At 42.6% G+C, this 288,358-nt stretch overlaps 5 protein-coding genes across 16 annotated transcripts in view; 3 read left to right on the top strand and 2 right to left on the bottom strand.

The window, feature by feature from the left end:
- Positions 1–42,297: 42,297 nt before the first annotated feature.
- Positions 42,298–82,408, top strand: LOC137326897 (protein FAM124A). Of its 2 annotated transcripts, XM_067992279.1 has the most exons (4): positions 42,298–42,424; positions 47,463–47,494; positions 72,377–73,113; positions 81,545–82,408. In XM_067992279.1, exons 1-4 carry the CDS (start codon positions 42,357–42,359, stop codon positions 82,406–82,408), a joined length of 1,701 nt encoding a protein of 566 aa, XP_067848380.1. In that variant the 5' UTR covers positions 42,298–42,356. The 2 variants fall into 2 exon arrangements, 1 of the variants encoding a protein (XP_067848380.1); XR_010964283.1 differs by lacking the exons at positions 72,377–73,113; positions 81,545–82,408 and adding an exon at positions 55,468–55,592.
- A 9,918-nt stretch (positions 82,409–92,326) lies between these two features.
- On the top strand, positions 92,327–116,106 carry serpine3 (serpin peptidase inhibitor, clade E (nexin, plasminogen activator inhibitor type 1), member 3). 3 transcript variants are annotated; one of them, XM_067992281.1, is made up of 8 exons: positions 95,083–95,365; positions 98,408–98,641; positions 102,800–102,997; positions 106,316–106,514; positions 112,398–112,498; positions 112,817–112,903; positions 114,435–114,518; positions 115,929–116,106. In XM_067992281.1, the coding sequence occupies exons 1-8, from the start codon at positions 95,107–95,109 to the stop codon at positions 115,970–115,972; spliced, it is 1,206 nt and encodes a 401-aa protein (XP_067848382.1). In that variant the 5' UTR covers positions 95,083–95,106; the 3' UTR covers positions 115,973–116,106. The 3 variants fall into 3 exon arrangements, with proteins under 3 accessions (XP_067848383.1, XP_067848382.1, XP_067848381.1); XM_067992282.1 differs by lacking the exons at positions 95,083–95,365; positions 114,435–114,518; positions 115,929–116,106 and adding an exon at positions 92,327–92,462 and having other exon boundaries at positions 112,817–113,690; XM_067992280.1 differs by lacking the exons at positions 114,435–114,518; positions 115,929–116,106 and having other exon boundaries at positions 112,817–113,690.
- Positions 116,107–116,718: 612 nt separating this feature from the next.
- On the bottom strand, positions 116,719–214,664 carry ints6 (integrator complex subunit 6). Of its 9 annotated transcripts, XM_067992621.1 has the most exons (18): positions 214,125–214,664; positions 213,873–213,950; positions 210,716–210,865; positions 185,827–185,916; positions 179,854–180,037; positions 174,981–175,109; positions 171,274–171,437; positions 170,456–170,608; positions 165,325–165,457; positions 158,591–158,685; positions 148,784–148,894; positions 146,364–146,579; positions 142,416–142,542; positions 139,364–139,506; positions 135,735–135,972; positions 132,116–132,487; positions 122,585–122,678; positions 116,719–117,541 (listed from the first exon to the last, which is right to left on the bottom strand). In XM_067992621.1, exons 1-18 carry the CDS (start codon positions 214,233–214,235, stop codon positions 117,451–117,453), a joined length of 2,679 nt encoding a protein of 892 aa, XP_067848722.1. In that variant the 5' UTR covers positions 214,236–214,664; the 3' UTR covers positions 116,719–117,450. The 9 variants fall into 9 exon arrangements, 8 of the variants coding, with proteins under 8 accessions (XP_067848722.1, XP_067848723.1, XP_067848726.1 ...); XM_067992622.1 differs by lacking the exon at positions 185,827–185,916; XM_067992625.1 differs by lacking the exon at positions 132,116–132,487.
- A 17,886-nt stretch (positions 214,665–232,550) lies between these two features.
- On the top strand, positions 232,551–275,794 carry wdfy2 (WD repeat and FYVE domain containing 2). The gene is made up of 12 exons (XM_067992630.1): positions 232,551–232,820; positions 239,377–239,444; positions 244,548–244,621; positions 251,754–251,808; positions 253,819–253,969; positions 254,087–254,199; positions 255,986–256,112; positions 256,223–256,328; positions 260,989–261,090; positions 264,042–264,172; positions 265,612–265,720; positions 270,717–275,794. Exons 1-12 carry the CDS (start codon positions 232,684–232,686, stop codon positions 270,744–270,746), a joined length of 1,203 nt encoding a protein of 400 aa, XP_067848731.1. The 5' UTR covers positions 232,551–232,683; the 3' UTR covers positions 270,747–275,794.
- An 8,891-nt stretch (positions 275,795–284,685) lies between these two features.
- The window catches only part of dhrs12 (dehydrogenase/reductase (SDR family) member 12), a 23,179-nt gene continuing 19,506 nt past the window's right edge, over positions 284,686–288,358 (bottom strand). The window contains 4 exon segments of the mRNA XM_067993447.1: positions 284,686–284,823; positions 285,852–285,924; positions 285,927–286,005; positions 286,109–286,204. Of these exon segments, the coding sequence (XP_067849548.1) occupies positions 284,700–284,823; positions 285,852–285,924; positions 285,927–286,005; positions 286,109–286,204 (372 nt within the window). The 3' untranslated portion in view covers positions 284,686–284,699.

The following is a 288,358-nucleotide window of genomic DNA, read 5'->3' on the forward strand; positions in this document are numbered from 1 at the left end:
TGGAGTAATGTGGAGAGATTCTAATCTGTGGTAATGTGGACAGATTCCAATCTGGAGTCATGTGGAAAGATGCTAACCTGGAGTAATGTAGACGGATTCTAATCTGGGGTAATGTAATCAGATTCTAATCTGGGGTAAAGTAGACAGATTCTAATCTGGAGTAAGTTGGACAGATTGTAATCTGGAGTAATTTAGACAGATTCCAATCTGGTGTAATGTGGACAGATTCTAATCTGGGGTAAAGTAGACAGATTCTAATCTGGAGTAAATTGGACAGATTGTAATCTGGAATAATGTAGACAGATTCTAATCTGGAGTAATGTGGACAGATTGTAATCTGGAATAATGTAGACAGATTCTAATCTGGGGTAATGCAGACAGATTCTAATCTGGGGTAATGTAGACAGATTCTAATCTGGAGTAATGTAGACAGATTGTAATCTGGAATAATGTCGACAGATTCTAACCTGTATTAATGTAGACAGATTCTAATCTGGAGTAATACAGACAGATTCAAATCTGGAGTAATGTATACAGATTCTAATCTGGAGTAATGAAGACAGATTCTCATTTGGGTTAATGCAGACAGATTCTAATCTGGAGTAATGTAGACAGATCCTAAACTGGAAAAATGTGGACAGATTCTAATCTGGAGGAATGTGGACAGATTCTAATGTGGGGGAATGTAGACGTTTCTAAACTGGGGTAATTTAGACAGATTCTAATCTGGAATAATGTATTCTGATTCTTATCTGGTGTTATGTAGACAGTTTCTAAACTGGGGTAATTTGGACAGATTCAAATCTGGAGTAATGTAGCCAGATTCGAAACTTGGATAAAGTAGACAGATTGTAATCTGGAATAATGTGGTCAGATTCTAATCTGGCGTAATGTCGACAGATTGTAATCTGGAATAATGTCGACAGATTCTAATCTGGAATAATGTGCACAGATTGTAATCTGGAATAATGTAGACAGATTCTAATCTGGGGTAATGTGGACAGATTCTAATCTGGAAAAATGTAGACAGATTGTAATCTGGAATAATGTAGACAAATTCTAATCTGGAGTAATGTGGACAGATTGTAATCTGGAATAATGTAGACAGTTTCTAATCTGGAGTCATGTAGACTGATTGTAATCTGGAATAATGTAGACAGATTCTAATCTGGGGTAATGTAGACAGATTCTAATCTGGAGTAATGTAGACAGATTCGAATCTGGAGTAATGTGGACAGATTCTAATCTGGGTAATGTGGACAGATTCTAATCTGGAGCAATGAAGACAGATTGTAATCTGGAATAATGTAGACATATTCTAATCTGGGGTAATGCAGACAGATTCTAATCTGGGGTAATATAGACAGATTCAAATCTGGAGTTAATGTAGACAGATTCTAATCTGGAGTAATGTGAACAGATTGTAATCTGGAATAATGTCGACAGATTCTAATCTGGGGTAATGCAGACAGATTCTAATCTGGTGTGATGTGGACAGATTTAAATCTGAAGTTAATGTAGACAGATGCTAACCTGGAGTAATGTGGACAGAATCTAACGTGGAGTAATGTGGAGAGATTCTAATCTGTGGTAATGTGGACAGATTCCAATCTGGAGTCATGTGGAAAGATGCTAACCTGGAGTAATGTAGACAGATTCTAATCTGGGGTAATGTAATCAGATTCTAATCTGGGGTAAAGTAGACAGATTCTAATCTGGAGTAAATTGGACAGATTGTAATCTGGAGTAATGTAGACAGATTCTAATCTGGGGTAATGTGGACAGATTCTAATCTGGAATAATGTAGACAGATTGTAATCTGGAATAATGTAGACAGATTCTAATCTGGAGTAATGTGGACAGATTGTAATCTGGAATAATGTAGACGGATTCTAACCTGTATTAATGTGGACAGATTCTAATCTGGAGTAATATAGACAGATTCAAATCTGGAGTTAATGTAGACAGATTCTAATCTTGAGTCATGTGGACAGATTCTAATCTGGAGGAATGTAGACAGATTCTAATCTGGAATAATGTATGCTGATTCTTATCTCGTGTTATGTAGACAGTTTCTAAACTGGGGTAATTTGGACAGATTCTAAACTTGAATAAAGTAGACAGATTGTAACCTGGAATAATGTTGACAGATTCTAATCGGGAGTAATGTGGACAGATTCTAATCTGGCGTAATGTAGACAGATTCGAAACTGGGCTAATTTAGACAGATTCTGATCTGGAGTCATGTAGACAGATGCTGATCTGGGGCAATGTCGACAGATTCCAATCTGGTGTAATGTGGACAGATTCTCATCTGGAGTCATGTAGACAGATGTTGATCTGGGGCAATGTCGACAGATTCTAATCGGGAGTAATGTGGACATATTGTAACGTGGAATAATGTGGACAGAGTCTGATCTGGAGTAATGTAGACAGATTCTAACCTGAAGTAATGTAGACAGATTCTAATCTGGGGTAAAGCAGACAGTTTTTAGTCTGGAGTAATGTGGACAGATTGTAATCTGGAATAATGTCGACAGATTCTAATCTGGGGTAATGCAGACAGATTCTAATCTGGTGTGATGTGGACAGATTTAAATCTGAAGTTAATGTAGACAGATGCTAACCTGGAGTAATGTGGACAGAATCTAACGTGGAGTAATGTGGAGAGATTCTAATCTGTGGTAATGTGGACAGATTCCAATCTGGAGTCATGTGGAAAGATGCTAACCTGGAGTAATGTAGACGGATTCTAATCTGGGGTAATGTAATCAGATTCTAATCTGGGGTAAAGTAGACAGATTCTAATCTGGAGTAAGTTGGACAGATTGTAATCTGGAGTAATTTAGACAGATTCCAATCTGGTGTAATGTGGACAGATTCTAATCTGGGGTAAAGTAGACAGATTCTAATCTGGAGTAAATTGGACAGATTGTAATCTGGAATAATGTAGACAGATTCTAATCTGGAGTAATGTGGACAGATTGTAATCTGGAATAATGTAGACAGATTCTAATCTGGGGTAATGCAGACAGATTCTAATCTGGGGTAATGTAGACAGATTCTAATCTGGAGTAATGTAGACAGATTGTAATCTGGAATAATGTCGACAGATTCTAACCTGTATTAATGTAGACAGATTCTAATCTGGAGTAATACAGACAGATTCAAATCTGGAGTAATGTATACAGATTCTAATCTGGAGTAATGAAGACAGATTCTCATTTGGGTTAATGCAGACAGATTCTAATCTGGAGTAATGTAGACAGATCCTAAACTGGAAAAATGTGGACAGATTCTAATCTGGAGGAATGTGGACAGATTCTAATGTGGGGGAATGTAGACGTTTCTAAACTGGGGTAATTTAGACAGATTCTAATCTGGAATAATGTATTCTGATTCTTATCTGGTGTTATGTAGACAGTTTCTAAACTGGGGTAATTTGGACAGATTCAAATCTGGAGTAATGTAGCCAGATTCGAAACTTGGATAAAGTAGACAGATTGTAATCTGGAATAATGTGGTCAGATTCTAATCTGGCGTAATGTCGACAGATTGTAATCTGGAATAATGTCGACAGATTCTAATCTGGAATAATGTGCACAGATTGTAATCTGGAATAATGTAGACAGATTCTAATCTGGGGTAATGTGGACAGATTCTAATCTGGAAAAATGTAGACAGATTGTAATCTGGAATAATGTAGACAAATTCTAATCTGGAGTAATGTGGACAGATTGTAATCTGGAATAATGTAGACAGTTTCTAATCTGGAGTCATGTAGACTGATTGTAATCTGGAATAATGTAGACAGATTCTAATCTGGGGTAATGTAGACAGATTCTAATCTGGAGTAATGTAGACAGATTCGAATCTGGAGTAATGTGGACAGATTCTAATCTGGGTAATGTGGACAGATTCTAATCTGGAGCAATGAAGACAGATTGTAATCTGGAATAATGTAGACATATTCTAATCTGGGGTAATGCAGACAGATTCTAATCTGGGGTAATATAGACAGATTCAAATCTGGAGTTAATGTAGACAGATTCTAATCTGGAGTAATGTAGATAGATTCTAATCTGGAGGAATGTAGACAGATTCTAATCTGGAGTTAATGTAGACTGATTCTAATCTGGAGTAATGTCGACAGATTCTAATCTGGAGTTAATGTCGACAGATTCTAATCTGGAGTAATCTTGACAGATTCTAATCTGGAGTAATGTGGACGGATTCTAATCTGGAGGAATGTAGACAGATTCTAATCTGAGTTGATGCAGACAGATTCTAATCTGGGGTAAAGCAGACAGTTTCTAATCTGGAGTAATGTAGACAGATTGTAATCTGGGGTCATTTTGACAGATTCAAATCTGGAGTAATGTAGTCAGATTCTAATCTGGAGTAATGTGGACATATTGTAATCTAGAGTAATGTAGACAGATTCTAATCTGGAGTAATGTTGACATATTCTAATCTGGAGTAATGTGGAAAAATTGTAATCTGGAATAATGTAGACGGATTCTAATCTGGAGTAATGTATACAGATTCTAATCTGGAGTAATGAAGACAGATTCTCATCTGAGTTGATGCAGACAGATTCTAATCTGGAGTAATGTAGACAGATTCTCATCTGGGGTAAAGCAGACAGTTTCTAATCTGGAGTAATATGGACAGATTGAAATCGGGGGTCATTTTGACAGATTCAAATCTGGAGTAATGTAGTCAGATTCTAATCTGGAGTAATGTGGACAGATTGTAATCTAGAATAATGTAGACAGATTCTAATCTGGAGTAATGTTGACAGATTCTAATCTGGAGTAATGTGGAAAAATTGTAATCTGGAATAATGTAGACAGATTCTAACCTGGAGTAATGTTGACAGATTCTAATCTGGAGTAATGTGGAAAAATTGTAATCTGGAATAATGTAGACAGATGCTACCCTGGAGTAATGTAGACAGATTCTAATCTCGAGTAATGTAGACAGATTGTAATCTGGAGTAATGTGGACAGATTGTAATCTGGAATAATGTCGACAGATTCTAATCTGGGGTACTGTAGACAGATTCCAATCAGGTGTAATGTAGACAGATTCTAATCTGGGGTAATGTGCACAGAATCCAATCTGGAGTAAAGTAGACAGATTTAAATCAGGAATACTGTCGACAGATTCTAATCTGGGGTAAAGTGGACAGATTCTTATCTGGAGTAATATAGACAGATTCTAATCTGGAGTAATGTGGACAGATTGTAATCTGGAGCAATGTAGACAGATTCTAACCTGGAGTAATGTAGACAGATGCTAACCTGGAGTAATGTAGACAGATTCTAACCTGGAGTAATGTAGACAGATGCTAACCTGGAGTAATGTAGACAGATTCTAATCTCGAGTAATGTGGACAGATTCTCACCTGAAGTAATTTCAACAGATGCTAACCTGTATTAATGTGGACAGATTCAAATCTGGAATTAATGTCGACAGATTCAAATCTGGAGTTAATGTTGACAGATTCTAATCTGGAGTAATGTAGACAGATTCTAATCTGGGGTAATGTAGACAAATTCTAATCTGGGGTAATGTAGACAGATTCTTATCTGGAGTAATGTAGACAGATGCTACCCTGGAGTAATGTAGACAGATTCTAATCTCGAGTAATGTAGACAGATTCACATCTGAAGTAATTTCAACAGATTCTAACCTGTATTAATGTGGACAGATTCTGATCTGGAATAATGTAGACAGATTGTAATCTGGGGTAATGTAGACAGATTCTAATTTGGAAAAATGTGGACAGATTCTAATCTGGAGGAATGTAGACAGATTCACTCGGGGGTAATGTAGACAGAATCTAATCTGGAGTAATGAAGACAGATTCTAATCTGGGGTAATGTTGACAGATTACAATCTGGTGTAATGTGGACAGATTTTCATCTGGAGTAATGTCGACAGATTGTAATCTGGAATAATGTCGACAGATTCTAATCTGGAGTAAAGTAGACAGATTCTAATCTGGGGTAATGTGGACAGATTCTCATCTGGAATAATGAAGACAGATTCTGATCTGGAGTAATGTGGACAGATTGTAATCTGGAATAATGTAGACAGTTTCTAATCTGGAGTAATGTAGACAGATTGTAATCTGGAATAATGTAGACAGATTCTAATCTGGGGTAATTTGGACAGATTCTAATCTGGGGTAATGTAGACAGATTCTAATCTGGAGTAATGTAGACAGATTTTGATCTGGAGTAATATAGACAGATTCAAATCTGGAGTTAATGTAGACAGATTCTAATCTGGAGTAATGTGGACAGATCCTAAACTGGAAAAATGTGGACAGATTCTAATCTGGAATAATGTATTCTGATTCTTATCTGGTGTTATGTAGACAGTTTCTAAACTGGGGTAATTTGGACAGATTCAAATCTGGAGTAATGTAGCCAGATTCGAAACTTGGATAAAGTAGACAGATTGTAATCTGGAATAATGTAGACAGATTCTAATCTGGGGTAATGTAGACAGATCCTAATCTGGATGAATGTAGACAGATTCTAATCTGGAGTAATGTAGACAGATCCTAATCTGGATGAATGTAGACAGATTCTAATCTGGAGTAATATAGACAGATTCAAATCTGGAGTAATGTAGACAGATTCTAATCTGGGATAAAGTAGACAGATTGTAACCTGGAATAATGTAGACAGATTCTAATCTGGCGAAATGTAGACAGATTCGAAACTGGGCTAATTTAGACAGATTCTGATCTGGAGTAATATAGACAGATTCAAATCTGGAGTTAATGTAGACAGATTCTAATCTGGAGTAATGTAGACAGATTCTAATCTGGAGTAATATAGACAGATTCAAATCTGGAGTTAATGTAGACAGATTCAAATCTGGAGTTAATGTAGACAGATTCTAATCTGGAGTAATGTAGACAGATTCTAATCTGGGTAATGTATACACATTCTAATCTGGAGTGATGAAGACAGATTCTCATCTGGGTTAATGCAGACAAATTCTAATCTGGAGTAATGTAGACAGATCCTAAACTGGAAAAATGCGGACAGATTCTAATCTGGAGGAATGTAGACAGATTCTAAACTTGGATAAAGTAGACAGATTGTAATCTGGAATAATGTAGACAGATTCTAATCTGGAGTAATGTGGACAGATTCTAATCTGGCGTAATGTAGACAGATTCGAAACTGGGCTAATTTAGACAGATTCTGATCTGGAGTCATGTAGACAGATGTTGATCTGGGGCAATGTCGACAGATTCTAATCGGGAGTAATGTGGACATATTGTAACGTGGAATAATGTAGACAGAGTCTGATCTGGAGTAATGTAGACAGATTCTAACCTGAAGTAATGTAGACAGATTGTAATCTAGAATAATGTGGACAGATTCTAATCTGGAGCAATGTTGACAAATTCTAATCTGGGGTCATTTTGACAAGTTCACATCTGGAGTAATGTTGACAGATTTTAATCTGGAGTAATGTGGAAAATTTGTAATCTGGAATAATGTAGACAGATTCTAACCTGGAGTAATGTGGACAGATTGTAATCTGGAATAATGTCGACGGATTCTAATCTGGGGTAATGCAGACAGATTCTAATCTGGTGTGATGTAGGCAGATTCTAATCTGGTGTAATGTGGACAGATTTAAATCTGAAGTTAATGTAGGCAGATGCTAACCTGGAGTAATGTAGACAGAATCTAATGTGGAGTAATGGGGAGAGATTCTAATCTGTGGTAATGTAGACAGATTCCCATCTGGAGTCATGTGGAAAGATGCTAACCTGGAGTAATGTAGACAGATTCTAATCTGGGGTAATGTAGACAGATTCCAATTTGGAGTAAAGTAGACAGATTCAAATCAGGAATACTGTAGACAGATTCTAATCTGGGGTGAAGTAGACAGATTCTTATCTGGAGTTAGTTCGACAGATTCTTATCTGAAGTAATGTAGACAGATTCTAATCTGGAGTAATGTGGACAGATTGTAATCTGGAGCAATGTAGACAGATTCTAACCTGGAGTAATGTAGACAGATTCTCACCTGAAGTAATTTCAACAGATGCTAACCTGTATTAATGTGGACAGATTCAAATCTGGAGTTAATGTCGACAGATTCAAATCTGGAGTTAATGTAGACAGATTCTAAGTTGGAAAAATGTAGACAGATTCTAATATGGAGAAATGTAGACAGATTAAAATCTGGAGCAATGAAGACAGATTCTAATCTGGGTTAATGTGAACAGATTCTGATCTGGACTAAAATAGACAGATTGTAATCTGGGGTATTGTAGACAGATTCCAAGATGGAAAAATGTAGACAGATTCTAATCTGGAGGTATGTAGACAGATTGCAATCTGGGATAATGTAGACAGATTCTAATTATAAAAATGTGGACAGATTCTAATCTGGAGGAATGTAGACAGATTCACTCGGGGGTAATGTAGACAGAATCTAATCTGGAGTAATGAAGACAGATTCTAATCTGGGTTAATGTGGACAGGTTCTAATCTGGAGTAATGCAGTCAGATTCTAATCTGGTGTTATGTCGACAGATCCTAATCTGGAATAATGTAGACAGATTCCAATCTGGAGTAATATAGGCAGATTCAAATCTTGAGTAAAGTCGACGGATTCTAATCTGTGGTAAAGTAGACAGATTCTAATCTGGAGTAATGTAGACAGATTCTGATCTGGGGCAATGTAGACAGATTCTAACCTGGAGTAATGTGGACAGATTGTAATCTGGAATAATGTCGACAGATTCTAATCTGGGGTAATGCAGACAGATTCTAATCTGGTGTAATGTGGACAGATTTAAATCTGAAGTTAATGTAGACAGATGCTAACCTGGAGTAATGTAGACAAAATCTAACGTGGAGTAATGTGGAGAGATTCTAATCTGTGGTAATGTGGACAGAATTCCAATCTGGAGTAATGTGAAAAGATGCTAACCTGGAGTAATGTAGACAGATTCTAATCTGGGGTAATGTAGACAAATTCTAATCTGGGGTAATTTTGACAGATTCTAATATGGAGTAATGTAGACAGATTCAAATCAGGAATACTGTAGACAGATTCTAATCTGGGGTAATGTAGACAGATTCTTATCTGGAGTTAGTTAGACAGATTCTTATCTGGAGTAATGTAGACAGATTCTAATCTGGAGTAATGTGGACAGATTGTAATCTGGAGTAATGTAGACAGATGCTAACCTGGAGTAATGTAGACCGATTCTAACCTGGAGTAATGTAGACAGATGCTAACCTGAAGTAATGTAGACAGATTCTAACCTGGAGTAATGTAGACAGATGCTAACCTGAAGTAATGTAGACAGATTCTAATCTCAAGTAATTTCAACAGATTCTAACCTGTATTAATGTGGACAGATTCTGATCTGGAATAATGTAGACAGATTGTAATCTGGGGGATTTGTAGACAGATTCAAATATGGAAAAATGTAGACAGATTCTAATCTGGAGTAATATAGACAGATTCAAATCTTGAGTAATGTCGACGGATTCTAATCTGTGGTAAAGTAGACAGATTCTAATCTGGAGTAATATGGACAGATTGTAATCTGGAGTAATGTAGACAGGTTCTAATCTAGGGTCATGTAGACAGATTCTAATCTGGAGTAATGTAGACAGATTCTAATCTCAACTAATGGAGACAGATTCTAATCTGGGGCGATGTTGACAGATTCTAATCTGGAGTAATGTAGACAGATTGTAATCTGGAGTCATGTAGACAGATTGCAATCTGGAGTCATGTAGACAGATTGCAATCTGTGGTAATGTAGACAGATTCTAAATTGGAAAAATGTAGACAGATTCTGATCAGGAGTAATGAAGACAAATTCTTATCTGGGTTAATGTAGACAGAATCCAAGATGGAAAAATGTAGACAGATTCAAATCTGGAGGAATGTAGACAGATTCTAACCTGGGGTAATGTAGACAGATTGTAATCTGGAGGAATGTAGACAGATTCTAATCTGGGGTAAGGGAAACAGATTCTAATCTCGACTAATGTAGACAGATTCTAATCTGTATTAATGTAGACAGATTGTAATCTGGGAAATGTAGGCAGATTCAAATCTGGAGTTAATGTAGACAGATGTTAACCTGGAGGAATGTAGACAGATTCTGATCTGGGGCAATGTAGACAGATTCTGATCTGTGGCAATGTAGACAGATTCAAATCTGGAGTTAATGTAGACAGATTCTAATCTGGTGCAATGTGGACAGATTCTAATCTGGAATAATCTGTGGTAAAGTAGATAGATTCAAATCAGGAATGTTGTGGACAGATTCTAATCTGGGGTAAAGGAGACAGATTCTAATCTGGAGTAATTTGGACAGATTCTATTCTGGAGTAATGTGCACAGATTCTAACCTGGAGTAATGTAGACAGATTCTAATCTGGAGTAAGAAAGACAGATTCTAATCTGGAGGAATGTAGACAGATTCTAATCTGGAGGAATGTAGACAGATTCTAATCTGGGGTAATGTAGACAGATTCTGATCTGGAGTAATGTAGACAGATTCTAATCTGAAGTAACGTGGACAGATCCTAATCTGGAATAATGTAGACAGATTCCAATCTGGAGTAATAAAGGCAGATTCCAATCTGGAGTAATGTCAACGGATTCTAATCTGGGGTAAAGTAGACAGATTGTAATCTCGAGTAATGTAGATAGATTCTAATCAGGAATGATGTCGACAAATTCTAATCTGGGGGTGAAGTAGACAGATTCTAATCTGGAGTAATATAGACAGATTCTGATCTGGATTAATGTAGGCAGATTCTGAGCTGGGGCAATGTAGACAGATTCTGATCTGGAGTAATGTAGGCAGATTCTGATCTGGGGCAATGCAGACAGATTCTGATCTGGAGTAATGTAGGCAGATTCTGATCTGGGGCAATGCAGACAGATTCTGATCTGGAGTAATGTAGGCAGATTCTGATCTGGGGCAATGTAGACAGATTCTAATCTGGTGTAATATGGACAGATTGTAATCTGGAGTAATGTAGACAGGTTCTAATCTGGGGTCATGTAGACAGATTCTAATCTGGAGTAATGTAGAGAGATTCTTATCTGGGGTAAGGTAGACAGATTCTAATCTGGAGTAATATGGACAGATTGTAATCTGGAGTAATGTGGACAGGTTCTAATCTGGGGTCATGGAGACAGATTCTAATCTGGAGTAACGTGGACAGATTCAAATCTGGAGGAATGTGAACAGATTCTAAGATGAAGTAAAGTCGACAGGTTCTAATCTGGGGTAAGGTAGACAGATTCTAATCTCGACTAATGGAGACAGATTCTCACCTGAAGTAATGCAGACAGATTCTAACCTGTATTAATGTAGACAGATTCTAATCTGGAGTAATTTAGACAGATTCTGATCTGGAGGAATGTAGACAGATTCTGATCTGGAGTTAATGTAGACAGATTCTAATCTGGAGGAATGTAGACAGATTCTGATCTGGAGTTAATGTAGACAGATTCTAATCTGGAGTAATTTAGACAGATTCTGATCTGGAGGAATGTAGACAGATTCTAATCTGGAGTAATTTGGACAGATTCTGATCTGGAGGAATGTAGACAGATTCTGATCTGGAGTAATGTGGACAGATTCTAAGATGGAGTAATGTGGACAGATTCTAAGATGGAATAATGTTGACAGATTCTATCCTGGAGTAATGTGGACAGATTCTAATCTGGAATAATGTGGACAGATTCTGATCTGGAGTAATGTAGACAGATTCTAATCTGGGGTGATATGGACAGATTCTAATCTGGAGTAATGCGGACAGATTCTAAGATGGAATAATGTTGTCAGATTCTAATCTGGAGTAATGTGGACTGATTCTTAACTGGAATAATGTGGACAGATTCAGATCTAAGTAATGTGGACAGATTCTAACCTGGAGTAATGTAGACAGATTCTAATCTGGAGTAATGTTGACAGATTCTAATCTGGAGTAATGTGGACAGATTCTAAGATGGAATAATGTGGACAGATTCTAAGATGGAATAATGTTGACAGATTCTAATCGGGAGTAATGTGGACTGATTCTGATTGAAGTAATTTAGACAGATTCTGATCTGGAGTCATGTAGACAGATGTTGATCTGGGGCAATGTCGACAGATTCTAATCAGGAGTAATGTGGACATATTGTAACGTGGAATAATGTGGACAGAGTCTGATCTGGAGTAATGTAGACAGATTCTAACCTGAAGTAATGTAGACAGATTCTAATCTGGGGTAAAGCAGACAGTTTCTAATCTGGAGTAATGTAGACAGATTCTAATCTGGGGTAAAGCAGACAGTTTCTAATCTGGAGTAATGTGGACAGATTGAAATCTGGGGTCATTTTGACAGATTCAAATCTGGAGTAATGTAGACAGATTCTAAACTGGAGTAATGTGGACAATTGTAATCTAGAATAATGTAGACAGATTCTAATCTGGAGCAATGTTGACAAATTCTAATCTGGGGTCATTTTGACAAGTTCAAATCTGGAGTAATGTTGACAGATTCTAATCTGGAGTAATGTGGAAAAATTGTAATCTGGAATAATGTAGACAGATTCTAAACTGGAGTAATGTGGACAGATTGTAATCTGGAATAATGTCGACAGATTCTAATCTGGGGTAATGCAGACAGATTCTAATCTGGTGTGATGTAGGCAGATTCTAATCTGGTGTAATGTGGACAGATTTAAATCTGAAGTTAATTTAGACAGATGTTAACCTGGAGTAATGTAGACAGAATCTAACATGGAGTAATGTGGAGAGATTCTAATCTGTGGTAATGTAGACAGATTCCAATCTGGAGTCATGTGGAAAGATGCTAACCTGGAGTAATGTAGACAAATTCTAATCTGGGGTAATTTTGACAGATTCTAATATGGAGTAATGTAGACAGATTCCAATCTGGAGTAAAGTAGACAGATTCAAATCAGGAATACTGTAGACAGATTCTTATCTGGAGTAATGTAGACACATTCTAATCTGGAGTAATGTGGACAGATTCCAATCTGGTGTAATGTAGACAGATTCTAATCTGGAGTAATTTAGACAGATTCTGATCTGGAGTAACGTGGACAGATCCTAATCTGGAATAATGTAGACAGATTCCAATCTGGAGTAATAAAGGCAGATTCCAATCTGGAGTAATGTCAACAGATTCTAATCTGGGGTAAAGTAGACAGATTGTAATCTCGAGTAATGTAGACAGATTCTAATCAGGAATGATGTCGACAAATTCTAATCTGGGGTGAAGTAGACAGATTCTAATCTGGAGTAATATAGACAGATTCTGATCTGGATTAATGTAGGCAGATTCTGAGCTGGGGCAATGCAGACAGATTCTGATCTGGAGTAATGTAGACAGATTCTGATCTGGGGCAATGCAGACAGATTCTGATCTGGAGTAATGTAGACAGATTCTGATCTGGGGTAATTTTGACAGATTCTAATATGGAGTAATGTAGACAGATTCCAATCTGGAGTAAAGTAGACAGATTCAAATCAGGAATACTGTAGACAGATTCTTATCTGGAGTAATGTAGACACATTCTAATCTGGAGTAATGTGGACAGATTCCAATCTGGTGTAATGTAGACAGATTCTAATCTGGAGTAATTTAGACAGATTCTGATCTGGAGTAACGTGGACAGATCCTAATCTGGAATAATGTAGACAGATTCCAATCTGGAGTAATAAAGGCAGATTCCAATCTGGAGTAATGTCAACAGATTCTAATCTGGGGTAAAGTAGACAGATTGTAATCTCGAGTAATGTAGACAGATTCTAATCAGGAATGATGTCGACAAATTCTAATCTGGGGTGAAGTAGACAGATTCTAATCTGGAGTAATATAGACAGATTCTGATCTGGATTAATGTAGGCAGATTCTGAGCTGGGGCAATGCAGACAGATTCTGATCTGGAGTAATGTAGACAGATTCTGATCTGGGGCAATGCAGACAGATTCTGATCTGGAGTAATGTAGACAGATTCTGATCTGGGGCAATGCAGACAGATTCTGATCTGGGGCAATGTAGACAGATTCTAATCTGGTGTAATATGGACAGATTGTAATCTGGAGTAATGTAGACAGGTTCTAATCTGGGGTCATGTAGACAGATTCTAATCTGGAGTAATGTAGACAGATTCTAATCTGGAGTAATGTAGAGAGATTCTTATCTGGGGTAAGGTAGACTGATTCTAATCTCGACTAATGGAGACAGATTCTCACCTGAAGTCATGTAGACAGATTCTAATCTGGAGTAATGTAGACAGATTCTAATCTGGGGTAAGGTAGACAGATTCTAATCTGGAGTAATGTAGACAGATTCTAATCTGAAGTAATGTGGACTGATTCTTAACTGGAATAATGTGGACAGATTCAGATCTGGAGGAATGTGAACAGATTCTAAGATGACGTAAAGTCGACAGATTCTAATCTGGGGTAAGGTAGACAGATTCTAATCTCGACTAATGGAGACAGATTCTCACCTGAAGTAATGCAGACAGATTCTAACCTGTATTAATGTAGACAGATTCTAATCTGGAGTAATTTAGACAGATTCTGATCTGGAGGAATGTAGACAGATTCTGATCTGGAGTTAATGTAGACAGATTCTAATCTGGAGGAATGTAGACAGATTCTGATCTGGAGTTAATGTAGACAGATTCTAATCTGGAGTAATTTAGACAGATTCTGATCTGGAGGAATGTAGACAGATTCTAATCTGGAGTAATTTAGACAGATTCAGATCTGGAGGAATGTGGACAGATTCTAATCTGGTGTAATGTGGACAGATTCTAAGATGGAATAATGTTGACAGATTCTAATCTGGAGTAATGTTGACAGATTCTAATCTGGAGTAATGTGGACAGATTCTAAGATGGAGTAATGTGGACAGATTCTAAGATGGAATAATGTTGACAGATTCTAATCTGGAGTAATGTGGACAGATTCTAATCTGGAATAATGTAGACAGATTCTAATCTGGGGTGATATGGACAGATTCTAATCTGGAGTAATGCGGACAGATTCTAAGATGGAATAATGTTGACAGATTCTAATCTGGAGTAATGTGGACTGATTCTTAACTGGAATAATGTGGACAGATTCAGATCTAAGTAATGTGGACAGATTCTAACCTGGAGTAATGTAGACAGATTCTAATCTGGAGTAATGTTGACAGATTCTAATCTGGAGTAATGTGGACAGATTCTAAGATGGAATAATGTGGACAGATTCTAAGATGGAATAATGTTGACAGATTCTAATCTGGAGTCATGTGGACAGATTCTAAGATGGAATAATGTTGACAGATTCTAATCGGGAGTAATGTGGACTGATTCTGATTGAAGTAATGTAGACAGATTCGAAACTGGGCTAATTTAGACAGATTCTGATCTGGAGTCATGTAGACAGATGCTGATCTGGGGCAATGTCGACAGATTCCAATCTGGTGTAATGTGGACAGATTCTCATCTGGAGTCATGTAGACAGATGTTGATCTGGGGCAATGTCGACAGATTCTAATCGGGAGTAATGTGGACATATTGTAACGTGGAATAATGTGGACAGAGTCTGATCTGGAGTAATGTAGACAGATTCTAATCTGGGGTAATGTGGACAGATTGAAATCTGGGATCATTTTGACAGATTCAATTCTGGAGTAATGTAGACAGATTCTAAACTGGAGCAATGTGGACAGATTGTAATCTAGAATAATGTAGACCGATTCTAATCTGGAGCAATGTTGACAAATTCTAATCTGGCGTCATTTTGACAAGTTCAAATCTGGAGTAATGTTGACAGATTCTCATCTGGAGTAATGTGGAAAAATTGTAATCTGGAATAATGTAGACAGATTCTAAACTGGAGTAATGTGGACAGATTGTAATCTGGAATAATGTCGACAGATTCTAATCTGGGGTAATGTAGGCAGATTCTAATCTGGTGTAATGTGGACAGATTTAAATCTGAAGTTAATTTAGACAGATGTTAACCTGGAGTAATGTAGACAGAATCTAACGTGGAGTAATGTGGAGAGATTCTAATCTGTGGTAATGTAGACAGATTCCAATCTGGAGTCATGTGGAAAGATGCTAACCTGGAGTAATGTAGACAGATTCCAATCTGGAGTAAAGTAGACAGATTCAAATCAGGAATACTGTAGACAGATTCTTATCTGGAGTAAGTTAGACAGATTCTTATCTGGAGTAATGTAGACACATTCTAATCTGGTGTAATGTAGACAGATTCTAATCTGGAGGAATGTAGACACATTCTAATCTGGTGTAATGTAGACAGATTCTTATCTGGAGTAATGTAGACACATTCTAATCTGGTGTAATGTAGACAGATTCTGATCTGGAGTAAATTAGACAGATTCTAATCTGGAGTAATTTAGACAGATTCTGATCTGGAGGAATGTAGACAGATTCTAATCTGGTGTAATGTGGACAGATTCTATGATGGAGTAATGTGGACAGATTCTAAGATGGAATAATGTTGACAGATTCTAATCTGGAGTAATATGGACCAATTCTTAACTGGAATAATGTAGACAGATTCTGATCTGTGGCAATGTAGACAGATTCAAATCTGGAGTTAATGTAGACATATTCTAATCTGGAGTAATGTGGACAGATTCTAAGCTGGGGTGAAGTAGACAGATTCCAATCTGGAGTAATTTAGACAGATTCTATTCTGGGGTAATGTGCACAGATTCTAATCTGGAGTGATTCTAATCTGGAATAATGTGGACAGATTCTAATCTGGAGTAATGTGGACAGATTCTGATCTGGAGTAATGTAGACAGATTCTAATCTGGAATAATGTGGACTGATTCTTAACTGGAATAATGTGGACAGATTCAGATCGAAGTAATGTGGACAGATTCTAACCTGGAGTATGTAGACAGATTCTAATCTGGAATAATGTGGACAAATTCTGATCTGGAGTAATGTTGACAGATTCTAATCTGGAGTAATGTTGACAGATTCTAATCTGGAGTAATGTGGACAGATTCTAAGATGGAGAATTGTGGACGGATTCTAAGATGGAATAATGTTGACAGATTCTAATCTGGAGTAATGTTGACAGATTCTAACCTGGAGTAATGTAGACAGATTCTAATCTGGAGTAATGTTGACAGATTCTAATCTGGAGTAATGTGGACAGATTCTAAGATGGAATAATGTGGACAGATTCTAATCTGGAGTAATGTGGACTGATTCTGATTGAAGTAATGTAGACAGATTCGAAACTGGGCTAATTTAGACAGATTCTGATCTGGAGTCATGTAGACAGATGTTGATCTGGGGCAATGTCGACAGATTCTAATCAGGAGTAATGTGGACATATTGTAACGTGGAATAATGTGGACAGAGTCTGATCTGGAGTAATGTAGACAGATTCTAATCTGGGGTAATGTGGACAGATTGAAATCTGGGGTCATTTTGACAGATTCAATTCTGGAGTAATGTAGACAGATTCTAAACTGGAGTAATGTGGACAGATTGTAATCTAGAATAATGTAGACAGATTCTAATCTGGAGCAATGTTGACAAATTCTAATCTGGGGTCATTTTGACAAGTTCAAATCTGGAGTAATGTTGACAGATTCTAATCTGGAGTAATGTGGAAAAATTGTAATCTGGAATAATGTAGACAGATTCTAAACTGGAGTAATGTGGACAGATTGTAATCTGGAATAATGTTGACAGATTCTAATCTGGGGTAATGTGGACAGATTTAAATCTGAAGTTAATGTAGACAGATGCTAACCTGGAGTAATGTAGACAGAATCTAACGTGGAGTAATGTGGAGAGATTCTAATCTGTGGTAATGTAGACAGATTCCAATCTGGAGTCATGTGGAAAGATGCTAACCTGGAGTAATGTAGACAGATTCTAATCTGGGGTAATTTTGACAGATTCTAATATGGAGTAATGTAGACAATTTCCAATTTGGAGTAAAGTAGACAGATTCAAATCAGGAATACTGTAGACAGATTCTTATCTGGAGTCAGTTAGACAGATTCTTATCTGGAGTAATGTAGACAGATTCTAATCTGGAGTAATGTGGACAGATTGTAATCCGGAGCAATGTAGACAGATTCTAACCTGGAGTAATGTGGACAGATGCTAACCTGTATTAATGTGGACAGATTCAAATCTGGAGTTAATGTCGACAGATTCAAATCTGGAGTTAATGTAGACAGATTCTAATCTGGAGAAATGTAGACAGTTTCTGATCTGGAGTTAAGTCGACAGATTCTAATCTGGAGCAATGAAGACAGATTCTAATCTGGGTTAATTTGGACAGATTCCAAGATGGAAAAATGTAGACAGATTCTAATCTGGAGTAACATAGACAGATTGCAATCTGGGATAATGTAGACAGATTCTAATTCTAAAAATGTGGACAGATTCTAATCTGGAGTAATATAGACAGATTGCAATCTGGGATAATGTAGACAGATTCTAATTATAAAAATGTGGACAGATTGCAATCTGGAGGAATATAGACAGATTGCAATCTGGGATAATGTAGACAGATTCTAATTATAAAAATGTAGACAGATTCTAATCTGGAGTAATATAGACAGATTGCAATCTGGGATAATGTAGACAGATTCTAATTATAAAAATGTGGACAGATTGCAATCTGGAGGAATATAGACAGATTGCAATCTGGGATAATGTAGACAGATTCTAATTATAAAAATGTGGACAGATTGCAATCTGGAGGAATGTAGACAGATTCACTCGGGGGTAATGTAGACAGAATCTAATCTGGAGTAATGAAGACAGATTCTAATCTGGGTTAATGTGGACAGGTTCTAATCTGGAGTAATGCAGTCAGATTCTAATCTGGTGTTATGTCGACAGATCCTAATCTGGAATAATGTAGACAGATTCTAATCTGGAGTAATATAGGCAGATTCAAATCTTGAGTAATGTCGACGGATTCTAATCTGGGGTAATGCAGACAGATTCTAATCTGGTGTAATGTGGACAGATTTAAATCTGAAGTTAATGTAGACAGATGCTAACCTGGAGTAATGTGGACAGAATCTAACGTGGAGTAATGTGGAGAGATTCTAATCTGTGGTAATGTGGACAGATTCCAATCTGGAGTAATGTGGAAAGATGCTAACCTGGAGTAATGTAGACAGATTCTCATCTGAGGTAATGTAGACAAATTCTAATCTGGTGTAATTTTGACAGATTCTAATATGGAGTAATGTGGACAGATTCTAATCTGGAGTAAGTTAGACAGATTCTTATCTGGAGTAATGTAGACAGATTCTAATCAGGAGTAATGTGGACAGATTGTAATCTGGAGTAATGTAGACAGATTCTAACCTGGAGTAATGTAGACAGATTCCAATCTGGAGTAAAGTAGACAGATTCTAATCTGGAGTAAGTTAGACAGATTCTTATCTGGAGTAATGTAGACAGATTCTAATCTGGAGTAATGTAGACAGATTCTAATCTGGAGTAAATTAGACAGATTCTAATCTCGAGTAATGTAGACAGATTCTAATCTGGAGTAATGTGGACAGATTGTAATCTGGATTAATGTAGACAGATTCTAACCTGGAGTAATGTAGGCAGATGCTAACCTGGAGTAATGTAGACAGATTCTAATCTCGAGTAATGTAGACAGATTCTCACCTGAAGTAATTTCAACAGATGCTAACCTGTATTAATGTGGACAGATTCAAATCTGGAGTTAATGTCGACAGATTCAAATCTGGAGTTAATGTGGACAGATTCTAAGTTGGAAAAATGTAGACAGATTCTAATCTGGAGCAATGAAGACAGATTCTAATCTGGGTTAATGTGGACAGATTCTGATCTGGAATAATGTAGACAGATTCCAATCTGGAGTAATATAGGCAGATTCAAATCTTGAGTAATGTCGACAGATTCTGATCTGGGGCAATGTAGACAGATTCTAATCCGGAGTAATATAGACAGATTGTAATCTGGAGTAATGTAGACAGGTTCTAATCTGGGGTCATGTAGACAGATTCTCATCTGGAGTAATGTAGACAGATTCTAATCTCGACTAATGGAGACAGATTCTCACCTGTATTAATGTTGACAGATTCTAATCTGGAGTAATGTAGACAGATTCTAACCTGTATTAATGTAGACAGATTCTAATCTGGAGGAATGTTGACAGATTCTAATCTGGAGTAATTTCGACAGATTCTGATCTGTGGCAATGTAGACAGATTCAAATCTGGAGTTAATGTAGAAAGATTCTAATCTGGTGTATTGTGGACAGATTCTAAGATGGAGTAATGTAGACAGATTCTAATCGGGAGTAATGTGGACTGATTCTTAACTGGAATAATGTGGACAGATTCTGATCTAATAATGTGGACAGATTCTAACCTGGAGTAATGTAGACAGATTCAAATCTGGAGTTAATGTAGACAGATTCAAATCTGGAGTTAATGTAGAAAGATTCTAATTTGGTGTATTGTGGACAGATTCTAAGATGGAGTAATGTTGACAGATTCTAATCTGGAGTAATATGGACCAATTCTTAACTGGAATAATGTAGACAGATTCTGATCTGTGGCAATGTAGACAGATTCAAATCTGGAGTTAATGTAGACATATTCTAATCTGGAGTAATGTGGACAGATTCTAAGCTGGGGTGAAGTAGACAGATTCCAATCTGGAGTATTTTAGACAGATTCTATTCTGGGGTAATGTGCACAGATTCTAATCTGGAGTGATTCTAATCTGGAATAATGTGGACAGATTCTAATCTGGAGTAATGTGGACAGATTCTGATCTGGAGTAATGTGGACAGATTCTAATCTGGAATAATGTGGACTGATTCTTAACTGGAATAATGTGGACAGATTCAGATCGAAGTAATGTGGACAGATTCTAACCTGGAGTATGTAGACAGATTCTAATCTGGAATAATGTGGACAGATTCTGATCTGGAGTAATGTTGACAGATTCTAATCTGGAGTAATGTTGACAGATTCTAATCTGGAGTAATGTGGACAGATTCTAAGATGGAGTAATGTGGACAGATTCTAAGATGGAATAATGTTGACAGATTCTAATCTGGAGTAATGTTGACAGATTCTAACCTGGAGTAATTTAGACAGATTCTATTCTGGGGTAATGTGCACAGATTCTAATCTGGAGTGATTCTAATCTGGAATAATGTGGACAGATTCTAATCTGGAGTAATGTGGACAGATTCTGATCTGGAGTAATGTGGACAGATTCTAATCTGGAATAATGTGGACTGATTCTTAACTGGAATAATGTGGACAGATTCAGATCGAAGTAATGTGGACAGATTCTAACCTGGAGTATGTAGACAGATTCTAATCTGGAATAATGTGGACAAATTCTGATCTGGAGTAATGTTGACAGATTCTAATCTGGAGTAATGTTGACAGATTCTAATCTGGAGTAATGTGGACAGATTCTAAGATGGAGTAATGTGGACAGATTCTAAGATGGAATAATGTTGACAGATTCTAATCTGGAGTAATGTTGACAGATTCTAACCTGGAGTAATGTGGACAGATTCTAATCTGGAATAATGTGGACAGATTCTGATCTGGAGTAATGCGGACAGATTCTAAGATGGAATAATGTTGACAGATTCTAATCTGGAGTAATGTGGACTGATTCTTAACTGGAATAATGTGGACAGATTCAGATCTAAGTAATGTGGACAGATTCTAACCTGGAGTAATGTAGACAGATTCTAATCTGGAGTAATGTTGACAGATTCTAATCTGGAGTAATGTGGACAGATTCTAAGATGGAATAATGTGGACAGATTCTAATCGGGAGTAATGTGGACTGATTCTGATTGAAGTAATGTAGACAGATTCGAAACTGGGCTAATTTAGACAGATTCTGATCTGGAGTCATGTAGACAGATGTTGATCTGGGGCAATGTCGACAGATTCTAATCAGGAGTAATGTGGACATATTGTAACGTGGAATAATGTGGACAGAGTCTGATCTGGAGTAATGTAGACAGATTCTAATCTGGGGTAATGTGGACAGATTGAAATCTGGGATCATTTTGACAGATTCAATTCTGGAGTAATGTAGACAGATTCTAAACTGGAGTAATGTGGACAGATTGTAATCTAGAATAATGTAGACAGATTCTAATCTGGAGCAATGTTGACAAATTCTAATCTGGGGTCATTTTGACAAGTTCAAATCTGGAGTAATGTTGACAGATTCTAATCTGGAGTAATGTGGAAAAATTGTAATCTGGAATAATGTAGACAGATTCTAAACTGGAGTAATGTGGACAGATTGTAATCTGGAATAATGTCGACAGATTCTAATCTGGGGTAATGTGGACAGATTTAAATCTGAAGTTAATGTAGGCAGATGCTAACCTGGAGTAATGTAGACAGAATCTAACATGGAGTAATGTGGAGAGATTCTAATCTGTGGTAATGTAGACAGATTCCAATCTGGAGTCATGTGGAAAGATGCTAACCTGGAGTAATGTAGACAGATTCTAATCTGGGGTAATTTTGACAGATTCTAATATGGAGTAATGTAGACAAATTCCAATCTGGAGTAAAGTAGACAGATTCAAATCAGGAATACTGTAGACAGATTCTTATCTGGAGCAAGTTAGACAGATTCTTATCTGGAGTAATGTAGACAGATTCTAATCTGGAGTAATGTGGACAGATTGTAATCTGGAGCAATGTAGACAGATTCTAACCTGGAGTAATGTGGACAGATGCTAACCTGGAGTAATGTAGACAGATTCTAATCTCGAGTAATGTAGACAGATTCTCACCTGAAGTAATTTCAACAGATTCTAACCTGTATTAATGTGGACAGATTCAAATCTGGAGTTAATGTCGACAGATTCAAATCTGGAGTTAATGTAGACAGATTCTAATCTGGAGAAATGTAGACAGTTTCTGATCTGGAGTTAAGTCGACAGATTCTAATCTGGAGCAATGAAGACAGATTCTAATCTGGGTTAATTTGGACAGATTCCAAGATGGAAAAATGTAGACAGATTCTAATCTGGAGTAACATAGACAGATTGCAATCTGGGATAATGTAGACAGATTCTAATTATAAAAATGTGGACAGATTCTAATCTGGAGTAATATAGACAGATTGCAATCTGGGATAATGTAGACAGATTCTAATTATAAAAATGTGGACAGATTGCAATCTGGAGGAATATAGACAGATTGCAATCTGGGATAATGTAGACAGATTCTAATTATAAAAATGTGGACAGATTGCAATCTGGAGGAATGTAGACAGATTCACTCGGGGGTAATGTAGACAGAATCTAATCTGGAGTAATGAAGACAGATTCTAATCTGGGTTAATGTGGACAGGTTCTAATCTGGAGTAATGCAGTCAGATTCTAATCTGGTGTTATGTCGACAGATCCTAATCTGGAATAATGTAGACAGATTCTAATCTGGAGTAATATAGGCAGATTCAAATCTTGAGTAATGTCGACGGATTCTAATCTGGGGTAATGCAGACAGATTCTAATCTGGTGTAATGTGGACAGATTTAAATCTGAAGTTAATGTAGACAGATGCTAACCTGGAGTAATGTGGACAGAATCTAACGTGGAGTAATGTGGAGAGATTCTAATCTGTGGTAATGTAGACAGATTCCAATCTGGAGTCATGTGGAAAGATGCTAACCTGGAGTAATGTAGACAGATTCTAATCTGGGGTAATTTTGACAGATTCTAATATGGAGTAATGTAGACAAATTCCAATTTGGAGTAAAGTAGACAGATTCAAATCAGGAATACTGTAGACAGATTCTTATCTGGAGTCAGTTAGACAGATTCTTATCTGGAGTAATGTAGACAGATTCTAATCTGGAGTAATGTGGACAGATTGTAATCTGGAGCAATGTAGACAGATTCTAACCTGGAGTAATGTGGACAGATGCTAACCTGGAGTAATGTAGACAGATTCTAATCTCGAGTAATGTAGACAGATTCTCACCTGAAGTAATTTCAACAGATTCTAACCTGTATTAATGTGGACAGATTCAAATCTGGAGATAATGTCGACAGATTCAAATCTGGAGTTAATGTAGACAGATTCTAATCTGGAGAAATGTAGACAGTTTCTGATCTGGAGTTAAGTCGACAGATACTAATCTGGAGCAATGAAGACAGATTCTAATCTGGGTTAATTTGGACAGATTCCTAGATGGAAAAATGTAGACAGATTCTAATCTGGAGTAACATAGACAGATTGCAATCTGGGATAATGTAGACAGATTCTAATTATAAAAATGTGGACAGATTGCAATCTGGAGGAATATAGACAGATTGCAATCTGGGATAATGTAGACAGATTCTAATTATAAAAATGTGGACAGATTGCAATCTGGAGGAATGTAGACAGATTCACTCGGGGGTAATGTAGACAGAATCTAATCTGGAGTAATGAAGACAGATTCTAATCTGGGTTAATGTGGACAGGTTCTAATCTGGAGTAATGCAGTCAGATTCTAATCTGGTGTTATGTCGACAGATCCTAATCTGGAATAATGTAGACAGATTCTAATCTGGAGTAATATAGGCAGATTCAAATCTTGAGTAATGTCGACGGATTCTAATCTGGGGTAATGCAGACAGATTCTAATCTGGTGTAATGTGGACAGATTTAAATCTGAAGTTAATGTAGACAGATGCTAACCTGGAGTAATGTGGACAGAATCTAACGTGGAGTAATGTGGAGAGATTCTAATCTGTGGTAATGTGGACAGATTCCAATCTGGAGTAATGTGGAAAGATGCTAACCTGGAGTAATGTAGACAGATTCTCATCTGGGGTAATGTAGACAAATTCTAATCTGGTGTAATTTTGACAGATTCTAATATGGAGTAATGTGGACAGATTCTAATCTGGAGTAAGTTAGACAGATTCTTATCTGGAGTAATGTAGACAGATTCTAATCTGGAGTAATGTGGACAGATTGTAATCTGGAGTAATGTAGACAGATTCTAACCTGGAGTAATGTAGACAGATTCCAATCTGGAGTAAAGTAGACAGATTCTAATCTGGAGTAAGTTAGACAGATTCTTATCTGGAGTAATGTAGACAGATTCTAATCTGGAGTAATGTGGACAGATTGTAATCTGGAGTAATGTAGACAGATTCTAACCTGGAGTAATGTAGACAGATTCTAATCTGGAGTAAATTAGACAGATTCTAATCTCGAGTAATGTAGGCAGATGCTAACCTGGAGTAATGTAGACAGATTCTAATCTCGAGTAATGTAGACAGATGCTAACCTGGAGTAATGTAGACAGATTCTAATCTCGAGTAATGTAGACAGATTCTCACCTGAAGTAATTTCAACAGATGCTAACCTGTATTAATGTGGACAGATTCAAATCTGGAGTTAATGTCGACAGATTCAAATCTGGAGTTAATGTGGACAGATTCTAAACTGGAAAAATGTAGACAGATTCTAATCTGGAGCAATGAAGACAGATTCTAATCTGGGTTAATGTGGACAGATTCTGATCTGGAATAATGTAGACAGATTCCAATCTGGAGTAATATAGGCAGATTCAAATCTTGAGTAATGTCGACGGATTCTGATCTGGGGCAATGTAGACAGATTCTAATCCGGAGTAATATAGACAGATTGTAATCTGGAGTAATGTAGACAGGTTCTAATCTGGGGTCATGTAGACAGATTCTCATCTGGAGTAATGTAGACAGATTCTAATCTCGACTAATGGAGACAGATTCTCACCTGTATTAATGTTGACAGATTCTAATCTGGAGTAATGTAGACAGATTGCAATCTGGGGTAAGGTAGACAGATTCTAATCTCGACTAATGGAGACATATTCTCACCTGAAGTAATGTAGACAGATTCTAACCTGTATTAATGTAGACAGATTCTAATCTGGAGGAATGTTGACAGATTCTAATCTGGAGTAATTTCGACAGATTCTGATCTGTGGCAATGTAGACAGATTCAAATCTGGAGTTAATGTAGAAAGATTCTAATCTGGTGTATTGTGGACAGATTCTAAGATGGAGTAATGTAGACAGATTCTAATCGGGAGTAATGTGGACTGATTCTTAACTGGAATAATGTGGACAGATTCTGATCTAATAATGTGGACAGATTCTAACCTGGAGTAATGTAGACAGATTCAAATCTGGAGTTAATGTAGACAGATTCAAATCTGGAGTTAATGTAGAAAGATTCTAATCTGGTGTATTGTGGACAGATTCTAAGATGGAGTAATGTGGACAGATTCTAAGATGGAATAATGTTGACAGATTCTAATCGGGAGTAATGTGGACAGATTCTTAACTGGAGTAATGTGGACAGATTCTAACCTGGAGTAATGTAGACAGATTCTACTCTGGAGTAATGTAGACAGATTCAAATCTGGAGTAATGTAGACAGATTCTAATCTGGAGTAATGTGGACAGATTCTAATCTGGAATAATCTGTGGTAAAGTAGATAGATTCAAATCAGGAATGTTGTGGACAGATTCTAATCTGGGGAAAAGGAGACAGATTCTAATCTGGAGTAATTTAGACAGATTCTATTTTGGGGTAATGTGCACAGTTTCTAATCTGGAGTAATGTAGACAGATTCTAATCTGGAGTGATTCTAATCTGGAGTAATGTAGACAGATTCTAATCTGGAGTAATTTTGACCGATTCTATTTTGGGGTAATGTGCACAGTTTCTAATCTGGAGTAATGTAGACAGATTCTAATCTGGAGTAATTTTGACCGATTCTATTTTGGGTTAATGTGCACAGATTCTAATCTGGAGTAATGTGGACAGATTCGAAGCTGGAGTGATTCTAATCTGGAGTAATGTGGACAGATTCTAAGCTGGAATAATGTGGACAGATTCTGATCTGGAGTAATGTAGACAGATTCTAATCTGGTGTGATATGGACAGATTCTAATCTGGAGTAATGCGGACAGATTCTAAGATGGAATAATGGTGACAGATAGTAATCTGGAGTAATGTGGACTGATTCTTAACTGGAATAATGTGGACAGATTCTGATCTAAGTAATGTGGACAAATTCTAACCTGGAGTAATGTAGACAGATTCTAATCTGGAGTAATGTTGACAGATTCTAATCTGGAGTAATGTGGACAGATTCTAAGATGGAATAATGTGGACAGATTCTAAGATGGAGTAATGTTGACAGATTCTAATCTGGAGTAATGTGGACAGATTCTAAGATGGAGTAATGTGGACAGATTCTAAGATGGAATAATGTTGACAGATTCTAAGATGGAGTAATGTGGACAGATTCTAAGATGGATTAATGTGGACAGATTCTAAGATGGAATAATGTTGACAGATTCTAATCCGGAGTAATGTTGACAGATTCTAAGATGGAGTAATGTGGACAGATTCTAAAATGGAATAATGTGGACAGATTCTAATCTGGAGTAATGTGGACTGATTCTTAACTGGAATAATGTGGACAGATTGTGATCTAAGTAATGTGGACAGATTCTAACCTGGAGTAATGTAGACAGATTCTAATCTGGAGTAATGTAGACAGATTCTAAGATGGAGTAATGTGGACAGATTCTAAGATGGAGTAATGTGGACAGATTCTAAGATGGAATAATGTTGACGGATTCTGATCTGGAGTAATGTTGACTGATTCTTAACTGGAATAATGTGGACAGATTCTGATCTATGTAACGTGGACAGATTCTAATCTGGAGTAATATGGACCAATTCTTAACTGGAATAATGTAGACAGATTCTAATCATAGAAAATGGACCTATGCAAACCAAAACCTATATCGAAGTTAGTAAAGGATTTGTCATGCGGATACTGGAAGGAAGTAAAGAAGGAAAGAAGTACCTTGCATTCATATCATGGAGTCATAGAATCATATCGCACAGAAGGAGGCCATTTGGCCCTTCTGCCTATGCTTTTCATGTTATCAGGACATCCCAACCTGCTTCACAACTGATGAATTAATTTGAAGTTTAATCGCTGCTGTTTGGTAAGCAAGCATGACAGTCAACTTGTGCACAGCAAATCCCCAAAACAGTAATGAGAAGAATGACCAGTTTTGGTGATGTTGGTTCAGGGAAGAATGCTGGACAGGACATTGGGAGCACTCCCTGCTCTTCTTCAAAAAAGTACTATGGGATCGTTTACATCCACCTCATCAGATAGACACAATTTAATGTCTCATCTGAAAGACCGCACCTCCAACAATGCAACACTCCCTCAGTACTGCACTGGAGTGTCACTTATGTGCTGATGTAGATCTTGAACCCACAACCAACTGATTTAGAGGTGAGAGTGCTACCGCTGAGTCAAGCTGACACTTCGAAGATTAAATGGCCACTCAGCTTGTGGACCAGATTAGATACAATCCTTCAAAAATTAAAGGAGGAGACTTTTTTATTCATTCTTGGGATGTTGGCGCTTGAGATGAGGAGGAATTTCTTCACTCAGAGGATTGTGAATCTTTGGAATTCTCTACCCCAGAGAGCTGTGGATGCTCAGCCGTTGAATATATCATAGGAACATAGGAACAGGAGTAGGCCATTCAGCCCCTCGTGCCTGCTCCACCATTTGATAAGATCATGGCTGATCTGTGATCTAACTCCATATACCTGCCTTTGGCCCATATCCCTTAATACCTTTGGTTGCCAAAAAGCTATCTATCTCAGATTTAAATTTAGCAATTGAGCAAGTATCAATTGCCGTTTGCGGAAGAGAGTTCCAAACTTCTACCACCCTTTGTGTGTAGAAATGTTTTCTAATCTCGCTCCTGAAAGGTCTGGCTCTAATTTTTAGACTGTGCCCCTTAAAATCCCCAACCAGCGGAAATAGTTTCTCTCTATCCACCCTAACTGTTCCCCTTAATATCTTATAAACTTCGATCAGATCACCCCTTAACCTTCGAAATTCTAGAGAATACAACCCCAATTTGTGTAATCTCTCCTCGTAACTTAACCCTTGAAGTCCGGGTATCATTCTAGTAATCCTATGCTGCACTCCCTCCAAGGCCAATATGTCCTTCCGAAGGTGCGGTGCCCAGAACTGCTCACAGTACTCCAGGTGCGGTCTAACCAGGGTTTTGTATAGCTGCAGCATAGCTTCTTTCACAAATCCATGCTGGCTTTCTTTGATTAACTGAAAATTCTCGAGGTGTTCAATCACCCTATCCTTAATTATAGACGCCAGCATTTTCCCCACAACAGATGTTAGGCTAACTGGTCTATAATTCCCCGGTTTCCCTCTCTCTCTCCTTAAAAAGCAGAGTGACATGTGCAATTTTCCAATCTAGAGGGACAGTTCCTGAATCTAGAGAACTTTGAAAGATTATAGTTAGGGCATCCGCAATGTGCTCACCTACTTCCTTCAAAACCCTGGGACGGAAACCATCTGGTCCTGGGGATTTGTCACTCTTTAGTGCTATTATTTTCTTCATTACTGTTGCTTTACTTATGTTAATTTTATCGAGTCCCTGTCCCCGATTCAATATAAGTTTTCTTGGGATTTCCGGCATGCTATCCTCTTTTTCTGCTGTAAATACTGACGCAAAGTAATTGTTCAACATGTTCGCCATTTCCCCATTGTCAATGACAATATCCCCACTTTCAGTTTTTAAGGGGCCAACACTGCTCCTGACCACCCTCTTTTTCCTAATATAACTATAAAAGTTCTTCGTATTGGTTTTGATATCCCTTGCGAGTTTCTTTTCATACTCTCTTTTTGTAGCCCTTACTATCTGTTTTGTGACCCTTTGTTGATCTTTGTATCTTTCCCATTCGCCAGGATCTGTGCCATTTTTTGCCTTTTTGTATGCCCTTTCCTTATGTCTTATACTGTCCCTTACCTCTTTAGTTGTCCATGGCTGTTTTTTTTGGCAAGTAGAGTTCTTGCCCCTCAGGGGTATAAACCGATTCTGTATCACATTAAATGTTTCTTTAAACATTTCCCACTGATCATCAGTCGTTTTACCCATTAACAGATTTGCCCAGTTTACTGTGTAAAGAATCTTACAACACCAGGTTATAGTCCAACTGTTTTATTTGAAAATCACAAGCTTTCGGAGGCTTTCTCCTTTGTCAGGTGAGTCATTCTCTCTCTTTGTCATCCTTTCGGATGTTTCTCTCTCTCTCTCTCTCTCTCTGTCTTTGGGTTCAGACCGTTTGTATATTCAGTAGTCCTGTATGTACTGTCTCTCTGTCTGATTGCCTTGACAACGGGCAGTTGGAAAGATTATCTGTAATCACCAGGCATTGTTCTCTGACTATATACGCGGTAACCTTCAAGGAATCACACACTCACCTGACGAAGGAGAAAGCCTCTGAAAACTTGTGATTTTCAAATAAAACAGTTGGACTATAACCTGGTGTTGTAAGATTCCTTACATTTGTCAACCCCAGTCCATCACCGGCATCTCCACATCAGTTTACTGTGGACAGTCTCTGTCTCATCCCATTGAAGTCAGCCTTACCCAAGTCTAGAATCTTAGCAGCTGACTCACTTCTTTCCCTTTCAAACACTACATTGAACTCGATCATGTTATGATCACTATTGGATAGATGTTCACGCACAGTTAAGCTGTTAACTAAATCTGATTCATTACTCATTACTAAATCTAGTATGGCTTGCCCCCTTGTTGCGTCTAGGACATACTGCTGTAGAAAACTATCCCAGACACACTCAAGAAATTCACTACCTTTCTGACAGTTGCTAGTCTGCTTTTCCCAATCTATGTGAAGGTTAAAGTCCCCCATTAAGACCACTATGCCTTTCTTACACGCTTGTCTAATCTCTGCATTTATACAATCTAGCACTTCAGAGCTGCTGCCAGGGCTCCTATATACAACTCCCACTATAGTCTTAGATCCTTTCCTATTTTTCAATTCAACCCATAAGGTCTCTGTTGGCTGCTTACCTCTCGTTATATCCCCCTTTATCATTGAAGTGATTTCATCTCTAATCACTAAGGCTACTCCTCCCCCTCTTCCATTTTCCCAATCTCTCCTGTCGACCTTATAACCCAGTATATTTAGTTCCCAATCCTGACCATCCTGCAGCCATGTCTCCGTAATAGCTATCATGTCATACCCTCCAATTTGAATTTGAACCCGTAGTTCATTTAATTTATTCCTTATACTCTGTGCATTTGTATATAGAACTCTTAGTTGGGCCACACACCCTAGCCTGGCCTTCAGCTTTGATGCTGGGTTAATCGCCTTATACCTTCTAGTTTTCACTTTATCTGTAGTGTCTAAAGTACACTTTCTTTCCGCTGCTCTACGCTTTTCCCTTTCACTTGTTCTTGAACAACTGTTTGTACTATTTGTATAGTAGATTTCCCCTGGGTCTTCCCCTCTCTCGCTGCTCTCAACTTTATTCCCTTCTGACTCCCCACTCAGGTTCCCGTCCCCCTGCCACTCTAGTTTAAACCTTCCCCAACAGCACTAGCAAACACCCCCGCGAGGACATTGGTCCCGGTCCTGCTCGGGTGCAACCCGTCACGCTTGTACAGGTCCCACCTTCCCCAGAACCGGTCCCAATGTCCCAGGAATCTAAATCCCTCCCTCCTCCACCATCTCTGCAGCCACGCATTCATCCTGTCTATTCTCCTGTTCCTATACTCACTAGCACGTGGCACTGGTAGTAATCCTGAGATCACTACCCACTCAAAAATGGACAGGCACCTCCACTGTCCGCTGGAAGTGATGGCAGGGAATTGGGCCAGGGTCACGGATCCTCACCTCATTCCCTTCCACCAGATCATTGCCCCCAAAATCAGTTGCAGCAGTAAATCTAGTCGAGAGTCTTATGATCCTACTAAATCAGCACCGTTTGAAGATAAAACAAATAATGGGAAATGCTTAGCAGCTCCAGACTGCAAGAACCAATTCGAGCTGGGTCAGTTAGATTCTTCTTGCCATCCTGTTGACGGTTCAGAAATACAACAAAGTCGTTCATTTAAAGCACCTTTTATTTCACTTATTTTAAGATTCAGGAAATGGGGCAATACAGAATAGCACAGCTGCCCGTGTCTGTGTCCCACACTACGCAGGGGTTAGAGTTACTCAGCGGTGGAGGTTAAAAGTTGAAACCTGATAGACTGCATGTTTATTTGAAGACTCACTATATTTAAATCATTGCATTCCAGAAGTCTGACAAATGTCACGCAGCATTAATACGATGTATTTAAGGTTTACACTCCAAATAGTCTTTGTCCTCCTCCCAGAGAAAGTTGTTTTTCCGTTTACAAGATGTTTGTTTCCTTTAGCCTCCTCTAATCTATTAACCCTTCCAGCAGCACAAAGGGGGGATTTTCTCATCGAACTGCCCCTGGACTCCAGGGAGCACTGAGAGATTTCGAGTTCATTTCAATTCTAGGAACAAAGAAACAGAAGTAAAAAGAAAAAAAGAACTTGCATTTATATAGCGCCTTTCACGACCTCCCAAAGCACTTCACAGCCAACTTGGTACTTTTGAAGTGTAGTCACTGTTGTAATGTACGAAACGCAGCAGTCAATTTGTGCACAGCAAGATCCCACAAAAAGCATTGTGATAACGGCCAGATAATCTGTTTCAGTGATCTTGGTTGAAGGAGAAATATTGGCCAGAACTATCCTGCTCTTCTTAGAATAGTGCCATGGGATTTTTGTGTCCATCTGAGAGGATGGACGAGGCCTCAGTTTAAAGTCTCATCCAAAAGATGGTATCTCCATCAGTGCAGCACTCCCTTGGTATTGGACTAAAGTGTCAGCCTAGATTTTGTGCTCAACTCTCTGGCGTGGGACATGAACCCACAACCTTCTGACTCAGAGGCAAGAGTGCTACCACTGAGTCATGGCTACTGGCTGACACCTTTTAGCCATTCAGCCCATCGAGCCTGCTCCGCCATTCAATTAGATCATGGCTGATCTGTGCCTCGACTTCATTTACCTGCCTTTGCTCCATATCCTTGATACCCTCACCCAACAAAAATCTATCAATCTCAGTCTTGAAAATTTCGATTGTTCCAGCATCCACAGCCTTTTGGGGGAGGGAGTTCCAGATTTCCACTGGTCTTTGTGTGAAAAAGTGCTTCCTGATTTCACTCCTAAATGTCCTAGCTCTAATTCTGAGATTGTACCCCCTTGTTCTGGATTCTCCCACTAGAGGAAATATTTTCTCTATATCTCCCCTAGCGAATCCCTTTATCATTTTAAAGACCCCTACTTCTAATTTTTACTCCGTGGAAAGTATCTAATACTCATAGATTAATTCCTATGGTATTAAATATTAACAGGTATAAGAAGCCCACTATAAAAGTTTTCAGTCCACCTTTATTACTTTGTTATTCATCCATCTGAAATCCACAAATGTTGATTGCTCACAAACTGCAAGCCATCCTTCAAACAAGGGAAAAAATAATGTGCTATTAAAAGAGGAACAAATGAATATCTTGAATAAAAGTATTGTCCACCCTTGCCTTCTTTAAATTGACTGCGTTCATTAATAAAAAACAAGAAAGACAGAACTTATATTTATATTTGCATCTTATCACAATCTCAGGATGTCCCAAAGTGCTTCACAGCCAATGAAGTGCTTCTGAAGGGCAGTTACTGTTGATATGTAGACAAACACGACAGTCAGTTTGCACACAGCAAGGCCCCACAAACAGCAAATAAATGAACGACCAGATGATCTGTTTTTGGGGTGTATGTTGGGGGAGGAATGTTGGCCAGGACACAGAGAACTCAATGCTCAATGGAGCCATGGGATTTTTTATGTCCACCTGAGCAGTCAGACGGGGCCTCGGTTTAACATTTCATCTGAAAAATGGCATCTTCGATGATGCAGCGCTCACTTAGTTCTGCACTTAAATGTCAGCTGCTCAAGAAAAAACAACTATCATTATTACTGTATATAGAAAGACTTGCATTTATATAGCACCTTTCACCACCTCAGGACGTCCCAAAGCACTTTTAGTTGTAGAAAAAGCATAGACAAACTGCCTAGTGGAGGATTCAGGATGATAAGTGATCTACAAGACAGAGAGGAACTGCAGAAGCTGTACTTTTCCCTCACATGCTTGCCAAACACAGAAGGAGCTCTTGAAGCACAAAGGATGATTTGCACAGCAATGGAGAACGCTGCGTGTTTTTATAATGGTTCTTAACACAAGATGGAGATAAAGCGTGGATGAATTTACACCACCTCATTCACAGCTGCAAGTGGAAAACCCAGCGTATGCATTTATTTTGCAATCACAATGCTCCCCTGCTGCTGTCTGATCCTTCCTAACCCCCTCCCCCGTCCCTCCGAAGGACCTTCGATGCAGAACAATACACGTTTCTGCAGCAGAAAGAAGCCTTCTGTCGATCAAAGGCTCCACAATAGTCCTCAGACAGTCAGAACACTCCAACAGCTCAGCTCAGTCTCAAATCCTTTTCTTTTTTACTATTGGGAGTAATATTTGATCTTTGGAAAAACAGGAAGTTGAAATTTGTACTCATTTCAACTTTTAGAGCTCAGCGGATTCGCTGTTTCTTTTAAGCCACGTCTCAAAACAAGACAAGAGATCAAGGTCGGAGGGGCCATAGAGGAAGCAGGCTATGGGCAAGACTTGGCCTAGCTCGGGATTTTCACTAAACTTCCGAAGCTCTTTCTTCCTCCTCCTGTTTGTTCTCTTTAACTGGCACCACAGTGTGCATTGGGGAATAATTCCAGGCTACTCATGCAATGGAAAGCTACGTTTGAAGAGCTGTCACCAGCACACCCTGGTATCATGAATTCCTTTTTCTTTAACTAGGCATCACAGAAGAAGCAGAGTTGGAGGCCAAGGGCACATTATCCCAATTACTTAAAAAAAAATTAGCAAAAAAATCAGCACAGTTCAGGCCCCTCCCCCCTCAGTCCCCCCCGCCCCAGTCCTGCTGCTGATGGACGTGATCCTGGACACTTACAACACCAGGTTATAGTCCAACAGTTTTATTTGCAAATCACAAGCTTTCGGAGGCTTTCTCCTTCGTCAGGTGAGTGTGTGATTCCTTGAAGGTTACCGCATATATAAACAATTTTACAACACCAAGTTATAGTCCAGCAATTTTATTTTAAATTCACAAGCTTTCGGAGATTTCCTCCTTCCTCCTTCCTGAGGAAGGAGGAAATCTCCGAAAGCTTGTGAATTTAAAATAAAATTGCTGGACTATAACTTGGTGTTGTAAAATTGTTTACAATTGTCAACCCCAGTCCATCACCGGCATCTCCACATCATGACCGCATATATAGTCAGAGAACAATGCCTGGTGATTACAGATAATCTTTCCAACTGCCCGTTGTCAAGGCAATCAAAGTGTTCAGACAGAGAGACATTACATACAGGACCACCGAATATACAAACGGCCAGAACAAAAGACAGAGAGAGAGAGAGAGAAACATCCGAAAGGAAGAGAAAGAGAGAGAATGTCCAGTTGTATTAAAAACAAATAACTTTTTTCCCCACTGGTGGGGTTACGTGTAGCGTGACATGAACCCAAGATCCCGGTTGAGGCCGTCCTCGAGCGGAACTTGGCTATCAATTTCTGCTCGACGATTTTGCGTTGTCGTGTGTCTCGAAGGCCGCCTTGGAGAACGCTTACCCGAAGATCAGTTGCCGTGGCAGGGTTGTGTGGTGTCGTGGATGCTGTTCTCCTGAAGGCTGGGTAATTTGCTGCGAACAATGGTCTGTTTGAGGTTGGGTGGCTGTTTGAAGGCGAGTAGTGGAGGCGTGGGGATGGCCTTAGCGAGGTGTTCGTCATCATCGATGACATGTTGAAGGCTGCGGAGAACATGGCGTAGCTTCTCCACTCCGGGGAAGTACTGGACGACGAAGGGTATTCTGTTGGTTGCGTCCCGTGTTTGTCTTCTGAGGAGGTCTATGCGATTTTTCGCTGTGGCCCATCGGAACTGTCGATCGACGAGTCGAGCGTCATATCCCGTTCTTACGAGGGCGTCTTTCAGCGTCTGTAGGTGTCCATTGCGTTCCTCCTCGTCTGAACAGATCCTGTGTATTCGCAGGGCCTGTCCATAGGGGATGGCCTCTTTGACGTGGTTAGGGTGGAAGCTGGAAAAGTGGAGCATCGTGAGGTTGTCCGTGGGCTTGCAGTAGAGTGAGGTGCTGAGGTGCCCGTCTTTGATGGAGATCCGTGTGTCCAAGAAAGAAACTGATTCTGAGGAGTAGTCCATGGTGAATTTGATGGTGGGATGGAACTTGTTGATGTTATCGTGTAGTCTCTTCAGTGATTCTTCGCCGTGGGTCCAAAGGAAGAAAATGTCGTCGATGTATCTGGTGTATAGCGTTGGTTGGAGGTCCTGTGCAGTGAAGAAGTCGTGCTCGAACTCGTGCATGAAAATGTTGTCGTATTGGGGTGCGAATTTGGTCCCCATGGCTGTTCCGTATGTTTGGGTACTGTGGCAAGAATTCTTCCGAGTACAGAAATTCCCACCTACAGCATGCAGCAGCTGGAATCACTTCAAGTGGCAATAGGACTCAGCTCGGAGCAGTGCTGAGGGGAGAGCAAAGGGGTAAAATGGATGGAAATAAAGAGGAGAGGTATAGAGGAATAGATAACTTTGAACGGGAGAGGGAAGGGAGCAAGTGGGTGGCAATGAAGGGGAGAGGGAAGGGGGAATGCATAGCAATGAATGAGAGAGGGATAGGAAAAAAATGGATGCTAATGAAGGGGACAAAGGGGAAAATGAAGGGAAGACTGAATGTGAGAGGGAAAGGGGCAGAAACTTTGAAGTTGGTTAGGAAGGAGAGTGCTATCATTGGTTGAGATGGAGTGGAGAGGGAAAGAGTGTCAATTGGAATTGGATGTGGAGGGAGACTGCCAGTTTGAATTGGATGGTGAGGGAGAGTGCCAGTTTGAATTGGATGGGGAGGGAGAGTGCCAGTTTGAATTGGATGGGGAGGGAGAGTGCCAGTTTGAATTGGATGGAGAGGGAGAGTGCCAGTTTGAATTGGATGTGGAGGGAGAGTGCCAGTTTGAATTGGATGGAGAGGGAGAGTGCCAGTTTGAATTGGATGGAGAGGGAGAGTGCCAGTTTGAATTGGATGGAGAGGGAGAGTGCCAGTTTGAATTGGATGGGGAGGGTGAGTGCCAGTTTGAATTGGATGGGGAGGGAGAGTGCCAGTTTGAATTGGATGGGGAGGGAGAGTGCCAGTTTGAATTGGATGGGGAGGGAGAGTGCCAGTTTGAATTGGATGGGGAGGGTGAGTGCCAGTTTGAATTGGATGGGGAGGGAGAGTGCCAGTTTGAATTGGATGGGGAGGGTGAGTGCCAGTTTGAATTGGATGGGGAGGGAGAGTGCCAGTTTGAATTGGATGGGGAGAGAGAGTGCCAGTTTGAATTGGATGGTGAGGGAGAGTGCCAGTTTGAATTGGATGGGGAGAGAGAGTGCCAGTTTGAATTGGATGGGGAGGGAGAGTGCCAGTTTGAATTGGATGGGGAGGGAGAGTGCCAGTTTGAATTGGATGGGGAGGGTGAGTGCCAGTTTGAATTGGATGGGGAGGGAGAGTGCCAGTTTGAATTGGATGGGGAGGGAGAGTGCCAGTTTGAATTGGATGGAGAGGGAGAGTGCCAGTTTGAATTGGATGTGGAGGGAGAGTGCCAGTTTGAATTGGATGGAGAGGGAGAGTGCCAGTTTGAATTGGATGGGGAGAGAGAGTGCCAGTTTGAATTGGATGGGGAGGGAGAGTGCCAGTTTGAATTGGATGGAGAGGGAGAGTGCCAGTTTGAATTGGATGGGGAGGGAGAGTGCCAGTTTGAATTGGATGGGAAGGGAGAGTGCCAGTTTGAATTGGATGGGGAGGGAGAGTGCCAGTTTGAATTGGATGGAGAGGGAGAGTGCCAGTTTGAATTGGATGTGGAGGGAGAGTGCCAGTTTGAATTGGATGGAGAGGGAGAGTGCCAGTTTGAATTGGATTGGGAGAGAGAGTGCCAGTTTGAATTGGATGGGGAGGGAGAGTGCCAGTTTGAATTGGATGGGGAGGGAGAGTGCCAGTTTGAATTGGATGGGGAGAGAGAGTGCCAGTTTGAATTGGATGTGGAGGGAGATCCAATTTGAATTGAATGGGGAGAGTGCCAGTTTGAATTGTATGGAGAGGGAGAGTGCCAGTTTGAATTGGATGTGGAGGGAGATCCAATTTGAATTGAATGGGGAGAGTGCCAGTTTGAATTGGATGGGGAGGGAGAGTGCCAGTTTGAATTGGATGGGGAGGGTGAGTGCCAGTTTGAATTGTATGGAGAGGGAGAGTGCCAGTTTGAATTGTATGGAGAGGGAGAGTGCCAGTTTGAATTGGATGGGAAGGGAGAGTGCCAGTTTGAATTGGATGGGAAGGGAGAGTGCCAGTTTGAATTGGATGGGGAGGGAGAGTGCCAGTTTGAATTGGATGGGGAGGGAGAGTGCCAGTTTGAATTGGATGGGGAGGGAGAGTGCCAGTTTGAATTGGATGGGGAGGGAGAGTGCCAGTTTGAATTGGATGGGGAGGGAGAGTGCCAGTTTGAATTGGATGGGGAGGGAGAGTGCCAGTTTGAATTGGATGTGGAGGGAGAGTGCCAGTTTGAATTGGATGGGGAGGGAGAGTGCCAGTTTGAATTGGATGTGGAGGGAGAGTGCCAGTTTGAATTGGATGTGGAGGGAGAGTGCCAGTTTGAATTGGATGGAGAGGGAGAGTGCCAGTTTGAATTGGATTGGGAGAGAGAGTGCCAGTTTGAATTGGATGGGGAGGGAGAGTGCCAGTTTGAATTGGATGGGGAGAGAGAGTGCCAGTTTGAATTGGATGTGGAGGGAGATCCAATTTGAATTGAATGGGGAGAGTGCCAGTTTGAATTGTATGGAGAGGGAGAGTGCCAGTTTGAATTGTATGGTGAGGGAGAGTGCCAGTTTGAATTGTATGGGGAGGGAGAGTGCCAGTTTGAATTGTATGGTGAGGGAGAGTGCCAGTTTGAATTGGATGGGGAGGGAGAGTGCCAGTTTAAATTGTATGGTGAGGGAGAGTGCCAGTTTGAATTGTATGGGGAGGGAGAGTGCCAGTTTGAATTGTATGGTGAGGGAGAGTGCCAGTTTGAATTGGATGGGGAGGGAGAGTGCCAGTTTAAATTGAATGGGGAGGGAGAGTGCCAGTTTGAATTCGATGGGGAGGGAGAGTGCCAGTTTGAATTGGATGGGGAGAGAAAGTGCCAGTTTGAACTGAAGGAAAAGCTATCAACTTAAACTGAGAAAGGGCAGAGAAAGAACATTAGCTCTTGCCAGGCTGGGGGGGGAGGTCGCCAAGTTAAATAGACCCGGAGAATAAGATGAGGGCCAGTGTGAACTGGGAGGGTTATCGGAAAAAGAGTGTCTCTGTAAAAGGAGGGAGAGTTGGACGTGGGTGCTGTGCCTCTCAGGGGTGGGGTTACGATCGTTTAACCAATTGCACAGGGTCCCGAGCGGATCCAGCGAAAGGAAAACTACGCAATGGTAATAGCTGATCCCAGTGATAAGTTTCAGGATTGAGGTAAATCAATCCATTTTATATTACCTATTGCAAACACACCTTATCACGATTGTATATGTGCAGATTTGAGACCAGATTAAGTTGGTCGCATTGAGTATCATGGGGATCTATTATGACCTCTGGGTGACTGAGTAGGGGAGTGCGGTGGTCGGCCACCTATTCCGGCAGTGGAGACCCCCATGATTTTGAGGACCGGCCCCATTTAGATTCGCCAGGCGAGCTGCATGGAGCCAAACAGGCCTCCCGACACAGCTCGCCGGATTGAAGACTGGAAATCGGGCCAGAGCTGCCACCAGCAGGATAGGTCGTGGGGTGAGGGCGGGTGGGAGAGGGGTCAAGATCGTGGAGGGTCGGGATCCCGGGGCAGCAGTGACCCACATTATTTTTGTGGGCCCCGGAGGTGCACTCTTGCTCTGTGTCCTATTGACGGAATAGGGCCCTGATCACCATACTAAAAAGGGGCCTATCGCCTGAAACAGGTGGGCACTTTGGACACCCAGTGGTAAGCCCCTTTCAATATGGAGCCGGCTGTATTGCTGGCGATAATGGGATGGTAAGAGTACCGACCCCATTGTGAGGCTGTTACCAACACCGCTACCGACCCCATTGTGAGGCCGTTACCAACACCGCTACCGACCCCATTGTGAGGCCGTTACCAACACTGCTACCGACCCCATTGTGAGGCCGTTACCAACACCGCTACCGACCCCATTGTGAGGCCGTTACCAACACCGCTACCGACCCCATTGTGAGGCCGTTACCAACACCGTTACCGACCCCATTGTGAGGCCGTTACCAACACCGCTACCGACCCCATTGTGAGGCCGTTACCAACACCGCTACCGACCCCATTGAGAGGCCGTTACTAACACCGTTACCGACCCCATTGTGAGGCCGTTACCAACACCGTTACCGACCCCATTGAGAGGCCGTTACCAACACCGTTACCGACCCCATTGTGAGGCCGTTACCAACACCGTTACCGACCCCATTGAGAGGCCGTTACTAACACCGTTACCGACCCCATTGTGAGGCCGTTACCAACACCGTTACCGACCCCATTGTGAGGCCGTTACCAACACCGTTACCGACCCCATTGAGAGGCCGTTACCAACACCGCTACCGACCCCATTATGAGGTCATTATCAACACCGCTACCGACCCCATTGTGAGACCGTTACCAACACCGTTACCGACCCCATTGTGACCCCGTTACCAACACCGCTACCGACCCCATTGTGACCCCGTTACCAACACCGCTACCGACCCCATTGTGACCCCGTTACCAACACCGCTACCGACCCCATTGTGACCCCGTTACCAACACCGTTACCGACCCCATTGTGACCCCGTTACCAACACCACTACCGACCCCATTGTGAGGCTGTTACCAACACCGCTACCGACCCCATTGTGACCCCGTTACCAACACCGCTACCGACCCCATTGTGACCCCGTTACCAACACCGCTACCGACCCCATTGTGACCCCGTTACCAACACCACTACCGACCCCATTGTGAGGCCGTTACCAACACCGTTACCGACCCCATTGAGAGGCCGTTACTAACCCCATTACCGACCCCATTGAGAGGCCGTTACTAACCCCGTTACCGACCCCATTGTGACCCCGTTACCAACACCACTACCGACCCCATTGTGAGGCCGTTACCAACACCGTTACCGACCCCATTGAGAGGCCGTTACTAACCCCATTACCGACCCCATTGAGAGGCCGTTACTAACCCCATTACCGACCCCATTGAGAGGCCGTTACTAACCCCATTACCGACCCCATTGAGAGGCCGTTACTAACCCCATTACCGACCCCATTGAGAGGCCGTTACTAACCCCATTACCGACCCCATTGAGAGGCCGTTACCAACACCGCTACCCACCCCATTGTGAGGTCATTATTAACCCCGTTACCGACCCCATTGTGAGGCCGTTACCAACCCGTTGCCGATCGCATTCTGACCCAGTTACCGACCCCATTCTGACCCAGTTACCGACCCCATTCTGACCCAGTTACCGACCCCATTCTGACCCAGTTACCGACCCCATTCTGACCCAGTTACCGACCCCATTCTGACCCAGTTACCGACCCCATTCTGACCCAGTTACCGACCCCATTCTGACCCAGTTACCGACCCCATTCTGACCCAGTTACCGACCCCATTCTGACCCAGTTACCGAACCCATTGCGACCCCATTACCACCAGGCATAGAGCAGTGAAAATCGGGCCCCTGGTGACCTCACAGATTAGCAGAATCTGTCCTCACAAGGTAGAAAATTCGAACTCCACTTCCCAGTGCATAGAACAGAAAAACACTTTCTCATCCTGAGAAATGCCCATGTACTAAATCCCTTTAGTTTGTGTATAGTGGTCGAATAGCTGCAGTCACTTCTAATGAATGAAATGCACTTTTGCTCTAATTTTAAATTAAATCAAAATGATAAAAATATTAATTCAGAGCTCATCTTATCCTGGAGTTAGAAAATAAGTGTTGGATCTTTGGTTTTACAACATGTCCACTTTATTATTAGTTCTACGCTGTCCTTGTTTCACTTCCTCCGCCCATTACCCGACCCCGTCAGATTAACCCACCCCAGGGGGGGCTGTCCAAGACCCCGAGCCCCAACCCAGCCCAGGAGAGGCGGAGCCTGAGTCACAGACGATCGGGACAGGCGAGGAGCCCCCGCAGGGCAAGCGGCGGGGTGGATGGGTGAGAAAAGCGCCGGGATGGAAAGGAGCGGTCCCGGGGAGGACTCTGGAGCAGAGACCGGAGGGTAGGTCTGTGTAAATGGGGGACATTGTGTGTGTGTCTGTCTGTCTGTCTGTATATGGGGGAGTATTGTGTGTGTGTCTGTATATGGGGGAGTATTGTGTGTCTGTCTGTATATGGGGGAGTATTGTGTGTGTGTCTGTATATGGGGGAGTATTGTGTGTGTGTGTGTGTGTGTCTGTATATGGGGGAGTATTGTGTGTGTGTCTGTCTGTCTGTCTGTATATGGGGGAGTATTGTGTGTGTGTCTGTATATGGGGGAGTATTGTGTGTGTGTGTGTGTGTGTCTGTATATGGGGGAGTATTGTGTGTGTGTGTCTGTATATGGGGGAGTATTGTGTGTGTGTCTGTATATGGGGGAGTATTGTGTGAGTGTGTCTCTGTGTGTGTCTGTCTCTATATGAGTGATTATGTCGGTGTAAGTGTGTGCCTCTGTGTATGTATATGGGGGGGCATTGTGTGAGCGAGTGTATCTTTGTGTGTGTCTGTCTCTGTGTGAGTGAGTGTGTCTCTGTGTATGTGTCTCTATATGAGTGATTGTGTCTGTGTGAGTGTGTGCCTCTGTGTATGTATATGGGGGAGCATTGTGTGTGTTTTTGTGTGAGTCTCTGTGTGTGCGCGCCTCTGAGAGAGAAAGAGACAAGGTAATTGCCTGTCCTGGTAATTGATACGTGTTAAAGAATCAACCCCTTACATAGAAACCCCCTGGTGAATTCGTTGTGCGTAAAATGAATGAGGTCCCGATTTGAAAAGCATTTCCCCTGTCAATATCGGTAGATAGATCAGTGACAATTCTTTGGGTTTTATTTCTCTAATTGGATTATGTACTTTTACTATACTTTGAGAAAAAAAAATATAACCAGCCTGGGAAAACTATAACAAGTTAGGCTTGTAAAAAAAGAATTGCAGCTATCTGACACTGGCAGGCCTGGGTCTGTAGGTAATCTCTGGAGCATGTCACAGGTTAGGCTGTGTCTAAATGGTTATGTGAGAAACAGGATGGCCCACAGTGAACAGGGGGGTTAGATTTCACTGTTGAGAATGAGTGGCACAACTGTCTAAGTATAATATAATCAGCAACATGTAGTGCACTCCATGAATTATAGCCAGTTCACAGATAAGAGTCCCACAAATAGGGCTCTGTATTTCAATGGTAACCTGCCATTGGGAGGCATCATTCTGAAAACAAAGGAGTCGGATTATTGTAGATTTTAGAGCTTTTGTTCAAAAGCATCCGTGCATTTGTTACCTCCAGACTCGACTATTCCAATGCTCTCCTGGCCGGCCTTCCATCCGCCACCCTCCGTAAACTTAAGCTCATCCTAAACTCTGCTGCCCGTATCCTAACTCGCACTAAGTCCCGTTCACCCATCACTCCTGTGCTCACTGACCTACATTGGCTCCCAATCCACCAGCGTCTCGATTTTAAAATTCTCATCCTCATGTTTAAATCACTCCATGGCCTCACCCCTCCCCATCTTCATAACCTCCTCCAGCTCTCCGAGATCTCTGCGTTCCCCCAACTCTGGCCTCCTGTCCAACCCTCACTTCCTTCACCGCACCATTGGTGGCCACGCTTTTAGCCGTCTAGGTCCTAAGGTCTGGAATTCCCTCCCAAAACCTCTTTGCCTCTCTCTCCTCCTTTAAGACGCTCCTTAAAACCTATCTCTTTGACCAAGCTTTGGTCACCTAATATCTCCTTCTTTGGCTCGGTGTCAGATTTTGTCTGAATACACTCCTGTGAAGCGTCTTGGGACATTTTATTATGTTAAAGGCGCTATATAAATGCAAGTTGTTGTTGAGTGATTTTATTGTAATATGATGTACTGTTACAATAAAACGATGTTCATTTTTTTGTAGTTGTTTGCAAGCAGCGTGGTTAAGTTTTTTTTGAACAGGGAATAATGGATATCTGGGAGTGAGTTACGAGGTTGGAATCTGACTGAGGGATTTGGATGATATCATAAGCCACAACAGGAAAACTAAGGTCATTTATAACGATCATCACAACCCAGCAATTAGATTACAGCCTTAGAATTAATTTCCTAGTGTCTGTTTCCTTAAAAATAATAAAGCAAGCGTTAAGCTCGTGGGTTTCTCATGACACTGCTATACTGCAGGTTTTGAGACCAGTGCCTGCTTAGGGAATTGCAGAGTGAGCTAATACATCCTCCAGTTCTGCCTCACTATCTGGTCCACACACACTCATGCACATAGCCTCTCTCACCGGTGTTCAAAAGCCATTTCAATTTAATGTCCGTGGTGAGCGGTTGATTCTATGCTAACTCTAAAATGTTTGAAAAATTAAGTTTAGTTAGGTTAAAAAAGGAAGAAACCCTTGCATTTCTATGGTGCTTTTCACAACCTCAGGACGTCCCAAAGCACGTTGCAGCCAATGTAGTACTTTTGAAGTGTAGTGACTGTTGTAATGTTGTAGGAAATGTGGCAGCCAATTTGTGCACAGCAAGATCCCACAAACACCAATGTGATAATGACCAGATAATCTGTTTAATGATCTTGGTTGAGGGATAAATATTGGCCAGGAGAGAACTTCCCTGCTCTTCTTCGAAATAGTGCCCTGGGATCTTATATGTACACCTGAGAGGGAGGATGGGGCCTCAGTTAAATGTCTCATTGGAAAGACGGCACCTCCGACAGTGCAGCATTCCCTCAGTACTGCATTGAAGTGTCAGCCTGGATTATGTGCTTAAGCCTATTGAGTGGGACTTGAACCCATGACCTTCTGACTCGGGCGAGATGGACGGGTGAGAAAAGTGATCACATCACTGAGCCACATCTGACACTCACGCTACTGATGACTGATGGAAATGGTGCAGAGTGACGTTGGCAAAAAAAAAGCGTACTATGAAATCTTTATTTTGGTGATAGATGCTCTGTATGCATGAGAGTGCTTTAAAATGATGGGTGAACTTGTCATTATCCAGCACCTTGACGGTAGATTGCTAAGCCATTGGCTGTGACAAGAAGAAGGTTGCCACTTCTGATTCCCTTTGTGTGAATGATACCAGGCTTAAAGGGTTAAATTACGAGAACGGGTTGCATAAACTAGGCTTGTATTCCCTTGAGTTTAGAAGATTCAGTAGTGATCTAATTGAGGTGTCAAAAAGGATAAAAGGATTCGATAGGGTGGACAGAGAGAAACTATTTTCTCTGGTGGAGGAGTCCAGAACAAGGGTCCTTAATCTTAAAATTAGAGCTGGGCTGTTCAAGTGTGAAATCAGGAAGCAGTTTTTCACACAGAGGGTAGTAGAAATCTGGAACGCTCTCCCCCAGATGGCTGTGGATGTTGGGGGACAATTGGAGCGTTCAAGAGTAAGATCGATAGATTTTTGTTGGGTGAGGGTATGAAGGAATATGGAGCAAAGGCGGGTAAATGGAGTTGAGGTACAGATCAGCCATGATCTAATTGAATGGCTGAATGGGCTCGAGGGGCTGAATGGCCTCCTCCTGTTCCTGTGTAGATTCTCCTGGAGGCAGCTGCAGAAAATCGTGGCCTTGGGATCAATGAGCAAAAAAAAACGATCATTAAGACAATTTAAGTTGTTTCGCATCTGCCTTGAAAATGGAATCAAAAGATCCTGTTTCGGGTTGAGATCTGGTGGAAGGATTTGACTCGCCTTCTGACCTAATCCCTTGACACTGTTACAAATGATCCACCCTGACAGCTGCTGCTGTTCAGAGATAGACCATTGTCGTTAAGTATTTTGTATGCTGCAGTGGCCGACAGGCAAGTTTAACATAGCTTAGATGGTCCACCTTTATTTTTACCCGCTATGTGTTTGCAATGACAGCAACCGTTCTAGGCACATATAATCAGGAATCAATTGTCCGCACAAAATACTTTTAGCTGAGTGCTTGTAAAATACAATGCATGATGAAAGCCTTTAATTAGTTGATTTTAATTATAATTTATATCTAAAACATATTAATACTTCACAAATTGACTGCAATTGTTTTAAAAGTCTCATCCTTGTGTTCAAATCCCTCTATGGCCTCGCCCCTCCCAACTCTGTGACTTCCTTCGGCCATACAACCCTCTGAGATATCTGTGCTCCTCCAATTCTGGCCTCTTATGCATCCCACGTTTCCATCGGCTTCGGGCCTGGGCAGCCGTGCCTTCAGATGCCCAGGCCCTAAGCACTGGAAGTCCCTCCCTAAACCTCTCCGCCTCCCTACCTCTCTTCTTCTTTAAGTCACTCCTTAAAACCTACCTCTTTGACCACCTATTATCTCTTTATGTGGCTCAGTGTCAAATTTTGTCTGATAACGCTCCTATGAAGTGCCTTGGGACGTTTTACTACATTAAAGACGCTATATAAATGCAAGTTGTTGTCAGTCCATAAAAAAAAGATAGAAATTACAAACTGAATGATGAGAGAAATGATAATGCAACATTCTTTCAATGGCAGCGGGTATTTCAGACTGAAGGGCATGTGAATTGGGCTGAAAGTTTTTGAAATGCTGATTGTATAATGTAGGCGGCATATTTAGTTTCTCGCTAACCCGTTGCTGCTTTTGTTTGAAGAGAAACCTTGCGAGATTAGCAGCACTCACGGCTCGCTCAGTACCTCTAGGATTGGGATCGCTCTTAGAGCTTGTGATCCCACTCCATTAGCATGCCCAACCATAAAGTATTTTAAAAAGTTGCAAAACCAAGGTTATTTAAAAAGTAGACAATTCAATATCCATCATTGTATGGAATCAAAAAACATATAGATAGGGAGCAAGTTTAAGGCTGTGATCCAGTGTGATTGGTCTGCTGACCCTCAATGACCATCCCAGCTTTTCGTTTAACTGTTTGTAACATCCCTCACTTGTGCTCGATTTGAATTGCACTATTTTTAACTCTCTGCCACTGTGTATTATCCTGTCATCCCAATAACCCAACAGAAAGGGATCCTGCCCCTTCCATTGATATCTGTTGACCCAGATTCCAGGAAGCGATTTTCAGTAGTGCCATCAACCTAGAGCTTTCAAACGACTGATCTGGTAGACTAAAAATATCATTGCTTCTGTTTCAGGTCAGACTACAGCCGCATGTCATCAACGAGCAGTGAGTATTAAAAGGATGTTCAATACGTTTATTTCTTGTCATATACACAATATTGATAGGAGCAAATTGGACATGACTGTACTAAGGACAATCAAACTTTTCCTGATAATATACAACTGGAAAATGCCGCCTCATGATGTAAAGTTTCCTGTTAGATAGTGTAGTGTCTACTCTGTAGAAATTAACTGCTTGATAAAAGTAACATTATTATTCCATACATTTCCAATTAAAAATTGCCCTTCCATATTGTGGAGTTATTGCGGACATTTGATAGAGGGAGAGAAAGAACTTCAATTTATATAGCGCCTTCCACAACCTCAGGACATCCAAAAGGGGTAGAGGGAGTGAACAGGAGAAAGGGGGACAAAGGGGTAATGGGGAGTGAACAAGAGAAAGGAGGAGTGAACAGGAGAAGGGGGATAAAGGAGAAGGGGGAGTGAACAGGAGAAGGGGGGATAAAGGAGAAGGGGGAGCGAAGAGGAGAAGGGGGAGCGAAGAGGAGAAGGGGGAGCGAAGAGGAGAAGGGGGTGCGAAGAGGAGAAGGGGGAGCGAAGAGGAGAAGGGGGAGCGAAGAGGAGAAGGGGGAGCGAAGAGGAGAAGGGGGAGCGAAGAGGAGAAGGGGGAGCGAAGAGGAGAAGGGGGAGCGAAGAGGAGAAGGGGGAGCGAAGAGGAGAAGGGAGAGCGAAGAGGAGAAGGGAGAGCGAAGAGGAGAAGGGAGAACGAAGAGGAGAAGGGAGAACGAAGAGGAGAAGGGAGAACGAAGAGGAGAAGGGAGAACGAAGAGGAGAAGGGAGAACGAAGAGGAGAAGGCAGAACAAAGGAGAAAGGGAGAGTGAAGAGGAGAAGGCAGAACAAAGGAGAAAGGGAGAGTGAAGAGGAGAAGGCAGAACAAAGGAGAAAGGGAGAGTGAAGAGGAGAAGGCAGAACAAAGGAGAAAGGGAGAGTGAAGAGGAGAAGGCAGAACAAAGGAGAAAGGGAGAGTGAAGAGGAGAAGGCAGAACAAAGGAGAAAGGGAGAGTGAAGAGGAGAAGGCAGAACAAAGGAGAAAGGGAGAGTGAAGAGGAGAAGGCAGAACAAAGGAGAAAGGGAGAGTGAAAAGGAGAAAGGGGGAGTGAAGAGGAGAAGGGAGAACGAAGAGGAGAAGGCAGAACAAAGGAGAAAGGGAGAGTGAAGAGGAGAAGGCAGAACAAAGGAGAAAGGGAGAGTGAAGAGGAGAAGGCAGAACAAAGGAGAAAGGGAGAGTGAAGAGGAGAAGGCAGAACAAAGGAGAAAGGGAGAGTGAACAGGAGAAAGGGGGATAAAGGAGAAGGGGGAGTGAACAGGACTGGTACATTTCTTTTCCGTTCTTAAAATTGTGTTTTATTTTATTTTACTATGGGTGAACCTTACAGTATTAAAGTTGCTCTTGCTCTTTGTGTAACCTCCTTACTGTAACATTAGTGTCTGTTTCAGTATCCGATTCTCTGGAGCTGATAGCTTTCTAAGGGTTAAGTTGTCTTAAGCTCAGGACAAGATGCAACACTGACAGATCCGTGAAACCATTTACAAGTCAGATAAATCAACTTAAAAGAAAGTAAACGAGCAGGTGCTTGAACTTTTCTGATTGGTTCTGACATGGTGCTGGGCGGCAACAATCAGCTGGATTTCAAGTCTGTTCATTCAGAGCTTGCAAAACGCAGCTGAAACTGTTTACTCCCAAAAGCAGAACAACAATCTCTGAGAAATCCTTTCCAGGCCCACTCATTCCTGGCAGCCGGATGACTTTAACAGTGTTTGCGAGTCACACGGAAAGTAAAGGTCACGGATAGACCTGGCACAACCTGATGAAACATTTACACTAGGACTGATAACACAAATTAGTTTTTAAAAATTAAATCTCGGGATGTGGGTGTCGCTGGCAAGGCCGGCAGTTATTGCCCATCCCTAGTTGCCCTGAGAAAGTGGTGGTGAGCCTTCTTCTTGAACCACTGATACAACTGAATGGTTTGCTAAGCCATGTCAGAGACCAGTTATGACTCAACCATCTTGGTGTGGGACTGGAGACACGTGTAGGCCAGACTGGGTGAGGACAGCAGGTTTGTTCCCCTAAAGAAAGAAAGATTTCTCTAAAGGACATTAGTGAACCAGTTGGGTTTTTTACTACAATCCAACTGCTTCACAGTCACTTTTACTGATACCAGTTTATATAATTTCCAGATTTTTTTAAAAACACGAATTCAAATCCTCAAACCAATGTCCCAGACTCTTCCATCACCATCCCTGGGTATGTCCTGTCCCACCGGCAGGACAGACCCACCAGAGGTGGCGGTACAGTGATATACAGTCAGGAGGGAGTGGCCCTGGGAGTCCTCAACATTGACTCTGGACCCCATGAAATCTCATGACATCAGGTCAAACATGGGCAAGGAAACCTCCTGCTGATTACCACCTCCCGTCCTCCCTCAGCTGATGAATCAGTCCTGCTCCATGTTGAACACCACTTGGAGGAAGCACTGAGGGTAGCAAGGGCACAGAATGTACTCTGGGTGGGGGACTTCAATGTCCATCACCAAGAGTGGCTTGGTAGCACTACTACTGACCGAGCTGGCAGAGTCCTAAAGGACATAGCTGCTAGACTGGGCCTGCGGCAGGTGGTGGGAGAACCAAAGCTGAGGGAAAAACTTACTTGACCTCTTCCTCACCAATCTACCTGTCGCAGATGCATCTGTCCATGACAGTATTGGTAGGAGTGACCACCGCACAGTCCTCGTGGAGATGAAGTCCCGTCTTCGCACTGAGGACACCATCCAACATGTGTGGCACTACCACCGTGCTAAATGGGATAGATTCAGAACAGATCTAGCAGCTCAAAACTGGGCATCCATGAGGCGCTGTGGGCCATCAGCAGCAGCAGAATTGTATTCCAGCACAATCTGTAACCTCATAGCCTGGCATATTCCTCACTCTACCAATACCAACAAGCCAGGGGATCAACCCTGGTTCAATGAGGAGTGTAGAAGAGTGTGCCAGGAGCAGAACCAGGCATACCTAAAAATGAGGTACCAACCCGGTGAAGCTATAACTCAGGACTACATGCATGCTAAGCAGCGGAAGCAACATGCTATAAACAGAGCTAAGCGATTCCACAACCAACGGATCAGATCAAAGCTCTGCAGTCCTGCCACATCCAGTCGTGAATGGTGGTGGACAATTAAACAACTAACGGGAGGAGGAGGCTCTGTAAACATCACCATCCTCAATGATGGCGGAGTCCAGCACGTGAGTGCAAAAGACAAGGCTGAAGCGTTTGCAACCATCTTCAGCCAGAAGTGCCGAGTAGATGATCCATCTCAGCCTCCTCCTGATATCCCCACCATCACAGAAGCCAGTCTTCAGCCAATTCGATTCACTCCACGTGATATCAAGAAACGGCTGAGTGCACTGGATACATCAAAGGCTATGGGCCCCGACAACATCCCGGCTGTAGTGCTGAAGACTTGTGCTCCAGAACTAGCTGCGCCTCTAGCCAAGCTGTTCCAGTACAGCTACAACACTGGCATCTACCAGACAATGTGGAAAATTGCCCAGGTATGTCCTGTCCACAAAAAGCAGGACAAATCCAATCCGGCAAATTACCGCCCCATCAGTCTACTCTCAATCATCAGCAAAGTGATGGAAGGTGTCGTCGACAGTGCTATCAAGCGGCACTTACTCACCAATAACCTACTCACCGATGCTCAGTTTGGGTTCTGCCAATACCACTCGGCTCCAGACCTCATTACAGCCTTGGTCCAAACATGGACAAAAGAGCTGAATTCCAGAGGTGAGGTGAGAGTGACTGCCCTTGACATCAAGGCAGCATTTGACCGAGTGTGGCACCAAGGAGCCCTAGTAAAATTGAAGTCAATGGGAATCAGGGGGAATACTGTCCAGTGGCTGGAGTCATACCGAACACAAAGGAAGATGTTAGTGGTTGTTGGAGGCCAATCATCTCAGCCCCAGGACATTGCTGCAGGAGTTCCTCAAGGCAGTGTCCGAGGCCCAACCATCTTCAGCTGCTTCATCAATGACCTTCCCTCCATCATAAGGTCAGAAATGGGGATGTTCGCTGATGATTGCACAGTGTTCAGTTCCATTCGCAACCCATCAGATGATGAAGCAGTCCGAGCCCGCATGCAGCAAGACCTGGACAACATCCAGGCTTGGGCTCATAAGTGGCAAGTAACATTCGCGCCAGACAAGTGCCAGGCAATGACCATCTCCAACAAGAGAGAGTCTAACCACCTCCCCTTGACATTCAATGGCATTACCATCGCCGAATCCCCCACCATCAACATTCTGGGGGTCACCAGTAACCAGAAACTTAACTGGACCAGCCATATAAATACTATGGCTACAAGAGCAGGTCAGAGGCTGGGTATTCTGTGGCGAGTGACTCACCTCCTGACTCCCCAAAGCCTTTCCACCATCTACAAGGCACAAGTCAGGAGTATGATGGAATACTCTCCACTTGTCTGGATGAGTGCAGCTCCAACAACACTCAAGAAGCTTGACACCATCCAGGACAAAGCAGCCCGCTTGATTGGCACCACCCTAAACATTCACTCCCTTCACCATCGGCGCACAGTGGCTGCAGTGTGTACAATCCACAGGATGCACTGCAGCAACTCGCCAAGGTTTCTTCGACAGCACCTCCCAAACCCACAACCTCTACCACCTGGAAGGACAAGAGCAGCAGGTACATGGGAACAACACCACCTGCACGTTCCCCTCCAAGTCACACACCATCCCGACTTGGAAATATATCGCCGTTCCTTCATCGTCGCTGGGTCAAAATCCTGGAACTCCCTTCCTAACAGCACTGTGGGAGAACCTTCACCACACAGACTGCAGCGGTTCAAGAAGGCGGCTTACCACCACCTTCTCAAGGGCCATTCGGGATGGGCAATAAATGCCGGCCTCGCCAGCGACGCCCACATCCCATGAACGAATAAAAAAAAACCGCTACAGTGGGATTTTAACTCACGTTGATGACTTACGTGCGGCCTTCTCGAGAAGTCACAACGGATTAGGGAGCTGATGCAAGATCAAAGATTCGGTGCAGGAATCAGTAGCAATGGATAGAGAACAGACCAGATACCTAAACAAAAGTGGTATTTTTAGGAGGGGTTCACTCTTTACTACCCATTTACTTACTATTGCGGTGAGAGAGGCAGTTCTGTGCCAAGAGCTGGAAGCTGCTGAGCTGAGTGTTCAACAGAGGATTTACAGTAAGAGTAGTAAAGAAAGAAATAAAGAACTTGCATTTATATAGCGCCTTTTACAACTTCAGGATGTCCCAAAGCGCTTTACAGCCAATGAAGTACTTTTGTAATCAGTGTTGTAATATAGGGAAACACAGCAGCCAATTTGCGCACAGCAAGATCCTACAAGCAGCAATGAAATAAATGACGAGATAATCTGTTTGAGTGATGTTGGGTGAGGGATAAATATTGAACACTGGGGAGAACTCCCCTGCTCTTCTTCGTATAGTGCCATGGGATCTTTTGCGTCCTGCTGAGAGGGCAGACAGGGCCTCAGTTTAACGTCTCATCCAAAAGACGATATCTCTGACAGTGCAGCATTCCCTCGGTACTGCACTGGAGTGTCAGCCTAGGTTGAGAGCATTAGGAAATGACTCAGGAACTAGTTCACATGATCGGCACTGGAAAAGCCAGCGTACGTCGGTCGGAAAATACTTCTGCTACACCACAATGTTTGAGAGCAGGCTAAGAGGAATATAAAATATTTATATTTAGCATCAAACAAACAGCATGGGAAAGGAGGGAGAATTGGTTTTGTATTTTTGTTTTCCCTGATCACTCTTTGAGACTACCTGCGCCAAGCACCATCCTTGCCTGACAGAGCTAAGGGGCATTCTTCCCCCCAAGTTTCTGCCAAAGCCACACTGGAAACTTGCTACCTGGAGACGTTCTAATTTCCACTACCATCTTGTGGGCAACCTCTTTGCTTTAAAATAAACTGCAAGTTAGTTAACGGTTAACAGAAACTGCAAGCCCATGGCAGGTGATTGCTTGAATGGAGGGTAATTACTGTGAGTTGGAAGCTGATTGAACAGTTGTAACTGGTGTTCTCAACAGATGTATAAATTAGAAGGTTATCTGCTGAAGCACAGAGCACATTGAATAGAGTGCATCATGAACTGAATAGGAACTTGAGAATTTGGAGAGAGTGGGAATTAGGTGTAGAGTGGGAAGGAGATGCTAATTGTTTTTTTAAAAAAAGCAGGAAAGAAACCAAATCAGACTAAAAATTAAATATCTATAAATAAATATAGACTAAGATATGGCAGAGCAGGTTGTGTGTCTGGACTGCAGTATGTGGGAGTTTGTGGACAGAGAGAATGTCTCGGCCTCTCTGTCAACAAACTCCCACATACTGCAGTAGATGTCTCCGTCTCGAATCTCTCCAGCTCAGGGTCATTGAGCTGGAGTGTGAGTTGGAGACACTCCGACACATAAGGGAAGGGGAGGACTATCTGGACAGTTTGCTCCAGACCTCGGACACACCTCGTAGAGAGGTACAGGATCAGAACGGGGTTGGTGTGACCGATAGTGTACAGAGTAAGGGGAACCCAGGTGAGATAGAGAACAAGGATTCCCAGAAATTGATCCTATCCAACAGGTACAATGTACTTGCTACCTGTGAGGATAAGGATAAAGACTGTCGGAAGGACAGTCAGAATGTTGACCATGGCCCCCTGGAGCAGGAGGCTGTCCAAAGGGGGGAGGAGGAGGAGAAGTGTCATGTGGTACCTGTAGGGGATTCAATAATTAGGGGGACAGATAGCATCCTTTGTAAGCAGGATCAAGAGCTCCACATGATATGTAACCTACCTGGTACCAGGGTAAGGGACATCACGAATTAGCTTGTAAGGATGTTGGAGAGGGAGGGGGAGGATCCAGTCGTTGTGATCCATGTTGGGACCAATAACATAGGAAAGAGTAGGCAAGAGGTCCTGTTCAGAGAGTACCAGGAGCTAGGAACTAAATTTAAAAATAGGACTTCAAGGGTTATAACCTCTGGATTATTACCCGAGCCACGTGCAAATTGGTGTAGGGATAAGCAGATTATGGAGGTGAACATGTGGCTGAAGGAGTGGTGTGGGAAAGAGGGGTTCCATTTCATGGGACACTGGCACCAGTATTGGGACAGGAAGGGACTGTACCATCGGGTCAGGCTCCACCTGAACCGGGCTGGGACCAAGGTCCTAGCGGAAAGGATAAATAGGGCGGTCACAAGGACTTTAAACTCGTAAATGGGGGAGGAGGACTCAGGGGAAAAGGTAGTATAAATAATAATTCTAAAACAAACGAAAAGGAAGAGAGTAGAGTGACAGTCAGAAATTATGCTTTAGGCACGAGAGGTAAAGGGAAAACTACAAGATGTAATGTAATTAAATTAGAAGAGAGAAATAAGAAATGTGTGAGAAAAACATTAGAGCAAAAGGACAGGTTGGGGTGTGTGGCCCAAATAAGCGTTCTTTATAAGCGTTCTTTATAAGCGTTCTTTATACAAACAGGCGGAGTATAAGAAACAAATTGAACGAATTGCAGGCGCAAATTCAACTTAGAGGATACGGCATGATAGCCATTAATGAGACATGGTTGTAAGACGGTCAGACTGGGAACTGAATATACCAGGTTATAAGGTCTATAGGAAGGATATGGAAACTGGTAGAGGGGGAAGAGTAGCCTTAGTGATTAAGGATGAAATTACTTCAGTGATAAAAGAGGATATAATGAGAGGTGAGCAAGCAGTGGAGATTTTAAGGGTAGAATTAAGAAATAGAAATGGATTTAAGACTGTAGTGGGAGTTGTATATAGGCCCCCTGGTAACAGCTGTGAAGTGGCAGAATGTATAAATGCAGAGATTAGGCAAGCATCTTGCAAAGGCAGTGTGGTTTTAATGGGGGATTTTAACTTTCATATAGATTGGGCTAAGCAGAGGAGCTTATGTCAGAAAGACAGTGATTGCAGTGTGTACCATCTACAAGATGCACTGCAGCAACTCGCCAAGGCTTCTTTGACAGCACCTCCCAAACTCGCACCGTCTACCACCTGATGAAGGAGAAAGCCTCCGAAAGCTTGTGATTTTCAAATAAAACTGTTGGACTATAACCTGGTGTTGTAAGATTCCTTACATTTGTACACCCCAGTCCATCACCGGCATCTCCACATCAAGGGCAGCAGGCACATGGGAACAACACCACCTGCACTTTCCCCTCCAAGTCACACACCATCCCGACTTGGAAATATATCACCGTTCCTTCATCGTCGCTGGGTCAAAATCCTGGAACTCCCTTCCTAACAGCATTGTGGGAGAACCTTCACCACACGGACTGCAGCGGTTCAAGAAGGCGGCTCACCACCACCTTCTCAAGGGCAATTAGGGATGGGCAATAAATGCTGGCCTTGCCAGCGACGCTCACATCCCATGAATGAATAAAAAAAAAGGGTAGCGAATTTCTTGAGTTTGTTCAGGACAGCTTTCTGCAACAATATGTCCTAGAACCAACAGGGGAGCAGGGCATATTAGATTTAATAATGAATGATGAGCCAGATTTAATTAACAGCCTAATTGTGCGTGAGCATTTATCTAATAGCGATCATAATATGATCGAGTTCCATGTTGTGTTTGAAAGGGAGAAACCAGTATCAGCTACTAAGATTCTAAATTTAGGTAAGGCCGACTTCAATGGGATGAGACAGAGACTGTCCTCAGTAAACTGGGCAAATCTGTTAATGGGTAAAAGAACTGAAGACCAGTGGGAGGTGTTCAAAACAGAATTTAACGTGATACAGAACCAGTTTATACCCCTAAGGGGCAAGAGCTCCACTTGCCAAAAAAAACAGCCATGGATAACAAAAGAGGAAAGGGACAACATAAAACTAAAAGAAAAAGCATACAAAAATGCAAAAAATAGCACAGATTCTGGGGACTGGAAGAGATGCAAAGGGTGACAAAACATATAACAAGAGCTACAAAAAGGGAGTATGAAAAGAAACTTGCAAGGGATATCAAAATCAACATGAAAAATTTTTACAATTATATTAGGAAAAAGAGGGTGGTCGAGAGCATTGTGGGCCCCTTAAAAACTGATAATGGTGATATTGTAAATGAAAATAAGGAAATGGCGGATATGTTAGATAATTACTTTGCATCAGTATTTGCAGTAGAGGAAGAGGGTAGCATGCTGGACACCCCAAGGAAACTAGTTTTGAATCAGGGACGAGGACTCACCGTAATTAACGTAAGCAAATTAATAGTAATGAAGAAAATAATGGCACTAAAGAGTGACAAATCCCTAGGACCAGATGGTTTCCATCCCAGGGTTTTAAAGGAAGAAGGTGAGAAGATTGCAGATGCCCTAACTATAATCTTCCAAAGTTCTCTCAATTCAGGAACCGTTCCTTTAGATTGGAATATTGCACATGTCACTCCATTATTTAAGAAAGATGAGAGAGGGGAACCAGGGAATTATAGACCAGTTCGCCTAATATCTAATTACTAGAATGTATAATTAAGGATAGAATGACTGAATACCTTGAAAATTTTCAGCTGATCAGAGAGAGCCAGCATGGATTTGTAAAGGATAGATCATGCCTGATGAACCTGATTGAATTTTTTGAAGAGGTGACTAAAGTAGTGGACAGGGGACTGTCTATGGATGTTGTTTATCTGGACTTCCAGAAGGCATTTGATAAAGTCCCTCATAAAAGACTGTTAGCTAAAGTTGAAGCTCATGGAATTGAGGGCAAATTATTGATCTGGTTAGGAAATTGGCTGAGCGGCTGGAGACAGTGAGTAGGGATAATGGGCAGGTACTCAAATTGGCAGGATGTGACTAGTTGTGTCCCACAGAGACCTGTGTTGGGGCTGCAGCTATTCACTGTATTTATTACCAACTTAAATGACGGGATAGAGAGCCACATATCGAAGTTTGCCGATGGCGCAAAGATAGGTAGCATTGTAAGCAGTGGAAGCATAAAATTACGGAGAGATATTAATAGATTAAGTGAATGGGCAAAACTGTGACAAATTGATTTCAATGTAAGCAAGTGTGAGGTCATCCACTTTGGACCTAAAAAGGATAGATCAGAGTACTTTCTAAATATTGAAAAGCTCGAAACAGTGGAGGTCCAAAGAGACTTAGGGGTCCATGTACATAGATCATTAAAATGTCATAGGCAAGTACAGAAAATAATCAAAAAGGCTAATAGAATGCTGGCCTTTATATCTAGAGGACTAGAATACAAGGAGGTAGAAGTTATGTTACAGCTATACAAAGCTCTGGTTAGACCACACCTGGAGTACTGTGTTCAGTTCTGGGCTCCGCACCTTAGGAAGGATATATTGGCCTTGGAGGGAGTGCAGCGAAGATTTACTAGAATGATACCTGGACTCCAAGGGTTAAATTACGAGGCGAGATTACACAAACTAGGGTTATATTCCCTGGAATTTAGAAGATTAAGGGGTAATTTGATCAAAGTTTTCAAGATATTAAGGGGAATTGATAGGGTCGAGAGAGAGAAACTATTTCCACTGGTTGGGGAGTCTACGACTAGGGAACATAGCCTTAGAATTAGAGCCAGGACTTTCAGGAGTGAAGTTAGGAAACACTTCTACACGCAAAGGGTGGTAGAAATTTGGAACTCTCTTCCTCAAATGCAGTTGATGCTAGCTCAATTGTTAATTTTAACTCTGAGATTGATAGATTTTTGTTAACCAAAGATATTAAGGGATATGGGGCTAAGGGAGGTATATGGAGTTAGGACACAGATCAGTCATGATCTAATTGAATGGCAGAACAGGCTCGAGGGGCTAAATCGCCTACTCCTGTTCCTATGTTCCTATCTCCCTCTAATGGTATAGCAGCTGTGGCAGAGCCAATTTGGTGGGGCGGGCTCAGGGGCTCATGAACACTCCCCCCAATCATTCTGAGGTCGGCCATTGCGTCTTTGGAGAACTGCCTCCATTTCACTCCCGCTAACCTCTGTCACCCGTTTTCGGTCTCCAGGTTCAGTCTGTGAGTTTGTACGGGTTTCTGGCTCTGCGGACCAGGTACGCGGCATTTCCCCAGTTCCCAGCTCGGCCTGCTTCCCGACAACAGATGTTAGACTAACCCAGCTCGGCCTGCTTCCCGACAACAGATGTTAGAATAACCCAGCTCGGCCTGCTTCCCGACAACAGATGTTAGAATAACCCAGCTCGGCCTGCTTCCCGACAACAGATGTTAGACTAACCCAGCTCGGCCTGCTTCCCGACAACAGATGTTAGACTAACCCAGCTCGGCCTGCTTCCCGACAACAGATGTTAGACTAACCCAGCTCGGCCTGCTTCCCGACAACAGATGTTAGACTAACCCAGCTCGGCCTGCTTCCCGACAACAGATGTTAGACTAACCCAGCTCGGCCTGCTTCCCGACAACAGATGTTAGACTAACCCAGCTCGGCCTGCTTCCCGACAACAGATGTTAGACTAACCCAGCTCGGTCCCCGTCCCGACAACAGATGTTAGACTAACCCAGCTCGGCCTGCTTCCCGACAACAGATGTTAGACTAACCCAGCTCGGTCCCCGTCCCGACAACAGATGTTAGACTAACCCAGCTCGGCCTGCTTCCCGACAACAGATGTTAGACTAACCCAGCTCGGCCTGCTTCCCGACAACAGATGTTAGACTAACCCAGCTCGGCCTGCTTCCCGACAACAGATGTTAGAATAACCCAGCTCGGTCCCCGTCCCGACAACAGATGTTAGACTAACCCAGCTCGGTCCGCTTCCCGACAACAGATGTTAGACTAACCCAGCTCGGCCTGCTTCCCGACAACAGATGTTAGACTAACCCAGCTCGGTCCCCGTCCCGACAACAGATGTTAGACTAACCCAGCTCGGTCCGCTTCCCGACAACAGATGTTAGACTAACCCAGCTCGGTCCCCGTCCCGACAACAGATGTTAGACTAACCCAGCTCGGTCCCCGTCCCGACAACAGATGTTAGACTAACCCAGCTCGGTCCCCGTCCCGACAACAGATGTTAGACTAACCCAGCTCGGTCCCCGTCCCGACAACAGATGTTAGACTAACCCAGCTCGGTCCGCTTCCCGACAACAGATGTTAGACTAACCCAGCTCGGTCCCCGTCCCGACAACAGATGTTAGACTAACCCAGCTCGGTCCGCTTCCCGACAACAGATGTTAGAATAACCCAGCTCGGTCCCCGTCCCGACAACAGATGTTAGACTAACCCAGCTCGGTCCGCTTCCCGACAACAGATGTTAGACTAACCCAGCTCGGTCCCCGTCCCGACAACAGATGTTAGACTAACCCAGCTCGGCCTGCTTCCCGACAACAGATGTTAGAATAACCCAGCTCGGTCCCCGTCCCGACAACAGATGTTAGACTAACCCAGCTCGGTCCCCGTCCCGACAACAGATGTTAGACTAACCCAGCTCGGTCCCCGTCCCGACAACAGATGTTAGACTAACCCAGCTCGGCCTGCTTCCCGACAACAGATGTTAGAATAACCCAGCTCGGTCCCCGTCCCGACAACAGATGTTAGACTAACCCAGCTCGGTCCCCGTCCCGACAACAGATGTTAGACTAACCCAGCTCGGTCCCCGTCCCGACAACAGATGTTAGAATAACCCAGCTCGGTCCGCTTCCCGACAACAGATGTTAGACTAACCCAGCTCGGTCCGCTTCCCGACAACAGATGTTAGACTAACCCAGCTCGGTCCGCTTCCCGACAACAGATGTTAGACTAACCCAGCTCGGTCCGCTTCCCGACAACAGATGTTAGACTAACCCAGCTCGGTCCGCTTCCCGACAACAGATGTTAGACTAACCCAGCTCGGTCCCCGTCCCGACAACAGATGTTAGACTAACCCAGCTCGGTCCCCGTCCCGACAACAGATGTTAGACTAACCCAGCTCGGTCCCCGTCCCGACAACAGATGTTAGACTAACCCAGCTCGGTCCCCGTCCCGACAACAGATGTTAGACTAACCCAGCTCGGTCCGCTTCCCGACAACAGATGTTAGACTAACCCAGCTCGGCCTGCTTCCCGACAACAGATGTTAGACTAACCCAGCTCGGTCCCCGTCCCGACAACAGATGTTAGACTAACCCAGCTCGGTCCCCGTCCCGACAACAGATGTTAGACTAACCCAGCTCGGTCCGCTTCCCGACAACAGATGTTAGACTAACCCAGCTCGGTCCCCGTCCCGACAACAGATGTTAGACTAACCCAGCTCGGTCCCCGTCCCGACAACAGATGTTAGACTAACCCAGCTCGGTCCCCGTCCCGACAACAGATGTTAGACTAACCCAGCTCGGTCCGCTTCCCGACAACAGATGTTAGACTAACCCAGCTCGGTCCCCGTCCCGACAACAGATGTTAGACTAACCCAGCTCGGTCCCCGTCCCGACAACAGATGTTAGGCGAACCCAGCTCGGTCCCCGTCCCGACAACAGATGTTAGACTAACCCAGCTCGGTCCGCTTCCCGACAACAGATGTTAGACTAACCCAGCTCGGTCCCCGTCCCGACAACAGATGTTAGGCGAACCCAGCTCGGTCCCCTTCCTGCCAAGTCGGCCAAAAATTAAGTTCGACCCCCCAGTCTGCTAAACCTAGCTCCACCATCATATGACAGAGATCAGAAGGTCACTGTACGAGGGATTGGGTGCAGACCCATGTACAGTGAGCCACGTTGGGCAGGATGGAGACCTGTTTGAAAAGAAAGATTTGCATTTCTATAGCGCCTTTCATGACCTCAGGATGTCCCATAGTGCTTCACAGCCAATGAAATACTTTTGAAGTACAGTCACTGTTGTAATGTAGGGAAATGTGGCAGCCAATTTGCACACAGCAAGATCCCACAAACAGCAATGAAATAATGACCAGATAATCTGTTTTAGTGATGTTGATTGAGGGATAAATATTGGCCAGAACACTGGGGTGAACTCCCATGCTTTTTTTCGAAATGGTGCCATGGGATCTTTTACGTCCACCTGAGAAGGCATACAGGGCCTTGGTTTAACGCCTCGTCCGAAAGATAGCACCTCCAACACTGCAGCACTCCCTCAGTACTGCATTGAAGTGTCATCCCAGAATTCACAACTGACTCATTAAAAAATGCGCTCCTTTTAGGATATATCGAAATAAGTGACATCCTGCAAGCCTAACTAGCATTACCGTCTTCAAGCAGGAGCACGATGAACTGCAACTGAATTTATTAGCCAATGTACACAGAAATATCACACACTGCTGTTTCTCCACCGCATTTTATTAATGGCTTGACAAGTAGTTCAACAGGTGATGCAAGAACGTGCTAGTGTCACACAAAGAACCTAACCGACGTGGAAATGACGCTAATATGGTTCTTAACTTGCACCAAGTCCCGTTCCCCCATCACCTTTGTGCTCGCTGACCTACTTTGGCTCCCGGTCCACCAACGCCTCAATTTTAAAATTCTCATCCTTGTGTTCAAATCCCTACGTGGCCTTGCCCCTCCCTATCTCTGTAAGCTTCTCCAGCCCTACAACCCTCCGAGATCTCTGCGTTCCTCCAATTCTGGCCTCTTGTGCATTCCCCACTTCCTTCGCCCCACCATTAGTGGCTGTGCCTTCAGATGTCCAGGTCCTAAGCTCTGGAATTCCCTCCCTAAACCTCTCCACTTCCCTCTCCTCCTTTAAGACGCTCCTTAAAACCTACCTCTTTGACCAAGTGTTTGCTCACCTGTCCTAATATCTCCTTAAGTGGCTCAGTGTCAAATTTTGTCTGATTACAATCCTGTGAAGCATCTTGGGACGTTTTACTACGTTAAAGGCACTATATAAATGCAAGTTGTTGTTGTTGTTGAATATAACAAATGTATGTGAAATGAATGAGAGACTTTCTTGTACAGCTCTGCTGAGTTGCAAGTGGCTGCTTGATGTTTCATACAGATTGTACGCATATTAATTGAAAGGACTGATTGCTATTTGAATGTGTCCTCTGTTAAGGGTTTGTAAACAGGCAGGTGTCCATAATTTTATTGCCCCTTTTTTTTTACACAAAAAGCAGTTCCTGTCAGCAATTCTTTTATCAACAAAATCGATGACACGTCTCGAGTCCCAGTTATAAACTGATTCGAGATTTATGATTTAAATCAAGCTGTGGGATTAAACAAAAAAAAACAGATGGCAACCAGTTTAAGGAGCTTCATAATATATCTCAGATTCTGTGGGATCAGCAGCCATTAAAACAGGTTTTCTTTATGTATTGTCTGCGCAAATAGTAAAATGAAAATGCTTTTAATTTGTTCAGTTAAATGTATTTGTGAACCAGTGCTGGTTAATAAGTGCATTTGGATGGCCAGATTAAGGCTGGGCCTTGTTAGAAAGTGCTTGCTGAGTGGGTTTTCTGAGCCCTGTTTGTGCTTGTTAGTCACTCTCTCTCCCATCGCCCGAGTGATTAGTGCCATCCTCCTTAGACAAAAGTCTCTTTTCACGGGTGTGAATGTAACCTTACATTCTTAAATGGCTGCATTATATGCTGTGCTTTGAACGGTGTGCTGCTGTTTGTTTTTCGCTCCGCAGAGCTGGTGGAGAAGGACACACACAGTCCCTCTCAAAGAAGGGCTGCCATCTATCCTTCCAACAAAAAGCAAATCACAAAGACACATAAACATTGGATTCATGGGGACAATTAATAATGACTAACACAGAAGACTTGTGCATTGATACACGCTCCTGATTATAAGGCCTGGCTTGTGCAGCTGCGTCTCTTGGGGGTGCAGTTATACTGTGATTGTGATATCAGCTGTGGCTCAGTTGGTAGCACTCTCGCCTCTGAGTCAGAAGATTGCAGGTTCACAGTCCCACTCCAGGAGCCTGAACACAAAATCTAGGCTGACACTCTAGTACCGTGCTGAGGAAGTGCTGCACTGTCTTTCTGATGAAATTTCAAACCGAGGCCTCGTCTGCCCTCTCAGGTGGACGTAAAAGATTCCATGGCAGTTTTTCGAAGAAGAGCAGGGGAATTCTCCCTGGTGTCCTGGCCAATATTTATCCCTCCACCAACACCTAAAAAACAGATTATCTGGTCATTATCTCATTGCTGTTTGTGGGATCTTGCTGTGCACAAATTGGCTGCTGTGTTTCCTACATTACTACAGTGACTACACTTCAAAAGTACTTCATTGGCTGTGAAAGGCTTTGGGATGTCCTGAAGTCATGAAAGGTGCTATATAAATGTACGTTCGTTCTTTCTTATCCAACATTGCGGTTATAGTGCAAACCCAGCCTCAGAGCCTGACCTGACACCGCAACGAAGGAAAGCGAGATCTCCTGGTGGAGGGAGTTTAACCCTTAACACTCAATCTGCACTAGACATGTCCAGCATCAATGCAAAGGGCATCATTCTAGGCTCCTGGAAAGGCTCGCTACCTAGGTCTTTCAAGTGTCAATCACTGGGATTGGCAAGCAGGGTTCTCCTTGGTGGGTAAACATCCAACAGACCAGAAAGGTTTTCACAAGTTTATTACCAGTATGTCAGATCATCAGCTGGAGACATCAAACTTAGCCTATCTACTACCCTTTAGATGAAAAAGTGCTTCCTGATTTCACTCCTGAAAGGCCTGGCTCTAATTTGAAGATTATTCTGGATTCCCCCACCAAAGGAATTAATTTCTGTGTATCTACCTTTCAAATCCATTTATCATATTAAACGCCTCAATTAGATCACCCCTCAACCTTCTAAACTCAAGGGAATATAAGCCAAGTTTATGCAACCTCTCCTCATAATTTAACCCTTTAAGCCAAGGTATCATTCTGGCAAACCTGCGCTATTTGCCCTCCAAGGCCAATATATAGGTGGTGTTGGTTTAAAAGTATGGTCTATTTGATGTAGCTTAAAAAACAGACACAGCTCCAAATGGATTTCCAAAGTGCTACCACTCTATATGATCATAAATGTTGTTCCTACCAGTTCCCTGACAGCTCAGGGTACAAAAAGCAAGGTTCTCCAAAAGGTTTAAGGACTTGGCAAATTGGTAACCTTGAACGGGTCATTTTTTCAAGTGCAAAGGAATAGGGAGAGAGGAATGTTGGGGGCTGGAGATTATCCATGGAGCCCATGAGATAAATTTTGTAGCTCAGTGTACTTGGGAAGGAAGCTCGCTTGACAGTCAGGTGTTCTGGAGAATCGAATGCCAGGAAGTTGGGAGCCACCGCATGTCAGGGCCTCTGACCTCTGCACCCAATTCTCCAATCTGCCTTTCCATCAATTGAAACTCTACGCCAGGGTCAGAGCCTCGCAAAGGTCACTCTAAGTGGAGCAAGATTAAATACGTTTACCCTTTCCTCCTAGAACCCCATCCACCACCCTAAACATTCACTCCCTCCACCACTAGCGCATCAGGGCTGCAGTGTGTACCATCCACAGGATGCACTGCAGCAACTTGTCAAGGCTTCTTTGACGGCACCTCCCAAACCCACGACCTCTACCACCTAGAAGGTCAAGGGCAGCAGGCACATGAGGACAACACCACCTGCACGTTCCCCTCCAAGTCACACACCATCCCGATTTGGAAATATATCGCCGTTCCTTCATTGTCGCTGGCTCAAAATCCTGGAACTCCCTTCCTAACAGCACTGTGGGAGAACCTTCACCACACGGACTGCAGCGGTTCAAGCAGGCAGCTCACCACCACCTTCTCAAGGGCAATTAGGGATGGGCAATAAATCCTGGCCTTGCCAGCGATGCCCACATCCCATGAACACATAAAAAAAGTCAGGAGACTTGGCAGTGAGCAGCAGTCCCAGTGGGGTTTCATTGTTGTTCCAATGTCAAGTGCTCAGTTTGCATTTTCTGTTGTCAATACGTGCTTCATTCTCTTTGCGTAATCACTTGCATCGGGCACTGTCTCTGCAAGATCCCTGATTAGAGGATTTTTAAAAAGGAATGTTAATAACTCAACAGTCTAGCAGAACAACAGCAACAACAACTTGCATTTATATAGCGCCTTTAACATAGCGAAACATCCCAAGGTGCTTCACAGGAGCGTTATCAAACAAAATATGACACCGAGCCACATAAGGAGATATTAGGACAGGTGATCAAAAGCTTGGTCAAAGAGATAGGTTTTAAGGAGCGTCTGAAATGAGGAAAGAGAGGTGAAGAGGTTTAGGGAGGGAATTCCAGACCTTAGGGCCTAGGGAGCTGAAGACACGGTCACCAATGGTGCAGCGATAGAAATCGGGGATGCGTAGAGGTCAGAATTGGAGGAGTGCAGAGACTGAATGGTCACTGGTGTTGGGGTTGAAATTGGTTTTAGGCACAGGCGCGAAACGGGCGATGGCCAATGGGCAATGTGATTTACACCCTGCTCGATTTTCGTTTCCACTGACTTCAAAAGAAACGAATATCAGGTGGAGTGTAAACCGGGAGGCCGATTCGCTATCACCTGTTTCGCGCTGCAGCCCGAGACCAATTTCTACCACATTGTCTGCATTTATACTGTAGTTCTAGCTCTGAGAGTGGTAGATACACTACAGCTTCCAGCCAGGCTGTATTTACACTGTCTGGCTGGAACTGCAGTTCACACGCGTGCAAAGCTCCTCTCCCAGTGTTTAAAATGTAAGAGGCTGAATTTCTGCGGCATTCCAACAGATTCCCACTGTAACTTTGACGGGAAAGAGTATGACAACCAGAAAGTAGGTCGAGACCACAGTTATAGGAAGATAGGATGAACTTATATTTATATAGCGCCTTTCACAACCTCAGGATGTCCCAAAGTGCTTTACAGCCAATGAAGTACTTTTGAAGTATAATTACTGTTGTAATGTAGGAAACGCGACAGCCAATTTGCTCACAGCAAGCTCCCACAAACAGCAATGAGCTAATGACCAGATAATCTGTTTTAGTGATGTTGGTTGAGGGGACACAGGGAGAACTCCTCTACTGTTCTTCAAAATAGTGCCATGTGACCTTTTCCGTCCACCTGAGGGGGCAGACGTGGCCTCGTCTCATCCGATAGACGGCACTCCGACAGTACAGCGCTCTCTCAGTACTGCATTGAGTGTCAGCCTAGATTTTGTGCTTAAGTATCTGGAGTGGGACTGGAACCCATGCTCTTTGTATCATTGTATGGTATAGCACAGGAGGCCATTTGGCCCATCGTGCCTATGCTGGCTCTTTGAAAGAGCTATCCACTTAGTCCCACTCCCCTGCTCTTTCCCTGTAGCCCTGTAAATCTTTCCTCGAAATACTTATCCAATTTCCTTTTGAAAGAATCTGTTTCCACCACCCTTACAGGCAGCACTTTCCAGATCATAACAACTCCCTGCGTTAAAAAAAAGTTTCCTCTGGTCACCTCTGGTTCTTTTGCCAATCATCTTAAATCTGTGTCCTCTGGTTAACGGCCATTCTGCCACTGGAAACAGTTTTTCCTTATTTACTCTTATCAAAAGTAGACCTTCTGACTCAGAGGCGAGAGTGCTACCAACTGAGCCATGGCTGTCATTGGAATTCTTGGCTCGCACCACTCATGATTTTCATCCGTTATTTCAAATGTCAGAAAATCATGGACAGTATGCATCCAAACTTCCGATGCGTGCTCCCGGCAGGGAAGGCTCGTGACCGGGATCACAAGGTCGGAAAGTTATCCCTAAAAGGTTTTAATCAGTGCCTCTGATATTTGATGGTGGAGCCTTGTAGTGTGAGGGGTAATGTACACTGAATATACCAAGCAGTAACACAGTAAAAGGTACATTGACGTCTGCCAATTGGGAACAATTATCTCTACTGCTAGACTTCAACCTAAAAGTGAATGTTGTGCCATTACTTAAAGTCCAGGAAACACCCCTCCCCGTTTCTACAAAGTCTACAAGACACAATGCACCATGGAAAGAGATCGTTAAAAATGCAAGATGGGTCACGAGGAGATGACTGCACTGCTCAGGCGCAGTTTAACTTGGTTCAGATTTAAAATTCGGTTTCTGTAGGTCTTCAAGCGAGATCATATGGCGTTCTGGAGGCAAAAGTATATTAAAACGCCAGTCCAAAGATAGGGACCGGGATAGAAAGGTTGTCAACTAAACCTTTCAGAACGTGCTAAGTTGCTGAGCAGCCAATGATGCTTCTAAATCTCCAAATCAATTGTTTCTATCTCTGTTGATTTTATCTGGCCACAGACACTTGCATTTAAATAGGGAGGGCAGAGTTAGTGGCGAAGAAAGAGAGAAAACAGCAAGAGTGGAAGAGATGAAAGCTAGAACGAGAGAAGTTAAAAGCTTGTGTATTGTAAGATGTGTTTGGTGATCTTCAATCCACTTCTCCTGCTCCTAAAAGAAACCGTCAGCTGTTGTTGGAGCTGGGGTCACGCCAGTCGTCTGACGAGCACCAACGTGAAAGAAGAATGTGGTCAGTGTTCCTCAACAATCATTTCAGATTCCCAGACGCGCAGATGGGCAGGTGACTGAGGCAGGGGGCTAGACTGGCTTGCTTGTTTGCTGAGAATGGAAAAGCTGTTTAGAGATGGTGGGTGTGGGGAAGCATTCTTAAAGACCACATTGTACTTTATAGTTACTCGAATGAAATGGGGATGACACCTCTTCCCACTTGTACCCGCCTGCCTCTGGGGAATGACCCTATCTAACGAAAGTGTCGATCCCATCATTATCTTGCTCGGTACCCATGACAGTAAAATAAACTTTGTGATCTCCAACAAAATATACACGGGGTAAATCTTCACCTTCACCGCCTGAGCAGTAACCTGGTGGAGCAGATCGCCCGCCCGTTGTACAACCCGCCCGGCTTTCATTCCATTGAAGCCAGGCGGGTTCTATCGGGTGAAAGTTACCCTCACAGACACACAGTTGTTTGCATTGAGGTAATTTAGTGGGGAAATTGTGACCAATGCCTTAAAACCAGGGACAGTCCATGCTTGTGTCTTCATCGGCTGCATAGGTGAAGACCGTGGAGTCTCAGGTGTCGGATATAAAAACTCAAATCCTTATTTCCCTCAATGCGGGTTGATCTCAAGTTGCTGAAGCAGTCTCACCGCTTATAACAGGCATGTTGGTGTTTACGTGATTTGCTGGCTAGATGTGGTGGCCAGTGAAACCAAAAAGCAAAGTAACCATCATGTTTTTAAAAAAACAGGAAGTCTTCACTTAGCAACTGTCTCTCCTAATTGTTAGCAGTAGCAACCAGTGTCTCATCACTACGGTAATCGCACTTTAACATAAACAACAACTTACATTTATATAGCGCATTTAATGTCGTAAAACGTCCCAAGGCGCTTCATAGAAGTGTAATCAGACAAAAAGTGACACTGAGCCAAAGGAGATACTAGGACAGGTGACCCAAACCTTAGTCAAAGAGGTAGGTTTTAAGGAGCATCTTAAAGAAGGAGTGAAAGGTGGCGAGGCGGAAAGGTTTAGGGAGGGAATTCCAGAGCTTGGGACCTAGACGACTGAAGGCGCGGCCACCAATGGTGGGGCAAAGGAAGTCAGGGACGTACAAGAGGCCAGAGTTGGAGAAACACAGAGATCTTGTAGGGCTGGAGGAGGTTACAAAGATAGGGAGGGAAGAGGCGAGGCCATAGAGGGATTTGAAAACCAGGATAAGAATTTTAAAATCAAGGTGCTGCTGGACTGGGAACCAATGTAGGTCAGTGAGCACAGGGGTGATGGGTGAACAGAACTTGTGTGAGTTAGGATACGGGCAGCAGAGTTTTGGATGAGCTCAAGTTTATGGTGGATGGAAGTGGGAGGCCAGGAGAGCATTGGAATACTTGAGACTAGAGGTAACAAAGGCATGGATGAGGGTTTCAGCAGCGGCGCCTTTATAATTGACTCCTATGGTGATGGCAAATAATTAATGCTATTTGCCCGATTATAGGTAGCCGCCCATGATAAGCGAGGACAGTGTAAGTGGGGACTTTACTAACAGATCTCGATGTTCTGGTTCAAGATTCGTCCATCAGAGCTAAAAACAGCCCTTTCCAAACCTCCAGGCCCACAGGACAAACCAGCAATTAAAAAATTTAAGGGTAAATAGGAGTCTGTCGCCTGAGATTGAAGGCCGGTTCACCAGGACTCAGGGGGCTGCAGGCTGGACACCCCTGTTTTAAATAGTGCAGCAGCCCCCCCCCCCCCACCGCCCTGAGCCCTGGCAATCCAGCGCCTGGTGGACAAGACTTACCACCAATAGGGCACATTGGCATCAATCAGTCCCCGAATGTCATTGGGGATAAGGCGGGAGAGTGGATTTGAGGTAGAAGATCAGCCATGATCTTATTGAACGGCAGAGCAGGCTCGAAGGGCAGTATGGCCTACTTCTGCTCCTATTTCTTATGTTCTTATGAAAGGAAGGAATCTGCTTTTCTATAGCCCCTTTCACAATTTCAGAATGTCCCAAATCCCTTCACAGCCAATGAAGTACTTTTGAAATCTAGTCATGTTTTAATGTAGGAAACGCGGCAGCCAATTTGCATACAGCAAGGTCCCACAGACAACAATGAAACAAATGGCCATGATAATTTGTATTTTAGTGATGTTGGTTGAGGGATAAATATTGGCCAGGACACTGGGAGAACTCCCCAGCTCTTCAAATAAAGCCGTGGGATCTTTTACATCCACCTATTTTTTTTATTCGTTCATGGGATGTGGGCGTCGCTGGCAAGGCCAGCATTTATTGCCCATCCCTATTTGCCCTTGAGAAGATGGTGGTGAGCCGCCTTCTTGAAACATAAAAAACAGGATCGGAGTGGGCCATTCGGCCCTTTGAGCCTGCTGCGCCATTCAATATGATCATGGCTGATCCTCTATCTCAGTACCATATTCCCGCTTTCTCCCATACCCCTTGATGCCTTTTGTGTTTAGAAATCTATCTAGCTCCTTCTTAAATATGTTCAGTGACTTGGCCTCCACAACCTTCTGTGGTAGAGAATTCCATAGGTTCACCACCCTCTGAGTGAAGAAATTTCTCCTCATCTCAGTCCTAAAGTCCGTGTGGTGAAGGTTTTCCCACAGTGCTGTTAGGTAGGGAATTCCAGGATTCTGACTCAGCGACGATGAAGGAACAGCGATATATTTCCAAGTGGGGATGGTGTGTGACTTGGAGGGGAATGTGCAGATGGTGTTGTTCCCATGTGCCTGCTGCCCTTGTCCTTCTAGGTGGTAGGGGTTGCAGGTTTGGGAGGTGCTGTCGAAGAAGCCTTGGCGAGTTGCTGCAGTGCATCTTGTAGATGGTACACACTGCAGCCACGGTGCGCCGGTGGTGAAGGGGGTGAATGTTTATGGTGGTAGATGGGGTGCCAATCAAGCGGGTTGCTTTGTCCTGGATAGTGTCGAGCTTCTTGAGTGTTGTTGGAGTTGCACTCATCCAGGCAAGTGGAGAGTATTCCATGACACTCCTGACTTGTGCCTTGTAGATGGTGGAAAGGCTTTGGGGAATCACGCAGATCCCGTCTCAGTTTAACGGCACCTCCGATGGTGCAGCTCTCCCTCACTACTGCACTGAAGTGTCAGCCTATATATTGTGTTCAAGTCTCAGGATTGGGACTTGAACCCACAACCTTCTGACTAGATTGTCCCCATTGACTATGGATGGTGGGTAAGTCCAGCCCGACTCCAGTATACAATAGCGTAGATTTTCCAATATTAATGCTACCAGTTGGTTTAAATGGGTCCACAACCAGTGCTTAAATAACACCGACTATAAAATCTAGGCTAATACTCTGCCTGTTAAACTGACCGATTATCCAGTAGCATATACCAACTGTAGAATATTATTGTGATGAGTTTCACAGCAGGGTACAAGTTAAATCTTTTCATAGCCCCACAACAGAATTATGAAGGCATATTCAACAATCCCAGCCGAGGGCTTCGCTGAGAGAGCACACATGTCAGAGATGAGGCTAAACACTATAACCCCAGTTCTCTCACCCAATCTTCTGTTGAGTGAAATGCAAATACGAAGAAAGACTTTGAAAAATGAGGCCTTTTTAGTTAGAACAACTCAGATTACAGAGTGATATGATATAAGGGGCCATAGATACAAGATTGAATGTAAAAGATTTGGAACAGGGGGCAGGAGAAGCTTCTTTACACAGAGAGTTGTGAGGCTGTGGAATTTAGTGGTTGAGGCAGAAAGTATGTCAGCATTAAAGATTAGATTGAATAGACTGATGAGGGAAAAGGAGATAATGTGATATGAGAACAGAGAGGGTAAATGTGATTGGGACTATTTGCTCACATGGAGGGTGAACACTGACATAGACTAATGGACTGAATGGCCTGTTTACGTGCTGTAACTTCTATGTATTTCTATACTGAATCAACTCTATATTGGAATTGAGAATCTTGTATATAGTATAGATACCTAATGAGACATTATGGGATACAGAATTTATTCCAGTCTTACAGAAAAGTTTGTTAACGAAAAATAGCAAAGACACCAGTGAATTTTCAGGTCTTTCCCATTTACAAACTTGTACGACTGTTTCCACTGGCAGGAGGGTCAGTAACCAGAGGACACTGATTTATGATAATTGGCAAAAGAACCAGAGGGGAGATAAGGAGAATTTTTTTTACGCAGTGCGTTGTTATGATCTGGAATGAACTACTTGAAAGGGTGGTGGAAGCAGATTCAAAAGGGAATTGGATGAACACTTGAGAAGGAAAAAATTTGCAGGGCAACGGGGAAAGAGCGGGGGAGTGGGACTAATTGTGTAGCTCTTTCGAACAGCTGGCACAGGCACGATAGGCCAAATGGCCTCCTTCTGCACTTTTATGATTGCATGATGACAATAACCCAGATATCTTTCTGTTCTCTCCCTATCCTGGTGTGTAGGTGAGCTGTCCTTGGAGGAAGTGCCTGACCCCTTCCTGGTCACCATGCACGTCATCACCAACCCAGGAAACTCAGCAGCCCTGCAGAGTGCTGTCGACAGCCTCGTAACCTGGATTAACCCCAACCTGCGGCTCTTCATTGCCTCCGAGCGCGGCACCTCGCAACCGCTGAGGTCCGGCGGCGGCAGCATCGCGGTCCAGCCAGCGCTGGCCGTGATCGTCTTTGTCCACGAAGAGTGCGGGCAACAGATCTCGCAGCTCCACGAACGCTTCCTCCATCCCCCGTGGCAATATCACCACACCGAGCGGGTGAAGGGCAGGATTCTCCCTTACATGCCCAGGAACCAGGACTTCTTCACTCTCGCCAATCACGCAGCCCTCTGGGCCGTCAGGCAGGTGCACGATGGGAAAGAAATCATCCGCTTCACCATTTACTGCAGCTTTGACAACTTTGTCGACACGGTCCGGATGTACCAGCTGATCCTGAGAAGAGAGGTGTCCAAGCGGAAGCCGGATTTTGTGTTCTTCACTGTGTATTCCAACATGGACGTTGATATTCAGCTCTCGCTGAAGAGGCTTCCAAAGGGTCAGTGTCCCACACCCACCGAATCGGCCGTGCTGGAGTTCAGAGTTCACAACATTGGCCACCTCATCCCGCTTCTGCCCAATCCCTGCAGCCCAATCAGTGACGTGAGGTGGCAAACGGAGGACTACGATGGCAACAAGCTTCTGTTCCAGGTAATATCGTCCCCGGCTGCCGAGGGAAGGAAACGCTGGTGGGGGGGGGGGGGGGCGGGGGGGACGGACATGTTTTGCTTAAAAAAAAACATAAACATGGGGGGTGATATTTTAAAGAAAGAACACAATTAAAAAATAGATCTCTCTTTTTAAAGGAAGAGTGAAGTCTTCCTACCATTTTGCATCTGTTTCACTGACAGGAGGAGCTACCTGCTCCTCAAAATGGCTCCGTTCGTTACATCGCACAAGGCCACTGGAGCCGACAGCTGAGGAGGCCGGTTCGTTCTCTGCGGTGCAGTTGGCAACACCGGAACATGTACCAGCGCAGTCACTACAAGGCTGTTTCACGACTTTTTACTAGACAATGATACTAAATAATACTGACTTGTGTCAAATCCACACACGTACGATCATGAAAGGGCACGTTTACAACAAGTAATTTAAAGATAGTTGACACTATGATCATGGATCAACTATTACTGTTTAGGGTCGCCAACCCTCCAGGATTGTCCTGGAATCTCCAAGATTTAAATATTAATCCTCCTGGACACTGCTGCAAGCAAACCCTGGGAGAAAAATCATAGGGGCGTTTAAAAAAAAATTGAACACTTTCGTTTATTAGTTATAAAAACAGTGGAGATAGGAAAAATGGCTGAGTGGGGCAGTTGGAGGCAGGAGGTCATGTGATGAAAGCTCCAGGAATACAGCTGACCAGAGTTGGCAACCCTATTATTGTTGCATAGGGTATCCTTTCACTGGCCTGACTGGCTCAGGTCCCGGTGCCGTTGCACAGTCCTGTTGCCGCCCGTTTATCAGGTTGGCTGCTGGCATGCCCCAATTCCGGAAAATAATCTAAACGAGCCGGCAATATGGATATTGCATTGCTGGCCTGTTAAAGGCAGCTGAGAGTTTGGCCTACCCGCTGGCAGAATAAAATGGTGGACCTGACGAGTGGCAGCAATACCAACCATTGACCTTTGCGGTCCTGAGTCCGTCAGACAGCATCCCATAATATCAATAAACCTATGTGGGGCCCTGCGATTGCTACTTTTCTGCGACCTGATTGGTTCTTTAAAAAGCCAACCTGTAAAGTCCAATTTTCATTGGTCATTAAGTAAAGACTACAATAGAATTAAATGCAAGAGGAGAAACTTTTACCAGCTACACTGATTTTTCTCCCCCATGAATCAGACATTTCAATTAAGTTTGGCAACTGGAGAACTAAACAAAAAAAAAGGACACTCCATGGCAATGAGAGAGGGAATTCAATCGCATAAACTGCTTTACACACACACAAACCTCTAAACAGAAGAATGATTAAAAAGAGGACTTTGTAAAAAGATTTCATAATGTTTACTGTTTCTATTTTTTCGCTTAGTCTCCCTCCCTCTCTTCCTCTTTTTCTCTTTCTCTCTGGCCCACGAAGCAGCTACATGTGTATCTGTGTCTGTGTGTGTCTGTGTGTGTCTGTGTGTGTGTCTGTGTGTGTGTCTGTGTCTGTGTCTCTGTGTCTCTGTGTGTCTGTGTCTGTGTGTGTCTGTGTCTGTGTGTGTCTGTGTCTGTGTGTGTGTCTGTGTGTGTGTCTGTCTGTGTGTCTGTGTGTCTGTGTGTGTGTCTGTGTCTGTGTGTGTCTGTGTCTGTGTGTGTGTCTGTGTGTGTGTCTGTCTGTGTGTCTGTGTGTCTGTGTGTGTGTGTGTGTCTGTGTGTGTGTGTGTGTCTGTGTCTCTGTGTGTCTGTGTGTCTGTGTCTGTGTGTGTGTGTGTCTGTGTGTGTGTCTGTCTGTGTGTCTGTGTGTCTGTGTGTCTGTGTGTGTGTCTGTGTCTGTGTGTGTCTGTGTCTGTGTGTGTGTCTGTGTGTGTGTGTGTCTGTGTGTGTGTCTGTCTGTGTGTCTGTGTGTGTGTGTGTGTCTGTGTGTGTGTCTGTGTCTGTGTCTCTGTGTGTCTGTGTCTGTGTGTGTGTGTTGCTTTGTGTTTATGTTCTTCTGTCATCAGCTTAAAAATGCTCAGCTCTGACATTCCAATTATGCACCTGATAGAAAATAAAAACAGAACATGCTGGAAATATTCAGCAGGTCAGGCATCATCTGTGGCGAGAGAAACAGAGTCAATGGGCAGGATTTTAACTGTGAAAAACTGGTGGGTTGGGAGCAGTGAAAATTGCAACAATTTCAGACCCGCCTTCAACCCGCCCATTTCCGGTTTTCACCGGTCGGGATGAGGTGCAGGCAACTAACCTGCCCTCGGGAGGCGGGTTGGTCACTAAAACTTTTCAAGGAGGCTGCAGGCCTTCATTTTGAAAAGTTTTGCGATTACAACCTCTGGGGGCCGGGATTCCTGGGCCTTCTCCTTCACGCTACGTGAGAGGAGGCGAGAAGGCCCAAAACAGCAGGTAAGTGCCTAATAGCACAGCTTGTGGGCCTGGAGGAGCAGGAGTGCTTCCCCCTACCTGCAGCGACCCCCCCCCCCCCACCCCCACAATGATCGCGGATCTCCGCGATGACCCCGACGCCCTCCCCCCCACCCCCCCCGGTGACTGATCCTCCGGTGACTGACACCTGATCGCCCCCCCCCCCCCATGACTGACTCCCCCGGTGACTGACCACCCCTCCCCCCCATCCCCGGATGACTGTGCCCACCCATGCCCCCCCCCCCCCCCCCCACCATCCATACAATCTAAGACTTACCTAAACATTTACCTTTTCCCGTCCTCTTCCTTGCTCTTCTCCTGTCTGACTGAGAACAGCATGTCAATCAGGCCGGCCAGTCGGACGGCAAACCAACAAAAAAAAAGGCGTCCTTACGTCAAAATCATAAGGACGTCAGAGAAACCCGTACTTCCAAGTTTCCTGTTTACGATTCGCCCCCTTCCTGCTCCAGGTCAAAATCCTGGCCAATGTTTCAGGTTGGAAAAAAAATTATTATTGGCTTTACCACATTTTCTGGGGAAAAAACACATGCACGCAACACAAAAGACACTCTCGCTCAGGCACACACACACACACACACACACACTCAGGTACACACTCTCGCACAGGCACACACACACACACACACACTCAGGTACACACTCTCGCACAGGCACAGACACACACTGACACTCACACATGCACTGACACACACTGATACACTCACACATATGCTCTCTCACACACATATATATATACATACATACACATTCTCACTCATACACACACACTCACTCTCACTAAATATACCCAAACATAAAATATGCAGATTTAAACAATTTAGATAATCACAAATAAACAAAATACAAATGGGAATTAAACATACAAACAATATACACATCACACTGATAAATTAATACACATGTGTGTGTGTGTGTGTGTGTGTGAGAGAGAGAGAGAGAATGTTGCAGGTGGGGTAGGGGCAGAAGGACAGGGAATGCACAGATGAATGAACAATGAATGTGTTGACATGTGCCAGAAGAATGATTGCTGCGCATCAACGGCCATTTGTATATTCAGGGAATAGAACTCCTTATGATTGATGATGTCTAAAAATACATACATATATACAGTATACATATATATAATGTCCTGTGCATCTGTCACAGCATGCCTTAAAAAAATTACTAAAAGATAGGGATTTAGATGTCCATGTACTAATCACTAAAAGTGATCACTACAAATCACTAAAAGCTAGTGGACAGGTACAAGAAGTAATCAAAAAGGCTAATAAAATGTTGGCCTTTATCTCATGGGGATTGGATTACAAAAGTAAGTTATACACAGCTTTGATCAGACCCCATCTGGAGTACTGCATTCAGTTCTGGGCACCGCACCTCAGGAAGGATATATTGACCTTGGAGGGGGTACAGCGCAGATTCACCAGATTAATACTGGGGTTTAACGGTTAAATTATGAGAAAGTAATAGGTTTGTATTCCCTTTAGTTTATAAGATTAAGGGGTGATCTAATCGAGGTGTTTAAAATGATTTAGGGATTTGATAGAGCAGATACAGAGAAACTATTTCCTCTGGTTGGAAAGTCCAGATCAAAAGGATATAATCTTAAAATTAGAGCTAGGCCGTTCAGGAGTGAAATCAGGAAGCACTTTTTCATACAAAGGGTAGTAGAAATCTGGAACACACCCACAAAAGGGTGTGGATGCTTGGTCAATTGGAACTTTCAAGACTGAGATCGATAGATTTTTGTTGGGTAAGGGTAAATGGAGTTGAGGTACAGATCAGCCATGATCTAACTGAATGTTGGAACAGGCTCAAAGGGCAGGATGGCCTACTCCTGATCCGATGTTCCTAAAAAGGCATCATACGCCTGTTTGGCACCTTGCCTGCCAGATTTAAATGAGGACCGGGGCCTCAAAGTGGCGGGGGTTCTCTTCACCAGCCGAACAGGGGGCGGCCGCCCAGCGCGCTCCCCCGTACAGATGCCTCAGAAGGCGAAATAGACCAGGCTTTTGGTCACCTGTCCTAATATCTCCTTATATAGCTCGGGATAAATTTTATTTGATAACGCTCCTGTGAAGCGCCTTGGGACGTTTTGCTACGTTAAAGGCTCTACATAAATGCAAGTTATTGATGTTGATTGAGTAAAAACTTGCAATGTCCTTTTTAATCTTTTGAAGGTTCTACTAACAGCAGCGATGTTTAATAAAAGTAAAGCAGAAATTCTTCAGTAACCCAACAGAGTGTGGACACGACCTTTTGATATCTGCTTAAGTTGTCACTAAGTCTTTCTGATGTCGCTCAGTGTGGACCGAGTGATCGACTGGCTAAGTAGACAAATGGTCTTTGTTGTTTCAGTCAGTACCAGTTTCACGTGGATTTAGAGCACTTTCTCTCTGGCACACACATGAGCGGGAGATACCAGGCAGTGCTAGGTAACCCTGAGTGAGGTAATAGGCTTTAAAGGCTTTGCTCTACAAGGGAAACGATTTATACATCATTTAGCGCACACGTAGCACTGAGAGCCGTCCACAGTGTAGCTACACAAAGTTCCAACTTTGAACGAAATGGGAACCATTTTCTTAATCCACTCAGCGCGCTCACTGGCCTCAAGGCATTGTGGGAGTGTATTTTCTCCATGGGGACAGCTGCGGAATTCAGAGCACGAACTAAAGGCACGGTTTCATTATCAGCCGTAAAATAACACGAAACATCACCGTAACGGACTGGAAGGTGTAGGAAAAATGGGCCTTAGCCCGTAGGGCAAGGCAGAGCAGATCTCTGGTCCATCCACTCAATTGGGAAAGGTGCATAATCCAGGGAGACTCTGATGGAAGAACGTATTCATTGAAAAAAGAAAAATGGACTCAGGCCCTCGAAACCCCGAACTCTTTGGGATGATTATTGTTTGTGCTCACACAATGCTTGCCAGTAATTTAGTAGCAAAAGCACAACTTTTACAATGACTCGAAGTAGGAAAACGAGTGCTGCAAGAACCTAGATCGAAGCGACTACTGGTTACATTAGTGAAGTAAAAGAACTTGCATTTATATAGCGCCTTTCACCACTTCAGAACGTCCCAAAACACTTCACAGCCAATGAAATATTTTTGAAGTGTAGTCATTGTTGAATTGGAGGAAATGAGGCAGTCAATTTACACACAGCAAGATCCCACAAACAGCAATGAGATAAATGACCAGATAATTTGTGTTTTTTTATTGATGTTGCTTGAGGGATAAATATTTTCTAGGACACTGGGGAGAACTCCCTGCTCCTCTTTGAGGAGGAGTGTCATGGGATCATGTACATCCACCTGAGACAGTAGACAGGTCTTCGGTTTAATGTCTCATCTGAGAGACAGCACCTCCGACAGCGTAGCACCCCCTCAGTATGGCACTGAAGTGCCAGCCTAGATTATGTACTCAAACCACTGGAGTGGGACTTGAACCTACAATCCTTCTGACTCTGAGGTAAATGTGCTACTACTGAGCCACCCTTTGGTAGTGGCCGTCTGTAAACCATGCATTTCATGGTCCACAGTCCAAACCAACTTTATATTATCACAAGGATAATAAAATCTACTTCCACATCTGCACTATTAAAAGGAAGGGGAAGAGGAGTAATCTCATATTAACATATTGCACTACAGACTGGTAAGAGATGTGTTTGCACCCATCACAATGGGATATCACAATGGGATGGCCCAATTTCAATCAGATGGTGGGATACCAAGGTGGACAGCTTCTTGTTACAGGAATCAAACCAAAACACCTCTTAATAGTTTACATTTGTATATCCAGGTTGTGAAAAGGCCATCCTTCTGCTGCTTTCTTGCATATGCACCAACCAATCCTTCCCTCGCATCCAAGTCCTGGGAGAGGCAAAAAAAAGAGACCTCTGTCAGAATATTTCTGTTACACCACATGGACCATCTGGCAAGTCCTGGGAGCTCCTTAATCCATGCATTATTGTCCAGAATTATTTACTCTTACCTTCCATTTGCTGTGATCATCTCATTTGTCAGAAGTCCGTCTATCATCTTCCTGAAGGATGGCAAGGAATCAGGCCCCACGACCTCCTACAGAATCAGGCCCCACTACCTCCTCCAGAATCAGGCCCCACTACCTCCTCCAGAATCAGGCCCCACTATCGCCTCCAGAATCAGGCCCCACGACCTCCTCCAGAATCAGGCCCCACGACCTCCTCCAGAATCAGGCCCCACGACCTCCTCCAGAATCAGGCCCCACGACCTCCTCCAGAATCAGGCCCCACTATCGCCTCCAGAATCAGGCCCCACGACCTCCTCCAGAATCAGGCCCCACGACCTCCTCCAGAATCAGGCCCCACGACCACCTCCAGAATCAGGCCCCACGACCTCCTCCAGAATCAGGCCCCACGACCACCTCCAGAATCAGGCCCCACGACCTCCTCCAGAATCAGGCCCCACGACCACCTCCAGAATCAGGCCCCACGACCTCCTCCAGAATGAGGCCCCACGACCACCTCCAGAATCAGGCCCCACGACCTCCTCCAGAATCAGGCCCCACGACCACCTCCAGAATCAGGCCCCATGACCACCTCCAGAATCAGGCCCCACTACCTCCAGAATCAGGCCCCACGACCTCCTCCAGAATCAGGCCCCACGACCACCTCCAGAATCAGGCCCCACGACCTCCTCCAGAATCAGGCCCCATGACCACCTCCAGAATCAGGCCCCACGACCGCCTCCAGAATCAGGCCCCACGACCTCCTCCAAAATCAGGCTCCACTATCGCCTCCAGAATCAGGCCCCACGACCACCTCCAGAATCAGGCCCCACGACCTCCTCCAGAATCAGGCCCCACGACCGCCTCCAGAATCAGGCCCCACGACCGCCTCCAGAATCAGGCCCCACGACCTCCTCCAGAATCAGGCCCCACGACCACCTCCAGAATCCCCTTCAACACAGCAAACACCCACTGGGCTAAATGAAACCTCCGGACATCCATCCTCACTCCGTGCTTTCTCAGTTTTTATGGATGGCCCCTAGTTCTACCCAACCTTATCACCTCAAGCATTATCTACATGCATGACGCCCATGCCTTTAGTAATCTTAAGTATCTGGGCCAGATGGCCTCTGAGACCCCATGGAGGGTACTTTTCACCTTCACCACTGGGGCAATAAAACAAGCGGAGCAGATCTCCCGTCTGTGATAGAACCTGCCCAATTATCAGTTCCCACCTCTCCTGCAGGTACAAACCCACGGCATCAGATCTATCTGAATAGCTCAATGATATCAGGCTGGGGCGTCACCCTTGCTGCCCTCCACCAGGGTCCTAATGTCCTTCCTGAGGTGGAGTGATCAAAAATAGAGAGAGAAAATACTGGAAATACACAGCGGGTCAGTCAGCGTCTGTAACGAGAGAAGACAAGGTTATTACGCTTCAGGTGTGTACCCTTCAGCAGACCATAAACTTGGAAACAGTGCTGCAAATTAGGTTGTACAAAAGTTCATTACAATGGTGGGGGGGATCGCGATTGCGGAGGGCAGGGGTCCCGGAGTGGCAGCAGCTCAGGTTATGTTTGTTCTGCTCCTCCGAGGCCCACGAAAATAATTCTTCACTTACCTTTGGCCAGGAATCATCTCCTCCATCGCCTGAGGAACTGGTCGGATTGCGCACTACGCAGGCTCCGACCAAAATGGTCATCGGGATCCTATTTATGTCACAGGACCCCGATTTCCATATTAAAATGGGGCCTATCGCCCGAAAGAGTCGCTTTGGACACCTAGCGGTGGGCCCCTTTCAAAACGGAGCCGCAGCATCGCCAGCGGTGTCGGGACAGTAAGACTACCATTGTGAGGATGTTACCGTCCACCAAAGGGCAGTGAAAATCGAGCCTACAGTCTTGACTTCTTATGTGCAACTCCACAGAGGATTAACTAGCAATTTAACAAATTAATCGTTCAGGATACTAATTTGCATTAAGTGTGTCCATTAAAGTTTATCTTTAATTTTGTTTTTACAGGTGAGAGATTTGCCCAGAAGCTCCTGGAGGAGGAGTGTACTTCCTCAGTTCACCACAGCAAGGAGCAGTTCTTTCATTCCTTCGCGTGGCTTCCCCCAGTGCCTCGGCTGTGCGTCAGACAGATACCGTCGCCGCCGACAGATTAACCACAAACCGCACCACACAAGCGGGTTCAGCCGATACCAAGGGAGCTCCCAAGAAGACATCTGGGTTGCTTGTCGAGGGGATTCTAGCAGGACGGCCAGCTGTGCCTCTGGGAATCCACGGGCGGCCCAGCGCAGTAAGTCCTTGTTCTGTCTGCCGACCTTTAGCGGTTCAGCATCCTCTTCGTCATCTTCATCGCCGCTTGGCGATCTGGCCCTTTCACCGCGCGACAGAAGTCAGCAAATCGGAGTGCCGACACTTGGCATCGCCTCCAGAATCGCCGTCGGTGGCTTAGAAGATGCAGCAGAGACCGATGTTGACACCGGGCTGACCACGTCCTGCTCCGACCTGTCTATCGTGTCCGGTCACTCGACACTGAATGGCTTTGTCAAAGATTTAGACGCCGCTCTTCCTTCACTGGGCAAATGCAGCAGAAAACCAAAGCCGGGTCTCTTCAGACCTTTATCATCAACGGATGATTCTCTCTCTTCCTTCTGTGAGCTCTCCTCCAGTTCATTTCCTCAGTTCCCGGAATTCTCTTCCTGCTCTCTAACCTCACGCACACCATCCCCCCGTGCCTTCACTGCAACATCTTGGCTCTGCTCCAGAGCAAAACAGTCCTCTTTTTTGGAGACAAACGGTACAACAGAGAATGAAAACTGCCCTAAAGGCCAACAACCCACTCCTCTTCAAAAGGGAGAGCAGGAATTTTACATCTGAACCATTTTGCAGGGCAAGATTTCCTTCCTGGTGTCTTTCTTCAGTAAAATAACATTACTAAATAAGGTTAACAAAAGTACGATTACAGAGCAGCCATCAGATTTTTAAGATGGTAGCCAATAGATTGGAGGCAGGAAGAGTGCTGCTAAAGGTGATCCAGGTCGTCATTCTGCTGGGGGTCAAGGTAAGCTTCGGTGTTACCGATAGCAACGCAGCTGTTCGGAAGCACCGCAGACGACCGCAAGCTAAAAAATCCCTTCAGAAGTGCCACTTTTTAAATGTTTTTCAAACACCACAGTCTTTGTGTCGGAAATCCGGAATGTGTTAAAGACTTCAAGAATAAAAGTACTGAGGTGATCACTGTGGCCAATAATGTGGTGTGAGCAGTTTGTTTACAGCTAGGAATTTCTGGCTCCCAAGACTTAAATTCCTGATGACAAGAGTTGCGGCCAGAACCTTTGTCATACTATTCTTTACAAAAGAAGTATCTTCAACATGTTCCTGATAAACAGCTGCTTAAAAACCTACCATGCTTTATTGATCACAGAGTTTAACTAGAAACCCTAGGGCCTAGATTTTCTGATCAACGTTACCGTAATCCATTATGACTTAATACCAGTGTTAAAATAACGCCAATCAGAAAATCAAAGGCCCTCCTCAAGGCCGATTCAGCCAAGTACTATGAACCTGATTAAATTGCTTCGGATCAGGACAGGACTTCAGGATCGTCGTTCCTTCATCGCTGCTGGGCCGATATCCTGGAACTCCCTACTTAACAGCACTGTGGGAGAACCTTCACCACACGGACTGCAGCGGTTCAAGATGAAGGCCCACCATCACCTCCTTAGGGCAACTAGAGATGGACAATAAATGCCGGCCTTGCCAGCAACGCCCACATCCCGAGAATAAATAAAGTCATGTGGTCATTCCCACCTTGTAGTCATTTTTTGAATTGGCCCACTTGAAATTTGAAAAATTTAATAATCATCAATTGACTAAATAAAATCCAAATCTTAATCTTAGTTTAAGGCATCACTTTATAGGCTGTTTTACTCTCATGTATTTAGTCTTTTGTCAGTGGTCCTTGTACAGTGTGGTGTTCTGGCATTATTTATTGTATAAATTAAAAATGGAGTCTATTGATAAAACACAGCATTAAACTAATATATAAATATTAATAACTGGAAACGCATTGAAGGCAGCACATAACCAGAAGTGGAATTCTGACCGTTGATCTGAATCAGTTTCCGATTGTGTGCTAGTGACCGGCAGCCTAGCCATCAGTCACTCATATCGGTTGATTGGGCAGTGCTGCCCACAGTTAATAAGAACAGAAGAAATAGGAGCAGGAGTCAGCCATACGGCCCCTCAAGCCTGCTCCACCATTCACTGAGATCATGGCTGATCTTCGACCTCAACTCCACTTTCCTGCCCGATCCCCATATCCCTTGATTCCCTTAGAGTCCAAAAATCTGTCTATCTCAGCCTTGAATATACTCAATGACTCAGCATCCACAGCCCTCTAGGGTAGAGAATTCCAAAGATTCACTACCTTCTGTGTGAAGAAATCTTTCCTCATCGCAGTCTTAAAATGGCTGACCCATTATCCTGCGACTATGTCCCCTAGTTCTAGACTCTCCAGCCATGGGAAACAACCTCTCAGCATCTACCCTGTCAAGCCCCCTCAGAATCTTATATCTTTCAATAAGATCACCTCTCATTCTTCTAAACTCCAGAGAGTATAGGCCCATTCTACTCAATCTCTCCTCATAGGACAACCCTCTCATCCCAGGAATCAATCTAGTTCTCTGGAAAGCTCGCCTGACTCCCCACCAGTAAAATCGGCCCTTAAATTCTCAGTTCCGCCCTTCCCCACCATACTGTTATTTCACAACTGTGAAAGTAATGATGTGAAAGTAATGACCTCATCTACTGCTACAGTGGAACATAGGAACAGGAGGAGGCCATTCAGCCTCTCGAGCCTGTTCCACCATTCATTTAGATCATGGCTTATCTGTACCTTAACTCCATCTACTTGCCTTGGTTTCGTAACCCTAGGAGCAGAAACAGTTGGCAACTGATAGGAGTGTAGATAATCCCCAAACATCCCACCCTCCCGCTAAAAAAAACCCACCAGCAGATCTCCATGGGAACAAGTGACGCTTGTAAATTGATCCTATTTTCTCTTTAAGAAAATGTAAATAATGGCACCATTTTATTTGCTGAGTTTCTGTTTTGGAACAACGAGGCCTAGGGCTTAAACAGAGTTGGATACACATTATTGGGTTTACTTTAATGCAGTGCTTGTGAATTTACGGGTCCTTCTCACCATTAAAGTAAATGCAATGATGGTGTATTGCCCCATCTTTATTGAACGAGTAAAGTAATTGACATGTTTCTGGGGTTGTTGAGGTGCCCAGCGTTTCCAGGAGTGCAATAAAGGTTGTACCGTCATGCTGCATGATATTTTTATTTTCCGTGTTTGCCAAGGATTTGGATCCGACATGGTTAGTCTGGCAAACAGTGTTACTTCTGCGGTTCACCAGTCTCACTGCCAAATTCCGGCCACAAAAGATTTTGGAGCAGTGACTTCTAATATCACCCCACACGTGGCCTGGGCTGGGTCACAGGTTGGATTAAAGGTGCGCTGTCTTCATGAAAAGGTGTTTCATAGAATCATACAGCACAGAAGGAGGCCATTCGACCCACGATGCCTGTGCCGGCTCTTTGAAAGAGCTATCCAATTAGTCCCACTCCCCTGCTCTTTCCACATAGCCCTGCAATTTTTTCCTTTTTATTGATTATATACAATTCCCATTTAAAAGTTACTTTTGAACCTGTTTCCACCACCCTTTCAGGCAGTGAATTTCAGATCATAACTCACTGCATAAAAATATTTCTCCTCATCTCCCCTCTGGTTCTTTTGCTAATTATCTTAAATCTGTGTCCTCTGGTTACCGACCCGCCTGCCAGTGGAAATGGTTTCTCCTTATTTGTTTTATCAAAATCCTTCATGATTTTGAACACCTCTATTAAATCTCCCCTTAACCTCTGCTCTAGTCTCTCCATATTACTGAAATCCCTCATCCCAGTTTGGAGTCATTTTTTTTGTGTAGGATGGAAAATAGCCAACAAAAAAAATGCCACGCATTATTGTCATCATAATGACAGCATCCGAAGGCTTTGGAATGATAAGGTTGGATACGATTTACTCATTAGAGCAATTCTGTGCTCCCAACAGGGAGCTCCGTTCGAAGGGAGCGCAGCACGGAGATAGGGTCCTTATTCTCCGACCGAAACTCCCATTGGGGCCATGGGATTGGTCATTTTGTCCTATTGTGTCATATCCTGGTGGACAAACAAAAAAAAGGTTTGCCGAGCACCTTTCAATCAACCAGCAAGATGACACTGTTTGCCTGTTCAGCATTACTGAGAACTATCCCAATACCATATTCTGTGTGTACTGTACATTGTAACTGGTTTCTACAATTAAAGTGCTTTTTTTCTGAAGTAGAATTCATGTCTTTAATGGGAATTAGATAATGCTGTTGATATGTGAATAATTGGCCTCAAGTGATGTACATGTGGGTGCAATATTTTAAAGCTTTGTTGAACAGTCACCACATTTACCACTACAGTGGTTTGAAATTTTGATAAATTCAGAGTTTTCAAAAGAGCTTGTGATAAATTTGTGACTTTTGCAAGTATGAGACTAACAGGTCAGAAAAATGTCTTAAGATTACAGAAGGAGACCTAACGTCCTTTGCGGTCTGGCCGATATATGACTCCAGTCCCACACCAACACAAACATGGTTGACTCTTAACTGCCCTCTGAAGTGGCCGAGCAAACCACTCAGTTGTATCAAATCACTACAAAGAATAATAGCAGTGTGGGAGTACTTTTACCACACAGACTGCAGTGGCTCAAGAAGGGGGCCCACCACCACCTTCTCAGGATGGACAATAAATGCCGGCCCTTGCCAGCAACATCTACATCCCAAGAATGAATAAAATTGGTCAAATAGGTAAAAATCTCAAATTGTTAGACCCCCCTTTCTCCTCCCAAGGCTGGAAGGTCTAAGCAGTCAATGCTTCTCCAATAAATGCTCAGTTACCGTAGAAACTTGGGATTCTAAACTGCAATGGGCAGTTCCAGCTTCAACAGGCTTTGGAATTGGTTGGAAAGCGCCATGTGAACTCATCAATGCCATTAGAAAGAAAAGAAAGGCTTGCCTTTCTGTAGCGCCTTTCATGGCCTCAGGATGTCCCAAATCTCTTCACAGCAAATGAAGTACTTTTGAAATGTAGTCACTGCTGTAATGTAGGGAACGCAGCTGCCAATTTGCATTTAGCAAGGTCCCACAAACAGCAATGAGATAAGTGACCAGATAATCTGCTTTAGTGATGTTGGTTGAGGGATAGATATTGGTCAGGATGCCTGGGAGAATTCCCCTACTCTACTTCGAATAGTGTCGTGGGATCTTTTACATTCACCTGAGAGGGCAGATGGGGCCTTATGTGCCTGATTAAAGTAATGGAGTGGAAATTCTCAGTGCTGGTACATGATGGCCTTACATACATCAGGATGCCAGGGCAATCATTTTTTATGACAAATTCTGACAGATCTTTTGAAAAGAAAACTTTAATCGTACTGACATTAGTCTTGCGAACTGATTAAGAATTGATGAGATTTATAACTCGAGCAGAGTATCTCGCAATGCCAAATGTGCAATGTTACCTAAAGTCATTGACCCACCTCACCATTAATTCACACAAATTGGGAGTTTTAGTCTGACAACAAAAAGCATAAGTGCTGTGTTAAATCTACATTAAACCTACATCTGAACTTGCTTGTCAGAAATTCTAAACTGCCATGAACAAAGCAGTTCAGAAAACTGCCGTTTTCTATAAGTTATCCACAGTCAGGATATCGTCTGCAATTTTCTACCCTCAATGAGAGACCGATGCAGAATACCTCACTCAGCCCAAAACCATTGATTTAATGGAGGTGTTCAAAATTATGAAGGGTTTTGATAGAGTAAATAAGGGGAAACTGTTTCCACCGGAGGGAGGGTCCGTAACCAGAGTACACAGATTTAAGATAATTAGCAAAAGAACCAGAGGGGAGATAAGAGTTTTTTTCGCAGCAAGTTGTGATGATCTGGAATGCACGGCCTGAAAGGGTGGTGGAAGCAGATTCAATAGTAACTTTCAAAAGGGAATTGGATAAATACTTGAAAAGGAAAAATTTGCGGGGCTATGGGGAAAGAGCAAAGGAGTGGGGCTAATTGGATAGCTCTTTCAAAGAGCCGGCACAAGCATGATGGGCCGAATGGCCTCCTTCTGTGCTGTATGATTCTGTTCTATTCTATCAATCACATTGTAAACAACTGCATCACCCTTCAAAAGAGATGAGAGAAAGGACATTTCAAGGGAGAATATGAACAGTACAGAGAGAATCAGAAATGTGAGAAACAGAGAGCTGTCAGAACTGGAGACACATTGGAGAGTTGCTGGTGGTGTAACATGTTATATAATCAATTAACAGCTGAGAAATAATTAAGATACAAAAAATGTGAGGAAGCTGCTCACAGGAAGTACAGGAAGCATTAGTGAAAAGAAAAATTGTGTGGTACAAAGAGTGCTGCTATAATGAGATAAATCACACCAAAGGGATGTAAAGGCAATAGGAGTGTTGTAACAAAAAGCAGATCTGGGTCATTGCAAAGGGGAACCTTGTCAGACGATTAAGGAGAAAAAAGCATTGGCAGTTCATCAACTGTGATTCTATCCAATGAATGTAGTATCATTTTCAATGCAGAGAAGCTTGAAAATTGAAGAGAAGTAAAGGAAATGCTTCGCAATCCGAAGGCTTTAGAGGGCCGGTACAGAGAGTTTAATCAAACAAAAATGGGGATAATTGGCATGGCGGCACATCAAATATCCATCCATCCATTGTATTCTGGCCTCGGACAGGTCCTGACTCAAGTCTCACGCGTGAGATTCTTGAGCCACTTACTAGGGAAGAGGAGCTGGGGTGGTTTCCTGTTGCCTCCCTCACTGATTTTATCTTCGGAGTACCTTCTCTTAGATGGGCAACCAAGGCTAAAGAGCCCCACCCACCCTTTACAATGGGAGGGGCCACCCGCACCTGTCGGACACAAATACCCCTACTGAACGTCAACCCAGTATTCTGAGCCTGCGTTCCGGTCTTTACTCGTTGGAGCTGTCTGGAGTGGGGCCCGAACCCAACCCTCCTGACTCGGAAGCAGCAATACTATCCCTGAGCTAATGGCCTCTCCGTCCAGATGTGAGTACCCCGCTGGATGTCAGTCCAGTATTTAGAGATGATAGTCTGATCTCAGGGCCACAGTAGCTTTCCACCTCCCAGGGAGAAGCCACTAGGGAAGCACTTTATAGGACCATTAGAGCAGGTAAGTGAACACAAGTCAGGAACTAGGGGCTCACACCAGGGTGATAATTAGTTTTGGGAAGCATTTTGGGACGTCCTGAGCTAGTGAAAGGTGCTATATAAATACAAGTCTTTCTTTATCATTTAAACAGTAATCGATCCCATTCTAGATCGATCATCTTTCTTTCGGGTTGTCTTCAGGTGCTGTAGAGGGCAGAATGTCCGGGGTAGCCTGAGAACACCGGCTGACTCCTCTTCTCCCCCTCCCCCATCATAGCTCCCCTCCATTATAGCATGTAGCTGCCGATTGAATGATTGCAGAGTTTACTTATCTGCAAAATTTCACACGGCTGTCAGACTAAATGGTTTACGTTATCACTTTTTATCAGTCATTTTTTTAATGTGCAGCGTGACAATTCTCCACTCATGTATCACATATGAGAAAGTATTCTGCAGCATGTAGTCTGTTCCATGCCTTTTGATGCACTACTCTTTTATCCTCTGGTCCTGCTTTCATTACAACAACAACAACTTGCATTTATCCAGCACCTTTAATGTGGTAAAACGTCCCAAGGCACTTCACAGGAGCGTAATCAGACAAAATAATTGACACCGAGCCAAAGAAGGAGACATTAGGACAGGTGTCTAAAAGATTGTTCAAAGAGGTAGGTTTTAAGGGGCACCTTAAAGGAGGACAGAGGTGGAGAGGTTTAGAAAGGGAATTTCAGAGCTTAGAGCCCAGACAGCTGAAGGCACGGCCGCCAATGGTGGGGCGAACGGTGGGGAATGCACAAGAGGCCAGAGTTGGAGGAACGCAGGGTCCTTGGAGTGTTGTAAGGGTGGAGAAGGTTACAGAGAGAGGGAGGGGTGAGGCCATGGAGGGATTTGAACACCAGGGTGAGAATTTTAAATATGTAACATAGCTGGACCGGAAGCCAATGTAGGTCAGCGAGCGCAGGGGTAATGGGTGAACAGGACTTGGTGAGAATTAAGAAAAGGGCAATACTGAGATAGAGCTGGCCTGATTTCTGCCAGTTCAAACATACACATTATTTCCTCCCCAAAAATGTGGCTGACAAGGCTTCAGTCATTTCATACATTTCCTGCTGTAACAGAGGGAAATGCAGCAGCCAATTTGCGCACAGCAAGCTCTCTCAAACAGCAATGGGATAAATGACCAGATTATCTGTTTTAGGCATATTGTCAATTTCAAGATACTTATGCAATTGATTCACCCACATTTCCCTTCTGGTCTTTCACATCCTGGAACCTCAGGATTGTAAGGATATGATGTCGTGGGAGAGGAGATTCTCAATCCCAAGTGCCAGTAACAGGACAAATATCAGAAGAACTTCTAGTCTCCAACTGCAATCAAAGTCTTTGTCTATATCCAGTGGCTGGAAAATTGCTTGTGGTCCAGTCCTTGAATTCCCTTTATGCTTCCTGCATTCCAGGATACAGCAGTGATATTCCAGTCTGTGACATCTCTATTCAGATCTCAGTGCTACCAATTAGTGCACCCCGGAGACGGAAAAGTAAGCCTTTTGACTAACAAAGGAACTAATAACCTGGTTACATCGAAGCAGTTCTCACCCCCGCCCCCCGGAAAAACATTAACATAGGAATGTCTAATTTATTAACAAGAATTAGAAGTAATGCAATCAACATTTATCAGCACCGAACACATTTAGATCGTGAGAAAAGGGAAGTCCATTATTACTGCACAAAACCCAACAACATTTTCATTAATGATTCTGTTTCATTTGCAGATGATTGAGGTACAAGAGTCCCAATAAGCCAAGGTCCAGAAATAACCGAACTCTATAGCTCAATCTGATAGAGACGCTGCATATTGAGTTTCTACATTGCATTAAGCGATATGCATAATTGCTGCTGCTATTTAGTCAAATTGCCAAATCCAAGTTTGTCCAGCTAAATTTTTTTTTATTTTAACTCAAATGACTCCAGAAAGTTGTTTAAGTGCCAATTACGATTTATTATCATTTTTCATTCTCGGGATGTGGGCGTCGCTGACAAGGCCAGCATTTATTGCCCATCCCTAGTTGACCTGTACAACTGAGTGGCTTGCTAGGCCACTTCAGAGAGCAGTTAAGAATCAACCACGTTGGTGTGGGACTGGAGTCACATATAGGCCAGACTGGGTAAGGACGGCAGGTTTCCTTCCCTAAAGGACATTAGTGAACCAGTTGGGTTTTTACAACAATCCAACAGCTTCATGGTCACTTTGATACCAGCTTTTTATTTTCTTGGTTTTTTAGACTGAATTCAAATTCTCAAACTGCCATGGTGGGATTTTAACTTATGTTCTCTGCATTATTAATCCAGGCCTCTACATTACTAGTCCAGTAACATAACCACAACACTACTGTATCCTACATACTAAAAATTAATTCAATCTCTCTCACTGGACTCAGTAGAATTGGACCTTTTCTTGCTGACATGGAGACTTATCATTATAATGAAGCACTGAGGAAGGACAGTATTCAGAGGTTCAGTCCTTTGGATGAGACATAAAATCGAGATCCTGTCTGCCTGTTGCTGTGATTCAGGGGGATGGTAATGTTCCCACGCCACCATTCAAACAAGAGCAGGAAGCACTCCTGATGTCCAGGCCAACATTTCTCCCTCAACCAACACCACCCAAAGCAGGATAACTGGTCATTTATCTCACTGCTATTTATTGGATCTTGCTTTGCAAAAAATGGCCTACGACACTTGCTCACACCAACAGTGACAGAGGCTACAGAGATAGGGAGGATCGAGGCAATGGATTAAAGTACGAGTGGATCTCCCATAGCTTTGTTCAGAACTTGTGCATAAGTCATGTTTACACTGCCCTTTGCGAAATAAGGATGCACACAGAGGACTAGAACACCTTAACGGTGGGTCCCTCCCATATGATACACTTTACAGGGCGGTATCACAGTGAGATGTGAAACTAAACGCAATATGTATGGAACTTGCAGCTTGAACACTACCGTAGAATGGGGTGCGGAACTGTAGTGATTCACTGGTTGCAATGAGGTCGTGAATGTAGATAAAAAGACGTAATTCCTCAAACGCCTATGCAAATCTCAATTAATGTTTCTGAAATCTGACAAGTATCAGAATAACGTGCAAAACAAATATTTGGGCAGAAATAGATTGATGCTGGATCCAGATTGAAAGCCAGGTGCCATGTGCGGGACACTGAACGGTTTTTAAAATTGTTCATATTTCCACGATTGGTCTCGGGGGTTCGTGAATGCAACGTGCAGAGAGAATGCAAAAGAGAGAAAAATGATTAAATAGCACGCGAGATGGGTGCAGGAATGGCAGCAACGTTGTGACAGTAGCCGGTGTGCAATAGGATGTGGGTGTTAGAGTGGAAGGTGCTGTGTGGGATTTGGGGATTTGCTTGTGCCTGTGACGTGCTGCCCCCTCTCTTCGCCTGGCTCTATATAAGAGTCGCTTGCAGGAGTCCGGGGAGTGGTACAGACATCGCCGAAAGAGAGAGACTGCAGGCACTACCCACAGCATTAGACACAGTCTTATGACTTCACTCAATGGGGCATATGAGAGAGGGAAAGAACGTGAGATAGAGGGAAGAAGAGAAAGAGGGAAAGATAGCCAGAAAACGGTGTAAGTAATTCAATTAACATTGTACGATCATTGTCACTTACAAAAAGTAATTTTAAAATATCAATTTTAATAGAGGAGTAGTTTCGATTATTGAAACCTCTCTAAATCTACTGTTTATATTCCATATAACAAGGTGAGGCGTAATGTTAAGTAGAGTGGTGACTATTTTAATAGTAGATGCATAGTTTACTCGCTGGAAGTAAATTGGAGATGTTTAAAAGGAAAAGTTGCAGTGGTACTTAAAATAACTTGTAAAATATTCTGTAAGGAAATTCATAACCCGAGGGAGACCTGTAGATATGTCCCAGTGCAATTGAGAGGGTGAAGGACATCTGAAGACACAGTATGGGTCAGCCTGCTTGTAGTCTGTTCATTTATATTTTGTAAAGGATTTCAAGTAATTTGGAGCAAAAATCCACCACAGCACAATTCATTAACAAATTAGTTCTTCAATCCTGCTAGATAATTTTTATTTTTGGTCAGAGACCAAGTGTTATTCTGCGTGTGTTTTATGCCCCTAATTTCTTGGAACTACGGCACAAGAGCAGAGTTGCGTCGTTTGTGACCAAGGAAATTCGCACATAGCTGATTTACGCCGAAACATCCCTACGTGTGAATTTGCGCCTTGCTCGAGTTACGTTCGCTGATACCCCACTCAGCTCATTAACATAACTCCGCCCAGACACAAAACACCAGAGAATGCACAATTTAGTGAATGGGCATAAATTTACGCTCAAAATTCTAGGCGCAGCAGGAGCCAAAGTCACTATTTCTGGTGTTTTATGGCCATTTTAAAGTGATTTTTAATTCCTCCATACTGAGACCTGCACTGTATTTTGTATATCTTCGAATGCTTTTTTAATGGCATCAGAATCGGTTATACCAAAAAGAGAAATGATTCCACAATCACATTTTCTTAACCGTGCTGTGTTTAATGCACATAGCTTCAAACTTTAATTTTCATAACATCAATAAGATAAAGAGGGACTTACAGAAGGATGATGTTCTGCGCTTGCCTCGGGCCCCAATTATTTACGCTGATTTCTACTTGTTTTATGCTGATTTTTATGTTCCAGTATGTGCTAATGAGATTCTGAGGAAATTTTGGCACAAGTTTCCACCAGCAAGATCAGTGTGGAAAATTTCAGTGTAATTTTAGCACAAGTCAGATCGAGGAAATTCTGTCCAATGACTCATGCTTACTGTTGGTTACAGTGATTGGTTAGATGACTAAATCTATGCCAACAGGCAAAGTGTGTTTTAACATTCTGGCAAAAACAGGGGAAAGTGCTTAGTTGGATTTACAAACGACAATACAACAGGTGTGATCAATATTATATTACTTTAGATCCCCTCCCCTTGGCTCAGCCACTTTAGCTAGTGAGTAGCAAATCCATTCAGAGCAGGAAGATCCCAGCTTCAAACCCTAATGGATGTTGTTAGCTGATCTTTGACGGGGCAGCAATTGGATCCTGTGCCAATGAATTAGGATGGGGGAAAAAAATCATCCAATGTGCCCACTCCTGACTGGTATCTCACAACTCCTAGATATCAGTTAGAACTGGGAATACTGAACAATTTTTTGCCCCTCTTTCTCTAATCTAGTGACACTGAAGCCCCTTTAACATCCCCACTGCCATGTGCGGGTATTAGCTAATTACAGGAGTAGGCTTGGCTGTGGTGCCCCATGTGGTTGAATAGCCTTATGACACCATCAATGGCCAATGGAAGTGGTTGGATGATGCTTGTACAGCTACACCCCAGCAAAGGGTTAATACCTTTAGATGGGATGGGGAGGGGAAGGGAGAAATTTGACAAGGAAATCAAAATAAAATGGGAATTCCTTTCAGCTCGTAAGCTTTCATTCAAGTTGTACAGGTAAAAAGTTTTAAAAGCATTCTTAAACAACTTAAGCTTTATCTGTTGGTAAATATCATTATAGCGATATTTTAATGTATCACCAGTATCTGAGAACAGGATCTTCCAGAACCATTACTGTATATTAGTTTGTGCTCTAACTGTGAGCACTTTGTATTGAGATGTACAGTACTGAGGGAGTGCTGCACAGTCAGAGGGTTGTCTTTCGGATGAGACGTTAAACGGAGGCGTCTACCCTTTCAGGTGGATGTAAAAGATCCCAGGGCACTATTTTGAAGAAGAGCAGGGGAGTTCTCCCCAATGTCCTGGCCAATATTTATCCCTCAACCAACATCACTAACCAACAGATTATCTGGTCATTATCACATTGCTGTGTGTGGGACCTTGCTGTGTGCCAATTGGCTGCCGTGTTCCCCTACATTACAACAGTGACTACACTTTAAAAGTCCTACATTGGCTATAAAGCGCTTTGGGACAACTCAGGTTTGTGAAAGGCACCATATAAATGCAAGTTCTCTTTTTCTCACCGATGGTCACATCATCTAATACAGCCTTGCCGTGAGACAGATGATGCTGTATGTACATTAAGACCTTATTTATACCCTTTTGGCTGCTTTACAAAAGCTCTAATCGTGTACTGTGTAATTGCTGTAGTTAAGGGTGCTCATTTTTTTTGTTTGTTTTTCCCCATCTATTTGCCTGTATTTATAGATACTACATCTTTGTTCTGGCAGACTCGAAGCTCATTGTAAGCCACTTCATCGTTATGTGTTCCCTTTCAATCCCCCATCTGTTGCTGCACTTGCTATTCATCACAAGGAGGAGTTGTGCTTTCCAGGACACCATCAGACAACTGAACACAGAGTTTGCTCTAAACTTTTACCAAAAATTCGCAGAGGCTGAAGAGTACCGCAACATCATTGTATCTCCAGCAGGTGTCACTGTTGCACTGGGTCTGTTACAGTTGGGAGCCAAAGGAGACACCTTCATGCAGCTGGAAAATGCACTAGGATATACCGTTCACGGTACTGGTGAATCTTGATCACGTATGCTACATGCATTAGTCACTGATCTAAAAACAATGGTCAAATTAAGCAATTATCTAATATGTAAACTGCAAGCATTGATTTCCAGAAGTTTATGTTCTACTTGAAAACTATTTCTCCCCAGAATTGGCAAGTATATAATGTTATTTAAATAAAAATCAGTTGTTTAATTCATTTCAGCACAGGAGGAGGCCATTTGGCCCATCGTGCCTGTACCGGCTCTTTGAAAGAGCTGCCCAATTAGTCCCACTTCCCCGCTCTTTCCCCAGAGCCCTGCAATTTTTTTTCCTTTAAGTATTTATCCAGTTCCCTTTTGAAAGTGACTATTGAATCTACTTCCACCACCCTTTCAGGTAGTGCATTCCAGATCATCATAACTTTCTGTGTAAAAAGAATTCTCATCTCCTCCCTGGTTCTTTTGCCAACAATCTTAAATCTGCGTCCTCCGGTTACCGATCCTCCTGCCAGTGGTAACTGTTTCTCCTTATTTACTCTATCAAAACCCCTCATAATTTTGAGCACCTCTATTAAATCTCCCCTTAACCTTTTCTGCTCTAAGGAGAACAATCCCAGCTTCTCTAGTGTCTCCACATAACTAAAGCTCCTCATCCCCGCGAGGTATTGTTCTAGTAAATCACCTCTGCACGCTCTCTACTAGGTGAAATATTCACACTTATTCTAGTCTTCAAAAAAAAACCTGGTTGTTTATTTCCTGCAGTTAATTATAGTCCTGAGGTACAGTAGTTAAATAATTAAGGACCTCCAAAGAGCTTCCCGGGTATATTATAGCAACTGGTGACCCAAATAGGGGTTTCCTCAGTGTAATTGTGGGGTGCTTGTATATTGACGTATGGCTCAACATTGGAAGGTCTCCATCCTGGCTATTAAAAGTCTGGTGTAGTCAGCCTGGAGAGAATGCAGACAGGCTAAACAGGAGATTTGCTAAAAGTTTTTAGGCTGACATGCCTATGGATAAGACCTGACTGTCTACAATGAGCCCACCCAGATGTTCAGCCTTGCAGTATCACCTTGATACTTCATTTTTTGACCTCCTAAATAAACTCCACAAGATTACAAGTGCACAATAGGGCATTTTTTAAAATGATTAATTCTTGGGATGTTGGCCTCGCTGGCAAGGCCAATGCTTACTGCCCATCCCTAGAGATACAATTGAGTGGCTTGCTCGGCTATTTCAGTCATATCCATGTTGGTGTGGGACTGGAGTCACATATAGGCCAGACTGGGTGAAGACGGCAGGCTTCCCTCCCTAAAGGACATTTGAACCAGTTGGGTTTTTATGACAATCTGACAGCTTTATGGTCACTTTTACTGATACCAGCTTTTTATTTCAAACTGAATTCAAAGTCTCAAATTGTCATGGTGAGATTTGAACTCTCAGTTTCTGGATTACTAGTCCAGTAACATAACCACTACACTCACATACTCATGCCTCTTGCAGACCAGCAGAACCAGTTCAATTAAATGCGCTTTGGTAAAGAATATCGATAATATTTTCAATAAGAAAATATGCAACTTGAAAGACACAAGGTTTTTCCAAGCTATGGAGATGGTGCAAGAGGCATGAGGTTAATCCCTGGCGTCGAAGGATTGAGTTTATGGGGAAAGATTGGAGAAACTGGGGTTCTTTAGCCTTGACAGATGAATAAGAGGGAGACTTTATAGAAATGTACAAAATGTTAAGCAGTAGATGAAGGTTAATCAAGAAGAAGTCAAGAAGGACTTCATCATGCAAAGAGTGATTGAATTGGTGTTCGGGGTAATGTAGAGAAGTGAAAACCTTAGATTCATTCAGGGGCCAGTTAGATCATGTGATGAGGAAAATGTAGGTCTTTTATTCAGATGGATGAACCAAGTTGAGCCAAATGATTTCCTTCATCCCTCTTATCAAGCAAGAAAAACAAAAAAAAAATGTCCAAATACATTCTGCCCCTTCATGTGCTCCTCAGTGAGGAGACAAAGCCATTCAGCCCATTGAAAACCAAACCCCTCCATGGACTATGTGCAATCTACTGCCCAATCCACCCAATGCCCACCATAAACCTCCTGAAGGCAATCAAGCATAACTCTCAAATGCCAATTCAAGCTCAAACTCTCACAATTCAGCTCCAAGCACCAGGAATCTTACCCCAAACATTCACCTGTAAAATGCATCCTCGTTTATAAATAAACTGCTTTTTAAAAAAACTAACAATGAGGTGGCTAGTTTTCTGATTGGGCACCATCAATTCAATGTACCTTGTTGAAATAGAAACCTTGTTTATTGCTTGGTTTTGACCATGAATCCATTGCTTTCAATGGAGATGGGGAGGGGAGGGAAAGGGGGCAGAAGGTACTGGGAACCAAGGTGGTGGCTGTTGTTTTCATATCTTCACACTCTTCCCTTGGAGAATAGTATAAAGCAGTGGAAGGATTCTCAGGCTGATTAACAGTCTGACAGGCCGTGACGTGAACGCTCCTTCCATGGCCGTAACCACCTTTTTAATCCAACCGAGAGGATGGTTAGTCCTATATGGTGGGAGGGTTTTATGGGCTCCCACAATCCATAGGATGGGGAGGTGCTACCCACACCCACTGGATATCAACCCAGAATTCGGAGCCCTAGCCTCCAATGGACTGTCTGGAGCAGGGTTTGAACCCTGCACCTTCTGACTCAGAGAGGGGAATGCTACAACTGAGTCAAAGGCTCGCTCCAGCACCAAGCTAAAGCAGCAAAACAAGAACCACTTAGTGCGACCTATCCTTTGTCCACCAGGAAGGAAGCACATTCTAAGATGCCCATCTCATGAGGCATCACGACTGGTCTATCTATGTCTGTGTTTTGAATGGTTTTATTAGAATTACAATTTACATAATAAAGGAAAATAATAAACATTTTTAATAATATTTTTAAGGTTAAGTACCATCACTAAGATATTTCCCATGGCAGTTTAAGGATGTATTTGATGCATGTAGTAACTATAATGAGCGCCATTATGTCAGTTATATATATATATTTTGCAGACTCGAGAGTACAACATTTCTTGCGGAACATGTATGGGGATCTGACGAACTCCACCCACACTCCAGCGGTTCAGCTGGTCTGCGGCCTCTTTGTGGAATCCAGCATCCAGCTCTCCTCCCAATTCTCAGAGGACACTGCAGTCTGGGTAAACGGCAGCCTGCAACGGGTGAACTTCAGCAATCCCAATGAAACCGCAACACTGATAAACAAGTGGGTCGGCACCAAGAGTGGAGGTAACCAGCACTAGCCTGGACTCTTAAGCATGTAGTATGATACTTAGTAGTGCATGTGTGCCTAAATTTCATGATTACAAATAGAAGGACTTAATGATTTGTTTAATGGAAAGATGGTATCACACAACTAGCAGTCCGCTCTGAAAACTGGTGCAGTTTGAGAATTTGAATTCTGTTTAAAAATCTGGAAATTAAAAGCCTGTACCAATAAAAGTGACGATGAAGCTGTTGGATTGTCATTAAAACCCAATTGGTTCACTGACGTCCTTCAGGGAAGGAAAGCTGCCACCCTTACCTGGTCTGCCCTATATCTGATTCCAGTCCAACATCAATGTGGTTGACTTAACTGCCCTCTGAAATGGCTTAAAAACCACTCAGTTGTATCAAAGCGTTACAAATACGGACTGAAGCTGTTCAAGAAACCTTCACCTGCTCAGGGCAATGAATGCCAGCATCACCCACATCCAGGCATGAATACAAAAATAAGGCTCAATGTGTTATATGTCATTGTAATCTAGCACAGATGTTTCCCAGTATAATTTCTTACTCTGTTCCTTTAGTCTTCATCAAACATTGTACATTATTGTCATGCAGTGTGGAGCTGCAGCACGTTGGGGCATCGTGAAGTAGAGGAATGTACATTCAACTCCAAATCTGCAAGGTTCCTAATGTCAACCACATAGGGTCACCAACTCTGATTGGACATATTCCTGGAGGTTTCATCACTTGACCTCCAACCATCCCACCCGGTCCAACATCTTTTCTCCAATATTTTTAGAATCAATAAACAATAAAGTGTTCAAGAAAAATGGGGGGAAAAAAGCACAATTTATTTAATGGCCCAATGATTTTTCTCCCGGGTTGCTCGCAGCAGTGTCCAGGAAATTAATCTTTGATTCTTGGAGAGTCCAGGGAAATCCTGGAGGGTTGGCAACCCCACAACCACAATGTGAAGGTGATGAATACAGGCCCAGGTGAGGGACACTGAGTGATGAGACGTTCTTGGGCACCTCCATGCATCTGGCTCAGACCAGTGCTAGTAGAAATTTGGGAGCAGGTCACTCAGTGAACCTCTTGGTTATAGCCACTGCTTGGCTCAAAGAGAAATTAGAGGGAGTCATATCAAGAAAATTGGATTCAACTAGTTCATGTCCCATAATAAACAATAAATAACCAGAGGACACAGATTTAAGATAACTGGCAAAAGAACCAGAGGGGAGGGGAGGAGAATTTATTTTTTTAAACGCAGTGAGTTGTCCTGATCTGGAATGTACTGCCTGAAGGGATAGTGGAAGCAGATTCAACAGTAACTTTCAAAAGGGAATTATATACTTGAAAAGGAAAATTTGCAGGGAATTAGGACTAATTGGATAGTCCTTTCAAAGAGCCTGCACAGACATGATAGTCTGAATGGCCTCCTTCTGTGCTGTAAGATTTATGATTCCATGAAGAAAATCGGAATAGAGGAGAGGCCTGTTTCTGCCACCTCTGACTCTACCTACTTATAAATTGATTTGCAGATTAGCTGAACTGATGCAGGGCTTCAACTTATTTAACATTTCAGTTAGAAGTAGAATTTAGATAGGTTTACAGTTGCTTCAATTTGCTTTTTGAGTTTCAGTTACAACTTTTAAATGGTTATTTCAACTCAATTATATTTTCAGTTTCTGGCGTAGAACCATAAGGGTTGTCTTTTGTGATCATTGTGGGAAGTGATTCACATGTGACCAATAATACCATGCGATTAGCTTAGACCAAAGAGAGACCATACTACCTTACAATCACACACTTTTACAGACACAAAAGTATGATATAGATGGATCCTTGCTGCACTGCAGAGGAGTAACAAGAAAACATGCCGAGGGGAAGGGCTGCTCTGTTTAATACAAGAAAACTGTGTTAAAGAGTGATCTATTCCCCTCTATCACAAAAACTGGTCAATCTTTAGACTATTTCTCATGTAGCAAAACAAAGTCCAATATATTTTAGATTTGGCACCACCTTCAAATTGAACAAGAGGCCCAGAAAGACAGAATAGAAGTGTTTTAAACTTCATTTATTAAGCAAAAGCATACAGAATAAATAGATTAGGTTAAAATAAATAGGAGGGGAAAGTAAAAAGTTAAAATAGGAGAGACACAAAATGAGAAGAAGGGAAAAAAAAGAATGAGAAGTGCCTTGTTAAAATATAATGCTTGTACTTAAACAGTGTCTTGCAGTGGGCAAAATAAATTTTTGAACTGTTTATTTTAGTAGTTTACAGTTAATTTGCATTAATAAAGCCAAATCAAAATACCCGAGTGACTTCAATACTGAATCATTGTTTGCTTCTGTGTCTCAGTGAGAAAATTGAAAACATTAAAAAAAATTCCCAGAACCTGTTCAACAGTCAAAGCTTAAACTCTACTGATATATTCATGGGATCAGATTATGTTGCATATGCATATCTGTATTAATAATGGGAGAATGTTTTGTGAAACAACTTACCATGGCAATGTGCACCTGATACCTACAATAAAACACAAGGACACTTATCTGTCAATCCAAACAATAAGTGAATCAGCTTTAAACCTTTATTGGAAAACCACTGCTTAGAACTTTCTCCGTGCTTTATATTTATTCCATGGTCAAAATCGGATACTCACTATGAATCCAGCCGGGGGATGAAGGTAACGCATGGGGGATTTTCTAGCTACACCTGTTAGAGGCAGGTCTGTTCTGAACACTGCAAGTGAATGAATAGGGAAAAGTTACTTCATCTGTTTGATTGCATGTTACAAGCCCATTAACTGAAGAACCCTGCTTTAGGTTTGCAAGAGACAGATGCATATTTTTGGTGTGTTCATTTCTGTAAATATCTATATTATTTGAGCCCGATGTAGCATGTAACGATACAGGTACCTTTTTGCCTCGGAGTCAAGGTTGCGGGTTCAAGTCGCATGCCAGGCACTTGAGCATATAATCTAGACTTACACTCCAGTGCAGTACTGAGGGAGAGCTGCACTGTTGGAGGTGCCGTCTTTCAGAGGAGACCTTAAACCGTGACCCTGTCTGTCCCCTTACGTGGACGTAAAAGATTCCACGGCACTATTTCAAAGAGCAGGGGAGTTCTCCCCGGTGTCCTAGCCAATATTTATCCCTCAACCAAAATCAACAGAACAGATTTTCTGGTCATTATCTTGTTGCTGTTGTGGGAGCCTGCTGTGTGCGTTTCGTACGTTACAACAGTGACTGCACTTCAAAATTATTTCATTGGCTGTAAAGCGCTTTGGGATGTCCTGAGGTCGTGAAAGGCACTATACAAATGCAAGTCTTTACTTTTTATTCTTCAGCCCACACAATGCATGTATTTATGTATTCATACCAAAGTCCTTCTGCATGTGTAAAACACATCCAAAACTTTCTGATGGCGCAAAAAGTAAAACCCACCAATTATCCAGTGTCAATAAGTTCTCCCTAGAGAGGTTATACCTTTTTTCTTTACAAAATTGGTCCTAATATTTAACAGGTAAATAAAGAGGATGCATAAAACTAATTTACAATCACAGTACAGTGGAGACATTATAAGGGGCCATCCCGCTTTCAGTATTCTGCTTCCAAATAAAGCAGCAATCCAATATTCTAGACGTTTCACCATTTGGTCTATTAGTTGACTATCCTAACGGTAGGACTTGCTTCTCTCAGAAGGTACCCGAATTGGAGGTTTGAGACCTAATAAGGGGAATGAAGGAGAAAGCCAAGTCACTGCAAATCCAGTCTCCCTAGCAACCACCTCTGCAGTCTTAGAATGGAGTGTGGAATGATGAACAGACATCAGCCCAGGAGAGCTTATTTGTTTAATTATTAGAAAATGTGTCAGTACGATAAACCTGCTTAATATAATATAGCAATACCATTAATACTTGAGAACTTTCATTGGATAAGTTAGCCATAGCTTGTAACTACTGTATAGGTGTTTGGAGATATTTCCAAATCGCAGTTATGACCAGAGTGTAAAATTTTAGTGGCATAATGGTATTGGTTATATTCTGCCAATGATAAAATGGCCATTTTCAATGCACTCTTCAATATACAAAACAGTGCAATCTTGAAAATGCTTGGGAGCTGAAATGATCTGTCTCTGTCATAGTATAACACCATCACTTATTGTCTTCTCAGGTGAAATTAAAGATTTTATGTCACGACCCATGGCAAGTCCATCGCTTACACAGATTGCTGTTATTAGTGCTATGTACTTTAAAAGCACATGGCAGAAACCCTTTTCACTCTCAGAGACCCAACACCTCTCATTTACCAAAGCAGATGGAACTATCATTAAAGTGCCCATGATGTATCAAACATCAGAGGTAAACTATGGTAGGTATCAAACAATCACTGGTAGTGTAGTGATTATGTAACTGGGCAAGTAATCCAGAGAACGCAAGTTCAAATCCCACCATGGTAGTTTGAGAATTTCAACTGGAAATAAAAAACTGGTATGAGTAAAAAAGTGACCATGAAGCTGTTGGATTGTTGAAAACAAATCTAACTGGTTCACTATTGTCCATTAGGAAGGAAACCTGCCATCCTTACCCAGTTATCAGAACATAGGAATAGGAGTAGGCCATTCAGCCTCTTGAGCCTATTCCGCCATTCAGTGAGATCATGGCTAATCTGTATCCTAACTCCATTTACCCGCCTTTGCTCCATATCCCTTAATACCCTCAGCTTGCAAAAATCTATTGATTTCATATTTAAAATTACTAATTGAGCTAGCATCTGCTGCTTTTTGTAGGAGAGTTCCACACTTCTATCACCCTTTGCATGAAGAAGTGTTTTCTAACTTTTGAATGGCCTGGCTCTGATTTTAAGGTTATGTCCCCTTGTCCTAGACTCTCCCACCAGCGGAAAAAGTTTCTCTATCTACCCTATCAATTCCTTTCAAAATCCTAAAAACCTCAATCAAATCACCCCTTAACCTACGTTCCAGGGAATACAAGCCTAGTCTATGTAATCACTCCTCATAATTTAACCCTTGGAGTGCTGGTAACATTCTGGTGACTCTGCACTGCACTCCTTCCAAGGCCAATATATCCTTTCTAAGGTGCGGTGCCCAGAACTGTACACAGTACTCCAAATGTGGTCCAACCCGGGCTTTGTATAGCTATAGCAAAACTTGATCTCCTTTATATTCTAGCCCTCCAGTTATAAAGGCTAACATTCCATTAGCCTTTTTGATTATTTTTTGTACCTGACCACAACATTTTAGTGATGTGTACATGAACCCTTAAATCTCTTTGGCCCTTCACCGTTCCTAGCTTTTCACCATTTAAAAAATACTCGGATCTATCTTTTTTTGGACCTCAGACTTACCTGCATTGAAATCCATCTGCCGTACTTTCGCCCATTCACTTGATCTATCAATGTCTCTTTGCAATTTTATGCTCCCGTCTACAATACTTACTATGCCACCAATCTTTGTGTCATCGGCAAACTTGGATATATGACACTCGCGTTATTGAAGTCATTAATAACTATAGTGAATAACTGACGCCCCAGCTCAGATCCTGTGGGCACCACTAGCCACTTCCTTCCAATTCCCATTATCCCTACTCTGTGTCTTCCACCGCCTAACCAATCTCCTAACCAGGTCAATAATTTGCCTTAATTCCATGAGCCTGTGTGTGACTCCAGTCCCACACCAATGTGGTTGATTCTTAACTGCCCTCTGAAATGGACAAGCCAAGTCACTCAGTTGAATCAAACAGAAGGCCCACCACCACCTTCTCAGGGCAACAGATCAAAAGCAAAATACTGCAGATGCTGGAAATCTGAAATAAAAACAGAAATTGCCAGAAATACTCAGCAAGTCAGGCAGCACCTGTGGAGAAAGGAACAGTGTTAACCTTTCAGGTCGATGACCCTTCGTCAGAACTGGAAAAAGTTGAAGATTAAACAGTTTTTAAGCAGGTACAGCCAGGGAAAGGGGGGAGGGGGGGTGTGGAGGTGGAAGACAGGGAGGGGAGGAAAGAACTAAAGGGAAGGTCTCTGATAGGGTGGAGGGCAGGAGTGATTAAATGACAAAACAGATGATGGGGCAAAGGACTGAGTTTTTTTTTAAATTTAGTAAAATAGTAATATTCTGGGCAGAAGACCTTTGACTCATCCAGCCTTCCTTCTAAACTTCCCATCATGGTCCTTATGGTGATTGTGGAACTAATAGTCTAGTATCCACTTTCCTAGTTTTCTTTAAAACCTGTCACTGTTTCTTGTTTTACAATTCCATCAGCCTCTAACTAAAAAGTTGTTGTTAGATTTCCAATTTTCTTCTTAATTTTAAACCGTATCCCCAAGTCCCTGAACAGAATCCCAGATCTAAATTTTTTCATACTGCCTAAAATCTTAAGGATGTCCATTAAGCCTCCCCTCACACCCAGGGTGGACAATATTTCCTCATAACTCAGCCCTCAGGATACAATGTCTTAGCTCTCCTATGGACTCCCTCCTAAAATTCTGTATCAGTTTTTATAAAAATAATATTTTTTTAAACTTACAATGAAGTTAAAAAAAAATTCCAATCATTTTCCTCAAGAGAGAGGAAGGGAAGGATTAAAAAATATTGAAAGCTGGGATGTTAGGTGGAGAGGCTATAGAAGCTGGGGTTGTTCTCCTTAGAGCAGAGAAGGTTAAGGGGAGTTTTAATAGGGATGTACAAAATTATGAGGGTTTTTATGGAGTAAATAAGGAGAAACTGTTTCCACAGGCAAGAGAGTCAGTAACCAGAGGAAACAGACTTAAGATAATTGGCAAAAGAGCCAGAGGGGAGATGAGGAGAATTTTTATTTACGCAGCGAGTTATGATGATCTGGAATGCACTGCCTGAAAGGGTGATGGAAACAAATTCAATCGTAACTTTCAAAAGGGAATTAGATATATACTTGAAATGGAAAAATTTGAAGGGCTATAGGGAAAGAGCAGGGGAGTGGGACTAATTGGATAGCTCTTTCAACGAGCCAGCACTGGCACGATGGACTGAATGGCCTCCTACTGTGCTGAATGATTCAATGTTTCTTCACATCTTCTCCTTGGTGCAATTTCATCATTTAATTTCACCTCTGCAAGAAATGATGCAAGTCAGTTTACTTCTCTTTTTGGTCCAATTTTTGACCAATTAGCTGAAAAGAACCCCCCCCCCCCCCCCCACTTCCCATATTTTGTCCCAGATGGTCCAGTAATTCATCTAACATCACAGCAGAAAAAATAATCTTCCTTCATTTTTCAATGTTGTAGCTTGCTAAATCTGTTCCCTGCGGGGATTATTCCAATGACATGTGCATGCAGAGTTGTAGTCAGCACCTTCTCATTTAAGCGCAAGATTTCTATAGTGACTCATATTAAAGCTTCTTTGCAAGTACATTGAGAACAGAATGTTTGTAGATAGCTGATCCTGACCCTCCTCGACATCTCTTCCCCCACCTCCCTGAATCCAGAAAAAAAATGCACATAACTTGAATGCAAACTGGGCTTTTATGGTTTATTTTGTGTCAAGACTACTTTTCCACACCACCTGAGGAAGGGGGAAGCCTCCGAAAGCTTGTGGGATTAAAAATAAAATTGTTGGACTATAACTTGGTGTTGTAAAATTGTTTACAACGTTTAATACTGTTATTTTCCCCTCTCCCCATTAAATTACAGGCCAGATCAAGACTGGAAGTAATCAGAGGTTTATAGTGGTTGAACTCCGCTATCTGGAACATGCAGTGAGCATGTTTATCATCATTCCCAGTGAAAGAAAAACCCCCATCTCCTCTGTAGAGCCACACATCACAGCCCGAACACTTTTGACATGGACAAATAGCATGAGAAGAATGAAAATGGAAGTTTTCTTACCTAAGTAAGTCTGCTCCATACATATGTATACACACACAGACATATATATATATATGAAAAACACATTACTCAATTACTATGTTACCTCACAATGTGTTGAACCCTGTAATTACTATTGGTGAAACATGAAGCGTGACAACACCACTCAAACCATCTCCCAGCAATAACAACGTGCATTTATATAACACCTTTAACATAGTAAAACTTCCTAAGGCTCTTCACAGGAGCGTTATCAAACAGAATTGGACACCGAGCCACTTAAGGAGATATTATAGAAAGGTGCCCATAAGCTGGGCAAAGAGGTAGATTTTAAGGAGCGTCTTAAGGAGAGAGGGGTAGAGAAGCAGAGAGATTTAGGGAGTACACACAGTGATTTGCTGAAAATGGCAGACTATTGCACAGAGGTTGGTAAGGACAGAGTAAACTTCTAATGGAGTGAAGCGCTAACAGAGTGAGGACTTTCAACTGGGAATTTGGTAAGTGTGGGAATTAGGTGCAGAGGGGGAAGGAGGGGCTAAAAGATTAATTTATAGTCCCTTGGTTTAAATCAATCAACTTTTAATTAATAGGAATATCTAGATAGTTTTCTAGAGAGTACAGTCACACCTCAGAAGAAAGCACAGGTGCAGGAAGGGGGAGTGTGAGACTGTTAGTCAGCAAGGTAAGGGGAACCAAGGGGAGGTAGAGAAGGAGGTCCTGCGGATACTGGTCCTATCCAACAGGTACGAGATACTTGATACTTGTGAGGATAAGGATTAAGGCTGCAGAATGCCCAGAATGCTAACCATGGAACATGAAGCAGTCCAAGAGTGGGAGGATCAGATTAGACACTCCAGTTCAAAGTCTGAGCTGGAGTGCAAGTTAGAGACACTCCGATATACCCTTGGACTGCCTCATGCATGATGTAAAAGGAATAACTATTAAAGACTAATTAAATTGCCTCTACAGCAATGTGCAAAGCGTCCAAAACAAAACAGAGGAACTGGAAGCAATAATCCATACTGAGGAACCAGATGTAGTAAGAATAACTGAAAGATGGTTACATAAAGAACAGGACCGGCAACTAAATATTGCAGGTTATAACAATCACAAAGGATAGGGAAGGAATGGGGGGTGGGTGGAGTAGCTGTACTAATTTGAGATAACATGATAGCAGTTGAAAAATGGGACATAACTAAAAGGATAGAAACAGAATCCATATGGATTGAAATAAAAGAGATGGGAACGATCACGTTAATAGGGATATAGTACAGACGACATAATAGTGGAAAGGTGATGGAGGAAGAAATATGTAAGTAAATGCATGAAATGAATAAAGGACATAGAATAATCATCACAGGATTTTTTTACTATCCCCAAATAAACTGGCAAGAGGTAGGTAAAGGGGTACAGGGAATGGAGTTTTTACAATGTGTACAGGTCTCGTTTCTTACCCAGTATGTAAAAAGCCTAAGAGAGGAAGCACTGCTGGATTGAGTAATGGGAAATGAACCAGAACAGATAAGAGCAGTAAGCATAGAGGAACATCTAGGCAATAGCGATCACAACATAATAAGGTTTAAGATAAAGATTGAGAAGGACATTTGACAGACAAAGACCAAAGTAATAAATTGGAAAAAAGGGGATGAGAATAGAACTAGGGAAAATAAACTGGAAAAATTTACTGTCAAAAGGAATAGAACAGCAGTGGGAAACATTTAAAATAGTGATCAAGAGTGTCTAGGAGAAATATATCCCACTAAAAAGAACAAACTAGCCAGTAATGACACAACATGGATAAATACAGAAAGAAGGGCAAAACTGAAACTAAAGAAAAGGTCATACATTAGGTCATAGACAACAAAGGAGAGGATGACACAAAGAATATGAAAAGGTTAGGAAAGAAGTAAAAAAAAGGAAGGCAAAGAGAAACTATGCAATTAAATTATCAAGAAATATAAAAAGAAAGAGTGAAGTATTCTACAGACAAATAAATAACAAAAAGAAAAATCAGGATAGGGATAGGGCCACTAATGGATACACTCGATAAACTCACCGGTAATGACAGTGAAATGGCAGAAATATCAAATAATTACTTTGCCTCAGTATTTACTAGGGAGACTAACATGGTGGGCCTGACATCAGAAGAAGAGGTCGAAAAAGATATTAAAACATTTAAAGATAGAAAAGGGGGAGATAATTGATAAACTAATCAAACTTAAAGAGGATAAAACCCCTGGTCCAGATGGATTGCATCCGTGCATATTAAAAGAAGTTAGGGAAGGGATAGCAGAGGCACTATTACATATATATAAAAATTCATTAGAAAAGGGAATAGTGCCAGAGGACTGGTGGATAGCTAATGTGATTCCTTTATTTAAAAAGGGAGATGGAACAAGTCCAGGGAACTATAGACCAATTAGCTTAATGCCGTTGGTAGGAAAGATAATGGAATCCTGACTCAAAGATGCAATAGAAAAATATCTAGAAACCAAAAATTTAATATAGAATAGTCAGCACGGATTTCAAAAGGGAAGATCATGCTTGACCAACCTTATTGAATTCTTTGAAGAAGTAACAGAAAGGGTAGACAAGAGTAATGCAGTAGATATAACATAATAGGATTTTCAAAAGGCTTTTGATAAGGTACCGCATAGTAGACTCACGACTAAGGGCAGAGCATGTAGAGTCAGGGACAAGTAGCAGAATGGATAGCAAGCTGGCTACAAAACAGTAAACAGAGAGTAGGAGTTAAAGGTAGATACTAAGACTGGCAAAAGATGGGAATTGGCGTTCCACAGGATTGGTGCTGGGACCACTGTTTTCACCATTCAAATAAACGATTTGGACTCGGGATTTGGAAGTACAATTTCAAAATTTGCAGACACCAAATTGGGGAGTATAATTAATACTGAGGACTGCGACAAAATACAGGAAGACATTAATAAATTTTCAGAATGAGTGTGTAATTGGCAAATGAATTTCAATATAGGTAAGTGTGAGGTGGTACATTTTGGTAGGAAGAATAAGGAGGCCACATACCCCTTGGAAAATAAGAATCTAAATGGGGTAGAACAGCAGAGGGATCTGGGTGTACAGATGAACAAATCACAAAGTAGCGACGTAGGTTAATAAGGCCATTAAAAAAAAGCAAAGCACTGGGGTTCATCTCTGGAGGGATAGAATTGAAAAGCAGGGAAGTTATGTTAAACTTGTATAGAACCTTCGTTAGACCACTTGGGAGTACTGTGCACAGTTCTGGTCTCCATATTATAGAAAGGATATACAGGCACTGGAGAAGGTGCAAAAAAGGTTTACTAGGATGATACCAGAACTGAGAGGTTATAGCTGTCAAAAGCCTTTCCACCATTTACAAGGCACAAGTCAGGAGCGCACTCATCCAGGCACTCTCCACTTGCCTGGATGAGTGCAGCTCCAACAACACAAGAAGCTCGACACCATCCAGGACAAAGCAGCCCGCTTGATTGGCACCCCATCCACCACCTTAAACATTCACTCCCTTCACTACTGGTGCACTGTGGCTGCAGTGTGTACCATCCACAGGATGCACTGCAGCAACTCGCCAAAGCTTCTTCAATACCACCTCCCAAACTTGCGACCTCTACCACCCAGAAGGACAAGGGCAGCAGGCACATGAGAACACCACCACCTGCACGTTCCCCTCCAAGTCACACACCATCCTGAATTGGAAATACATAGCCGTTCCTTCATCGTCGCTGGGTCAAAATCTTGGAACTCCCTACCTAATAGCACTGTGGGAGAACCTTCACCACATGAACTGCAGCAATTCAAGGCAACGGCTGGCCCTGGATGGCCAGTAAATGCTGGCCTTGTCAGTGACAACCCACATCCCATTAATGAATTAAAAAAAAGGAAAGATTGAACAGGTTGGGGCTCTTTTCTCTAGAGAAGACTGAGGGGGTGACCTGAAAGGTCTTTAAGATTATGAAAGGATTTGATAGGGTAGACGCAAAGAAGATGTTTCCACTTGCGGGGGAGACCAGTGACTAGGAGTCATAAATATAAGATAGTCACTAATAAATTAAATAGGGAATTCAGGTGAAACTTCTTTACCCAGAGTGTGGTTAGAATGTGGAAACACAAGTAGTTAAGGCTACTAGCATAGTTGCATTTAATGGGAAGCTAGATAAACACATGAGGGAGAAAGGAATAGAAGAATATGTTGATGGGGTTAGATGAAGAAGACTCATGTGGAGCATAAACATCAGCATGGACCTGTTGGGCCAATTGGCCTGTTTCTCTGCTGTACATTCTATGTAAATCTATATTGTACAGTGACTGTAATTTTAGGATAATTTTCACATCTAATACCACTGCTGAATTAAGCCTCCAAATTGTATTAATAGCCTGTTCAGCACCTGGGAGACCCACATATGAATAAATACATCTTAAACATAGATTTATTTTTGGCTTCCTCTTTGTATTTGAGCTCCCTGACGTTCAGTTCATTGAAATTTGTCGGGTTTAATTATCTCCTTCTGTGCTCCAAATGTAGCTAACTGAGCAGAGAAATCCTTCAGCAGTTCTTCCTGCTTTAGTAATTACACTGCGGTTAATGTGATCATTTTTGATAAGATTACATTTTTCTCAGTTATTATTGTAAAAAAGAGCCAAATACATTGAGATACGTCGGATGTTTTATTTAGTTTTAGAGAAAATACGACAATATTATAATATTATTGTTAACTGTCTTCCAGTATACATGTATAATTGAAATCTCTTCTCATAACTACTGAGTTTTTTTTCCCACTTTTTTTGTTTAGTGAATGTTGTGCTCAATGTGATGAAGGATGTCAGTGCTAGGGAATGGACTATTTTTCTGCTTTTTACATTCAGTGTCAGTTATGTGATCTTCCAGGTCAGATGTAGCACAGCCAGATACAGAGCAGAGCTGCTCTACACTGCCCCAACCATTTTCATTCCCTGCACAAGCCTTCCTCATACTACTGAGTGAGATTGCCAATTACCAACAAGTGACATGAAGTTTTGCACTGTGGATTTACAGCATCCAAGAATTAGCAGGGAAGAGGGAGACTTTCATCCAATCAGCCTGGGTTAGTTTGGATTCCAGATCTGTGAGGTGAAAGGACAGTACACCCAACCCTTGAAATTTCATTTTCTCTCCTTCCTTTAGGTCTTCCCGGCCAACTCACCATTCTCCCAATGGGACAGTCAATCTGCTATTCAGCTTTGCAAAGAAATGTGTGTAGAGAGATCAAATCCACTGGTCATTGGATTTTCTCCCTTCGCATGGAGTGACTCCTTGCCTCCATTCAGCGCCTCCTGATGGACAACTTCCCTTATAAATTCTTGATTGAAATAAATAACGCTCCATTTACAGTGGGGAATCATGGCACAGACATATGCTTTACCATGCTGAATTGGAATACTGAACTCTTGACCTTTAGTAATATGTTTTGTTTGAGGATACGAGAACATATTACCCTCTCTCCTAATTTTCTCCCTTCACACACCTCGAACTCAAAGCAGTTGTGGGTGATATGCTCAATCCCAGACTTACGGGGAGCAGTGGTATCTAATTTTCCCTCTCCCTGCAGGGAAGCATGTGCACACCAGCATGTAAAGTAGGGAATCAACAAGATGAGAGATCAAACCTGTGTACATGGTGTACATAATCATATACTAATATGCTGTTTCAATGACCCTCAATTTTTAAACACATATTTGGGGGTAATTTTAACCGAACCCACCCAGCAGAAAACTGACATGATCATATGGTTCACCAGTTTTACACCCCACCCCGGTTTTACTTTCCATTGAAATTGGGGTTAGGTTAAAATTACCCCCACTGTCTCCATGGTACAGCAATAACCTGACCTCATCTTGTTCCACTTTTAAAATTTAGGTTTAAAGTGCAAAATAAGTTCAACCTTAAGACGGTGCTAAGCACTTTGGGAATCACTGACCTTTTCAGTCCCAGTAAAGCAGACTTCAGAGGAATTTCTGGTAAGCAGCATGTTAATCCTAATAAGACAGGATAGATTTATACATCAATTAGAAACGTAACATTTTAATAACAGACTTGTTTCACTATTCCTGTATATTCACTTAACACTTTGGGTCTCCCCAATCTTCAAACTATATAATCATATGCATAGAAATGATTTAATTGTTGACGTTTTAAGTATCCTTTTCCAAGATGAAGGAAAGCAAGTTGGCTTCTGGCAAACACCAATGAATGAAACCAATAATCAAGCTCCATTTTGAAATGCAAAATGTGATTTTGGATGTTGAGTAATAACTGGTGATGTTTCATAATTTTAGAGCACGACAAACTGTTTGTTTCTGAAGCTATTCATGAAGCAAAAATAGAAGTAACAGAGGATGGCACCGAAGCTGCAGCTGCTACGGGTATTTACTGTTTCGAACGAGGATTCCCAGAGTACCAAGGAGAACAAGATTCTACCACACCACGATACAAATGTTTATCTCTGAGACCTACAAAAATAAGGACCAACCTTTTCCCTTACATTGTAATGGCAGATGCAGTGCTCAGAGATGACAAGGCAGCTAATCATGTGTTTTCTTGTGTGCAGTCAGTGGAAAGTTGCCAAGTATGTTAAATCTGCCCTAAATCCTAGGTGTCAGCCATGGCTCAGTTGCATCACTTTCGCCCGAGTCAGAAGGTCGTGGCTTCAAGTCCCACTCCAGTGTCTGCAGCACAAAGTCTAGGCTGACACTTCAGTACAGTACTGAGGGAGTGCTGCACTGTTGGAGGTACCACCTTTCGGTTGAGACATTAAACCATCTGCCCTCTCAAGTGGACTTAAAAAATCCCATGGCACTATTGTGAAGAGCTGTGGAGTTCTCCCTGGTGTCCTGGCCAATATTTATCCCTCAACCAACATTATTAAAATAGATTATCTGGTCATTTATCGCATTGCTGTTTGTGGGATCTTGCTCAAATTGGCTTTTCACCCTGCAGATAAAGGGAAAATTTGAGAGTAACTCATCCCGAGGCAACTGTCAAACAGCTTCTAAATTCAGCATAACAGTGGTAAAGGCCTTAAAGTTGCCCTGCCTCACCCCTAGGGAGCACATGAACAATGGTCCAAGGATACCAGTAAATGGATTTTTTTTTTAAAGAAGTGTTGCTGACATAGCTGCTGGGATGGGGTGGGAGGGAAATGAAAAGTAAGAAATTTCACATTTAATATGTTAAAGCAGATATAATGAATTCTCATGTCACGTATATGGCAATAAACTTTTGCCATGTAGGATATTCATCTTATAATCTGTCCTAAATTTGGCATATTTGTATCAGTTGGGCTTATAAAAAGAAAATAGGGCCCAAAAATATAGGATACAAGAGATCCCTCCAAGTAAAATGAAGGATGTACAAAAGGGCTGAAGGAGGATCTAAAGGATAGATCTATTCATAGGCAATGTATTCATACAACTAATAACAGGGCAATTCACATCTAAAGAAAGAAAAGGCTTAGGCAATCTCACTGGGGTAACAGAACCAAGAGGGGCAAAAAAAAGTGTCAGCCTGGGTTTCTAGTCCAGACTGCTCAGTATACAGCAACCCGTGGGGAGAATTCACTTGCGTGGATACGTATTGAAGATCAGGTTCGCAGTCGCATAACCTACCGAGAAGCCTGTACTTCAGGAATGACACTCGGGTGAGGAACCAGAGGGTTGGTAGCACCCACAGGACATCAGATTCAAGTGAGGGGCACAGGAAGAGAAAAGTTAGAGAGGTGGGGAGGAGAGGAGAGGGAAGAACCAGTTAAGACGAATGCAAATGTAAAATTTGGGTACTAAATGTTACTTAAACCTAGAAGGTACATTTCACGAACAAACTATAGAAGTAAACAAACTATTTTGAATGATCCTATTCTTACCGTAGATCTTGTAACTACATTCCATTTTGTTTTAGCTATGGTTCTACTGAAAAGGTCCCGAGCCCTTGTATTTAAGGCTGACAGGCCATTTTTCTTTCTACTGCGACATACCAACACAGGTAACGTATGATATTTATATCTGTATTGCTTATTATACACAATATAGGTATATAACTAATATTCAGCTGCACTGGTCAAATTAGAATGTATTTCACACAGTGATTCAGTTGTGCACACAGCAAAAATGGACATTCAGGCACAACCACCTCTCCCCGTATCGCAGAGAATGTGCTCAGTTCTCAAGCCAGTACAAACAAATCAGCAACATTCTGCGGTAACAACTTGCATTTATATAGCACCTATACAGTAGAAAAGCATCCCAAGGCACTTCATAGAAGTGCAAATCAGACAAAAATAGACACCGATCTAAAGCAGCATATATTAGCAGGGCTAACTAAACACTTGGTCAAAAAGGTGTGTTTTAATGAGGGTCTTGAGGAGAGGGAGAGGTTTAGGGAGGGAATTCTACAACATGGGGCCTGGATGGCTGAAGACATGGCCGCCAACGGTGGAGCGAAGGGAGGGAGGATGCACAAGAGGCCAGAGTCGGAGAAACGCAGAGCTCTCGGAATTGTAGGGCTGAAGGTTACAGAGATGTGGAGGGGCAAGGCCATGGAGGGATTTAAACACGAGGATAAGAATTTTAAGTCTGAAGCATTGGGGGAATTGGAAGCCAATGTAGGTCAACACGGGGTGGTGGGTGAACAGGATTTGATGTAGGAAAGGATACGGGTAGCAGAGTTTTGGATGAGCTCAAGTTTACAAAGGCGGGTGGAGGATCGGAGGCGGGCCAGGATAGGATTGGAATAGTCGGGTCTGGAGATAACAAAGGCAAGGCCGAGAGTTTCAGCAGCAAATAGGCTGAGGCGGGGCGGAGGAAACCCCACAAAGTTAAAAAGATGTGGAGTATACTGCATCTTCAGCCATGATACTGAGTAGTATACTCCACATAATATGGGTAATTCTCACTGCAGCAGGTGCACCAGGCTTCGCAGGTGGACCTATCGTCCTGTACAGAGCCGTGCCACACTGGAGTATGCTCTTGCTTCACCACCTTTAGTATGAAGTTGGTCATCTTTCATTAATAATAAGGAAATGAAAAAAGCCATCCACCTCCTCACATATGTAGGCTTTCTTGATGCCCACCTTGATAAAAGTACTTTATTCTTCACATTTTCACCTCTGTATGACTTGCCTTACTTATGGTATGTGATGTATAAAAATCCTTTTTGGTAATTGTATTTGTTACATCTTACATATTGACTGTAATCAAATTAAACTGCAGTTAATCATTTGTAACTGCTATACTCAAAAATAACACTTCTATAACATGGGATAATAACTAATAGCCTATTACATATTACTAGCATTCTAATTATTCAGACTGATTGAACAGTCACTCAGAAGTTTGTGATTTATAAACATGATGCAAAGTGACAAATATTAATATTGTCCATTTAATTCCACAGGAACAATTCTTTTCATGGGTCGAGTGATGGATCCTCTTGAATAAACACATTCCAAAGTGTTTTTTTAAAATTCTGAATTCAGAATTAAGATTTCTGGCCATTTGAGGAATTTATAGGACGTTGTATTTATTAACTATCTATCTTGTCAATTTAAACAGCAAATAACAGTCTAGCTGAAAGAGGGATTAGATATTTACCATACATATCTTTTGTTTTATAAAATTGGGTATACCTTACGTTCTTGTGATTTTCCTCATGGAGTGACAAAATAAGTTTGTATGTGTTTACACATCTGTCCTTATTGAAATGACATCATTATAACGCTGAAGAATGCAGCTAATTTATTTGCATGGAACACAATAGGTCCTGTAAACATGAATATTTTTGCTGAACACTCCCCTGCTAAATCAGCACTTGTTCAGTGGAAGTGCTATTAACATACAAGAAATGAAAGTGCCAGTCAGAATTTTACATTTTTTAATACATTATATAGAGCAGTTTTTCCAAGTGTCCCTCCTACCTTCATTCCGTTTTAAACGCTCAGGCTTACCTTTTATAAAAGGTGGAAGTTCAATCCAAGTCTCGTTGCCACCTGTGACTACCCATGGTGTGCATGTCCTGTCAAATGCATCGTTACACAGCTGAGAAGATAAATGCTCAACACTTGTAAAGATGGCATCCTCTCAAGCAGGCTGGAATTTTCTCATTGCAATGGAGCCCATCACTTCACTTGTACTTGAGGAAAAAGACACCCGGAGTCCGGGCTAGATACATGCGCAAAGGAAAACAATCCAATATAAAATAGATTTTTTTTTTAATGCAGGAAATAGTAACAAAGGCATTTTAAATAATCTCCAAAATATGGCCATTTACGACACACAGTGTTCCATTCAAAAATAATTTGCTATAGACAAATCTTATAATGTCCTTATTGTGTATACAGTTTGTTTGGCAAGGGCCAGTTCCCAAGGATTTATTAGAAGGGTTGACCTGGGGAAGCTAAGCCAGGCTAGAAGGGAACTGCGACAAAAACACATTTCAGAATCCATCGGACACAAAAGACTTCTCCTTTAATTCCAATGCAACATAAAATCAAATTGGGTTCACTCTTTTGCCAAAATGATTTATCCCACCTTTGAAGCAAGCTGCTTCAACACAAAAACAAGGGTTAATTACAGAAAGCAAATGTTGCTACAAAATGTGCCTTTCAGAAGGTAAAATAACATACAAAGTCATATGCTGGGATAGCGAAGTGCCTCTTGCCCAGTGTGCTAAATGTGTTGTATAAACATCTTTTTTAACCAAGTGGCAGTTATACCATCAGATGGCAATCTTTTAAAAATACTTCTTTTGCCATGGTCCAGATAGTCTATCCGTGCAAAGAAAAGTAAAAGGCAAATTTAAGCGTAGAGGAGGTGAAAGTACAGTAAAAATAAGCTTGTGTGATCCAATGGGGCTTTCTCTGGTGCTTTAAGAGTATACCAAAAAAGAGTCCAGTCTCATTGTTTCTCGGGATGCATTATCAGTTATTGATATGATTTACCCGACTGGATTTACTTTGTATTTCTTCCAAAATCCCTTCAAGCTCTTCAATTAGTACTCGTTTTTTAAATCTATATTAAAAAAGAGAAAAGCGTTAGTGTTGTGTGGCAAGTATGCACCACCAACCTCCCCACTCCACAACTTATAATCTACTTAGATAAAAAAGCAATAGGAGTGGTGTAGACACTTAGATCATGAATAATATGAACTGCTGAAATTTCAAAATCTACATTTCTTTTCTGTGACAGTTCGCTTAGTTCCCCCCTCCAGCCTCTCTGCCACCAGTTCTTTGTTCCTATGTGATTGGAAGTTGTGCATCACACACAGTTCCCAGGTAAGGTTCACTTACCTGTTTTCTGGCTACTAGGCAGTGTGAAGCAGTGGAATAAGTCATCCTGGTTAATGTTTCTTCCTTTTACCCATTTACATCAGGATGCAATCAACCTCTGGTACCTCTGCTTGACAGGAATCTCAACCACTTCATTTTTCCTTCAAGAAGATACTGGTAAAAAGCATCTCTTCCTCACTCAATACCCAAATACAAAATCTGTGAAGTTTAGACACACTACTCAAAGTTTAAGACAATTTACTTGCCATGGGACACATACCTGGGCCTAAGCCTGAGTTCTTACTTTTATAGGAGTTGATTCACACTATCCTATATCTACCTATACGACAGCATAACCTGGGGGTGTAACAATAACATTCCTTGTGACCCAAACCTGATGTGTCTTTCACACATGTACTCCTGCACTCATTCAATCGCTGAGGCCAGACAAATGAATACTTGGTGAGACATGGCTTGATCCAATTCGATAAACTGCTTTATTTCACAGTAAGGTGAACATACAGAACAGCAGCTCTAATCGGACTCAATGAATTAAATCGGTACAGCTTATCTTCACGTAATACTAAATAAAGAATATGCCACTTCCCCACTTCAGTGGGTCATCTTACTGGACTTAACCGAGACAACATTTAATTATCCCCAAGCATTTCTAAGCTCTTAGACTTGGCAAAAGTCCTCACAGCTTTCGCTTTCAAAACATGATTAACTCCGTCTATTTTTTTCCTTCCTCTGTTCACAGTTGGAAAGAGATCTAAACCCTTCCGAAACAATGTGAGGTGTCCATCCGTTACTGAGATAAGTGCAACCAACAGCTTATTATTTACAGTCTTTGGGGAAACCAACTCACATTAAGCTTTCATCTAGGTGCCTTTTAGAAGAAAATGAGAATACACTTTGGTTTAAAAGCCCAACATTGAAATTAGCTTTTCCACATCCTTTCTGTGGGGGAAATTTTTTTAAAAAAAGAAATACAAAATGTGACAGTCTTCCTTGGTGTTCTCTGCTACACCATTATGACAACCTTCACTGGCTCTCCCAGAGCAGTAACCCCATTTTTTTTTTTTTTTTGAGGGTGCAGAATAGGCAACAGCACAACAAGAAATGGGCATGGACAGTTGCTGAGGTAGTATGGAGGATAATATTAGCAACTTAACTGAGTACCCATGGGTTCATTAAAGGTGCGGCTAAGGCACTTAGTTGAATGTGCTGTATGTGAACCTGCCACATGAATCTTACTGGCTGCAAACATGTTTCCGTGACAGCATCCCCTTTATCATGGTCTGTGCCTTGCTCTGGCCTTCAATGTGGATGGAATTCCATGGTTAGGTCTCTTCATATTGCAAAGTTGGGTGGCATGCAGCAGACAATTATGATCGTGAAGACCCGATCAGGACGATACTGCAAAACACCAGTTCAACCATTGAGGTGGTTGAAATGTTGCTTCAAAATCTCAGTGGTATACTCCAGAAGGATACCAGTAGTTGTATGGGTTCCATAACAGTGCTCTACTTCGGTCAGTGGCTTAGGCAAAGAAGGGAATCTCCCCTGGCTGGCGAGTCTAGAGCTAGGGGGCATAGTCTCAGGATAAGGGGTCGTCTATTTAAGACTGAGATGGAGGAATTTCTTCATTCTACCCCAGAGGGCTGTGGATGATGAGTCATTGAGTATATTCAAGGCTGAGGTAGATAGATTTTTGGACTCTAGGGGAATCAAGGGATACAGGGATTGGGCAGGAAAGTGGAGTTGAGGCCAAAGATCAGCCATGACGTGACTTAATGGCGGAGCAGGCTCAAGAGGCCATATGGCCTACTCCTGCTCCTATTTCTTATGTTCTTATGGCTGAAGATGTTAACTTGGTCTCTGAGAAGTTATCTTTCACATTCAAATGAAGTTGGCACAAAGGAATGCCTTAGAGTGAAAGCATCATAATTGTTGCCTGGGAAGCAGGCACCAGCTCACATGATCCAGTGCTCCTGATCACTGATGGAGTGGAACATCTTTCAGTTCATATAGGCCATCAGGTTCTGGGAGCCCACATTGGCGCCAATGGCCCCCCCTGGGCCACTTAGTAATCCAGCAATGCAATGTGAATTGCCCAGTTATATCATGCTGCGGTTCAGTAGGAAAGGTAATGAATAAGCTCACTCTGAAAAATGAATTAATTACCTATATGACACATCTGTGCACTGCAAATTGGCTTATATTTTAGATATCCCATGTGGGAGCCTGGAAGGAGCCAGAGACAGTGCTGATCTTGACTGTCAATATTGTCCCTGTGAGTGGGTGGGGGTGTTTTCTGCAGATCTGTTCGCAACTGATGGCACTGTGCTGCAAATGCTTCCTTGGTGAATCTAATCTCTAAAAAGAGCTTCTCATTCTAACATTGGCAGGTAGCTATTAGTGGCCCTGTAAACTGCTCTGGTAATGGAACGCGCAGCTAGTCTGTATCCCTTTGCAGCCCCTCCTTCTTCATTTAAACTCAAGGACTAAATGCCACTTCGAAGACTTCAAATTCAACTGCAGCCATTCATGGTGGATGGGATTTCCACCTTATGTGTCAGAAAATGGAGCTGTACAACTCTGCCCACATTTAAATAAAGCTTTTAAAGAACAAAATAAAGACTTGCATTTATACAATCTTTCTGATAACTGTTCACATTGGCAGGAAATATGAAGCAGAAAATGACATGGTGTATATTCAGAACAGGAACTGGAAACTTCGAGAAGAAATAATTTTCTGATCCCCACCTCACCATGCCACTGGTCAGAAAATTGACGCTCACATCAAATCAGCTTATACTGAGAAGCCAGCAAGAATCAGAGAAATACCAAGAATTTTTTGAGCTCCTGTCAGACAGCAGGCCTCAGTTCTCTGATCAATCTACTTAGGAGATATGCCTGGGATTCTACAAGTAACTTCTTTAAAATTTTCATCTCAACTTCCTCTGCCACTAAAAAGAGATTCTCTCCTCTTAAAAAAAGTCCTTCAAAAATTTTGAGTGACGGTCAAAAGGGAGATTACAGTTTCTCAGCCATGTTTATATAGTCATGGGCTGTGGACTGTGCCATCACCTCAAGGGTATAAATTGTAATCTTCACATTCTGTTATTCTGCATAATGTATATTCAAGTGCAATGTTCCTGCTACAAGCATTCACCTGCGAGAGGAGGGGTGAAAAGGTGGGGGGCGGGGAGTGGGGTGGGAAGAGAAAGGAGGGCAGAAGAGAAAAGGTGCGATGTGTTGCCTTAAGCTGAAGCTGAGAATAAGGTCTGGATGAAATGCATCAGTATAACAGGATGGATTGCAAGATCAAGACCTTCCTGTAAGACATTTTTCAAACAATGGAATTACTCATCTCATATCAAGAGTCAGAAACTATGTAAGCCACAATTCGGTATAAATGCAGTATAGAGGGTGTGGAATAATATCTGGATTTTGATTCATACCAAAGCTTCAACCAAGACCTCACAGCGAGACAAGGTCCTGGGCAGAAGCACAAAGTACATCAGCCAACATACCTGGCTGAAGGGTCATCAAGGTTTCTTTAACAAGACACGTGGCCCCACAGAGGGATGTTTGCTTCAACACCACATATTGCTAAAACTACTTCAACATCAGCAAAAGATTTCTATTCAGATCAACCAGAGGCTACTGCTGTCTTCTGTACTAACCTTTAGGTCAAGGCTGAAATGAGACTCAGCTTGTGTTTTGAGGATAGGACAGTCTGAGTAGTGGGGCTGATTTGCTATAATTCACCTTCACTCTAGTCTGCTTATATGCTTGTTTTGAATGCAAACTGAATTCGACACTTCACACATGTAAAGAGGACTGAGAATCACCATCCTTTCTTCCACTTTCATTTTGAAACATTTCAAGCATTAATAGTAACCAGAGTTTGGAATTAGGCCAAATATTATAGAAAATTATGCAAGCATGGGGCGGGGGGGAGAAACGGAAAGAGTGCAAGCACTTCCATTGCTGCAAAGCTTTGGTGGTAGGATGTGCAACTTCTAAATACGACCGTTGAGACTGACTAACAACAAATTCAAGGTGACCCAAGTTGACTTCAATCAGGATGCCACCAATTCAACATGTCTGGACCAGAAAACACAACAGGACTCCAAACACAGAAGCTGCTGAATCACAGAATCAGTCTGAGGCAGTGAACAATGCAAAGAAATAAAAACTAATGAACATTAAAATAAAAAGCTACAATACAGCAATCACTGGGAAACAGTTCAACTAACAGTAAGCTGTGCTACTGTTGCTGGGAGTGGAAAAAAAATTCAGAATGAGACCAATTTAGACACATATGGCAGGCATCACCTGCATGACCAAAAGAACAGTATGCTGATCACTCACCCTCCCCAGATTGGAATGAAGGCCTATTTAGAAGCATGAGTGAATGAGAAAAATATCTACCGCTGCATAAAACCAGATGGGAGGCAAGATTTTCTGCTTTATTATTTAGTGGGCTGGAGCAATTTATACCACTTTCTAAAAAGTACCCAAACTAAATCGTGAGGTTTAAACTGCAAGTGTTGCAGTACAAAAATAAAGCTTAAGTGTTTTTTTAAAAAAATGACACAGGTCAGCCTAAAATGTGAACAGGACAAGATGTTTTTTTTAAATGTCCTGATAAAGCGAGCACAAATGTGCATTTGTTTAACTTGGCTGCTTTTGATAATTCACTTAAGGAATAACTAACATGATAAAATGACCTTTCACCAAGATTCCAAACATCCATCAATGGGTAAGAAATTACCTTGCTGCCTCTTTAATGACATTTTGCACAAACACCATTCGGGTCTCCAGGCTGCCTTGCACTAGTTTCAATAAACAGAAGATATTTTCATAATCTGAAAGGGAAAGCCAATGAACAAATTAGCTGCACCACATGCAACACTGCTAGAACGTATTACAGTTTTTAAAAAAAATAAAAACATACATTTGTACCAATTCTTTATTGTGGCACATTGGGATGACCAGAGATCAGCTTTCAGGCTTGAAGCCCAAAAGTCCCAATCATCCAAGGAACAACTTGTCATAGTGTAACGCCCTATAACCAATCTTATATTTTTGTAATGTACTGTGACAACGGGACTGTGTCCCCACACACAAATATTCTGACTCTAGCATCCTGGACCTGCCATAGAACAGAAATAAAAAACAGTACAAGGGGTTTTATTTTAACTGTTACTATTATGGATTACGACAGCCCCCACTCCATGTGTTATATCAGCACAGTCATTTCAAGAGGAGCTGGGAGAACAGTGGGGTCTTCTCAGTTTCCTGTATTGCAAACGACCACTTGTGCTGTACAGTATTCAGTGTATATCTTGGATTCTGTGAATCATTCAATTGTAAAAATCTGATCAGTAGTTTAAGCCTGTACCAAACAGTGTGGTTGAGATATTTCCTGGCTTCTTGATTGATAGGACATGTAGTGGGCATCCGACATGGATCCCAATAAGCAATTTACTGTGAATGGGATTAATTGCTAGACTACGGTTACGCTAGCACAGTACGGCAGAGAGCAAATGGTGCAGGTTTCAGTTTGAGAGACACAGTCTGCTTAAGGAAACAGTCAACCTATTTGAAGCAGATAGAGATTTTGGGAAAAGCTTCAACCATAAGCACCCTGACTGCTTCTTCAGCTATCGGCGATAATCCCTGTCCAGTAGTTGCAGTGCACATTAAAATCCACTGGTGCAATAAGAAAAGGAATGAGATCGTCCAGTGCCTCCTTTTGGTCTTTAGCAAAAATGGCTGCCACCTTTGCCTACATGACAGTCAATGCACTTTGAAGTAATTCATTGTGTGTGAAATGTTTGAGATGGTGCTTTGCAAATGCAAATCAATCTGTTCCCAAAAAGTTGCAAACCCCAAAACAAATTCCCCATTCTAGGTCTTGAAATGTTGACTAGTTACTGACCTAGTGACATTGTTTCAATTTGGCTTTTGAAAGACTATAGGTTGGGCCCATCTGCAGCTCTTTTACTGCACGACTGCTGAATGATATCACTTGAATCCTGTTGTGACAATGATTTTATGGCCATAAAATAGATTCCGATTGCACTACTATCCAAGAATATCCAGGCTTCCCATGGCATGTGTGCGCAAGGACAAGGAAAGAATCTGGTCTTAGAACAAACAAACTAGCGCCATCAACAAGTTAAATCAATTTACTTCAGCTATCTGGGCAATGTGAGGTCTTATTGGCAGATACAAAATATATACACATATATCCAAGATATCACAAGCAAGGGAGGGGGAAAAAATGCTGCAAATCAAATAAAATCCTACAAAATCTTTAGGTACAGAGTTAGGTCTGATCTCAGGAATTATTTTGTTTTTCGCAGAAACCAACTTCCATAATGTGGGGAGAATGGGGTTGGTATAGTCTTTGAAAAGGGAACTCAACATGTTCCCAAGAGAAAAGGACAGCTGGTGGGAGAAATGATGAGTCAGGTGTGTAACAGGCAATGGTGTCTCCTGGAGCTCGCTTGAATTTCAGCTTTTCCTTAACAGGATTTTTGCCCAGGGGAGGGCATTATTATGGGTTGGGAGGACAGTACGAAAGGCTAGACTGTTCACTGGATGGGCAAACTTGATGGACCTGATGGTATTTTCTTTGTCGATGTTTATAAAAAACAGAAAACGTTAGATTTACACAGGTCTGTCAGTGCCTGAGCAAAGAAAACCTGTCTGTTCTCTTTGCAGATGCCGATGGACCCCCTGTTCCCTGTATTTCATATTTCTATCCCTGGTCAATAGTCAGTCTTGCCTGAGTATCTTCAAGGTATAGCGTACAAGTTGAAAAATCTAAATGCTTGTGTTTGTTAATCTACAGCATTGCCTTCTGTGATCCTTGCTGCTTGGGATTTATCTGCTCAATTCCCCAGCCAGAAGGATGCCAGAGTTTAAACAATTAACTTCAAAATCAGTCACTTCCCTCGATTCATGCCTTTGCCTTTTCCTAGAGGTACAGTAAGTAATGGGAACAGCTCTCGAGTACAGGTTGTGAAGTAAATAATCCAATCCCCCCCCTCAGGATCAAGTGACTCAAGATGGATTTTCCAAATTCAAGGCGACAGGAACAGTCTGTATGGAGAGTCTTCTTGAAGGACGAGGCTGTGATTTCCTGCCCTCAAATCACATTTGCCAGCATGAGGAAAACTTCCTCCCCCTGACTGATACACCTAGTGGCCAGCAGGGTGCAGGTGACAGTTTATAGAATCATAGAAGTTTACAACATGGAAACAGGCCCTTCGGCCCAACATGTCCATGTCGCCCAGTTTATACCACTAAGCTAGTCCCAATTGCCTGCACTTGGCCCATATCCCTCTATACCCATCTTACCCATGTAACTGTCCAAATGCTTTTTAAAAGACAAAATTGTACCCGCCTCTACTACTGCCTCTGGCAGCTCGTTCCAGACACTCACCACCCTTTGAGTGAAAGAATTGCCCCTCTGGACCCTTTTGTATCTCTCCCCTCTCACGTTAAATCTATGCCCCCTCGTTATAGACTCCCCTACCTTTGGGAAAAGATTTTGACTATCGACCTTATCTATGCCCCTCATTATTTTATAGACTTCTATAAGATCACCCCTTAACCTCCTACTCTCCAGGGAAAAAAGTCCCAGTCTATCTAACCTCTCCCTATAAGTCAAACCATCAAGTCCCGGCAGCATCCTAGTAAATCTTTTCTGCACTCTTTCTAGTTTAATAATATCCTTTCTATAATAGGGTGACCAGAACTGTACACAGTATTCCAAGTGTGGCCTTACTAATGTCTTGTACAACTTCAACAAGACATCCCAACTCCTGTATTCAATGTTCTGACCAATGAAACCAAGCATGCCGAATGCCTTCTTCACCACCCTATCCACCTGTGACTCCACTTTCAAGGAGCTATGAACCTGTACTCCGAGATCTCTTTGTTCAATAACTCTCCCCAACGCCCTACCATTAACGGAGTAGGTCCTGGCCCGATTCGATCAACCAAAATGCATCACCTCACATTTATCTAAATTAAACTCCATCTGCCATTCATCGGCCCACTGGCCCAATTTATCAAGATCCCGTTGCAATCCGAGATAACCTTCTTCACTGTCCACAATGCCACCAATCTTGGTGTCATCTGCAAACTTACTAACCATGCCTCCTAAATTCTCATCCAAATCATTAATATAAATAACAACAGCGGACCCAGCACCGATCCCTGAGGCACACCGCTGGACACAGGCCTCCAGTTTGAAAAACAACCCTCGACAACCACCCTCTGTCTTCTGTCGTCAAGCCAATTTTGTATCCAATTGGCTACCTCACCTTGGATCCCATGAGATTTAACCTCACGTAACAACCTACCATGCGGTACCTTGTCAAAGGCTTTGCTAAAGTCCATGTAGACCACGTCAACTGCACAGCCCTCATCTATCTTCTTGGTTACCCCTTCAAAAAACTCAATCAAATTTGTGAGACAAGATTTTCCTCTCACAAAACCATGCTGACTGTTCCTAATCAGTCCCTGCCTCTCCAAATGCCCGTAGATCCTGTCTCTCAGAATACCCTCCAACAACTTCCCCACTACAGATGTCAGGCTCACCGGTCTGCAGTTCCCAGGCTTTTCCCTGCCGCCCTTCTTAAACAAAGGCACAACATTTGCTACCCTCCAATCTTCAGGCACCTCACCTGTAGCGGTGGATGATTCAAATATCTCTGCTAGGGCACCCGCAATTTCCTCCCTAACCTCCCATAACGTCCTGGGATACATTTCATCAGGTCCCGGAGATTTATCTACCTTGATGCGCGTTAAGACTTCCAGCACCTCCCTCTCTCTAATATGTACACTCCTCAAGACATCACTATTTATTTCCCCAAGTTCCCTAACATCCATGCCTTTCTCAACCGTAAATACCGACGCGAAATATTCATTCAGGATCTCAGCCATCTCTAGTGGTTCCGCACATAGATGACCTTGTTGATCCTTAAGTGGCCCTACTCTCTCCCTAGTTACTCTTTTGCCCTTTATGTATTTGTAGAAGCTCTTTGGATTCACCTTTGCCTTATCTGCCAAAGCAATCTCATGTCCCCTTTTTGCCCTCCTGATTTCTCTCTTAACTCTACTCCGGCAATCTCTATACTCTTCAAGGGATCCACTTGATCCCAGCTGCCTATGCATGTCATATGCCTCCTTCTTCTTTTTGACTTGGGCCTCAATCTCCCGAGTCATCCAAGCTTCCCTACTTCTACCAGCCTTGCCCTTCACTTTATAAGGAATGTGCTTACCCTGAACCCTGGTTAACACACTTTTGAAAGTCTCCCACTTACCAGACGTCCCTTTGCCTGCCAACAGACTCTCCCAATCAACTTCTGAAAGTTCCTGTCTAATACCATCAAAATTGGCCTTTCCCCAATTTAGAATTTTAACTTCTGGGCCAGACCTATCATTCTCCATAGTTTTCCTAAAACTAATGGAATTATGATCACTGGTCCCAAAGTGATCCCTCACTAACACTTCTGTCACCTGCCCTTCCTTATTTCCCAAGAGGAGGTCAAGTTTTGCCCCCTCTCTAGTCGGGCCATCCACATACTGAATGAGAAATTCCTCCTGAAGACACTCAACAAATTTCTCTCCATTCAAGCCCCGAATGCTATGGCTGTCCCAGTCAATGTTGGGAAAGTTAAAGTCCCCTACTATTACCACCCTATTTTTCTTGCAGCTGTCTGTAATCTCCTCACATATTTGCTCCTCAATTTCCCGTTGACTATTTGGGGGTCTGTAGTACAATCCTATCAACGTGATCTCTCCCTTCTTATTTTTCAGTTCTACCCATATAGACTCAGTGGGCGAACCCTCGGCTATATCCCCTCTCACGACTGCCGTGATGTTCTCCCTAATCAAGAACGCAACTCCCCCTCCTCTCCTACCTCTTGCTCTATCTTTCCGATAGCATCTGTACCCTGGAACATTGAGCTGCCAGTCCTGCCCCTCCCTTAGCCATGTTTCAGTAATAGCTATAACATCCCAGTCCCATGTACCCATCCATGCCCTGAGTTCATCTGCCTTGCCCATCAGACTTCTTGCATTGAAATAAATGCAGTTCAATCTAGACTTCCCTTGGTCTTTGCCCTGCTTTCTCAGACCATCTGTCCAGTCATGTTTTGTACACTCTCCCTTACTGCCTTTTGTTTCTGTCACCACTTTACTTCCCACTGACTTCCTGCATCGGTTTACTTCCCACTGACTTCCTGCATCGGTTCCCATCCCCCTGCCACATTAGTTTAAACCCTCCCCAACAGCACTAGCAAACACTCCCCCTAGGACATTGGTTCCAATCCTGCCCAGATGCAGACCGTCCAATTTGTACTGGTCCCACCTCCCCCAGAACCGGTTCCAATGGCCCAGGAATTTGAATCCCTCCCTCTTGCACCATCTCTCAAGCCACATATTCATCCTAGCTATCCTGTCATTCCTACTCTGACTGCCCTGTGGCACTGGTAGCAATCCTGAGATTACTACCTTTGAGGTCCTACTCTTTAGTTTAACTCCTAACTCCCTAAATTCAGCTTGTAGGACCTCATCCTGTTTTTAACCTATATCGTTGGTGCCTATGTGCACCACGACAACTGGCTGTTCACCCTCCCCCTCCAGAATGTCCTGCAGCCGCTCCGAGACATCCCTGACCCTTGCACCAGGGAGGCAACATACCATCATGGAGTCTCGGTTGCGTCCGCAGAAACGCCTGTCTATTCCCCTTACAATCGAGTCCCCTATCATTATAGCTCTGCCACTCTTTTTCCTGCCCTGCTGTGCAGCAGAGCCAGCCACGGTGCCATGAACCTGGCCGCTGCCACCTTCCCCTGGTGAGCCATCACCCCCAACAGTATCCAAAACGGTATACCTGTTTGAGAGGGGGATGGCCACAGGGGACCCCTGCACTACCTGCCTGCACCTCTTACTCTTCCTGGTGGTCACCCATTCACTTCCTGCCTGTCGTCCCTTTACCTGCGGTGTGATCAACTCGCTAAACGTGCTATCCACGAGTTTCTCTGCATCGCGGATGCTCCACAGTGAATCCACCCGCAGCTCCAGCTCCGAGATACGATCGGTCAGTAGCTGCAGGTGGACACACTTCCCGCACACATGGTCGGCAGGGACACTGGTAGTGTCCATGACTTCCCACATCTTGCAGGAGGGGCATATCACGGGTGCGAGGTCTGCTGCCATGACTGGCCTTAGCTTAGTTACCCCTTTTAAATTACGTTGAAATTAGAAAAGGTTCACTGAAAAGCAGCAAATAGTTAATTCATACCTCACCCAAATCATCACGATTCTCGGCAGTTTAAAGCAGCAGGTAATACTGCAATGCACACTACATTTAATACAGGATAATTCAGACACTGCTTTTGCTTCCGCTCCTAGGATCGGAGTGGTATAGAAAACTGCAAATTTCTGTTATTACTAAATCCCAGGAAAAAGCAGAACGTGACTTCGCTCCTGCTGATGGGCTGGTGGGTAAACTGCCTGACGTCAAACTAATCAGATGGACGTCTCGGCACTATACACCAGTATCCCCCACGATGACGGCATCGCTGCGACAGCATCAATACTCAACACCAACAACAGCCAATCTCCGGACGCCATCCTACAACTCATCCGCTTCATCCTGGATCACAATGTCTTCACCTTCGATAACCAGTTCTTTACCCAAACACATGGAACAGCCATGGGGACCAAATTCGCACCCCAATACGCCAACATTTTCATGCACAAGTTCGAGCAGGACTTCTTCACTGCACAAGACCTCCAACCAACACTATACACCAGATACATCGACGACATTTTCTTTCTATGGACCCACGGCAAGGAATCACTAAAGAGACTACACGATAACATCAACAAGTTCCATCCCACCATCAAGCTCACCATGGACTACTCCTCAGAATCAGTTTCTTTCTTGGACACACGAATCTCCATCAAAGACGGGCACCTCAGCACCTCACTCTACCGCAAGCCCACGGACAACCTCACGATGCTCCACTTTTCCAGCTTCCACCCTAACCACGTCAAAGAGGCCATCCCCTATGGACAGGCCCTGCGAATACACAGGGTCTGCTCAGACGAGGAGGAACGCGATGGACACCTACAGACGCTGAAAGACGCCCTCGTAAGAACGGGATATGACGCTCGACTCATCGATCGACAGTTCCGACGGGCCACAGCAAAAAATCGCATAGACCTCCTCAGGAGACTAACACGGGACGCAACCAACAGAGTACCCTTTGTCGTCCAGTACTTCCCCGGAGCGGAGAAACTACGCCATGTTCTCCGCAGCCTTCAACATGTCATCAATGACGACGAACACCTCGCTATGGCCATCCCCACACCTCCACTACTCGCCTTTAAACAGCCACCCAACCTCAAACAGACAATCGTTCGCAGCAAATTACCTAGCTTTCAAGAGAACAGCGTCCACGACACCACACAACCCTGCCACGGTAACCTCTGCAAGACATGCCAGATCATCGACACAGATACCACCATCACACGAGAGGACACCACCCACCAGGTGCATGGTTCATACTCCTGTGACTCGGCCAACGTTGTCTACCTCATACGTTGCAGGAAAGGATGCCCCAGAGCATGGTACATTGGCGAGACCATGCAGACGCTGCGACAACGGATGGACGGACACCGCGCAACAATCGCCAAACAGGAGGGTTCCCTCCCAGTCGGGGAACACTTCAGCAGTCATGGACATTCATCCACCGACCTTCGGGTAAGCGTACTCCAAGGCGGCCTTCGAGACACACGACAACGCAAAATCGTCGAGCAGAAATCGATAGCCAAGTTCCGCACCCATGAGGACGGCCTCAACCGGGATCTTGGGTTCATGTCACGCTACACGTTACCCCACCAGCGAACAAATGTTATCTGTTTTTAATATAATGGGTCAGTTGCTGTCTTTTCTATGTTTCTACCTCTCTATCTCTGTTTTTTTTTGTTTGTTGTTTTTTTTTGGTGATTTGTATATTCTGAGACCTTGCAGGTAACACCTGTCTGTCTGCACACTGATTGCCTTGGCAACGGGCAGTTGAAAAAACTGTCTGTAATCACCAAGCATTGTTCTGTGAATTATAAATGCGATTTCATTTCGAGGATTTCATTTCCACATCGTTCACCTGAGGAAGGAGAAAGCCTCCGAAAGCTTGTGAATTTAAAATAAAATTGCTGGACTATAACTTGATGTTGTAAAATTGTTTTCAAACTAATCAGAGACCAAAAGGCCTCAGGCTTGATTGGCAGTCTCTGCTGAATTAACAGTTGGAACAGAGATTGAGACCTTACAACTGGCTTCAGTGCCCAGGTTAGGGAAATGACAAAGTCAACTACTCCTGACTGACACCCAGTGACCCCTAGTAGAAAATGGGCATGGGCAGCCATCAAGTTACATGATCAGGCTCATCTGTGTCTTCCACTGTTAAACAGCCTATTAACAGTCAAGCTCACACATGAAGATTCTGAAGGTACACAATCAGACTATGTGTATTCAGGAGAAGAGGAGAAAAACACAGGGCAAATCTTCCATGCATTTGGAATAATGACCTGACCAGTTCTCGTTTTTAGCTACTTTTTAAGATATCCTCTTTTTTTCGGGGGTGGGGGGGGGGGGGGGGGGGGGAAAGAATTCGAATCAGAAAATACCTGGAAGCGAATTCGGTTCTTGATCTACTCACCAGCCAAGTGGTATACGGCTATAGCAAGGACTGGGAAAAGCAGTGACCACGGATATTATGCCCAAGTGCCTGATAAGAATTAAATGTAAAATCTTGGTGTACTTCATACAGATTGGAATTTGACCATGATCACCAGACATTGGTGGTGCACTTTTCAATGGTACAATTGCAATTGTACATGTCCAAAAGTTGGTTCAGTCCTGCACAGCTCATCTTACATATATTCACAGGAACACAGAGAAAGACTAGAAAAAGGATTGAGAAAGACATAGGTGACTACATTGGGTGAAGAGAGAAAGTTACATGAAGGAATGAGGCAAGGCGAGGGCAAACTCAGTCAGACTGCACTACTGGAGCAAAACCTCACCAGGTGGGAGCACAAGTCACACTTTGAGCTTTAAAACAATGGCAACCCAAATGTCCAACCCAAGCTCCTCTGGAGTGGGAAGCACAGCTGTGCTGAATTTGCCCTTTGGTCTCAACATCAAACATTCTGAATATTTCCAACATGGAGCAAAACAAGTGACGTTTTATTCTTCAACCATACTTACGTCTGCCTGGTTTACGGATCTCCCTAATAATTTGTGCCCTTAGTTCTGTATTAGTCTCTTGTTGCTTTGACCTCATAAGTGTTTTAATGGCATTTGGTGAAGACCTGCGCAAAATTTCATCCTGACATACTCCACTGTCCTTTGATTCCTCATGGTTAAGCTCAACACTGTCAATAGAATTATTATTGACAACTAAAAGATCACTGTCCATCTCATGATTTGCCAATTCTTCTGTGGGCTCCACAGAGCCAGGTGTTGGGTGGATTAGAGATGGTGCTGACTCAAGTCCCTGGGCTGGAGTTTCAACTGGAAGAGGGTCTGAAATATTGTTTTCATCATAGTCAACAAACACAGCCTGGTTTTCTTCAGCCTCTGGAAAGGAGAAACGCATGGTAATATGACTCCTAATATAGAATTTTTTTTAAATTACCTGAACAGACTTCAAAACACGCACTTTTTAAAAATACATTGCCCCATGGTTCTTTGTAAGTGTTACCTTGGTTCAATGCTAGCACTCTCACCTTACAGTCAGAAGGTTGTGGGTTCAAGCCCCACAACAGGACTTGAGCATGTAATCTAAGCTGGCAGTTCAATGCAGTACTGAATGAGTGCTGTACTGTTGGTGGTGCCGTCTTTTGGATGAGATGTTAAACAGAGGACCCATCTGCCCAGATAAACACAAAACTCACGGCACTTTATCACAGAAGAGCCAGGAATTCTCCCAGTGTCTTGGCCAACATTTGTCCCTCAAGCAACATCACCAGAGCAGATTAACTGATCATCATATCAGTGCTTTCCATAGGATCTTACAGTGCACAAACTGGCTGCCATGTTTTCCTACTTAACAGCAATTACACTTCAAAAGTAATTAATTGTCAAGTGCTTTGGGATATTCTGAGAATGTGAAAGTTCTTGGGTCTTATATCTGGTATATAGGTCTACATGACAAAATGTAGCATTTCTGTTTATGTGTCATTGATTTCTTCGTTACAGTACATATGGGATCAAAAACATGGTTCACTCAAAATGGACCAGTTGTTTTGAGCAGATGTTACATCGGCGACAAGCTACTCAATACAATTAAAGGCATCTTGCAAGTTTGTTTGAATATTTGAATACTGCTCTATTTGAGTTTAAGAAATACACATTTAAATTTCCTTGTCCGAGTCAAATTTTGAAAGTATATCTTGAAAAGTCAAGACATTGGAAGCCACAATTTAAATTCACTGATTAAATGTAAAATTGCAACACAATAACCTCACTGAGCATATTTGATGTTATCAATTTGAAAACCTTTGAAGCAAATGAGCTCCTTCAGCACCACAGAGCCAAACTATGTTATTTACAGATTACAGTCTCTGAAAATAAGGGGACATAAAATGGATGCTAAGCTGGAATCATCTAAGGAAGTGTCATAACTCTGTACTATCTTTCAGGATAGCCCAGACAGGGCAATACGTTCATGTTAGACAGAGCTGGACCTTCATTTGAGGGAGCAGGACAACTACTATAACCAAAAGTAACCAATTCACTTTTCTTCAGTTATACTCCATCAGTCAGGATCCTGTTGTCAAAGAAATGCCTGACAACAAAGGAGGACTATGTGTAAGTCTTTTGTTATATAAAATAATTGAATCAATATAGTTGCGCGTGATAAAGATGTGGGGGTAGACTTCAAAGTTACTCTCGTACTAACATCTTAGGCTGCGGCTTATTTGAAATTTGTCCAACTGATGGTTAATGCACACAATCAATTTTTGATACAGACACAGCACTGCAGAATCCCACTAACATGCATTTGGTCACTGGGATATCCAATCTGCTGGGCCTTTAATAGGTACAAACTGCACTATTAAATAGGATCTCAAGAGTCCCATTGATGTAGCAGTTACTCAATCATTTAACTCCACTCAGTGGAAGCAACAGTCTTTCTCAGACTATGGCGCTGAATAAAATGGTACTGCAATCACTTGAGCCCGAAAGAATGATATCACTGCCAATAAACAGCATAAGCATAGACTTAGCACTGCTTTATCCTTAGGTTACTCAAGACTAGATACTTCAGTGAATGAGGCCATCAAGCTCACTAAGTGGTGTACAGGCTTAAGGGCATTAACACTGTTTTCCAAAGTACTTTAGCCAACAGCTCAAAATGAATGGTACGCGAACGACGAGGTATCAGATTAAACAGTCATGCACAAGCCTATGCTTTTAAAGTTTGGTCAGGTTTCCGAACCCCTTCGTGAATCTGGAAACCATGCTGCATTCCTGTAAGGTGCTCCCATCCATTTGTAACAGTGGTTGGAACATTCTATTGAAGCTAGGATTAAGCTCTCCAAACTTCTGTTAGCAACGCAGTGTCTGAATTTCCTTGTTGGGGTGAGTATAAATGGTTATTCTGACAGCATTGTACAAATCCATCAATAAACTGTACAGTCCAAGAAATTTCCAAGGGTCAAGATCACTTTGACAATTCAGTATGTCCTCCGTGCACATTTAATGATGCGATGTTAGCATCACTTTGTGCTAGCTGTCCCATCTAAGGTTATGTACACAATAGGCCACATAAATGAATTGGGAAAAATGAAAACACAATGTCCGAGGTCCGACTCTGGTTTGTGCTGAGTTATCTGATCTCAAGTGGGCTGGGGAAGGGGTGTAAAAATTGTCTTCAAAGCAGCTGAACTAGGGAGGGGATAAGTCAGCCAGGGCTGAAGAATAGCCATACGAGTGAAACACTGGACGCATACAAAGCCCAGTAAAACAACTCCCCATGACGTGACAAGGAAAGCAGAGGGGGAGAAAGCAAATTTACAAACATGCTCTCGTCTACACTGTACTAAAAAAAAATAGTAATTAGTGCATAAAAAGCACGTAGTCTGAATTACATTACAAATCACTATAGTTTAGGCAAATTTACTTCTACATGTGACTGTGTAGAATCATAGAAGTTACAACATGGAAACAGGCCCTTCGGCCCAACATGTCCATGTCGCCCAGTTTATACCACTAAGCTAGTCCCAATTGCCTGCACTTGGCCCATATCCCTCTATACCCATCTTACCCATGTAACTGTCCAAATGCTTTTTAAAAGACAAAATTGGACCCGCCTCTACTACTGCCTCTGGCAGCTCGTTCCAGACACTCACCACCCTTTGAGTGAAAAAATTGCCCCTCTGGACCCTTTTGTATCTCTCCCCTCTCACCTTAAATCTATGCCCCCTCGTTATAGACTCCCCTACCTTTGGGAAAAGATTTTGACTATCGACCTTATCTATGCCCCTCATTATTTTATAGACTTCTATAAGATCACCCCTTAACCTCCTACTCTCCAGGGAAAAAAGTCCCAGTCTGTCTAACCTCTCCCTGTAAATAGAATCATAGAAGAACTATGATTCTATTTACAGGGAGTTTAAGAACTATGGATTGAACAAAGCGATCGGCAAATTTTGCCTTCATTAGTTTTACCAACAGCAAACATTCACACCAATCTGAGATAAGAGGCTTTCGCTGGTTCTAACAGACCATCTTATACATGAGGGCTTCTTTCAAACCTTAACAATATGACACAGCTACAACAATCCACAGACTAGAGCACTTGGATTGCATATCCCCTTACCTTTAAGAACAACTACTGGCTTTATAAGGTCTGGATGTGGCTGTGTAACTGGTATAAGGGGAGGGCCCTTTCCTCCAATGTGATTAGCAGCTGTTGGTGGTGTTGGTGGGCGTCCCTTCAATAATGGTGACATACAGCGACGCCTTTTTGGAATTCCCGCCATGTTCAGCTCAGTCGGTCGTTTGTTTTTGTTCTGAGGTCCAGAGACAAACTCGTCCGCTTCATCAATCATCATTCCCTGCAATGCAAAAGTCCGTAACTCTAATGCCCACAGGAGAAAATATCTTGCAGTGTAGTCAAATTTCATTACCTTGCCAATTAATAACCCACGACCAGATACTGACCAACTCACCCTAATCTTGAGTTACAGCACAAACATTTCTTACACATAGCTCACACTTAAACTTCAGAACTTCTGAATCTTTGTAAATGACACCCAGGTAATCAGACTTGGTACAACAGTGAGTGCGTGTTTTTAATCTACAGCCATTAGTCTATCCCTTATAAACTACTGTACATCTCACAGAAGTGAGACAGGGAGATTCAAGGCTTTGCAAAGAGTTTCCCCACTAAGAACTAGAAAATTCAGTGTGAACTACTTCATTACATTACACTTGAAAAGGAAAAATTTGCAGGGCTATGGGGAAACAGCAGGGTAGTGGGACTAATTGAATAGCTCTTTCAAAAAGCCACCATAGATATGATGGACCGAATGGCCTAGTTATGTGCAGCATGATTCTACGATCAAATAAAATAAAGACAGATGCAGTCAACAAACTGTGCAAAGCTGTGCTAAGTCTGCTGAGATTCAGAGGATGCGCTTCCCAAAACACTCTCCAGTTTATCTTGTGAGTAGCTCATCTTGGTGAGGGCAACAGTAAGGGTGTTTTTATTAGCCTCAGCACCTCTGGTTTAGGGAAGGAGAAAGCAAGTAAACCACTAGAGTTCCAACTCCTGCTGGCTATCCAATGGCCTGTGCTGTATTCTGTGCAGGTATCTAGTGAGGATGGTATCAGCCTTGCCCCGCAGTTGAATAACCCACCTACAGTCATCATCGAGGCTCACACATGAATAAAGCCCACTTGACGGGTGCTGGAGAGTCCCCAGCACCTGTTGAACTGTTCTCTAGCAAGTAGTGAATGTTTTCAGCAGGGAAGAGTGGAGGGGAAGAAACTGGCAAAGAGAGGTTTCAAAGGATATCCAGAATTGAAGGCTGATCTGACTTCGGATAAAACAACATTTACATCAGGAATTCAATAATCAATTCAAAAAGCAAATAGTGTTTAACTAACTTGATTGAGTTTTTTGATGAGGTAACAGAGAGTGTCGATGAGGACAATGCTGTTGATGTGGTGTATACGGACTTCCAAAAGGCGTGGATAAAGTGCCGCATAATGGGCTTGTCATCAAAGTTGAACCCCATGGAATAAAAGGGGCAGTGGCATGGATACGAAATTGGCTAAGTGACAGGAAACAGAGAGTAGTGGTGAACAGTTGTTTTTTGGACTGGAGGAAGGTGTACAGTGATGTTCCCCAGGGGTCGGTATTAGGATCATCGCTCTCCTGGATATATATTAATAACTTGGACTTGGGTGTACAGGGCACAATTTCAAAATTTGCAGATGACACAAAACTTGGAAGTGTAATGAACAGTGAGGAGGATAGTGGTAGACTTCAAGAGGACATAGACAGATTGGTGGACACGCGGCAAATGAAATTTAACGCAGAAAAGTGTGAAGTGATACATTTTGGTAGGATGAACGAGGAGAGGCAATATAAACTAAAAGGTACAATTCTAAAAGGGGTGTAGGAACAGAGAGATCTGGGGGTACATGTGCACAAATCGTTGAAGGTGGTAGGGCAGGTTGAGAAAGCGGTTAAGAAAGCATACGGGATCCTGGGCTTTATAAATAGAGGCATTGACGACACAAGCAAGGAGGTTATGATGAACCTTCCTAAAATACTGGTTCAGCCACAACTGGAGTATTTTTTTTTTTATTCGTTCACGGGATGTGGGCGTCGCTGGCGAGGCCAGCATTTATTGCCCATCCCTAATTGCCCTCGAGAAGGTGGTGGTGAGCCGCCTTCTTGAACCGCTGCAGTCCGTGTGGTGACGGTTCTCCCACAGTGCTGTTAGGAAGGTAGTTCCAGGATTTTGACCCAGCGACAATGAAGGAACGGCGATATATTTCCAAGTCGGGATGGTGTGTGACTTGGAGGGGAACGTGCAGGTGGTGTTGTTCCCATGTACCTGCTGCTCTTGTCCTTCTAGGTGGTAGAGGTCGCGGGTTTGGGAGGTGCTGTCGAAGAAGCCTTGGCGAGTTGCTGCAGTGCATCCTGTGGATGGTGCACACTGCAGCCACTGTGCGCCGGTGGTGAAGGGAGTGAATGTTTAGGTTGGTGGATGGTGTGCCAATCAAGCGGGCTGCTTTATCTTGGATGGTGTCGAGCTTCTTGAGTGTTGTTGGAGCTGCACTCATCCAGGCAAGTGGAGAGTATTCAATCACACTCCTGACTTGTGCCTTGTAGATGGTGGAAAGGCTTTGGGGAGTCAGGAGGTGACTCCAGTTCTGGGCACAGCACTTTAGGAAGGATGTGAAGGCCTAAGAGAGGGTGCAGAAGAGATTTACTAGTATGATTCCAGGGATGAGAGACTTTAGTTACCTGGATAGACTGGAGAAGCTGGGGTTGTTCTCCTTGGAACAGAGAAGGTTGAGAGGAGATTTGATAGAGGTATTCAAAATCATGAAGGATCTGGACAGAGTAATTAGAGAGAAACTGTTCCTTTTGGTGGAGGGGTCAAGAACCAGAGGATACAGGTTTAAGGTGACTGGCAAAGGAACCAAAGGCAACATGGGAAAAACTTTTTTTTTAAAACACAGGGAGTGGGTGTGATTGGGAATGCACTGCCCGAGGGGGTGGTGGAGGCAGATTCACTCATCCAGTTCCCTTTTGAAAGCCATAAGTACTTGAAGGGAAAAAATTGCAAGGCTACGGGGATAGGGCAGTGGAGTGGGACTAGCTGGATTGCTCTTGCAGAGAGCTGGCATGGACTTGACAGGCCGAATGGCCGCCTTCCGTGCTGTAAACATTCTATGATTCGATAAATTGTTTGCATCCACATTACATCAATCATTTTAAAAATGGAAAAACTGAATTGCCCTGTATATATCAACTACATTTCCACACCTTCAGATTTTTTTTTTAAAGTTCCATTTAGTGATCATGACCTTTTCTGAATATTGTGCAGCAACTTTTTGCCTCTTCGAAATACAACCGTCATTAAACGAAGCCTAAATATGTATACCACATGGTAGGTCACATCTGTGAGGCGCTGATTTAACTCAGATACTGAATGCTCTATGTAATCAAGAATGCTGGAGTCAGAACAGCCTCATGGGGGCCATTAGTGTGTCTACTGAATCATTTATGCTACTTATGGCTCCACAACCCCAATCATCTCTAAAAATACTAGGGTAAAAACAGCAAACAGATCGAGACTTGAACCACAGTACAGTAGTAAACAGATGTTTATACACCTGTAGGAGCCCAGAAATGTACAATCTCAAGTGAGAAAGGACAAGAAACTGTCAAGTCTAGCTGGCTGTGCACAGTATGTGGTGACATACCTTCTTGTCTAGTTTGAAAGGATTTCCAAACGTATGCAGTCGTCTGGGCTGATCAGGGTCAAGTTCACGTAGGGGAGAAGGTATGTGCTTTAGAAACTCCTGATAATTGCCCATCTGTGCTATTGGGACACTGTGCACTTGATCTGCAGGGAAAGGAAAGTCATCACACTTAAGGGGCCACATTCCCGGTTTTTCAGCACTTCACTGCAGACCTAAGCAATCACATTGGAGAATCTGCAGAAATACAACTTTAGCGTTGCTACAGCAAACAACCATACAGCGAACAACAGTATTCGCAGCAGGAAGTAACTATACATAAAAGTTACACAACAAAAGATACATAATGTATAAATGAGCAGTCATAATTGCAAAAAAGAGTGAAAAACATGGAATATTGGTGAGAACTATAAATTACAAGACATTCCTGAACTCAATTCCAGAAAGTTATTTCCCCACAGCGGAGCATGTTTGGGCAACTTTTCACATTTTTGATCTTCTGAAAAGGTCTCATAACATTTGGAAGATCTAAATACATTAGACGTCAAGGAAACAGTCATGTACAAAAAAATGGTATGAATATCAAGTTTAAATTTAAGAGTTGTGCGTGGATGGAGAGAGATTAAATTAAAAAATGACAATATAAACTATATTTATTCTCCATTTTACAACAACAGTAAGTTTCTACCCCTTTTTCTCTCCCCCCACCCCACTGCACCAATGCAAGACGACAACAACTTGCATTTATATAGCGTCTTGGACGCAAAAAAAAATCCCACATGTCCAAAGTACTAGAAAATCACTGATACATACAGGCTTACGTCCTACGCCCCAAACAGAAAGCAGGCTGGCAGCTGAACTCCTTCACTGCACCAGTCTGCAACCTACAGCTACTAAAAACATTACATGCATTTCTTTTTCTTCTATCCCTCCTCAGTCTACTGGAAATAAATTTATCATTCAAAAGAAACATTATTAATTAATAGAAAGGAATGAGTGTTACTAAATGGGTATATCACCCAATGTTCAATAATATTTAAATGCTTCCTGAGACAATTTGCAGGTGTCCAAGCTTTTTGCATTTTAATGGAGCCCAAGGGACAATTGATAAAGTATAAATTTGCACATATTTCAAGCTGCAATACTAACAGATTCTGGTGTTCACTTAGGCTCAGAGATACCACTCTCGTCCAAGTCAGAAGACAATGGGTTCAAGACCCATTCTAGGACTGAGCACATAATCTAGGTCAGTGCAGTACTGAGGGAATGCTGCATTGTCGGAGGTGCTGTGTTTCCGACAGGATCTTGAGCTGAGGCCCTGTCTGCATGTTCAGGTGGATACAAAAGATCCCTTGGCACTATTCCACAAAGAGCAGGGAGTTCTCCCCATGTCCTGGCTAATATCCATGCCTCAGTGAACAGCAGCAAAAACTGATGATTCATCTTATGTATTGTTGTGGGACCTTGAACAGTACAAATTGGCTGACTGGACTATTCCAATGCTCTCCTGGCTAGCCTCCCAACCTCCATAAACTTCAGCCTATCCAAAGCTGTGCTACCTGTATCCTATCATGCCCCAAGTCCCACTCATCAGTCACCCTGTGCTCACTGACCTACTTTAACTCCCAGTCCACCAATGCCTCAGTTTGAAAATTCTCATCCTTGCGTTCAAATCCTATAAGTCTTGGAGAACTCTTTCTCCAACCCCGGCCTCTTGTACAACCCCGGTCTCTTGTACAACTCCACACCCCTTGTTGTGCCTGGAGTCATCTAGGCCCTAAGTTTTGGAATTCTGTCCCTAAATCTCTCCGCCTTTACATCTCTTTTAAGACTCTCCTTAAAGCCTACCTCTTCAACAAAGCTTTTAGTCACCCCTCCGGTTATCATCATCTTTTGCTCAGTGTCAATTTTTGTCTGATTGCACTCCAGCAAAGCGCTTTGGGTCTTTATCCTGGGTTAAATGCACTAGATAAATTCAAGCTGTTGTTGTCCTGTTTGCCTATATGACAATGATAGCACTTTGCATTGGAGGCAAAGCACTTTGGAACATCCTCAGATGAGGAACTGTATAAACGCATTTCCTTTTGATTTAGGATTAGGCATAAACATCTCTTTCCTAACCACTCGGCCCACTAAATTCAAACACAATAAACCACAGAAGAAGAAAAAAAATAGGACATTGCCGAGCATTTTGTGGGCCAGATTGTCAAGATTCAGGAACCACATGCGACCCGCAGTTTAGGCCCTGCGAACTATACAAATCTGTTGTCTTTCAGGTCAGAGAAAAGCAAAAAAAAGGAAACATAAACGCCAACATTTAAAAGCTGCTAATGGTACCTCACTTAAAACAAACCAACAGCAGAACAGTGCGAGAATCAGTTATCATTGTTAGATGACTGCTGAGGCACAAAAAGGAAAAGAAGAATACCATGCACTTAAATCACTTAACACAACCTCTTGGAGAGTTATTTGATTTTATTGCTCGGCCCTTTTACAAACTAGAAAGGAGACTTATAATTACAGAAATGGTGCTGTGTCCCATTACCGTGAATGAGGGGGTTATCTTACGAGGAAAGGTTGGACAAGTTGGGCCAGTATACACTGGAGTTTAGAAGAATGAGAAGTGATCTTATTGAAACATACAAGATCCTGAGGGGACTAGAAGGGGTCGATGCTGAGAGGATATTTCCTCTTGTGAGACTAGAACTCAGGGCCACAATTTAAAAATAAGGGGTCTCCCATTTAAGATGGAGATAAGGAGAAATTTTTTCTCAGAGGGTCGTGAGTCTGTGGAACTCCCTTCCCCAGAGAGCGGTAGAGGCAGGGTCACTGAATATTTTTAAGGTCAAGTTAGATAGATTCCTGATTAACAAGGGAGTCAAAGGTTATAGTAAGTAGACGGGAAAGTAGGGTTGAGGTCACAATCAGATCAGCCATAATCTTATCAAATGGCAGAGCAAACTTGAGGGGCCAAATGGCCTACTCCTGCTCTTAATTCGTATGACCCATTTAAGGGAAACACAACTTGTTGGCCACATCCTGTAATTTTTTTTACCTTCATCTTGCCCTTTCAGTGGAGCATGTGTCGTTTTCAACAGGTTTAACCTCATGCGCGTAAGTTGATCCAGAAGATTTCGCCTTGGTATGTCATAAGCGTTCTTGTAACTCTGAGGCTTCAAATCCTTAAAAATATAAGAAGATAAGTCTAACGGTGCCAGTCAGATGCCATTGCATCTTTTGAATGATGATTTGCAGTCACAAAAATATGCCTTGACGTCAAGTAACCAGCAGGGGAGGTCCCTACATGGTACCTCTGCATTTACGGATGGACTGACAACTCCTTGCCTAGGCAGAGATATGTTTAGTTGGCTGTTTCCTGCCGTTTTTTTCTGAGCCAAAATCAAGAGAGGCTGGAGACTCCATGTAGGTGGTTGAAACTTCACACACAGGTTATGTTATGGATGCAGAGTCAAGGGTAATTAAACTGGAATTAGTGCTCATCTTTTGTAATTTTGATATTCAAAAGGGTAGAACTTGAAAATTCTGCAACCGAGTGCAGTCTACTGTATTGCCTTGATGCTACTTTTAATAAACCAATACGTGGTACAGCCCAAGTCACATGATATTCTATTCTTCCATATCTGAAGACTACAGCACGAGAGGGGCGCGCGTCAGTTCAGGAAGTTATATAGTAACAAGGGCTTCTGTTTGACCCTTAGGCAACACCACAAGAGTAGTCTTCGACACTGAGCACAAGGAAAATACCTGGACTAAGTCTAAAAATGTAACAAGCCCACAAATTGTTCTTAATGCAAGTGAGAGCATCAGCATCAGGGTGGTGGACCCCAAGGCAAGATACGAGGGAGGACAAGAAAATGGCATCTAATGTAGGCTGCATCAAAGACATGAGGCAGCCAGGAAGTTAGTAATTAGCTCGTAACTACTGTTCAAGAAGAAGTCTTCTATTACGGTGCCAGCTTGGGTCAATGCACCACAGTTCTTAAATGATAGTATGGTGGGCTGAACACAGATTTAAATCTGGAAAAAATGAAAGGGCAGTGGTTTCAATTCTGTATTGATTTGGGTTTGTAACACTAACATTTGAACTTGTAAAACATGCTAAGCATTTGCCCAGGGGGTAAGCTGTCTGGATAAAACAATAAAACTCAAAATTGACATTGGTATAGGATACATCAGGTATAGATAGCAAGCATTAAAGTCATTTTTGAACTAAATTCAACCATAAATTCCCCTTTTTTTTTTGGTTAGTCTTTCTCCCAATTTTGCAATTGAAAATGCTGAAAATTGGGTCCCATGATTTGCGTGCATCCATGTCTGACGTCCTCACACATACACACTGAGATATACATGCAATACATGACATGATAACGTCACTAATGTGATGCAAGCATCTGAGGGATCCAGTTTCTCAGTCAGATTTTTTTCAAGGGAGAATGGTCTTGAAGACTTGGTCAGTTCACACTTAGCAGTAGTAAGAATCGCCCATGTGCTCACTCCTGGAATGGAATATTAGCAGGTGCCAGATTTAAAGTTTTAGAGCGATAATTTTCCAGGAAGTTTTAGATTACTTTTAATGCAAGACAAAAACTAACAGACTTAAAATTACACTACCCAAGCTGAAGTCCAGTATCTGTCACTTAACTCAGAGTTTTCTCACATTCAGAACCAGGTTTCGACAAGCATAGTCAAACAACAACTGGAAGGTCAAAGATTTACTTCGAAATGGCTAAGGAGGAGGGGGGAACTCACTGGAACATCTCCATTAATAGAATTCTGTCAGTTGTTTCAAGTTGGAGGTACTGTGATGATATTACGGCCATGGGAAATCGAGTGTTCATGCATCAAATTCAAGTTTTCAGCGGACCGAGAACATTTTTTGACAGATGACGAAGGAAGAATAATAAAAATAACATTCCTGATGAAAGGATGGAGACAGAGGATAAAGAAAACCAACTACTCCCCTGCTACATGGCCTGCCTTTCAAAAGTTGCATTTTTGCAAATGCAGTTTAATGCAACTCCTGCGAGCATACACTTGGCAGAACTTTTAGAATTCCCATTCAGTTCTCCCCCGCCCCGCCCCCCTAATAAAGTGGTGCCCACAAACTGTGTAAATAATTGTGGGTTTTCTATTACCTTAACCACAGCTTCTTTTATTAAAAAAAACCCTTGCTGGCTTTCTTGACTTCTAGTGACGTTCCAAATAAAAACTCACTGACTGACTTTCCCCAAATTTACCCAGGTTTTTTGGGGTCCAATTTCTCAACCCCTCCCCTCCGATTTTGATGCTTAAAACCTGTTTGTAAATTGGCAATAAGAAAAACAACTTCAACAAATCTTAGCTATAGGGCTGAATAGGTTACTCTGGAACATTGAAGAATTCTGTCCTTCAGCTCCCCCTGCAATGTCTTCACTTGATATCTAGAGACATACACAGTTGCTAGATAGCAGTCAGGAGTAGGAAACCTGTGTTTCTATATATTAAGCCCAACTATAGTGCAACCAACAGCTAAGTCAACAGAAATCAAGGACTTGGACTGAGGACCTCAGCTCTGGACATAAGGATCACACCATTATGCCAGAGGAGCCCATTTGCAACATTTCAAGGCTATATAACCCTTGTTTAGAGACCAATCCTAATCTAATTTTTGAAGAGTGTCCAGTGTTTGATGGCAAAATTCCTTGATGGGATGCTAAGATTCACATGATTGCAATGAAGTTGTATTCTCTCCCATAGCAATACATCAGTGTGTTAGAAAATCATATTTAATTTGGGAAACAATCATTTTGACCTGCTTGGGTCAGAAATTGTAATACTTCATTCCCTTCAGGATGATTTATCCCTCCCAAGTCACCATAAATTGAGACGTTCCAGTAGGATCAGGGTCAGATGAGTTAACAAACATGATAATTAAAAGATGTACCCTGGCAATTCTCAAAACAATCTTTGCTCTCCCATGTATATATCAAGATCTTTTCAGAGGGTGAGCTAACAAATGAAGGCTATGGAACGCATAGCTCTATAGTTCAACAGGGGAGAACACAGTTTACCGGAAAGATATTTAATTCAGGATGCTTCTTTCTGCCACAATAACGGCCCATTAGTTATTCATAAGTATCTGGCTGCAGGATCTCACTATTTTGACACAATCAACATCAACCTATTTGGGCAACTGTCTACTGGAAATTCCATTCCAAAAGAATTAGTCCTCAATTTTTTCCCCAATTAACACCTCCCTGCCATCTCTCCCCCCATCCCCCCCCACCAACCTTGTGTTTTTTTAAAAATTAGTCGTCTTATTGTACACACAAATCTGGGACCGGCTCCAGCCCCCGAAGATTACTGAGACATCTTCACCACTGCAGTTCTGTTTGAACAAAATGGTTTCAGGCAAGTCACCTCCTTAGCAGGTCTTCATTCACAGCCTCTGTAATTGATTCAGTGGTGCTGACATTCATACCATTAACTTGCTTCACAAGAGGGCACTTGTGAATCACATTCAGCACCAAGAATGGTGGGGTAAAGTTCTGTTACAAATCCTTGTTCAGCATCTGGTTCCCGAAGATATTTAACTGCATCAGGTAACTGGAAATAAATGTCTATTGCTTCGGAGAATTGCGGTCTTCGAGGTTCTAGCTCAAAGTCAAACCACATGGTAAGCAATGTAACACCAGGGTGTTCTACATATTTTGCTGCCTCTTCTGTAGATTTTGCAAGTTATCAGTAAAGAGGAAAGAAATCTTAATTGTTCACTACAAGCTGCTCAGTTACAGTTTTTGGGTCAATCAGATCAGTGTGGGAGCTCAAGAGATCTCCAAAACCAAAAGAGAGAATTCTGCCGCAATAATGGCCTTTGACAGCTATTAAAAAGTTAATCTTCCAAACCATTACAATGGCTGGCTTTTGCACTGAAGAAATAATTCTTTACTCGAAGTTCCATGTTAGATTAAAAATACTCGCCCCCTAAAGGAAGTTGCCTCACCTTGTTCAGGATCCCAATTTGGAATCCAGCAAACTCTTTCATATTTAAATCCAGAAGTCTGTAAGGAAGTTCTCCCGTAATCCCCATCAGGATCTGCTTCAAGTCTTTGCGATGAGCTAATGAGAGGTTGTTGCTTCTGTTTTTCACTTTAATGGCAGATTCTTGAACTGGCTTCTTGCCCACTGAGCTTATGATTCGGTCAGATTCTAGTTTAGCCTGAAAATTGGAAGAAGGACGCTTTTCAATAGGACAAGTGGTTTAAAATTCAACACAAATGCCTGCACAACAAAGTATTTCAAAAATAACTTTCTCAAAACCTAAATATTTGTGCTGAGTATTATCGAATTATATGAGGACAATATATAGTGACTGAATTATCTTACTACAAAATATCCATAAAAAACAGAATTAAATAATTTTACTCCTTCAGTAAAATTCTATATATGACAGACACACACATATAACAGAGAAGTTTCCCATTCCTAAGGTAAAGAAAGAACTTGAATTTATATGGCGCCTTTCACAACCTCAGGACGCCACAAAGCGCTTTACAGCAAATGAAGAACTTTTGACGTGTCGTCACTGTCGTACTGTAGGTAAGCTACAGCATTTATCTCCTGCACCAAATCAGGTTGAAAATCTTCGAGCAGGGGAGGCTTCAGGGTGTACCGACAGTGAGTAAGTCACTACACCTGCTTAGTACGTAACAGTACCAATTTTTAAGGGGTTAGGTGGCTCTGCAACAGCCTCCAGGCCAGTTCTAAGCACAAAGTCGCATCAAAGTCAATGAAGCAACTCGGGATGCACATGGGTCATCCCTGTAACTTGGTCATGGGAGTAGCTCAAGAGAAGAGTGCAGATCTGATATAACTTCTTTAGCTGATGCAGGGCTAGAGGTTGGGAGATAACTGGACCAGGGCACACAGTTGCAACTCAGTCTCAATTTTGAAGTGATGTATTCTGTCCTTATTTTTATTTTACCATCATAAATTTCTTTGTCCAAATCAATAATGAAAACTGCAAAGATAAACTGGTCACACTGTAATTACAACCCCCTGCCAATGTCAGTGCTGCAGGCCAGCCACTTTGGTTGGGGGGGTGGTGGGGGGAGGAGGAGAAAGGAGAGTCATTACAGTGTGACAAATTTACATCAGCAGTATCCCTTAAACTATGAACCTATGAATTTATAATAGAAAAAATTGACAGGAAGTGCACAAAGATAACAATTTTGGCATATTAGATCTCCACACACACTACTTACTCAAGGTGTCCTAGTGTTCAACTCTTAATAGCTGTAACACTTCTATACAAGATTTGAAAATATTAAGTTTCAGTGAACAGAAATTTTTCTAAAATTAATCACGTAATGCAAAGCCTTGATTTAAATTTCAACAGCCATATGAAGCACAGCAACTTACATCTCCCAAACTTGAATACCAAGTATAATGCAAAAATCAAACTTTGAGTGTCCTTGTTGTTGTATCATCCATAAGCGGCTCAGTGTTGGGCTGGTATTGGAGAGGCCTTGGCAACATCTTTCTTGGTGTGACCAGCTTCTCTGCATTTGGTACGGGCTCAATGGGCCGAATGGCCTCCTTCTGTGCTGTAACCATTCTATGTTTTGGCACGCCCCACTTAGAGAAGTTTCACACTGCTAAACAGTTTCCCTTTTGGAAGAATCCAGAGCATTTTGCATTTGGTGGATATGATAATTGGTGTTGACAATAGCCCATGAGATTATGGCACCGGACAGTGCTGACATATCTTCATTGTCACTGGGACCAGATATTCAGCACCAGTGTTGGTACTTCCTCGGCAATGCCTGATTAGTGACTGGGTACATAGAGATTGCCAACTCACAATATGGAGTGACATTCTTTCTTTTGCTTTTATCTTTGGTCAACTTTGTCCTGAAAACTAGTCATACATATTTTGATGATTAGCATTTTATGCGTCAATCATGCCCATCACTGATCAAGAATTGGGATCTTATTGCATTGCACTAAAGGCTCTGAGTGTGCATTAACATACTGTCCCAGTTGTGGATATATCTAATTTGCTTTGATGCAGGCAGTATATTACATGGGTCAAGGCCAGCAGACATACCAAATGGCAGTTTGGGTGGGGAGGGGGGGTGGCAATACTCTGGGCTGTGTTAAAATCCCAATTGCATGCCTCAGCTCATTAGCACTAGTTTGATTTTGGCTGCTTTTATGGCCCTCTCTCGGAGGAATGATGTGGTTGCCGGTGGTTTGAGCCAAGGCAGAGAATCATTCTGCTTACCCCCCCCCCCCCCCCCCCCGCCACACAGCTAATGTAGATCAGCTGCTGATAGATCCAATGTTGCCCTATGGACTGAAGCAAAACAGTTTGGGAAGAAATAAATTAATTACAAAAATAGTTGGAGATTCTCATCGTACCTGTTGACTAAGTTTTTTGAGGTAAGAAATGACGCTGTAGCTAAGACCATAATCCACACCTTCCGCAATCAGGTTAGGAGCACCCATCATTCTCAGGGCCTTTTTCATAGGCTGTTGGTGAAATTCAACACAAAATATTTACTGCAACGTTAAAAGTATAAAAAAAAGCTAATTCACTTTCAGGGAGTCATCAAAACCTACAATCTACGGTGAATTTTCACTTGTCAAAAGGTTACCTACATACTGCACCAACAGTTGTTCTACATAATCAAAGTGTGATACTTCAAGTTTGAACAGCCACTTTTAAAGGAGAAGGACACTGGAATTAAGAATTACACCAGAAAAAAAAGCTTACTTAGTTTCAAAGTAACACCCATACTTACACACCCAGTAGTCCAAATATTGTGAACATCCACAAACCGGTATGTGTCTGGGCATGTTAGATAACCATTTAATATTCAAGAACAGGTAGATTTGTGACGTCATTTTTGTACAATTTATTCATTTGTTTGAGCAAAATTTAAAGTCCCTCAGCATCCCAGAGATCACGGTCTCCCTGCAGGCACCGATCGCCTTCCGCAGAGATAAGAACAGGAAGCCCAATACTTCCCTTACGCTACTCTGGGAAACCGCACAACAGCCCACAGAAGTCACAACATTACCTTCTCCTGCACCAAACGGTGCAGAGCATTACAAACCCAGAGACCTGGTACAAAGACGAGTGAAGCTAGCAATCCGGCACAAAAGACACTGATCAGGGAACAATAAGCGAGCCCTGACACAGGCGAGAGGCAAACTCAATCATAAGAACATAAGGAATAGGAGCTGGAGTAGGCCATACGGTCCCTCGATCATGGCTGATCTTCAATCTCAACTCCACTTTCCCACCTGATACCCATATCCCTTGATTATCTTAGAGTCCAAAAATCTATCGCTCTCAGTCTTGAATATTCTCAACGACTGAGCATCCACAGCTCTTTGGGGTAGAGAATTCAAAAGATTCACATCCCTGAGCGAAGAAATTCCTCCTCATCTCAGTCTTAAATGGCCGACCCCTTATCCTGAGACTATGCCCCCTAGCTCTAGATTCTCCAGCCAGGGGAAACAGCCTCTCAGCATCTACCCAGTCAAGCCCACTCAGAACCTTATGTTTCAATGAGATCACCTCTCATTCTTCTAAACTCCAGAGAGTATGAGCCCATTCTACTCAATCTCTCCTCATAGGACAACCCTCTCATCCCAGGAATTAATCTAGTGAATCTTCATTGCACCACCTCGAAGGGAAGAATATCCTTCCTTCAGTAAGGAGACCAAAACTGTACACAGTGCTCCAGGTGTCATCTCACCAAAGCCCTGTACAATTGTAGCAAGACTTCCTTACTCTTGTACTCCAACGCTCTTGCAATAAAGGCCAACATCCCATTTGCCTTTCTAATTGCTTGCTGTACCTGCATGTTAACTTTGTGTTTCATGTATAAGAACACCCACAGAAATCCCACTGAACACCAACATTTAATAGTTTCTCACCATTTTAAAAATATTCTGTTTTTCTATTCTTCCTACCAAAGTGAATAAGCTCTCATTTCCCCACATTATACTCCATCTGTCACCTTCTTGCCTACTCACTTAACCTGTCTATATCCCCTTTGTGTCCTCCTCACAGCTTACTTTCCCACCTAACTTTGTATCGTCAGCAAACTTGGATACATTACAGTCGGTCCCTTCATCCAAGTCATTAATATAAATTGTAAATAGCTGAGGCCCAAGCACTTATCCTTGCGGTACTCCATTAGTTACCGCCTGCCAACCTCAAAATGACCCATTTAATCCCACTCTCTGTTTTCTGTCCATTAACCAATCCCCTATCCAGGCTAATATATTACCCCCATCCCCATGTGCCCTTATCTTGTGTAACAATCTTGTGTGACACTTTACAGAATGCGTTTTGAAAATCCAAATATACAACATCCACTGGTTCCCCTTTATCTAACCTGCTAGTTACATTGTTAAAAAACTCCAATAGATTTGTCAAACACGATTTCCCTTTCATTAAAGCATGTTGACTCTGATTAATCATATTATGATTTTCTAACTGTCCCATTACCACGTCCTTAGTCTGTCATCAGAAGCAATAGAAATCTCCCCCAACACACCAGGGTTAATTTTGAGCAGGGAGACAAGCTAGGAAAATGCAAGTGTACACTTTGCAACAACTTACCGAACAGTCATGTCAATTAGGAGAGCAAAGGCCAAACTAATATCTGACCCTCATTCAAATCAATAAGGAATTTGTACACTTCTACACCTTAAAGTCCCAGGCCAGCCGACAGCAAACACCGGGGATACCTGCAGCTCCCTCCCTTCAAGGATCAAGGAGGTCTTAGCTTGCTAAATTTCAGGCACTACTACTGGGCAGCCCAAAAGGAGGGAATACTGGTCTGGAACCAGACCTGCCCTCACAACCCTTGGTTGGGTTGAAGAGCAGTGTATCCCAGACAATCCCACAACACAGGTGCCCTTCACTGACTCCCAGAAGAGGCCAATGGAGGAGGGGGCCCAAAACACTTAACGCCAACACCAATCCATTTGGAAAGAAATCTGCAATTCCTGGAAATCTGTCGGGGCCTAGTAGCCTCTTCCTCAATTTGGTGCAATGGGAGCTTCCAGATGTCTTTGCCACAGGCATGTTCTGAACATGGTATGACAAAGGCAGCATTAGGAGAGGTCAACTTCTCAACACAAGGCAGATTATGCCCTCCCAACAACTTAGGTGAGCTCCATCCCACCCAGAATTTGCTAACTCCAAATTTAAGATCTCTTCCAAGGCCCAAACATGCTCAAAAACTCCGAAGCTAAATATCTGCACCCCCCTGCCCCCTGACATGCTGTGATAGGCGTATTGCCATCCTCTGTACCACGTTTGCTTCCAGGTCAACAGACAACACAAAGTAGCCTGTATGTGAGACTTATACCACTAGATGACAAACAATGATCAGAAATATAGAAGCAGACCCACACAACTACCATCTACAGCAAAATGTGCAATTACACTGAGCTTACCATACGCCTTTCTGGCGATGTACATTGAAGGGGCTGCAGCCACAAGGGCACACTACAGCACACATTCTGCTCCTGCATTCCTCAGTCAACCTTTTTGGGTACCAATCCGGCTAGCCGCAGAATGCATTGCAGGCCTCTTAATCCCAGCAGGCCTTCCCACGAGGGAACAAATTCCCCCTGCAATACGCAAATGCTACTGCTAACTCCAAGATGATGCACTCAGTTTCCGCCCCCCCCCCCCACCCCTGCCAACTCCCTGGCAGAGCACAACCCTCCCTACAGCAAGCACATGAAAGAAACATCTGTGGGATATATACCAGTCAAAGAGCATGACATATGGGCTCCACCTGGAGGAAATATCAGGCCGTCTAGAATCCATTTCTGGAGGCCCACACCAACAGAGTCACCAAAGCCATAAACTAACAATCCCACTCCTTCTGCTCCACAAAAGACAATGCCCGAGCCTACAAAACCCACCACATTTTTAAGGCCCTTGATACCATCCCTCCAATGCAGGGGCTGTCCCAAAGTCATTCCGGACCTCAAACAGCACCATGTCCTCTTCAGTATGTGCACAATATACCAACAATCCGAATGTATCAACATACCCCTCTTAATATACACCCAAGTATGTGTGACAATCTGCACAGAACTTGATAAAGATATTTGGAAGGACGTTAAACAAATTCAAACCCCAACACATTAAAACTCCCAAAGCCAAATGCTCTAAAATTTGGCTGCCTGGTGCTCCCGTCTTCCTGACCTACCTTAGCATTCCCACCAAATCGCCACACTTGGTCTGCTCTACTTGCTGCCGCTGCTGTCTTGACCTTGTCCACTGCCCGCGCTCTGAAGTTGCTGCTTCTTTGCCCGCTGTTTGCATCATTTTGAGTTTCTTGGGCCCGGAGGATTGGTAAAAGCTTGTTCCCTAATTGGTGGGTTTAGACCACTGCTGGATCAGCCATGTCCAAACCCATCGAGGTTCAATCCTCCAGGCCGGCAAAGTTGCAATCAACAGGAGAAAACATTTGTATGCAAATAGAATCTGTGCACATCTGGATACCCTCTCTGCACAGAACAATGCCTGAGTGCCTGATATAAACAAAGCAGAAATCACCTACTCGGAAAGCATTTGCTTCAGTGGTTCTCCGCCATTCCGAGGCCCGACCCCACTTATTACAAATCTTTGTCAGCATGAGCCAGGCCAAGAAATTATCAGATTCTCACACCTTTCCAGCTAAGGAATGGAGTTATACAGTTTATAATTGTCTGCATTAAAAACAAAATTCTTTCTTCCCACATTTGTTTTTCTTTCACCCCATTCATGCTGCATCTGAACACACTCTCCCTTTGTTTCTAACTCTCACACATTTCCTTCTGCTTTTCTTTCTTTTTGGAGAAAAAAAAACTTTTTAACTCAGTAATAACCCTTCTTACCCTGCTCCTTCCCAAAATTTTTTAAAAATTGCACAGTTTGCATTGATGTAGCAGATGCATGTCTTCTCGCATCTTGTACTGTAAAGAGTCAAAATCTCAACAATTTCTCTTCAGCAACAGCAGAACGTATTATGGGATAAATGTCCCCTCCCTTCAAAAAAATTCAGATAATGGAAAAAAATTTTAATGGAAATTTCCAGTCATCAGCAGGAAAGCCTGCGTGAATTTTTTTTCAAAAAGATAATGGTTCTTGAATTTAAAACTGGTTGAGTTTCATTGATGATCGGTTCAGCTTTTGTAAGCTGCGATACAAGAAGTGGAAAAAGCAGCACTTTTGTGGGTTACTTTGTAGCATGACAGACAGTATTATTCAGAAATCAAACAGTTTTGATGCAAGTTAGATATATTTGTGAATCTACAGTACTGAAAAAAAATCTCACTGGAACAATGCCCAAGTGCAGAGTCCGGAGCTAACTTTGGTTTTGGATTTCACACCCTGGTTTTCTATTTTTCCTTCCTTACCCACTAAAAAGAATGTTTCACTAATACACGGTTTGGTTATCTAGGGTGTGGTAGATCCTCTTTTTTTTCCACTGTTACTTCAAGAACTTCATATGAATCAGTGAAGAGAGGACGAATGTATCTCTGGATATTAGTGGTTAGAAAATCGCACCTGTCAGTCTCAGAAAAGCTGTACGAATGCAAGTAACTAACTTTGGCCGAGAGGGAAAACGGGTTGTAAAAGACGCCAGTTGAAATAAACTCAATTATTCAAAACTGTAGATGGACTGAAATATTATTTGCCATCATTCTCTGGCTCCAGAGAAGGCTGAAAGGACAATCATGTACACACACAGGTTTCCCAACATGTCCAAGGTGATGGGAGTTCACTGTACTGGTATGAGTACAAACAAAATGTGTGGACTGAATTTTGGAACCAGAAAATCAAAATGAGGATTTTTATATCATGTGAAGTTGCAGCATCAAAATCAATTCTATAAAAGAGCTTTTGACTCACGTAAAAAAGTAGCGAGAGAAAAGTAAACAGGAAAAACACCTACAACAAAAAGCAAAATTCTGCAGATGCTGGTGATCTGAAATCAAAAACAGAAAATGCTGGAAACACTCAGCAGGTCAGGCAACACTTGTGGGGGGAGGAAGGCCGGGTTAACGTTTCAGGTCGATGAAATTAGTCAGAATCAAAAGATGTTGCAGATGAACAGTCGGCCGAGTGTTTCCAGCATTTTCTGTTTTCAATGAGGAAGAACACCTGTCTATTTTAGAGGCTAGTACTCATTAGTGTTGGCCTTGGCTCAGGGGTAGCACTCTCGCCTCAGATTCAGAAAGTTGTGGGTTCAGGTCCCACTCCAAAGACTTAAACAAAATCTAGGCTGACACTCCAGTGTAGTACTGAGTGAGTCCTGCACTGTCGGGGGATCTGTCTTTCGGATAAGATGTTAAACTGAGGCCCCGTCTGCCCTCTCAGATGGACGCAAAAGATCCTAGGGGGCTATTTTGAAGAAAAGCTGGGGAGTTCTCCCCAATGCCCAGGCAAATATTTATCCCTCAACCAACACCACTAAAACAGATTATCTGGTCATTACCTCATTGCTGGTTGTGGGACCTTGCTGTGCAAAATTGGCTACCGTGTTTCCTACATTACAACAGTGACTACACTTCAAAAGTATTTCATTGGCTTTAAAGCGCTTTGGGATGTCCGGCGGTCAAGTTTTTCTTTGTTTTTATGGTAACTAGGGTTTAAATTCACTTTTAAGCTAAGTATTGTTGATAGCTGGTGGCAACTCACATTGTGCCACAGAATGTTACGATTGGTTCTGCCCGCACCCCACCATGATTCCACAATCTTAATTGGGCCAATGTTGGCAGAAAACAGAAAAATGGAGAGAACACTATTCTGTGGAGGGAGAGAATAAGATCCAGAACACCATTCAGCATGCTGTGCTCCTGTGCAGCTACCACTACCTGTGTCAAGACTAGCATTAGAGTCGGTTTGTTATCAGTGGAGTACTCACTATTCAATTAGTTAGGGAATCCTATCTTTTTAGTCACTTGCATAACTAAGAAATTTTTAAAAAGGAAGTTTTTACAACATTAGCTTAGTATCAGCTCAGAGACTGCCCAGACTGGATACAAACTACATCCCTCCCCAAGAATGAGGACAATTTAAAATCTATATACACCAGAGATATTTTTATTAAATATACAAGGTGGGATCTGTAATTTTTAAGCACTTCTGCGATGTGCCAGCATCAGGAAACTGCAGTTCTTAAAACTTTAGTCCCCATAATATCACATGCTGCATTCAGACAAAGCTACAATTCCTCAGGATAAATTACCACCAGCATCAAGGGCTCAACTAGTCAAAAATAACATGGCCAATGTCCACTTATAGCATGCAATGTTTCAGCTGCTTCACATTTAAATAGGTATATTTTGTTCAACTGTGCTGGGGATAAAAGCATGGGATACAGTATTCTTTGCAAATCCAGTTAATCCGCTGATCGACACTGATATTTTCACACTATTCATCAAATTGTGGTCTTGCATTAAAAATATTCAGCAGCCAGCACAGTGAGTATGATCAACAAAGGTCACCTTTGAGATTTACTTTTGAAGAGGGTTTAACATACATTAATTCTGAATTATTCATGGTTCAGAAAGATTGACCTCCCAACATACAGCACTCAAAATTTTGTGATGCAATAAACCATCCTAAAATAGAACAGGGCACAGAACAAAAGCAAATTAGCCAACCAATCCCACAAATGTCACCACAAACAGCAACAGAGCTAAATCTGGAACACCTGCATTAGCAAGAGGGCAACCATTAATATTAGTTCCACTGCACTAGAACTATCAGCATTTAATTCAGAACCAATAAAAAGAGCTAACTCAAAAGAAGGCCTGTTGAAAAAGCCCCCTCACCTAATCAGGAAACAATAGCCCTCATACTTTTACAGCAAAGCCAGACTTCGAGAATATGCAACACAAACAGAAAATGCTGGAGGCAGCCAGGACAGGCAGCATCCCTCCAGAAAACACGAATCAATTAATATCTCTGGTATAAACCCTTCCTGAGAACGGAAAGATATTACAGATGAACAGCATTTAAGGAACAGGACAAGAGAAAAAGGGGAGAAAATAGACACGTGTTGAATGACCTGTAAAGTGCTATGGTGGGGATCAGGAAATGGTTAAAAGGCAGAAGTGATATGCACAGGAGACACAAGGAAGCATGAAAGAAATCAAAAAGATAAAAGAACATACAAGAATATGTAATCTGAAACATTCTGTTCGCTCCACTGATGCAGACTGACCTGCTGAGTACCGTCAGTATTTTCTGTTATTCGGTGCTTTCCAGCATTTGCAGATTTTTTGCCTTTTATTCATTAAAAATGTTAGATGTCAACACCTCATTACACAGCAATGCAAACGTTATTTGGGAAGACAAACTGCATTCTGCATTGAGCAGTTTCGCTGAAAATTGCCAAAGGCTGAAGGCAAGTCAAAGCAATGAATTTCTGAACAATGGTGAATGTAATATGACAGAAATTGCAACACATGATTCACAGTCCACCAATAAATTATATTCTAATCAGCACACACAAAATGCAGCATTACACAGCAGGTCGTGTAGCACATATCCAGACTACTGCATCTCTCAGGAATCATCTAATTCAAAAGATCTTAGCTGGTATATCAAAGTTCCCAAAACCCCTACAGTGCCAGTCCCCTCGGGTCAGTGGTCAAAACAGCGACAGTCGTCAATGACTACTCCAATTAACTGAATATTAGGAGACTGATATTACATGTGTACTGACCAACATAAAGGCCTACGACATGCTGGACAGGTCTCAATTGCTGATCTGAGCTGAATGTATGCATAGTTACTTATTCACATTACACAGTGAACCTGAACTGAATGATCTGATGGATGTTATGCAATTTGGATTATAGAGTTCAGCACAATTTTAAGAGCAAGTGAAGAAAATTGCTGGAAGATAACTAAGAGATTAAGACAGTAAATCGAGAACGTGCACGCACACAGAAAGAAAACTGAAGCAACAAAAGAGTAAAGCAGAGAAACAGTAAAATGCTTTAATATTCCATTTATTTCTCTCCTGCAACCTCTCTTGGAAGAGTTCCCATCCCAAGTTTCCAGCGATTCCCTGTGGTTGCACATTTGAGACAGTAAACTCCGGAGAATCATAGACAAATAATAATGTTAAGTATTTGGGCATCTCAATTTTTTTTTAGTTTTGTCTCTCTCAAGCTACTCTCTGAGGTGAGCCTTGGCTATGTCCAGAAGAGCATTTTCATTTCGTAGCATCCCATGGAACAAACAGAAAGCCCTCGTCAGTTTACTTCAGCTAGTAATTTTATTATGTGATATTCCTGGTCTTCAGCAGGCAGCACAGTAACACTACACTTGACTTTAACTGCCAAACAAACTTATTTAATGGTAACAGAACAACCAAATAAAGCAGTAACATTTTTATGGTAGATAAGCTAAGCTAGCTCCTCTAGTAGAAATGTTTGCAACTGCTGTGGTAAGCTATGATCACAATAACATGTAGAAGTTCCTCCTTTTTCTCACCGTTCATGGAAGTTATCTCTCTTTGAAAGTTTTAGACAGACTCTCCAATTTGAACAAGACAGGCTAATGAATAAATACCTTCAAAGGTGACTAGAAGCAAGCAGATTTAAAACAACTTCAGTTCAAAAATATTATCCAAAACACATTTTTAACAAATTCCATACGCTGTTTAGATTTGAATTGCATGGCTTGGCTCTGCTCTCAGACACTAGGCTCAGACAACCCAACCAGTCCTGTAAAATTGTATCAAGTTAAATTAGGATATAATTTAAGAGTGAAGCTCGTGTTTAATCCCTTGTGCATTGTGACAGAATGAAAGAAGCCAATACCATGCTAAATTTTAAGATGTAGATGTTTTGTTTGTCATGCACATATCCTACAACATAGCACACCATGATGGAACTATGATCAATTTAAAAACCCATAATCCAGGGCCCTCTGTGCATCAACATTCAACGACAAAGGCACTGGGCTACTATAACTCAAGGTACAAGCTCTCTCTCTCGCTGCCTCTCTCTCTGACACAAGACTCCAATACAATTAAAAGATACAATGCCATTAAAACTTCATTCTTCTAACTGTATAAATTGTTAACTGACTGCGGGCAAAGTGTCTCATCTCCATCGTTGAATCCACATATATAATTGCGTAATGGATTATTTACAAAAAATGTATAATCAAATTCATCATACCCCAATATAATAAGGAGGCATTGTCTTCAAGTAATTTTCAAATGCCTGCCGCCATTTCATAACTGGCTTCAGTTTATGTACTTTGAACAAATCATCTGCAAAACAAAGATCAAATAATGAGATATCATTACACCAAAGTCCATCAATAAATTCCCTGTTGTGCACAGAGGCAACTTGATCTGGATTCTTCAAAAAAAGTTACATTAATTAAGGGTCTTTATCCTCTAGTGAAGGAGATGCATCGCCAGTTTTCTCCCCAATCTAATTTTTAGATCCTGTGCTTCTGCCATCAGAAAGGTGGCCTGCTTCAAGATCTCGGTCAGTGCCAGATCAGGAACTGAGCAGCAGGGAAGAAAGTCAAACTTGCATCAATCCATCCAATAGCATTACATGTTATAATGGAGGGTGCTGTAGAGTTCTAAGGTGGGCTGACTTTGGATCCCAAATTCTGAAGTTATTCAATGCTATATTGTGAGTATGTGCAGCAGAAATCCACATTTCAATTAAAAATCAAGTGGGCAGTGGGGACAAAGGTCCCTTGACCACTGGGCCCTGGGTTCAAAATGAGGCAAGAGCGGTGGGATGAATGTTTACTCTCTTGTTGGACGTTCACAGTCGGAAAAGTGAGTTTGGGCAGTCTCTATCCAGTTCCTACTGTGTCTGGGTCCACATCACAATTTAACTCTAGCCACTTACATACTGCTTCTCATTTAGATCAGATTCCAGAAAACCTGCATCCATTAGCCACTCTCCGCATCTACACTATTAAATCCAGCGTCCCTTATCCTGGCAGCAGAACCTCGACTCCTACCTAAACAAGCAACAGTATAAAAGTGGCTTCAGAGAAGCTACAAGGATGGCTGGTGCTGCAGTTGGGGATACTCTTCCAAAGTTGGTACGAAGGCATTTCAGTGTGCCAGAGCAGAAGGAGCTTTATTCTATAGTTGGCCACACTATACCGGACCTGGGAGAGTCCAATGCAGACACTGAATACTTGAAATGGGAAAGAGTGCTATCCTCCATCTTGAATATTCCATCCCTTGATGTGCACAAAAACTGACCGAAATTCAGTCATTGTGAAATATTAAAATCAAACAATTTTGTGGGTCAAAGCTAATTGGTGACATCAATACACAAAGTGTCAAGTTTCTCAAGTTTGATTTTAAATTTAAATTTTTTTTTAAAAAAAGAGATGACCATAATGGGGCTTAAGCCTGCACTTCACTATACTTTTCCATTGTCAAGGCATCAATTGATGAATTATTTTTTTTAATATATAGTAGGGTCACTTGATAGTATTTAACGCTGAGTATACAACATTATACAGTTTCATACAGTAATCTGGTACTCGCAGGCCACTGAAGATATTAATGGAGTAGCAATGCTCCATAGAACCATCAACCTGAAGCAGTTCTATTTGGTTTTGGCTCATGGTGTTCTGGAATACTGAATTTGAGTAGGGCCATGTAAAGGCCACTCTACATTGCTGTCCAGAGACCTGGGCGAAATGTAAAACCAGTTCAGATGCACAACTCTTGCATTTATAATGCCAGTTAGTTCTGGTCTCCATGCAGGCAGGTTTGAAAATGGAAAGTTGCCATTCCAGCCATGCCAGGTGTGCTGCAATCCAGAGTAGGCCAGCTTGAGAATCTGATGCTCCGCTCATCCCTTGCGGCAGTATGCCCATGTCAGGGTGCTATTTCCGATCACAATGCAAATGTGCTCAAGTGCTGACCAAATTCAGCTGGCCACAGGAGGAGGCCAAGATAGTGGCGGGAAATGGTGAGGCACAAAACATGGGTCTCTGCTGCTCTTGCCGATAAAGACACTGGGTCATTTATACTTGAGGGCCGTCAACACCATGAAATCACCCCCTCTGTCCACAATCAATCGCACTCTAGCAAGGTAAGAACATCTGATATCAGTTTAAGGCATTCACGGAGAAACAACCCTTTCTGAGCCTGGCCATGATCAGACAAAAGGACAAACTTCACGATGCCAGTATTAAAAGTAAATTGAGGGGAGTGGGGACAGCATGTGGCTCCACAAGACAAAACCAATTTAGGAATTGTGAACACGCTTTTCAAAAACTATACAGTTATGACAAGGAGCTTAAGATGATGGGAGTCCAACATCGATAAGGCCATTGGTTTGAGGATAATAGCCATTCTTACTACATGGGATTACAGGATTTCTGCCACCATTTTGGGGATTGTATTGTGCAATTCTGTCCTTTTAATGCATAGAAATATAGCACTTTTGAAAAGTTGAACAGAGTGTATATGCTACAAGAAAGAAACTTGGGAGTGGGACCAGAATATGCGCGACATGGTGCCAATCCTCTCAACAGCCTCCCAAAATAATGAGGTTAAAAAAGTGTGCAGCTTACATGGGCATTACAAGATGGGGTGGGATTTTAAGTGGTCCATCTGTATGTTGCATTTGCAAGTGCAAACTGCGGGTCCTCTCCCCTATCCCCACTCAGTTCATCATTACAGAGCCAAAGATTTATTAATATATTTTCAAATAGTTACATTAAGGAATTTGGCATTTGTTTTGAGTTCTGAATTTGCAAAAGTCATGTGCTTGTGTGTGAGAAGGGGAAAACAAAAGAAAACATGCAATAAAATGTGGCTATAAACTCATTTAAAATTTTCAAAGAAATAAGACTAGTTTAAAACTGAGATGTTCAGTGCTTATTCCAACGATATGACTGTACCAACTCATTCCAAAAAGAGAGAATGCAAACTTGCGGATCTAAGCACTGTGTAAAATCACAAAGTTGCAATTTTCAATATTTTATCAAATTCATACATTTAATTAACCTAGTTATTTGTAATACCCAGTCAGCATTATAGGGGTGTCTGTAGCCTGTCTGTTTGTAACATCTCATATTAAACCCCATGTTCTTTGGCAGGTGGAGCTGGAGAAAAATAGCTCCCCCACCCTGATAACAAAATGATTTGACTGGTCGAGACCAAACATCCAGCCTGCTCAAGCTGCTTTTACGTTGTGCTCGGCAAGGCACTAAAGTCATTGGTTCACAACACACGGTTCATCCCACAGCAAAGCTGGCAGGTTCGCTAAGGCAGGCTGTGGGGGGAAAATGCAACGCAAGAAGAAGTGTCTTCCCATGGGCTGGCTGACGTGAGCAGCACTTTTACTCTGGAGTTTGAGGACAATAGCCATTGCTGCGGACCGTGCAAGAACTGCGTGTCAGTAACAGGCAACCCCCAGCATCCCATAGAGCACAACATCAAAGCAGCTTTAATGGTACTATACAGGAGGTCATGGCCAAAATACTAGGTGCTAAACAAAAACTGCAGGACTCCACGATTTTCTGCAATGAAATCAATACTCAGCACAAAAAAACTCCAACAAAAGTTAATTCAAAATGCATCTGAAATATTCAAATTGAAAATGAGACAAATTAAAATTAAAACTGATTTAATTTACTCGTTAATGCAGAGAAATCTGTTGTAATAATCATTCTACACTTCTTTTGGGTGGGGAGAGGCGGAGGGGAGTAAATAAGAGGAAGAGGGGGAGGAAGACGCACGAGAAAAATTCCTCAACTGAACATAGTTTCGTTTCGGAGTATTTCTGTGGCCTCCACAGGAAAACCTGTGGCAATGAAGCAAACTCAGATTTAAGGAAATGTGGTGAACATCTTGCTTCAACAATAACAACCTACACATATAGTGCTTTTAACATGGTAAAATGTCCCAAGGTGCTTTACAGGAGCATAATCAGACAATATTTGATACCGAGCCAAAGAAGGAGACATTAGGACAAGTGACCAAACGCTTGGTCAAAGAGGTAGGTTTTAAGAAGCGTCTTAAAAGGAGGAGAGGGAGGTGGCGGCGAGGTGGAGAGGTTTAGGGAGGGCATTCCAGATCTTAGTGCCTAAACGGCTAAAGGCACAGCCACCAACGGTGGGGCGAAGGAAGTGGGAGATGTACAAGAGGCCAGAGTTGGAGGAACGCAGAGTTCTCGGAAGGTAGTAGAGCTGGAGGAGGTTACAGAGAGAGGGAGCTGCGAGGCCATGGAGGGATTTGAACACAAGGTTGAGAATTTTAAAAATTGAGGCGTTGGTGGACCAGGAGCCAGGAGTGAATGGGACTCTAATGTTAACTCATTATTAAGTAAAAAAAAATGTATCACCAAGGCAGTTTTAAACATTGCTCTTCCAATCAAATATTTCATTTGCTTCTCTAGACGATGTCACACCTAGCTCAACCTATGGCATAAAGAAATGCTCAATGAAGCGCAGACTATTTGTCAATGCAGAATCTGATCCCAGTAGGTTTTAGCATATGCTATTAGTGGTATACAATGTAACCCATTGGCAAATCATACTAATTAAATTCAAATGCAACTACGTGAAGAAATCCAAATAAACTGGAGGGAAGCAACTGCACGAGAAAATGTAACGTAATACCCAAGTTCAGCAAAAGTTACCTACCCATGAAACAATGCAACAGCAATGGCGGGCCTTGGTGTCGACCAATGAACCATGTTTTCTGACTGTCAGAGGAAGTCGAGAGAGAGGCTTATTGGTCAGGCCCAGTTCGTGCTGATTGCATTTCTCCGGACATGTAAAGACACACACATATATACCATCATTAGATTCATGTACAACAAACAAATGCAACATACAGCAATACCATGGCTGAGAAGCAGAGATGCAAAAGCAGGTTCAGTTTTTTTTCTGTAACTGTACAAAAATTGAGCTTTAAAATAAAGTAGCACCAAAAGTTTTGCGAGCACAATGATCAGTGATTAGCAACTCTGCCAATTTCCATGTCAAACACAATGCCCAGTCCTTACATTAAGAAACCATTAACACCAATATCAGCAGTTGAATAGACTAAAAAAAACTACTTTTGGGTTTGCAATTAGTACACAACTGGAAATAGGCCAGACTGCAGAGTCTTATTTCCTGTGCAAAAGATTAATTATGTTGCAGTACAAGCTCGGTGAGCAGGAGGATATTTAATAGTACATCTATGTATGTAGACAATTCTCGGCCTATTTCATTTACAATGCTATCAATCTCCTTAGCACTGAATGAGTTGTAGGATCTTTTAAAACAAAGAGGAGCAAATTCCCTCATCCATGTGCAGTTTGCTTTGCAAAGAAATAAAAGAACTTCATGCCTCAATCCAATTTGATTCACTTTTCTCCAGGTCAACTGGAAAGGCAGACAGAATGGCGACCTCATTGTGTCTGTCACCATCTCATGGACAGTGTATGAAGTGGGTAGGGGTAGTCTCATTTGGGCAGGAAAACAGCTGCAGTCTGCTCAGCCCATCTTATCTATCTTTCAAGTGATGGGTCCTCTGCCAATGCTACTAAAGGCACTTCTTAATGACACCTAATGTTCTACAACTTGAAGGGGGAGCAATGAAACATCACTGCCAGGACATTTTAGATCCACAGCAGCCAAGTCACTGGCATTTCTACCTTACAATATATTTTTAAAAATTAAATTAAATTTCATCCCCAGGCCAACAGGGCAGGAAAGGTGCCTGTACCTGGTTTTGCGATGCTCTTGAACAGACTGCTAGGAAAAGCACAAGAGCCATCCATTGCATCAATGTCCTCCTTTCTTTCCATCCACATGAGAAGGCTTTTGATTTCATGGTCAAGAGCAGGAATTCAATGTTCAGGTAACTGAGCATGAAACATTCAAACACACCAATGCACTGTACCATTCTCAAAAAATTCTCTTAAATTTGAGTTAATAGTCTCCACTTTCCAAAACTCTAACTTATATTCCAGTTCCCCTTACAGCAAAGAATAAAAATATTTTGTTTTAAAATAATGTTCATTTTCCATTTGTAGAACTTTTATTACTAGTCTACTTATTTTGAATACTGTACTATATAATTCTTGCTAAATGTGCTGTCAGTACCCAATGATAATAAATAGGCACACTAGGAATGGCACAGTCCATCAGTGCACCATGCATTGGCAGAGATTGGTTCTCAACTCATGGTGCCTCAGAGCAGCTGAGCATAACCTGAACAGCAAAAGGTACAGAAGAAATGCTTGATTATTTTTCTTCCAGGCCAATTATTAAATATATAAAGAATAGATAAATATATCCTGGCTGCACCTCCTAAAGGGTGGTTACAAGGATGCACACTAGCACGACTCTGAACAAGTTATCCTGCCCATGTGTACACTCTCGCCAGCAAAAAAAGGTCAACAAGGCAAACTGCCCAATCTGTCACCTTTCATTTTAACGTGCAATGCTTTCAGATTCAATTGTAGTACAGGCCACTCACTCAAATATGAGCTGGCATTTTCACAATTCAGGGAACAATTAAGTGCTTCTTTGCAGGATTCTGATCTGTAGACGGTGTTTAAATAAGGTGACTTGCACCAGACGCATCGGTCACACGATTCTATTTCAAAAAGTATTCATTTCAAATCACAAAACAAGCCGATTACAAATTTTGAAAGGGACAGATGGCATTTTCTGCCTTAATAGAGCCTTTGGTGTAATTGCACAGACACTGCAAAAGTTATTTCAATTCAAATCACAACTTCTTAGCCACCATTGCCATCCGTAGATTTGGTGACTGTCTTTAACAGCAAAATTATGGATTTGTAACATTTTACCTCTTGTAACAAGAATGTAAAAGAAATCAGGTAACACGGGCACTTTTATTGTTAACCTCAAAATCTGGTCCTCCATTAGAATCCTTATAAAACATTATACTTACCTAAAAGTGGAAGCAGTACAGGATAGTTGTAAGGCATCACAAAAAGGTTAACACAATTCAAAGCTGTACTAGCTTTTAGGTAACCAAAAGGATGACCCAGGTCACTATACTTCCCACTGTTGTTCACATACACCTGGAATGACAATTTGATGGGTTAGAATTTGTTATGCAGGAAGTCTGAAGTCAGGTTTGGAACTCAACTGCCTTCACAGCTACTAACTGATGTTTTCATTGAATAAAAAGAAAATGCATAGTTCAGACCAAGGTTAGAGCTGAGAACATTCAGTAATTTATTAGCTAGCTTTAACATAATTAGAAAAAAAATAAAGTTTATCTTGAGAGCAATTTCCACACACACAGTTTTGCCCTCATTTTCTCTTTCACCAATCGCTCCATATTTCTCACTCTACAATGATCTCCATATAAATCTTTCACCTCCAGTGGTGGTCCCAGTGACCTTGCTTCAGAGGAACTCAAAACCAAAACAAATAGCTTAAAAAATTAGATTACCTGAACAACCATCTGATAAACACCATAGAAATACTGAACACAAAAACAGGGGTAGGCCATTCAGCCCCTCAAACCTGTTCTGCTATTCAATTAGATCATGGCCGATCTGTACCTCAACTTCATTTACCCCCTTTGCTTCATATCCCTCAATACCCTGACCCAACAATAATCTATCGATCTCAGTCTTGAAAATTTCAATTGACCCCCAGCATCCACAGCCTTTTGGGGAGAAAGTTCTAGAATTCCACTACCCGGTGTGTGAAAAAGTGCTTCCTGATTTCACTCCTAAATGGCCTTGCTCTAATTTTAAGATTATGCCCTCTTGTTCTGGATTGCCCTACCAGTGGAAATAATTCCTCTGTACCTACACTATCGAATCCCCTTATCATTAAAACACTTCAATTAGATCACCCCCTGAAACTTCTAAAAATCAATGGTATGCAAGCCAAGTTTACACACCTTGCCCTCATAATGTAACCCTTTAAACCCTGGTATAATACTGGTGAATCTGCACTGTATCTCCTCCAAGGTCAATATATCTTTCCTGAGGTGCAGTGCACAAAACTGAACACAGTACTCCAGATGAGGTCTGACCAAACTTCCTCAGTTTTGAATTCCAAACCCTTGCGTACAATGGCCAACATCATGTTTGCTTTTTTGATTACTCTTTGTATCTTTGCACTAGAATGATAGAATCATATAGAACAGAAGGAAACCATTCAGCCCATTGTGCCTGCGCTGGCTCTTTCAAAGAGCTATCCAATTAGTCCCCCTCTCTTACCCCATAGAACTGCAAATTTTTCCTTTTTAAGTATATATCCAATTCTCTTTTGAAAGTTACAATTGAATTTGTTTCTGCTTGCCCTTTTAGCAATGAGTGTATACGGACACCTAAATCCCTTTGCTCCTCCACAGTTCCTACGCTATTACCATTAATAAAATATTCCGATTTGTCTTCCTCAGATCCAGAGTGGATGATCTCATTTCCCCACACTGAACTCCATCTGCCATTGTTTTGCCCACTCACTTAGTCTGTCTATGTCCCTTAGTAACTTCTTGCTCCCATCTACACAACATACTGTTCTTCCTGACTAAGTGCCATCTGCAAACTTGGATGTACAACTCTATTCCTCCATCCAAGTGATTAATATATATGAAAAGCTAAGGCCTTAGTACAGATCCCTGGGCAACAGCACTTGTCACGTCCCTCCAACCAGAAAATGTTCCCTTTATCCCTGCCCATTACTGATCTATGTCAGAAGGTTACCTTCAATTCTGTGCACCTTCATTTTTGCTAATAATCACTTGTGCGGAACCTTATCAAATGTCTTGTAGAAGTCCTTTCCACCATGCTAGTGACCTCCTCAAAAAATTCAACTAGATTAATCAGACATAACTGTAGAATATATTCTAGAAATTCATTGCCTTCAGTACTTGAGCTGTTCTGCTTCTCCCAGTCTGAGAAAAATTAAATCTTCCAATATAACCACACTGTTTTTGCTACATGCTTTGCTGATCTCTCAATTTCTACATCCGCATTTATAAGCGGAATTTGTGTTTCTATGTCTATGAAAATTAAAATCTCCCATCATAACCATGAACAATCAGAATCTATTCAGTTAATGCCGTCAATTCTGGTTTTACCAGAAAAGTCAGATTTCTTGCATCAAGAATGAGGAAAGTCCAGTCTTAATACATACAAATGATTAATAGAGGACGATTACTTGGGACAATGCCATTCAAATTTTCAGCACTATATAAATGAGGCAGTCATGTAGACTTCCTTCAGCCCTTGCTGCATCTAAGGCTTCTTTCTGAAGCATAATTTAGTTCTTTTCAAGAGAGGCAACAAAGAGACCAAATTGATAGGAAAAATTAAACAAACAAAAAAAAAATGGAAACTCCAAATATCCCACGAGAGGGAGAACCAAGGGGCATGCAGAGTGGGCTGTGTTGGTGGAGGTGTAAGGAATAAGGGAGATTATATCTATGGCAAGTAATGAAACATTTTTCTAAGTTCAACAAATTATTCATGCTACAGTAGTACAAAAAAAAGTGTGGGACACTGACTTATTATTGAGATCAACTCAAGATAGTACTGCTTTGTAACAGTAATGACAAAACTCCCATTTAGCCATTTTGGGCATATCGTCCAAAGAAATGAAGTGGGCATTGCACAAACGGAAGGAGCTTTTCACACATGTCCAGAAAATAATAGATGCACGACACTAGACTTAATACTGTTTAGCGACAAAATACCAAATGTTCTTGGACTAGGTCTCAGTACACAAATAAATTGAAGCTTCCTTTTTAAACAAACTAAACATGGGTGGATTAAATTTCAGTACGTTGAATTTTATGCCATAAATCTAACAAGGTTGATATGTAAATATGTAACTCCACTTTGAGCTTACCTGAAGTTTCTTGTGTAATGACATTTTCCCCTTTCTGCCAGCTGGAAGGTCCTATGTAACATTAGTTTGTGCAGTTTCAATGTCAATTCCTAATGAGCATATACTTGCAGCGCCAAACCTCCCACAGTTTGGTACAAGTTGGCAATCGTAGCCAATGTGGCCATCAAGCCGGCTGTTGCAGAAATGAAAAAACTTCACCTTGGACTGCAAGAGGGGCAGGCTTCCAAGGTTATCGAACAGCAGAAAGAGCTTTACTCTGTATCTGGCTGCCCGACGCTTGGACAGACAGTGCTTGCGGCTTACACAGAAAGCCCAAAAAAATTTTAAAATTTGGATCAAAAGGCAGGGTCAACAAGCACAGTCAACTGGGTTGCATGCTCATCACAACAGAAAACCCACACCCAGTAAGTTGCTAAATTTTAGCAACCATATTGCCTAATAGGAGTGGATAACAGCCCACACTGCTAAAAATAAAAAGCTCAATATTATCCACTAATCGTCAAAACAATACTTTCAGAAAGTACCAAATTTTAATGGAAAGGACTCTCCCGCACGTCACCATTTAAATCCACTTGAATATTGAATGACCAGTTGGAGGGGGAGGGAAATACTGCAATGCATTAGAACTTTTAAACAAAAAAATAACCATCAGCCTGAGACCAATAAGCAACACACAACTTTGATCAAATTTAACCATACCCAATGAATGGAACAAGGTTTTTTGCAAGAGTTCGGAGTCAGCACTGAAACACGAACCATCAGCCGGTCACCACACGAGTTCCCTGAAAACTCAGGCTGCAAAAGGAGATCATCATGTTGACCACGCCAGTACTATTTGCATAGCTTTGCAAACAGTGTGCGCGCAGTCATACTGGCTGCTTGCACTGGTTAAGCAGTGGGGACAAAGGGAATAAGGTTTCCACATGCATGTTGAAATATACATATGATTCCTTTACTCCCAACATATTCACTTCCAATTAAAAAGAACTTCTTTGCAAGCTTCTCCAAAGGCTTCCTGGGTGATGTACCATATGGTATGCTATGATATGAAGCCACACAAGTCTAGAAGACCCCAGGTTCATTCTGATTGACTTGTTCTCAGCTGGGCAACGTTTAGGGGTGAGAAATCAGCCGGAGTTCCCATACCCAAATTTATGATGGAAAGTGAGAGCGAGCTTATAAGCAAGTGTGTGATCCACCACACACAAACTTGATGCTCTCCATTATTGAATAGGCTGCTGCCTCGGCTCATATGAATGAGTGAGATGTGCTAATAACTGCACAGCGGCAAGTGTCAACATGTTCAGATGAGAAGTGAAGTAACAGGATAAAGAAGCTTCCTTTCAACAGGATGGCCATCCAGATAGTTGCCGAAGCATCTAATATTTTTTATTTAAAAAGTGTAACAAGAAACAGCTAGCTATTGTGCTAGCTGCAGTCACATCAGCACGGGGAAAATCGCTACACAGCACCACCCATGAAGGTACAGTGTAAAGACAGTTCCTCCAGTGTCATATCAGAGGACAGTCAACCACCTCGCCAATAATCTGCTGCCCTTGAAAACTCATTCATAGCAATAAATTTAAGATTTTGACGCAGTGGCAAGTGAGATATGCAAACCTAGTTCCTTTCCCCCTCCCCATATTCAGCAGTTTCCAATATGCTATTCGCAATATTTCATTTTAAATGAAAGTCATAAATTGTCAAGAAATTGACAACAGCACTGCAGGTCTGAGGTGGAGATATGCAGGTATTCTCTGTGGCACTGCACAGAGTTCAAAATGATAGTGCTGTGTGTTAGTTTCATATCTCACACAACTTTACAAAGTTCCATTTCCTTAAACTTAGTCACTATTCACTTTTAGTTTCCATTTTCTAACATTTTCTTTTTATGAGCTGTCTCTTTTTTTGTCTCTAACACACCAAAAGTTCAACTCACTAACCAAATCTTGTCTCCGTAAATCATCATGAGTTCAAACCCAAACACTAGCAGGCTGAGCAAAGGCCTAAGCTTTATTTTTTAGCAGACAAATTTTTACAGACGTGAAACAATGACTAATGTTCTTGACAAACAGCATAACTAGAGTTGGGAAAAGTCACTGTTAACAGTAACTATGATATTCTTCAATCGTTTCCAGCAGGACCTCACCTGAAGATTAATTTTAAGGTGGACATTCAAAAAGACAAAACCGTATGGGCTATCTTACCTGCCAGCAGATGTGAGGAGCCTTGCGTTCCAGAATATACTGGGTTAATGGTGACGGTTCCAGCTCATATTTATCAAAAGGCAGTTTATCAATAACCATTGGGTCACAATCAACACAGGAGAATTTCACCATAGGATGAGCACTGCGAGGTGGCTGGGTTAAGAAAACATACAGAAATGAAACAAGCGTTGCCTGTAATCAAAATTTCACTAAATACACTATTATTGAAGTCTGACAATTTTAAATGATTCTCTACAATAGTCAGTTAACTTATTCCAGAATCTGGGGGTACATATTATGCATTTTAAATTTTGTGTTTAAGGGTTGGAACAAATGGAAAAACTTATATGTAAATATTGTGAAGTCCAGTTAATAACACATAACATTTTTGTAGGAGTTCCATGATAGACTGTCACCTTTCCAGAGGCATCATGTGCAATCATATTGAACATAAGTAATCATGTAGGTTTTAAAACACTGCGCCAAGGTGCCAGAGCAGTAGGGCAAAGCTTCTCCTTTGATTCCCACATGGCAAGTTTTTGAAATATTTGTGCACACAGAAGAGGGAACCAAAGGCGAAACAACTCCCATAGGGTGTCCTCTGGTGGTGGGGTAACAGTGACTCAGTGTTCTTGTGCACATGCAAGCAGCCAAACTGTGCTCGATAGGAAGGCAAATAAAAAAAGGCAATTTTCTTTCAATTTCCATTTTAGACAAATATATACACACACTTCAATACAGTAGTTCAAATTAATATTTAATATGCAAGAAATTTCCTGGAAGCGAACAAAAGCGGAAGTAGACTGGCAAAAACTTACTAGGGTCGGAGAGTTTTGGTCTGGCCAGAAGGACTCTGGGATTGGCCAATGTCCAACCGGAACACCAGTTTTGGGATTGGGCCGTACATAGATGAGTTTGTGACAACTGTGCCAAAGTTGTGGTACAAATGGAGGGGCAGATTTAAGTGCATCAAGTATCCCATCTAGACAAGATGAATAAAATGTAAGTGCCGAACAACGATATTTACAATTTTTTGGTTCAAATTACTATATTATGTTGCTTAATGATAACATCTTCTCTTCAGCCCACTGTATACATTGATTGAATTTGAATCACAAGGTAGGTAAACTAGGTGGCTCAATGCATTAAATACTGGCTTCTCATATGTGGGACCTGGGTTCAAATCCAGCACAGACAGATAGGTTCAATGAATCCTCTGCTGATTTTAAGGGACTTATTGGAGAGTTTGAGCTACCTCTAGTTCTTGGTGAACATAGTCCTATAGCACAAAACTGTCCCTAATAAGGCACCAATTGGAACTCACTGGTGTGAGAAATGTATAAGATGTCATTCTGTTGCAGTAAAGGGTGTTCTGCTATACCTGACCTAAGAGCGTTCGGTATGGACAAAGGGTGCCCTGAAATGAAGAGAATTCCATTCTCCAGCATTAACAGCCTGGCTGAGCCCAAAAACACTACAAGATAAACATCACAAGGGCCTCCCTTAAAGACTTGGAAAGTTCATCCAGCACTTCACCCATCGGCTGATGCTCACATACGAATGAAAGCAATTTGGGCGAGTCATCAGTGGGCAGCGAAGGGTCAATTTTTCTTATGAGCAATCCCCTTCCCAACAAAAAGCTGGTAGGGTAAGGATTACTACGTTAAAAATGAGCAATCCGACAGAAAGCAAAACCACCTTCATGGAAACGTGCTTGCTACGAATACAGACTGCCTCTAAAGTATTTTCACCATTCTTAGCAATCAGAAGAAATTTTGTGCGCCAACAGAAGCCAGGAAAGATGCTGCCTTTCAATGCAATTCAAGATGGCCTAATGAAAAGGTTTTAAAAATCCGCCTGTATTAAAATGTTGATGCAGTGTAAAAAGTTTGTTCGGTAACACAAATAAGGAAAAACAAAATTATCTTCATAACTAATCACTGTTTTACATCCAAAATGCAAGCAGATCCAGAACTGAAACCATTTCTACTGCCTAATGTTTAGGGGAAAGTAGACATTGCATGGATCAATATATCGATGCATGTAAATAGTCTAAAATCTAGGTCAGATGGTAGACATCCTATAGTGATTGATGAAGAGCACTACAACAGCATAGGAGGAGGAGGGGGAGAAAAAGAGATTGAGAGAATTACTGGCAATGGCTCCTCCCCTTAATCCTCAATTATTGTGAAAAAAAAACCTTCAGTGTAAACACAAAGAGTTAGGGCTGTAATTTAAAATCAAATCTCTCAAATGAAGTCATTCCCACAAGATTAATGCTTGATCCACTTCTTATGTCAACCCCAGGTAGCAATATTGCCTCAAATTCCATCCTGGGCAATTTTAATCATCACAAAGCTTTTCTCTCTGGGATAAATACTAGCTATCCCTGGGGAGTTCTTTTAAGTCATTTTAGTCTATCTTGGACTTCCATCTCATTTCGATCAGAATAATTACTGAATGAACATGGAAGAATACATGTTCAAATTCCTGCTATGTACCCCCCAGCACTTGAAGCTATGTGCAAGGAGAACTAAGTGTTTTTTGTTGCATGTAACATTGATCAAGTCTCTCACGATTATCAATCCATCATAAAAAATGGGTCATTCTGAAACCATATCCAAGGTTTGTTCCAAAAATAGTTTCAAGAAATAATCTCAATCCTTTCCTTTTACCCTGATGATCACACAAAGTAAAACGCGAGGTCCAGTGCATGAATGTGAAAAATGGTTTTCTTAAGGCATACAATAGAAGTTTATTTGTATAAAACAGAGACTGGCAAAATAGTGGTTAGAAAGAACTCCGCACAGTCTTACAACAGGAATAAAATCTTCAGGTTGTATCAAAGGCCATTAGGGGGAATAAGTGACTAAAAAAAACTATTTTGAAAAGGAATTCCAAAGCTGTCAATTGCAGCAACACACACTTTTACAAAACCTTGTTGGGATTTAGCTATGAAATACAATCAATGTTAAATGAAGGCGTCTTGTCCGGAGCAATAGAGCCACCCTCGTTCCCATGTTACAAAGTCATTGGCCCAGAAATTGCTGGAATAATGCATCTCATGGTGAGCGACATGAGTTAGACTTTTTACCTCATCCTTCAGATCGCACTATATTTGTGCTGCAAATTGCTGGAATGTCAAAGCAATAATGGCGTAACAATGTCAAGATCACATCTGGGACCTCGTGCCCAATCATCTAACTCCTTAACCAACGAAAGAAAAGGATACAGAAAGAAACAGATCCAACAAAGGAAAGGAAATAGGGTGAATTAGAGTCAAATTAGATACAGAGAGAGAGGGAAAAAAAAGACAGAAAGATAAGAAAAAAATTTAAGAGAACAAGCAGAAGAGTACATTGTAACCCAGTTGTGTTTGGGAATTGTTGTATTGGTCCTTGAGAAGTTAATGAGTGAATGGCAGGGTAGGTGTGTGAAATGGTACAAACATTCTTGACCCATGAGAATAGAACCAGCGGCCCGTCCATCATGATCAACAGCGGAACTGCTTTCCTAGGAACACAGGAATTGCTGGATGCAAAAAGACCAAGGTCCATCCAGTTCACCTTCCACCATCCTGGTAGTCGCATGTCACATTGGAGTTGTTGACTAATCACAGCAAGACTGACACAAAAATACTGCCAAGACAGACAAAAAGTTTTAAAAACCTATAGGAACAATTCACCACCTGCTGGAGTGAGGCTTCATAGCCTCATTTGTTCCCTTTCTGGGCCTCCAAGGTTGAGTGTCATGGACCATAAATTGGGTCCTTATGACATGAAATAGCAGCCCTAAATGGCTACAGCGAGATTCATTCACAATAATGTCATAAATCCAGCAATTTCATAACATGCAGGCTCACGGCGAGGTTGCAATTTTTTCGGTTTTGCCAAAACTAACTGCAGAGCAGCGCAAATCTCCCAGCAATTTGCAGAGAATTGGAACTCATGGTATATCCTTCACCACAAATTGCTGGATTTTTTATGAACTAACTTAATGGAGTTAGTTCACCATTATTTTTCCAGCAATTTCTGGGCTAATATCCACTGTATGTGGAGGATGCTGAATTCAAGTCGAACAAAACAAAATAATCTTCTACCCTGAAGATCTCACTGTGACTGAAAAGTCATCTTCTACAAGTACATCTTATAATAAGGATAGAATGCCTGAACATTTGCCACAATAGCTCTAATACCCCATTATTGCATCATGCAGCAAAACAACCAGTAGATTCAGAAGACCATCACTGTGGATACACAATTTTGATAACCAGATGGTCAGAAACCAGTCAAGCTTTGCTCTTACTGTGCAATATGCTACTCAAGCTCAAGCACTATAGTTTTGTGACATACTAAGCTAGCCATGCCATTTTTTTTAGTGACATCACTACCAAGTTGAAATTTGGGAGGGCTGGTCTCAACACCTCATTACCCACATGTCTTTGAACAAATTCATATCTATGCGCCACAGGGAATAAGCAAGTTAGTTTAGATCCTCAATAAGCACATGAAAGGCTGAAACTTACCTTCTCCAACAGGTGCTGGATCTGGGCCAGTTTTTTCAAAGTTTAGTACCACTCCACTTTGCACTTTCTGCACAAGTGACTCGAGGCACTGGAGCAGCATCCGCTGTGTGCACACACAGTATGAACGACCTAGAACATTTCCAGGAAGAAATGCAGATAGAGATATATATGGGTGTACATCGGGCGTATTCAGTAACAGTAGACAATACATGCTTGATCAGTTCCAAGTCTTCTGCATTTTCTGCACTAACTGATGAACTCAACCACAATCCATTGAATGTGAAGTCCAAATTATAAAAAAAGCAGCAAAATGCCAATTTATATATGTTGACCGGAGGTCACCGGTTACGGTTACTGGCTTAGTACAAAGAGAAGAGTCAATTCTCTTCATTCACGCCGTTAGATCATATACATATAGCTTATATGTCTGGTTAGATATAGACATGCTTTCCAAGATGATTATTTATATTAAACAGTTGAGATAAAATGCTCATACTTTTAAACATGCATCAGAACATGAATGGAAAAAGTTGCCAGTTGAAATGTGGGTCAAAAAATAGGTTGCCAACCACTCTAGTTTCAGTTCTCACTTGACAGGAGGAGGATAGAAAAGGATTAACTCCAGGCCAAACTACTGCATGGAGCAACAGTTAACAGCACTTCATATAGGATGGGGAGAAGAAGGAACAGATTAACAACACTGAGGCACTTGCCTCTATTTCAACTATGCTTCCCACTGGTCGGCATGGAGCAGCAACTTAAGTAGACACATCTGTAGTCTACACCAGTGTTGCCCAATAGAAATTGCTGACTGCAGCAACACTGTTGTAAGCAAATGTACCGATTTTAGTAGAAAATGCCTTACACCCATTCTCACACTACAGGTAAATGTACATGTGTATATTTACTCAATAAACATGTAATTAGCCACATCTGGATTCCTAATTAACCACATTAGCTAGTGGCTAATGTATTGGACAACAATGGTTAACACAATCTTTTTAACTGGAGGCGTACTGCCAGTTAGGACACATTATTGTGATAAATTACTTATCCACTATAGGTATCACAACCATTCTTTAAATTAGGATCTATTTCAGCTACATAGTTACCTAGCCAACATTGACAGGGAAAGCATAACAAAGTTTGTTTTTCTTAAATACACTTTTAGGTGAAACTGTATCATATGTCCCCCTGCTTAAACTAAATAGAAACAAATGAGTACTTCCTCTGAATTTATTTTCCTGCCTCCTCTACCTTGGCCCTCAATAAATTGTGCACCAACTGCAATTGACCTACTCCCAGGTGTCCCACACCACTTAGTGGCAAGAGACTCACTCGCCACAAATTCTGGACCGCTAGGTACATCAGCTTGATGGAATTTGGTGTAATTTGTTCACCTGCAAAGCCACAACATTCGTTATGGGAGAGGGGGCAACTCAGGCTTTATAGTCCCACCTGTCCTTAATCAATGTCGAAAAACGAAATCTTGGTCCCAACAAGTTGTAAATACAGCCGCATGGACGGTCTGAGACTTGGGGAGATAGACACGTGGTTGGAAGCACTTGCATATTAAAGCAGGTGAGGACAATCTGTTAAGACTTTTGTTCTGAGCAAGTTGGAAATTGTCAGAGATCTTTCCCACATGAGCTGCGAGATATCAAGATTACACTGCTGACTATGCCACACAAATGAATGATAGCAGCTGAGCCGTGCCTTAAGAGACACAAAATCTGATCAGAGTTTCTGCCTGGGAGAGCATTTTTAATCCTGTCATATAGGCCAAGCGTGTTGATTGATCAAGGGACCAAATGCCTTTTTTAAAAAAGGACACCCTGACATATAGTTTAAACTTGGAACATAACCAGTACGACATGCTTGGGTTATTGTTAGCCGATGTCACATCCTGTCAAAGCTCAACAACCAGACTTGTCAACAGCTCAGATAAGAGGAAGGAATCTTAATTACTAGTAACTAGCTTTGGAACAAACCCTACATGCGATTTCAACATGGTCTTCTCCTTGGACCAGATGGATAATCATGGGTGCAAGATTTACAAACATCCACTCAAATATTCTCCCAAGGCCCATACAACCTCACTTAAATTCCCAAATCCTCCACCTCTGGCCTTCCACAAATGTCCATCTGTTTAACTGCATTCTCACCTCTTTTAACCCCCAGCAAAATAATCATCTTCTGCCCCTGCCGTACTCCAAGTGAGGCCTTAGTCTTTCCTTTGTCTGAGGGGCATAAACTGGAGTTTATCTGGCGCAGAACTGGCCTAAGCATTCATCGTCAGATCTGTTTTGGACGTCAAGCACTGTTATGCTTTGCTGCATCTCAGCCAAAATAGCCCAATATTCCAGGATCATTCTGGAGGCCAAGGATAACCACAAGCTCATTTTCCCTACAACCAATCACCTCCTTAAAATCATCTCCTCCATCCAGCCACTTCAAGCACCAAGTGTGAAGAGCTCCTGGATTTCTTAGTCACCAAGATCAAGGCTATCTCTGCCCCAACACCTTAAGTTTAAAATCATCATCCTCATTGTCAGATGCATCATAGCCTTCCCCAAACCTATTGCTGCAATCACCCGCAGCCCTCTACCCCATCATTAAAACTCTCCATTCCTGACTTCAATTTTCCCCCTCCTTTCGTCCACTATTGGTGGCAGAACCTTCAGCTGCCTGGGTCCTATTCTCAAATTCTATCACTAAACCTCTCAGCCTCTCTACCTCCCTACCTCCCTCCCCTCCTTTAAAAACCTCCACAAAGCTCACCTCTTCAACTAAGAATTTGGTGGCCTCTCTTACTTTCTCCTTTCCTAGCTTGGTATCCATTTTGAAAAGGTTTGGGATGTTTATGTTAAAAGAACTATATAAACACATGTTGTCATTAAATATGTGATAGGTGAGATGCACCAAAATAGCCAACATTAGCCAAAATGGATGAGTTTCACTCATTTTGTGAAGCATTAAGTGAAGTATTTGCTTATTGGTTGAAAAATATACATCAGAAGTATACAATGATGAAACGATCAGAGATTTAGAAAGTGTCCTGGGAGTGATAGTAGACTCATCCCTATCTGGTGATGCAATTATAAAAGTGTTGAAATGCTGGTTTCAATCATCAGAACAATAGCATACGTCTCCAAAGATCATGCTGGGGCTGGACAATACAATGGCCAGATGAGACCTGGAGAAGCAGTGTGATCAATTCTGTTCATACCACAAAAGCCAAAACAGTGGAGAGGATGCAGAGATGATGATTTCTCCCAAGTGTAAAGGGATCATGTATAAAGAAAGATTAGAGAAGCTCAAGATCTACTGTCTATAAGGCAGCAGTGGGGGACCTCATTGCAGTAAAAATAAAGACTTGCATTTATACAGCGCCTTTCACGACCTCAGAACGTCCCAAAGTGCTTTACAGTCAATGAAGTACTTTTTGAAGTGTCGTCACTGTAGTCATGTAGGAAATGTGGCAGCCAATTTGCACACAACAAGCTCTCAAACGGCAATGTGATAACGATCAGATAATCTGTTTTAATGATGTTGGTTGAGGGATAGATATTGGCCAGGACACAGAGGAGATCTCCCTTGCACTTCTTCGAAAGAGTGCCATGGGATCTTCTGCATCCACCTGAGCGCACAGATGGGGCCACGGTTTAACGACTCATCCGAAAGACAGCACCTCCGACAGTGATGCACTCCCTCAGTACTGCACTGAAGTATCAGCCTAGATTTTGTGCTCAAGTCTCTAGAGTGGGGCTTGAACCCACACCCCACTGATTCGGAGGTGAGAGTGCTACCACTAAGCCACGGCTGATACTATACAAAATATTTCAAAGTAAACCAGGAAAGGATACAACTTCAAATTCATGAAAAGTAAATTGAAAGTAACTATTGGGAAGAAATTCTTTACTCAAAGAGCAATTAATATTTGGAATAATCTGCTGGGCAGGGTTAAGAGGCAAAAACACGAATAATTGAGGAATATAAATGGGAAATTTAGGACACCAGAGAGATCAATTTCAATGGGTTGAATGACCTTTTCTCATCCCGAACTTCTGTTTTGTTCCTAAGGGAGACAGCACCATAATTGGACGCATTGGTTAACGTTGAGGCCGGTGTGAGAGAGAGAGAGACAGAAGTATGTGTCAGAAGTGAGAGAACTGCATCCGTACCGATATTATAGGATTTAACCAAGAAAAAGAAATGAGCACATCCCTTTACTTGTTGAGGTTATTTATTAACTAACTAATTTTGCCAAGATTTCTAAAGGGATAGATGTCTCAATTGGTGTTCTTAGTCCGTTACACAACTGACTATTCCAAGTTTAACAAACATCAGTTTGATACTCTGCATGAACAAGAAAATGTGCTCAATAGTTTCCCTTCCCTCTTCCAAGACTAGCCCAGTTTAAAACAAATGGTTGAGAAGAGAGTGTGGAAGGAAGGAAATAAAGTAGTCAGCACAACAATAAGACACAATAATATAACTGTACGCATCAGCTAAAATCATAAGGATACTGGATGGGTAGGAGTGGATTACAAGACAGAAATCCAAATTTAGGGGTGAGATGTCATCAAACTGCAAGAACAAAGCTTGAGTTGCGAGTTAGTCATTTGAAGCTGGAGATCAAATTACGACTTGTCGTTCTGTGGTCCAAACAGTTTTTTTTTCTTAATCTCTACCACTTAGCAATACAAAATGATGTAGAAGCACAAGAGAACATCAGGATCTTCTGACTTGTGAAACGAAGGGTCAGCATTCCTGTCTTGACTAACTTTAGTGCAAAAAACTGAGTAAAAAGTTTTATTTAAAAAGATAAGGTGGTCCATTCAAAACATCAACTGTATGAAGTTGATCTCACCTCCTGTAACCTCACACATGGGTGTAATAGCAGATTCATCAGATGGCACACTACCCAATTGCTCTGCTTCAAGAGACATCGATCCAGGAAGACGCAAGACAAGGGCAAATAGTCGCTGATCCCAACGAAACGGCTCCTTGGTTAATTCACTCCCTGGTAAGGGAGAATTGAGTGGTAGGTGAAGCTGGAATTGTGAAAAGAAACAGTTTACTTACTATTTTACTAATTTGGAATTTAATTGATTCTCTCTTTTTAAAAAAAAAAGAGAACTTTTCAATTGGTTATGCAATTATTGAAAGACCAAACAGGAACAGAAAACACATTTAAGCTATGGATAAGTCAAGGGATTCCAAGCTCTCCATTAGCAATTATTTAAAAATAAATTTAAAAACAAAGTAAATACATACACTTCATGGTGTAGTATTGAGCCATTCGAACCCAGGAAAATTGAAACCTGTGCCGATCCTGGCCAAGGTGGCAGACACATGGCTTCAGCATCCCTGAGCTTGGGAGGAGGGAGGGGGAGGGGGGCAGGGGAGAAAGAGAGAGAGTTCTGATCAGCTTGTTGATTTATAATTGGCCTGGTCTCACGACAGTTATCAGTTCGCCTTTTAAGATTATAGAAGAAATGCTGACGAGGGCATGTGCGCAATTACAGTATCCAGTCCACAAAAGAAGGAGTTTAATTGTTACGACCTCCAGGTCAGGATGAGAGGACGCACACATGTTATATCCCAATTATGGTTTTAGGATTTTGACTCATGCAGGTGAAACCAAGTATGAATTTACAAGGTTGAAATCTGAAATATCTGACAATCACTATTTGGCAACAACGCAAGATACAGGTACAATTTTAATAATTTAAATTCTGTTCACATGCTTTCAATTAAGGGGAAGGTGAGTTTAGCCATTTCAGTTAAAAATAGCTGATACATATGGGATTTTATGCCAAATAAGAACTGTGAAAAGGGCTGATGGTGTTCATTTGATGAGGGTTGTTTTCTGTTTCATTCCTGTTTAGTATGATGGTTCCCTCACACTCATTCTGTTTACAAATTTCTAGAATTCTTAACTCCAGACAGCAGTCAGTTCCTTCAGTAGAGACACAGGAGTTAACCCTACATTTGCTGTACTACTTTGGATGCACTGTGTTGTACTCAAAAGAGCTACCCAAAGGAACTGTTCTCCAAGGTTAGATAGATCTATTTCTCAGTCTAAGAACCACAAGCAACATTCAGTTTAAAATTGTGGCACACTATTTTGGTTACAATAAGCTGATGGTGCTGACCAAAATCTGCTCAGAACTGGTGCTTAACCAGATCATATCCCTTACAGTTAAATGCTGGAGGTTGGGAAAGAAGTGGATGGGATATCAGAGGAAAGAGAGAGGGGAGAAACCAGTTCCAGCTTCCATTCAGCAAGAAGAATAAGCCAGCCTCAACGTGACAAACTCCTATTTCTCCATATATATTCTACTGAACATTTCAGCAGTGCAATGTGTTCATCTCAAAAAGTTAAAAGGAAATACTGCATTTAACACCAAAAATGGATATTCTCCTTCAACTCTGAACGTTACAATCGTTTATGGGATGGTGTATTTATACACATTGCATTAGTATATGCTCCAGTACATGCCATGATTCACTTGGCATAGTTTTATAAACTATTTATGTGACACAGAACGATGACAGCTTTGGCTTTTGGCCATGGATGGAGAGAGAAAAAGAGACAAACAAAGCTGCTGCATGCTATCATGCACTGTCCAAGAGTGTAGTTGTGGTGAGTTTTTTTTCAATTCGTTCATGGGATGTGGGCGTCGCTGGCGAGGCCAGCATTTATTGTCCATCCCTAAATGCCCTTGAGAAGGTGGTGGTGAGCCACTTTCTTGAACCGCTGCAGTCCGTGTGGTGAAGATTCTTCCACAGTGCTGTTAGGAAGGGAGTTCCAGGATTTTGACCCAGCGACAATGAAGGAACGGCGATATATTTCCAAATCGGGATGGTGTGTGACTTGGAGGGGAATGTGCAGGTGGTGTTGTTCCCATGTGCCTGCTGCTCGTCCTTCTAGGGGGTAGAGGTCGCAGGTTTGGGAGGTGCTGTCGAAGAAGCCTTGGCGAGTTGCTGCAGTGCATCCTGTGGATGGTACACACTGCAGCCACTGTGCGCCGGTGGTGAAGGGAGTGAAGGTTTAGGGTGGTGGATGGGGTGCCAATCAAGTGGGCTGCTTTGTCCTGGATGGTGTCGAGCTTCTTGAGTGTTGTTGGAGCTGCACTCATCCAGGCAAGTGGAGAGTATTCCATCGCACTCCTGACTTGTGCCTTGTAGATGGTGGAAAGGCTTTGGGGAAGTCAGGAGGCGAGTCACTCGCCGCAGAATACCCAGCCTCTGACCTGCTCTTGTAGCCACAGTATTTATATGGCTGATGCAGTTAAGTTTCTGGTCAATGGTGACCCCCAGGTTGTTGATGGTGGGCGATGGTAATGCCGTTGAATGTCAAGGGGAGGTGGTTGGATTCTCTCTTGTTGAAGATGGTCATTGCCTGGCGCGAATGTTACTTGCCACTTATGAGCCCAAGCCTGGATGTTGTCCAGGTCTTGCTGCAAGCGGGCTCGGACTGCTTCATTATCTGAGGGGTTGCGAATAGAACTGAACACTGTGCAATCATCAGCGAACATCCCCATTTCCGACCTTATGTTCGAGGGAAAGTCATTGATGAAGCAGCTGAAGATGGTTGGGCCTAGGACACTGCCTTGAGGAACTCCTGCAGCAATGTCCTGGGGCTGAGATGATTGGCCTCCAACAACCACTACCATCTTCCTTTGTGCTAGGTATGACTCCAGCCACTGGAGAGTTTTCCCCCCTGACTCCCATTGACCAATTTTCTGGCTCCTGTGTGGTATTGGAGAGGGCTGAGTGGAAATGAGTGCTGATCCATCTTCCTCTTCTACCAGGACTACATGCATGCTAAGCAGCGGAAGCAACATGTTATAGACAGAGCTATGCGATTCCACAACCAACGGATCAGATAAAAGCAGTCCTGCCACATCCAGTCGCGAATGGTGGACAATTAAACAACTAACGGGAGAAGGAGGCTCCGTGAACATCCCCATCCGCAATGATGGCAGAGTCCAGCACGTGAGTGCAAAAGACATGGCTGAAGCATTTGCAACCATCTTCAGCCAGAAGTGCCGAGTGGATAATCCATCTCAGCCCCCTCCCGATATCCCCACCATCGCAGAAGCCAGTCTTCAGCCAATTTGATTCACTCCACGTGGTATGGATACAGCAAAGACTATGGGCCCCAATAATATCCTGGCTGTAGTGAAGACCTGTGCTCTCGAACTAGCCACACCTCTAGCCAAACTGTTCCAGTACAGCTACAACACTGGCATCTACCCGACAATGTTGAAAATTGTCCTGTCCACAAAAAGCAGGACAAATCCAATCCGGCCAATTACCGCTCCATCAGTCTACTCTCAATCATCAGCAAAATGATGGACGGTGTCGTTGACAGTGCTATCAAGCGGCACTTACTCACCAATACTCAGTTTGGGTTCCGCCAGGTCCATTCGGCTCCAGGCCTCATTACAGCCTTGGTCCAAACATGGACAAAAGAGCTGAATTCCAGAGGTGAGGTGAGAGTGACTGCCCTTGAGGACAAGGCAGCATTTGACCAAGTATGGCACCAAGGAGCCCTAGTAAAATTGAAGTCAATGAGAATCAGGGGGAAAACAGTCCAGTGGCTGGAATCATACCTAGTACAAAGGAAGATGGTAGCCCCAGGACATTGCTGCAGGAGTTCCTCAGGGCAGTGTCCTAGGCCCAACCATCTTCAGCTGCTTCATCAATGACCTTCCCTCCACCATAAGGACAGAAATGGGGATGTTCGCTGATGATTGCAGTGTTCAGTTCCATTAGCAACCCCTCAGATAATGAAGCCATCCATGCTAACATGCAGCAAGACCTGGACAACATCCTGGCTTGGGCTTGTAAGTGGCAAGTAGCATTCACGCCAGAGAAGTGCCAGGCAATGACCATCTCCAACAAGAGAGAATCCAACCACCTCCCCTTGACATTCAGCCACATTACCATCGCCGAATCCCCCACCATCAACATCCTGGGGGCCACCATTGACCAGAAACTAAACTGGACCAGTCACATCAATATGGTGGCTACAAGAGAAGGTCAGAGGCTGGGTATTCTGCGGCGAGTGACTCACCTCCTGACTCCCCAAAGCCTTTCCACCATCTACAAGGCACAAGTCAGGAGTGTGATGGAATACTCTCCACTCGCCTGGATGAGTGCAGCTCCAACACTCAAGAAGCTCAACAGCATTCAGGACAAAGCAGCCTGCTTGATTGGCAACCCATCCACCACCCGAAACATTCACTCCCTGCACCACCAGCGCACCGTAGCTGCAGTGAATACCATCTATAGGATGCACTGCAGCAACTCGCCAAGGCTTCTTCCACAGCACCTCCCAAACCCGTGACCTCTACCACCTAGAAGGACAAGGACAGCAGGCACATAGGAATACCACCACCTGCACATTCCCCTCCAAATCACACACCCTCCCGACTCGGAAATATATTGCCGTTCCTTTATCGTTGCTGGGTCAAAATCCTGGAACTCCCTACTTAACAGCACTGTGGGAGAACCTTCACCCCACGGACTGCAGCGGTTCAAGAATGCGGCTCACCACCATCTTCTCAAGGGCAATTAGTGATGGGCAATAAATCCTGGCCTGGCCAGCAGCACCCACTTCCCATGAATGAATAAAAAAAAGCCTACTTCTTCCCACCATAGTGGTGTACTGCGCTGTTGGGGGATGACTCTCATTCTAGGAAGAGTACCAAACAATCAGGGCCCTTTCCCAGTCTGAGGTGAAACCAAAATACCTGATCTAATGGTCAAATGTTCTATTGATGTTTTCTCTATTTTTATGGGTTTGTTATGGGGAGGCACTCCTTCCTGGTAGCAGTGAGAATTGTGTTCATCTGCATTTTGTGGGAATATGTGATTTCCCCCCCAACCTGAGCAAGCAAAGCAGGGAGCGGCGTGGATTTAATGACATGCTAAGACTGGTCGGCTTCAGGGGTGTGCGCAAAAAAAATAGCAGATTTTCAAAAAACAGAATTATGGGAAGCTGGTGGTCAGTCTGCTCAATCAGAATGATGAGTTTACACAGGCAAATCCTATTGGAAATGTGGACATAATGGGAAAGAAGTGACAAAAAGTGTGACAAAAACATGACAACACAATGACAGATAAGCAATATTAGATACATCATACACCATATATACACATGCACACAAAATGAATATGCAAGTGTCTTCCATTGAGCTGATTAGTCTGTGGTATTCATGTCTTTTCCAATACCTTAATTGGTATTGTTAATCACATGATCATTAATGCATTTTTGATCTGATTTTGTTCTTTCACGCTAATTACTCAGGTTCCAAAAACCTGCTCCTCATCTACAGATACACCCTCTTCCTAGCTTGGATGTCTGCACCTTAACATATGTAAATGTAACATTTTTTAAAAAATTATTTTTGATCATTCAAAACATTTCTTCACTACTTCACTCACAGCACCGAAGTCAACTCTGAAAACTTGCCCTCGAACAGACAGCAAGTATGCTGAATTACCACAAAAATATCCAATGTACTTCCAATCTTAAAACATTAAGATTGGAAGTATTAAGAAATGAAATCTTTAAGTCCAAGATGATGTACATGAGTAGTGAAACAAAATGAGAAATGTACATTCAGAATGTGGTAACTTTTTCTCGTTTATCAATTAGCTGATTCTGAATTCATTGGACTTAATATAGATCTCCATCCATTGAGGTGAACATCAAAAATCATACTCCAGGGGCAGCAACATCCAAAAGCACCATGAGGGGAAAATCTACTAGTTTTAACAAAAATTGTAATGAACACTGTGACAAAGACAATAGACTGTAACTTACCTCCTCCTGTATACCACTATTGTTTGTCAACTTGTTCCCATCAGTAATTGTAACGATGATTGATGGTTCTAGAAAGAAAGGATTTCTCCCCTAAAAAAAATCCAAGGAGAGTAATCCATATTTTAGCAAAGCTAGGAGCAGATGTTAATGTTCCTACCAACCTCAAAGCTGCTACTGAGTGCAAGTTAGCCATTAAATTGAGAGAAAATTACATTTCATTTTCCACAGTGAGCAATGCCACTGGAGGTGAACCAGTTCAAACATTAAATCTTAACTACAATTGAGAGGCAGGACAAGATGAAAAAACATTTAATCAAATTGATACAGAATATTATAGTTTTACAGCACTTTCCTGGGAAAAGATCATAGGCCAGGTTTTGCTGTAGTCGGGCATCTATTGGTGTCTGCTGTTACAGACTTGCTCTGCACCCTTCAGCTCAAAACATTTTTGCCCATTAAGTTGCTGAAAGTACGAGCTGATAACGGCTCAGCGAGAGAAGCAGGGCATCTGGGATCTGGGACCTGACAGGGCACCTCTTTAACCAATGAGATGGAAGGGTTGAGAAATAAACAGCAGAGAGCGAGAAGGAAGTGTAACTTAGAGTAGTGAATTCAATGTCAAATCAGGTACAGAAGGAGAAATAAAGAGAGGGAAAGCAAGATTGGATTAACATAGGAGAGAAAAAAAACAAAGGAAAAGGAAAAGTTCTTTTAAAAAATGTAAATTTGACATTTTTAAATTCTCCAACAACAATTAAAACCTGAAGGAATGAGACTCCACACTTGTAATAGTTCATTTTCAGTGTCAGATAGATTGTTAATTACTGACAGTCAATCACATCGTTACAAGGGTACTTACACTTGGAACAACAAGACTTTCTGTGGCGAGTTTGTATCTACGACGCAAATACAAAAACTTCACAACATTCAAAGCATGTCAATGGTGAGGCAAACAGCGAAATGCCGTTTTTGCAAAGTTAACAGTGAAACGGCAAATCTCAGACAACAACTTTTGGATATTGGCATTTAACTGCGCATCTGTTCCTCGCCTGAAGTCGCTGTACCATTTACGCATAAATAACAGCTAGTGCCATTAGCCTCACCATTATTTTGACAGCAAAATCTGGCCCCATATATTTGAGGACTATCAGAATAACAACGATGACAAAAACAGCTTCAACCAATTTTCTTTTGGGGGGGGGGGGGGGAAATGCAGAACATTATGCAAATACTCAGTAAAATCCTTTTGCAAAATCCTTTACCTTTAGAATGGGTGAAATGAAAAAAAAAGCTGCATCATTGGACATATCTTCTACATCAATAACTAAGCTAGGAGCAAAACTAGGACCTGTAACAATTAACATTCATCAGGACACCTGTCATCGTGCCTGAATTGCTGAATATCTGCATGGATATGAGCAAATGTGACAAGTGGTAGGGAAAATATTTTTCCTCATCTGAAAGCAAGCTTCTATGAAGGACAAGACAGGAAATATCTGGTGGCTGACACAATTGGGATTTTTGTTCATCGTTCGTAAATTCTAGCAGTTCTTACCCTGCTGAACCCCTCCACTCCCACCTCAGCAGAAAACTCCATTAACCAGCTTTGGATGGATAGTCATCAGTGCCTTAGAAAAGCTACAGCTGGCAAAAGCTTGCTCAAGTCTGCTGCAGCTATGTGTTCCACATGCTCACAATCTTCTGTGCAAGAATGTTTTTTTTTCCTGACTTCACTTTTAACCCACGAAAACTGAATTCTAAGATTGTGTCCATGTATTCTAGACTCCCCTAACAGAGGGAAGAATCATCCCTTAACCCTGCCAATTCCCTTCATTATTTTCAATACCTGAATCAGATCATCCCTTAACCTCATCTCCGGGGAATACTCGGTCTGTTACCCCATGCATCATCCTGGAATCATCACTGTACTTTCTCCAAGGACTGTATATAGAATCACACAGCACAGGAGTCCATTCAGCCCACTGCGCCTGCAATGGCTCTTTGGAAGAGATATCCAATTTTTCCCACTCCCCTTTCCCCATAGCCCTGCAAATTTTTCCTTTTCAGTCTAATAATTTTGCCACTATTGACATTAAACTCAAACCTATTGTCACTTCCTCCCTTTTTTAAAAATGGGGTATTGTTATTTACCATCCAATCCTCTAGTACTATTCCCAAATCCAACAAGTTTTAGAAGATTAATATTGTGTTACCCATTACCTCACCTATTTCCTTTAATAGCCCTAGTGGAAATCATCCATGGGCCTAGAGACCGGTCTGGCTTTAATCCCATTGTTTTATCCATTATAGTTTTTCCTGTGTATATTAATCCCTGACCAACCTCTGGGGATCTTCCCTGCAGCTTTAGTATTGCATCTTTCTCCACTGTGAAGACCAATTTTGCCTTTCTGCCATGTCCTTATCGGTTACCAGTGTCCTAACTAAAGCAGTTTTTTTTGGTTTAAAAGGGCCCACTTCCTTTACCACTATTTCTTGGTGTGCTTATAAAACCCTTCACTATTATCCTTGCAAGATTTTTTCTTCCCCCATTGTCTCCTTTTGTTGCTTCCTATAATCCTTATGGTCCTCATTGTTACCATTGTTCTTAACCCTTAAATAAGCCTCCTTCTTTCGTTTAAAACTCGTCCTACTCACTCTCCGACCATTGCTGCATCACCCTTGAAAGTACCCCTTTTACCTTTCAGGAGTATACCAACAGTTTCCTTCCTGAATAGACTGTACTGTTGGGATGTATATTATCCATAATAGGGTCCCCATAGGTAATATTTTGACAACTCCATGGATTACTAGAGGGTCCTCACAGGTAATCTAGCTTGATATCTCCATAGATTAATGGAGGGTCTCCACAGTTAATCTGGATTGGTAAATCCATGGATTAATGGAGGGCCCCCACAGGTAATCTGGCCTGAGATCTCCATGGGTTATTGAAGGGCTGCTTGTGAAACAGTCACTGATACAAGTACTGAGGTGGCAATAATCAATGGAAGGATTCCCAGCAGGAACCTTTGGGTATGCCTTAGGCTTAAAAGTCATGAGACACTCGAAGGGGCAATGCCCAGGATCTCCAGGTGATACCACAAAAGTGCTGCAGCTGAGCCAGGCTCTGGCACAGCCTGTTAGTTGAACTGGAAGAGAAAGGCTCTTAAAAGGTATTCTGCTTTTGTAGTCTAATTTCTCATCTACATGCTGCCCCTTGGCGACATCATCCTAAAACACGTCAGATTCCACATGTACGTTGGCGACACCCAGCTCTACCTCATCACCACCTCTCTCGACCCCTGCACTGCATCTGACTTGTCACGCTGCTTGTATGTATTGGATGAGCAGAAACTTCCTCCAATTAAATATTGGAAAGACCAAAGCCATTGTCTTCGGCCCCCGCCACAAACTCCATTCCCTTGCCACCGATTCCATCCTCCTCCTTGGCTACTGCCTGAGGCTGAACCAAACTGTTCGCACCCTTGGCATCCTATTTGACCCCGAACTGCGCTTCCGACCCATACCCTCTCCATCACCAAGACTACCTACTTCCACCTCCATAATATCGCCCGTCTCCGCCCCGCCTCACCTCATGTGATGCTGAAACCCTCATCCATGCTTTTGTTACCTCCAGACTCAACTATTCCATTGCCCTCCTGGCCGGCCTCCCATCTTACACTCTCTGTAAACTTCAGCTCATCCAAAGCTCTGCTGCCCATATCTTCACTTGCACCAAGTCCCGTTCCCATCACCCTAGTGCTTGTTGACCTACAATGGCTCCCGGTCCAACAATGCCTCAAATTTAAAATTCTCACCCTTTTATTCAAATCCTTCCGTGGCCTCGCCCCTCCCCATCTCCGAAACCTCATCCAGTCCTACAACTGAGAACTCTGCATTCCTCCTGCTGGCCTCTAATGCATCCCCGGTTTCCTTGGCCTGTCGTTAGCTGCCGTGCCTTCAGTTGTCCAGGCTCTGAGCTCTGGAATTCTCTCCCTAACTGTGTCTCTCCTCCTTTAAGATGCTCCTTAAAACCTACCTCTTTGACTAAGCTTTTGGTTCCCTGTCTTAATATCTCCTTATGGGGCTCGGTGTCAAATTTAGTCTGATAACGCTCCTGTGAAGCACCTTGGGACGTTTCACTATATTGAAAGCGACATATAAATGCAAGTTGGTGTTGTAATCATTATCATTGCACAAGTTCTACTAATTTTCATAATTCCTGTTCCCAATTACCTCAAATGTAAACGGGAAGATTATAAAGCAGGCCTTTGGGTCCCTACCGACTATAGACAGTAGTTTGACTAGTTATGGCAGGGACCATGGCACCTATTAATTGCGCCAAGTCGCTGGCTTCTTCAAGGAGTTGAGTGTCAGGGAAAAGTGCCATACTTGTCTGGGTCCTCAAATCCTCCTCTCCAGGGACAGTCTCTGATGTTTTAAAAGAGCAGCAGATGGGGACCACATCCACCCCAGTGGAAGTGGGTTACCCATCCCCTGTAGTGGAGGCTGGGAGAACAAAGTCAGGGTTGTTAGAAAACATTCTCTGATTATAGTTTGGGAGACTTCCCAATATTCCTCACAGGCATAGCTCGAAGGGTACCCAATATCAACATGCACTATGGCTGTTTCAGGAGAATTGTCCGGGGTGATGCCTCAACCTCTAAGTTGAGGAACCTCTCTCTAAGGGAAGTCCTGTCTGATTATGCTGAGATTTACCACCTTGGAGATAACATGTTTATTTGCCCTTCATTTACATGGAATGCAGTACTATTTAAAGCCAACAGCATCAATGCGAATGAACTCTTGCCACTGAGCAACAAAAAAGGGTCGGTGATCACTTGTCATCGATTGTAGTAGTGGAGCCATCAGCACCATGACAGGCTGGTGTATCTTTGTCATCAATTATTCATGGTAAGCAACATCTAACTGGATGTGTCTGATTTCTTGAGCTTACTGTTTTTGTCTATCTTATGACCAATGCAGGTAACAGAGTGCAGCTACTCCTCAAGCACGTTTCATGAGCCAGAGGCCAATTTGACAAGTCACAATATCAGATTTGGGCAACTAGCATGTTATTGAATGACAGGATCATCAGTCATTTTCAATAAACAATTGCATTTTGCACAGTATTTAAAAACATTGGCAGATGCTGACCCAACTGTGAAGGCATTCAATTTGATTCTGATGCAGGCAATGTATTGCATGGGTTAGTAGTGAATGGTAGGCCTTATGACTACAGCCTAGCTGTGGCAGTCTGTTCAGAGTATAAAACGCCAATATATTAAACCCTTGTATACTATGCCCATTTACTTTGCCTGTTTTATTTGACCTCTATCCAGTGCACAAGAGGGTCCCAGCACTCTGCAAACTCATCTGTATTTTTTGACTTGCAAACATGGTATATTAGTATATGGCTACAGAAGTAATGGAAGTTTTCCTTTTAAATGCAGTGTTTTCCTTTGGGTGGTTGACACAAAGTTAAGATCAGGAGGTCCCTGGGAGTGCGTCAATATTTGCAGGGATTGCCCCCAACCCCCCACCTCCCTCTTTCCCCACTGAAAAGCACTAGTCAGGAAAGCATAGAACTGGTTGCTGCTGTTACTACATAAAAACTAAGCACAGCATCTTTTCAATTCATGAATATGCCTGTCCTGGCAAGAACAGCCAGGTGTCATATTTTCTGGAGGCTCGTCATCTGATGACAACCAGCATCTGAAACCCGAAAAAGAAACAAAGAAATTCAAAGAGGATGGAGACATTGACAGATTGTTTGATACTGTGTAAGGGTGATCTAACCTACTCCTGTAGACTGGCTGGACACTTGGTTGCCCATTTTGGCAGTAAGAGGTCCAAAGCAAGGATCAAAACACCTTGAGCAGGGGAAAACAAACTAGCACAATGGCACAGAAACTGAGGCTTTAGGCAATGAGGGACTAACAGACTACATGCAACACAACTTAATTGTTAGATCACATTTTCATCTGTATGCTCAATATGTAGGTTCCCCAGAATCCTACAAACTTGGCTCCTACAGTGCAAGATGCAGAATGAGGAATGAAAATTCCTTATGCTCACTTTATCTAAATTATCGCTCAATTAAAAAAGTGCCAAATTCTTTATACTGAAACAACTGTAGCAAGGTTGAAGAAAATGAACAGAATGGATGGTACCATTATCCAGTTGACATCTACTGGTCAAGGCTACATCACCAAGATGGATGTTACAACCAAGGCTTAAATCAGGCTTCCCAGAACACTTAATGACTCCACTTTAGAAATCTACAACAGCCTTGAAAGTATCATTACCATCCCTTCACTACAGCGTTCAAGGGAGGCCCCAGGAATCCCTGTCCATGTTATTTTTGCCCATCCTTTATAGGACAGACCCTGTGGAATTGGTTAGGTCCAGGGCTTGGGTAATTGTGTCAGGTTCGACCCAAATCTGGCTTAGTCGTGGCTAATCTAAATCTCGAGTCTTCCTTCCATCTCTTCCCCCATCCCTGACTCATGTTTTAGTCGATACTCAGCCCAGTGCCTTTTTCTTATACTTGTTTGTTTCACTATGATTCCTATGCAGAACAGGAAAGATGTATTACTGCCTGTTTTTTTTCATTTGTGCTTTGTTGTTCTGGCCTATTCCTTCGAACTTGGAATTTTGTCAATTAGTTCATTGATACTCATTCATAAATATTCTTTTATACATATTTATATCTGTGTCTATTTGTTCCAGGATTAACTGGTTAAGCCATCACTTACTATAAAAAAAATTATGAAATTATGCAAAAAAATGGAGGGGGGGGGGGGGGGAAATGTACAAAGCTCCACGATAACTTAGTGGTCACGGCTCCATTCAGTGTAGTACTAAGCCGTACAGATCAAAGGCATTGGATTCGATGCCTCATCTATGTTGAGCGAACTGATCTTAACTAGGGTGGAAGCTAAGTGTGTCGCTATGAGCCTGAGCAATCCTGCGCTAGGAAGCATATGAAAAAAAACAACTTCCAACTGGTATCCAGTGGCCCCTGCTGGCAAGTGCAGGTGCGAACTTCAGGCAAGAACAGGTCCGCACTCATCTGGTGATAGGATGTAAATACTCGTCGTTTGGGTTGACACATGAAAGATAGCCACTTTTCAAGGTACTATACTCTACCAAATCACAGTCTTCAAGGGGTGGAAATATAGTGACAAATGGATGTCAGAGAGAGAGAGAGAGAGAGAAAAGGCCAACTCACTTACCAATGCCACTGATTTTTAAACTTGAAGAATGATTGCAAAATTCCATGTTTTAATAAAGCAGAGGAATATTCAAGAGAGTTCATCTAACTTAGGCAAGCTTGATCTGTCATGGAATACTTAACATACACACTGTAATAGAGAATCACAATTCAGTAGATAATGAAGAGATATGGATCATATCATAAACCACAAGTTTATGCAGTTATTTATTACAGAACTTGTTTTGATTTCTTTAGTTACTCCATCCCTCCTGACGACACTGACAAATGGTCAGTAAGGTTCCACAGAAAGCAGCCGCTTGCCAATAATCTTTCCCAAGAGGTCATTCTTATGTGTAAGCCTGGACAATAAGCACCAGTGGGCTATTCATCCCTTCAGCCATCACAAGCAAAACTGAATCTGTCCTCACCTATATTCCACTTTTGAGCAGGGGTCACTAGATAGTTATCATGTCGTGGAACCGTAGCCAATTTTTCCCCTCCTCAGCTTGGGTGCACTGAGGTCAACTATGATAACTATCCTATGATAGACAAGGTCAGCTGAATCAGCACAGACAAGGAATCCAAACATAGCACCTTCCTGACCACCATGGATCAGTGTCAGCATGTGATTGAAAAACTGAGTCAATTTTCCATTATGCAGCAGACAAGGCAAAAGCAACAAGAGTCAATAGTGTCAAAGCAGATGGAGGTTTGATCGGAAGGTACATGGCATCAAACAACACACTTTTTCAGCAGCAGATAAACATATAAACATAGTGGCAGCAGTTAAACACTCACACAAAGAACAGCAGCCCATGGACCTGTACTAATCAAACCCCTTTAATGCTAAGTTACTGCACCCACATTGGGAGGCCAGCCTCTCAGGGAGAAAGAGAGAGTAATCTGATCCTTCCTGGAACAATAAGGATATTGAACCAACTAGAGAAGAGGCCATATTAGATTTAATGAGTAATGAACTTGAATTAGTCAATAATCTAATGGTAAGGGGACACCGAGCTAACAGTGACCATAACATAATTGAATTTGATATTAGGTTTGAGAGGGAGAAGGGTGAGTCACGAACCAAGGTTTTAAATTTAGGTGAGGCGGACTTAGGAGGGATGAGACAGAAATTGACCACAGTAGGACGGGCAGAACTTCAAACTCAAAACTGCAAACAATCAGTGGGAGGTGTTCAAAGAAGTATTTGGTAGAATACAAGACCTGTACATAACCCTAAAGGACAAGAGCTCTACTTGTGTAATTAAACAGCCTTGGTCAACAAGAGATAGTATAAAACTAAAAGGCTTATACGGATGTAAAGGACAGTAGAGATTCTGAGGACTGGGAGAGATATAAAGCTAAGCAGGGATACAAAGGAAGTAGTAAGAGCTGCAGAAAGGGAATATGAGAAAAAGCTTGCAAGGAATATCAAGGACAACACTAAAGGTTTTTACAAGTCTATTAAGAGAAAGAGGGTTACTAAGAGTAACAGGGGCCCTTAAAGACAGACACAGGTTATATTGTAATTGAAAAATCAGGAAATGGCAGACTTGTTAAATACTTACTTTGTATCAGTCTTCATAGTACAGGATGAGGATAAAGTACCAGAGATACAAGGAAAAGTTTTTAAAAATTAAGTGGAGGAACTTACTAGATTTAATATAAGTTAAAAAAAATGGTAATGGAGAAAATAATGAGACTACAGATAGACAAATCTTCAGGAACTGATGGTTTCCTCCTCAGGGTATTAAAAGAAGTAGGTGATGAAATTGTAGATGGTCTCGTCATGATCTTCCAAAATTCTTTCGATTCAGGAATTGTCCACTTGGATTGGAAAATTGCCAATGTCACTCTACTATTTAAGAAAGATGAGATAAACTAGGAAATTATAGGCCTAGTAGTTTAACATCAGTTGTGGGGAAGTTACTAGAATCTATTATTAGGGTCAGAGTGACTGAACACTTGGACAAACATGAACTGATCAGAGAGCCAGTATGGATTGGTAAAAGGTAAGCCATGTCTAATGAACCTAGCTGAATTTTTTGAGGAGCCAACTAATGTGGTAGATAAGGGAGTGTCTGTGGGTGTTATTTATATGGACTTCAAGAAAGCATTTGACAAGATTCCACATCAGAGACTGATATAAAAAATGAGAGCGCATGGAATTAGAGGGTATTGCCAAGGGTAGGGAATTGGTTAGGAGGTAGGAGACAGAGTGTAGGGATAATGGGTATGTACTCCAATTGGCTGGATGTGACTAGTGGTATCCCTCAACAATTTGTACCGGGGCATCAGCTTTTCACTATATTTATAAATGACTTAGATGAAGGAATAGGGATCCATATATCCAAGTTTGCTGACGATACCAAGTTAGGTGGTACAGTAAATAATGTAGATGGAAGCAGAAAGTTGCAAAGGGACATTGATGAATTGAACGATTGAACTCCATCTGCCAGAGTTTTGCCCAATGTGAGGAAGTGTGAGGTCATCCACTTTGGATCTAAGAAAAATAGATCATGGTATTTTCTAAATGGCGAGAAGCTAGGAACTGTGGAGGAGCAGAGAGATTTAGGGGTCCAAGTACAAAAATTACTAAAAGATAGTGGACAGGTACAAAAAATAATTTAAAAGACTAATGCAACGTTGGCCTTTATCTCAAGGGGACTGGAAAACAATGGGGTGGAAGTTATGTTCCAGCTGTACAGAGCTCTGTTTAGACCCCATTCAGAGAACTGCATTCAGTTCTGGGCACCGCACCTCGAAAGATATGTTGGCCTTGGAGAGGATGCCGTGCAGATTCACCAGAATGATACTGGGCCTAAAATGGTTAGATGATGAGGGCAGGTTGCACAGACTAGGCTTGTACACCCTGGCATATAGAAGATTAATGGATGATGTAATGGAGGTGTTTAAGATGATTAAAGGAGTTGATAGAGGAAATAGTTTCTCTCTATCTACCCTAGTGGGAGAGTCCAAAAAAGGGGGCATAACCGTAAAATTAGAGACAGGCCATTCAGGGGTGAAGTCAGGAAATACTTCTTCACACAAAGGGTAGTGGAAATCGGGAACTCTCTCCCCAGAAAAGCTGTTGAGGCCGGCAGTCAACTGAAATTTTCAAAACTGAGATTGATACATTTCAATTAGGCAAGGGTTAAAGGATACAGAACTAAGTTGGGTAAATGGAGCGAAGATACAGGTCAGCCACGATCTAATTGAATGGCGGAACAAACACGAGGAGCTGAATGGCCTACTCCTGTTCCTATGTTCTAATATCTCCTGAAGGCTAGTTTCAGAGCAGCATTGGTAGAAGCTACATAATCAATAACTGTTGCGCAAGTCTGAATGTGCACAATTCCATTTAAAGTGTAAATAAAGAAATAAAAAGGAGCTGACTTCACAGGAGCAATTAAATCAAATGCACATTAAAAGTATTCAGTCCATACACAGTATGTAGATGTGTTTGTTCAGAACACCTAAAATTATGAAAATTCTCTCATTTAGCTGCTGGGACTACTGCAATTTACTATACCAAAAAATTCACGTGGCCAAATGACTGTCGAGCAATTAAATTCTTGACAATTTGAGGTCATGTTTTCCCACTTAAATTATCTAATAATCTGAATTGTGTTACGTAAATAGCAGCACTGAGTAGTGCTAAAATAAATTTGAACGATCAGATAATTTGAAATAAACAACTTTGAATTGAGTTGACTGTACTTGCATCATACATTTTAGAAATCAATGAGAATGTATAATGCTGTTAAAAGACTCGGTACTGCTGGCAACATTGGATTTTATCTGATCACAACCAGTTTTTGACAGGGACATTTCGTTCATACATAGAAAATACAAAGTTGAGTGACCAGTGTTGCAAGTTTTAAAGTACAATAAGATAAACAGGACTGCCAACACCAATTAGGATTTTATCAGATTGTGCTTCCGTTCAGAAGACTTTGATGGGAGGCAGATTAGATGCCAAAAGTGGTGACAGAATTATTGCTTCAAGGCGACAGTTATCACAAGATGGAACTGTTGATTATTAATGGGAGGGCACTCAGAATAGGCATAAATATTAATTCAGAATAGTTCGGCGTGGGACAAGTATAATGTCATCAGGAATACACTCTCAACTAATAGAATTAGATATGATTTTACAGCACAGAAACTGGCCATTCGGCCCAACTGGTCTATGCCAGTGTTTATGTTCCACACGAGCCTCCTTCCACCCTACTTCATCTAACCCAATCACTATATCCTTCTATTCCTTTCTCCCTCATGTACTTATCTAGCTTATCCTTAAATGCATCGCATTCAAACATAACAGTGAAAATCTTCTGTAGTGATTGCCTTCATGTTAATTTTTACTGAGGACCATTTCAGTCGTTCAGGACTGGATTATCCTCCCCCCCCCCATCTTATGGGAACCCCTAACTAATACTGCTGTTAAATTTAACTCAAATATTAAAAATCTCATGTAAACCAGAAATTCCTGAAAGACCCTACCTAAACTGCTTTAAAAAAAAAGTGACATAGGTGAACATAGATTTTTTTGTAGTGTGCGTAAGGAGCTTTCACGGCAGCTACTAAATGTAAGATTTTTCTTCAATTCTATGTGAACATAGAACCCGACAAAATACACTATTGTATACTCATCTCTCTGGAGTATGCAAGCTTTTAAAATAGGTATAAAGAAACACAGCATCTGATACCATCAGTTTCTTTCATAACCTGCCAAAATCATTTTACTTCAATCAAACTAACAAAAGTTTACTCTTTAACGTTACAAAAGGGAAGGCTTTTCAAAAAAGCTTGCAGTGGAAAATCCTTTACATTGCAAGCCAGATTTTATTTAAGACATAGCCTTGAACAAGACCATCCAAATGCACAGCCGCTTTCACTATTTTTATCCTGTCTCATTTTCTTGGTGAATAGAACAACAGGTTTCTTTCATTAATTGCATTGCAGGTGCCTTCATCTAGAGTATTGCTGTACCATACATGCAAGCATAAAACTTGGGAGACTCCTTTACCAACTCCACCGGGGGTTCCGCATTCAGGGCAGATAATGGAGATTTCACTGCAGTTGCCGATCTGTTGTTACCTTATTGATGTTAAATTTGGAATGCTGCATTTTAATATCAACTTCTAAATATGGCAATCTCAATTCTTCTACTGGGATAAGGGGTACAAGCAAAGTCGCAGAGGAAGGGAGGAAGAAAGAAAAAGTGGTTATGCCAGAACCAGGCCTCTCTCCCATATTTTAGTAGCCATTACACCACAATACAAGTTTCAAAGCAAGTCATCTATGGTCCCTCAGTTGGTCTTCCTGTAGGTATTACAGAAAAAGGTGAGGACTAAAAGTTGAGAAATTAACCCTTTACTAATTTTATTAGACAACAAATTAAAAATGGGGGTGGGAAGAACTAGTGTGGTGGGTTACAAACTGGCCTTGTATCTCAAACTTAGAATGAAATCTTCCTCTGCCTGCTACTGCAGGTAGACTGCATAAAATGAATCTGCGATTTTGGGCAGTTTCAATCTAATTTCCAGTTAGCATAGACGCACAGCACAAAACTGTCCCAGATTTGGCATCAAAGGGCGGTGTTACGCAGGCAGACCTGAGGATGGTTGGTGTGGGAAATGGAAAAGGGTGCCTCAGAGGTCAAGGTACAATGCTGGGGCAGAGTAAAACGAGCTTTACTCGGCACGTAGCTGTGCTGTACCCGACCAGGGACTGACTGATCCAGACGCTGGGTGCCTGAAATGGGAAGTGTTTCATTCTCCCAATTCTTTTCGCCTTGTCTTTTAAGAGATTTCTGTCTCTCTTTTTAATCTCATCCCCCAACAGATTTGTTTCAGGAGTATTCCCACCCCACCTCTGAGAAGAGAAAAAAAAAATCTAGATCCGACTATCTTATTGCTTACTTAAAACTCCAACTAGGAACTCATCACAAGTGAGGCTAGATTCAAATAGGAGACAATCCTGGGACCTCTATTTGGAAACATTTGCTTTCGCTGCAATGCCAAAATGTAATTTATGCATTTGCAAGACGTTCACCAGCCACATCCAGCTGCAAGAGTGGAACAGTTTAAGCTGCAGACTTTATAACCATCCCCAATGTCCAACAGGAAACACAACTCAAGCTGGACAACCAGAGCTCCCTTCTGCGCCTTACCTAGCATTAAAATAACTTGCTGTTGTGTCACTCCGTTTTAACTGCCTGGTTGACGACTAAGCCAACCAAGGAAATTAAGGCCAAGTCAAGCACTTAGAACAACAGGAAGTTATTTATTTGACAGACCTAAACCATTTAGATAAACTGCATTGTATGGTACCACGGACAAACAAACACTAAAGCAGGTGTGCCACGTTCAAGTGTCACACGTTTAATAAAAACACACAAAACAATCAAGCATAATTGGGAGCACAAATATTGGTGGCGATGCTTTAAAACTTCCTTTCCACTCAATCAGCAGCTTCTAACTGGCCCAGTTTCCTACATGCAATTATTATTTTCTGCAGTTTTTCTTTTTTTAAAAAAGCACTTAATTTATTAGAATTTAATTTTTTCCATAAAAATCTCACTAAGTGATATCTTGCTGGCTACACAAGTCCTTTTTCACACCTGCAATTCTGAAATTAACCAAATTCTTACATTTCACCAGATGAACAGCAGAATGCAAATTTACACACCCATCATTCCAGCTGTTCAGTCAACTCACCAAACAGACCTTGCGCTCCAGGGAGCAAAGTTTGACATCAATCGTCTTGGGGTAACATTTAATAGTGCTCTTTATTGACCTCCTGTTTCTATGGAATAAGATCAATTTGATATTCTGCCCGTCTTGAAAACTAAACAAAGCATGCAAAGGGGCAATCCACAGAGCGGGAGAGCCTGGATCCACGCCCACAATTCCACACTGGTGGACCAGGGTGCAGCATGTTAACATCCTATTGCACTGCTCAAAAGGGAGGCAAGTTTGTGAACAATTTTCCACACAGTAAGCTACTAACCTTAGCTGGCACTTTGCTTCCCCACAGGAAGTGAAACAAACATCAGCCTACATGCTTCCCAGTAGCTACATACAGTACAATACTGGCAGAGACCCAGGAACAGGTCACCTGACCATTCAGCATGGGAAATACTGTGCACAATGGGGGATGAGAAAGAAGAAGAGTTAACTAAAAAAAGGGATAGGTAAACTAAAAAATATTAATTTTCTTTTTGGTGTTAATATTTTGGAATGTAGACTTTTAAACAATGAATAAGCTTTTAGATATCAGTACTGAATTCCTATTTAATTATTTACTTTCTAAATTAGGTCCCGAATGCCATTGCCACACAGGCTGAAATTACACTGGCCACTATTTTTAGCATGCTGCTTAATGCACTTGTGTAAACCTCCTATGGTGCGTTATCTTAACCAAGTTAACCCCTTGGCTCAGTGCCCGAGTCAGAAGGTCATGGGTTCATACCCCACTCGAGACTTGACACACAATCTAGGCTGACATTAGAGTGAGGGAGTGTTGCACTATCAAAGGCATCGTCTTTCCGATGACACATTAAACAGAGGCCCTCTCAGGTGGATGTAAAAATCTCATGGCACTGTTCAAACAAAAGCAGGGGAGTTCTCCCAATGTCCTGGTCAATATTTATCCCTCAACCAACATCAATAAAACAGATTATCTGATCAGTGTTACATTGCTGTTTGTGGGATCTTGCTGTGTGCAAATTGGCTGCCATGTGTACCTACATTACCACAATGTCTACACTTCAAAAAAATACTTAATTGGCTTTAAAGTACTTTAGGACAATCCCGAGGCTGTGAACGGTGCTTTTTATTTAAAATCACAGAAGATGGGAGTTATTGGTAAGGCCGGCATTTATTGCCCATCCCTGGTTGCCCAGACGTGGTTTAATACAACTGAAGCAGCTTGCTAGGGCGCATCAGGGGGCAGTTCAGTCAACCACATTGCTGTAGGACTGGAGTCACATATAGGCCAGACCTGGTAAGGGCAGGTTTCCTTCCCAAGTGAGCAAGTTGGGTTTTTAAACCACATTCCGACAGCTTTATGGTCACTTTTACAGCTACCAGATTTATAAAAACTGAATTCATACTCTCAAACTGCCACGGTGGGATTCAAACTCGCATTCTTCGGATTATTTCAGGCCTCTGGATTACTAGCCAACGACTGCACCCCTTCGAAATAAATGCATTTTTTTAAAAACCCGTTTTAAATTACAAAAAAAAAGCCATATTAAGCAGTTGCGACCATCTGAGTCATCTAATGCTCCACCAATTTGCTTTTTCTCCCCAATCATTTCTGAGGGTGGCGCAAGGGTAAGGACATTAGCAGCTGGAACATGCAATGAAAGCATTTGGAAAACAGCAAGAATTAAAAACTGCTGGATTGCAATGACAGAATTTGAGCCCCAAACATTATAATTCAACTGCAATTACTTTTTGAAAGCTGTGTGGCATAGTAGCTTTTACTTTTATGTAAAATTTTTGTGTCAACATAGCTGTCGGTAGCATTCGTCTGATTCAGAAGGTTTGGGTTTAAGCCCCGCTCCAGGACTTGAGCCGACTAAACTGGAACATACAGAAGGAGTGCTGCAATGTCAGAAGTGCCATCCTCCTGATAGAAACATTAAACCAAAGCGCTATCTGCCTGCTCAGGTGAATGCAAGAGATCCCATGGTACTATTCAAAGAACAAGACGTCGACGTAGAGAAGTTGTTCCCACTTGTGGAAAAGTCCAAAACTAGGGGTCGTAAATATAAGAGTCACTAATAAATCCAATAAGGAATTCAAGAGAAACTTCTTTAATCAGAGTGGTGAGAACGTGGAACTCACTACTACATGGTGTGGTTGAGGGAAATAGCATAGAAGGGGAATTTAAGGGCAAGCTAGGTAAGTACATGAGGGAGAAAGGAATAGAAGGATATGTTGATAGACTGAGATTAAATGAATTAAATAGTGGGAGGAGGCTCATGTGGAGCAAAAGCAGTGCCATAGATCGGTTGGGCCGAATGGCCAGTTTCTGTGCTGTAAATTCTACCAGTGTTTTGGCCAGCATCCCTCCCTCAACCACCACACATAAAAAAATCATCAGGTGATTCAATTCATTTGTGGAGTCTCACCATGCACAAGTTGGCTGATGTATTTGCCTACACAACTGTGACTGTACTTCAAAAAGTATTTCATTGGATGTGAAATTTGTTGGGACATTCTGAGAATGTGATAAACTCTACATAAAATGAAAATAGTTTCTTTTGCTTAAATCAGCATATTTGCAATCAAAGACTCAGGCTCTTCCAGGCAGAGATTAGGGTAAGAAAATAAAACCTTCATTCCAAGGCAGTAAACTTCGGCATCCAAGTTGTAACAAGTGAAGCAGTAGCTCCCCCAGTGACTTAGTGTGTAAACACATCATCACCAGATGTTGGTACTGAACAATTACAGTTCTGACCCGTTTGATTCAATACTTGGTTTGTGCAGATCTCATCGGGGCAACAGTAACAATGCCACAATCCGCCTTTGGCCCCTAGGCTGGCAACCTGGAAAGGGGGAGCAAGAAAGAAAATGAGAGAAAAAATATCTACTTCCAATTACTGTTGGATAACTGCGGGTGTGTGGACATCAGTGAAGACAGCCTTGGGCTCAGCTGTGGTGGTAATCTTTCCCCCTCCATTCCATACTCAAATAGCCTGACAACACCTACTATCTAGATTCACACAAAAAGCCAGTTGAGTAGGGTAGAGGAAGGCAGTGATATATAGCTTGAGAAAACACATCAAGGATGAGGAGGCCATTTAGCCCTCCAGTGAGGGAAAGAAACAACTGGGGGAGTGAAAAGTGACTAAAAAAAAGTTTTTTTAAACAATATAACCAGGCATTTTACAGAATAAATTAGTTTCAAGATAACCTCAGTTTGTTTCCTCCTGATCTGCCCCGCCCAACTAAATTCCAAATAACAATCCCTCAACTGCAAATCTTCAACCCAGAACTGAGACAGAAAAAAAGTTACATGATTGAACTTACTGGAATCCAAGTTTGACGAGTTAGCCACTTTGATTTTTTTTTAAAATAGAGAGAATAGAAAGGCACAGAAGGTCTTCACAATAACAACGATAAACTTGCTCCACTGTGAGGATAAACATCCTACAGAAATTCAATCTATCTAACGCCACAAAAATGCTTGGAATTCAGTTTTTGACAAAAACAAATTTGGGTACATTTTACCATATGTATGGACATGTTATGTGCACTAAAATGTAGCTGTACTTTATTGGTTTTGTGATACAAAAAACACAATTTTAAAAGATGTTGTACTGTATATGTTTTCTTCCTTACATTTGTGTGGAAAATGTTTAGTATTGTGCAATAGTGGGCTTGATTGAAAAACAAACTTGGGTGCTGGAAGAAAATCCCACATAGTGTTTAACTCAAAAGGAAAAATTCAAGGGTCACAAAGGGCTCTTAGCATAAAGAGAGCATTCAATGGCCACTGACTGAGACAAATATTTAACCCAGGTAGTTCTGAATCTTTTATCATACCTTGAAATCACAGCACTGGAACATTTGCACTTGTATGAAAAGCATTGCTTGACTTCTGCCTTTGTCTCAGTGCCATTTTACAGAAGTTCTAAATAAATACAAATTTAAAATATTTTCAGGCGTGAAGCCAGAGATTTTGCACTACACTGAAGGTCTGAGCCTATATCATTAATTCAGATTATAGAGCTCCAGCACTGCAATAAAACACTGACTATACTTTAAGTCAAATCTTCTACTGCTCTGCCCACCTCCCAGCTGGTCTCTAGTTGAAATCATTCATTCATATCGTGTCCTGGAGCTCAAATTACTGCAGGAATATCCTGGGAAGAGAGGCAGCCTAAGTGCAAGATGAAGATTTCTGTGCTTTTGCTGAAAATGGTGTGAAACTAGCAAATATATTTTGTTAACAACGGTGTGGGCTGGTTGAAAAAAACAGCATTTTTTTTTTTAAATGCATCAATCGTCATTCTTAAAACAGTAAAAAAAGACACCTCAGATCTTAGCCAGACATATCAATTTGATACTCCGCCCCGTCCAGAGAACAAGCAGGACAGGTTGTGCTCCTTAAAGCAGTCATGGAATTCTATTACTCCTTGGTAGATAAATACTTAGCCTATTGCTTGCATTACAAAAATCAATGAATTCTATGAAAACATTTGATTAATGAGCATTACTTTAAAAACCAAGAAATCCGGGAACAGTGACATGCTTATCTAAAAATGTGTTTCACATTGATGACAATAAAGCCGAAAAGCGGCAGCAAAAATATTTAAAAGGCAGCAATTTTGCTTCATCAGTGCGAAATACTTGAAAAGGAGATAGGTAGAAACAATGAGCAAACCACAGTATTTTCAATTAATGGATTTCAGCTTACTGCTTATAGAAAAGACTATATATTGCAACAGTGCTGGTCTCAGGATTGCTTCCCTCCCACACCAACCAGAGAGGTTGTAATACTCTTACTTCTGTGATGCCTGATATTCAATGATACAGTACCCTTCGCAAAAATTTTTAAATGATATAAAGTGTAGACATCAGCCGTATAAACTGGAGTGAAAGAAACTTGAAATTCAGAAAATTACACAGGACCTTCATTCAAAAGAGACGAAGGGATTTATCAGCTGTCAGAAATGATGTAAAGTGCGCTTCACTAGTCTAAAATGATCACAGTTGCCAAGTAGTTAGCAAACAGGCACAGTAATGGAGGTTGTACATGCAGTAAAGGAATGCTCTTCACATGGTGGGATTGGTACAGAGGTCATGTATGAACTTGATTGCAAGGATAAACTAGACCTTGTGTGTGTTTGCTCAAAAAGATTTGGCCCAAAAAACTCACCTGATAGCCAGTGTCCACCTGCAGCAAAGTGTTGCAGACCACATGACATCTCAATCAGGCCTAGTCAACCAGTAGATTTGTTTTTGTTTGACAGCAATTTCTGTCAATTATGATTATGTCCACCACTTTATATGGAGCATTTTTTTTTTTAAATATAAAAGTTCACACATGCACTGTAAAAATCAGGGGGGAAAAAACGAGTTTACTACATTAAAGTCAAGGTTTTCAACAGTGTAGTAGTGTAGTAAGCAATTAGGCCTTTAACACCATTGATGGAATTGAAACCATGCTTTGGTCACAATAGGGTAGCTATGCTAAGTCTGGCAGCACCCAATATAGTGCAAATTGGATGGAATGCTCATCTCACTATCTTTACCGAGTATTTTCAGTCCAACAGTGATTTACATTTTTTTCTAAACCCAGTTGTCATAGCACTGCACACTAAATCTACCACATTAGAGACACGTTATTGTGTACAACTGTGATTCTCCAACTATAGCCAAGCCCTAGTATTGATTAATGGTAAAGTCCATCCAGCTCAGTGGTGTCTGGGCGATTCTCAGCAAGGCAAATAGACAAGGCACCCATTTGCCAGCTCACCCCTCTATCAGGCATCTCCCACTGGCCCACTGCAGAGCAGTACTGATGCCAGTCATACAGACCACTGCAGTCCACAGCCTGCTGACCAAGGAAGGTTAAGGTACAGAGTTTCCACATAGGAGGAGAGGTAGGAGAAATGGGAAATATTAATCTGAACAATCAAAGCCTGCCTGTACAGAAGGGTAGACCATCTGCCTCCTAACCAGCTGGGTGAAAATATTCCAATCCCATATTGCCTATATATTTCAGAACTTTTACAAGCATATTGGTTAGAGGACAATGACAAATCACTAGTTATGGCTACAATTTTTTTTTAAAAAGGGTGGGGAAAGGGAAGAGGAGAAAGAGGATTTTAATCTTTATTTCTTCCACATACTCCCCTCTTTTTCCCTGGGAGCACTGATTCTTGCTGGAGTGGAGTCCCACAGGCACCAGCCACCCTTTAGTCTTGATCCAAGTGGCCACTTCTCAGCTGTGAGCTTTGACAGTAAGCGTCAGAAGTCCATTTTACCTCGGAGGCATCACAGCCAAAACCAGTCCAGGCACAAGCATTTTCTCAAGGGTGATGATAAACAATCAGGACCAAGAGCCCCAGCTGAAATTTTCCCCCTCCCTTGTGCTGAAGCCAAATGTAGCACCTCATCCACTTGAGACCAGCTAAGCAGACCGGAAATCTAACTATAACTCATCTGTATAACTTAGTATCCATGATGCCCATACCAGCACTGGGGTAGAGCCAATTCTTTACTCCTCCTCCAATTTTCTCCATTTCCCAAGGTCTTGCTGTATGGTTCCATAAGCAAATAGCAGCCTCCAATAACGACCAATATGATTATTCATGTGTAACCATTAGCAGGCCATTCAACTGTGGGGGAACCAGAGCCCAACTTATCAACCGTCCACCTACATGCACCCCTAGCATGGATCCTTACTGTTGCCCTGGCTAAGATCAGCTAAACCAGGGATCAAACGTGGATCTTGATTTGTTCTGCTCAGTTACTCACTAGATATATTTCCTAACCCACCAAATGAACCAGAGCCAATTTTAATGTGATTTTAAAATAATTTGTTTTGCTGAGGTCAGCACAAAACCAAATACAACATTTAATCCCCTTCTTCCCATTCTCCTGTCCTAGTGGAATAGATGCATTATTTGAATAGGTAGAAGTTGCTAAATACTGAAGGATGAACTTCAGTATCACAAAGTTACAAATGCTTTAATAGTGTATATGGGATAAAAAGCACAGACATAATTCTGACACTGAGCATGCCCAGGATCCCAGTGTCTGAATCTAATCAGCAGCCGATGACCCGGGGTTCTGGGATGAGCCTAAGCTTTTTGAGAGAGCCCAAGTTTAAATCCTGCTCATTTGTGCGTCTCACTACTCCATTTTTAAATAACTGCTAAAGACACCAATATAATACTAAAGCTTTTTCTCTTGCTGAGTGGGAGTTATGGCACATGATTGACAAGTATAATAAAAGTCCCTTTACTCACAGTCACAAGGGAAGCATTCCATTTAATCTATAGGCATGCCATTCCCAATTGAACCTCAATGTACAAAGGACACAAGGGAATACTGTATGCTGTCGATTGTACATGTGCATTCTGAGCCTCCCCACACATCAACATCTGTCTTATGAAGCTTGCCCAATTGGGCTAGATGGTCAATTTAGTAAATAACTGAGCTATACAGACTGTGCCGAGTTAGCAGATCTCAGCTGGGACAGGCAGGGACTCTCCAGTTGACCTCAGATCACACTCTGCTGACACTTGTTCAAAGTGCCCGTCACTGTCAGGGCAAGGACGGGATCAAACTCAGCTGTGATGCCTTGTGGCTGAATAACCTACCCAAATTCATTGTCTAGGCTCACTCATTTAGAATGGCTACTTGGACAAGGTAATGGAATGCAATCAACCAAGGAATGGGAGAAATGTGGTGGAGGAAAGGAGGAGAAAAAAAAAAATCAAGCCAGTCTTGTAGCATACTATAAAGCGTTTTAAAGATATTCATGTTTAAATATTGCTTGGCTCCCTGCAGGATATTTGAAAGGAAGCCAGTGTCTTGCAAAAGGAAGTCACTTAAGCAGTTTAGTTAAAACTACAGTAAGCCTTAAGTTCAAGTTTCTCTTTTTAAGCTGAGCAAGGAGATTAGAACAAAAATTGCTCATCTCTGCTTGCTACAACTTAGAGGATTAAAAATGATGAGGTGTTCCTTACATAAGAATTTCTTCAAACCTAAATAGTCACTGCATACATCAATTGCAAACTGCAGGCAAAGCAGCATGCTATAGAGCAGAAGGTTTGCAAAACTCATCTTAGTCAAGCTTTTTAGGGCCAGTGGGTGGGGCAAAATAGAACGAGGAAAAGGCTTGTTATCCATCCATAAGTCTTTCCAGGCTGATCTTCCATATGAGTTAATGGCCAGCTCAAGACCTGGATTAGCAGAAGCTTGAAGAGTGCATGGCTCAGGGGTGCCAAGGCAGGAAGACTTTCTTTTAATATAATGTGATGGGGAATATTTCAAGTCAGATATTTTATCAAATGCTGCTTTAAAGGAAGATAAATGCAAGGATAAGTTGGAACTCTGTCCCATCACCTTTGCAACCTGGTGTTAAATCAAGCACAGATAGTTTAAATGCTCAATGCTGTATACTGAATATGTTCTATCCCAGGCATTCGGTGAGTGCAAATTCACCCCTCTCCAAAATGCTCTTGTTTATCAATAGTATAAATATTCTTTTAATAGCAAGCTATTCATAAATAAACAAATTACTTAAATGTTTTGCCTTGCATTCTTTGTTTTCATTGGAAAGTTTTAAAAAAGTCAAAGCAAATATTTACGGTATACATGAAGAAACTGGATAAAAAGGAACCAGCTACAAAGAAAGCCTGTTATGTCATTTGTACTGGAGACATATAGATCTATACTTTTGAGATGGGACTTGTATTTTGTAAGAGAACCACATGCTTTTTAAGATCATATCCTTTCTTAATAGATTCCGTGATAACTAGGCCAGGGTAACTTGAAAAATCTAAAATCTTTCAAGCTGCAATGGAAAACAGTAATTGGTGATCAAGCATTATTGGTACATAGGATTTGAACGAACAAATATACACAAGGAATCTTCATCAGCTGGTTCATCATGAACCTAAAATCGACTGCAATGTTTCAGGCACAAAAAAAACCCTTTCTATTCAAAACTTAAGGTTCAATTATTTGAATATTTAAATACTTTACATGCTGGGGAACACTATATAGAATTAAATTTTAACAGCAGTTAAAGTTTACACTTAATCAACCTAGCATTAATAGTAAGGCACTGGTTTCAATGCCAACTTCAGGACACTTATGCTTTCAGTGAGCTGCCCATCATTGCCATCAGATGCAGATCAGCAGAGGCATGGTGCTAAGTCAATAAAGAGACAAGAACAATCAGCACTGTTACATATCTGGCTCGTGTTCAATTTCTATATATCTACACTGGCCATCCACAGTAAAGCTTCAGAGATCTATAGCTGCCATATGTCCTTTCCCAGAGCCCAGAATACAGAGTTTTGGGGACTGCAAAGTTAAAAAATGGGGATAACATGCAAATAAAAATGTTTTAAGAATGTGGTGTAATAAGATGTTTGTGAAGGGTAGTTTGGAAGTAATATCCTGTGCATCCAAGTGTTAATCTGATCTATAGAAATTATTTTTAAACTCGATATTGCCATAACAAAACAATCGCCATTGTAGAATGTAAATTCAAGTTTTAAATTCTTATACTTCAATTTTCATCCAGATCTAGCAAGTTCACTTAATTTTTTTTTAAGGTGAATGGACACATTCAAGCACAATTTTCTCTTGTTCACCCGAAGACTCTCGAAGACTTCGTGCTTGGGTACAGTTCTGCTGCTGCCAGTTGCCTTCAGTAACATTCCCAAGTGGCCATTGTACACGCACTGACTAATAACAGGCTATTCGGCTGCTGGAGTGGGGGCCAGATCATAGTCAAGCCTGATCACGCTCTCGGTCTACCCACTTCCAGCTGAGGTTACTGAATGGCAATATCAGTGGGAACACCGATAGTTATCCCCTCCAATCCCAGGACAGTGAGGCTAACTATACAATCTCCAACAAACTCAACGGATACTAGGGATCAAACCAAGGACCTTCTTGATCTCTATGGGCCAGCTACTCATTGGTTAAACTCTCGGACATTTGGGGGAGTCAGTCTGCATGATGACTTGAACAGTAAGAGACATTCCAGGAATATGGTGAATTCACCAAAAAGACTCACTGCCCACTACTCTTGTGTGAAAACTTACCAGTGCTCCTCTTGAGCAAAACTGCATCATCAATATATACCCCACTGAATGTTTGGTCTACAATTTTCTCCCCTTCTCTCAAAGGTATCATGCTGGGATTCCACCCCACAGGTGCCAGCCTCATCCAGTAGCCTAAGTGGCCATTCTTCACATGTAAACAATCTTACAACACCAAGTTATAGTCCAACAATTTTATTTGAAAATCACAAGCTTTCGGAGGCTTCCTCCTTCGTCAGGTGAATGTCAGGAAATCCTGACATTCACCTGACGAAGGAGGAAGCCTCCGAAAGCTTGTGATTTTCAAATAAAATTGTTGGACTATAACTTGGTGTTGTAAGATTGTTTACATTTGTCAACCCCAGTCCATCACCGGCATCTCCACATCATTCTTCACATGGAAGGACAGCGATTTGCAGCATTCTGCTTTCCAGGCCAGTCTTGTCCATGCACGTGAACAATGCAGCGCGGATTATGAATTACTATTCGGATGACTTTCCCCTCCCTTAGCCCAGGATAGTGTCACACTACCACCCTGGCTGAGATCAGAAAACTAACACAGGATGGGAATCAGGCCCTGGGATCTATCTGTTCTGTCTGGCAAAGTATCACGCCAGGCAGCATGTTTAATCACTTACAATTGGGAGGGGCAGAGAAGAAGGGTAATCAAATCACTGAACACCCAAATATACGCTAATATCATGTGATTAGATTCACCCAACTCTGTCCATGTGGTTTACTGCATTCACAACTGTGAAAGGAATGGTTATAGGGATTCTTTTTATTGCACCGAAATGCGTGTAGAGGGTTTAAGTTATATTTTGTAGAATATTATATATTTTTGCTGGTGTTAAACATACCTGCCCATAGTTGTCTATTCCAGTAACTAATCTATTTAAATTTAATAAATCAAAGGATGTCCTTAAAGATTGGCCAAGAGTTGAAAGTCCTACAGCTTGAAGATTTTTCAATTCGTTCATAAACGTTGCGTGGTTTTCCTTCCAGCCAGCCTGAAAAGTAAAATATTTCAGTCATGCTTTCTCTGTTCAATAATACTTCGAATTCTTTCATCATTTAAGTTGCACAGAGTCAGTTTTCACTGGTCATCTTAACAGGATGTCAATACAGAAAAGGCATAGAAATGTGTGAAAGATTAGTAACTTCAGAACAACATCTATAAAAGATTAAAATTCAACAAATTTTAATAGGCTCTATAACGACTCGTTTTCCTTTCTCTTGCCAGTTTTTTTTCCCCTAGCCTGTCCTAAAGACATTGACTCTTTGCTGGGGATACAACACTGCAGACACTGGTCATGCACTGGCACTTCACCCGAATGATCTTTAGGCGTGAGCTTCGACAGCGAATGTCCAAGGGTACTCAACGACAAGAAGCATCACGGTCCAATTTAATCCTGTCCATCAACTTCAACCCATCTGCACTTCCAGCAAACAGGAGCTGAGACAGCAACAGATTTTATCCTCCCTCACCAAAGAGCACTGTGGCCAACTGTAGCTGCCCAGACTGAGATTAGTTGACTTGGTCTGTACCTAGACCAGTTTTCTTTTTAAAAAAGTTAGAGTATATACCCTCTTGGTTCATCAACATCCCCCTCCATGATCTTGTGGGACCACGCAGCCTATACGAAAGCCTCGACCGCTCGTCAGCTGCCCACTAGGAGATAAGCAAGTGCATTGTAGCTGTGACTCCGTCTAGTTCAACACACTGCACCATCTGCATTTCTAAGCTCTGGTGTTTGTACTTGTATCTCAGTACTTCGTTATCCAGAAACAGCCTTATTTACAAACATACAAAAATGACGGGCAGGAAAAGACCAACTGGTCCATCAAGCCTGCCCAGACTAATGCTGGCTGCAGCATCATGACTAATCCTCCCCAGCCATGTAATCTCCTGGGAGAGGCAAAAAGAGAAAAACCCAGGACAAAAAAGGAAAAAAAAAACATTCTGGAAAATTCCACTCTGACCCACTCAGGTGATCGAAACCAGTCCAGGCGATCATGTGGACTATATTATCTGTAACTAAGACTGTAATATTACACAAGAGTGTAGACAGTAATGTGTTGTGCCAAACCTCAGTTCCACAGAAGAATGCAGTGTTTCCTACAATTGTATTGGTAGAAACGAGACTCATGAACTACAGTGGCTGAAACATATGTGCTGGTAACAGCAGCATGCAGCCATCCTATGTCACCACTACCTCCAACTCCAGATAGCAGGATGACACAACTTGCAATTTCCACAGCCAGTATCAACACTGCTCCTTTATGGTCCCACCAGCAGCCATGTTAGTGGTCCCTCTGTGGGCAAACCATCCAGCCCAGTGATCAGACTTGCTTTATCAGTTCCAACCTGAAATTTTTTTCCTCCTCCAGTTAACAATTCCTCCCTTCCTTCCCTAAAAGAGACACGACGTACTGCTCCCTGTGATACCAAAGTGGCCATCGTGCATGACCGTTGAGTCCCAGACGGACATCTCAGCAAACCTCACCCAATATCCACACACAGGAATAGCCAGCAGGAGTAGAACAATAGCTGAATTTTCACAAAATGACAGGATCTGCACACTGTAATTCCCATATGTAAAGCTTCCAATTCCAACCACAACCCCAGGGATTTTTGGGGGGGGGGGGGAAATGGGAGAGAAAGAGGGAGGAAAGAGTGAGCAAACAAATAAGACAGGCTCAGGATAAAGGTCTAATCCAGCGTATGAGCATCTTAAGCTCTTCTCCACATTCAAACCTCCAGTATCAGCGCAGTATCAATGTCAGCACATGATGTGCTCATTCTTACCCATTGAAAGCTATGTTGTGCAATGAAGGAGCACTGAAGGAGTAAAACCTTCCCCATAGGGAAAATCAAATTTTAGGCAAAGCATTTTTTGTTCAACTTCCTGACCCATACAAGATATTCCAGAGAATACCAGATAGAAGGATCAGAGGGAAGCTGAGGAAAAAAAAAATTTCACCCAGAGGGTGGTTGGGGTCTGGAACTCACTGCCTGAAAGGGTGGTAGAGGCAGAAACCCTCAACTCATTTTTTTAAAAAAAGTACCTGGATGTGCACCTGAAGTGCCGTGACCCACAAGGCTATGGACCAAGTGCTGGAAAGTGGGATTAGGCTGGGTGGCTCATTTTCGGCCGGCGCGGACACAATGGGCCAAACAGCCTCCTGCAGTGCCGTGAATTTTCTATGATGCTATACTGACAAAGCTTTAAAAAAATACATTAAATTTTCTGAGCTGCACATCTCCCTTCCGACTATACTGCCTCATTTATTTCGAGCAAGTAGTATGATTTTAAGTCACAGCTCCTCCAATGCCAATGGAGCTGCTCCAAGACCTTCCTTTTCAGCAGCATCAGTGTGGGTGTGGCTTAGCAAGACCCAACACGAGGGTCTATATGCAACTCAAAAAAGTGACAACATTTTTTTTTAAACTTTTTTTTGGCTTATATAAAAATTGGAGTAATTTTAAATAAAAAACATTTAACTTGGACTATCCTTCCCCTTTAAGGAAGTCTGGGCACTTGACTTAGGCTGTCCTTCCACTTTAAGAAGCAAATTTGGGGATGTGACTCAAACCGTCCTTCCCCTTTAAGAAGCAAGTCTAGGCACTTGACTCAGCCTCGCCTTACGCTTTAAGAAGCAAGTCTGTCACACACCCTTGTGAAAATGAGTCACCGAGGAGTTCTGCAGCAAACTTATAGTCACTATGAAACAAATGTAATCATTTTTTAAACTGTCCAAGTTAGTTTCTTCACATGACCACCTCCCTCTTTTTTTTATGCTAAATAACGTTGTGTGTCCATCATAAAACCATCTCGGGGGGGGGGGGTAAAGAGATCATCCGCAGCTGGTGCATCAGAGGAAAATGTCGGCCATGTTTAAGGTGCCTGAGTGGAGCGCAGACGGTTGGCTGGAGAGCAGGAACACCCTCTGCCCCCTAACACAAAATAAAAATGATCACAAAACCCAACAGTAATCATGAGGGCGCGGGTTTACCTTGATACCGTACGGCGGCTCATCAAACGTCACCAGCATGTACCTGTCTCCCCGGCTGGCAGGATCGCGGGCTCGCAGCTGTTTAAAAACAGGGAGTAAGATGGAGGGAAGGAGGGGGGGGGGGGGGGGGATAGAGAAAGAGAGAAGACAAGTTAGGATCAGACCACCGCATCTCATTCGGCGTCAGCGCGGGGCCTGAGGCCTATCTCCTCCCCAAACCCCCATCTCCATTATTTTTAATTCCTTTTTTACCTTCATGAAGGTCTCAACTGCGCCTTTGGCTATGTCCAGGTAGGTGGTGCCCAGATGGGTGCGCTGGCTCATGGAGGCGGACGTGTCTATGAGGAAAAGTAAGATGGGCATGATGGTGAAGAGGAGAGGGGGGGGGGGGTGTGAGTTAGGGGACCAACCGGGGTTTGGGGGGGGGGGGGGGGGAGAGGGGGGGGGTAAATGGATTGGAATCAGACCCCCTCCCCCTCAACTAGGAGGAGGAGGACATTCGGGGCCTAGGGTTTGGGGAGGAGGAGGGGGGGGGGTGGTGGTGTTTACACTCGGGAGGTGAGCTGGGACTCTCTAGTCAGCTGGGCACCGATGGCTCAAGTTTCTGAGGGGATTGGGGGGCGGGGAGAGGGGGGGGGTGTCAGGGTACCTGCCCTGTTGTGCCTGTCTATCTGTCACCCCCTTCCCTTTCCCCCCGCCGAGCTGTAGGGGCCGCTCTCTGTTTCTTTTCCCCGCCCCCCCCCCACTCCTCCTGTGTGCCTGTCTCTCTCTTAAATGCCGCTCCGCACAACTTTGCTTCTTGTTTTAACTCCCCTCCCCCCCCCCCCGGCGTCACCTGACACGCTCCCTCCGCCCACCGCCGACTCTCATTGGTGGCGGCCGGACCCTTCGTTTGCATATTAGAACCCGCCGCTCCAGCTGCGCGACGCGCGAGGCTCCTCGTGCGCATGTCCGCGAGCGAGGGCGAGGAGAGAAAAAAAATGAACACGTCAGTCGGTGTCTCTGCGCATGCGCGATTTGTTTCAAACGGAACCGAAGTTCCAATCGCCCCGAATCCGGCACATGCGCAGTGGGCGAAGGGTAATTGCAGAGTGTCTGGTGCCAGGAGCCATGGACAAGGGCAGCTCTGTTACAAGTCTGCCTTTCAGCATCCTCATTTACGACCATTTGACGATTTGATGCCCTTTGTTAGAACGTGGAGTGATCATGATGACCCATAAGCCAGAGTTTGTGCATTAGCCTTAAACTGAGTTGAGCCCAAACCTCAATAAGTAAACAGCCCCAAGGCTGCTGATATATTGAGCAAATACTGACAATACCGCAGAGTTGCAGTCGTAATTTGTTGATTTATGGATTACGCCAGTGATCAAGAGGCTGTTGTCTGCTGTTGTGTTCAGCTCAGGAGCTCCAGCTACCCTTATATAACATGCAGATAAAAATAAGAAAAGGCATCAAAGCTCACCCCTCTAGTAGAAATATATAGAATTTACAACATGGAAGCAGGCCATTCAGCCCAACCGGCATTTACCTTCCACACGAACAAACAGTCCTAATCTCGTTTACCCACTGTTCCATATCCCCTCATCCACCTATCCAATCTAATCTTGAATCTTGACATCGTTTCTGCCTCAGCCACCAACCCTGGAAGTGAATTCCACAGCCTCGTAGCTCTGTGTAAAGAAGTTTTTTCTGTCCTCTTTTATATTTAATTAATGGTCCCTCGTCCTAGACCCCTCAAATACTGGAAACACTACCTCTATCGACAAAAGCAAAACACTGCGGATGCTGGAAATCTGAAATAAAAGCAGAAAATGCTGGAAATACTCATCATCAGGCAGCATCTGTGGAGAGAGCAACAGAGTTAACGTTTCAGGTCGATGAACTTTTGCCAGAACTGGAAGAAGTTTAAGATTTAACAGTTTTTAAACAAGTACAGAGCCTAATAAAAAGATGAGGTGCCACATCAAGTTACATCAAAACTACAGCACAGGAACAAGCCATTTGGCCCAACAGGTCCATGCTGGTGTTTATGCTTCACACGAGCCTCCTCCCTCCCTATTTCATCGAACCCTATCAGCATACCCTTCTATTCCTTTCTCCCTCATGTGCTTATCAAGCTCCTGCTTAAATGTATCTATGCTATTTGCCTCAGCAACACCCTGTGGTAGCGCATTCCACATTCTTACCACTCTTTGGGTAAAGAAGTTTCTCCTGAATTTCCTATTGGATTTATTAGTGACTTTTATATGTCTGACCAAGTGGAAACATTTTTTCTACCTCTCTCCTATCAAAGCCTTTCATTATCTTAAAGACCTCTATCAGGTCACCCCCCCCAGTCTTCTCTTTTCTAGAGAAAAGAGATCCAGCCTGTTCAGCCTATCCTAATAAGTATATCCTCTCAGTTCTGATATCAGCCTTTTGAATCTTTTTTGCATCCTCTCCAATGCTTCTATATCCTTTCTATAGTATGGAGACCAGAACTGTGCACAGTACTCCAAGTGTGGTCTAACCAAGGTTCGATACAACTTTAACATAACTTCTCTGCTTTTCAATTCTATCCCTCTAGAAATGAACTCCAGTGCTTGATTTGCCTTTTTATGCCCTTATTAACCAGAATCGCTACTTTTAGTGATTTGTGTATCTGTACTCCTAGATTCCTTTACTCTTCTATTCCATTCAGACTCTAATTATTCAAGCAGTATGCGGCCTCCTTATTCTTCCTACCGTTGAGCTTCATTGGAACAGTGTAGGAGGCCGAAGACAGAGAGGTCAGTGTGGGAGTGGGACGGGGAATTAGAATGACAAGTGATTGGAAGGTCAGGGTCACGCTTGCGGACTGAGCGGAGGGGTTCAGCAAAGCGATCACCCAATCTGCGTTTGGTCTCCCCAATGTAGAGGAGGCCGCATCATGAGCAGCGGATACAGCATACTAAATTGAAAGAAGTACAAGTAAATCAATGTTTCACCTGGAAGGAGTGTTTGGGGCCCTGGAAGGTGGGAAGGGAGGAAGTGAAAGGACCTTCCTTTTTGTTCTTTTCTCACCTCCCCCCCCCCACCCTTTCCCTGGCTCAGTTCTTTCTAAAACCTGTTAAATCTCAAAGTTCTTCCCGTTCTGACGAAAAGTCTATTTCTCTCTCCAAAGATGCTGCCTGACCTGCTGAGTATTTCCAGCATTTTCTCTTTTTATTGCTTTTATCTACCCTGTCCCATCATTTCATAATTTTAAATACTTATATCATATCATCCCATAATTTGCTTTGTTCTAATGAAAAAAACAAATTTTCAAGCCTTTCTTCATATTTGTATTTCCTCATACCAGGTAGCATCCGAGTGAATACGTGTTGTAACTTATCCAAACCCTCAATATCCTTCCTATATTGTGGAGCCCAATACTGCAGACTGTACTCTGACTGAGGTCTTACTAACATTTTATGCGGGCTTATCATTACCACTTGGCTTTCGTATTCTATACCTCTTATAAGAAAACCTAAAATTCCATCAGCAAAGAGTGACGGCTTAAACTGGGGGAATGAAGAAGAGTACCAGTTTAACTATCAGAGTTTTGCCTTCGCATCTTTCCCGCCTCTGAGTCAGGAGGTATCAGCTTTGAGCCCTGCTTCAGACAGCCCTGGCAAGTGAAGCCAGTCTTCAGCCAATTCGATTCACTCCACGTGATACCAAGAAACGGCTGGGTGCACTGGATACAGCAAAGGTTATGGGCCCCGACAACATCCCGGCCTTGTGCTTCTAAACTAGCCACGCCTCTAACCAAGTTATTCCAGTACAGTTACAATACTGGCATCTACCCGACAATGTGGAAAATTGCCCAGGTATGTCCTGTCCACAAAAAGCAGGACAAATCCAATCCAGCCAATTACCGCCCCATCAGTCCACTCTCAATCATCAGCAAAGTGATGGAAGGTTTCGTCGACAGTGCTATCAAGCGGCACTTACTCACCAATAACCTGCTTACCGATGCTCAGTTTGGGTTCCGCCAGGACCACTCGGCTCCAGACCTCATTACAGCCTTGGTCCAAACATGGACAAAAGAGCTGAATTCCAGAGGTGAGGTGAGAGTGGCTGCCCTTGACATCAAGGCAGCATTTGACCAAATGTGGCACCAAGGAGCCGTGGTAAAATTGAAGTCAATTGGAATCAGGGGAAAACTCTCCAGTGGCTGGAGTCATACCGAGCACAAAGGAAGATGGTAGTGGTTGTTGGAGGCCAATCATCTCAGCCCCAGGACATTGATGCAGGTGTTCCTCAGGGCAGTGTCCTAGGCCCAACCATCTTCAGCTGCTTCATCAATGACCTTCCCTCCATCATAAGGTCAGAAATGGGGATGTTCGCTGATGATTGCACAGTGTTCAGTTCCATTCGCACCTCCTCAGATAATGAAGCAGTCCGTGCCTGTATGCAGCAAGACCTGGACAACATCCCGACTTGGGCTGATAAGTGGCAAGTAACATTCACGCCAGAAAAGTGCCAGGCAATGATCATCTCCAACAAGAGAGAATCTAACCACCTCCCCTTGACATTCAATGGCATTACCATCGCCGAATCCCCCACCATTAACATCCTGGGGGTCACCATTGACCAGAAACTTAACTGGACCAGCCATATAAATACTATGGCTACAAGAGCAGGTCAGAGGCTGGGTATTCTGCGGCGAGTGACTCACCTCCTGACTCCCCAAAGCCTTTCCACCATCTACAAGGCACAAGTCAGGAGTGTGATGGAATACTCTCCACTTGCCTGGATGAGTGCAACTCCAACAACACTCAAGAAGCTCAACACCATTCAGGACAAAGCAGCCTGCTTAATTGGCACCCCATCCACCACCCTAAACATTCACTCCCTTCACCACCGGCGCACCGTGGCTGCAGTGTGTACCATCCACAGGATGCACTGCAGCAACTCGCCAAGGCTTCTTCGACAGCACCTCCAAATCCTGCGACCTCTACCGCCTAGAAGGACAAGAGCAGCAGGCACATGGGAACAACACCCACCTGCATGTTCCCCTCCAAGTCACACACCATCCCGACTTGGAAATATATCGCCGTTCCTTCATTGTCGCTGGGTCAAAATCCTGGAACTACCTTCCTAACAGCACTTTGGGAGAACCTTCACCACAAGGACTGCAGTGGTTCAAGAAGACGACTCACCACCACCTTCTCAAGGACAATAAGGGATGGGCAATAAATGCCGGCCTTGCCAGCGATGCCCACATCCCATGAACAAATAAAACAGACTAGAATATGATCTATAGTTACTGGCTTGACATCCAGCGAAGTACTTGTGTCCAGATGGATGGCCGGTGGTGAAGGGAGTGAATGTTTAGGGTGGTGGATGGGGTGCCAATTAAGCAGGCTGCTTTGTCCTGAATGGTGTTGAGCTTCTTGAGTGTTGTTAGAGCTGCACACATCCAGGCAAGTGGAGAGTATTCCATCGCACTGGCAGCATTCCCGCCTCGGAGACAGAATGGTTGGGTTTGAGCCCCATTCCAGACAGCCCTGGCGAGCGGAGACCAGAGCTCTGGCTCTGAAAAAAGGATTGACATTCAGCGCAGGTTCTTTTGTCCGATGGGTGTGGGTGGTCCCCCCATTGTAAAGGGTAGGTGGGGCTGTTTTGCCTTGGTTGCTGCTCACTTAGGAAAGGGTACTCCAAAAATAAAAACTGTGAGGAAGGCAATGGGAAACTACCTCAGCTACTCTTCCCTAGTAAGTGGCTCAAGAATCTCATCAGTGAGACTTGAGCTACAACCTGCCCCAAGGCAGAACACAATGGGCAGATGGACCAGCTTAACTAGGCTGAAGAGGGGAAAAAGTGCCAAAATAAACTGGGAGGCGGAGACTATATCTCAGGGAAGGGTGTGTCGTTGGATGGGTACACTGGTTCTGTGAACTGGGTCACTAAGGGTAGAATGCCTTTGTGAACTGGGTGTTGAGAGAGTTATTGTTGAAGTAACTTTTGAGTAAGTCAGTGTCTGGTTCACCTGCTGAAAATCCAAATGTCACTTGTTTTTTTCTGTTTTTGAGTTTCAAAAAATAATAATTGTGAGGTAAAAGATGAACCAGAATGTATCATTTTAAAATTAAAAAATAAACAGTTTTCTGAGGGGGCATGTCCTGGGCTCCCGAGAAATGCACCAACAATTTTATGCCTTCAAAATTTGGATATCCCCTTCAGGCTTTCATGTACTTAAGCTTTATTTTTCCCTTTCAATGCAGGTGATGGAATGTTGTATATACCTACCACTTCAGTGACTACGTGTTTCCACATGTCAGGGCTATTCTTGAATTGTCAGCTTTTTGGGACTTTAGGGAAGTTGCTGGTTAATTTTTGTTAGATTTATAGGTCGGCATGTACGGAGGGTAGACAATTTGAAGGGCAACTGCTACACATTCTGCTTGTTCCCTGATCCGCCCTTGTGGAAAGTGTCCTGGAGACCAGAAACGAGGACTGATCTTATTTCTACACTACAAACAGTGTCAACACTTCACAACTACTTCATTGACTGCAAAGCACTTTGGGGCGTCCTGAGGTCGTGAAAGGCGTTATGTGAATACAAGTCTTTTTTTTATCTCCAACATCTCAGTCAAGCTATGTGTCTTGCTGCCCAGTGGATGAAAAGCCCCATACAGAGCGTGCAGATTTACATAAATTTCAATACGAGCAGCATGAAGGTGCATCCAGTGAATGTGTTGTACAAGCCTCTCCTCAACTATAAACATGTGGAGAAAACCAACAATGGGACTTGAGCAAATGGACACACATAATATATGGACATCACCATGAAATACAAGCCAATTCAGAAGTTTTTCTTACACAACCCCTTCCTGAAGCACTCCCTTTCCTCACTATTCCAATACTGGCCTTCCAGTGAAGAGATAGAGGCCATCATGAGAAAGGAAAAGTAAAATATTTCCCACATCCTACTTCCAGTCTCATAAATACAACAGCTCACCTTGGTACTGCCCAAACCAATGCAAAATAGGCTCTCAAACTTCTGTTTTCATTCCCCTCTCAACTTCCCTACATAGTCACAACCTCCCACTTTGTTCTACTCAATGTATAGTGGAGCACAGGAGCTTAAATTGCTGGACGAAAAAAGACCAAGGACCATATAGTTCGTCTTCCACCATCCTGGTAGTCACATGATACAACGATAATGGAGTTTTTTTTTGTTCGCTCATGGCATGTGGGCGTCGCTGGCAAAGCCAGCATTTATTGCCCATCCCTAATTGCCCTTGAGAAGGTGGTGGTGAGCCGCCTTCTTGAACCGCTGCCGTCTGTGTGCTGAAGGTTCTCCCACAATGCTGTTAGGTAGGGAGTTCCAGGATTTTTACCCAGCGATCATGAAGGAACGGTGATATATTTCCAAGTCGGGATGGTGTGTGACTTGGAGGGAAACATGCAGGTGGTGTTGTTCCCTTGTGCCTGCTGCCCTTGTCCTTCTAGGTGTTAGAGGTGGTAGGTTTCGGAGGTGCTGTCAAAGAAGCCTTGGCGAGTTGCTGCAGTGCATCCTGTAGATGGTACACACTGCAGCCACAGTGCGCCAGTGGTGAAGGGAGTGAATGTTTAGGGTGGTGAATGGGGTGCCAATCAAGCGGGCTGCTTTGTCCTGGATGGTGTCGAGCTTCTTGAGTGTTGTTGGAGTTGCACTCATCCAGGCAAGTGGAGAGTATTCCATCACACTCCTGACTTGTGCCTTGTAGGTGGTGGAAAGGCTTTGGGGAGTTAGGAGGTGCGTCACTAGCCACAGAATACCCTGCCTCTGACCTGTTCTTGTAGCCACAGTATTTATGTGGCTGGTCCAGTTAAGTTTCTGGTCAATGGTGGCCCCCAGGATATTGATGGTGGGGGATTCAGCGATGGTAATGCCATTGAATGTCAAGGGCAGGTGGTTAGACTCTCTCTTGTTGGAGATGATCATTGACTGGCACTTGCCTGGCGCAAATGTTACTTGCCACTTATGAGCCCAAGCCTGGATGTTGTCCAGGTCTTGCTGCACGTGCTTCATTATCTGAGGGGTTGCGAGTGGAACTGAACACCGTGCAATCATCAGCGAACATCCCCATTTCTGAACTTATGATGGAGGGAAGGTCATTGATGAAGCAGCTGAAGATGGTTGGGCCTAGGACATTGCCCTGAGGAACTCCTGTAGCAATGTCTTGGGGCTGAGATGATTGGCCTCCAAAACCACTACCATCTTCCTTTGTGCTAGGTATGACTCCAGCCACTGGAGAGTTTTTCCCCTGATTCCCATTGACTTTAATTTTACTAGGGCTCCTTGGTGCCACACTCGGTCAAATGCTGCCTTGATGTCAAGGGCAGTCACTCTCACCTCACCTCTGGTATTCAGCTCTTTTGTGAATATTTGGACCAAGGCTGTAATGAGGTCTGGAGCCGAGTGGTCCTGGCGGAACCCAAACTGAGCATCGGTGAGCAGGTTATTGGTGAGTAAGTGCCGCTTGATAGCACTGTCAACGACACCTTCCATCACTTTGCTGATGATTGAGAGTAGACTGATGGGGCGGTAATTGGCCGGATTGGATTTGTCCTGCTTTTTGTGGACAGGACATACCTGGTCAACTTTCCACATTGTCGGGTAGATGCCAGTGTTGTAGCTGTACTGGAACAGCTTGGCTGGAGGCGCAGCTAGTTCTAGAGCGTAAGTCTTCAGCACGACAGCTAGGATGTTGTCAGGGCCCATAGCCTTTGCTGTATCCAGTGCACTCAGCTGTTTCTTGATATCACGCGGAGTGAATCGAATTGGCTGAAGACTGGCTTCTGTGATGGTGAGGATATCGGGAGGAGGCCGAGATGGATCATCCACTCGGCACTTCTGGCTGAAGATGGTTGCAAACGCTTCAGCCTTGTCTTTTGCACTCATGTGCTGGACTCCGCCATCATTGAGGATGGGGATATTTACAGAGCCTCCTCCTCCCGTTAGTTGTTTAATTGTCCACCACCATTCACGACTGGATGTGGCAGGACTGCAGAGCTTTGATCTGATCCGTTGGTTGTGGAATCGCTTAGCTCTGTCTACAGCATGTTGCTTCCGCTGTTTAGCGTGCATGTAGTCCTGAGTTGTAGCTTCACCAGGTTGGCACCTCATTTTTAGGTACGGCCGGTGCTGCTCCTGGCATGCTCTTCTACACTCCTTATTGAACCAGGGTTGATCCCCTGGCTTGTTGATAACGGTAGAGTGAGGAATATGCCGGGCCATGAGGTTACAGATTGTGCTGGAATATAATTTTGCTGCTGCTGATGGCCCACAGCGCCTCATGGATGCCCAGTTTTGCCCAGTTTTGCCCAGTTTTGAGCTGCTAGATCTGTTCTGAATCTATCCCATTTAGCACAGTGGTCGTGCCACACAACAGGTTGGATGGTGTCCTCAGTTTGAAGACGGGACTTCGTCTCCACAAGGACTGTGCGGTGGTCTCTCCTACCAATACTGTAATGGACAGATGCATTTATGACAGGTAGATTGGTGAGGATGAGGTCAAGTAGGTTTTTCCCTCATGTTGGTTCACTCACCACCTGCCGTAGGCTCAGTCTGGCAGCTATGTCCTTCAGGACTCGGTCAGCTCGGTCAGTAGTGGTGCTACCGAGCCACTCTTGGTGATGGACTTTGACGTCCCCCACCCAGAGTACATTCTGTGCCCTTGCTACCCTCAGTGCTTCCTCCAAGTGGTGCTCAACATGGAGGAGGACTGATTCATCAGCTGAGGGAGGGCGGTAGGTGGTAATCAGCAGGAGGTTTCTTTGCCCATGTTTGACCTGAGGCCGTGAGATTTCATGGGGTCTGGAGTCAATGTTGAGGACTCCCAGGGCCTCTCCCTCCTGACTGTATATCACTGTTATATATCACTGTATATCTCAATTAGTCTACAACAGACCCAGACATGAGGTGAGGAAACCCCCAGTGGTGGAGAACTTTGGGAACCTTCGGTCCAAAGTCACCTGTTCCTCCCAAGCATGCTCTAACTCATATAGTGCTGCCCAAATCTACGTATCTATTTCAACTACTCAACAGCTCAGTGCATATCCTCAAGTACTGCACAAGCAAAAAAAAATCTTAAAACTATAACAGGGGAATAGCGTTTTAGTTACACTCTCCTGAGTTGCAATTTTGTATGTGGTGGGGATGAGCAGAGTGGAGCTATCTGTCTCAACCAATTTAATCTGATCCCATTCCTCCTTAGTGCATGTTAGTTACAGACATGACAGGTTCACTGTTGGCTCTGCCACTCTTGCTAATTTCCAGACAAAGTTGGGGAGAGGAGGACCAGCTGGATTGATTCTATCATTACATATCGAAACAATTTAAAACAATATAGATCTTTATTGATGGGTAGAAAAGGTCATCAATAAAAAACAAATGGTATTTTGCATTGTATATATGAGGGAATTGAATATGAAAGCATGTTAAATTTGTACCCAGCATCGGTTAGCCCACTGTAATTGAATGCAGTTTTGTGCATTCCCTTATAGGAAGGATATTGGAGCCATGGAAAAGGTACAGCGAAAGTGCTCCAACTCCTGATAATTCAAAGTTTTATTTTGCATTAAAAATTTGAGTTGTCCAATAACTTGAATTAAACAACATAGCAGGGTGGGAAGGAGCAAGCCTTTGGCTCAGTGAGTCAGAAGGTGCAGGGTTCGAACCCCACTCCAGACAGTCCCGGCGGGTGGAGACCGGAGCTCCGGCTCTGAATTCTTGGTTGATATCCGGCAGGGATACTTGTGTCCGGTGGGTGTGGGTGGATCCCCCTCATCATATGGGTTGTGGGAGCCCCTAAAACCCTCCCGCCGTATAGGACGAACTGTCCTATCGGCTGGTGGTTATGGCCCATGAGAGGAGCATTCATGTCGCGACCTGTCAGACTGTTAATCAGCCTGCGAGTCCTCCCACTACTTCACACTGTTCTCCAAGGGAAGAACGTGAAGATATGGAAAAAACAACAACTTGGGAATCTAATGTTTAAAAAAATGAATTATCAGATAAGTTTTAAGCATCTTTGAATTAGAACATAAGAAATAGGAGCAGGAGTAGGCCAATCAGCCCCTCGAGCCTGCTCCGCCATTCAATAAGATCATGGCTGATCTGATCCTAACCTCAAATCTAAATTCATGTCCAATTTCCTGCCCGCTCCCCGTAACCCCAAATTCCCTTTGCTTCTAGGAAACTGTCTATTTCTGTTTTAAATTTATTTAATGATGTAGCTTCCACAGCTTCCTGGGGCAGCAAATTCCACGGAGCTACCACCCTCTGAGTGAAGAAGTTTCTCCTCATCTCAGTTTTGAAAGAGCAGCCCCTTATTCTAAGATTATGCCCCCTAGTTCTAGTTTCACCCATCCTTGGGAACATCCTTACTGCATCCACCCGATCAAGCCCCTTCACAATCTTATCTGTTTCAATAAGATCGCCTCTCAATCTTCTGAACTCCAATGAGTAGAGTCCCAATCTACTCAACCTCTCCTCATATGTCCACCCCCTCATCCCCGGGATTAACCGAGTGAACCTTCTTTGTACTGCGTCGAGAGCAAGTATGTCTTTTCTTAAGTATGGACACCAAAACTATATGCAATATTCCAGGTGCGGTCTCACCAATACCTTATATAACTGCAGCAATACCTCCCTGTTTTTATATTCTATCCCCCGAGCAATAAAAGCCAACATTTCGTTGGCCTTCTTGATCACCTGCTGCACCTGCATACTAACTTTTTGATTTTCTTGCACAAGGACCCCCAGATCCCTTTGTACTGCAGTACTTTCCAGTTTCTTGCCATTAAGATAATAACTTGCTGTCTGATTTTTCCTGCCAAAGTGCATAACCTCACATTTTCCAATATTGTATTGCATCTGCCAAATCTCCGCCCACTCACCCAGCCTGTCTATATCCCCTTGTAGGTTTTTTATGTCCTCCTCACTCTCTACTTTCCCTCCCATCTTTGTATCATCTGCAAACTTTGATATGTTACACTCGGTCCCCTCCTCCAAATCGTTAATATAGATTGTAAAGAGTTGGGGACCCAGCACCGACCCCTGCGGAACACCACTGGCTACTGGTTGCCAGTCCGAGAATGAACCATTTATCCCAACTCTCTGCTTCCTGTTAGATAACCAATCCTCCACCCATGCCAGAATATTACCCCCAATCCAGTGATTCTTTATCTTGAGCAATAATCTTTTATGTGGCACCTTGTTGAATGCCTTCTGGAAGTCTAAATACACTACGTCCACTGGTTCCCCTTTATCCACCCTGTACGTTATGTCCTCAAAGAACTCAAGCAAATTTGTCAGACATGACTTCCCCTTCGTAAAGCCATGCTGACTTTGTCCTATTAAATTATATTTATCCAAATGTTCCGCTACTGTCTCCTTAATAATAGGCTCCAAAATTTTACCCACCACAGATGTTAGGCTAACTGGTCTATAATTTCCAGCCTTCTGCCTACTACCCTTTTTAAATAAGGGTGTTACATTAGCAGTTTTCCAATCTGCCGGGGCCTTTGCTGAGTCCAGAGAATTTTGGAAAATTATTACCAAAGCATCCACAATCCCTACTGCCACTTCCCTCAAGACCCTAGGATGTAAGCCATCAGGTCCAGGGGATTTATCCGCCTTGAGTCCCATTATTTTACTGAGTACCAATTCCTTAGTGATTTTAATCATAATTAGCTCCTCCCCCCCCTAGAGCCCCCTGTTTGTCCAGCATTTTTGCCATCTCCATGTTTCTCACCATTAATTTCCCGGTCTCATCCTCTAAGGGACCTACGTTTGCCTTAGCCACCCTTTTTCTTTTTATGTAACTGTAGAAACTCTTGCTATCTGTTTTTATATTTTTTGCTAATTTATTTTCATAATCTATCTTCCCTTTCTTAATCAATCCTTTCGTTACTTTTTGCTGTCTTTTGAAGACTTCCCAATCTTCTATCCTCCCACTAAGTTTGACTACCTTATATGTCCTTGTTTTTAGTCAGATACTATCCTTAATTTCTTTACTTAGCCATGGATGGCTGTCATTTCTTTTACACCCTTTTTTCCTCAGTGGAATATATATTTTTTGAAAGTTGTGAAATAACTCCTTAAATGAACACCACTGTTTATGTACCGTCTTACCCTTTAATCTATTTTCCCAGTCCACTTTAATCAATTCCGCTCTCATACCATCATAGTCTCCTTTATTCAAGCTCAGTACGCTTGTTTGAGAACCAACCTTCTCACCCTCTAATTGGATATGGAATGTAAGCATGTTATGGTCACTCATTCCAAGGGGATCCTTAACTAGGACATTATTAATTAATCCTGGCTCATTGCACAGGACCAGGTCCAAGGTTGCTTGCCCCCTTGTAGGATCAGTTACATACTGCTCAAGAAATCCATCCTTAATACACTCAATAAACTCTTCCTCAAGGCTGCCCTGCCCAATTTGATTTGTCCGGTTAATATGATAGTTAAAATCCCCCATAATTATAGCTGTTCCCTTATTACATGCCCCGACCATTTCCTGATTAATACTTCTTCCAGCAGAGTTGCAACTATTAGGAGGCCTATACACTACGCCCACTCGTGTTTTTTTCCCCTTATTATTCCTTATCTCTACCCAAACTGTTTCATTATTCTGATCCTTTGTCCCAATATCATTTCTCTGTATTACAGTGATTCCTTCCTTTATTAACATAGCCACCCCACCTCCCCTTCCTTCCTGCCTGTCCTTCCTGATTGTTAAATACCCTGGCATATTTAATTCCCAGTCGTTGTCACCCTGCAGTCATGTTTCTGTAATGGCCACAAAATCATACCCATACGTAGTTATTTGTGCCGTTAGCTCGTCCATTTTGTTACGAATGCTACGTGCATTCAGATAAAGAACTTTCAAATATGTTTTGTGACACTTAGTTCCTGCTTTTTCCTTTTTTAACACTTTACCTTTTACTCCATACCTTCTGTCCCTTCCTGACACGCTTTCCTCTGTCTCCCTGCTCAGGTTCCCAACCCCCTGCCACAGCTTTGATGCTGGGTTAATCGCCTTACGCCTTCTAGTTTTCATTTTTTCTGTCGTGCCTAAAGTACACTTTCTTTCCGCTGCTCTATGCTTTTCCCTTTCACTTGTTCTTGAACAACTGTTTGTACTATTTGTATTGTAGATTTCCCCTGGGTCTTCCCCTCTCTTGCTGCTCTCAACTTTATTCCCTTCTGACTCCCCGCTCAGGTTCCCATCCCCCTGCCACTCTAGTTTAAACCTTCCCCAACAGCACTAGCAAACACCCCCGCGAGGACATTGGTCCCGGTCCTGCTCGGGTGTAGCCCGTCCCGCTTGTACAGGTCCCACCTTCCCCAGAACCGGTCCCAATGTCCCAGGAATCTAAATCCCTCCCTCCTACACCATCCCTGCAGCCACGCATTCATCCTGTCTATTCTCCTGTTCCTGTACTCACTAGCACGTGGCACCGGTAGTAATCCTGAGATCACTACCTTTGAAGTTCGGCTTTTTAATTTATCTCCTAACTCCTTAAATTCACCTTGCAGGACCTCATCCCTTTTTTTAAACCTATGTCGTTGGTTCCAATATGGACCACGACTACTGGCTGTTCACCCTCCCCCTCCAGAATGCCCTGCAGCCACTCCGTGACATCCTTGACCCTAGCACCAGGGAGGCAACATACCATCCTGGAGTCACGTTTGCGGCCGCAGAAACGCTTATCTGTTCCCCTTACAATTGAATCCCCTATCACTATAGCCCTGCCGCTCTTCTTCCTCCCCTTTTGTGCAGCAGAGCCACCCGTGGTGCCCCGAACCTGGCTCTTGCTGCTTTCCCCTGATAAGCCATCTCCTCCAACAGTATCCAAAGCGGTATATCTGTTTGAGAGGGAGATGGCCCCAGGGGACTCCTGCTCTTCCTGCCTAGTCCTTTTACTCTGCCTGGCGGTCACCCATTAAGAGAACTAATCAGTAAATTTTCACTTAGCGTTTCCCATTATATTGTAATTTTACATTATAAATCCTGCCCTAAAAACCTTAGTCAAAAACGGTGACAACAGGAGGTAAGGAAATGCGCGCCATAAGCAGAAAGTGGGCTGGGGAGCACATCAAAGTGTGGTGAGCAGGTGGGGGAGCGTGAAAGTATAAACCACCTTTATACCAGCCAGTAGGATGGATAGTCCTATACACTGGGAGGGTTTTATGGGCTCCCACAACCCATACGATGAGTGGGGGTGTCCACCCACACCCACTGAACACGAGTACCCCGCTGGATGTCAACCCACTGAGTCCAGTAGGCCTGATTTGGAGCACTCTATTGGGAGCACGGGGCAGCAGCCAGCTTCAAGGAGAGACAGGAGAGCTGTGCAGCGATTTTTGTGGCATTTTTCCCGAGGGACTTTCAAAAGAAGCAGAATGGGAGTTAACAAAACTATTTTAACAACAATTTTTTTCTGAATTAAACAAGTTTTGAAAAGATGTTCACTGCTTCCTGTTTCTGGGCAGTGATTTGGGAACCTGAGCTTGGAGAGTTGCGAAGAATGCAACAGCACTACCTAGTGGTCACAGCCTGAAACTGTCTCATAACAGTTAATTGTTGAAGTCAAAAAATTGCCATAATATTATCCTATTACTCTATCCAGAACAAAGCAGTCAGCTCAGTGCTGCATGAGTGTACTGTCTACGGGAAGCACTGCAGCACGTCACCAAGGCTTCTTTAGCAGCACCTTCCGAACCCTGACGTCCATCGCCTGGAAGGACAAGGGCAGCAGGTGCATGAGAACACCATCGCCTCCAAGTTCCCCTCCAAGTCACACACCATCCTGATATATATCGCCGTTCCTTCATCGTCACTGGTCAAAATCCTGGAACTCCCTACGTAACAGTATTGTGGGAGCACCTTCAGAACACGGACTGCAGCGGTTCAAGAAGAAGGCGGCTCACCATCACCTTCTCAAGGGCAACTCGGGATGGGCAATAAATGCTGGCCTTGCCAGCGATGTCGATATCCTGAGAATGGATTAAAAAAAAATGATATACCTTTTTAACATTGCAAATGTTGAAACAAAAGTGTAACCAAAAATCATGATAGGAATTAAGATTTGTGGACTGGATTGTATACAAGCGTTTTATACTCTTATACCAGTCAATCACCCCAAACAAAGGGGGCAAGTGTCGTCTCCAGGTAAAGTGGGGCTAGAGGGAAGAAGTTAATTGGATCAGAGTGTGCAGCTGTAATTTAGTACCAATTTTAAAGACATGCATTCTGTTTTTATTTTGCAAAATACTTTGATTTCATCTATATTTTAAGGAGGGTCCTAAAGGAGGAGAGAGAGGTGGAGAGGCAGAGAGGTTGAGGGAGGGAATTCCAGTGCTTGGGGCTTAGATGGCTGAAGGCACCGCCCCCAATGGTGGGATGAAGAGAGTGAGGGATGCACAAGTCCAGAGTTGGAGGAATGTAGAGTTCTCGGAGGGTTGTAGGGCTAGAGAAGGTTACAGAGATAGGGAGGGGTGAGGCAAGGGAGGGATTTGAGCACAAAGAGGTGTTGTTGGACCAGGAGCCAATGTAGGTCAATAAGCACAGAGGTGATGGGTGAACAGGACTTGTTGCAAGTTAGAATAGGGACCGTAGAGATTTGAATGAGCTTGAGTTTATGGAGGGTGGAAGTGGGAGGCTGGCCAGGAGAGCATTGGAATAGTTGAGTCCGGCAGTAACAAAAGCATGGATGAGGGTTTCAGCAGTAGATGGGCTGAGGCAGGGGCAGAAACGGAGGTGGAAGCAGGCGGTCTTTGGGGTGGAGAGGATATGGGGTTTGTAGCTCAGTTCAGGATCACATGGGGCACTGAGGTTGCGAACAGTCTGGTTCAGCCTGAGACAGTGACCAGGAGAGGAATGGAATCGGTGACGAGGGAACAGAGTTTGTGGCTGGGGCCGAAGGCAATGGCTTCAGTCTTTCCAATGTTTTATTGGAGGAAATTGCGGCTCATCCAGGATTGGATGTCGGTCAAGCAGCCTGACTACACAGAGGTAGCGGAGGGATCGAGAGAGGTGGTGGTGAGGTAAATCTGGGTGTCGTCAGCGTACATGTTAGAACTTGATGTCATGCCTTCAGTTGATATCACTGTGGGGCAGCATGTAGGTGAGAATTAGGAGGGGGCCAAAGATAGATCCTTGAAGGATTCCAGAGGTCAAGGTGCGGGAGCAAGAAGAGAAGCCATTGCAGGAGTTTCTACACTGGATTTTCTCTGCAGTGCAATCTGAGACCTGGTAGATGCTCCAGCAACAGCACTGGCCGGAGGGTGTAATTACAGCACAACAAGTTTACTTAGGCAACTTCCATTATAAATGTGAACTGAGGTTGCTAATCTTCTAGGATTGTCCTGGAGTCTCCAGGCATTAAAGAGTAATCTCCAGGGCACTACTACGAGCAACCTATGAGAAAAATCATAGGGGCATTAAAAAGAAGTGTGTCTATTTTTCAAATTCTTTGAACACTTTAATTTATTAGTTGTAAAAATATCGGCAATGGGAAAGAAAGCTGTTTGACCGACAGTCGAGAATTATCTAATTGGGTGATGAAGAATCTGTTCGCTTTCCAATTGGCCGTGGGAAGGCAATGTGCTGTGAGAATGGACGTGTCGGGTGACCAATGGTGTCAGTGTGGGGGCTGTTTTGAGGTGGATGGTCATGTGGTGAATCCTCCAGGAACATGTCCAACCAGGGCTGGCAAAGTTGGCAGTAGGCCATAAGGTTTTGCAGATAGGAAGTGCATGCAAACATAAGATTTTTAATATGTTAATTGTCAAACTTCTATGGCATTGCACACAGTGAGTAAAGACCAAGTGTGATCTTCAGGTGAAATGGGGTTAGAGATAATTGGGATTGGGTGAGCAAACGTAATTCAATCCCCATTTTAAACTATTACATTCTGTTGTTATTTTCATAATTTCAGTTACAAATTCCTGCGTCCACATTTACAATGGGAACTGTCAATGTAAACTTGCCGCATTGTGATTACACCCTCCTGCCAGATGAGATGCTTCAGCGTGACAAGTTTACACAGGCAGTTACCATGACAAATGTGGACATATGGCCCTGGAGAGGGGGCATACGGTGTCTGCCGGTGGGCTTGAGGCTTTCCGCGACTGGTGGGCATCACAGGGACTGGTGGGCATCATCGACAAGGATAATCAAATTCTCATTTAATAGGTTGTGGTGATTGATCAGTCAGGGTTGATCCAGTGTCATCAGTGGAGGGACACGTTTGTGCCAAACCACTCCCACCATCACCACCGTTTGTTTAAAGGGACTTAAACAAAAAAAAACATTCGCATTTTTAATGGAAAAAAAGTTGACAGGGAGTGCGTACAGACACAAGATCTTTAATACTCCAAATAGAAGAAATGCAGGTGGACAAATGTCCGTAAAAATGTTTACTTTTCAGAATGAAATACACCATAATCAGTGGAGTCAGTGATGGGGGAAATGTAATGCAGGAGTTTTAAAATGAACAAAACTGACACAGGCAGTAAATCCAATTACACTGGTGGAGATTGATCTCAGAGAGACAGGGACATCTAAATAGGGAACATCTTTAACCCACCATCAATGGTTTTATTGCCAAACGCTCGGCCGGCCGCACAGTGCAGGAACATTCCTCCTCTACTTCCGGGGGAAGCATTTCTTTGCCTCACAGGCCGGACGGATTTTGGAGCGGAACGGCTGCGGCGGTTTCCGGAGTTGTGCCGTGGTGGCTGCGCGGAGGTTGGAGTGAAGCTGGGTCCGGGCGGCCCGGGCCGGGCAACTGCAGCATCGCCATGGCGGCGGAGACCGACCCCAAACCGCTCACCCGCAGACCGGTCCTGCTCAGCAAGATCGAGGGCTCCCAGGATGTGGTGAATATGGCGGCCATCATCCCCAAAGAGGATGGAGTCATCAGCGTCAGTGAGGACAGGTCCGTAGGTTAGAATGGCGGGGAAGAGGGGGAGCTGAGGGGGACGGGGGAGCTGAGGGGGACGGGGGAGCTGAGGGGGACGGGGTAGAGAGAGAGGGGGAGAGGAGGGGGACGGTGAGAAGGGAGAGGAGTGGGACGGGGGGGGAGGTGAGGAGTGGGGAGAGGAGTGGGACGGGGGGGGGGGGGGGGTGAAGGGAGAGGAGTGGGACGGGGGGGGGGGGGTGAAGGGAGAGGAGTGGGACGGGGGGGGGGGTGAGAAGGGAGAGGAGTGGGACGGGGGGGGGGTGAGAAGGGAGAGGAGTGGGACGGGGGGGGTGAGAAGGGAGAGGAGTGGGACGGGGGGGGGGTGAGAAGGGAGAGGAGTGGGACGGGGGGGGGGGGGGGGGGGTGAGAAGGGAGAGGAGTGGGACGGGGGGGGGGGGTGAGAAGGGAGAGGAGGGGGACGGGGGGGGGGCGGTGAGAAGGGAGAGGAGTGGGACGGGGGGGGGGGGGGTGAAGGGAGAGGAGTGGGACGGGGGGGGGGGTGAGAAGGGAGAGGAGTGGGACGGGGGGGGGGTGAGAAGGGAGAGGAGTGGGACGGGGGGGGTGAGAAGGGAGAGGAGTGGGACGGGGGGGGGTGAGAAGGGAGAGGAGTGGGACGGGGGGGGGGGGGGGGGGTGAGAAGGGAGAGGAGTGGGACGGGGGGGGGGGGGTGAGAAGGGAGAGGAGGGGGACGGGGGGGGGGCGGTGAGAAGGGAGAGGAGTGGGACGGGGTGGGGGGCGGTGAGAAGGGAGAGGAGTGGGACGGGGGGGGGGGGGCGGTGAGAAGGGAGAGGAAGAGGTGAGGGTTCGGAGGAGGGCAAAGGATTGGAGAAGGAGGGATGGAACGAGAGAGATCGGAGTTGGGGGAGGAGAGGCATTAGCGAATGAAAATGATGATTGAGGTTAGAGCAGAATGGGATAAACCGATGAGGGAGGACAGATAAAAAGATTTTGTTGTAGCAATAGAGCAAAACAAAGGGGACTGATAGCTCAGTAAGCATTCCAATAGATTCAGCCAAATGTAGAATTATACATACTCAATAGAGTCTGTGTAAATAAGTGAGTTATCAGTTGATATGAAATGAAACACTAAAGATGAAGGATTTTCAAGGGAAGCTGAAGATTTCTCAGATTGTCGTCGCCTGCTTTCAGCTTATGTTGTTGGGTTTTGAGAGGAGGGTAGCTGAGTGGAAGGAAGTTGTTGATACTTCTTGAACTGTCTCTGCCACTCGTGACTTAGAAAAATCACTGATCACTTCCAAAATCTTAACAGTTAAAATGCTGGCTGGATGCCACTTTCATTGTAAGAAGGCACTAGATAGCGAATAGGCAGTACACCTTATTTTTCTAAAATGTTATTATGTTCTCTTCACCTGTTCTTGAAAGCATTGCTTTTTAAAAAAAGAACAGATCTGAGCCTACTGATTCCAGTAGGTTGTGGCCTTCCTCTTTGCTAACCGAGCTGGAGTGATTGGGTTTTCTCCTGGGATTGCATTGCATTGCATACTTACTGAATCACGGGTCAGGCTTCAGGTGCAGTGGAACCTCGTTCATATGCCACAGTGGAAGTGAGCAAATAATTGAGCATCCTCTCCTATTTAGTCCAGTGGTGAGTTTTTGCTCTCTGATCTAGTTGTGCTTCAGCCAAGTTTGGCATCAGTTGGTAGCACACTGAGTCAGAAAGTCGTGGGTTCAACCCCCACTACAGGCTTGAATGCAGTACTGAGGGAGTGCTGCATTGTTGGAGTCGCTGACTCTGATGAGACATTAAACTGAGGCCCCGTCCTCCTGTTCAGGTAGACATAATAGATCCAGCAGCCCTATTTGAATGTAGGAACAGGAGTAGGCCATTCGTTCCCTCGCGCCTGCTCCACCATTCAGTTGATCATGGCATATCTGCACCTCAACTCCATTTACCCACCGTTACTCCATATCCCTCGTTACCCTTGCCTAATACAATTCTATCGATTTCAGTCTTGAAAGCTTTGATTGTCCCAGCATCTAGAGCCTTTTGGGGGGAGAGAATTCTGGATTTCTACTACCCTTTGGGTGGAAAATGTACTTCCTGATTTTGCTCCTGAAGAAGAGCAGGGAGTTCTCCTAATCTGCTGGCCCACAGTCCTCGCTTAATCAATACCAGCAAAAATAGATTTTCTGGTCATTTGTAAATTTTTCTGTTTGTGGAACTTGCTGTGTTCAAATTGGCTGCTGCGTTTTCCTACATAATAATAGCGACTACGCTTCAAAAGTAATCCACTGGATATAAAATGCTTAGGAACGTTGTGAGAATATTATAAGGCACCAAACTGAATTGAATTCCCACTGTGTGCGTGTAAGACCTGCATTTGTCCCTTTTAAAAATGAGATGTATATATTTTTGAAAAATTGCTGACAATTTAACTTTGGCTGATTTCCTGGACTGGAAACTCGATCTCGCACTGGTCTATTGATCCAAAGCTAAATATGAGAGCAGCCTTTAATGAGCACTTCTCTGGTCAGGAATCCAGAGCCTGGAGCAATCGATTAAAATGCTCAGTTGCATTTTAGCTGGTTTATGCCAAGCTACGCCTCGATTCCCATGAACATTAGCAGATAACAGGCATTTGACAATAAGTGGGAAGGCAGGGGTGCACGTCACTGCACCTGCCCACCTTCCAAATGGTGACAGCGTGCTTGTTTTCATCGCACTCTTTGCTTGAAGTAGTAGAACGATTCTCAGGCTGATTAACAGTCTGACAGGTCACGATGTGAACTTCCATGGCCATAACCAGCCGATAGGGTGGTTAGTCTTATACTTCAGGAGGGTTTTATGGACTCTCACAACCCATACTGTCCAAATTGTCCCACTCCTCTGCTTTTTCTCCTGCTCTTTCCTCATAGCCCTGCAACTTTCTCCTTTTCAAATATTTATCCAGTTCCCTTTTGAAAGTTACTATTGGATCTGCTTCCACTGCCCTTTCAAGCAGTGCATTTGTTTATAAAAAGAACAGCAGCCTCATGAGAGCAGTCGATCCTGTAATGTTTCCGTTTTTTTAATCAAGCGAAAGTGCCTCAACTCGCCTCGGCAGCTCAGCGGTGGTATGATTGAACTCGGGGGCAGAATGTGAGGAAGCACAGCTGCTCAGCTCTGACCCCGCCATTCTGTGACGCAGTGGGTTGAAGCACTTGTGAAGTTGATCCTCACGTATGACATTGCTTGGGATTGTGGCCCTCAATAAAACATTGAGTGCGTAAACTAAGTCTATATTGAAAGAAAAAGAGGGTCAATTAGCTATTTGCCAGATCTTTATATTAAAAAAAACAAAAATGAGAGTTCAGTGTTAGCGAAAACCACAAGAGCTCATCAGTTTCTGTGTAAACCGATGAGCTATATAGAAAGAGAGGCAGAAGCAGAGTTCAAGTTCAGTCTGATGAGACTTTCATTTATTGAGACATGCTACACGCATTACAGCCACAATAGTAGAGGGACCTTTAGTTATCTTTAATCCCCCCCTGTCGTTGTTACTGTGTAATAATGACCCGCAGTAACATGCTTGGGCAAATGATAGCACTTCTGTAGCAATCTACTTCCTGCCAGCTAGATTACCGAACTGTCAGGTGATGTCACGCCTTATGATTCACATGCTTCAGAGATTTCAATCTGTGCTCAAACAAATGGAAGGTTTATTTTTAAATAGAGTTTTTATTTCAGACTCGTCATTCAGATAAATACAACACGAGGATGTTCAATTTTCAGGCACTGGCACTTTTGGAGCGAAGGAAACTCACGCCATATTTGCAAATGTACAGTTCAGTGCGTTAAGTTAGTTCCTCTTTTCCAGAGGTCTGCAAAACAAAGCCTGAATATTCAGCCTAAAGTCTTGGGGGTTCTGTCAAGCACAGTGAATTTACAATGTTTGTATGTGAGTTTAAAATTCAACTTTGTTGTAGCCCATTTTTAGTAATCTCTGCTTGGGTCCAGTTGTCAAAGGTTCAGAGGGCCTGGAATCCTTTTAAAATCTGAGTGTGTGTTTTATGTTCAAATATTATCTTTGCCAAGAAAGAAATTCAAGTTAAATCTATTGGATTTTGATAAGTACAATTTTGTTTCCCCAAAACATTTTAAATTGCAATAGGAATTGCGCCGCATGAATAATGATAGGAACATCCCGAACAATTATTGATGGCATTTAGATTTAATTCAGATAAAATTTCGATAAGTTACCATTCATGGGGTTTGTTACAGGAATGAGCTTGATGGGTCAAATGGGTTCCTTTTGTTGCTCCCCCATTCCCACTTAAGTTGCTGACTCTTTTTGTTGAGCTATAGTTCCACAAGTGCCAGCAACCCTCTGGGTCTAATTTTGTCATAATTTAAAAATAAACTATTCAAGGTGGGACTGTGTGTGGTGGCAGAGAATGGTAGAATGTAGCTTCAGTCCCCGTCTCAGTTATGGTCTTGATCTTAGCTGCGTTCTGCGAGGTGGTGCTGAGCAGAGGGAGGGCGAGCCATCTCCTCTGCCTCTTGTAGTTAGTTCATATTGATATTAGTGGAGGCCTCCCACAGCGCTGTTTAGTAGGGAGTTCCAGGATTTTGACCCAGCAACAAGGAAGAAATGGCGATCTATGTCCACGTCAGGATGTGTGACGTGGAGGGGAACTTGGAGGTGATGGTGTTCCCAAGCACTTACTGCCCTTATTCTTCTAGATGGTGGTCGCGGGTTTGGGAGGTGCCGCTGAAGAAGTCTTGGCGACTCGCTGCAGTGCATCCTGCAGATTGTACACACTGCAGCCACGTTACACTGATGGTGGAGGGGGTGAATGTTTAAACTGGTGGATGGGGTGCCAATCAAGTGGTCTGCCTGATTGGCCCTTGTTGGCTTGCTGCTACACATGCTTCTGGGCTTCCACTTGCTGCCTGTCTGCTTGTTGGGCGTTTAGGGTTCAGTGCTATTTCCTCTCCTCTAGCTTGTGAGACCAAGTTGAGACCAGCCCAGCGATCACAGAGGTTATTCACCTGTAGGGCATATACATTTAATCAAGCTCTCGTTCTTGAGTGAAAGTACATGACAGTCACTTAGCAACTAACTTTGTTGCCACTGTGGCAACACAACTGCTGGATCACAGCAAAGAAAGTAAAAATAATCTTTCTCCGTTTCGTCCCCCAAAATAAAAGTATGTTATGTGACCAGCAATTAAGTTAAAGGCTACAATTTAGTAGTGGGAGTTTAGATAAATACACATCTCGACTAAGGCCTTACTTTCAGTTTCAGACAAAACTCACCCCTTGTAGCTTTATTTTGTGCGTGTTACTTTTAACAGTGGCGATCAGCATCTCATTCTTTTATAAAACATAAGCAAAACACTGGAAACCTGAATAAAAACAGAAAATGCTGCAAAACACTCAGTAGGTCAGGCAGCAGCTGTGGAGAGAGAAACAGAGTTAATGTTCTCGGACACTCATCGACCTGAAACGTTAACTCTGTTTCTCTCTCCACAGATGCTGCCTGACCTGCTGAGTGTTGTTCAACATTTCCTGTTTTTATTTCTCATACTTTCCTTGCATTTTCACCTCTGATGAAGAACAGGGTATCATACTGTACAATTGCACACTGCAGTGAAATCCATAATCATCATTTTTGCGACCCAACTAGGCAGAAGATTGTTGAAGAAGGTGATGTTTCGGCAGCGACTTTTGCTGCGTGCATGTTTCCTGCAAACGTTATCTGAAAATGTGTCACTGGATGTGTCCTGTTAGTCACTGATAGATTTGCATTACAGCGGATTTATCTTGCAGCACACTGTTGATTTGAAGTTTTCACATTTTTAACAAAAGCAAGATAATATTTTAGCAGCAAATGTGCTCAAACAATGCACTAATATTATTACCTCATTGTACCCTCTTTTGGTGTGTAAATAAAGTCTTTGCGGAATTTTTTGAGCAGCTTTTGACTGAGTTTGGACTCTGGGACAGCAGCCTTTTTAAACTGGTTCTCTACTTCCCAGTGCTAACCCGGCTCTTCTATCTTGGTGTTAGAATTTTAAACTAGCAATGGTTCTGTGAGTAGGTTAAGGAGGCCGAATTTAGCAGTATAAATGTGGGCAGGTGACCCACGGGCACGGGCCTCCCAGAATTCAAAGGAACACTAGTGTGAACGTGGCCTTTACTGTCACAGCATTGACTAAAACCATTTGGTTGTGAAATCCAGGTGTGAGATACCCATGTATATTTTTTTCTGCTCCTCTGCCATTGTGAAGATGTTAACTTTGCTGGGATATGGCTACGTGGGAGTAGAGTGCCCTCTGGTACCATGCCCGAGTTGCCATTATTCATGAGCCTTGACATTGAGTTTTGGCAGGTTACCATGTGTCTTAAACAGGGCCTCGTGATCTGTTTTTGACAGCAAAAATCAGAGGTAGGCCCTATGTAAATAAATGTTTTGAGAAGTAAAGCACTGTGGTAGTTCAGCTTAATTGTTCCCCATCTTCTTTAGTGAATGATGGTGTGAAGAAAAGTCAATGTAATGCTCTTTTTTTTTTTCCCCCCCCTTTCCAGAACAATCCGTGTGTGGATTAAGAGAGACAGTGGTCAGTACTGGCCCAGCGTTTACCACTCAATGACATGTAAGTGTGTTTTCCATCAAAAACTGAAGAAAATGTCATGAGGATGCACCTGAAAATACTTGACCTGTGTATTAACCGACATGAAATAGGAGTTAAAGGAATACTTCTGGAAAAGCTCAGAAAATCTTATTTGTGAATTTTCTTTTAGGAAGTGACAGATCTGATATCAAAAATGAAATACAAACTTGCCTTTCAAGTGTTTTTAAATCAACCGTTGACCTGGTTTTCTGAATGGCTGCAGCTATTATTCCACTCCTACCCTAATTTCTGATGCCTTTACATTTTTTTTCAACCCTCTGATGATGGAGCATGGAGACAGGTTAATGCCTATAACTATCTAGAGCTCTAGGATAGCTTTTAGATTTAAAAAAAATGTAAATTAGCAACAGTAAGTTTTGATATTTTTGATATCATGAGGATTGCCTGATAGTATGGACAGGTTCACAAATATATAATTTGTATGAGCTTCCTGGTAAACCGTTCCTTGAATATTTCTTGAGGATCACACTGCTTAATGTAGACACCCCTGCTCAATGCTAGGCACTATTTCTCGACCTAGAAGACAAGCAGATGAACCGCTCCTGGACCTCTCAGTCCGGTTCTTGAACCATTTGCTGGAAAGGGTCATAGGAGCAACTTAGATTGACCTGAGCTGCATTTTGCTCTTCCTTTACTCCAGCAACACTCCTCTCCTAGCTCATATGCCCTCATCTCCTTCATGAAAGACAGTTCCTCGCTCGTTTATCCCCGGCTCTTGACTGCTCCGCTACCTCTCCTCAGCTCTGTGTTCACTGACGTTGGAAACCAGCATTGTTTTTCCTCCTTCAAAACTGTCGTCGTCGTCATCATCCCCTCCTTAAAAGTTCTCCCCTAGAATCATAGAATCTTGCAGCACAGAAGGAGGCCATTTTGCCCATCTTGCCTGTGCTGGCTCTTTGAAAGAGCTGTCCAATTAGTTCCACATCCCCCCTGTTCCCTCTTACTACCACTCCATCATAGCCTCCTTTTCCTCACAGGTCTTTGAACATGTAACCATCCAGCTCCGTGTTCACCACTCCCAGGTTTTTAACCGGCAGCTAAAACAGCATGAAGCAATGTGTGTTTCGGTGGTCTTGCAACAAAACAATCATTCTGGTTCAAAATGGAATGGTGGGTGTAGAAATCCAAATCCTCCTGAGTTTGAAGTACAAATTGATGAGTGACTGATGGCTAGTGTCTGTAATGTGAGCAAATCATCCCTTGCATCAAAAAAATGCAGGAGCTGCTGATTGCGTGACCTTGTGGAGGTACTAAGAATTATCGGACATACCATATTGCATCTGGATACAATGTAGTACTACAGCTGAGAGGATAAATAATTTATTTCCCCTGGGGATCCCTAAGGCGTAAATTATTCCATGTCTGATCGTGGTAAGCAACTTATTCCCAAGGAGGAGTACTCCACAGTGAGGTGCTGTGATAGATTTAAACTTGAGTATTGCTTTAGTTTGGCTATTGGGTGTGCAAGACTGACTCTGCTTTACCTCCCCTCCTTGCATCTGTACGTGTGGGAAACCAGCAGGCCTGTGCACTCATATATTTTTGGCTTAAATGGAGTACATCCCATATATGGGGGACAAACTCTAAATCGAAAGGAAGAGGGGGAAAATAAAACAAGCAATCAGTCCTTGCCTGTAGTGTAGAATGAGCATGAAATCTGATATCGTTAACTGATCAAACACATTACTAGGCTCCTACAGTGTAGTCTTCCAGACACCAGATTGAGAGTTGGTTTGAGGCCATAGAATTCAGTGTTTGATCATTTGTTTTATTTTTAGCTCCTTTTTTGTTTGTTGCAAATTAAGTTTTCTCATGGTGGTGCAGTACATTGCTCCAGTGCATTTTGCAGTGGGTGGTATGCAAATTCATGCCAGTGAATTCCCCATTCAAGTTCTCACCCTCTGATCTGTTGGGGAGGGGTGCAGAGTACGGACATGGTAAAGTTGCACTGGAAGGTTTGGGAAGGAAGGCCAGAGTTCTCGTTTGTAACTGCTAACCAGAGATGTGCTGAAAAATGGGCACGTGTTTTGGGTGAGGACCAGTTCACCGTTGGTTGTAACCCACCCATGATCAAATGATCTGCTGACACGTGAAGGAGCACCACTTGTGTGAGGTACTGGGGGGTGCTTGGTAGAAATTAGGTTCAGGAGAGGAGAAAAAATGGAACTTGTATCCTGGTCATTGGTTCAAATAGATTATTAATAATCAGATACAGACTAAAAGTGTGTCACAATTGATTACTTTCATTATGAATTTATGGTAAAAACTTTATATAAAAAAAGGCATAAAAAGTAGTTGTTTAGGTTAATTGGAAAATATGCTTCATGCAATATTTCGAGGTGGTTGCCACCATTTGGTCTAGCTTTGGAACAGCATACTGGAATACGTTATATAAAAGTTCACTTTCATATACTCAAGTTTGCTAAATGGAATATGCATTTCTGAGACTCTCAAGAATGCTGTTTTAAATACTTGTACAGGTAAACTTCCATGGTATTGCAATATTTATATTGAAACTCAAATTGCCCTGTGTAATTTGGTACTTGGAATGGGTGTTGCATTCTCGGCCTAGCTCGATGGGGCTTTCAATATGTGAACTTTACAGTGTGGTTATTGCAGAAACACTGATTGCAGTTCATAGAATCTTACAGCACAGGAGGTGGCCATTTGGTCCATCATGCTTGTGCCGGCTCTTTGAAAAAGCTATCCAATGTTAATTGTATCTGTGATTTATATCAATTAGTGTTAATTGTATTCAGGTTGTGGGTATCACTTGGGGACTCTTGTATCCATTTATAGGAGGGAGCTTATTTTGGGGGTGCTGGGTGTGTAATGGGGATCTCTGAGAATAAAGGGTTGGAAGCAACTGAAGACTAGGCACTAGTATTCTATCCTTCACCACCTGGCTATCCAGTTTATTATATCCAGTTAGTCCCACTCACCTGCTCTTTCCCCATAGCCCTGCAAATTTTTCCTTTTCAAGTATTTATCCAATTCCCTTTTGAAAGTTACTATTGAATCTGCTTCCACCACCCTTTCAGGCAATGCATTCCAGATCATAACTCACTGCGTTAATTAATAAATGACTCCTCACCTCTCCTGGCTTTTTTGCCAAAGTTAACTAAGAATAGTAATAGATAAATATAGTAATGGCTTCAGTGCGATGGGGATACAGTTAAATGTGAGATCTTAAGCTGTGGGATGAAAATCCTGCTGCTCTACAGCAATTTGAAGGGTACCCTATTAGCTTCTTGGCAGACTGGGGTTTTACTTGTGATCCAGCTGTCACTAATGCAAGATGTGGTTTTGAACATGCAAAAAAGCAATTCAGACAAGACAACAACTCCAATTGATTTTCCAGTATAACTGTTCTTTCCAAATTCTATAATTTGTTTTAAATGTAAACATTCAGTATTGATCGGAACATATCGCATCAACTTTATTGAGCAATTACAATATACAGTCTAATTTTCAGTCTTTCATTGACAATCAATTAGTGTAGCCTTGAAATTGCTTGTTTTTAACAATCAGTGTGACCCTGAGGAAAGTAACTTGTTGATAAACTGGAGTAACTGGATTAAGCCACAGAAAGTCTTACTCAATCATGTTTGTTTAATTGTTGTATTATGTGTCCCTGATTGTGGAAGAGAAAAGTTGGCGACGGTTCCTACTTCTGATTCCTGTCCAGTAATCCCCACCCACTTTGCCAGAAATGGGTATGTGTAAACTTTGGCCAAGGACAGAATTGCACCCACGAGGGATGAACTCTTATGATTGGGCACTCACCGTCCAAGCTCTTGTGAAGGATGGCTGCTTGGGTCAGGTGCTGCCATTGTCTGAAATGCCTTTTGGTGTTGTCTTTGTACCGAAAAAGGCACCAGAAATTCCCGATGGCAATGCAGTCCAAAAGCAGCATGTTTGGAATTCTTGCAAGAGATGTCGGCTTAAGGAACGGTTTACTGTGCTCTGAGGGGCTTCACACAGGCTTATAGGTGACCCTGATTTTTGGGGGTCAAGTTTCTGATTGGTTGATATCAGCCAACGGAAAGCGTTCATTAAGTAGAGGCAGCATATCTGTTCAACCACTCGGAATGCTGTGTGGTAAGGGTAACTGATTTGGCTGAGCTGTTTTTGTCTCATGAGTGCTGTGGTATCCTGCTTATTTTGATATCTTGTGACTCCATCCATCTTGCAACCCAAATTTTGAAACATTTTTGTTTGGCAAGGGCATTAAGGGATATGAAACCAAGGCGGGTAAATGGAGTTAAGATACAGATCAGCCATGATCTAATTGAATGGCAGAACAGGCTCGAGGGGCTGAATGGCCTACTCCTGTTCCTATGTTCCAAACAACAATTGATAGGTGTAATGTACACTCAAGTACTCCTGAAATGTAATTGATACAGCTTCACTGTTACTCAAATTGCAGCAGTGATTTGGTTATGCAAATTCCTATGCTACACTTATCCAACTCTAAGAAAAATAGTTGCTGCACACAGGCCGAGCGATTGAGGTTTAAAGCACCAGGCCAGCATCTGTACAAAGAGGCATTTCTGCTTTTGTACACTCGTTACGACATGCTTGAGATTTCTTTGTGGGTGGAGGAATGTGATGGATGTTATCTTTATAGTATTGTTTGCTGCAGGGTCTGGAAATACTAGCCAAGCCTTGTCAGAAATTGTGTGCTTCCTTGTGTTAAACTGTTGGGGGATGCAGCTAAACAGTGAGTGAGAAGTCACGTTAACTGCTTGACATTGCAGATGACTCATTGCAGTTATTGTGTGACATTAATACGTACGTTAATCTTTGGGAGAACAGGAGTTGAGTGCCCGCTGTTTAATAAACCTATAAACTCATTGCATTATCCAATTTTGTTTCAAGCAGTACATCGCAATAGAAATATTGTATCATTTTCATTGAATGTGTTATGGAACAGTATTGCATCGAAAGGTTGCAAAGTTTCAAATAATTATGAATTAAAATACGGTTATTAATGGCTTTTGACAAGTTCAAAATATTCATGTCAACTTATCCAGCATTGCAATGAGCATTTTCTTTTTACAGCTTCATGTTCATGCATGTCCTTCAATCCAGAAACAAGGAGGCTTTCTGTAGGACTGGACAACGGTACAGTCTCTGTGAGTACTTGACTATAAACCAGAGGAAGTTCTTGTAAATAGTTATCAACAAGGGTCTTAAACCTGAGATTAAATTACATGGGTGTGGTGCGGTAGCTAGTTACATCGAATTACATGGAGTCTACAGCACAGAAACAGGCCATTCGGCCCAGCTGGCCTATGCAGGTGTTTATGCTCCCCACGAGCCTCCTCCCTCCCTATTTCATCTAACCCTATCAGCATACCCTTCTATTCATTTCTCCCTCGTGCTTATCTAGCTTCCCCTTAAATGCATTTATGCTATTTGCCTCAACTACTCCTGTTTTAGCGTGTTCCACGTTCTTGCCACTCTTTGGGTAAAGACGTTTCTCCTGAACTCCCTATTGGATTTATTGGTGACTATCTGGTGAGCTTCAAGTGCAGATAGCCACACGGGACTATGATGTTGTGGTGATAACAGAGACCTGGCTCAAAAAAAGGCAGGACTGGGTACTATATATTCTTGGATACAAGGCGTTCAGGAAAGATAGGGAAGGAAAGAAAGGAGGGCGGGTGGCAGTATTGATTAAGGAGAATAGTGCAGAGCTAGAGAGGATGTCCTGGAGGGGTCAAGGATAGAATCTATTTGGTTAGAGTTAAACAATAGAGGTGCCATTGCACTACTGGGTGTATTCTGTAGGCCACCAACTAGTGGGAAAGATATAGAGGAGCAAATTTGCAGGGAAATTAAAGAGGTGCAAAAGCCATAGAGTAGTGATAATGGGGGACTTCAACTATCCTAATATATCCTAATATATCCTGAACATTTACCTGAGGAAGGAGGAAGTCTCCGAAAGCTTGTGAATTTAAAATAAAATTGCTGGACTATAACTTGGTGTTGTAAAATTGTTTACAATTATCCTAATATAGACTGGGATAGTAATAGTGTAAAGGGCAGAGAGGATGAAGAATTTCTGAAGTGTGTTCAGGAGAACTTTATTGACCAGCATGTTTCCAGCCCAATGAGGAAGGAGGCATTGCTGGATTTGGTTCTGGGCAGTGAGGTGGAGCAAGTGTCAGTGGGGGAACATTTAGGGATCAGTGATCAGAAGGTTTAGAATAGCTATGGAAAAGTAAAAATACTCAATTGGAGGAGGGCCAATTTCAGTGGGATGAGAACAGATCTGGCCCGGGTAAATTGGAATCAAAGATTAGTAGACAGAACTGTAATTGAACAATGGGCGGCCTTGAAAGAGGAGATGGTTTGGGTACAGACAAGATACATTCCCACGAGGGTGCAACGTAGGACAACTAAAGCCAGAGCTCCCTGGATGACAAAAGAGATAGAAAGATGAAGCAGAAAAAACGGGCATATGACAAATGTCAAGTTGATAACACAAGTGAGAACCAGGCTGAATATAGAAAGTTCAGAGGGGCAGAGAGAGAGTATGAGAATAGACTGGCAGCCAACATAAAAGGGAATCCAAAAGTCTTCTATAGGCATGTAAAAGGGTAGTAAGAGGAGGGGTGGGGCCGATTAGGGACTAAAGAGGAGATCGACTCATGGAGGCAGAGGGCAAGGCCAAAGTACTAAATGAGTACTTTGCATCTGTCTTTACCAAGGAAGAAGATGCTGCCAGAGTCTCAGTAAAGGAAGATACTGGATAGGCTAAAAATTGATGGAGGTGCTTAAAGTAGATAGGTCATCTGGTCCGGATGGGATGCATCCTAAGTTGCTGAGGGAAGTCATGGTGGAAATTGCAGAGGTGATGGCCAAAATCTACTGGAGAATTGCAAATGTTACAATCTTGTTCAAAAAAGGGTGTACGGATCAATCCAGCAATATAGGCCAGTCAATTTAACCTCAGTGGTGGGGAAACTTTTAGAAACGATAATCCGGGACTGAATTAGCAGTCATTTGGACAAGTGTGGATTAATTAGGGAAAGCCAGCATGGATTTGTTAAAGGCAAATTGTGTTTAACTAACTTGATAGAAGTAACAGAGAGGGTCGATGAAGGCAATGCAGTTGTTGTGTGTATATGGACTTTCAAAAGGTGTTTGATAAAGTGCCGCATAATAGGCTTATCATCAAGATTGAAGCCCATGGAATAAAAGGGGCAGTAGCACTGTGGATACGAAATTGGCTAATTAACAGGAAACAGTAGTGGTGAACGGTTGTTTTTTGGACTGGAGGGAGGTGTGCAGTGGTGTTCCTCAGGGGTTGGTACTGGGACCACTGCTTTTCTTGATCTATATTAATGACTTGGACTTGGGTGTACAGGGCACAATTTCAAAATTTGCAGATGACACAAAACTTGGAAGTGTAGTGAACAGTGAGGAGGATAGTGATAGACTTCAAGAGGATATAGACAGGCTGGTGGCATGGGTGGACACGTGGCAGATGAAATTTAACACTGAAAAATGCGAGGTGATACATTTCGGTAGGAAGAATGAGGAGAGGAAATATAAACTAGAGGGCACAATTCTATAAAAGGGGTACAGGAAGAGAGAGATCTGGGAGTATATGTACACAAATTGCTGACGGTGGCAGGGCAGGTTGAGAAAGCGGTTAAAAAAGCATACTGCATCCTGAGCTTTCTAAGTAGAGGCATAGAGTACAAAAGCAAGGCAGTCATGAGGAACCTTTATAAAACACTGGTTCGGCCACAACTGGAGTGTTATGTCCAGTTCTGGGCACTGCACTTTAGGAAAGATGTGAAGGCCTTAGAGAGGGTGCAGAAGAGATTTACTAGAATGATTCCAGGGATTAGGGACTTTAGTTACCTGGATAGACCGGAGAAGCTGGGGTTGTTCTCCTTGGAACAGAGAAGGTTGCGAGGAGTTTTGATAGAGGTATTCAAAATCATGAAGGGTCTCGACCGAGTCGATGGAGAGAAACTGTTCCCATTGGCAGAAGGATCAAGAACCAGAGGACATAGATTTAAGGTGATTGGCAAAAGAACCAACGGTGATATGAGGAAAAACTTTTTTACACAGTGGTTAGGATCTGGAATGCACTGCCAGGGTGGGTGGTGGAGGCAGCTTCAATCATGGCCTTCAAAAGGGAGCTGGATAAGTACTTGAAAGGAAAAGATTTGCAGGGCTATAGGGATAGGGTGGAGGAGTGGGACTAGCTGGATTGCTCTTGCATAGATCCGATGGGCCGAATGGCGGCCTCCTGTGCTGTAATCTTCCGATAATTCTATGATTTTATATTTACGACCTGTAGTTTTGGACTCCCCACAAGTGGAAACATTTTCTCTGTCCACCCTATCAAACCCTTTCATTATCTTAAATACCGCTATCAGGTCACCCCTCAGCCTTCTCTTTTCTAGAGAAAGGAGTCCCAGCCTGTTCAGCCTTTCCTGATAAGCTACATCATTAAATAAATTTAAAACAGAAATAGACAGTTTCCTAGAAGTAAAGGGAATTAGGGGTTACAGGGAGCGGGCAGGAAATTGGACATGAATTTAGATTTGAGGTTAGGATCAGATCAGCCATGATCTTATTGAATGGCTGAGCAGGCTCGAGGGGCCGATTGGCCTACTCCTTCTCCTATTTCTTATGTTCTTATATACTCTCAGTTCTGGTATCAAATTTGTGAATCTTTTTTGCACCTTCTCCAATGCTTCTATATTTTTTTATAACGTGGAAACCAGGACTGTGCACAATACATCAAGTATGATCTAACCAAGTTCTATACAAGTTTCACATAACTTCTCTGCTTTTTGATTCCATCCCTCTTGAAATGAACCCTATGTAAGGAATCTTACAACACCAGGTTATAGTCCAACAAAAATTGTTGGACTATAACCTGGTGTTGTAAGATTCCTTACATTTGTCCACCCCAGTCCATCACCGGCATCTCCACGAAATGAACCCTAGTGCTTGGTTTGCCTTTTTTATGGCCTTATTAACTTGCGTTGCTACTCTGTGATTTGTGTATCTGTACCCCCAGATCCCTCTACTCCATTTAGACTTATTATCCAAGCAGTATGTGGCCTCCTTATTCCTCACCACCTCTCACATATATATTGAAGTTCACTTGCCAATTACACACCCATTCTGCAAGTTTATTAATGTCCTCTTGAATTTTGACGCATTCTTCCTTTGTATTAACTACATCCTCAATTTGGTGTCGTCCACAAATTTTGAAATTGTACTTTCAATTCCCAGGTCCAAATCATTCATGTAAATTGCGAACAACAGTGGTCCCAGCACTGATCCCTGTGGAACACCACTTCCCACCTTTTGCCAGTTTGAGTAGCTACCCTTAACCCTTACTCTCTGTTTTCTGTTTTGTAGCCAGTTTGCTATCCGATGAGCAAGAAAGGATGTAATGAGGCAGAAGTGCTAGATGAGTGAGATTATAGCTGAAGTACAGCAGAGGGTACAGAATGAGGAATAGGTCAGTGTTAGAAAAGCGGGTGGTACAAAATGAGGAATAGGTTAGTTTTGGAGGAGCAGAGGGTATAGAATGAGGAATAGGTCAGTGTTGGAATAGCGGGTGGTACAAAATGAGGAATAGGTCAGGGTTGGAATAGCGGGTGGTACAGAATGAGGAATAGGTCAGGGTTAGAATAGCGGGTGGTACAGAATGAGGAATAGGTCAGTGTTGGAATAGCAGGTGGTACAGAATGAGGAATAGGTCAGTGTTGGAATAGCGGGTGGTACAGAATGAGGAATAGGTCAGTGTTGGAATAGCAGGTGGTACAGAATGAGGAATAGGTCAGGGTTAGAATTGCAGGTGGTACAGAATGAGGAATAGGTCAGGGTTAGAATTGCGGGTGGTACAGAATGAGGAATAGGTCAGTGTTGGAATAGCAGGTGGTACAGAATGAGGAATAGGTCAGTGTTGGAATAGCGGGTGGTACAGAATGAGGAATAGGTCAGGGTTAGAATAGCGGGTGGTACAGAATGAGGAATAGGTCAGTGTTGGAATAGCAGGTGGTACAGAATGAGGAATAGGTCAGTGTTGGAATAGCGGGTGGTACAGAATGAGGAATAGGTCAGTGTTGGAATAGCGGGTGGTACAGAATGAGGAATAGGTCAGGGTTAGAATAGCGGGTGGTACAGAATGAGGAATAGGTCAGTGTTGGAATAGCGGGTGGTACAGAATGAGGAATAGGTCAGGGTTAGAATAGCGGGTGGTACAGAATGAGGAATAGGTCAGTGTTGGAATAGCGGGTGGTACAGAATGAGGAATAGGTCAGTGTTGGAATAGCGGGTGGTACAGAATGAGGAATAGGTCAGGGTTGGAGGAATGGAGGGTACGGAGTGAGGAGTAGGTCAGTGTTGGAGACGCAGAGCGTACAGAATGAGGAATAGGTCAGGGTTGGAGGAGTAGATGGCACAGAATGAGGAGTAGGTCAGTGCAGGGCACATCAAGGAGCAAAGTATAATTTCTGCTGCATTTATTAATTTTAACTTGCTAAATCCGGGACTTGGTTTATGTACATTGGACATGGGTATCTGAATGAAAACCTAGTATAAGAATGCCAGGTCTTTGTTTATCCAGGATCAACAAATGAGAGTGGAGACTGTCTCTTCGGTGATAAGTGATTCCCTTGTCTGGATTTAAAAGCTATTTATTTTAAGCCATCCTCTGCAAGCATTGGTGAATGCTCTTTGGCATTCATCCCGCAGACTTTAGAAATTGTTTATTTTCAGTAGCAATTTTCTCCCAGACTGGCTGGCCCTTCGTGGAGCCAGTAGCTCCGGTGGCTGGCTTTGGCACTGCCTCAGAGGTCAGGCCGTGCATTATGGGAGCACACTTGTGCAGATTCTTTGTAGTTCCCTTTCTCACTTGGAAATCCTTCAAGGGGAGCAGAATACGCAGGGGACGTGCAAGTATATCATTTATATCTGCTTGTTATGCATTCATCTGGAATTCACATGGGAAGTTGATTTTGATTTGAACTAGTTTGTTTTGGAACTTGTTTAAAGCCAGTGGGGAAAATATGAATTTAATGGTGTGACATTGCACATTTTAAAAAAAAATTTCTGACAAAATTTTGCATTAAGGGATAGAGAGTTGGGATCAATCTTCATAATAAATATCAAAACTGTGCTGATAACATAATTGGGGAATCTGGCATGGAGGAGTGGTGTGAAGGAGCTGAATTTAGCATGGTTGAAATGATAGTTGTCATTGCAACACCTTTGTTGTCTTGTATCTCTGCTGCTAGTAATCCTACTCCCTCACACTGAGCACGGAAAATATGCCCAACCAGTTCCCCCTGTTATCAGTACCCACTTCAAGTAAAAAAAAGTTAATAAACAAATCAAAGAAAAATCAAGAGCATTAATCAACATACAGTCCCCATCACTTACACCATCTCCGTTGATCTGCTTATATCGTAAGCGTTACCATAAGCGTCAATTACAAAGGGGCTGTTTAAACCATGTTAAGCGGGCCAGCTAATTCGGGCAGTTCAAGCAACTGTTCGCACCTCGCGATTACCCGTTATTAAGTACTCTCTTCCCCCCCCCCCCCCCCCCCCCCCCATGGCCTCTAGAACTCCTGCCACTGCTGCAAGCCCTTTTTTATTCGTTCACGGGATGTGGGCGTCGCTGGCGAGGCCAGCATTTATTGCCCATCCCTAATTGCCCTTCTTGCCAGATGCAGAGCTAGATGAGTTCCAGCTCAGTTTTAAACTTTTTAAAAAAGGGTTTTTCTCATTGGGATTAAGTATGATCCAACTTTAAAAAAAAATAAAGAATTGAGTTGACACATTCTGGCTCTGTTTTAAGATGAGCGAGTGCACCCGGCCTGTTTAACTCCCCCTCCTACAGACAACTGATGGTTCCAGGGCTTTAACCTCAGCAAAGTTGACATTTATTGGTGGTCAGTGCAAGCTTCTGAATCACCCTTGATGTGCTGAACAGAATTATCCTGCGTTCTTTTATGCCTCTACTACTTCACACGGTCATTTGTTTGTTACACCGGCCACGACGTATAGTGGGCAAATCGCCTTCACATGAACACACCAGCCATAAGCAGTGGGGACTGTAGTGTCTTTTTTAAGAGGAGATTCTGGTGCTGAAACTTGTCTCTGAAGTTTCTTAATTTTAACTGACAGAAAACAGTGTTTAAATAACATATTGATGTAAATCTATATAGGAACGACCAAGAGAAGGTTACAACTCAATAAATCTTTTATCTTTTGTCAGGAGTTTATTTTGTCGGAGGACTACAACAAAATGACCTCTGCAAAGAATTACCTGGGTAAGGAACTTCTTGACTCTTCTAATTGGGTGGGGAGGAAAAGACTCTCGAGCCTGAGAGAACACAGACTGAAGACTGGGTATTTTGTCTACGGCCAAGGGCTAGGAAACTGCCAGTTCACCCACCCTTGGTGTTTCTAAACGTTTTACAGTATAGTCCGGAGCTATTAACTTGGGGCCAACCCTAGTTGTGAGGTTTTGTGTTGTGAGCTAGCTAGATACATGAGCTGTTGCCTCATTAAAATGAGGCTAAAAATGGCAGGTTGGTCCTATATTGCAGGTGGGAGCAGTCCGTCTGTGCTTTGTTCTGAGTTCGCTGTCCAGTGATCGAACTGTTTCTAGTCTTCGATGCTTACATACGAAGAAACATAAGAGAAAAGAATGACCGGAAAAGAGCCACTGGTCCATCCAGCAAATACAACAGAGATTCCTTGTGCATCACAATACAGACACTCCCCACCCACCCGATGTCATGTAATCCCCAGGAGAGGCGAAAAACCAGCTAAAAACCCAGGCCAATTAGGAGGATGGGGAAAATCTGGAAAATTCCTCTCCAACCCCCCTTAGGTGATCGAAATTGGTCCAGGAGACCACTCTGACCCTAATTAATGTTATACAGCACCTATCTTTTGTACGAGGTGACCTCTGCCCAGCCAGAAACAGGTCTCAGCTATCGCTTGAAGGAATTCTGTGGATCAGCATTCACCACACAAGCCGTCAGCCTGTTCGAGGTCCACTATTCTCTGGGAAAAGAACCACCTCCTGACACCTAACCTAGTTCTGGCCTTAAACAACTTAAAATTGTGACCCCTGGTCCTCCCTAACCTATAATTGAAACAAACTGTCTACACAAACACAATCTATTTCCTTCATCTTATAAGCCTCAATCAAATCACCCCAAAGTCTACGCTTCTCTAAAGTGTCGAGGTCCAGCTCTTTGAGCAGAACCGGAAAAGTGAGTTGTTTTAAACTGAGAATTAATGTTTTAGCTTGAAGTTACAAACAGAACTGAGGAGCCACTGCACCTCCATTTGTATTTTAATAATTGGGACTGAAAGGAGTTGACTATTATAGGTAGTTGCAATGATTAAAGATCACTCTTGGTGGGGGACTGGTGGGCAGTGCTTCTTGCAATGTCTGTTTACCAAGCATGCGGCCCTTGCATTCCCCAACTTTACAACAATGTGAGCAGGCAGTGAACGTGCGGCTCCTGCGTGCATCACTAACGGTGTAGCATAGCTATGGCCACACGTTTCTCTCTTTTTTTCCTTTTCCTATTTCTGCTTGGTCTTCATCTCCCCCTCCTTCTCCGCATACACACATACCTGTTTAGGTTGTGAAAAGCTGCTTGAGGTCCTACAGCATCACAGTATGAAAGAGGGGGGGAAAAACAAACATTTGTATTTCTGGGCAAGTGAGACAGAGGGCATTAATGAGCATCTCCTCAGCTATAGGAATGAGGCGCTAGCGATATGGTGTCTAGCGCAAAACAGTTCCAGGAGTAGAGCCCACGTATGGTGTTCAGTGCCAGTGACACAGCACATTTATTTTGCTATAGTACATAGTTTAATAGTACGCTTCTGCTTCCGCTTCCTCTTGCTCTCCAGCAAAAAAAAAATAACCGTGAGGCTGTGAGCTGTCAGCAGATGTAGCTTCACAATCTTGTCTTTTGGACAGTCTGAGATTTCATTCTTGTTCAGGAGTGTTAGTAAGATCTAGAATAGATGTTTGTGCTGAAACTAACAGCAGAAGTTAGTATACTTAGTAACATTTTGTGCCTATCCTTTTGCCATTTGAAACTGCAGCGATGTTGAACTGGTGTGTACAGTTTAAGATGGACCAATGTCACAGGTTCACAAGTCTATAAGCTATTAAGCAGCAGACTTTGCTCTGAAAGCTCTGATTCACAGGACGGTGCCACTACCATTTGCACCTTTTATGCATTCTGCTGTATGATAGTTTGAAATTCATGAGAGTTCAAGAACCAACACGGTTTGTTCTCTTTTGTCAGCTCATCAGAACCGAGTGACGATGGTCCTATTTATCTTGGAGATGGAATGGGTGCTGAGCACGGGGCAGGACAAAAACTTCACTTGGCATTGTTCGGAGAGTGGTCGAAGGTTAGGTGGCCACAGAACCTCTGCTTGGGCGTCATGTCTGCAGTATCCTGAACACTGATAGTGGGTTGTCTTGTGTAGAGTAACTTGTGACATTTTATGCAAACTGTTGAATTTAAGACTCTCTTTTCTCCCGTACTTTTCCATAACTGCTCTTCTCAGATTTGACATCGAGACACGACATGCTTTTGTGGGGGATTATTCTGGGCAAGTGACTATTTTGAAGCTTGAACAAGACAATTGCTCTGTAGTTACAACGTTTAAAGGACACAGTGGTAAGCTGATCAGAGCTCGTCTGGTTACAGAGTTTGTGTTTGTCTCTCTGTCTCAGCTAAATGACGCATCATTGCACAATTCCCAGCCCTTGCTCAGTGGTTCTACAATATTTCCCTCGTTACTAATGTCCAAGTATGTTTAACGTATTGAAATTGCATTAGATTATCTATAGATAAACCTCCAGTCACATTCCAGTTGTTGGTAAATGTTCTGTGTCGGTGTGTGACAGCTGCTGTGGTATTAAAATGGGAGTTCATTGAATAAAACACCCAGACGCAATTGAAACCAAATGTGGTGTAGATAACTTGCTCGTGAATGGTTTCAGGCAGCAGTCCGATCTCTGATTCATATCATGGTTACAAACCTCTAGAGCTTCACTCTGGTGGGGGAGAGGAGAGGTTGTGTTTCTGAAATACTTGATTAGATTACTGCACTATAATCAATCCCATGTTACTTTCTGTATAAATTTATTTGCTTGCACTGAGCCATATTGAGTTTGCTGTGTGCAAAATTAATTGGTGGGAGATGGGGGAAATGTTTTGCAGTATTTATAAAGACTTAAGTAATCAGCTGAAGGTCAAAGAGGAAGGAAAGCCAAGGGGAGTATTAAACACTCCTTTGTCTGTCTAACTATACAAACTGCTTCAAAGTAGTTAGTTAGTTCCCCCCCTGCATAAAGTCTTGACGTTTCCAGGGTGACAGGGCAGTACAGGACAATGTACTTAGTACTCAACTGGCCTGATTATTTTTTTCTCCCAACATCCATGCGAGTCAGGTGATTTCTGGGTAAGTCACTGGAGCCCCATCAAGAAAGCACCTGCAATCTATACTTCCTAAATGGCTCGGGGTCTGAGGGGACCCAAAATGTTCCACGAAGAGGGTACTAACATGCTCACTGAAGCTGTGCATGTGTGTTTCTTTTAATAGACAGATGGGCAAATTCTTATGTTTTTCTTGTCTTAATAGACAAATTCTTTACGTTGTAAGTATTGCGGGCCCCTCTCTTGTTTTGAGTAAATTGTTTACAAAGGTTAGAAACAAAATACAGACGTTATCCACAGATTGGGGTGAATTGCTTATAGTGTATAAACAGGTTATATGCTATCCTCTGTTCAGAGTGAGGTAATGCATCTGAATGCAGAGTTTAGTTTCATTTCCCCTAAGCTAACGTGCAAATTAATGCACGTAATCTGTGTTTGTTTCAAAAACAAACCTCTACCTGCACCGTCATTTCACATCTGGGACTGAGTTTAAATCCAGCCCGGGCTGGGAAGATGAAAGTCTCCTCAGTCCAACTAAACATGGGTTCGTAGCGCAAAACTCCAGAAATCAGTCTTTTCACCCAGAAGGGTTAGAAACACGGCTGATCTGAGAAGCAGAAAAATTCTCACTGACTTAGAGGATGCCTTTCTAAGGTCGGGGTTAGGGTGTGTTTTTGGAATCAAGTAAAGCAAGCTTTGACTTGCATTTGACTGTTCTATACCTGAGGTGTGTGTTGTAACTGCAAATGAAAGGCGTTCCATTCTCCAGTTCTGGCATCTTTCATGATGAGCAGAAAAAGGTAACCAGAAATATAAAGCAAATGGCATTACGTAAGTTTACCAAAGAGTAACTTAAGTTAGGATGTGCATTCTGTAAATGAACTTGTAGCACAAAGCAAAAATGTAATTGATTCACAATATGCCGAATGTATTGACTTTTATTTCTCATCCACCTTGAAGTTTTATTGTATTCTAAGTGAGCAATTACCGGGGCCGCATAAAAATCCCTCCATGTGTCTTTCAGGCAGCATCACTGCACTTTGTTGGGACCCAGTTCAACGAACACTATTCTCGGGCAGCTCTGATCATTCCATTATTATGTGGGATATAGGAGGAAGAAAGGGAACCGCTATTGAATTACAAGGCCACAAGTGAGTGTTCAGCTTCTATAATGATTTGCACCTATATTTGTTTTTCCTACCAGAGCATGAGTGCAATTGTGCTGCTTTAGCTAACTCTTTGTTCTGTTTCTGTCATACAGTGACAAAGTTCAGTCCCTTTGTTATGCGCATCATACTCGGCAGCTGATCTCTTGTGGTGCAGATGGTGGGATTGTTGTGTGGAACATGGATGTAAAGAGGCAAGAGGTCAGCATGCAATTTCATTCAGTCTTTGAAAATTTGAACACCATGCAAATAGAGTCCAGCTCATTTTGATATCTCTAAAGTCACGTGCTTTTGTCAGTGAAAGTTCCACCTCCCTCCATCGTGAACTACTCTAGAATCAGTGCAAGGCAGAAAGTGTCCTTGATTTTAAAGCCACTCAGTTTGTAATAGTTAAGTTCTGCACTTAGTGTGTCGGTTAACGTATGATGCATTCTCTTGTAGGGAGCCAAAACTTTAGCGGCTTTTCATGAAAATATGTACAAAATGTGAGCCTGTAACATTATACCGCAGGAATGCTGACCAAACAGACTGGGAAGCTTGATCCATGGTCTCTGCTGAGTTGACTTATCTCTTGGTGCAATACAATTGGCCTCAACACCTCTGGGTTCAGAGGGGGGGGAATTGGTCAGTGTTCTTGCTCCTGTACTCTATCCAATTAGCCCTGCAAGAAATACATATGTGGATGAGGTACTGGAGGCCATTCGGTACAGTAGGACCAGATTCTGATATGAGTTGGTGCCTTCGAGAGAGTGGGTGGAGGGAACAAAACCTCATGAAATTGGGGGTCTGTTATCTAAAATGTAACACAAGAAAAGAGCTCTGTGACGGTACTGAGTTGTTTACAGGGTGGACTGATGGTATAGTGGAACCTTACTTACCTGCCATGGTGGAGGGTTGTTTTTTTAAAAAAATAGTTCTCTGGATGTAGGCGTTGCTAGCAAGGTCAATATTTATTGTCCATCTGTAGTTTCCTGTTGATTGGTACAACTGAGTGACTTGCTAGGCCACTTCAGAGGGCAGTTAAGTATCAACCATGTTGGTGTAGAACTGGAGTCACATTTAGGCCAGGCCGGGTAAGGACAGCAGGTTTCCTTCCCTAAAGGACGTTAGTGAACCAGTTCAGTTCCTATGACAATCCAACAGCTTCATGGTCACTTTTACTGATGCAAACTTTTTATTTCCAGATTTCTTTTTGAACTGAATTCAAATTCTCAAACTGTCATGGTGGGATTTGAACTCCCGTTCTCTGGATTATTAATCCAGTTTTAGCTTGCTAAAATCTTAAAAGCATTCAGGGTCCCAAAGCTTTGGCTCTTGTTAACCTGCATATGCGTTCTCTTGGCGTAGGTATGTGGTATCTGTCCATACAGGGATAGTGTCTCGATCAAACTCGACACTCTACCTGTGTGGATTTCTCAGTAGTTTGATCTGGAGATTCTTTAGCTGGGTTTCCCAACTTGTCAGGCACCCAGCTGACCACGAGGAAAAGGAGCAGAGATATTATTTAATTAAATCAACATTGTAACAATCCACTTCCACCATATTTACACGTTTAAGAAAACAGATTGTTCCCATATTAAAGTTTCGGTCAAGCTATTAATCCATTGACCTGGAAGACTGCACCAGCTTATTGGCATGGCTCGGTGGTGATGTGTCGTTGTTTCAGTGAATAGAATTCTGCCACAGAATAGTAGGATAAGGGCCGGTTGTTGCATTCCTAATCCCTGGAACGCTGCCGGGGTGGAACACAGCGGAGCCAGATACTTCCCTCCTCTTCCACCTCCCACCAGACTATCAAGTTTAGAACACGAGAGCTCGAGTCACCCAAGTTGCTTTTGCGCCTCCTAATAGCCAGCTCAATAGTGGCGGAATTTTATGAGCATTGTGGTTTATAAAGACCGGAGTGAAATGGATTTTAAAAAGAAATGAAGCTTAAAATGTGGTGGTGGGGGGGAATTAATCCATGTAGCACTCCCATGTATTCAACAAACCAGCTCTTAATCCCAATTCATTCAGATTGACTTTCTCTGCACTAGTTCACAAAATGCCTACTTTTTGAGCAATAATGTACTTCTGTTCGATGCTTCGGGTTGCACTCCTCCTGTTCCACAGGCAACTAATGGGGTGCGGTGTTTGTGTGGATCAGCAGTTGTTCAAGTACATTATTTACCTCTTTCTAACTCCCCCTTCCCCCACCTCCACAGTCTTCCCAGTGGTAACTCGAATTGACCCTTGGATGTTCGGAGCACAATTTTATGTTACTGCAAGTAGATCTTGTTCCTGTGCCATCAAACAAACCCAGTCAAGACCACAGAATCACTGGACAGCAACAAGCTGGCAAAAAGTTATTAGTCCATTACCAATTTAAAAGAAACAAAGACAGTGTGCTTCCTGTACCATTATATATCTAGGGGTGTGTTGAGAGGAGAGATACCAGTTAAAAATCTGCACATGAAACTTCCAGCGAGTTTCTGCTGTTACTGGAATATACTGTTTCATCAAAGCACCAACCTTCCCAGCTGAACCAATGTAATTTAGCAATATGTGCATCTACATTTTGTGGGGTTTTTTTTAAACCCTGCCTGTTCTATGTTTTACTACAATAAAGCTGCACGTCCCCAAATGTCACCCTTCACCTTATATAAGACTTTCAGGATCTTGGCTTCTAATGTTTTCAATTAACCTTCTGCTATGTTACAGGACACTTAGTGTAGCGTGCACCTCTTTTTTTTTTTAAATGTTTAAAATATTTGGCTCCTAAAATTAAGTTTAACTGAAGCTGGAGTGCATTTCACTGCTCTTAAGGCTTTGGTGAAGAGGTTTCTCTGGTACATTAGGTCTGAACAAATGAAAATAAAAATACAGCTGGTTCCATTGGGAGACTTCAATGTTTTTAACATTGTGGAGATCACAGCTTTCCTTGGTTTGTTCATGATTTTAAAAGGATTGCAGGGTCTTCTGACGCTGCATTGATCTACCTGTTGAAAGGTGCACTGAATGCAAGAGCAGGTGTACCAGCTTGAAACACACTATGTAGCCTCCCAAGATTTATCCGACTGAAGCTTATAATGGACCAAACATCCGTGTATAAACCAGGTAGTTATATTCAGCTCACACTGCAGCTTATTGGCATCACAGAAAGCATCCACTGTACAGCTGAGTACAGACAGTTTGTCTGTTGGTGCCTGGATAACCAATGCAATCATCTAGACGTTACAGCTAACCTCGCTTATCTGCAGCATTTACTGACTTGAGTCTATTATCTGTGTTGTCAGAGAATTGGGGTAAAAGGGACATTCTTGGATTGGCTGACGGTGACAAGTGATCCCCCTGACTTTTCACTCCTTATGCAAATAAGCTGTATTTGGGAATAGTTGATAGTATATCGTAATTTTAACATTTCATAATAAGCTAAGAGGCATAGTGAATTGTGAACCGGGCAGAAAATTGGAGGTGGGCAGAATGAAAGAAAAATCAGGCTGAGTTCCCACATGACAAACGACCCCTTCACGAGACACCGAGCACGGCTGGGGCCGAGCAGGTTCCGTGCTCTCAGAAGAGGTAGGGAAAATTGGTCAAGGACCACCGAGAAGTTAATGGTAATCCTGCTTGTACTGTGGCGATGTTGGAAGCAACGTGCAAATGGTGTCTCATCGCTGAGTATATAAAGTAGCTACATAGTGTAAAATGCACACTTCCATAACTCACCATTGTCTCGAACTGACAGCTCAGTGACAAGTGCTTTGGTACTGTAGTGCTCAAAGTTGGCCTCAATGCTAAATCAGAGAGATTCCCATCTCTGTTTCCTATTTATCTTTTGCATAACTTATTTATACGTGGAAGTTGAATGAAAGAGGGAGAATTTGTATGGTCTTCATTCTTTGAATGTAGTTCACCTGCCACACACACACATCCTATCTGCTTGGCACTCATGAGAGAATGCAATATTATTGTGTCCTTTCAAAGAACTATGTTGCACCTCCTGGATAAGGCTGATACAGTACGCATAGAGAGACGTACACCTGACGCATGCATGTGCATGTGTGGGAGAGGACCATGTCACCATTGTGTCTCCTACATGGTCCAAACGTTTACTTCCCTAAATCTTGGTAGACTGCTAGTTTGTATGTGGAGGTTGACCTTGATTCAAAGAATGAGAGAGCATATCCAAGGTAGGTAATCTAACTTTTCTCTGCTTTTTCAATGTAAAGTAGTATGTTCACACGGGACCAGTGGCAAATGTGTGTTTTTTTTCCTTCTCTTTCTTCCTCCACCCCTACCCTCAGTAAAATTAAGCTTGAGTTGAATGCACAGAACAGACGGCTAACTTCGTGCTCTTGTAGGGATCTCTGAACAAAGTAGTATTGGATCAGTTTTGAGCAAATGTCTTGCATTCTGCGGTATGTTTAGACGAGAGAGATAATTGGAGCGAGCTCTTAATATTTATCAGGGAATGAATTTGTCATGGATCCTTGTAACATCTTTCAGGTTCCATTCTGAAACATTACACTTCTGTCTGTATGTAGCTTATGTCAAGTGACCACATTAAACACTAGGTGCTTGTGGGTGAAATGTAATGTGGATTTCTCTTGGCTATAAACAGTGTCTGAATCCCAACCTTACTGGAGTGTCCAGTGTAGCACCAGTGTCCTGGGCTCTCTTCAGACAGATAAATGAATTCCATTTCTGTGTCTAGTGACAAAAGGGGTTAAAACGAGCCAATCTTTAATTCAGTGATTTTTAATAGCCATCCAGGAAAGGGACCATCAACGTATCTGGGTTAGGTTTATACTCTGGTCCCAAAGGCGAACGAACTGAGTTTTTAATAATGTGAATTTTTTTCCCTCCATTTCGGTGCTAGACTCCTGATTGGTTAGATAGTGATTCCTGCCAGAAATGTGACCAGCCTTTCTTCTGGAACTTCAAACAAATGTGGGACAGTAAGAAAATTGGCTTGAGACAGGTACATCTTCATTTTCATGTTTAAATTTTGTGTATTTGAAAAAGTTATTTCATTAAATCTGACCTTCAGTGAAAGTTTTCCAATTTGCATTGCGCCATTTAAAGATCATGTAATTCAGAATCGCAGGCAAACAGACTCACCCCTAAAATTGATGGAAAATCAGAATCTATCTGTGCCTCATCGGTAGCAGAGATAGTAGCCCACAGCGGGATTCTCTGGAGAAAAAACTCATTAGTTGCATTTGGAAGAATTTAGATTGGAGCGCTCAACTTCAAAATAGTCACACTGAAGATACATAAATATATTACATTAATATAAAACTGACATTATTGAGCTACTATTTGCTGTATGACAGTATGTTTACAAAAATATGAAAATATATTCATGTGAATATAATGGGATTTAGTGTTTGAGAGATACCAGCAAAAGCTAATTATACTATCCACAGAATGGACAATATTAAAATAATCCACTTCAGATTTATGGTACATTAAACCTACAATTATTGATTTTAAAAGAACATACTGCGATAGACTGATTTAATTCCACAGCTAACTGAAAGGGTATGATTTATTGGCTTCATATTTTATTTGTATCTATTTGCTCACATCAGACTATCCACTGGCTTACAAGAAAATGTCAAATAAGTATATTTGATCATTTCTATCAATTACATGAGCTCATCTGGAATCAGCACAACCAAAAATATTACATTTGAAAAATATTAACTTTTTCAAAGTCTACAGAACACCCCAATAATACCCCAAATGGAATCACTTTTCAATATCCATCTTACTGTACATTAAAAAGTATTTCTGGAATACAGTCCACTGCACAGTTGGTGTGTTGGTTGGCTTGTGGTAAGATTGTAGTGTGACTTTGTAAATTGTATACTCATTACAATGTGTAAGCATCTCTCCTCCAGCCCATATTACAGCTCTTTGCAACCACTGCTGTATTTGGTTGTGAAAAATTCACTTCAGGCCAACATTCAGAAACTAGTAGTGGACTATGTGGCCAACTGGTTGTTAAAAAGTGTTACAGCAGTAGCTATCATTATCTGAATGAAGCTCTCCCTCACAGGTATGGACCCAAGCCAGTATAAGGGGAAGTTTTCGATCTCCAGCTTCTCGGAGTTAAATTTACCACCCTAAACACAAGTCCTTATTGCCCAACATTTGAGGTCACTGCGTCTCAATTATTTTCTTCAGACAGAGGCTGAATATCTATTAACATAAAGGGGAACGGAGCTTGCACTTACATTAGAGAAACCCCAGGGAGTCTACTAGCATGTAGTCAGATTGGCTGCTTTACGGTGACTGAAGGAGTCAAATTCCATTTTTATGATACGGATTGCATGATTTTTGCTGGTGTTTTGTTCAGTCTATTTTTCTGTGAAAACTGTTCAATATCCCCTGGATTGGGGCCCTAGGGAGTTGACTAAAGGCAACACATCTCTGAAAAATATGCTGCATGCAACTAGCAAGCTGCAGATTCAGCCTTGACTGCTGGTTTGGAAATAGACTGCAATCATCTTATTGTCATGGTGGCATTTAGGGTTGGCTTAAATGACTTCACGTGAAAAACAGTGACAGAAGTTAATCAGGTCAGCATAGTTTCAAAGTATCTTTGACCCGTCTGGCTCTTGAAAGGCCCCGCGGTACGTTGCAAAGGAAAGTAACCCAGCACTGCAGTGAAGTCAGCTTTTTGGGAGACTAGGAATTGGATGTGGTGTTTTGATCATTGTTCTACCTGGCTCAAAAGCAATTTAGTCATTGTTGTAACACATGGATCCAGCCCAGTGCTGCAGTTTTCCCTATTCAAGGTCAAAACTGCCTCTTCTGTTTACATCCTTAAAAGTATTGTTTTTCAGTCATAATACCACATATGTACAGTTGACAAGTCATCTTGACAGAATAATGATGCACAACCCTGGGATATAACATTCTGTGTGATTGTGTACATGTTTTAAGTGAAGCAAATAATTCACTTTTTTTCTCATTTAAGTTAGCTGTTCCATTCAAGAAACAAACCCTTTTGATCAACATACGGTCTGATCTCGAACCAAATGAAACAATCGATTCACGCTTGTGACTGGCTCAGTGACCTTTTGTAATTCCAACCTCGTGCATTAAACAGTGTCCAGCTTACAAAATTTACCAGCAGAACTGCAAGAGCGAGTGCTGTGTGTGCAGATTTGGGGGATAAAAATATCAAGCATGTGTCAATTTTCTATCTGTCCAGAACTTTAAGGGCTGCCTTGGTGAATTTTATGTCAAGTCTTCACTGCACCTCTATTGTTAATCAATCAATTTTACTTTCTGCAAAAAGCCATCTTTATTCTGGCATTTCCTTACCTAAGCCAGGTTTCCTAACGTAAACTGGAATACAGGAACAGGAGTAGGGCCATTCAGCTCCTCGAGCCTCTCCTGCCATCCAGTTTGATCATGGCTGATCTGTACCTCAACTCCATTTACTCGGCCTTGGTTCCATTTCCCTTAATACCCTTAACTAACAAAAATCTAGCTCTGTTTTGAAATTTTCAATTGACCTAGCCTCAACAGCTTTTTAGGGGAGAGAGTTCCAAATTTCCACTACCCTTTGTGTGAAGAAGTGCTTCCTGACATCACCCCTGAATGGCCTGGCTCTAATTTTAAGGTTATGCCCCCTTGTTCTGGACTCCCCCACCAGAGGAACTAGTTTCTACCCTATTAAATCCTTTAATCATTTTAAACACCACAATTAGATCACCCCGTAATCTTTTATCCTCAAGGGAATACAAGCCTACACTCTGCATCCTGTCTTCATAATTTAAACCCAGAAAACTCTCCAGCCAGGATTATATATCCTTTTACATCAAATTTCAGTCCAGTTTTTCCATTTCTGTTTGGATGAATCCGTGGCTGGCTCTGTTACAATTATCACATGTCTTTATCTTTTGTTTGCTTCAGCACCACTGCAGGAAGTGTGGGAAAGCTCTCTGTGGGAAGTGCAGCTCGAAGCGATCCTCCATCCCATTGATGGGATTTGAGTTTGAAGTGAGGGTCTGTGACAGCTGCTATGAATCAATAACAGATGAGGAGTAAGTATATTGTAAACTTACAGTTGGGGAAGATGATATAGTCAGGTTTTTATTAACTTTAAAATACTGGTATAATTCAACGGTAACCTGATTTTGATTGATTAAACTCCATTTAATTGCTGTGGTTGTCTTGGCATCACTTATCAAAATTGGTAGCATAACATTTGAATTCTGGTCAAGTCACTATTTCTAGTTACCCTTATAATGAGCTCAGGCTGCGCAATTTGTCTTTTGTATTGATTTTTTATTTTCTTTTAAAATGAGTCAGCTTGGCTTAGCAGTAACATTCTCGCCTCCTGAGTCAGAACATTGTTGATCCAAGTCCTATTAGAGGACACACTAATCTAGGCTGACACTTGAATGCAGTATTGAAGGAGTACTGCATTGTCAGAGGTGATATTAAACTGAGGCCCCGGCTGACTTGAGGGAGGAAGATGGGGGCCGTAACAGGGGGAGTGACTAGGATCGGAGAGAGTAAAGGGTTTATGGGGGTAAGGGCATCGATGGTGGAGAAGAGGGATTGGTTGAGCAGATCAACAGCTGAAGAAGTAGTGAGTTGGAGGGCCAAAGGCAATGCCATTTATAACTTGAAAATGTAATTGTAAGTGACTTGAAAGAGTTTTTACATGGGCGGACTCAGAAGGAAGTGAGTTTGGAAAGTGGTAGGGGGATATGGGTGGTGAGGGATACAAGGAAGTGGTCGGAGGTGGACTTGTCTGTGTGTAAAACCATGGACCATGTAAGACAGCAAGGTGGAGGGATGGCTGTGAATATGGATGGGAGAGTTTATATGGAGGGAGAGGTTAAGGGAGAACAGGGAAATAAGAGGAGAGGGGGCAAGGTGTGTTGAGATAGAGATTGAATTCACCGAGGATGGAGGGTATCTCGGGGAGAAACTGAGGATGGAGCTGGAGACTAGATGGAAATTTAAAGGTGAGGCAAGATGGATGGAACAAGGGGAGGTGCTCAATGGAAGAAAGGGAGTCGTCGGGGGAGAGAACAGGGTGTGATTTTTGTGAGGGCCCCACCACCACCACGGCAGTTTGAGCAGGTAAGATGTGGAAAGTATAGACCGGTGGGGAGGCTTCAGTAAGGGGCAAGTTTCAGTCAAGGCCAGGATGTCAATGCAATCGTCTGCAATAAAGTCGATCTTAACATCTTTATTCCTGCAGAGTGGATGAATTACAAAACTTCTAATTGTATGTAACCGTATAGGAATTTCACCAAACTTTTTAAAAGTATTTTCCACTGTAGAAAATTCACTTCCTTGCTTCAGCTGTAACATCACTCACTTCTGCATGTGCTAAATAGTGCAATCTGTGAATAAAGCATTTTTATATTGATGAGTATCTAAGATGCTGATTTGCGTGTCAGCATCAGATTTTAAGATTTTGTTTACATTGAGCATTTGTGAATGCTTTCTCTTTCATTGTGCGCAGTCGAGCACCCACAGCTACTTTCCATGACAGCAAGCACCACGTGGTCCACATGCACTTTGATGTAACCAGAGGTTGGTTGTTGACGTCTGGCAATGACCGGGTTATCAAGGTAAGTGGTGATGGATATCCCCCAATGCCTCTGTTACATGTGCAATTTCTGCTCCCGGTGGGGTCAATAATCAGGATAACTGCACGCATTAACAAACAGTCTGATTGTAGGGGATATACCAGGGATCATTTTCTGAGCATGTGGGGGGTGGAATTTTGCTTGCAGCCAATGCATACTGGAAAATTACCCCGCAAGTGTGCAGTACCCGTGTATAAGGTTTGCAAAGCCCAGTGTTTCCTGTAACCGCATAGGCTGACGTTACACCGAAACTTACACCGTCGTTTATGCCGATCTTCCCTTCGGCAAGTTACACCAAAATTTCCGGAGAATCTGATTAACATGCACCGTAACCTAAAGCAAGTGGAAAGCCGCATAAATATTTGGGGCCTGAGGAAAGTGCCGAAGCTACGCCATATTCCTTCAAGGTATTCTAGGTATGAAAACGGAAGCTCGAATCTGTCAAACCATCATTTATACGCATTAGCCACAAATTGTTTAAGAAAATACAATCGGGGAAATTTTCAGTTTTTAATGCGAATCATTCTGATGCCATTCAAGGATAGAGGAAATAAATTTAGGACTTAGTGAGAAGAATTTTTTTTTAAATGCTGGAAAAATATTGCCATAAAACACCAAAAATATAACTTTGGATCCTGTTGCATCAAAGTTTTAGGCGTAAATTTACAGCCCGTTCAGAATTGGTCTAAATTTATTGGGTGTTGAATTATGATTGAACTTTTCACTGTTTCAGTGGAGTGGTGCAAAAGTTCCAGGAAATTAGGGCATAAGTGTAAAAAGTGGCGTAACTCACTTACACCATAATTTCCTTGGGCTTCTGCACTGGAAAATGGACGTATGACGTAGAATGGCGCAAGTTTCCAGGAAATTCTACCCATTGTTGATTTGGATGCATCTTAGACAAGAAAAGATCAATTCATAGCAAGGCTAGGGAACTGATCACAATGTACCAATTTTCTATAGAAAATCAATTGTGTCCATCTTGTTCCCGTTTTTGTTAACCCATGATGCCACTGTGATTTCATCAATTTTATTTCATGTTATTTAAATACAATCCACTATTAAGTTGAAGTCACTTTTTGCCCTAAAATCATTTGAATTATCTGGCAATTCAAGTTAATCAAATTAAGGCTTTTTGTACTTTTTAAAAAAAAACAGATTATCCATTAATTTGAATTAACCAACTTGAACTATTTGTGTAAGCAAAATTCTTGTAGGTTCCCCCTCTCCCACTTGCGTTAATCATCCCAAAGGAATTATTGTGCTTGTCGGAAGGCTAGAGGGAATAATGAAAACTGATTGAAGTATGGGCTTTAATTCACTTGTTATTTTAAAATTATTTTTGTTTTGTAAGGGGTTTGTACTAATGAGAACATTTCTAAGTTTTTGGAATCAAGATGTATGTTAAAAGCAATTTGTCTGTCTTGGAAACATAGGAAGAGGAGGAGGCCATTCAGCCCCTAAAGCCTCTTCCACCAATCAATTAGATCATGGCTAATCTGTACCTCAACTCCGTTTATCTGTCTTTGCTCCATATCCCTTGATATCCTTACCCAACAAAAATCTATTGATCTCAGTCTTGGAAGCTCCAATTGACCCAACATCCACAGCCACTTGGGGGAGGAAGTTCCAGATTTCCACTGGTCTTTGTGTAAAATAGTGCTTCCTGATTTCCCTCCTAATTTTAAGATTCTGTCACGTCATTCTTGATTTCCTCCACCACAGGAAATTGTTTCTGTGTATCTACTACTTTATTGAATCCTTTTAACTACTTTATTGAATCCTTTTAACATTTTAAACACATCAATCAGCTCACCTCTCAATCTTCTATACTCATGGGAATACAAGCCAAGTTTGTGCATAATTGAATCCTCTAAGCCTGGTATCATTCTGGTGATTCTGTGCTGCACTTCCTCCGAGGCCAATATATCCTTCCTGAGGTGCGGTGCCCAAAACTGAATGCAGTACTCCAGATGGGGTCTGACCAAGGCTCTATACAACTGAAGCATAACTTCCTTTGTTACCCAGCCCCTTGAGATAAAGGCCAACATTCCATTAGCTTTTTAAATAATTTTTATACCTGTCTACTGGCTTTAAATGATTTGTGTACTTGGATTCCTAAATCTCTGCTCCTCCACAGTTCCTAGTTTCTCCCAATTTAGAAAATATTCTGATTTATCCAGAGTGGATAAAGACACACTTGCTCACTTTAAACTCCATCTGCCATAGTTTTGCCCACTTACTTATTCTGTCTATGTCCCTTTGCAACTTCCAGCTCCCATCTGCACTACTTACTGCCCCTCCTAATTTAGTGTCATCTGCAAACTTGGATGTAAAACTCTCTATTCCTTCATCCAAGTCATTAGTAAATATGGTGAAAACTTGAGGCCTGAGTGCAGATCCCTGGGGATGTAATGAGCTGACAATATACGATAGAACTGTTTGCCTGCAGGTGTTGTCAGCCAACACCTGCCTTCCGCCCCAGGTCTTAATCTCAACTTTTCACTATCTCCAGACTCCCATGTTCCTTCCTTTTCCAGATTCACAACCTTGGCTCATTGCCACTCTGTCCGGGCTGAACGGAGAAGGGATTGGGATGGACCTTGGCTCGTTCACGGGCTCTCTCAAACTCTTCTCCCGACTTTAAGATGAAATTTCAAGAATAGACCAGCCAGTTGGTGTTGAAGGATCAGGAAATGCCATCCAAGATTGTGATGGGAGCAAAGGTCCCAAGTTTGATTCCTAATCCAAGCTGATTTAGCTGGTCTTCGATTGAGTACAGGAAGGACACAGTGGTCCTCAGCGCCCCTTGGCAGGAAAGCCTGTACAGGCTTGGACTTTTTTCTCTAGAAAAGAGAAGGCTGAGGAGTGACCTGATAGAGAGGTCTTTAAGATTATGAAAGGGTTTGATAGGGTAGACGTTGAGAAAATGTTTCCACTTGTGGGGGAGATCTAAACTAGAGGTCATAAATATATAATAGTCACTAGTAAATCCAATAGGGAATTCAGGAGAAACTACTTTACCCAAAGAGAGGTAAGACTGTGGAACATGCAACCACAAAGAATACTTGAGGTAAATAGCATAGATGCGTTTAAGGGGAAGCTAGATAAACATACAAGGGAGAAAGGAATGGAAAGATATGCTAATAGGTGAAGAGGGGTGGGAGGAGGCTCATGGAACATAAACGTCGGCATAGATCAGTTGGGCTGCATGGCCTGTCTCTGTGCTGTAGACTCTATGGCTAGGAAGGGGAAAATAATTTCACTAAGTTCCCACTCCTGATTACAGACCAGGAACCTCTGCTAGAAAGTACATGTGGATGTTGGATGGGAACAGCATTGGGCTCGTGTTAACCACCCCCGACCCAATGATCAAATAGGTTGCTGCCACTTTCTGCTTAGGCTCATGTGTCAAAAATGGCTACTTGGATGAGGTCCCAAAGTGCTGCTAGTGCCTATGGAACTAATCCTGAAAAGCAACAGTGTCTTCAGGAGAAGAGGGAACAGTAGGCTAGAAATAAAATTCACAAATTTGGCTCATGCCCAGTGTAAGGACTATGCAAACAAACCGAGCATAAAAACCCGGAACCTAGAGCAAGCCTTGTCTCACTTGGTTATCTTCCTGGAGATTATTGTTCAGGCTCTAACTGAATCTTGGCTGTGTTCCAATGGTACTGTGGAGTCTTTGGCAAGTTTTTGTGCGTTAATATTGGAGATTTGTTTAGCCTGTATGAAAAGAACCATGATCACTAAAGTAAATGGTTCTAAAATTGAATTACGTGGGGACAGTTCCAGTGGTAGTTTGTTAACGCCCATGTTGCAAAGTCTGTATTTAAATTTCAGCTCCATTCTTGATGTGCGTTTCATTAACACTCTGCATTTTAACATTTTGTCTTCATTTCATGCGTTATTTTGTTTTACTATAAATGTAATTTCATACTTATTTTTGATTGAAGTTGGACAATTGGTTAAATGCTCCTTGGGATTTCCCCAGATTTTGTGCTGCTCCAGTCGATGCTGCACTCTGCTTATTTTTCTTGGGTACTGTACACGCTGAAGGGATGCTTCAGTACTCAGTGATGTCTTACATGACAACATTGAGTGCAAGCTGAGCAGAATGGCCTTGGGAGGACAGCTAGAAACTGAGGAAATGAGTGCGGCTGGGGGGCCGGCTGAGTTGTGCGGCTGGGGGGCCGGCTGAGTTGTGCGGCTGGGGGGCCGGCTGAGTTGTGCGGCTGGGGGGCCGGCTGAGTTGTGCGGCTGGGGGGCCGGCTGAGTTGTGCGGCTGGGGGGCCGGCTGAGTTGTGCGGCTGGGGGGCCGGCTGAGTTGTGCGGCTGGGGGGCCGGCTGAGTTGTGCGGCTGGGGGGCCGGCTGAGTTGTGCGGCTGGGGGGCCGGCTGAGTTGTGCGGCTGGGGGGCCGGCTGAGTTGTGCGGCTGGGGGGCCGGCTGAGTTGTGCGGCTGGGGGGCCGGCTGAGTTGTGCGGCTGGGGGGCCGGCTGAGTTGTGCGGCTGGGGGGCCGGCTGAGTTGTGCGGCTGGGGGGCCGGCTGAGTTGTGCGGCTGGGGGGCCGGCTGAGTTGTGCGGCTGGGGGGCCGGCTGAGTTGTGCGGCTGGGGGGCCGGCTGAGTTGTGCGGCTGGGGGGCCGGCTGAGTTGTGCGGCTGGGGGGCCGGCTGAGTTGTGCGGCTGGGGGGCCGGCTGAGTTGTGCGGCTGGGGGGCCGGCTGAGTTGTGCGGCTGGGGGGCCGGCTGAGTTGTGCGGCTGGGGGGCCGGCTGATACACACTGATGCACTAACAAGATATGTTGGTTCTGAAAAAGAATCATATAGCGAGGGTATAGTTACTGTTGCTGAAACCAAATGGAGCTACCCCAGGGGTTAATGTTATGTTATCATGTTATCAAGTTGAGTTTAACATGTAAGCAGGTTTACAAATGTTGCTAATTTGTTAATGAGAAATCTGACCATACTTCCCCACAGCTCTGGGATATGACTCCTGTGGTGTCGTGACCTACTCTTGGTGACCATAATGAGGGATTCTGTCGAGTGGGCTAGTCTACATGTGAAGGATTCGTCTGCAATGGTAAAGCAGTGTGATGGCTTCGGCGATGAACAGAAAGGAATTTGATGTTTTTCAAAGCAACCTTCCAAACCCTGAACAGTTTTTGAAGAAAGCCTAAAGTTGTGCAACGATTCCGGCAAAACTTGGCTGTGAGGAATGAAGTACAGTTTTCTAGAGGGTAATTTGTACAGTTGAGGTGTTTGTGTAATTTTGCTGGAATTTTTTGATGGACCTAAACAATTTTTGTGAGCTGTGAGTTTTTTTTAATTGCAGTGATAATAGTCAGTCTGTGCAGTTTTTGTTAATGCATTTCAATTTTTTTTTGTTAGTCACTGTTTAGCAAACAAACTTCATCCTTAAAAGAGACATCCTGTTTTGTTTTGGTAATGTACTTTATAATAATTGTATTGCTATGTGTTCGTACTACAACAATTTTTCATTCTTTGAGTAGAAGAAATAATTTAGACTGATAATTTGGGTTTTTTCCACAGCAGAGGAAGAAAATATACTAAAAAAATTTGCAGTGATGGAAATGAGAACGGCCTAATTGTCTAGATATTCCTTTTCTCTATCTCGAACAGAAGGTGAATGTTCTTTTCTAAAACATTCCAAGTTGTCTCCAGTGATTTAAATAGTTATCTGAGCTCCTATGTTGGCAGAGATGGATTATGAGAAAACCTGGTGTTTTTCAGAACTAGTACAGTGTATATAATTGGAAGGTATAAATGCAAGCTCTAAGCATGTTTAATGCAACTTGTGACTGTAGGATGAACAAAAGTTCCAAACAAGCCAGTGCAACAGATGTTTACACCGACTTACTCAGTTTTGCCGTCAAGACTACGTCGAATAGGATTGTGATGCTTACAAACTAAAAATATGTTCCTTTTTTTTGTACTCCATGTCCTCCTTTCATATCTTTTTTGTCCCATTGCCTCCTTCGAAGGGGAAGGCAAGAATTGAGGAGCAGAGCGAGCCCTTCACAGCTATCTTGAGGGCTGCTTCTTGATTTCCAGATCGATGAGTGCTTCCTATTGGCTTATGCCTTTCCCCTTTCTCTCATTCTTTATAGTTTGGTGATACATTCAGTGATCTGGTTGAACCCTAGTCTGATCAGTAACTGGTATACTTTGGTGATCAACATGGAATTTGAACTTTCAACCTTCTGGTTGGAAGGTAAATGTGAAGCAGGCCTTTTTCACTTTAGTATCTTTTTAAACTATACTTCTTATATTGTTCCAGAAAATATTGTGGAAATTTTAATCTCTCTCCCTAGTTTTTCACTCATTTCTGTCAACTTATTTCCATTAGAATCTGTTTCACATAGATGGGATTTAAATGGTGGTTCTGACCGAGCCTATGCCTGGATGGTTCGTTGATTAGAATGTTAGCTTATGTGGTGCTCCTAATCATGAAGTTGTAGAAATTTCAGCACAGAAGGAAGCTATTCAGCTGATTGTGCTGCTGCTAGCTCCATGTCGGAGCTTTCAATTCCACTCCCATTCCCCCGCTTTCTCCTGTGGCCCCATATTCTGCTTGCAGTTCACTCAGTCCTTCGGAGATTTGCCGAGCACTGTATTTTCAAATGGAATTGACATTAGCCAGTCTTGATTGTAGATACCCTCGTTAAACCAAGGTGGTCGACTCCTATCTGAACCTGTGCAGCAATTGCTGAAAACTGGTGTTGGGGGGGACAAGGGCAGAGGAGGCGGAGGAGTAGCTAAAATTGAAGAATAAAAGACTAGCATTTATATAGTGTCTTTCACATCCTCAGAACGTCCCACAGTGACTTACATCCAATGAATTATTTTGATGTGTAGTTACTGTTATCTAGGCAAAAGTGGCAACCAATTTATGCACAGTAAGAATTGTGACTGATTTGTAATATAAGGGACTTGAGAAAAGCTGGCTGATTTACAAGATTCAAGCCATGATGCCATCCTTCAGATTGGCCAGGCTATCCTTGATTATTGTAATATTTTGTAATTTGTATTTTTTTGCCTTCAGGAAACAGATCATGTCCACACTTGATAGTCTTCATAGATTATGTATTACACACATTAAAGAAAAACTGTCTGTTTTTACTAGAATGCTTGTGGTTAACCATCATTCCATCGGTTGTGCTTTTTTTTAACCAATATAGGGAACAAAAATCACGTTAAAGCACAACATGAACCAATAATAACCAGTTTAACCACACAACATTCTGCAAAGTAATTATGTACAAATGTACATAGGAACAGGAGTAGGGCCATTGAGCCTGCTCCACCATTCAGTTACATCATGGCTGAACTGTACCTCAACTCTATTTACCTGCCTTTGCTCCAGATTCCTTGATACCCTTACCTAACAGCTATCTATCTATCTCAATCCTGAAAGCTCCGACTGTCCCAGCATCCACAGCCTTTTGGGGAAAGAGCTCCAGATTTCCACTACCCTTTGTGTGAAAAAGTGCTTCCTGATTTCACTGCTAAATGGCCCAGCTCTAATTTTAAGATTGTTTCCCCGTTCTTGATTCCCCACCAGAGGAAATAGTTTTTGTATCTACCCTGTTGAATCCTTTTAACATTTTAAACACCTTGATCAGATCACCCTTAATCTTCAGTACTCTTGGGAATACAAGCCAAGTTTATGCAACCTGTCCTCATAATTGAACCCTCTAAGCCCAGTATCATTCTGTGAATCTGCATTGTACCCTCTCCAAGGCCAATGTATACTTCCTGAGCTCCAGTTCCCAAAACTGAATGCAGTACTCCAGATGGGGTCTGACCAAGACTCTATACAACTGAAGCTCAACTTCCTCCCCTTTGTATTCCAGCCCCCTTGAGATAAAGGCCATTAGCTTTTTTGATTGCTTTTTTTACCTGTCCACTAGCTTTAAATGAGGGCAGGTGGACATACAAGATATATACAAGGGATGGTCCAGCAGTTCCTCGTGCATGAAAAAAGTATGGTTGTTATAGTAACTTGGAGTCTGACTTCAGTACGACTATGATACTCAAACCAAGGGGGAAGGATTCAGGGATCTGGGGAAGGAGAGAGATGGGAATAGACAACACCCTCCTCGCTTATAGAGTAGTGGTCAATAAGAATAAATTGTCAGTGTTCCAATTACATCCTTAAGGCAGGTGAGAGAATTTGAGCATGTGTAAGGAAATGAGATATTGCACAGGTAGGTATTACATATGGGGGAGGGGGAAGAACAGATTAGAAATGGCACTTGCTCTGTACCCAACCAAAGGTGACTGGAGAGGTATAAGGCTACATCGGCATCAAATGACTGAGTTATCAAAAGTAAAATGAAGAATTTGGAAGGACACGTTTAGGCTACGTCGAGCTGATAACTTGGATATTATACAAGCATTTCTGCCATTCTAAGTAGGTATCTGATACCTGAAATTGATGCTGGGAATGTGAGAGATTTGGGGCAGAATATTAATCTTTAGAACAGTACCTCTACCTCACTCAGATAGAAGAAGGGAAGCCAGTTGAGTGTTGCCTTCCTGGACGGCTTGCAAAGCTACAATTGAGCAATTAATCTATTTTGGTGGTGATGCTTGAGGGGTTAATGGTGGTCAGGATAACTTCTTGCTGCTCTTCTAATAGTGCCATGGGATCTTAAACATCCACTTGAACAGGCAGACGTAGCCTCAGTTTTAACATCTCATCTGAAGCATAATGTCACTGACAATATGGCATTCTCTCAATACTGAAGGGTCAGCTTCAATTACTTGCTCAAATCCTGCAGTGAGGCATGAACCCATGGCCAGAATATTAAGTATGGAGATTAGTGTGTTGGAAATACATAGCAACATGTCCATATTCATCTCATGGAATGGGTTGAAATGTTTTGCTTTGGTGACTAATTCAACGTGGGGATCTATTGCTTACGCTCGCCTTTAATCCTCACTGATCACTAATGAGACATCGTCCCAACCCATGGCTTGTTGCAAGGGAGAATTGCATGAGAGTTCTGTCTTCAATTCATTGTCCTTGCTGCAGCGCCTTAACCACCAGGATTCAGGTGAGCAGGGATACAAAGATTGCTGCAGAGCTGTATTAGACTTCACCTTGTCAAAAGCTTTTCCTGCATCTACAGGGTACTACATGATCAACATAACTGAATTTATTTATCAGATTATTGAGATGTTAAAATTCTAGATAAAATTTTGGAGTTGCAATTCATGCGAAATGTTGCGAAGTGGGAAGTGCACTGTAAAGGCTTCTTATTTCTTTTGAATGTTGAAGCTTCTTGTCAAGGATTCAAGATAACTTCAGCAGATAACCTATATTGTACTATATTAAGTATCAATGGAATTAACTTCAGTATCATTATTTTAAAGTCTTGGAGGATTCATCAGAACTTGGATTAGACCTGGCCTGTCTCTGAATCCAATTATTTGCGACATCTCTTTCAACATAAGGACCTGGCTGTGCTCACCACTCACTCCTCCTTCACACTCTTGTGGAATTTCTTTATTTTCCCTTGACTGTTCTTATGCTCAGCTCCTGCTGATTGAAGACATAAGGAATTCTGGCTGGCACGTTATGATTCAAGACATTTTTGTCATGAAACTTTTTTTATGGCGAGGATTGGTGTCCTAACAAAAAAAAATCTATCTCTGTCTTGAAAGCTCTAATTGTCCTAGCATTCAGCCTTTTGCATTTTGCCATAATATTGGTTGCAAGTTATGCTGGCGAGCAAAGTCCCCCAGTCAGTCCATCACAAGAGATGAAGGAAACTCTGGCTTTATAACACTGACAACAAAAATAGATTCCAGATTTCCACTACCCTTTTGTGTGAAGAAGTGCTTCCTGACATCACCCCTGAACAGCCTAGCTCTAATTTTAAGATAGAGTAGTGTCTCAAGGTGAGGCTTTGAGTTATCCTGTTTGTTTATGGCAGACAATCTTTGTTCTCATGATTGTGGCTTGAAGACGACAGTTATGTTTTTGGGCTTTGATGGGGCTCAATCTAAACTTTGGAATTTATCTTTTGGGTGGGTGTAGGGGGGTGGGGTTGGGGGGAATTGGTAATTATTGGGTTGAACTTGAAAATCAGACAGTAGATATTGGGGAGTGTCTGCCAGAAAGTTGGGAGCATCAAAGATGGCAGCAGAAATGCAATTCTTCCATCGTTTGTGTACTGGAGAAAGTCTGTTTTGAACATGCAGATTTTACATGAAAATCCTGCATGAATTCAGTACGCTTGTAATTTTCCCAAAGCTGTACTCCAGCTAATGCTGTTGCTATTGGCGATGGCTTTTACTGCAGTTCTCCCCACAGGACAACTCATCGTTTGTATTGAGAAAATAAATTATTAGCTTGTTCTGACACGTGGCCAGGCTCTGGGACAAAAAGGTCAGAGGAGCCTCAGTCAGGTATTGAGTGAGTGATCAATAGGGATTTGGGATAAATATATTAACAAAAGACTGAAGTTCTAGTGTTAGTAAGTAAAAATGATGAAAAATTAGGCAATCCAGTTGATATTTTGTGTGCTAAAATTTGCCCTTGTTTTGGGGTACATACTCCATCTTTGCTGTTCAGATAATGTGTTTGGACAAGTCTACAGATAGCACTGGTTTATCCTTTACACATAGGCCATGTTCAGATAGTGGCTTAACCCTTCTGAATATTGTTTTTAATAGCTGTCAAAATACGCACACTTGCAGTTCTATAGTGCCGGCGAAAATAGCTTCCCGGTGTCTTGTATAGTGTACAGTAAAACCATGTGAGGGTACATCACTTTACAGTATTCTCCAATGGGGAGAGATGAAGATTTGGAAACAAATGCCAATCTTCCAGTGTCCTTACAATGTACTCGGAGAGTTTTAAAAGTGATTCTGGTTCATGTTCAACTGGGATAACTTTTCTTGTAAAATGCGGAAATCTCTCTAAATGTGGGAACATCGAATTGTTCTTTAAAGCTCTAACAAATGTAATCTTAAATTTTAACTTCTGTTAAATTGCAGACCCATTACAAGGTATCGCCTTGGGTTTTAATATCTTACTGTAATCAAGCCTATCCCAACCCAATTGGAAAACTCAAGTGGAAACTATTCCAGTAATCCACAAACTTTGGATCATATTTTGCACATTAAATTCAGTGTCATTTTCATTTTGATTTAGAACTTTTTTCCGAACACATTACTCAACACTGCCATAATTGTCATTTCTGGGGCATTAAATGAACTATGTTTTACAGTTTTCTGAGGAGTACACTTTTTTGTATCCACTTCTTCTGCTTCATAAGGTATTACCAAGTAGAATTATAATAGTGGACACGAGTGGTTTTGTCATGTACACTAAACGTTAAATAAACCAAAAATGTAAAAAAAGACATCTCTTCAGAGAGGCTCAGTGCGGTTCTTTCCAAATCAATTTTGGGATCAAATACTTGATGGAACTGATTTTATATGGCGATGTAAATCATGAATAAGTTATACTTCCAAGTACTGCAATATTTTTCGGTCTTAAATTTTATTCCATGATATTTTTAACATAACGTCTGTGTCTTTCAGTCTTTTAAATCAGTGTGATCGGGCTCCATGGGGGCAAACTGAGTCTGACCTCTTGCAAATATCTCTCTGGAGACCCCTTGGTTTTTACCCGTCACCTCAAGTTGCAGTAAGAAAGCTTCTTAGTGGAATGATTTCCGCAGTTCATCAGTTATAGCATGAGCGTGAGTATAAAGAAAAACAATTATTTCACCATTAGTAGCAGACAGTGGGAATTTTCTCCCAGCGCACTATTTCAAGATATCCTTGCACACCTGAATTGGTGTTGAGGACTCTACTTGGGGAGTCGGTTTGAGGCTGACTGAGTGCGTGAGGTACGAGCTGTCTGGACAATCCAATAATCCTGTCAGAATAAACTCTGCAATCTCGTAACAGAAAACAAAATGCTGTGGATGCTGGAAATCTGCAATTAAAGCCAAAAAATGCAGGGAAACACTCAGCAGGTCAGGCAGCATCTGTGGAGAGAGAAGTCAGTGATCTTTCATCAGTTCGCCACAGGTGCTGCCTGACCTGTTCCCAGCATTTTCTGTTTTTATTTGTTTACTGTTGTACGTGTATTAATACGTTTGGTTCATCTGACTGGACAAACTGTACCCAACTATAACTGGAGCCCACTGTAAATCGTTCACCCATTTAGCTCAATTCTGGAGTGATGTGCAACCAAATGACCTCATATTGCTGTGTGGTGAGAGCAGTGATACTTAACCATTCACAACCTGTTCTCCGAGTGGATTTGTTAAAGGTCCCCTTTTTAAAGGCGCTGAATGTTCTCGATACTCATCACCACGGCTTAGTTTACTCTGCAGACTGTCATTTGGGCCAGTGCACTGGCTTTAGGTATTCAGGCGACATCAGGACTGTAATCTCCCTCCAGTAATCTTGCATTTATAGTCTTCCTAAGTAGTGTGTTTTTTTTTGAGTGTGATTGTAAGAGATGACAGTGCGACACCTATAGATCACCTTGCTGCTTTGTTCACTAAAACTTCTGTTGACCATTCCAATAATATAGTAATAAGCTCCATGATTACATTATATATACAAAAATTGCTGGCCACCAGCCAAAAATACCGTCTAGGGAAAAAATTAATCAGGTCTCAACATTAACGTATTTTTTGCTTTAAGACTGAATTGCTGTTTCACAGACAAACGTGTTGCCAAGGAGAATGCCACGGGTGGCAAATGAAGAAGAGGTAGCACGTAGAGGGACAGCACACATTATGGAAAGACAGCAGATGCAGGAGACTTTCAATGGTAGGGCTGGTAGATAGCAGTTTGAGGCTATGGCCAAAACAAAATATTGTGTATATAAGAAATGTATTCGCTATCAGGTAAGATTTACACTGCAAATAATGATGTGCATCTGATTTGAAATCACAAAACTAGCAGCATGATCAGTCTTGATGAATGGGCAGTATCAACTCTTACCTATTGTATTTTTACATTGAGACCATAGTGCAGCAGTTTTCTGTGCCAAGTAGGAAGTAATCTTAAAGGGGCAGTGTTATGATAAATTGTCTCACGAGACTTGTTTATAAGAGCCTTGATATACTGATACACCAACAGATTATATTAGATGTGTGTAAAAGTTCAAATTGTAGCGTCAGCTGGATTATTAACATAGGAACAGGAGTAGGCCATTCAGCCCCTCCATCCTGCTCTGCCATTCAATTAGATCATGGCTGATCTGCACCTCAACTCCATCTTACCCGCCTTAGCTCCATATCCCTTGATACCCTTATCAATAAAAATCTATCTATCTCAGTCTTGAAAGCTTCAATAGTCTCAACATCCACAGCCTTTTGGAGGAGAGTGTTCTAGGTTTCCACTACCCTGTGTGTGAAAAAGTGCTTCCTGATTCCCCTCCTGAATGGCCTAGCTCTAATTTTAGGATGATGTCCCCTTGTTTTTGATTTCCCCCATCAGAGTAAATAGTTTTTCTGTATCTACCCTCTCGAATCCTTTTGTCACTAAAGACCTCGGTCAGATCACCCCTCCTTTTATACTTTTATGCAACCTGTCCTTGTAATTTAGCCCTCTAAGTCCCAGTATAATTCTGTTGCACTTATCAATACGATGGTGCAGCAGTTTTTTTAAAGCAGGCTCGGAAGACCAGGAAACAAATGTGTGCGAAATCCCCACTGTGAAGCTTAATGCCCCTTTAAAAGGCCCCTAGTGAATTGGCACAAATTGCTGAAAATGTGTTCCCTGCCCACTCTATCTCAATCATTCAGCTGAAAGCAGGGAGATATATTCTGATACTGAAATGATGTGTTCATATATAATTCTAGGTTTCTGAACATTCAGTATCTGTATAGATAGAACAGCAGAAGTTTACTTATAGAAGGAGGCCGTTCAGTCGTGTCTGTGCCAGCTCATCACGAGGGCGACTGTGCCTCGCTTTCTCCCCATAGCCCCATATCTTCCTCAGTGTTCAATATCTTTCCACTTCTCCCACTAAAAGTTGCAGTGGCCTCTGCCTCAACTACTCCCTATGACAAAGCATTCCATACTCCAACGTACAGCCTTTCAAAAAACCTTTAACTTGCACCAACCTGCTTTTCTCTTGGAAAAATTGAAGACAATCAGTCACTATTTTTGTGTTGAGAGATAGGTTAGTGGTATGGTCATACTGTCCAGTAAACGAAGGGGTCTGATTAATTTTAATGACTGGCTTCCTTTTTACAGGTACACACAGTATCGCTTGAAATCCTCGATATATTGAGTGGTTGTCATTTATCCTGTTCTATTGTATGCAAGAAAGGTTTAGTGCATGATTTGAACTGGGCTTTCCTAGTGACTGGAGTAAAACATTTCTATGTGAGGTTTTGGTCATCAATGATAATTAGATTTTACAAAACAGGAGGATCACGAATGTTGCCAGTTGGCTGGGCACTACAGTAAAATTCCGACTGAGTTGTTTGGTGTTGGAATCTTTGGATGCTGTCCAGACGAGGAAAGTAGGGACGGGAATGAACATTTTACAGCAGTATGTTAACGCTTGCCACCTAATAATGGTAAGGGCTGCATTGGAACGCGGCCTCAGCCGAAACCCACACCTGCAATACTAACATGAGAAGCTGAAGCCTGTTACAACATGATTGAATTTACTCTTTCAAATCTAGTTAGCTGAAGATGTTTGTAAACTGTTACTTCTGTTAAAGAAATGATTACTCGTATTGTGACCAGCCATCACAGTCCAATATTAAAAGTATACCTTCTCCAAAATTGAGCAGTATTATTCAGTGCATTGGCTTGTTAGTGTTAGTCCGACCACTTAATAATGATGAAAGCACAACTGTACACTTCTGGTGGGAGATACAACAACCCCCACAATAAAGATGAATACTTTTCCCTCAGGGGGTAGGGAGCCACTTTTGACACTCTCACTCGGTCTCTCTGTTGCGCTCTCTCTCTCTCGCATCCAGGAGCCATTTGGTCAGATCTCCCTACACGTGCTAATGTATAAGGGCATATCTTGACCATCGGCAACAGAGATACCAATGTGTACGATGGAAGTTTAAGCACAAAATAAGTTGCAATAAAGGATGGAGCTTTGATTATAGTTAAAGCTTGATATATAAATAATGGTAGGTAGTCTGACCTCTTGTCCTTGAAAAGCAAGTGCTTGTATTCTGTATGAGTAGTTCTCTTATGTGTCCATTTGTCTCTCTTCATAGATTTTGACGGTTTGCTGAAATGCTTGAGGCATTTAGAGTAGTTGTAAATCTTTTTGTAATCCAACCCAGCTAGCTTGAAGAAAAGCTGATAGAATTACTGAAAATTAATTCCAGGGCAGGAAAGTTTTCTAGAGATACAGCAAGGCTCACAGTAAGGACCACTGATCTGTAAGTCACAAAAATCCCAATGATCAGTTGGGTAGCAACAGTTACATTTGTATAAATAAATACACTGCCGCAAAGTTAATCAATATTCTCAAATTTGTTTGGTCAGTTTGGTGCTATAACGTTTGACAAAATAGTTGACTGTTTTGATTTGAGACCGGTCCTTGTGTGCCTGTTTAAATACTTCATGTGTCCCATAAGATCCAATAGTGGCAATCCATCTAGTTCGATTCGCTCTCTTCCCCCTCCACTAATGCATGTGAGTACCTCACTACAGCGGCTTCCAGAGGTGATAACTGGTCAGATTTGGACATAGTTTAATGAGGGCATGTTTCAGGATTCTCACCCATTTTTCCTATTATTTGAATCGTTACTGACTGACCAGAAGGCAGTCCCAAAATCCGGTTAGTGGCCAGTTTCAGCAATGAGAATGTCGCTGGCCTTTCCTTTAATGAGAATGGGATTGTGAGGCACACACTGGCTGAGTACTTCTCTTCTCCTTGGTCCCCTTCCGTAGTATTTATGCTTCCCATTTGAAGAATAATCTAGTGCTTTATATAGCGTCTTTAACGTAAACACCCCCAGGCTCACCCAATTCCTCTTCAGCTAGGGACAGCGCAGCTGGATGTCCCCCAGTGATCAGGATATGATCAATGTAAGCAGCCTGCAGGCCACCACAAAAGTCAAGTTCCAATTGTCACACTTGCATACAAGCATTAACATTCCCTTTAGTAAGGGGAACAGTTGATGACCATTACCCAACTTCCATTAGGAAGTACCAGGCCCCAGTAAAAAGGTTTAAAGGCACAGCTGTTTTACCTGAGTTTGACGCTTGTAACTGAAATTTAGTCTGCATGGAAATCATTTAACAATCTGTAACTTAAAGTACTGTAATATGTTAATGTGACCGAACCCCACTGCTAAGAAGTAGGTACATCTGTAGGTGGAGGAACCTCTCGAGCACAGGTGACGTGTAATGCACACAATGTGTACTTCTAAGTACTTAATTGAGGTGACGATTAATGCTTCAGTAAACAAACCAGTGCTGTGCTCTAAAAAGGTGCTCTTCCTACTGGTAAACCAATTAAACCGATGCTGGCAAGCTTTGATAAATCAATCCAAAAGTATTGTACTCCCAGGTTTTGTTGCATGGCAGCATTGGTTTCACAATTAACACGCTTCAGTTCAGCACTTCAGTGTGTCTCGTTAAATAATATATCTAAATTGTTACTGTATTAACGTATTGGCAACCAAGAAATAAATCTGCTTGAGAGATGTCTGTTTATATAAGAATTATCATACCCTTGAGCATTGTAAAAAGTACTGGATGACATCCTCAGTCATTGTGCACCATCCTTCATCTCCCTCGACCTATCTGCAGTCCTCCAACGCCTCTCCTCTGTTGTCAGCAATGGCTTCTCTTTCCTTCCCAGTACTGCCACTTCCCTAGTCCTTCAAGGATGTATCCTCGCCACCTTCCGGATCGATGTGCCGTCTCTTGACAACTTCACCTGCAGTTTCCAAGTGTTTCCCTGCTCTATATTTCCAGTGTGACTCTTACTGCTCAAACCTGACCTCCAACTGCTTTTGAGACATTGAATCTTGAATGAGTCACAGCTTCCAGCAGGTCAACATGGGTGAGACCAACGCTGTCATCTTCAGCCACCACTGCAAGCTCCACTCCTTGGCTTTTTTACATAGAATTACATAGAATGTACAGCACAGAAACAGGCCATTTGGCCCAACAGGTCAATGCCAGTGTTTATGCTCTGCACGAGCTTCCTCCCTCCCTACTTCATCTAACCCTATCAGCATATCCTTCTATTCCTTTCTCCCTCATGTACTTATCTAGCTTCCCCTTAAATGAATCTTTGCTATTCGCCTCAACTACTCCTTGTGGTAGCGAGTTCCACATTCTAACCACTCTCTGGGTAAAGAGGTTTCTCCTGAATTTCCTATTGGATTTATTAGTGACAGTCTTATATTCCATCTTCTTCCTTGACCACACTCAAGCTGAATGAGAACATTTGCAATCTTGGTATCCTTTCTGGTCCCAAGCTGAGTTTTAAACCCCACATCCAATCCATCACCAGGACCCTTTACTTCCACCTCCATTGTCTGCCTCCAACCTTACTTCTGTCCCTGCGCTGCTGTAACTTTTATGCCTATGTCACTTCCAGACTCGATTATTCCAATACCCTCCTTGCTGGCCTCCCGCCCTCCTCCTCAAACTCCAACTTGTGCAAACCTCTGTCAGCCATATACAGGTCCCACTCACCCGTATCATCGTTGCCTTTCGCTAACTCCCGACAAAAGGAGGACGAACAAATGCCAAGAGCATAAACATGTGACCAGTTGTTTGTGCATTAGGCTGATGGAATCTCTCAGCTGCAATAACTGTGTAGTAATGTATGAATTCTTAATATGTTGGTGGTGTTTTACCCACTTTTAACAGGAAAGGTAATCTATTTTAAACTAGTTGACATAGGAATTTCTTATGAACGCATTAAACATTCATACTTTAACATCACACAGCATACTATAAAGGCCTTGCTCGAGGAAAGAGGCCCCTGCTAAATGTCTTCTCAGTTGTGGTGTGGGAATAACAATCTTGAAACTAAAGTACATTAAGTGAATGTTAAATATTCAAAGTTGTATTGAGTCATGTTGAAATCAGGCATTTTATTGATTTCATAAACAAGAGCAGTTGGACCAATATCTAGGAGGCATTTTAAATATTTAATAGCTGGGCTCGAAAAAAACACAAGGCAGGCAGAAGAGTTTTTTTTTAAAAACTGGAAATGTGAACTGAAACTAGAAGAATCTGGAAATCTACAATTTGTCAGTCTGCAGTTGTAGAGAATATAGGTTAATATCTCAGTTGTTCACCCTTTATCAGAACTGGCAACTAGTAGTTAAGTCACCTTTATAGGACTGAAAGTAATGAAGGGTTAAGGACCGATGTACTAACTATTAAAAACAGCAGTTGAAGGCTTTAATAGCGTGTGAGAAGTTTAGAAAGCTGGAAGGAGGTGAAAAGGTGCTGGATGAATACAAAGAGCAGATCAGGCCATGAAAAACTATTAGCGAGGCGAGTAAAAACAATCTCAAATACAAGTGAACAAAGTGGAAGGTGATGGGGATGGGGGGGGAAGAGAAAGGAAAATGGGGGTAAATAGCTAAAAGCTGAAATTGCTAACCAATGCTCAGCTCAAAGTGCTGCAGGTGGCCAAGGATGAAGATGAAATACTGTTCCTGTCTGCACTGAGCTGTGGTTGGAACAGTTAGAAGATGAATAGGAGGGGGGAGTTGAAATGGGGAGCAACTGGGAGATCGCTTGTAGACAGACCAGATGTTGAACAAGTGGTCACCCAATCTGTGTTGGGTTTCCCCAGTATGGAGGAGATTGTACAATAAGCAGCAAAAATAGGACCCTGGATTGGAAGAAGTACAGAGAAAGATAGAGTATTTGCATTGCACCTCATCACACCTCTCAGTAATACTCCTGAAGTGTTACATTTGGCTTCAGTTCAGACTGACATGATCAAGTAGTGCCGGGTTTAAGGTTTGCTGCTAGTTCCTCCAGGGTTTGCATCAGTTTTTCCTCCTCCGCAGATGCTGCTCTTGTTTGGGCCAGAGGAAGATGAGTTGACACAGGTTTCCGATCTGTTTGAAAAAAAATGAGAAGTTGAACATCGTATTTTTAGAGAATGAAAAACACCCTTTGTAATGCAACAAGAAAAAACTGGTGAAAAGTTTAATAAAATTTGAATCACTTAAAGTACCTGCACGAGAGATGCTACTTTACTGCACTTCTGAAGCTGAGTCAGAATCATTTATGTGCACAATTTTTAAATAAAACAATGAATGTTACACGTTTTATGAGATTAAACTATGTTGCAGTACAAATAGGGGAGATGTTTTCTCCCTAGCCCAGCACGAACCCCAGAGGCCAGGTAACAACCTGATTCCAGGCTTCTGTCCATGCCTGCTAACAGAGATTAAGAAATGTACAAGAGTGCCATGCATCAACCATCGACAAGTCAATGGTTCCTAAGCTTCTAGGCCATCAAAAAAAAAACTCTTATTCACTAGATCTACTGAACAATATTTCAGTGAGCGAGTGGTCAATCTATGGAACAGGCTTCGTTGGCAGTCGTTGGAAACAGTTAGTGTTGAATCATTCAAACGCAAATTAAATAGATTTCTTTCAGAAAATAATATTTTGGGACACAGTATATGAGTAATTTGAATGTGATATGTGGTACCACTGGGGGGTTTCCTCATGTCACGTCTGTGTCTGTTGTAGACTAATTGATAACGTCTGATTAGTCAACAACTCTATTATCATTGTATCATGCGACTACCAGGATGGCAGAAAGTTAGCTGGAAGACGGGTTCCTTCATCTGAATGACTTGCTTCTTGATACAGTAGTGTGAAAGATGTAGGTTTCATGCAGGAAAGAGGTGAAAAAATGGTCAAAATGTATCATAGAATCATAGAAAATAGGAGCAAGAGTAGGCCATTCGGCCCTTCGGGCCTGCTCCGCCATTCAAAATGATCATAGCTGATCGTCTAACTCAGTACCCTGTTCCCGCTTTTTCCCCATATCCCTTGATCCCTTTAGCATTAAGAAATATATCCATCTGTTTCTGGAAACAGGCCCTTGGTGAGTTGAATCAATCTCTCCTCCCCTGGAATAAGAGGCCACTGCGTTGTCGTGCTGCCACACTAGAGATAGCAAGCCAAACCACTGTATCTGCCCCCGGGCCGCTGTCCGCAGCTTACTCTCCATCTTTTCATAGAACTTGGGAGCAGAAGACCTCACGACGAGCAGGAGAAAAAGAGACTATGTAGTTTTAGAATCAAATCTGGTGAGGTTTAAAGACAAACTGTGATCTATAAATCAAGTCAGTCTTTGTGGGAAAAACCACCATTTGGTGTCATTTGACATTACCTTGCGTATCGGCCCAGCCAGGATGCATGGAGGAGAAGTGGATGTTCTTTTATATGTTCGCCCATTGCTCAGTCATAATAACTTGTTGCCGCTGGGTTGGAAAGACAAGTTAAACATAAAGAAAGGACCCTTTATAAATCTTCTTGGAACCAATCTCTTCAACTCTCTCTTTCAATCAATCTTCCTATTCCCTTCCTGGCTTGATGTCTGTTTCCATTACTTTTTCTTGAGTGCCTTAAGGTTTATTTTTATCATAGAATCATAGAAGTTACAACATGGAAACAGGCCCTTCGGCCCAACATGTCCATGTCGCCCAGTTTATACCACTAAGCTAGTCCCAATTGCCTGCACTTGGCCCATATCCCTCTATACCCATCTTACCCATGTAACTGTCCAAATGCTTTTTAAAAGACAAAATTGTACCCGCCTCTACTACTGCCTCTGGCAGCTCGTTCCAGACACTCACCACCCTTTGAGTGAAAAAATTGCCCCTCTGGACCCTTTTGTATCTCTCCCCTCTCACCTTAAATCTATGCCCCCTCGTTATAGACTCCCCTACCTTTGGGAAAAGATTTTGACTATCGACCTTATCTATGCCCCTCATTATTTTATAGACTTCTATAAGATCACCCCTTAACCTCCTGCTCTCCAGGGAAAAAAGTCCCAGTCTGTCTAACCTCTCCCTGTAAGTCAAACCATCAAGTCCCGGTAGCATCCTAGTAAATCTTTTCTGCACTCTTTCTAGTTTAATAATATCCTTTCTATAATAGGGTGCCCAGAACTGTACACAGTACTCCAAGTGTGGCCTCACCAATGCCCTGTACAACTTCAACAAGACATCCCAACTCCTGCATTCAATGTTCTGACCAATGAAACCAAGCATGCTGAATGCCTTCTTCACTACCCTATCCACCTGTGACTCCACTTTCAAGGAGCTATGAATCTGTACTCCCAGATCTCTTTGTTCTATAACTCTCCCCAACGCCCTACCATTAACGGAGTAGGTCCTGGCCCGATTCGATCTACCAAAATGCATCACCTCACATTTATCTAAATTAAACTCCATCTGCCATTCATCGGCCCACTGGCCCAATTTATCAAGATCCCGTTGCAATCCTAGATAACCTTCTTCACTGTCCACAATGCCACCAATCTTGGTGTCATCTGCAAACTTACTAACCATGCCTCCTAAATTCTCATCCAAATCATTAATATAAATAACAAATAACAGCGGACCCAGCACCGATCCCTGAGGCACACCGCTGGACACAGGCATCCAGTTTGAAAAACAACCCTCTACAACCACCCTCTGTCTTCTGTCGTCAAGCCAATTTTGTATCCAATTGGCTACCTCACCTTGGATCCCGTGAGATTTAACCTTATGTAACAACCTACCATGCGGTACCTTGTCAAATGCTTTGCTGAAGTCCATGTAGACCACGTCTACTGCACAGCCCTCATCTATCTTCTTGGTTACCCCTTCAAAAAACTCAATCAAATTCGTGAGACATGATTTTCCTCTCACAAAACCATGCTGACTGTTCCTAATCAGTCCCTGCCTCTCCAAATGCCTGTAGATCCTGTCCCTCAGAATACCCTCTAACAACTTACCCACTACAGATGTCAGGCTCACCGGTCTGTAGTTCACAGGCTTTTCCCTGCCGCCCTTCTTAAACAAAGGCACAACATTTGCTACCCTCCAATCTTCAGGCACCTCACCTGTAGCAGTGGATGATTCAAATATCTCTGCTAGGGGACCCGCAATTTCCTCCCTAACCTCCCATAACGTCCTGGGATACATTTCATCAGGTCCCAGAGATTTATCTACCTTGATGCGCGTTAAGACTTCCAGCACCTCCCTCTCTGTAATATGTACACTCCTCAAGACATCACTATTTATTTCCCCAAGTTACTTTAAAGGCGCTATATAAAATGCAAGTAATTGTTAATCAGCTAAAAAATCCAAGAAAGTTGTCGCTTTCAACAGAAAAATTAGATTATATTTAAAAAATTGCATTTATATAATGTCTTTCACAACCTCAGGACGTCCCAAAGCACTTTACAACTGATGTATAACAATGTACTCCATCAGTAATGCACTGCACTGAAGTGTCAGCCTGGATTACGTGCTCAAACCTCTGGAGTGAAACTTGAACCCACGACCTTCTGACTTAGAAGCTGAGAGTGTTACTATTAAGCCAAGGTTGACATCTTATAAAAGATAGTTTGTCAGGACAGACTACTT

This window comes from Heptranchias perlo, chromosome 11, assembly GCF_035084215.1.
Source record: "Heptranchias perlo isolate sHepPer1 chromosome 11, sHepPer1.hap1, whole genome shotgun sequence".
NCBI lineage: Eukaryota > Metazoa > Chordata > Chondrichthyes > Hexanchiformes > Hexanchidae > Heptranchias > Heptranchias perlo.

Excerpts from the sequence above, each read along its gene's own strand:
- LOC137326897 (XM_067992279.1), top strand. The coding sequence starts at position 42,357 with ATGGGTGAGAAAAGCGCCGGGATGGAAAGGAGCGGTCCCGGGGAGGAC. Across the intron at positions 42,425-47,462 it reads TCTGGAGCAGAGACCGGAGG|GTCAGACTACAGCCGCATGT; the intron begins GTAGGTCTGTGT and ends CTTCTGTTTCAG. Across the intron at positions 73,114-81,544 it reads GCAACAAGCTTCTGTTCCAG|GTGAGAGATTTGCCCAGAAG; the intron begins GTAATATCGTCC and ends TTGTTTTTACAG.
- wdfy2 (XM_067992630.1), top strand. The coding sequence starts at position 232,684 with ATGGCGGCGGAGACCGACCCCAAACCGCTCACCCGCAGACCGGTCCTG. Across the intron at positions 253,970-254,086 it reads GCTTGGGCGTCATGTCTGCA|ATTTGACATCGAGACACGAC; the intron begins GTATCCTGAACA and ends TGCTCTTCTCAG. Across the intron at positions 256,113-256,222 it reads ATTGAATTACAAGGCCACAA|TGACAAAGTTCAGTCCCTTT; the intron begins GTGAGTGTTCAG and ends TCTGTCATACAG.
- serpine3 (XM_067992280.1), top strand. The coding sequence starts at position 95,107 with ATGTGTTCCCTTTCAATCCCCCATCTGTTGCTGCACTTGCTATTCATC. Across the intron at positions 106,515-112,397 it reads ATGGAAGTTTTCTTACCTAA|GTTTAAAGTGCAAAATAAGT; the intron begins GTAAGTCTGCTC and ends TTTAAAATTTAG. Across the intron at positions 112,499-112,816 it reads AGACTTCAGAGGAATTTCTG|AGCACGACAAACTGTTTGTT; the intron begins GTAAGCAGCATG and ends TCATAATTTTAG.
- ints6 (XM_067992621.1), bottom strand. The coding sequence starts at position 214,235 with ATGCCCATCTTACTTTTCCTCATAGACACGTCCGCCTCCATGAGCCAG. Across the intron at positions 165,458-170,455 it reads CTCCTCACATCTGCTGGCAG|GTGTATGTGAACAACAGTGG; the intron begins GTAAGATAGCCC and ends TTGTCATTCCAG. Across the intron at positions 158,686-165,324 it reads TGTACTGCTTCCACTTTTAG|ATGATTTGTTCAAAGTACAT; the intron begins GTAAGTATAATG and ends TTTGTTTTGCAG.